At 40.7% G+C, this 268,784-nt stretch overlaps 7 protein-coding genes and 2 long non-coding RNA genes across 25 annotated transcripts; 2 read left to right on the top strand and 7 right to left on the bottom strand.

Annotated features, from left to right (window-relative positions):
• Positions 1–652: 652 nt before the first annotated feature.
• LOC119731617 lies at positions 653–3,115 on the bottom strand. Its single transcript, XR_005271474.1, has 3 exons — positions 2,757–3,115; positions 2,038–2,140; positions 653–1,090 (listed from the first exon to the last, which is right to left on the bottom strand). It is a non-coding gene; the product is annotated as an uncharacterized LOC119731617 (long non-coding RNA).
• Positions 3,116–31,205: 28,090 nt separating this feature from the next.
• Positions 31,206–34,712, top strand: LOC119732493. Its single transcript, XR_005271557.1, has 4 exons — positions 31,206–31,507; positions 31,865–31,923; positions 33,249–33,418; positions 33,733–34,712. It is a non-coding gene; the product is annotated as an uncharacterized LOC119732493 (long non-coding RNA).
• Positions 34,713–55,800: 21,088 nt separating this feature from the next.
• LOC119732082 (protein spinster homolog 1-like) lies at positions 55,801–79,379 on the bottom strand. 8 transcript variants are annotated; one of them, XM_038205462.1, is made up of 14 exons: positions 79,119–79,207; positions 75,743–75,843; positions 75,367–75,468; positions 70,178–70,420; positions 68,913–69,121; positions 68,004–68,155; positions 67,717–67,783; positions 67,016–67,155; positions 66,250–66,372; positions 64,323–64,518; positions 63,772–63,837; positions 62,813–62,911; positions 61,254–61,422; positions 55,801–60,528 (listed from the first exon to the last, which is right to left on the bottom strand). In XM_038205462.1, the coding sequence occupies exons 2-14, from the start codon at positions 75,765–75,767 to the stop codon at positions 60,437–60,439; spliced, it is 1,683 nt and encodes a 560-aa protein (XP_038061390.1). In that variant the 5' UTR covers positions 75,768–75,843; positions 79,119–79,207; the 3' UTR covers positions 55,801–60,436. The 8 variants fall into 8 exon arrangements, with proteins under 8 accessions (XP_038061390.1, XP_038061391.1, XP_038061392.1 ...); XM_038205463.1 differs by having other exon boundaries at positions 75,743–75,840; XM_038205464.1 differs by lacking the exons at positions 75,367–75,468; positions 75,743–75,843 and having other exon boundaries at positions 70,178–70,423; positions 79,119–79,379.
• A 1,794-nt stretch (positions 79,380–81,173) lies between these two features.
• On the bottom strand, positions 81,174–119,370 carry LOC119732081 (acyl-CoA dehydrogenase family member 10-like). Of its 5 annotated transcripts, none has more exons than XM_038205458.1 (19): positions 119,283–119,370; positions 117,808–117,921; positions 114,587–114,862; positions 113,953–114,101; positions 113,222–113,416; positions 112,964–113,122; positions 112,704–112,852; positions 112,062–112,286; positions 111,759–111,940; positions 111,416–111,566; positions 111,117–111,262; positions 110,447–110,620; positions 110,011–110,205; positions 109,534–109,700; positions 109,267–109,407; positions 108,881–109,018; positions 103,664–104,002; positions 83,479–83,706; positions 81,265–82,992 (listed from the first exon to the last, which is right to left on the bottom strand). In XM_038205458.1, the coding sequence occupies exons 3-19, from the start codon at positions 114,801–114,803 to the stop codon at positions 82,771–82,773; spliced, it is 3,177 nt and encodes a 1,058-aa protein (XP_038061386.1). In that variant the 5' UTR covers positions 114,804–114,862; positions 117,808–117,921; positions 119,283–119,370; the 3' UTR covers positions 81,265–82,770. The 5 variants fall into 5 exon arrangements, with proteins under 5 accessions (XP_038061385.1, XP_038061387.1, XP_038061386.1 ...); XM_038205460.1 differs by having other exon boundaries at positions 114,587–114,859; XM_038205457.1 differs by lacking the exons at positions 117,808–117,921; positions 119,283–119,370 and adding an exon at positions 115,368–115,541 and having other exon boundaries at positions 81,174–82,992.
• On the bottom strand, positions 91,468–95,354 carry LOC119732086 (kappa-type opioid receptor-like). The gene has a single exon (XM_038205473.1). It carries the CDS (start codon positions 94,198–94,200, stop codon positions 93,046–93,048), a length of 1,155 nt encoding a protein of 384 aa, XP_038061401.1. The 5' UTR covers positions 94,201–95,354; the 3' UTR covers positions 91,468–93,045.
• Positions 100,128–102,345, bottom strand: LOC119732085 (neuromedin-U receptor 2-like). The gene has a single exon (XM_038205472.1). The coding sequence runs from the start codon at positions 101,677–101,679 to the stop codon at positions 100,522–100,524; it is 1,158 nt and encodes a 385-aa protein (XP_038061400.1). The 5' UTR covers positions 101,680–102,345; the 3' UTR covers positions 100,128–100,521.
• On the top strand, positions 118,316–125,735 carry LOC119732084 (beta-ureidopropionase-like). The gene is made up of 13 exons (XM_038205471.1): positions 118,316–118,509; positions 119,315–119,486; positions 119,964–120,051; positions 120,654–120,748; positions 121,015–121,099; positions 121,236–121,312; positions 121,752–121,806; positions 121,928–122,042; positions 122,613–122,694; positions 123,261–123,303; positions 123,585–123,652; positions 124,179–124,265; positions 124,901–125,735. Exons 1-13 carry the CDS (start codon positions 118,400–118,402, stop codon positions 124,982–124,984), a joined length of 1,161 nt encoding a protein of 386 aa, XP_038061399.1. The 5' UTR covers positions 118,316–118,399; the 3' UTR covers positions 124,985–125,735.
• A 21,955-nt stretch (positions 125,736–147,690) lies between these two features.
• LOC119732201 (adenosine receptor A1-like) lies at positions 147,691–172,729 on the bottom strand. 2 transcript variants are annotated; one of them, XM_038205629.1, is made up of 2 exons: positions 171,826–172,729; positions 147,691–150,868 (listed from the first exon to the last, which is right to left on the bottom strand). In XM_038205629.1, the coding sequence occupies exon 2, from the start codon at positions 149,634–149,636 to the stop codon at positions 148,542–148,544; it is 1,095 nt and encodes a 364-aa protein (XP_038061557.1). In that variant the 5' UTR covers positions 149,637–150,868; positions 171,826–172,729; the 3' UTR covers positions 147,691–148,541. The 2 variants fall into 2 exon arrangements, with proteins under 2 accessions (XP_038061557.1, XP_038061558.1); XM_038205630.1 differs by lacking the exon at positions 171,826–172,729 and adding an exon at positions 152,449–154,061.
• Positions 172,730–177,718: 4,989 nt separating this feature from the next.
• LOC119732660 (unconventional myosin-XVIIIa-like) lies at positions 177,719–267,275 on the bottom strand. 5 transcript variants are annotated; one of them, XM_038206288.1, is made up of 37 exons: positions 267,139–267,275; positions 265,447–266,592; positions 256,888–257,085; positions 256,005–256,181; positions 253,941–253,952; positions 246,787–246,997; positions 246,145–246,287; positions 245,605–245,705; positions 245,351–245,411; positions 244,836–244,980; positions 244,345–244,603; positions 243,493–243,685; positions 243,123–243,203; positions 242,415–242,559; positions 242,018–242,177; positions 241,218–241,401; positions 240,327–240,540; positions 240,072–240,172; positions 239,265–239,330; positions 232,488–232,616; positions 230,651–230,794; positions 230,050–230,139; positions 228,565–228,684; positions 228,127–228,244; positions 227,561–227,688; positions 227,170–227,324; positions 226,911–227,034; positions 225,576–225,887; positions 225,009–225,260; positions 224,410–224,523; positions 223,605–223,721; positions 222,997–223,080; positions 217,687–217,824; positions 217,132–217,317; positions 197,102–197,232; positions 195,038–195,193; positions 177,719–178,960 (listed from the first exon to the last, which is right to left on the bottom strand). In XM_038206288.1, exons 2-37 carry the CDS (start codon positions 266,554–266,556, stop codon positions 178,729–178,731), a joined length of 6,291 nt encoding a protein of 2,096 aa, XP_038062216.1. In that variant the 5' UTR covers positions 266,557–266,592; positions 267,139–267,275; the 3' UTR covers positions 177,719–178,728. The 5 variants fall into 5 exon arrangements, with proteins under 5 accessions (XP_038062216.1, XP_038062218.1, XP_038062217.1 ...); XM_038206290.1 differs by having other exon boundaries at positions 195,038–195,190; XM_038206289.1 differs by having other exon boundaries at positions 265,447–266,609; positions 267,140–267,275.
• Positions 267,276–268,784: the final 1,509 nt, after the last annotated feature.

The raw sequence follows: 268,784 nt of genomic DNA, 5'->3' as shown, positions 1-268,784 counted from the left end.
CCCCCCTACATGTCAGCAATGATTTTCTGATGAACCCCCCCCCCCCCCTAACAAAACTTCCTTCTAAAATGTTATTTCTCAAGCAACTTTTCGAGCACATTTCCAAATAGTGTCGCATTAACTAGGACCCAGACACCAAACTCAATTGTGTTCCAATCTGGGGTCTCACCATTCAACACAATAAAAATACAACATATCGTCACCCACACCACGAAGTAACACTCTACTTGTTAAATCATATTTTTTCTGATTTTCAGTTTTTTACATTTTTAAACATGATCATCAAGGCTACCGTTGCACGAAGTTTCAAAGCTTCAAGAGCTTTACTTTAATAATTATGCTAATTATCCATGGCAACTTTTGCACAAAAGTGACAATTTTCGTTTTCACGAAGTAACACTCAAGTTCCATTTACCATTGCAATGCATGGTGCGCACTCTGCTTAAATTTGAGCAAAAATGTTTTCATGAAGTAACACTCTCCTTGTATGAGCGCGCTAACCTGACGTTACACTTTCCTGTGTGTTATATACATTGAAGTGTGTTACTTTGTGAAACCAAAATTTACAGTTTCACAGCTTTTTCGGTTTCACGAACTAACACGCACTTTTTTTTTTTTTGTTGATTTAATACACAAATGGGTGAAAAACAGCAGATTTAATAAATTCAATTTGTCAAGTGTCCACAACAAGAACCAGCCCCCACCTCCCCCACTATTTGCAAGTGTCTGGAGAAAAAAAATTTCAGCTGGGAAATGCAAGTGCCCTTTTCAATAAATTTGTAACCCCCATAAAAAAATGACCTTGATATGCCCCTGACAACTTTGTTAACAAATTAAAGTAATGGGTGAACCAAATGACTTATTTCCCAAATTACAGATTGAAAGTATTGAAGAGTTTGTTTGGATTCAAACCTCGAACCTCTGCAATTAATGACAACAAAAGAGAGCATCACTTGTCCCATGCCAGGGTTCAAGTGAAGGCAGCGAGATATTCTCAGTGTCACTGCAAGGCAATCAGTCGTTGGAGAAACCAGGCATTTCTCCATTGGCATCAGGAAAGTTGTTCTGGCAGCTGTATAATGACCGAGTGCTGAAAATAGAAGAAATAAATAAATGACTAAAATTAAGTTCCATTGATTTCAATAAACAATATCAAAAGAAACATTTTTTGGCTTGCAGCATGAGGGCAGTATTGAAAGTGGCTTATCAGTGACACATCCAGCATTTACGGAAGGGGAAAAAAACCTTTTTTCCATAGAAATTAATAATAAAAAAGAGCTAAACCCCCCTCCCCTTCATCTGACACCCAAAACATTTTTACTGGTAATAATGTCCGCCCTTGCATAAAATACGGACAGAGCCAGCTGGGTAGTTGGGGTATATCTTCACTAATATTCTATTCTGTATGGTACAAGCCCCCCCCCCCCCTTTAGATTTTCGGAGGCCAAGTGTCCGGAGAAAAAGACCGCTTGACCTTTACTTTGTCCTTGAATTTGACCTTGTGGATCACTTGACCTTAAGACAACTTGGATGAAATTATATCCCACATGTTTTTTACAAAATATCCAAAAATCGGGCGTATTATATGTTTTGTTTGAACAGCATGAACAGCCCAAATTTTAGGGGTCGCAAAAGTGGACCCTTAAAGTCGTTCTCGCACGCACAAGAATAAAACAAAGCGCCCAGTTTATAAAGGATACTTGTGGATGTTTAGGGGAGTGTGTGGCCTAGTGGTTAGGGTTTGTGACTCATGATCAGAGGGTCCGGGGTTCAAATCCAGCCGCTGGTCATATATTGTGTCCTTGGGCAAGGCACTTCACCCCCACTTGCCCCTCTCTCCCAGGAGTATAAATGGGTACTGGGCATTAGCTGGGGAGTAACCTGCAATGGACTAGCATCCCATCCAGGGGGAGTAGAAATATTCTCAGGCGTTTCATGCTACAGAAACCGGAGATAAACACTGGCCTGATGTGGATGTTTATATCCTACATTTAAATATTCTTTCCGATAGTTAACATCATTTCGTTCAAAGCTTACCAGCCCTTCCATATGTTGCCATGCTGTCCCTGATCCTTGGCCTCAGTGATGATCCAGACTGCTGCATGACATATTTCGTGAATCAGTACATCTCGTATTCTAGCTGTTGGAGAGAGAAATACAACAAGTGATTACATGTCAGTTCAGGCACAGGAAATGGACACTTTTGCCGAAGCCAGATATTTTGGATTTTTTCAGGTCGATTCGGTTTTGGGTTGGTTTGGGTTGTTTTCTTTGAATTGTTGTCGGATTGGGTCAGGTCGGCTTTAGGTTGTCCAGTTTGGTTTCGGTTCGGATTCAGTTATAACATAAATGTCTCGAGTCAGTTTGGCCTCGTCAACCCGACCTGATGCACATCACTAGTCTGAATGCACACATTTCCCATAACCCCCTGCCCCCCTCTTGATAAGTCATTGCCCCATCCAGTTGCCATTCCCCCTCCCCCACTGAAAATTTGCTATACCATTTTAAAGAGCACATTTTTTTTAACAGGTGCCCCGGTCTTAATTGGACCACCATAAAGGGTGCTTCTTGTGCAATAATAATTGATCATTAATAATGTCCACTTAAAGGGCACATTGAAAGATGGGGTCCAGCCCCATGAAAGCATGTAAAAGTCAGGGTTCGACTTAAGCGGTAGGCCACTAGCCAAATGCTAGTCAAAACAGCGGCGGGCTAGTCAAACTATTCCTTAAGTAGCCCGTACAGTTAATAACTACCTGGTGTATTACACAATTTCCTTTGAAAACAATATTCTGCTTCCCATTGTTGGAATCTCTGGTTGTTCACCCCTACGTGCTCCGATGTCAGCAAATTCCACTTGGGCAGTTTTGGTACCCGAGTTGGATAGAGAAAAAAATTACAAATGTATTAAGGAAAACAATCACATCAGAAATTAACCTTTGAAAAGGGTTTTTGATTTGTTACAAGTATACCTGCTTTGCGAGCAGACCGAGTACTAATTTTCTGTATTTTATCCCCGCCAAAAGTGGAGCAGTATACAGACAGCTAGGGACGTAAATGCCTAGACCGGGGAGGGGATTGGGGGAGGGGGTTATATATCCCCAACACTTTTAGACCAGGGGGATGGGCTATTCAATCACCCCCCCCCCCCCCCACACACACACACACACTTTTTCATGATGAGGAAAAAAAAGGAGATTTTGAGGTATTTTCTGAACATCCCAACAACCCAAATGTATTCAATAGCACTGAAAAACAACCTTTTAAAATGCGCTGTTTTGATGTAAGCGCGAATAGACATGCTGATATACTTGTTAATCCTGAGTGTAATGCGGTGTCCAGGCGCCCCCCTCCCCCCTTTTTCGAATTTCCAGGGCCGGGAATTTTTTTTATTTCATCGCCGGCACAGATATACGTTACCGAGTACAGAACGTGCCTATTTTTTATTTGATTTTTCATTTAATAATGGCCAGAAAATAGCGATTAGAAAAAAAAACACGATGCACTTTCAGGATGTAACGTGAAAATTAATTGCATGGGGAATGCAACATCAAACATTTTGCTTGACAAAGATAATTCTGAGTGCTTACCTTATTTCCAAAAACGTGCGCATTATAAATGCGAAATATCCTCCTGGCCAACTTGTGTGCATCAAAGTGTGGGTCTGGATGTTCAGACAAGTTGGCCAGGAAGATGTTTGAAATGTCCGTATCTGTGTCCTGAAAATTGAACAAAATAATGAGAAATCAGATTAGATTTAAAATTCTTTTACAATGTCTCCCGCATAGGAGCCGCGTTAGGGCTGGATGGGGGCTGGGAGGGACTTAAGGTTTGGGCTGGGTGGGGACTGGGTGGGGGCTAGGTGGGGACCCGGTTAGGGCTGGAAAGGGCTGGTAGGGACTTAAGGTTTGGGCCGGGCGAGGGTAAGGTTATGGGTGGATGGGGGTTGGGAGGGGCTTCAGGTTTGGGCTAGGTGGGGACTGGGTGGGGGCTGGGTAGGGACTGGGTGGGGTTGTGCTTGGGCTGGGTTGGGGCAGGTGAGGAGCCCTTTGTGAGGCTGATGAGTGGGGCTAGGATGGGGCTGGGTAGAGGATGGGCAAATTTTTTGGTTCATTATTTGAACAGAAAACTGTAAACTGAAGAATAATTAAAGCAGTGACAGCACCCTCAGTTGTCAAAAAGGCATTAAAAGATCAAATTGAAAAAGACAAGTTCACTTGACCCAAAGGGATGTTTCACAGTCCTCATTATTCAGATTTTGCAACAAAATGCTCCAGCATGTTTAAACAACATTTGCCTACCAAATCCTGTTGCAGGTGGTTGCTTTTATTTCCAACTTGGCCACTTGACCGATTGGAACCAGTTTCTTGTCCCAACCCCCTTCGTTTTTACTGGCTGCTGGCTTTTTTTTTTAATTAACCACTTTGAAGAAAAGGCTGCCGCGTCCTCCACATTTTTGTCAAAACCTGGACGAGCAACTAGTTTTCTTTCTCCTTGGCCTACACTGTTAACCTGATTCTTTGGAAAGAAGGTAATATCCAGACACCACTTGGCAATGTTTCTCAATCCCAGAATAACAATATATTTTGTCAGTACAATATTTTTGTGATGACTGCCCTTCTTTGAGATAATAGGCCTAAATGATGAAAAAAGTGGCAATAGGATGCAAAATTCTTTCCCAATTAGTGACAGTTTAATAGAGTCAGGTTTTGTCAACTTCGCTTCTGGGTCATTCCAAATCACCCAATGGGTTAAACCCCACCCACTTCAAATTTGCTCACATTTAGTTGGTGGGATAATTTAGGCTGAAAATGCTGAAATTTTAAGTTTTAGCACCATCGGAAAAAACAGTTTTCGTAGTACCGCCCCGGCCCCATTGTTTGGCAATTTTGGTGAAAATGGGCAGGGCCACCAATTTTTAAAAGACCACAATCTCCATCACATGTTGGCCAAATTTGTTAATCTTGGTTGGTTTGGAAAGATAACATCATAAGGAATCCAAATTTACCATTATTTTTCATGCCAGAGTAATTTGAAGTATGATGACCTTTTGACCTTTACTTTGAATTTGAATTTGACATTGTGGATCACGTGACCTTGAGACGAACTTTGATGAAAATTATACCTAAACATGTTTTCGACAAAATATCCAACATTTGGAGTATAATATTTTTTGTTAGGTTTCTAGTGCATGTTGAAGTTGGCCCAAGTGTTGCAAAATGTGATATCCCTATACATGAACACATTTTAGGGGGAAAAAAACATGATTTAAATCCACTAGTTCACTGCATGGACAAAAAAAAATCCCTACTATAAAATCCACTAGAACACTGCATAGGGATATCACATTTTGCAACAGGTATATGCCAACATTGAGATAAGCTGGAAACCAAACAAAAATTATATTACAACCCCAATTTCTGGATATCTTGTAGAAAACATCGTGGGGTTTAATTGTTATCCAAGTTCGTCTCAAGGTGGGGTGATCCACAAGGTCAAATTCAAGGTCATAGTAAAGGTTAAAAGGTCATTATGAATACTTGAAATAACCCCCGACATGAAAAAATAATGGCAAATTTCGTATTCTTATGATGTTACCTTTCAACAACAAAAAAACCCAAACAGATTAGCAAATTTGGTCCACAGGTTATGGAGATGGTCATTTGAAAATTGGCAGCCACGCCCATTTTGACCAGAATTTCCGGACAATTGCGGGCCGGCAGTAGCGCAAAAAAGTTTTTCCGACGGCTCTAAAACTTAAATTTCAGCATTTTTCAGCCTAAATTACCCCATAACTATATATGAACCCTTCTGAAGGGGTGGGGTTTAAACTTTAATGATTTTTGGTTGATTTGACACCGTGAATGACCCCTCACCTCAATTTTTCACCAATCGCCGAGAAATTGCCCCACCCATTATCTTCATTCTTCGGCGTGTTGTGATGTGAGCATGGTGCGTGGACAGGCCGATCAGTGTCAATTTCACTTTTTGCAGGCTTTTGCCGACATTTTCAAGGAACGAGGTATACGAACATGTACATCGGCATCACAATCACATGCCATTGCCGTCAAAGTAATCAAGATTACAAAGAAGTCGTGTCACGATGTCATGATTACGGCAAATTGGCGTAATGCAGTGGGTGACCAGATGAAAATCGCAACATTCTGCTAGATGCATTTCCAAATTCTGCTAGATTGAACGAAACGCCGCTGGAACTTATCGCATATTTAACTATCGCCATCAGACCACGGTCGAAATGTTTAAAAGGCGATAAGTTGGGTCCAAGTTACCCAGACTACTAAAACACCTAAGTTAGAATTACACGAAACAGTTACATTATACTTAAATCACCGTGATGCAAAATGTTTACAAATTTCCTAATACAATTCTTTTCTTATTTTTTATAACATTTCCACCAAAAAAGGTGGATGTCTGGAAAGCCTGGTCGTGATGTTCCATACCACGCTATATGTTATAGGCGTTTATCGAGGCACTTTGAGTTTCAACTTGATCATCGCGGATTTCAAGGGTTTGCTTGTCTTTAATTGTTGTTCAAAACAAATCTGCGATTTTTTCTTTTAGGATCACAAAATTGTACAGATTTCTGCTAGAAATCTGCTAGATTTGCTGCATGCTAGATTAATTCCGTGGGTTTTCTTTCCAAAGAATCTGTCAGATGTAGCAGAAAATCTGCTAATACGGTCATCAGATAACAGAATTGACATGGACCAGACTAAAGATGATCGCCCTTTTCCAAACCACGCCCGGCTTCGGATCCGGCTGCGGCTGCGCTTTAAATGTCATGAGGATCCGTCTTCATGTGGCTCCGGAGCTCATTTAATAATTTAAAATACTTGCCTCGTTCCACAGTGATATAAACCATTGTAATGGGATTAGCCCAAACCATTAACCATGCCAAGTTCAAGGCTACGATGCCATGAGTTGTGAGTGCATTTTGACCGTGATGAGTTCGGCCCCTATTGTGATGAATTAACAAAATTCGGATTACCTTTTATGTTTATTCTGAAACAAATTTCATGTCTGGTAAATAGTTCAGGCGTTTATGTGTGTAGCTAAAGAAATATATTCAACGCATTCCAAAGTAAGTAAATGAAGAGAATAATTTACAGACTTGTGATATTTTATAAAATTGGCCAAAATTGGATCCCCCCCCCCCAGAAATTAGAAATTGTTGTCTACTTTGGGCAAACCTTGCTTTTTATGAAAATTGGGAAATTAAGTTTGATATTTCCCAACGGAAAAAAAAATAGGGATTAACCTTGCCTTTATGTGTAAATAGATAAACCAACTTTGACACCCCCGCCCCGAAATTGGATATTTTTGGGGTAAAAGTTCATTAAAATCACCCCCCCCCCGTCGATACGGCACCGCCCCCAAACAAGTCTATTTGATACAAAACCAAATCCAGGTTTTATGCAAGTCGCTTTTGCAGTTAAGATAGGACACTGACATTGAAGATTGCGCCCAAATACAATGTACATAATCATATCGTTGTTCATACGAATCACTTCGCGGAAGGTTACTAATTTGTTCAGTGACTCTTAGGGCGCTGAAAAAAATAACTGTGCTGAAAAAAAAAATCATAAGTGGTTCGCGCCGCCCATATGCCTTTGAAGCATACAGTTTAGTAGGGACCAGGGACTATGCGCTTTTTTTCAGCATTCGTAAATGGACCGATCCAGTAAGCATCGCCCCATGGTGTTCTGACCAATCACAGCCGTGATTTATGTCCGACGTGCGTGCACAAAAGTCCGACATGCGTGCACGCGCGCGCGCGTATGATGCGCGCGGAAGGAAAATGCAGCGTGGCATTGGAGAGGAGCACGTGTTAATTTGCCCACGTGCGCACTGGGCGGAGCTTACTGGATCGGTCCATTGGCGGGCACGGACGGTGGAAAACTTCTGAAACTCTTTACAACAGTCCAAGTAAGTTTACCACTTTTGGCCTCTAAATCTAACAATTTTTCATTCAAAGTTAGACAGAAGTGATTGTCCTGTATTGTAGCAGGGCCTAGATACTTCAGAATTTGATGCAGTTGAAAACTCTGCTCGATTTTAACAAGTTTTTAATTTTCAGGCAAATATGTAAAAACTGAGACATGAGTCTGGACTGGAGTTCATTTTGCTAGGGCTGTAAACTTATTTCCAGGGAAAAAAGTTGTTATTTTTCCTTCTAAACATACCCTTTTGGGTACTTTTATAGTACAGTATAGGCCTAATGCGAAGTTCCATGCAAAAAAAATCACCATTAAACATTTTCTACCCCAAACAGGCAAAGACAGTTCTATTTTATTATAGAAAAAATTACTTCATGGAAGGTTACAAGATGTGATAAGGCTTTTTCCATCACAACTGGTTCACGCCCAAATATATTAGAAACCATGGCGTTTGCTTGTGGAAATCGCTTCGCGGAAGGTTACCTATTTTCAGTGATAAGGCACTCTTTCCCCAAATGTTTTCACTTTTTAATGATATTTCCTCATTTTAAGGACATTTTAGCGTCCCAAGGAAGTTGCTACGGAGATGAAAAAATAATTTTCATGGTAATTTTGTTTTTAAAAGAATAAATCAGGAAATTCCAAGAAAATTCTAAGAAAATCTCAGGAAATTTCCGGGGGGGGGGGGGAGGAGAGGGAAAAGCCAACCTGAGGAATTCAATTTTGGAGAGTGAACGCCCACGCGCTGAATAGGGGCTAACTGGTTCGCGCCGTCCAATGCTTTTGAAAGGACAGCGGTACAAGGGAGCAGGGATTTACCAAACGATATTCACACATGATTTTTTAGGCACTCGTAAAATGGCGGGCACGGAGCACTTTTGAAAACCGTTAGAACGTTTACTGTAAGTTTGCCACTTTTTGGCCTAAAGACTGAACCATTTTGCCTTCAAAAGTTACCTACTAGTGGCTGCACTATTTACAGGTATTTGTGAAGTTGCATGCAATTAAAAACACTATTCGAAATGTTGATTTTTCAAGGAAGAAATCCCGTCGGCATGGTCGTTCATTTATTCAACGCAGTGGCTATTGTTACGTCAGCCGTAACGCATTTCCCATTTTCTATTGTTACGCACTTACGGTAGACTGCAACTTTTATAAAAACATGAGAAGAAAATAGAAAATTAGAAGGAAAAAAGTGAATTTGAACGTTATGAAATTCGGACTTTATTTCCCTTTTAAAAAAAAATCCTCCAAAGCCTCAGGTTAGAAAAGGAAAAAAATTCGAGTGCAAAACTGAGATGCGAACCCGCAACCTCGCGGTGCAAAATCCTACACTCTATAGACTGAGCTGTCGCACTGCTCGCTAAAACGTGGGGAAACAAATAATTATATACCTGCGTGCGTATCAAAAAATATCGTAGAGGGCGCTAAACAACGTCTGCTGTAATGATAGCCACTTCGTTTATTCAAATTCTTGGAGCACAAACTTTGGGGAGCTTTTTTTTTAGGGGAGGGGGTTGGGGGGTTGTGTTTTGGCAGTGACGTAGCCACGGGGGGGGGGGGGGGGGGGGGGGGGGGGGGGGGGGTGGGGAGGTGACAGCCCCCCCATGAAACCTTGTCGCCCCCCCCCCCGCCCCCCCCCACTGAGATTTTGAGTTTCTAAAAAAATTATCATTGATCCACTTGACGCCCCCCCCCCATGAAATGTTCCATCCCCCCAGCGCCCCCCCACTTAAAAATAGCCACTGGGTTTTGAGGATGGGTTGGGGTGGGGTGTGTGTGGGGGACGGGTGTGGTTGTGGGAGGGATATTCAGGCAAATATGTATAAGAAAGGGGAAGGAATGTTGCAGTTCCTGACGCTACTTTCGAAACAGAATTTTTTGGGGGGGGGGGGGGGCTTACATTGTACCTCGGAAAGTATACTTTCATGTGAGAACCAAACCCCCCAACCCCCTCCCTAAAAAAAAAAGAATGTTGCATCCTGACGCTACTTGGGGGGGGGGGGTTACATTTTACGTCATATACTTTCATATGTTGTAAGGAATATGTTGACAAAGTGTTGAAGAGAGTTTTGTAGGCGAATGTGTGGCCAACTTAGTTAATTTTTACATGTCACTGCATGTTGAAGCCCTCAACCGACGTGTGACATGTACAAATTCACTATAGCTGGCCACACATTTACCTACAAATCTCTCTTAAAGACTTTATCAACATATTCTATACAGTTCTCACATGAAAGTATACTCTCTGAGGTACAAAACTTGTCGTTTTTGCTGTTTCGAAAGTAGCATCAGGTTGCAACATTTTTTCCAAGAAAGGCATTCTATGGCCCCTTGCCAACTTGTCCCCCGACCTGTAGTGCCCCTCCCCCCAGTTCTGTCAAAATATGTTTTTGCCATAAATATCTCGCAAAAAATTGAAACACCCCCCCCCCCTGCTCTGACACCCAAAAAATTATACTGGAAATAATGTCCACCTTTGTGCAAAATACGGACAGAGCCAGCTTGATATGTGCTATTTGTAGATTAATCATGGGATTTCAACAGCACCCCTATTGAATGTATGGTACGAGCACCCCACTTGTTGATTTTCGGAGGCCAAGTGTTAGGAGAAAAAACTTGTCTGCATTTAAAATATTTTTGCTTATGGAAACATCCCCCCCCCCCCCCGCAAAATTCCTGGATCCGCTCCTGACATCTCAGTGGCTTAGCACAGTCATATTTATTGGAATAGAAATTTCTTGAGAAGGGCACTTGCACATCTGTGGTGAAATGTAGACACCTTTTTTCTCTGGATACTTGGTCTCCATAAAGTCAAAGGGGGGGGGGGGGGAAGGCTGGGCTGGGCTGGTACCATCTAATGGGGGCGCTGTTCACAACCAATGATTATGCACACTAAAGGGCAACATGGTGCTTTTCAGGGCCATACATGCCTGAAATTAAAACAAAACAAAACAAGGAACGGCCGATGGCACAAAATAGGGAAGCGCTTCTTTTTACGAAGGGCACTTGTAAAGGGCACTCTTTAACAATTTTTTTTGGGGGGGGGGGGTTAAGCCAGTGTTGTAGTTGAGTCACCAACTTTTAGTCCGAGTCTCAAGTCACAAGCCTCCACTCACAAGCCTCGAGTCCGAGTCTCAAGTCTTGAGTCTGTGTCCGAGTCTTGAGTCACAAACATTGAGTCCGAGTCACGAGACACTTGTTCTTAGTTTTTCACCAAACTAATCAAGTTTTTTAAAATTATTTTTCAATCATCCATTCTGTCTTTAAAGTAAATCCCAGTGTAGGCCTATATAGATGCTGAACACTTTTTGGCAGTACACCGGGCCCTGGTGCTTGTCGTACAGGTGCGAGGCGTGCGTGCATGGCCCCTGGATGCGATTTTCCGCTGCGCCGTGTTTTGACTATGGAGTAAAAAAGAATGCTACGTTCATCGCACAAATACTTTACGTTATGTTTATTCTTTTGATGAAAATTTGTGACTCGAGTCATGAGTCACCAAGCTCAAGTCGAGTATTTTTATAAAAAAGTCAAGAGTCTGAGATATTTTCCAATGTGACTTGAGTCGAATCTGAGTCACGAAAAATGTGACTCGAGTCCAAACTTGAGTACTACAACACTGGGGTAAGCGCTGATGAAAATAGGGCATTTGAATGAAGTTCGAGTTTTCAGTACAAAAACATCACAGAATAGGAACATCAGGAAACAAGTGAATATCCAACACTTGTAAATTTTCACAAGCTGTCACAAGTCTGCCTTTGAAAACTGATAATTTTCTCTCTTTTGTTATTTTACAGATGGTTGCCATGACAGAGCTACATGTAGACGCCAAGCCAATGAAGTGTGGCTGAACCACATTGAGCAGATTTTGAACTGAAGGAATGCCAGAACTTTCCAACAAAGTCCTTGCCATCTTAGCTTGTCATGAATGTACCGTGCCCGCTAAACAAACAATATTATGCTCTACAATTAGGCCTACGTCCCAGTGAAGTTCCGGGCCAGTTTTCTTGGGCCTAAATTTAAACAATTTCAACAGTAAAAACATGTAGTTAAACTTAAATCTGAAATTAGCAATTTGTTTTAAATCATTTTAAGAAACGCAGTATAAAAATCTTCATGATTTTTAGACCTCAGATACTAATCTTCAAACTGATTTAAAATAGAAAATTCAGTTAGCACAGTGAACCCAACCCAAACCCAAGATCAGACCTAAGATTACAAAGTTAATAAGCAACTCGTGCATCAACAAAAAGATTATTATTATTAGGCAACTCACTTAGGAGGGTAAATCCAGTTTTGAATACAATACAATGTAGCATCCATGTATGTGAAATTCATTTTGTATCGCCTGCACAAAAAGTGTAGACCCTTGCAGCATTTTTTGAGGTCATTCCCCTGCATATGCCCCTGCTGCATAAACCACTAACAGTTAACAGCAAACCAGCACTAACCATGCACTAACCATTAAGACCCATCAAAATGCTGCAAGGACAAGAAAATATTACATTCTTTTTGGCAACCCGAGTTCACTCTTGTGATTGTTTTTGTTTTTCAAAGCTGGATTACCTCAAAAGAACACAAAAAAGAAAAGAAAAAAAAATTTCAACTGATAAGTAAAAATTCAACTTTACTGCTATAATTCCAATGAAAGGGAAATTGTTTTTAAAATGTGCAAGTTAAGAATCAACATGTCTAATCAACATGTCTAAGGATGCCTACATGTACATGTAAACCTATTTAGACCACAATTAATTAAGATAAACTTTTTTTTTAAAAGATTACAGCCTATTAAACAATGAACACTAATCGTAGCATAAATTTAGGCAAAAGAATTGTTCAAAATACAGTGAAGTTATTTTTATAGCAATAACCATGTGGTCTTAAACCTAGGGAGAAGTCTGAAAATAACTTAAGTTGGCCCTGGACAGACTTGGGACAATGGTCAGTGTAGAGCAGTAAATTTTAGTGCCTTTTTGGAGAATCCCGAAAATCGCCTCCAACTGGAAAGACAAACTATGAAATCATGAGGATGAGATTGTCAGGACAGGGGAACTATACAAGATTTCATCCAGCGGACAGTGTGATGAACATCATCCTGTGAGGGACTCATCGCTAAGATGAAGGACAAGGAATTTGATATATTTCTGATTTGGACTAAAGATCAACATTATTAGGCAACACTTTCACTAAAAGGATGGATAACAACTGTTTCTTTGAGTGTTGCATTTCTCCAGTGAAGACTCGGTGCAGGTTTTAACCTTAATCTTGGAAGCGTAATGGAAGGACACGCCTACCTTGAACTCGATACATTTTGGAAACTTGACACTTAGGAATGAGCTTGTTTGAAACGAAGATGGTTGTTTGGAAGGACTGACGAACTTTGGGAACAAGACTTTCTGATGTTGGACAAGTGGAATTCGCCATCTTTACTACCAGTGGAGGCATGCTTCATTCTGAAAACTTGGAGGTAACTTTTTTATGTGATTGGCTTGTGGTAAAAAAAAATCATCTCTATACAATTTCTGGTGCATTATTTGAAAATTTTGGGATTTATTAAAAAAAAACACCCAAAATCCATTTGTTACAATTGTTGCCACCCCACTGCAGAGAGGTCTGTGAAATTTTTAAAAGGGGGGAAATAGTTTGATGTGCTACCATACATTGGATGAAAAAACCGCATCAAGGTTGCCTTTTACAATTAGATGTTGTATTTTCACCTTTTTCAGCCCACATTTGTACAACGTGGCCCCACCCCCAAATGAGTCAAAATTATTGAAACGTTTTCATATTGGGCCAAAAAAAATAATACTGCTTCCGGTTTTCCTACCTACTCTATTCTGACATCCCCTGCCCTAATTTTTTATTGGAAAAATGAGGGAAAAACACTCAAAACCATCACTTTATACCTTTTACCCTCGACTACATGCAGACGCCTCCATATGATCGTACACAAAAAAAATTGTTAAAAAAAAAATCCCTACCTACCTACCCTATTTGCAAATGTCATGTAATCGGAAGCAGAACCAATTTTTTGGGGGCCTTATTGTGTTCGTACGTCGAAATGGCATAGACAAGAATTAGGGATACTTTGAGGTTGCGTGCTCATGTGAATTGACGTGGCCAAAGATGTGGAGGGGGTGCTGGAGGAGCACATATGCAAAAAAAAATCCAAGTATGCCCACCTACTGGTGCACCCCCCCCCCCCCCCCCCCCTAAAAAAAGCATAATTTGGCCTCAGCCCAGTTTTGTTTGTTTTACCACTTAAACTGGAAGAGGAATGTAGATGACTAGTTTTGGACTTGATTCCAAAACCCCATTACCAAAGGTATTTTTGAAATCTTAATAAATTGATAATGAAAAGAGCACACTGTAACATCAAAAAAGTCCAGCCCCGCGCCCCCTCCCCCCCCCCCCCCCCCCCCCCCCCCCCCCGACTCCCCTTTTAAAATTTGTACCAGGCCGGTCAGTAGTCTATGTAAAAAAAAAATTTGAGCAGATTAGCTGATTAATTATGCAAGACAACCACATCTTGACCTCTAGATTTTGACCAATCAGTAAGCGCTTTCTATATCGGATCTTCGGTCATTCACCGCTGTTGCATCATGGATTGAGAAAAAAACAAAACACAGCCACGAAGGCAACTTTTTGTGACATGTGATGTGTCAAGTTTCAAGTATTAAGTCCCATCCAGGAAAGATGTGTAGTTAACTTCTGTTCATAGTAATTGGTGGCATATAATGTACAATTACATTCTCATAGGGCTTTGGATTATGACATCACATCATGTCACATGATGACGTCATCATGCCCTCAGATCAATTTTCATCTGACATAGCACATACCTGTCTAGGGACATACATACGTGTACCAACTTTCAACCCAATCGGACCTGTAGTTCAAATTACAATGCACTTCCAATTTCCAAGTTTCAACTGGAAGGAAGTGTCACGTAATTTTGTATGTAATGTCAAAAATGAAGATCACGGATTATTTTATCAACTCCCATAAAAATGAAATCTCTCATGGTTGATTACATATATTGTTTTTCAAAGATTAAATTTAGAAATCCTTGGTTGCTTGTAATCTGATACTTGATGACATCATAGTGATGTCATTACCAGAAAGCTTGAGAACTATGGTAATTGTGCGATTTAAAACAAACGTCCTGATTAAACTGTTGCGATTGATTTTTCAGCAATTTTCCAAGGTTTAATGGTATTTTCATAACTTGCGGTCTGGTGACATCATCAATCCTCCCCATGAAGCTGGTAGTATACATCAATTGCAAAAAATATTACAGCACTCATCAACTGATTATTCATTTGAAAAACTTTTCAACGTGTTGCTAAGGGCGCTCTAACATTTTATGACGTCATCGTTAATTTTTTGTAAGGAACAACTAAGCCAGATCATACTCCGTTGAAAACAAGCTTACATCTTTTACCAATTTTAAATTACAAGACACTTCCAGTTTCAACTGGAAAAAAGGGTGACATGATTTGCACATTATATAAAAAATGAAGACCCTGGACTATTCTATCAATTTCCGCAAAACTCAAGGTCAGGTCTCTCATGGTTGATTTTTTATTGATTTGCAAAGATTAAATCTGTTATCTTGACATCACATGACTGATCTAAAACACATCCCTGTCACACCCCGGAGTGTTGGAAAATATGAGGTTGCGATAAGAAAAATCGTACAAATACTGTTGAAATGACCCTTGCGAATCAGTATTTGTGGCATTTGGCTGTATATATTAATAGTTTACTGCCATTTCTAGCCTTTTTTTTAGAAGATCCTTACTTTTGGCAAAAATTATCTTGTCGCCAAGTGGTTAAACCTGTTAATCATGGTTTTGTGATTTGTTTGCAATGGCCAAATTTCCAGGGGGGGGGGGGGGCGGGCAGGAGGGACAGACCATTTTTTTTTATGGGGAGTGTACATTTTATAAAAACAATTGGCCTTAAAAATACCATTTAGTATTCAAAACACCTCAGGATATTAGTTTCCTTCGTCAGGACCCCTAACCTTTTAAAGTCCAATATTTTAACAATTTTAATCTAAATAGTCATGATTTTAGAGCAAAAATTCAAAACTTCAACCTATTTTGCAATTTCAACACTAACTTGGAAATCTGTTGAACACTTGACCACTTCATGCTGGGATTATTTAAGAGTTGGTTGGCACAATGCACAGGCTTTTTTTGTCGAAAAGCTTATTATTTTTTCACTGTAAAATTTTGTCATGTCAATGAAACTGAGTCCTTGAACTTGTGGCGGGCGTCTTTTGATGCCATCTGGCCCTGGAAAAAAATTCATAAACATGTGAAGACATCAGCTGATAATAGGTCTGTTTCTTCTATCTTTTAAATCAACAAAAATAGTTTCGGTAGTCTTGTCTTGTTAATTGCTGTTTTGACTCTTTTGTATGTACTGTCTAGAACTATTGGATTTCTCCTTCGGGATAATTGTACATGTAAAATGTACAGCAGTGTAGTTTAAAGGGAATATACATCATTTGCTTTTGCTGTAATTTTCAGAAATGGATGGAATTGGGGGGTTGGAAAGAAAGCTATAGCAAATATAGTTACACTGACTTTTTAGAGGTTTTGGGTTCGAAAATGCTATAAAAACCAAGAAAAACAATCATTTTCCTGTAGTCTGGTTCCCTAACTCCATTTGAGAAGAAACAGAGCAGTTTACATACATTGGGGAATTGTAAGGTCGGGGAACCAGTCTAGCTGGCTTGTACCTGTTCATAGGTGTGTAAGCGATTGCAAACAAGTGCGATGGTCAACTGGGGCCAGTATTTGAAAAAAATCCAGTTTTTTCCAACGCTGGTCGGCCAATCAGCGTTGGAAATTGATACAAAATACCACTTTTCTTGAAAATGACAGTATACCAGGTCAGCCATGATTTTACAGGATGCTTTACACTGTCATTCACTAACAGTCCAGCAAGGTATTTCAAAATGATTTGGTAGTTTTATTTTTTAGGTTTGCAAATGTTGTATTTTCCCTTTAACAAATCGTCAAGAAAAAGAAAAGAGTTACTGGAGTTTCCTGTAGTTTTTACCCCTCAGCCGAGAGGTTCGAGGGGTATTGTCATCGCCTAGGGCGTCCGTCCACCCTTGTGGGTCGATGTTCCTTTCAGGACACATCACCCCACTTTTTTCACAATAGAAAAACATCACCCCAGAAGGGAATCTTTAGAAAAAGGGATAATGGGAACACAATGCAATCACCCCACAATTCCGTCTGGCTGGAACGGCCGTATGTATGTCAGTGTGGCCGTCCGTCCGGGCAGCTCAGTTTCCGGATGATAACTTGAGTTGGAAATGTTGTTTGGGGTTGTAACTTCGGTAGGGGGTTGCCCTTGGGAGTAGGCAAGTTGGGATTGGTTTTGAGGTCAAAAGGTCAAAGGTCAAGGTCACCGTGGTGAGTTTAAGGTAAATGGTTTCCGGATGATAACTTGAGTTAGAAATGAGATTTTGGTGTCTAACTTTGGTAGAGGGTTGCCCTTATGAGTAGGCAAGTTGGATTGGTTTGGGGTCAAAAGGTCAAAGGTCAAGGTCACCATGGTGAGTTAAAGGTAAATGGTTTCCGGATGATAACTTGAGTTAGAAATGAGATTTTGATGTCTAACTTTGGTAGGGGGTTGCCCTTGGGAGTAGGCAAGTTGGGATTGGTTTTGGGGTCAAAGGTCAAGGTCACCATGGTGAGTTTAAGGTAAATGGTTTCCGGATGATAACTTGAGTTAGAAATGAGATTTTGGTGTCTAACTTTGGTAGAGGGTTGCCCTTGGGCCGGGAGTAGGCAAGTTGGGATTGGTTTTGGGGTCAAAAGGTCAAAGGTCAAGGTCACCATGGTGAGTTAAATGTAAATGGTTTCCGGATGATAACTTGAGTTAGAAATGAGATTTTGATGTCTAACTTTGGTAGGGGGTTGCCCTTAGGAGTAGGCAAGTTGGGATTCGTATTGGGATCAAAAGGTCAACGGTCAAGGTCACCGTGGTGAGTTTAATGTAAATGGTTTCCGGATGATAACTTGAGTTAGAAATGAGATTTTGATGTCTAACTTTGGTTGGGGGTTGCCCTTGGGAGTAGGCAAGTTGTGATTGGTTTTGTGGTCAAAAGGTCAAAGGTCAAGGTCTCCGTGGTAAGTTAAATGTAAATGGTTTCCGGATGATAACTTGAGTTAGAAATGAGATTTTGGTGTCTCAACTTTGGTAGGGGTTGCCCTAATTGGGAGTAGGCAAGTTGGGATTGGTTTTAGGGTCAAAAGGTCAAAGGTCAAGGTCACCATGGTGAGTTAAATGTAAATGGTTTCCGGATGATAACTTGAGTAAGAAATGAGATTTTGGTGTCTGACTTAGGTAGGGGGTTGCCCTTGGGTACAGGCAAGTTGGGATTGGTTTTGGGGTTCAAAGGTCAAGGTCACTGTGGTGAGTTAAATGTCAATGGTTCCAAATGATAACTTGAGTTAGAAATGAAATTTTGGTGTCTAACTTCGGTAGGGGGCTTCCCATTGGGACAGGCATGTTGAGACTGGTTCTGGGGTCAAAGGCCAAAGATCAAGGTCACCATGTTGAGTTAAAGGTTAATGGTTTCCGGATGATAATTTGACTCTGGCTGAGGGGTTTCAACAGCAACGCTGTTATTTTCTTTTTGGGAAATTGGAAGATGATGCCCAGCTCGCCCCCCTCCTACTTTGTGATTTTACAAAGGCTAGGTGACCGTTGAACCTGTTTGCCTTTCAGCAAGGATGGGCGAGTGCCCTTTTCACACTCACTCTCCCCCAAAAAAAACACCTTGTAGACCTATGTGGTCATTCTATAAATTTGGGGTCCAAAGTGTGACATTTTTCCGTCCCCGTTACCTTGGTACTTGTAATTTGCCATTCAAGCATCATTAAAAGTGACTTCAAATGATTGTTTATTTGTTGGGTAGGTAGTTTGCTATTCATAATCACTCTTGGAGGATGACTGCATTAAGGAGTGCATCAGAATTATACAATCATAGATGTCAGATGTAACAGGGACGGGAAAAAAGTGGACCCCAAATTTATAGAATGACCCATGTGCTAAAACGGGCCTGCTCTGCAGGGTTTTACTGTTTTTACTTTAGATGACAGTGGATTTCTACATCGACTCAACGGTTGTAATAACTTGCAACTGAATACACACTGTCTTGAATATCGCGGTCAGGAAACAGATAAATATGGGTGCAGTTTTAAGAGTAAATTGGTATTATTGTCATTGTTATTGAAGTGCAGATTTGCACGTACATGTACATGTAAGTAGAGGAGCCTGTCTCCGGGCATGGTGTTGCCGAAAAATGGAGACTCAATCATCGGCTCTCTGCTCCAGAAAGCTCGGACTTCTGGCTTGGATACCTGGATGTGGTGCCAATCAAAATCACAAACAAATGCACTCAGCTTTTTTCTCAACTTAGAGAAGATTTTGTTGCAGCTGACCCCAATGAGAAATATGTTGAAGGAAACAGAGTGTTTTTTCTTAATCGTCTGCAGGCCTTCATGGAAAAACATATTCTCACCAAGACTGTTAGACCTGCCAGAGATCTTCCATGGATGACAACAGACATCAAATGTCAACTAAGTCATCAAAGTAGCAAAGATGGCACAAGAGAGCAAAACAAACAAAAAGCAACCGGTTTTGGGTGAAAAATAAAGCTGTAATGAAAGCAACTTGGCCGAGTATCCGTAAAGGATACTGGGACTACATGAATAAAACATTATGGCCCTGGATGAAAGAAAACAATAAATTAAATTTTCTTGAGATTGGTTAAGGCAATCCAAAGGGCCAGCACCAGTATTGCAACAGCAAGAGATAATGGACAGCTTGTCTCTGTATAACTAATTCAAAGGAGGACAGCAAGATTTGTTAAGAACAATTATTAATATTCGCCTTGAATTAACTAGTTCTACTGCACTCTACTTACCCATAGAGTAGGCCTATTACCTCAGTGACATTATTCTATAGAGGGCGCCAGCCATATGCTAAGATTTATTACCAACAGTACGTTGCGGCCCGCCCACCATGCTACCTCTTTTCTCATAACGGCATTTCTTGAATTGACATATATTGACATATATTTACAGAGCTCTTGCTTTGCAAATTTTTGTCAGTCTTCCCTCAGCCAATTTCATAGCTAAGTTCATAGTTTTATTCATCTGTTTGTCTTCTAGTATTGTTTCTACACAAGTTGAGGGAGTTTTTGTAACATCAGGTCATTTTTTACAAGAACTTTACGGGAGTGAGTTCTCGCACAGCACAGGCAGTGATGTAGTGCCTTGATGCTGGGCCTTGGCCTTAAGGCTGCCTTAAGGCTGGATTTTAGGGCCTTGGCCTTGGCCTCGAGGCTTGAGGGCAAAAGCCTTGGCCTTGGCCTTGAGGGATCACGGCCTTGCAATTTTGAGTCAAGGCTCTTCAAGGCCCATATATTTTTGCAGTTTCCAGATAAATCTGCTCGAAATTTTGCTGTTACCATTTTAATCGTATTACCATGGAGGAGGGAAACCCCTTGTAGATTTGTGTGTTGGGCACACTTCCACTTTTATATCATCACATGTTGTTACCATTGTAGTAGATTTGCTGCAAAAATATTCTGTACACTTGTGGGGCTAATGAGATGATCACTCAAATTGCATACAATTATGGAATAGATCTGATTGGTTGTACATGTATGTCTCCCTGATAAGTGCTAAATATTTGCATGTATCTGTTTTAGATAATGCTGATATTTCTGACCATGTTGGCCCAGCGAATAAAAATTTCCCAAATCAGTTTCTTGGATCCCCCTTTTTTTACACTCGGGAGAATTGTGCGACAATATAGAAGTAAATCTTTATTTGTTTTAGTTAAACCAAATTGAAGACCTGAACTTATACTTTAATAGATCTAATGTAGTCATAAAACGGTGTATGCGAGCATGTTGATTGCAATTTAAGACATGTTGTTCTTCTTAATGGGCGATTCGTGATGATGTGTCATGTGACTATAATTAGTTTTATATCAGTGGTCATTTTATAAAACAGGGCCTTGGCCTTGGCCTTAGCCTTGAGGGTTAAGCCTTGGCCTTGAGGCTTGAAGGTCTAAGCCTTGGCCTTGGCCTTGAGGGTCAAAGCCTTGGCCTTGGCCTTGAAGGTTTAAGCCTTTGCTCCATTACTGAGCACAGGTTGCCAGTCCCTGATCACTCCCGTTACACCATGTGCATGACGCTTTGCACAGGCTGTAAGAAGGTCATATGCTGGGGGGGGGGGGGGGAGCATCGCATGAATTGCAAGCCCTTACCCGACTCTCTGGCTGTCACTCATGTTTAGTATGACATACGCTCAGCTGACTCTGTGGCTGTCACTCATGTTTATTAACTGGCATAACTGGCAGTTCCTTTCATGGGAGAACAGACCAGTGCGGTGTAGGCAGATCCTCCCGCAGTGGCGACAGGGCAGCTGACAGGATCTTGAGGGCATATCCCCGTGGTTTGCTTTGATTGACCTTCGCAGGCTGCGCAGATCTGTATCTTCCTGCAGGTGATCCTCTATGATCTGGGCACCGACCCTGCAGTGTTTGCGCCATGCAGAGCGGTTCTTGGCGGCTGCTTCCCATATGTCAACAGTGATGCTGCTGGCTGACAGATGCCGCATGAGACAATCCTTGTAGCAAAACTTTGGTCTTCCTATGCCACTTTTCCCTTGTTGAAGTTCACTGTAGAAGACTGCCTTGGGGAGCCGAGTGTCTTCGATTCTAACTACATGGCAAGTCCAAATTTAGTAGCTGCCTCTGCGCCTACGGACTTCCAGATCAGAAACTTTTTTCCTCCACCTGATGTGACATCTGCACCCGCTGTAGTCTGCGAATGTGGCGTCGGTACAGAGTGTAAGTCTCACCAGAGTAAAGTAGGCAGGAGAGGTCGACGGCACAGTATACTTTGCACTTGGTATTGAGGCGTATTCCTGGGTGGTTCCAGACACGGGTCTGGAGCTTGCCAAATGCAACAGAGGCAGCGCTATTCCTCTTCTTTTCCTCCCTGTCCAGGCTTATCAGTGGATATTGTGCTGCCAAGATAGGTGAAACAGTCCACCATGTTGAAGCTGTTGCCATTCAGAAGGATGACAGGCTGAGTTGACTCGTATTTGGGCAGGGTTGGAACATGATCTCCGTCTTCCTGACATTGATTGTCAGCCCAAGGCTTTCTACTGCTATATTAAAGGCATTCAGAATACTCTGGAGACCAGACTCAGAGTGTGAAACTAAGGCAGAGTCGTCAGCGTACATGAGCTTCCTGACATATATCGCCCTGGCGTCTGCTTTGAACCTCTGATTTAGGAGCTGATAAAAGTGTTCCCTCCACCTCTCCAGAATTTTGGACCTCTCTGACCAGGTTGTTCCTCCGTCACTGGACAAGATTGGAATTTGACTGAGCTCCCTGTTGTCCATAAACAGTCTTCAGATCTTGGTAATACGCCCTGGTGTCTCCGGAATCGGCAAGCTCTTGGATCTCATTTGCTTTGTCATTCCACCACTTGTCCTCCATCTCTCTCAACTGCTTTTGAAGTGCAGTTTTGGTCCTGGTGAATTTAACTTTTGCGCTAGGACAGTCTGGCTTTGCAAGTCTTTGTCGTTGTGAACTCCTCTTCTGTGCAATCAGCTCTGTTATGGCTTCATCACAGTCGTCAAACCAGTCCTGGCTCTAGCCTCCAGAAAAGGTGAGGTAAACAAGGCTCACCCGCCATCAACCTGGCTGGCTGTCCACGGCCAGCGAGTCTCCAAATCAGTGGGAGCAACCGTAAAGGATAGCATGACCGTAAAACTGTAAATGGTAGCAAATTACAGATAGCATGTTGGAATGTGCGATCCCTGCTTGACAAAAACCTTTCAAACCCAAGGAGAAAAACAGCTCTGGTGAGCAGGGAGCTCGAGGCCTATTGAGTGGACATTGTCACTTTGTCTAAGATAAGGTTCTTGGACGTAGGAGAAAGAGAAGAAGACCAAAGCCAGTGTCCGACCGATTGATGACCCTCCGCTTCACAGTCTCACCAAGATCTCAAGTCTCCTTCATCAGTGTGTATGCCCCACCCTGGTCAGCGCTTAAGCTGACATCCATGCATTCTACACACAGCTCAAGGAATCTCTCAGCACCATCCCTTACACACATACACTCATTGTTCTGGGGCGATTTCAATGCAAGGGTTGGAAGCACTGGACCACCTGGCCAAAAGTTTTGGGGAGACACAGATGGGGCTTGTAGTATTCATAGCCATTCATTTTGTATCCAAGGCATTCCATTACATGCAAGATCACAATGTGTTATTCTGTGCTACTAGGCCCTCAGTAGATAAGGTTACTGGAAAGGTCAAATAAAGCATGCTTGCATTGCACCACAATCGTACAGTTGTCTATCTCGATCAGTCCAACAAAAGCTCCAAGATATACACTTGAAATATCACAACTGGCGACAAGGATGAGATATTTTCGTTGCTGAGGAACCCAGCATTGATTCTGTTGTCAGTTGTTGTCAGTTTGTCGTCATTTGTTGGCTGAAATTCCGGTCTCAAAACTGAGTAAGTTTTCGGAAGATCGTCTGTTGTACACTATCGTACGTGTGTACTGTATGCATCACAAGCACTGTTCCACGCCCGTGTGCATCGTATAAATGCTGTACTGTACCGTCAAAAGCAGTGCACTAATCACCATGGCTGTTTCTAACTGCCCTAATCTGCCATCTTTTCCGAACTTTCAACCACACACTGTGCCATCTACCGTTGGCTTGCGATGGCAGAAATATGTAAAGAGACTGGAAAACCTCTTTGTTGCTTTCAACATTGTTGATGATAAGCAACAGCGGGCACTCCTACTGCACTATGCAGGCCAGGAAGTCATGGACATTTTTGATACACTAGCTCATACTGGATGAGATTACAAGACAGCTAAAGAGTAACTTGACAAGTACATGTACTTCTCACCACAATGCAATATTGAATACAAAAGGATCATGTTCAGAGAAGCGAAACAATCTCTGACAGAAACAGATGGTGATTTCAACACCCGGCTCCAACAGCTGGCGCAAAAATGCCAGTTCCATGACCGGGACTCTGAGGTCAAGTCGCAAATCATCCGTGGTTGTTCTTCATCCAAGCTGCGTCCTTACGTCCTGCATGAAGCAGATCTCACTCTCACGAAGCTGCTTACAACTGCACATGTCTACGAACTTTCAGATACGCAGGCAAAAAACATGGAAAAACATCCGAGTCCCAGTACATAGACAGTGCACAAGGTACACAGCTCCAAGAACCGGTCCAGCTCGAGTCAGCAATCGGGCAAATCTGCGCACATGGCCAAACCCCAACGCACTGTGACATGTCGCAATTGCGGTGGAACATTCCTACACAAGACATAGTGTCCTGCCAAGGGTGTCACGTGTCATACTTGTGGAAAACTGAACCATTTCGCAAAACACTGCCTGAGTCGCAGTCGCAAACGAGACAAACAACGACCCGGCAAAGCCAAAGTACATGCCGTTGATCACGACGCTGAGTCCAGCTCCGAAGATGAGTACATGTTCGGTGTGAAAGCACCGCAGCGATCCAAGCAACCTTTTGTTACTTCCACATCAACAACACGCCAGTCAAAGCGATAAAAGCGACACCGGTGCATCTGTCAGCGTCATGTCCGCTGCAACCTACGGCACTCTTCAGTCTGTTCCAAAACTGCAGAGACATACAAACACAAAAATCTTCGCGTACGGCAGTACTACCCCCCTCGAGATTGTAGGCACATTCGAGGAAACTGTTGCCTACAAGTCGTCTGATGTCACGTCAACATTCTACGTGACAAAGCAGCAGGGGGACACGCTATCAGTTTCACCACCGCATCAGAACTTGGCATCATTCATGTCGCGTACAACATCCAACCAGATGACTCGCCACAGATACATCAGTTGCTCGAGCAATACTCTGATCATTTCATCGGCATCGGTAAGCTCAAAGACTTTCAGTGCAGTACTCCATGAGGACAAGTCCGTCCCGCCCGTCGCTCTACCCCATCTCCGCATACCGTTCCAAGTGCGGAAAAAAGTCGAAGCCGAGTTATGCAAGCTACTTGACTTGGACATCATCGAACCAGTGAGTGACGAGCCAGCCCCATGGGTCTCGCCCATTCATGAGAAACCCAAACGGCCCGGAGAGATACGCATGTGCGTCGACATGCGTAATGTCAATAAAGCCATCAAGCGGGAACGACACGTAACCCCCACCATCATTGATATTATCGCGGACGTCAACGGCTCCACGATGTTTAGTAAGCTTGATCTTAACGCAGGCTACCACCAGGTGGAGTTGTCCCCAGAGTCGCGTCATCTAACAGTCTTCTCGACACATGCAGGACTGTACCGCTACAAGCACTTGAACCTTGGCATTTGTTCAGCTGCCGAAGTGTTCCAGAATATCATCAAGGCTATGCTGCAGGGGCTTGAGGGAGTCCTCAATATCAGTGACGATATTCTCGTGTTCGGCAGCACTCAACAAGAGCATGACACGCGACTCAAGGCCTGTCTTAACCGTCTCCGCGAAAGAAACGTCACGCTGAACAAAGACAAGTGCCGATTCAGCAAGAGTCGAGTTGAATAATTTTGGACACATCTTCAGCCGTGACGGGGTTTCACCTGATCTAAAGAAGGTTCAGGCTATCCAAGATGTGTCTGAGCCCCAAAACGCCAGTGAAGTCCGCAGTTTCCTCGGACTAGTCACTAACTGCAGTCGTTTCATCCCCGACCTAGCTACCATCTCCACACCCCTTTGCTAACTGACCAAAGACTCAGTCCCTTGATCATGGGGTCCTGAACAGCAGCAGGCTCTCATTAACAAACCCAAGAACGCGTTTCGCAATGCTGCACCATGGCGTACTATGACCCAACAAAGGAGACAGAGATCGTAGTGGATGCCAGTCCAGTCGGTCCCGCTGGCATTCTTGCACAACGCAACGCCAACGACAAACTTTCAGTTGTCGCACTCTCGAGTCGGTCACTTATAACACCCGTTGAGCAACGGTACTTGCAAACCTCGGCAAGAAGCGCTGGCCATAACATGGGCAGTTCTTCATTTTCATCTCTACATGTACGTATACTGGGGCAATTTCACCATCATCACAGACCACAAACTGCTGGTCACGCTATTCAACAGTCCAAACAATCAAGCTCCAGCTCGAATCGAACGCTAGATACTGAAGCTCCAGGAGTACAACTTCACTGTTGAATACCAGCCGGGTAAGCTAAACCCTGCTGACTACATGTCACGTCACCCCCAGCCCCACACGCAAGCTCCAAGCAGAGAACAAAAGATCCCTGAAGAACATCTCAACTTCATCGCTGAGAACGCAGTGCCCAAAACTGTTAAACTGGAAGAACTCCAAACCGTAACACAACAAGATCAAGTTCTCCAGAACTGCATCAACGCATTGGTCACTGGTAGTTGGGACAGACTTCTCACCCAACCACACAATCAGCAGGCCAGTGACATGGTGCGAAGCTTACACAAGATACGTGCTGAGCTTACCACAACCACAAATCGCGATCTCCCACTCCGCGGACACCGTATTGTCGTTCCCCAAACTCTCCAACAAACAGTCATCAACATCGCCCATGAGGGGCACCAGGGAATATCCAAAACCAAACAACTACTGCGCGAGAAAATATGGTTCCCTGGCATTGATCGTCTGGTTGACCAAACCATCCGCGACTGCCTGCTGTGCCAAGCCTCGACAGTGGACACTACATGCGCTCCACTGCAAATGTTGCCACTCCCCAACGATCCATGGCTTGAGGTCAGTGTTGACTTCTGTGACCTTTCTTCTGGTGAGCACATCCTAGTCGTCATTGATGACTACAGCAGGTTTCCAGAGATCGAAATCGTCTCATCTACATCAGCACGCGCAGTCATCCCGAAACTCGATCGCATATTCGCAATGTTCGGTGTGACACAAGTTTTTACACACGGACAATGGCCCACCGTTCAACAGTGGAGAGTTCTCCAACTTTGCGGACTACCTAGGCTTCAAGCACCGCAAAGTCACGCCACGTTGGCCACGCGCAAATGGAGAGGTCGAGCGGTTTATGCAAACTCTAAAGAAAACCTATCCCACCGCCATTGCTGACCACAAGCAGTGGAAGCAAACCCTCTTCCAGTTCCTTCAAAACTACCGCGCAACCCCACACGCGACCACAGGTACCCCTCCTGCAACACTTCTCTTCGTTAGGCCAATGCGCACTCGCCTTCCGGAGACTACACACACGACTCCCAACGCTGAACGCAAAGACAAATGTCGAAAGATTGTCATGAAGGCATACGCGGACAAGCATGAACACGCCAAACACAGAAACATCAAAGTGGCTGACACAGTTCTCATCCCGCCGCGATGGTATATGTTGCAAAGGACCAAACACCATATCACCTTCAACCCCACACCATCACCGACACGCGAGGGTCCATGATCACTGCTCGACACAGGTCTCACAGAGTGACTCGCAACAGGTCTCGCTTCAAGCGCATCAATGATCAACCTGAACCATCACATATGACTGAGATGAGTCTGACCTGATGACATGCCTGATGCACCTACCCAAACACCCAATCAAGCACCACGCAGAAACCCACCTCGAGCACACCACCCACCAGCGCATTTCAAAGACTATACTGTGAAATAACTTGGCCAATCGAACTATCAACACCAGAGAACACTTGGTTTCAATCATGACAGTTTGACCTTGTATATACATGTAACCGTTTTGATTTTTACATGTAACCATTTTGATTTTTATGAAGATGTAACCGTTTACACTTTATATAACTGCTTAATCATAACTGTTTTGATCTTATATAACGTGTTTTTACCTAATCCTCCTTTGTTTGAACGAGCACACAGCGCTTACCAAAAACAAACAATTTTGGCATCCTGATTGTTTTCGTGTTCCAAAAAAAGGGGAGTGATGTAGTATTCATAGCCATTCATTTTGTATCCAAGGCATTCCATTACATGCAAGTTACTGACTTCCTATTAGTATTAACAAATCCCTCATGCTGCACTGAATACTCGGTGTTTTCGTCTTACACACGGACGCCGATATTTCACTGGCAATTCCCTGTTACTTATCAGGCTGCTATGGAAAAGACCACTTTGATTAAGGTTTGTCCAAACCTGTCTTCCCAGTCGTCCACAGCCGTCAAGAAATGGATTTTATTCCATCGCTTGACGCCCTGCAAATCCAGGGGACACAAAACGCGAGCGACAGTAAGCACATCCACTCCGTGAAATAGTGCTTAAGGTTTAGCAAATTGTTCTGCTATGCTAAACAATTAATACTTTTATGCTAAGCTGTTAAGCAGCGTCATGAAATTGGGCCAAGAACATGACTTTTGCGGGAATCGATAGAATAACTCGGGGTCTTCATGCAAAATCATGTGACCCTTCCTTTTGGTTCAAATCAGAAGTGCTGGTAATTTAAAATTTGTAAAAGATGGGAACTTGTTTTCAACAGGATGCTTTGTCTTAGTAGTTCTTTACAAAAAGTTTTAACGGTGACGTTACAAAATGAATAGAGTGTCCTCTAGCAGCAGGTTGTTATAGATGATTATAGATGAAGATAGATGTGATGTCATCATGATGTGACATGTGACGTCATAATTTAAAATCCTATGAGAATGCAATCACACACTATATGCCACCATTTATTATAAACAGAACTACATTTCCTTCCTGGATGGAAGTAGAAACTTTACATATGTCACAAAAGAGTTACCAAAACAGCCCTGTGTTTGTTCACAAGCATAAGTCTGGTATTATATGCAGTTGTCTCTTTTCCTGTTTCTTCTGCTGTCAAATGGTCACTTAATCACTGTAAAGACAAACATGTTTACCTATGTGAGCAAATTATATGCCTTACTTTTCTGTTTGGCTGGGTTCGCCTCCCTTTTCGGTGCCCCCTCCCCTCTCTTTTTGGTAAATGTTCAATCCCCACTTTACAAGAATCAGACACTATTAGTATTTGGTCGTGTTTTCATATGTGTCTTGATTATTAAAGTAAGACATGCATGACAGGCATTGCATCATGTGGTGGATGCCTTCACTGGCTGGGTCGCATACACTACACTCGTATGTCTAAATGCAAAGGGAGAAAATGGAACTAATCATCATCAAGTCGGCTTGAGACGTTGCCGTGAGGCCGTCTTGAGGCGGGAACGATGCCTGACGCGCCACACCTCCCTTGACTCCATGCAACTGGCCAACTCCTCCTAACCTCAAAAGGAAAAGTGATCAATAATTTATTGTAAATTTGGACAAAGAAATTGACTGCAGTGAGGTTTGAACCTGTTTTTGTGTGGTTCACTGCGAACCTTTTGATATCACATCATAATCAAGTGGTCTTGCACTTCTTGAGACGATGCCGCCAATTTTTTTTTCACTTGCATGGGATAGGAGATACATGCACTTTTGTTTGTTGAGCAGTAAAACATGATTTTGCTTCTTTCATTAATTTGAAGTGCTTTTGGTCTGTCTGCAGGTACCCTTGAGACGTTATCTGGATGGGAGCATGACCAAGATGCCTGTATTGCAGAAGTTCACCGCAGGGCCACAGACAGCTGGGGTAGAGGCCGGGGGACAAGATTGCATGTTCATAAGGTGAGGTAACCATTTTTGCAGGCTTGAACATGCCCAAGACCCCCGGATGTTGCCGTACAGTTTGCAAGTGGAGTCGCTTTGGATTGTGCGATGAATGAGAACGAGGGGGACAAGGTTGCATGTAAACTGAGGTGAGGTAACCATTTCTCTGCAGCTCTTCTAGGCCACATGCACTCAAGTCTTGTCCCCCTGGATGAAGAGGAGTCATTTGATGGGTTGTTCAGAGTGAGTCGGACCAAGTTTTTTTTTCCCATTTGCAAGCAAATTTGAATTCTTTCTGACTGGTTGATGCTGTGGCAACTGCATCTCATGTGAACCAAGCATGTTTTAGCTTTAATTTGGCTTCTTAAAATATAACTGCCATCAATAGAATGGAAACATTTTTGGGTTCAAATTTGCTTGTAGATAAAATAAACCTGAACCATCTTGGGAAAATGTAAGTAAAAGCAAATTTAGTAAGTATCTTTCGAATGCATTCCTTGGTAAAATGAAGGGAAATTGGGGGGAAAAATACCAACTTAATGGCATTAATTGGCATTTAAAAAGGTATTTCTGTAATCTCAAATTGTTTGTCTTTAGGCCTGCTTTTTTTGCCCCCCCCCCCCCAAAAAAAAGACAAAACAAAAAATCCTCAATTTTTGTTTTCATTTTTGATTCTGTCTATTTCCCCAGGCTGGTTCAGATATGTGTTTATGTGTTTGTGATGGGTAAGGTGGGGGGGGGGGGGGAAGGGGGATGTGTTTGTGATCATGGATTATATCTGCTCCAGGGGGAGCAAATACAGCACCGTTTACTCCTTGGCGGAGAACAGCAAAAGCTGTTATGGTCATCACTATTATTTCAAAAAAGTGGTAATTGTAACTCAAAATCAAATTTCTACTACATTATGTCCATGGAACATTAAGTTAGGATATAAGGAACTGGGTGTTTGATCCATCACTGCTGCAAGGCCCCACTAATTAAATCTGCTTGAACTAGTGCATTGCCTTTAGGGCATAAACACATCCATATACTTACAATTGGGGCCATTTTTAATTTTTTTTTCCCAGTAAACATCAAATTTTTGGTTCTGTGGGATATTTTATCCATCTGAAAAGTGAAGACTGTGGGAGTCATTAGGGCTTAAGTTAGGGCGGAGTTGCTGGGTCTCCATGGAGAAGTGCGGCGAAAACCCAGCACAATCAGCAACGGGAAGCTTGTCTTAAAGGAGCTTTGTGTCCCCCTGCGTGGAATCACCTCGATGAGGTCTCTGCGTTTGGGGGTCGGCATGGTTTCCATAGTCGGTGGGCCAGCGTTGCTACGTCCCCACTCTCCCCTCAGTGGAGTGGCGGGCGCGCGCAAGTAAGTTGAGGACACCCTCTTCGGGGGGCGTACCGGACCGAGGCAGTAAGTAGGACGCTAGGCCTACGGGCTAAGGGGTCTGAACCTGTCACGTGCAATGGGCCCAATGATACTGAAAGCGTGGTGGTGCGAATGAAAGGGTGTACCATCGGCGCGGTACAGACCTGAGCAACGGCCTGGAAACAGGATGCTTGTCTTAAAGGTGCGGGTAGTCTTGTCCCTTTTTAGGGGCATGGCCCTGTTATCATATTTGGTGAGCAAACGCTGCTACGTCCTCTAATCACCCCCCGATGGGGGACGGGGGTTGAGGGGCGGCATGCATAGAAGTTAGGGCACCCCTTGGGGTGGACCGGACAGTGGCATTGGTACGCCCTTGTCACAGCGATGGGCCCGATGATACTGAAAGCATGTTGGGGCTGGTATCCTGGGACCTTCACGTGGTGGCCCTGTTTTGACTAACCTGACCAGGATATTCATCATGCTGTGGATGGAATGAAGATGGCATCAGTGTGTTAAAGGTGAGCATCAAAGAGGCATATGACTTGAGATGTTTAAGACTTTTGCTTGAACAAAAACTTTTTGACAAAAATTTGGACCTTCATTTTTAATGGACAATCATCTCTTTCCTGATCGAACCAGTTTTATAAAGATCAGCATTTGTAAGTCAATATTAAAGTTTTGTTTCTTGTCCATGAAGCTTGAGTAAGGTAAAAAAAAAAGTCCTTAGTTAAATGGAAAAAGGAAATTCAAAATTGTTGAAAATTATATTACTTTGCAAATATCTAGGTCTGAGCTTTATCCCTTCAAATATTTGCTTGACATCTGACACTTAAATGTCTGTGGTTCTTTTCTTCCATTTGATTTCTCACTTATAGCCCAAATGTGATCTGATGAGAAACACACTGGAAACAGCAGTAATTTTAGGCTTGATGAGGTAATTGATTTTGCATTTTGTACTTTTGTAAAGAACTTACTGTAACCTATTTCCAAGGAAAGTGACTTTTGGACAAAATTTCCCCACATTGCATAGCCTCTTCTATCACAATTACTGTCTCTGGAAGTCCTGAAATGTTCTGCCTAATCCTTAAAATAAATTTCAAAACCACTTATTACTGTGGAAGGATTTTGTAGTATTGAATACAGTCAAGCCGAAGAGCGACTTTGTGCATATTAATTAACGTGACAGTTAATTATATGAATGATAGCCTGCAACTTGACAAAGGGAATGATGTCACGCTTTGTTATTATGCACTTTGAGATCCACCAACCTCCCACAGACAACATATAAACAATTCATGAATGACATCATTAATCTTAAATCTAAAACTTCACCGACACCATGAAACATGAGCGTCGCGAGGGGGGGGGGGGTGGGGGCAAGCAAAAAAAGAAGAAAAATAGGGAAAGAAAGATGCGCGAAATCATATTGTTGTTAATTTAATGGGGTGGGGGGGGGGGCAAATGTCCCTGCCTCCCTCAAAAAAAAATGATCCATTGGGAAAATGCTGGAAAATATAGGGATTTTAAGGGGAAAATGTGCTTTGCCCCCATCTAGAAAAAAAATCCTGGCGACGCCCATGCCACGAAGCAACACCCAAGTCCTCTTTAGGCCTAGTGTTGGTTTAAAACTGCAAAATGACAAATGTTGGTTTCACAGAGTAACACTCAAGTGTACGAGCGCACATTGGACACTGGTCGGAACGTTTCCTTTTCACACTGTTACGGAAATACTATTTTGGATGAAAGCTTTTTAAAACGTTTGACAGTCAAATGTAATTAATACCTTGTAGGATTACAGCAAATTTTATAAAAGCCTTCCAACTGGTGAAATAAAGATGAGTGTTACTTCATGAAAACGAAAATGACCGATTCACATTGGACACTGGTCGGAACGTTTCCTTTTCACACTGTTACGGAAATACTATTTTGGATGAAAGCTTTTTAAAACGTTTGACAGTCAAATGTAATTAATACCTTGTAGGATTACAGCAAATTTTATAAAAGCCTTCCAACTGGTGAAATAAAGATGAGTGTTACTTCATGAAAACGAAAATGACCGATTCAGTGCACAGTGTACATGACTGGTAATTACTTAGTGAAAAAGAAAATCGCTCGGTTCTGTAAAATACGCGTGCGTAGCAAGCATTCAAGTCCACTTGGGTGTTACTGTGTGGTGTCACTGACGAAATATCAGCTTTTGTCAATTTCCACCCAACATTAACATGATGACAAACATTTTCCAATTTGTCTAATTTTCAGGTTGTACACTTCTGGAACTGTTCATCGCTGTATCACGAGGGTGCACAGGGACCAAGCATCCTTGCTCTACCGCAAACTTCCTGTGACAGCATTCAGCCTCGATCGTCAGCTAGTTCTACTACGTACGCAAATATTGTGATCTCTCATATCACCCTCCTTGGCTCAAAGGGGTCAGTATAAGTGAATTGACAGAAAGACCTTTCTTTTGGTACATCAAGCCACTTTTTGCCAATCAAATTTGAATCAAATTTTATAGAAGAAACAGTTCTAGTGAATACGTACAATGTACAAATATATTAGAAAGAATTAACCTCCTGACCAAAAGTACCACATCCTTAAAAAAAGCATAGAGGTGCCTTTACAGTCAGGGGTGTGTTCTAGACCAAACTCAGCTGGTTCAGATTGTTATGGCTATGAGCCCGTGTCTGATGAAATTCTATTCTGACAACACTATTTTTTTCCTTTCTTGGGTCTTCTTCTGCAGGTGGACCACACAGCTGGTTAGCTATGACCTCAGCATCAGTTGGACTTGTACATAGCTTCGCAGATAAAATGACCCAAATTATGGGGCTTCAGCCGCCCCTCTTCACTCGCTTATTTTATAGCCACAGTATCCAGGAAGTTGTATCTCAGCCACAGACCAATGTAGAGATGTTTCTGGAGTTGCTGCTTATTGTGATAGTTCTGGACAGCATCAGACACTATAGATGGAACTGATCATTTGAAGGAGGGGGGGGGGGGGGGGGCAATAATTAGGCCAAATAGCCCTCTCCACCTTTACCACTGCAACTTGAAGATGTACCTTTATACGAGGATTCGTAGCCACGAAGGAACTGGATTGGTGCAAATTAAACTCGATTGAACTGAACTGAACTTAAAACCAGGTTAATGGCTCACAATTTGACTTGACGGAACTACTTCAAGTTTTCCATACTTCTGAACTGTTGCCGATATCGGTGTCTTTGTTCGTCTTGACAAATCTGGGCATGTGATCGCTGTACGCAAACGGGATCCGGGACGCTCTTCTACGGAAAAACCATTGTGCGTGCTGAAACTTTTTGTTGATTCAAGACTTATGGAATTTTTCATCATCAGAACTTTTGTGAGTGGTGGTGGGAAATATTGAGACTGCTGAGTTTTTGTTCAAATTTATTTTTCAAAGTTAAAATATCTTGTATATTTGCTACTTGGGCATCCTTTTTTGTTGAATGGTTCTCATTTCTGAGCGACCCCATTATGGGGCACCAACCTTTTTAATGTTTATAGCAACCTATTCAACCCCAGGGTGTCTTGCACAAAAAAAACCTCAAAGCGTCTTTGTTTTCACAACTAAAAAACAAAGTCATCATTTTTTTTATACATAATTAGAGAGTATATCCATTAGCTTTTCGACAATGAAGAAATCTTTCCAATTGGGTAAATGTTTATTGAGTTATGGCCAAATCAAAATAAGTACCAATTTTTACCCCTCAGCCGAGAGGCTCGAGGGGTATTGTCATCGCCTAGGGCGTCCGTCCGGCCGGATGTGTGTGTGTCTGTCCGTCCGTCCGTCCGTCCGGGCAGCTTAGTTTCCGGATGATAACTTGAGTTAGAAATGTTGTTTGGGGTTGTAACTTCGGTAGGGGGTTGCCCTTGGGAGTAGGCAAGTTGGGATTGGTTTTGAGGTCAAAAGGTCAAAGGTCAAGGTCACCGTGGTGAGTTAAATGTAAATGGTTTCCGGATGATAACTTGAGTTAGAAATGAGATTTTGGTGTCTAACTTTGGAAGAGGGTTGCCCTTGGGAGAAGGCAAGTTGGGATTGGTTTTGGGGTCAAAAGGTCAAAGGTCAAGGTCAGCATGGTGAGATAAAGGTAAATGGTTTCCGGATGATAACTTGAGTTAGAAATGAGATTTTGGTGTCTAACTTTGATAGGGGGTTGCCCTTGGGAGTAGGCAAGTTGGGATTGGTTTTGGGGTCAAAAGGTCAAAGGTCAAGATCACCGTGGTGAGTTAAATGTAAATGGTTTCAGGATGATAACTTGAGTTAGAAATGAGATTTTGGTGTCTAACTTTGGTAGAGGGTTGCCCTTGGGAGTAGGCAAGTTGGGATTGGTTTTGGGGTCAAAAGGTCAAAGGTCAAGGTCCCCAATGTGAGTTAAAGGTAAATGGTTTCCGGATGATAACTTGAGTTAGAAATGCGATTTTGGTGTCTAACTTTGGAAGAGGGTTCCCCTGAGTTAGAAATGAAATGTTGGTGTCTAACTTCGGTAGGGGGTTTCCCATTGGTACAGGCATGTTGGGACTGGTTCTGGGGTCAAAGGCCAAAGGTCAAGTTCACCACGTTGAGTTAAAGGTTAATGGTTTCCGGATGATAACTTGACTCTGGCTGAGGGGTTTGAACAGCAACGCTGTTATTTTTTAATATGTCTACGTTATTGTAAGTAATGGATTGGGGTTGAGCGTAGTTTTGCTTTCTTTAACCCTAACCTAACTCAACCCATCAAAGCCCAACAGCAGGTTTAGTTGAAATCTGTTGGGATAGGTACAGTACCCCTAAACTGATGGTCTTTTACATTGGGTTTGGCATACCTCCAGAAACTAAGTCCAACAGTGTGTGTGTATGATTTCCCATGTGGGTGTTGGAATTAGCCTGGATGGGTATGGTTCCTAGTAAATTATGCTAGGGAGTTAGGATTAATGTTTTTAATCTCTATTTTGTTGAGTGGTCAGGCACAACCCGACTACTCTCTGTTATTGTTCTGATAAATCTTTCTCTTTTTTTCGGGACAATACTTCTCCGCGGCTTTTCTCTTAAACGGTTCATGATATGAACTTGTAACTTTCAACATATATCGACCCTGATCCGTAGTGGTGCATATTACTCTGACGTCATGATGCCGTCATCGGATGTCAAATTACAAGTGATTTTAGCTGAAAAAGTGACAAATTACTTTTACCTATAACTCTTGAACAAAATCATCAATAGTGTTTGTAATTATCAGATAGAACATGAATTGATAGACATTTTTTGTCCTGTACGTGAACTTGCTTGACCTTTATTTCCGGGTCAACCGGAAGGTAAAAGTTCAGTGAATTCAAAATGTAGACTTTAGCCTGAAATCAAAACAAAGCAAAATTCCTTCCAAACGGTTTACAGTATGATCCAGAAACCTTGTGTGAATTTGTACCATGTTACGAAGATGTTATAAATGTTGTTAAGTCATCATGACGTCATTAGGTATCAAATTACAAGCAATTTTAGGGTAAATTCTTACATAATAGTTTGTGCTATATCTTTCGAACTAAATAGAGTATCATGTTCTTTTTTTTTTCGTGAGGATGTAGACTATGTCATGAGAAACATTTCTTGTCCCCAGACATAAGACCGCTTGACCTTCAATGAAAACTGAATAAAATTCAAAGGCGGAAGCATTAAACTACACACATATCATTTTGATAGTCTTAATTAGTGATGAATGCCAGACAAAAAAAAAAACAGTGTGATGACGTCATCTTTCGAAAGGGCGCCCCCTAGCAGCACCTAAAACAGTGTTTGCTTTCTTTAATTTGAAAATCATCCGTTCAAATTTTACTAAATCGCCCTTTGATATTCTTTCATGAACTACTAATAACTTGGCAAGGTTTCATATTCATGACGTCATCAGACCGGAAGTTACTTCTATGAGAATTTAAAAACAACCATATTTTAAATTTAATGGATATCATTCGATCCATTCCGAACTAAATCAGTATTCACTTCCTGTTTTTACCCCTCAGCCGAGAGGCTCGAGGGGTATTGTCATCGCCTAGGGCGTCCATCCGTCCGCCCGTGAGTGCGTTCTGACCATACCACCCTTGTGGGGTGATGTTCCTTTCAGGACACATCACCCCACTTTTTTCACAATAGAAAAACATCACCCCAGAAGGGAATCTTTAGAAAAAGGGATAATGGGAACACAATGCTATCACCCCACAATTCCGTCTGGCTGGAACGTCCGTCCGGGTAGCTTGGTTTCCGGATGATAACTTGAGTTAGAAATGTCGTTTGGGGTTGTAACTTCGGTAGGGGGTTGCCCTTGGGAGTAGGCAAGTTTGGATTGGTTTTGAGGTCAAAAGGTCAAAGGTCAAGGTCACCGTGGTGAGTTAAAGGTAAATGGTTTCCGGATGATAACTTGAGTTAGAAATGATATTTTGGTGTCTAACTTTGGTAGAGGGTTGCCCTTGAGAGTAGGCAAGTTGGGATTGGTTTTGGGGTCAAAAGGTCAAAGGTCAAGGTCACCATGGTGAGTTAAAGGTAAATGGTTTCCGGATGATAACTTGAGTTAGAAATGAGATTTTGGTGTCTAACTTTTGTAGAGGGTTACCCTTGGGAGTAGGCAAGTTGGGATTGGTTTTGGGGTCAAAAGGTCAAAGGTCAAGGTCAGCATGGTGAGTTCAAGGTAAATGGTTTCCGGATGATAACTTGAGTTAGAAATGAGATTTTGATGTCTAACTTTGGTAGGGGGTTTCCTTTGGGTACAGGCAAGCTGGGATTGGTTTTGGGGTCAAAAGGTCAAAGGTCAAGGTCACCGTGGTGAGTTAAATGTAAATGGTTCCGAATGATAACTTGAGTTAGAAATGAAATTTTGGTGTCTAATTCGGTAGGGGGTTTTCCATCGGTACAGGCATGTTTGAACTGGTTCTGGGGTCAAAGGTCAAGGTCACCATGTTGAGTTAAAGGTTAATGGTTTCCGGATGATAACTTGACTCTGGCTGAGGGGTTTCAACAGCAACGCTGTTATTTTTGAATAATGACATCATCGAGCCAGAAATAACTTGCATGTGTACATAATTATAATGGTTACTGCATTTTATCACAAAATAATTAATTGTACTGGAAAGGATTTAATTTTGTGATCCTTTGTTCTTACATAAAAATATTCATAGCTGAACTCGGCAGTGTATAATGACAAAAATGCCTGCCCGACCACTCTGCGTTTGTAACATTAACAAACGCGAACCTCTAGTCTTCTTTCTTTCTTTAAGTGGTCGGGCACAACCCGATTACTCTTTGGAGTTGTTCCAAATTAATCTTCTTTGTTTCTTCTTTTTCCGGACAATAATTCTCGGCGGTTTTTCTCAAAAACTGTATATGATATGAACTTGTGACTTTAAACATAATTATATCAACCCTCATCCCGAGTGGTGCATATTACCCCGACGTCATGATGACGTCATCGGTTGTCAAATTATAAGCGATTTTAGCTGAAAAAAAACCGACGATCTTCTTTCACCTATAACTCTTGAACAAAATGATTAATTATTTTCCAACCTCGTAATCAGATAAACCATCAATTGATAAACATTTTTTGTCTACTACGTGAACTCGCTTGACCTTTACTTCCGGGTCTACCAGAAGGTCAAAGTTAGGTGAATTCAAAATGAATACATTAGCCTGAAATTTAAACAACGCACAGATTCTTCCGAACGGTTCATGGGATGATCATAAACCCTAGTGTGAACTTGAATTGTGTTACAAAGATAAATTACAAGCGATTTGGGAGCAAAATTTGACAAAATAGTTTGAGCTATATATCTCTTGAACTAAATAGAGTATCATGTTAAATTTTTCATGAGATTGTAGAGGGTGCCTTGAGCAACATCTCTTATTCCCTGGCACAAAACCGCTTGACCTTTACTTCCGGTGTTACCGGAAGTGCAATAGAAATTGAATCTAACTCTAAAATGGAAGCATTTTACTACAGACAAATATATTATGGAAGTGTTAAAGGGAATATACATCATTTGCTTTTGCTGTAATTTTCAGAAATGGATGGAATTGGGGGGTTGGAAATATAAAGCAAATATAGTTACACTGACTTTTTGGAGGTTTTGGGTTCGAAATTGCTATAAAAACCAAGAAAAACGATCATTTTCCTGTAGTCTGGTTCCCTGACTCCATATAAGAAGAAACAGAGCAGTTTACATACATTGGGGAATTGTAAGGTCAGGGAACCAGTCTAGCTGGCTCGTACCCATGCATATGTTTGTAATCAATTGCAAACAAGTGCAATGGTCAATTGGGGCCAGTATTTGAAGAAAAAAAGCCAGTTGTTTCCAACGCTGATCGGCCGATCAGCGTTGGAAATTGATACAAAAATACCACTTTTCTTGAAAATGACAGTATACCAGGTGCCATAATTTTACAGGATGCTTTAGACTGTCATTTATCAACATCCTATTAAGGTATTTCGCAAAAACTTGGTAGTTTTATTTTTCGATGTTTGCAAATGTTGTATATTCCCTTTAAGTAAGGAATGCCAAATACAAAAACATAATTTTGACGCATCTTCGAAAAGGCGCCCTCTAGCGGCACATCAAAAAGAGTTCAATTTTTTCAAATTTAAAAACCCTCAATCAAAATTTTACCACATTTTCCCTTCATATTCCGTTAGCAACCACAAATGAATTTGCAAGGTTTCATAATCATGACGTCATCAAACCGAAAGTTACTGTAGGGAGAATTAAACAATGATCATTTTGTTTATTTACATCCATTATTTAATCCCTGTCTCATGAGATTGTTCCTAGTCCAATTTATGACATCTGAATTTCTTACACTTATAATGTTGACCTTTTGCTTCCAAATACTATACATGACATCATCTAACCGGAAGTTGGGTGTTAGTATTACATACTTAAAATTTCCATATTTCTATGGGTTATTTTTACTTAATGATAAACCGGTATCCTCCTTGAACTAAATCAGTATTCCCTTCCTTTTTGACTGATGACGTCATCAAACCGGAAATAACTTGTACGTGTTCCTAAAAGTATACTGAAATTTATCATCCCCTAAGGCCAAAAAAAAAGTCTCTGGTTTCTGGTATGCGTGCGCGTCGCCGTAGCCATGTGCGTTGGCAAAATGAAAAAAAAAAAAATTTCAATAAAAGATGATGTCTCAAAACCGCCAAACTTACTGGTTTGACTGGAATCCTGCTGCAGCACAATTGTGCTTTTAGATGGTGTTTTAAGTTGGGGTATGATCGAGAATGAGCTTTATGTGGACTCTCTGGACTCCCGTACATTTTGCACTAAGTTTAGTCGGGCACCATTTGCAGTCATCAGCAGACATTTGAAGCAAAAAAGTCAGGTAAAATTTTAAAAAGCCGCGTCGCCGCACCACTTTTTGGGCAAGCTCCATGCCAGAAACCAGAGACTTTTTTTTTTTGGCCTAATAGATGCATATTTTGTACACAATAATTGGTTGCCCTGGAAAGGTTAAAGCTTGAGAATCCTTGTTCTGACATAAACATATTCATAACTTAACTGGACAATGTGTCATGAAATAGTTGTCTACCCGACCACTCTGCGTTTAACAACAAACGCTAACCTCTAGTCTTCTTTCTTTCTTTCTGTCTTTCTTTGAGTGGTCGGGCACAACCCGACCACTCACTGTTTTTGTTCTGATAATTATTTTTTTTTTTCCGGACAATACTTCTCCGTGGCTTTTCTCCTAACGGTTCATGATATGAACTTGTAACTTTCAATATATATCGACCCTCATCCCTAGTGGTGCATATTACTCTGACGTCATGATGACGTCATCAGATGTCAAATTACAAGCGATTTTAACTGAAAAAGTGATCAATTACTTTCACATGTATAACTCTTGAACAAAATAACCAATGATGTTTGTATTCCGTAATCGGATAGACCATGAATTGATAAACATTTTTTTGTCCTGTACATAAACTCGTTCGACCTTTACTTCCGGGTCTACCGGAAGGTCAAAGTTAGGTGAATTTAAAATGAAGACGTTAGCCTCAAATCAAAACAAAGCAGAATTTCTTCCAAACCGTTCACGGTATGACCCAGAAAACTATTGTGAACTTGTACCATGCTACGAAGATGCTATAGATTTTGTTACGTCATCATGACATCAGGGATCAAATTACGATTGATTTCAGGGCAGATTTTGACAAAATAATTTGCGTTATATCTTTTGAACTAAATGGAGTATCGTGTTCATTTTTTCGTGAGGTTGTAGACTATGCTGTCAGAAACAATTCTTGTCCCCGGACCCAAAACCGCTTGACCTTTACTTCCAGTGTTACCGGAAGTGCAATAAAAACCGAGTATAACTCAAAAGGGGAAGCACTTACTACACACATATATATTATGAAAGTGTTAATTGAGGAATGCCTGACACGAAACAGTGTAATGACGTCATCTTTCGAGAGGGCGCGCCCTAGCGGCATATTAAATAGGGTTTGCTTTCTTTAATTTGAAAACTATCCGTTAAAACTTCACAAAATCGCCCCTTGATATTCTTTGATTAACCACAGATAATTTGGCAAGGTTTCAAATTTATGACGTCATGAGACTGGAAGTTTCTTCTATGAGAATTTGAAAACGATATTTTAAATTTAATTCTATCATTTGATTCATGTCGTATATATTCGTAGCCCAAATAATAATATCCCTTACAATATTTACCTTTTGCTTCTGAATACTGTGACGTCATCAAACCGGAGTTAGGTGTTATGAATACAAACAGTTATATTTTCCATATTTTCATACGTTATTTAACTTCACAACGAACATTTATCCACTCCGAACTGAAATCAGTATTCACTTACCGTTTTTGAATAATGACATCATTAAACCAGAAATAACTTGTATGTGTACATAGAATGTTTACTAAAATTTATCACACCGTTAAAGATGCATTTTTTAAACAAAATAATTGATTGTACTGGAAAGGATTTAATTTGTGATCCTTGTTCTTACAAAAACATATTCATAACTCAAATTGGCAGTGTTTAATTAACAAACTGTGTGCCCGACCACTCTGCGTTTGTAACAACAAAACGCGAACCTCTAGTTGAGTGGTCGGGCACAACCCGACCACTCTTTGGATTTGTTGCGATTAATCTTTCTTTCTTTCTTTCTTTCTTTTCCGTACAGCACATTTCCGCGGGTTTTCTCCTAAACGGTATATGATATGAACTTGTAACTATTAGCATATATTGACCCTCATTCCGAGTAGTGCATATTACACTGACGTCATGATGACGTCATCGGGTATCAAATTACAAGCGATTTTCGTTGAAAAAATGATGATCTTCTTTCATCTATAACTCTTCAACAAAATGATCAATTATGCTCCAACCTTATAATCAGATAGACCATAAATTTTTTGTCATGTACGTAAACTCGCTTGACCTTTACTTCCGGGTCTGCCGGAAGGTCAAAGTTAGATGAATTCAAAATGAAGACATTAGCCTGAAATCGAAACAAAGCACAATTTCTTCCGAACGTTTACGTACGGTATGATCATAAAACCTGGTGTGAACTTGTACCATGTTACGAAGATGTTATAAATGTTGTTACGTCATCATGACGTCATCAGGTCATCAGGTATCGAATTACAAGCGATTTGATTGCACGATTTAACCAGATAATTTGACCTATATCTCTTGAACTAAATAGAGTATTGTGTTCGTTTGTTCTGAGGTTGTAGATGGTGTCTAGAGCAACATTTCGTATTCCCGGGCACAAAACTGCTTGACCTTTATTTCCGGTGTTACTGGAAGTGCAATAGAAACTGAATCTTACTCTAAAACGGAAGCATTGTACTACATACAAATATATTATGGAAGTGTTAAGTGAGGAATGCCAATCACCATTACATAATTTTGACGTCATCCCACTAAAAGGCTCCCTCTAGCGGCACATCGAAAACTGTTTAATCTTTTAAAATGTTACAGCCCTCAATCAAATTTTTATGATATATTGCCCCTATATATCCCCTTATGCAACCACAAATGAACTAAATAGAATATCATGTTACACTTTTCATGAGATTGTAGAGGGTGCCTTAATTGAGCAACATCTCTTATTCCCTGGCACAAAACCGCTTGACCTTTACTTCCGGTGTTACCGGAAGTGCAATAGAAATTGAATCTAACTCTTAAATGGAAGCATTTTACTACAGACAAATATATTATGGAAGTGTTAAGTAAGGAATGCCAAATACAAAAACATTATTTTGACGCATCCTCGAAAAGGCGCCCTCTAGCGGCACATCAAAAAGAGTTCAATTTTTTCAAATTTTAACACCCTCAATCAAAATTTTACCACATTTTCCCTTCATATTCCGTTAGCAACCACAAATGAATTTGCAAGGTTTCATAATCATGACATCATCAGACCGGAAGTTATTGTAGGGAGAATTCAACAATGATCATTTTATTTTGAATTTAAATCCATCATTTGATCCCTGTCTCATGACTTTGTATTTTGCCCCCCCCCCTCCCAAAAAAAGGACATCTGTTACACTTAATATTGACCTTTTGCTTCCAAATACTGTGACGGAATCAAACTGGAAGTTATCTGTAATTATTACATACACTAAATTTCCATATTTCCATGCGTTATTTTTACTAAATAATAAACAAGTGTCCTCCCTTCCCTTTTTTGACTGATGACGCCATCAAACCGGAAATAACTTCTACGTGTACCTAACTGTTTACTGAAATTTATCATACCTTAAAAGATGCATTCTTTTTGTACAAAATAATTGGTACTGGAAATGTTGAAGTTCTTGGTCCTTCTGACATAAACATATTCATAACTTAATTGGACAATCTCTAATAAAATGGTTGTCTACCCGACCACTCTGCGTTTGTAACAACAAACGCGAACCTCTAGTTCTTTCTTTCTTTTTTTCCTTCTTTTTTTTCCGGACAATACGTTTCCGCGGGATTTCTCCTAAAGGGTTAATGGTATGAATTTGAAACTTTCAACATCTATCAACCCTTATCCCTAGTGGTGCATATTATTCTGACGTCATGATGACGTCACCGGGTGTCAAATTAAAAGCGATTTTCATTGAAAAAAATGGCCAACGTCTTTCACTTATAACTCTCGAACAAATAATAAATCATGTTCATACGTTGTAATCAGAAAGACCATTATTAAAAGTTTTTGTCCTGTACGTGAACTCGCTTGACATTTACTTCCGGGTCAACCGGAAGGTCAAAGTTAGGTGAATTTTAAATACAGACAGAAGCCTCGAAATCAAAACGATCCAAATTTCTTCCAAACGATTTACAGGATTATGATAAAGCCTGGGATGAACTTGAACCCCCGTCCGAAGATGTTTCAAAAACTCTTACGTCATCATGACGTCTCAGGTATCAAACTACAAGCAATTTAAGGGCCAAATTTGTGAAAATAGTTTCAGCTACATCTTTAGAACTAAATAGAGTATCGTGTTTGTTTTTACGTGAGGTTGTAAAAGATGCCTCGGGCAACAATTCTTATTCCTGGGCACACAACCGCTTAACCTTCACTACCGGTGTTAGCGGAAGTGAAATAAAATTAGAATATAACTCGAAAGCGGAAGCTCTTTACTATAGCAAATAAAAGTGTTTAGAACGGAATAAAGGACACAAAAACAGCATTAAGACGTCATCATTTGATAGGGCGCCCTCTAGCGGTACATCAAATAAGGTTTCCTTTATTAATTTAAAAACCATCTGTCCCAATTTTAGCCAATTCACCCCTTGTTATTTTTTATCATCTACATATAACTCTGCAAGGTTTCAAAATTATGACGTCATCAGACCGGAAATTACTGTAGGGAGAATTTGAAAATCTTTTTTTTTTATTCTATCATTTGATCCCTGTCTTATGACTTTGTTTGTATCCCAAATAATGATATCCGTTACAATGTTGACCTTTGGATCTTTAATGCTGTGATGTCATCAAACCGGAAGTTAGGTGTTACTATTACATACACTTATATTTTCCATATTTAAATACGTTATTTTAATTTCATCATGAACACGTGTCCTCTCCGAACTGAATCAGTATTCACTTTTCCTTTTTGGACCGATGACGTCATCAAACCAGAAATAACTTGTACGTGTACATAAAAATGTATACTGAAATTTGATACATATTTGTTTAAACAAAATCGTTGGTTGTACTGGAAAGGTTAAATTCTTGTGATATTTTGTTCTGACATAAAATTATTCATAACTTAACTGGGCTGTGTCTAATGAAATAGTTGTTGGCCTGACCACTCTGCGTTTGTAACTCAACAAACGCCTTGACCTTTAGTTCATTTTATTTTTTATGCCACAATGGTCTTTATACTTTTGGAAGTAATGGTGTTCCTGAAAAAATGGTTTCCTTGTTTTCAATTGACCATAACTCAATAAACATTTACCTGATTGGAAAGATTTTGACGTTGTTGAAAAGCTAATGAACTAAAGTCTATAAACAGGCCTATGCATAGATATTTGCGATGTTTTGTGTAAAGCTGTGAAAAAGAGCATCCTTTAAGGGTTCGGTTTTTGTGAGACAACCTGTACCGTTATTTTAAATAACTCAAATTATTTTCAAATAGGTCTATTTCTTACATTGTGTTTTTGTGCATAAAAGGTGTTCCTTGTTTGGCATCCATACCCAGAATGCAATGCAAATGTCAATTGAAACTTTTGAAAGTGTTCTAAGGGCTGTGCATTTTCAAATAATAATATCAATTATTCCAAAAAAGTAAGTAAACCCTTTCAAGGTTGGAATCTTTGACTACAAAAATCAAATGTGTAAAGGTAAAGCCCTGAACTCATCAGAAAGCTCCAACTTTGCCCAAATGTTAAATTGAGGATAAATTATGTCCAACCTTTTTTTTTTAACATATGATTAAGCCATTCGATGCAGAACTTCAAAAAAAAAATTGCCTATTTTTTACAGAACGTAAGATTGCCATTGAGAATAATTGAGAACAAGAAATGGGGTTAGGCCCTGTCAAATTAAATTTAGAGCAAAATAAAATTTTGTTCCAGTTCAAAGAAAGCATGAGGTACCGGTACACCTCTTTTTCAAATATTTTGACCAAAACAAAAGACCCTTCACAAGTAGATTTGTGAGAAAATGATTTGTTTCCAGATTTTAATCCAAAATATACGGCTAACCCTTTCAAATTAGAAGTTCTCTTAAACAAAATCCAATATTGCCCAATTATTTAGTAAAAACCTTAGGTTATAAATTTATAATCCTTTCCATTTTCAAATATTTTTGGAAAAATTACATGTTCAAGTTGAAGTCAGATGTTTTTAAAAACAATTTGGAGTTTTGGAGAAAAAAAAAAAGAAACGTAAATTTTGTCAAAAACATTAGGGTGAACGAACCCCTTGATTTAGAATTCATGAGCTTTTTGAGATTGTTTGTCTTCTAATGTTGGTCCTAGACATGTATGTCAACGTTTTTTAGAGACACATTTTCCAAATCTACGGTATATGTAGTGTAAACTTGTACCTTTTTGAATTTGTGTAAAAATGTTAATATTGGCCAAATGTTGAAGGTGATATACAACATGTGATTTGACTGTAATTTTCAGAAATGGAGGGGGGGGGGAGGATTTTATAGCAAATATTACTCACTGGTACACTGACTGTTTATAATTTTGTGTTCATAGATGCTGGAACAGTAACAAAAAACAAATGCTCTTCTTGTGGCCTGTTAACCTGACCCTACTTCAGACAAAATCTGGCAATTTGTAGACGTCGGGAATAATCAGGTCAAGGAACCTGATTAGCTAGCTTGTGCATATTCGCAGATGTATAACTGATTGCAAACTAAATTTGGTAAAATTGGGGCAGTCATTGGCGTCGTGAGGGGGCTTGAACCCCCCCCCCCCCCCCCCCCCCCCCCGGAAAAGCCAAAAAAGGGGGTTGGAAAAAAAGGAAATAGAGGTGTGAAGTCATATTTGCTATTAATTTAATACACATTGAACAAAATGGGCGTCTGCAGGGGTGTCAATGGGGTTGTGGTGGGTAAGTGTCCCCCTGCCCACCTTGAAGAAATGATGGAGGCACTATTTGGAAAAAAATCAGTTTTTCCAACAATGGTTTGCCGAACATCGTTAGAAATTGATACCAAATTTATAAATCTTGGACATCACACCAGATGTTATAATTTCACCGGATGGTTGAGACTATTTTTCACTTACAGTCCAGTATCATATTTCCTAGTAATTTGTTAGTTTTGTTTTTTGATGTTTGCAAATGTTGTATATCATCTTTAATATAAACATTTTATAAGATTTACTCTTGTCATTCTTAAGTTAAGTGTGGGTAAACTGCCAGCCATTTTCAGTTTTTGAGAACATTTTTTATTCTAAATTTTACTCACAAAAACGGATGTTACCCTCCCCAGTACATTTTATTCCAAATTTTAGACAACTATAAGTATAATATTATACATTTCAAATTTTATCAAATATGTCAGGTAAACCCTTTTTGATTGCCCAAATTCTAAGTTATTGCTTTAACAGCAAAATTTTTACTTCAAAATATAATTTACCCCTATAACGCATTCAAACTTAAAAGAAAAAGATCGTATGACTGTTTTTTTTAGAACAAAATTTAATTTAGGGTACTAAATAATAACCCCTTTCTGAATGTTCTGAATTTGAAAGAAACAAGTTTTCCACAATTTTATCAAATATCCACAAGGTTAACCTCTAACTGTTTTGATTTTATGAGAAAAGTCAAGTTTCGCCCAAAAATATTGGGTTAATTACCCACTTGTCATGGAAAGACTGTTGTGCACACCTTTTAACCTTTTTGGTTGAAGACTAATGGAACTTTTCATCATCAGAATGTTCATGAGGACTTACATTGTATGACCTTTTTGCAAAGTTATATTGTTTGTGTTAATATTTGTGACCTACTGAGGCAAAATGAGGATTGTCCCCCAAAATCTTGTTTTGAGTAATCCACGCCTGAAGTTGGATTACTAGAAAATCATGTCGAAATCGATATTGATTGTTTGGTATTTTGAGTAGCCAAGGTATCCAAGAATCACACTGCGTTTTTTATTGGGAAAAAAACTGAAGGACATTTTTCTCTGCCGTTAGCGGCGCAATGCGTTGTCTTTTTCTAAAGCTGTTTTCCTCAAAATGAAAGGTTTGTGAAACTTGGCAGTACACTGTTGAAGTTCCTCCGTCATATCTTTGGAATAAATTAAGCCACAGAAATAAATTTATCATCATTGGAAAGTCAGTGATTTGCGCTTTGACATGATGTACACAACGAGAAAAGTCAAAGGTGGGGGTTATTCCTCATTATGCTATGGCAGGTCACATTTTTGGTAGTTTTGCTATATGGGCATCCCTGTTTATCCAATGGTTCTCATTTCCAACTGACCCTATTTTGGGGGCTCCAGACCGAAGAATAGCAAGCAATTTAAGCCCAGAAGATGCAAGAGTGTTTCCTCTTAACATTTCTTGGGTCTACACTTTACCTTAACTAACCAAAACCTTGGTGAATTGCATGGCGCAGATAATTTATGTAAGTCGACTACATTGCAAAAGACGGCTTTGTTAGAAAAGAAAAACAAAAAGAGAAATAAGCACTTTGCATCATTAAATTTAACAAAAAAATGGAGACAAAAAGTGAGAACCATAGAAATAAAAAGGGACACCCTTATCAATATTCTTTGAATGATTTATTTATGCTAAAAAAATATATATCTTATCAATGTTTGGAATGCAGCATCTATGATTATTGCTTTAGTTATTTGAAATATGATTAGGCCAAAAAAAATAATAGTTCTGCTTCGGGTTTCCCTACCTACCCTATTCTGACAGCCCCTACCCTAATTTTTTTATGGGGAAAAAAACACCCAAAACCATCAATTTCTACCTTTTACCCTTGACTTCACGCAGACGCCTCCATATGATCGTACACCAAAAAAATTGGCAAAAAAAAAAAATTCCCTACCTACCTACCCTATTTTCAAATGCCATGCAATCGGAAGCAGAACTATTTTTTTTTGGCCTTATTTTAAAAAAGAAGAAGCAATTTCAGCAGTATTTTTTTAATTTATTGCCAAATTACTTTTAATTATTTACACATATTTCTTGCATTATCTAGGGTGGTGCAAAAAGAAGGAAACCCACTTCTGACATCAATTTTCACCTACTTGTTGAGCATATTAAAAAAATTCAGTGGTATTGAAACCTACATGTAAGTGACAAAAAAGTGCTTGCAAATGCATATTTTGTCTCTGAGATATATGGTAGTTTAAAATTTTCATGTGCCAAACCTGTTTGTCCACTGCTTTATTCCATCTGCTTGACGAAGCTCCGGATCTTGATTTGAAGACAAAAAATAACTACACTAGACTTACACGTGAACAACAGTGATTTTTGTGACTTGTATTCAAAAAAGCATAATAACACTTTTCGTACTTTTTTGTTTCAATATTTGTTCACCATGTATAGTTGAGAAGCTACCGGTATAATTCACTACATTAAAAAAAAAACAGTTCAATAAGTTAAATAATAAGGTTATTTAAAATTCCTGTCAAAAGTGGATTTCCTTCTTTTTGCACCACCCTGTATGGGTGGCATGGGTGGCATGGGTGGCTAGTACGTAAAGCGCTCACCTCTCACCACTGTGGTCTTCGTTCCCGGCTAGGACCATGTGTGAGTAGAGTTTTTCGTTGGTTCTCTCCTGTGCCACAAGGGTATTTCTCAGCACCCTCCGGTATTCCTCCCTCCGAAATAATCAAACACTTTTGATCTTTGGCTGTGCTCCTCGGTCATGTATGGGTCATATAGCTGGCTGCCAAAGGCGCCTTTACATGCCTGCGGCTCGACCATGTTGTAGTTGCGTCCTTCACAATTCAGCTTCTCAGCTGCGAATAAGGATGATTAGCCTCCCAACATGAGCGACATGAGGGGGAGGCGCTTGCCCCCCCCCCCCCCCCACCCCCGGACAAGCCAAAAGAAAAAAAGAGAAAAAAATGGGGGAAAAAGAAAAAGGCGCGAAGTCATATTGTTGTTAATTTAATGAGTGGGGGTTCAAACGTCCGTGCCCACCCTCGAAAACATCGGGAAAATATAGGCATTTGTTGGGGAAAAAAGTGCTTTGCTCCCCCCTCTAGAAAAAATGTTGGTGACGCCCATGCCTCCCAAATTATTATTGTTATATGCATTTTCTATGTGTGAATTTTAGATAATTAGATAGGTTTGTGCATAAAGGCCATTGCTTGTTTGTCACTCATACCCGGGACGCAATGCGAATGTTAAAAAGTTTATTGGGACGTATTTTCTAGTGTTCTCATGGCTGTGCATTTTCAAATAATTTAGTATTCAGTTCCAAATCAAGTTTTGTTCAAATTCAAAGAAAGTACGGTAAACTCCTTGCAATTTTGGATTATTTTAGTAAACTTTCAGGCTGTGCTGCATATGCTGAATTGGAAGATTCAATCATCAATTCAATACTCGCAATAGCTTTTTGCTGCTTCGAATATTAAAAAAAAAAAAAAACTATTCACATGCGCACTTGACTGTGGATTGCAAAACACTCCAGTGTTCCGTATATCCATCACTGCATGAAGTTTGTAATGGTGTGCTTTGTGTGCAGCTTTTGACCAGCGTGAAAGGCTGGTGTGAGTAAAACTTTTGAATATTCTGTCAAGTGCAGTTTTGAATTTCCTCGAAAAATTATTTGAAAACGGACAGCCCTATTAAACATTTATCATCTTGAATTTTGAGAAAAAAATTAACTTTTACTCAAAACTAAAGTAAGGGTCATGAATACCATTTTGACTTTCATTTGTTTCATTCTGAAAGTACGAAAATAAATGATGTTGATTAAAATTTTGACAACAGCATAAATTTTGCCTGATTTGTTTTTTAATTCTAATTCTAACAATATTTCCGAAACTACCCCTTTACATATAAGTTGTAAAAAAAAAATTAATTGCACAAAGTGTTAGGTCCTTCCCATGAAATTTGTTGTAGTATATTAATTGGCATTTGAATTTTTCAGAAAATTTGAATCGTTCAAATCTTTTGTATATTTGTTCATTTATTTCTCTCACTCAACAGCGAATAACCGCAAATTACAGTAAAAAAAAACACAGTAAACAAATATAATGTAAATTTAAGAATTTGTCTTACAATTCTTAATATAACCACATCATTCTACTTTCAAGGAATGTTTTCTTGTCTCACTCCCTTTTTGGAAAAGTTTTCTTGAAATAAGATTGTGTCTATTTGTAGCGGTAATGTTTACCACTATAACGGTACCATTCAGAATTTGCTAGGCCGGATCCCGGGGGCCTGGATCCCGGGGGCCTGGATCCCGGGGGCCTGGATCCCGGGGGGCTGGATCCCGGGGGCCTGGATCCCGGGGGCCTGGATCCCGGGGGCCTGGATCCCGGGGGCCTGGATCCCGGGGGCCTGGATCCCGGGATCCAGGATCCCGGGGGCCTGGATCCCGGGGGCCTGGATCCCGGGGGCCTGGATCCCGGGGGCCTGGATCCCGGGGGCCTGGATTTTGGGGGCTGGGCCGGGGCCTGGATTTCGGGGGGCTGGGCCGGGCCTGGATTTCGGGGGCTGGGCCGGGGCCTGGATCCCGGGGCTGGGCAGGGGCCTGGATTTCGGGGGCTGGGCCGGGGCCTGGATTTCGGGGGCTGGGCCGGGGCCTGGATCCCGGGGCTGGGCCGGGGCCTGGATTTCGGGGGCTGGGCCGGGGCCTGGATTTTGGGGGCTGGGCCGGGGCCTGGATCCGGGGGCTGGGCCGGGGCCTGGATCCCGGGGCTGGGCAGGGGCCTGGATTTTGGGGGCTGGGCCGGGGGCTGGATCCCGGGGCTGGGCCGGGGCCTGGATTTCGGGGGCTGGGCCGGGGCCTGGATCCCGGGGCTGGGCAGGGGCCTGGATCCCGGGGCTGGGCCGGGGCCTGGATCCCGGGGGCTGGGCCGGGGCCTGGATCCCGGGGCTGGGCCGGGGCCTGGATTTCGGGGGCTGGGCCGGGGCCTGGATTTCGGGGGCTGGGCCGGGGCCTGGATTTTGGGCCGGGGCCTGGATCCCGGGGCTGGGCCGGGCCCTGGATTTCGGGGGCTGGGCCGGGGGCTGGGCCGGGGCCTGGATCCCGGGGCTGGGCCGGGGCCTGGATTTCGGGGGCTGGGCCGGGGGCTGGGCCGGGGCCTGGATCCCGGGGCTGGGCAGGGGCCTGGATTTTGGGGGCTGGGCCGGGGCCTGGATCCCGGGGCTGGGCCGGGGCCTGGATTTCGGGGCTGGGCCGGGGCCTGGATCCCTGGGCTGGGCCGGGGCCTGGATTTCGGGGGCTGGGCCGGGGCCTGGATTTCGGGGGCTGGGCCGCGGCCTGGATTTTGGGGGCTGGGCTGGGGCCTGGATCCCGGGGCTGGGCAGGGGCCTGGATCCCGGGGCTGGGCCGGGGCCTGGATTTCGGGGGGCTGGGCCGGGGGCTGGATCCTGGGGCTGGGCAGGGGCCTGGATTTCGGGGGCTGGGCCGGGGCCTGGATTTCGGGGGCTGGGCTGGGGCCTGGATTTTGGGCCGGGGCCTGGATCCCGGGGCTGGGCCGGGCCCTGGATTTCGGGGGCTGGGCCGGGGCCTGGATTTTGGGGGCTGGGCCGGGGCCTGGATCCGGGGGCTGGGCCGGGGCCTGGATCCCGGGGCTGGGCAGGGGCCTGGATTTTGGGGGCTGGGCCGGGGGCTGGATCCCGGGGCTGGGCCGGGGCCTGGATTTCGGGGGCTGGGCCGGGGCCTGGATCCCGGGGCTGGGCAGGGGCCTGGATCCCGGGGGCTGGGCCGGGGCCTGGATCCCGGGGCTGGGCCGGGGCCTGGATTTCGGGGGCTGGGCCGGGGCCTGGATTTCGGGGGCTGGGCCGGGGCCTGGATTTTGGGCCGGGGCCTGGATCCCGGGGCTGGGCCGGGCCCTGGATTTCGGGGGCTGGGCCGGGGGCTGGGCCGGGGCCTGGATCCCGGGGCTGGGCCGGGGCCTGGATTTCGGGGGCTGGGCCGGGGGCTGGGCCGGGGCCTGGATCCCGGGGCTGGGCAGGGGCCTGGATTTTGGGGGCTGGGCCGGGGCCTGGATCCCGGGGCTGGGCCGGGGCCTGGATTTCGGGGCTGGGCCGGGGCCTGGATTTCGGGGGCTGGGCCGGGGCCTGGATCCCTGGGCTGGGCCGGGGCCTGGATTTCGGGGGCTGGGCCGGGGCCTGGATTTCGGGGGCTGGGCCGCGGCCTGGATTTTGGGGGCTGGGCTGGGGCCTGGATCCCGGGGCTGGGCAGGGGCCTGGATCCCGGGGCTGGGCCGGGGCCTGGATTTCGGGGGGCTGGGCCGGGGGCTGGATCCTGGGGCTGGGCAGGGGCCTGGATTTCGGGGGCTGGGCCGGGGCCTGGATTTCGGGGGCTGGGCCGGGGCCTGGATTTTGGGGGCTGGGCCGGGGGCTGGATCCCGGGGCTGGGCCGGGGCCTGGATTTCGGGGGCTGGGCCGGGGCCTGGATCCCGGGGCTGGGCAGGGGCCTGGATCCCGGGGCTGGGCCGGGGCCTGGATCCCGGGGGCTGGGCCGGGGCCTGGATCCCGGGGCTGGGCCGGGGCCTGGATTTCGGGGGCTGGGCCGGGGCCTGGATTTCGGGGGCTGGGCCGGGGCCTGGATTTTGGGCCGGGGCCTGGATCCCGGGGCTGGGCCGGGGCCTGGATTTCGGGGGCTGGGCCGGGGGCTGGGCCGGGGCCTGGATCCCGGGGCTGGGCCGGGGCCTGGATTTCAGGGGCTTGGCCGGGGGCTGGGCCGGGGCCTGGATCCCGGGGCTGGGCAGGGGCCTGGATTTTGGGGGCTGGGCCGGGGCCTGGATCCCGGGGCTGGGCCGGGGCCTGGATTTCGGGGCTGGGCCGGGGCCTGGATTTCGGGGGCTGGGCCGGGGCCTGGATCCCTGGGCTGGGCCGGGGCCTGGATTTCGGGGGCTGGGCCGGGGCCTGGATTTCGAGGGCTGGGCCGGGGCCTGGATTTTGGGGGCTGGGCTGGGGCCTGGATCCCGGGGCTGGATCCCGGGGCTGGGCCAGGGCCTGGATTTCGGGGGGCTGGGCCGGGGCCTGGATTTCGGGGGGCTGGGCTGGGGCCTGGATTTCGGGGGCTGGGCCGGGGCCTGGATCCCGGGGCTGGGCCGGGGCCTGGATCCCGGGGCTGGGCCGGGGCCTGGATTTCGGGGGCTGGGCCGGGGCCTGGATTTTGGGCCGGGGCCTGGATCCCGGGGCTGGGCCGGGGCCTGGATTTCGGGGGCTGGGCCGGGGGCTGGGCCGGGGCCTGGATCCCGGGGCTGGGCCGGGGCCTGGATTTCAGGGGCTTGGCCGGGGGCTGGGCCGGGGCCTGGATCCCGGGGCTGGGCAGGGGCCTGGATTTTGGGGCTGGGCCGGGGCCTGGATCCCGGGGCTGGGCCGGGGCCTGGATTTCGGGGCTGGGCCGGGGCCTGGATTTCGGGGGCTGGGCCGGGGCCTGGATCCCTGGGCTGGGCCGGGGCCTGGATTTCGGGGGCTGGGCCGGGGCCTGGATTTCGAGGGCTGGGCCGGGGCCTGGATTTTGGGGGCTGGGCTGGGGCCTGGATCCCGGGGCTGGATCCCGGGGCTGGGCCAGGGCCTGGATTTCGGGGGGCTGGGCCGGGGCCTGGATTTCGGGGGGCTGGGCTGGGGCCTGGATTTCGGGGGCTGGGCAGGGGCCTGGATTTTGGGGGCTGGGCCGGGGCCTGGATCCCGGGGCTGGGCCGGGGCCTGGATCCCGGGGCTGGGCCGGGGCCTGGATCCCGGGGCTGGGCCGGGGCCTGGATTTTGGGGGCTGGGCCCTGGATCCCGGGGCTGGGCCGGGGCCTGGATTTCGGGGGGCTGGGCCGGGGGCCTGGATCCCGGGGCTGGGCCGGGGCCTGGATCCCGGGGCTGGGCCGGGGCCTGGATTTCGGGGGCTGGGCCAGGGCCTGGATCCTGGGGCTGGGCAGGGGCCTGGATCCCGGGGCTGGATCCCGGGGCTGGGCCAGGGCCTGGATTTCGGGGGCTGGGCCGGGGCCTGGATTTCGGGGGGCTGGGCTGGGGCCTGGATTTCGGGGGCTGGGCCGGGGCCTGGATCCCGGGGCTGGGCCGGGGCCTGGATCCCGGGGCTGGGCCGGGGCCTGGATTTCGGGGGCTGGGCCGGGGCCTGGATTTCGGGGGCTGGGCTGGGGCCTGGATCCCGGGGCTGGGCAGGGGCCTGGATCCCGGGGCTGGGCCGGGGCCTGGATTTCGGGGGCTGGGCCGGGGCCTGGATTTCGGGGGGCTGGGCTGGGGCCTGGATTTCGGGGGCTGGGCCGGGGCCTGGATCCCGGGGCTTGGCCGGGGCCTGGATCCCGGGGCTGGGCCGGGGCCTGGATTTCGGGGGCTGGGCCGGGGCCTGGATTTCGGGGGCTGGGCTGGGGCCTGGATCCCGGGGCTGGGCAGGGGCCTGGATCCCGGGGCTGGGCCGGGGCCTGGATTTCGGGGGCTGGGCCGGGGCCTTGATTTCGGGGGGCTGGGCCGGGGGCCTGGATCCCGGGGCTGGGCTGGGTCCTGGATCCCGGGGCTGGGCCGGGGCCTGGATTTCGGGGGCTGGGCTGGGGGCTGGGCCGGGGTCTGGATCCCGGGGCTGGGCAGGGGCCTAGATCCCGGGGCTGGAACCAGGGGCTGGGCCGGGGCCTGGATTTCGGGGGCTGGATTTTACAGGAAATCAACTCTTGCACAAGCAATTTGAATACCTCAAAATCAAGTAAACATGCATAAGACTATGTTTATTGGGATACAAAAAAAGTTTAATGAAATCCATTTTCCAAACTATGATCATAACAATATTTTATTATCCATTTTGAGAAAATAAAATTGCATAAAAGTACAACAAGCATTCAACACAAATGTCACCCCTTCTAATAATAGAGTTTCAAAGAATGTACCCGAAAATGCATTTCAGGTATTGGTTTCTTTCCCAAAATGCATATGTTCATGGTTTAACACACAAAAACAACAAAGTTTTACAATACATGTAACTGAACTGGTATCCATGGTAACAGTGGGCATGCTATAGAATGGTGTTTGAATCATATAGATAAAGAGAGATGACCAAATTTCTTACTGATCAGCCAAAGCGTTTAGGAATAATTACAAATAATTACAAATGGGGGGTGGGGTTGTGGCCCCACCCCTGATACCCATAGGATTAATGGTAAAATGGATCTGCACATTCAAGGAGTGATAACCAATAATAAGCTACCACAATGAAATGGCCATCATATCAAAATGTAATTCATAGATGTACAGGGCGAGTTAAAAAAAGAAGAAACCCAAATGGCAGGAACAATTTTAATGAAGTTCTGCAATACGTGTAGCACTATCAAAATCTAGGATACGAAAGTCTAATTAATAAGCTTTCTTTTAGTACAAGAATCATTCAATCGCTCATGTACCTTTCAAATTTTAAACACAGTTACATTTTAAAAGGGGATTCCGCCCCTCTAAGACCTGGGCCATCGAGTGACGAAAAATTGTGAAACTGTGTACATACATAGAACAACATAACATGAACTTACCCATCAAAGGGTTTTAGAATTAGTGGTGCGGCATAGGGACAGAATTGTGGATTTTGTGATAAAGCATGAAACATGGCATGTGAGGTCTTCATACGATGACCGAAGTCTAATTAGAGCAAAAGGAGTGTATTTAAATAATTATTCTACAACATGTCATGAAGTCAGACCCCAAAGAATTTTTGCATGACCTCTGATCTCAATTTTCCTTTTTATAAGGACAGACGCAGACACGAAAGAATAAATGCGGCACATCGGACAAGCATCACTCTTAAACAGTGACCAGTAGGCTTGGTAAAAAGGTTAAAAACGTGGTTATCTAAGTCCATCTTTATACAGCAGGGTGTAATAAATACACAAAAGTGAATATTGCTTGACACATGTACATTGTCCATTACATATTCAGACCCACAGATTTCTATTCCTATGTCATCATATTGCGTCTGCCAATAAAACAAGGAGAACTTAGGTCAGAGGTCACCTGCAAAATGTTTGTGGGGTCTGAATTCATAACATGATAGTATAATACAACATGTAGGTCCAATACCCTTCTTTGGCACTATTGAGGCTTGAGTCACAAAAAAAATGGCGTTTTGATGAATAAATATGATAAAATAACGGCAACTAAGATATACAAAGTTCATTGACCTCTCCGAGGGTATCACTACGTCAAATATGTTGTCCCACATCTGAAAATTCTTTCACGGCACAAAGAGTCCACTTTCAGACTTGGGTCATGCAAAAAGTGGCATTTACAATTGTGTAGATCGTATTAATATCCATAGGTAGGCTAGGTTGAATATAAAATGTCCTATGAACATTCTCTTTATAGCATAAAAACCTTTCATAACATGAATCATGAAAAAAAGATTGGTTTAAAGAATAAATCTTTAAAATAGCTATAAACAAGTTTACAAAGGTCACTGACCTCTCAAAAGTCACCAGAGGTCAAATATGCATTTTTTCCCACATCTGATCATTATGTTCATTGTATGAAGACCTATGACACAGACTTGGGTCATTAGAAGTGAAGTTTTGACGAACAAATTGAAGAACAAACACTAAGAATAGAGTACGTAAAGTTCATTGAACTCTCAAAGGTCACCAGAGGTCAAATATGAAATGCCTCCATATCTGAAAATTGTCTTCATGGCATATAGAACCAACAAGCGAAGTTCCATGCTTTCAGCACAATTTGCACAATTCTTTAGCATGCTGGGGCTATGCCGCACTACTAAATTAAGGCTAATTAATTATTCATATATGCACGAATGGTAATGCTGCTTTGTGTTCACTACGTATATGGGGAAATTCAGTTTTCATGGTAAAATTTGTTTATGGTCCGAATTTTATGGTTTTGATATCACAAGATGCTTAAGACTCGAGGCTAAAAAGTCAGGACAGCATGGGTCGCGAAAGCTGTTTTCCAAAAAAACGCGAAAAAAGTTGAGGGGGTGGACTCCGCCCCCCCCCAGCCCTTTTAAGGTTAAAATTCCACAACTTGAAAAGTACGCATGTGATTTGAATGATTCTTGTACTAAAAGAAAGCTTAATAAACTTAAAAACTACATGAGTAATTTAAATGATTCTTGTACTAGAAGAAAGCTTATTAATTGGGCTTTCATATCCTAGATTTTGAAAGTGTTACATGTAGAACTGTATTAAGAAAATGGTATGTACAGCAATACAAACATAGCAACTAGATTTCACCACCTCTTGTGCTACAAATTGGTGAATTTTGGGGTCCTGGCCCATTGAATAAGAGAGAGTATCAAACATAAACAAACTTTATGCTACAAATACTGTATAACTATATCTTTTAACAATAATCTGGAAACCCATTGCAAAAAAAATCGTCGCGTCAGTGCAACAATCTCGCGCGAATACGCTCCGTGCAACAAGGTTGTATCTCGACGTTGCGTGTACATCCGAATTATTTTAAGCGAGATACGACCTTTTGACATTCTAAAACTCGCATTTTGCGTTCATAACTCAATTCTGCAACAAAGTCGTATCTCGCGCGAATACGCTCCGTGCAACAAGGTCGTATCTCAATGTCCATTGACTTTGTGTGTACATCCGGGTTATTTTAAGCGAGATACGACCTTTTGAAAACTCGCGTTTTGCGTCGTTCATGCCATTTTAGGAGATACGACCTTGTTGCACTGAAGCGACGAAATGTGGTCTCTAAAATTGATCCCCAAATCAATACATTTTTTATTTGTTTTATTCTTTACAAAGAATAAACATGTTGCTCAAAATTAGATTGTGGAGTCTTGAGTATAAATATATGAAAGCCCTACTCAACTTTAATATGCACATTTACATTCATTGCAAAAATTACTTTTCTAGAATTGGCCATAACATTGCATGTACCGGCACTTAGTTTATTTAGTGGAGGGCAAAACTCTGTATCAAAATTTACATCTTACAGAAAAAAATCTTTAATTTTGGTATCAACTACTATATCAGACCCAAACCCAGGCAAGTTAGGTTATCAAATGGTTCAAATTTCACCACTAGTAAGCAGGAGGTCGTGGGTTCGAGTCCCATCCAAGTTAAGGAACGTCTTAAAATTCAGAATGCTTGGAACATTCGATCAGGGATCATCTTCTGTTCCCATTGGGAACATGTGTTGTTCCCACTGGCAACATCCAGGGAACGCCAGGCGTTCCCATGTGAGAATGTGCACATGCAGGCTTTCTCAGGATTGGCGCGTTGTTGGAAATACGATGAGAACACACAGTGTTCCTATAAAATGGAACGTTCCACACGGAATGGGACCATTCCGATTTTTGAGACATTAAGTTCAGACATGCAACTGGGAATTTAGAAAAAAAAACAAAGACCCTTTGCACGGTCCGCCATGACAGTGGGCAGGCTTTGTTTAACTGTAAATTCAGTTTAACAAATGAAGGCACAAATTGTGTAATCAAGTGTAGCACACAGGATCAAGAACCTGCCCACTGTCATGGTCCAAAATGCACAGGGTCTATTTTAGGGATTCAGGACTGTCAACAAATTAAACAACATAGCCATGGGCTTGAAGTACGCCAAACATTTGTCATGGATTTTGTTGGATCCAGTATTCTCTCAAGCAAAATACAATATTTAGAAACTTGGTATCAATTCCAAATTCTGAACAAGAAATTAAAACAAACGGAACTCTACAAGGGGCAGTAATATTTGAAAACACTGATTTGAAACGCTGGGGAAAAAAAATGACCGTGCAATATTTCAGTTATCGATCAGTACTTTAATTTGTACTTCTGCAATGCTGTTCATGTGAGTGAGCCTACATGTACGTCAGCCCATGAAAACATCATTTCATTTGCACACCGGTTTCAATGGTTGCTGTGTGTTACCGTTCAGCACTCCTGATTCAAGATCCATCTAATATTAAGTAAATAGGTCTGGGAACTAGACAAGGCAAGGCGCTCACGGATGTACAAATCTGCTTGATTGATATAAGCAGAAGTACAGTTGGGATTTTCAATAAAGGGCAGCAAAAATGAATGTACTCCATTGAGGATCCTGGGTTCAAAAAGGCTCTTTCTTTTTTTAAGGCAATTCAGCCAGACAAGTGAAGACTACTGAATTTCCAAAAGCCGACGGTTTTCCCTGAAAATTTGTTTCAGGATTTGCCCTTGCAAACTTATTTCAACATTGAATGGTTTGTAAATAAACACGGAGAACACTTTTGTCTCAACTTTCTAAATTGTATATCAAAATATAGTGAAGTCTTAAAAAACTCTGTACTCAAGAAACTCCATCGTCTTATTTGGAATAAGAGATATAAATCACCTTAGCTATTACAATTATCATATGATGACATCTTCATTGGTGATAATGGTGGCTGGTTGAACAGGGCTTACAACAATGATGCCTTGCTCGGCTTCTGTTTGTTGACAATCTGTGGAGAAGCAAAAACATCCAAAAGAACTAATTATTTGAGACACTGAAGCTTATATTGTCGCATCAGTGTAACAAGGTTGTAACTCGATTCTGCAAGAAAGTCGTATCTCACGCGAATACGCTCCATGCAACAAGGTCGTATCTTGTGTATCTCAACATCCATTGACTGTGTGGGTATATCCAGGTTACTTTAAGCGAGATACGACCTCTTTTTACATTGAATACTTGCGTTTCACGTACATGATGTCACACGCCATTATAGGAGACACGGACACAACGATATTGTGCAACAAAATGTGTGTGTTTAAAGCAAGCCTTGACTAGAGACTGACAGGTTGCATTTAAACAATTTTCAAATTGAAACAAGGCATTAACTGGAGCTGGGTTTGAACCTGCGACCTCTGGAATACTGTGCCTGCACTGAGCCTTCAAGTTGTATGTTGGCAGTTCCCCCAGACATTGACAAAAATGAGAAACTTCCAATATAGAGCTGGAAAGATCGGTGGTAGAGCAACGGAACGGCAATCTGGAGGTCACAGGTTCAAACCCCGCTCCAGTCAATTTCTTTGTTCAACTGTGCAATGTAACAGTATCTACTTCATGTTTTGACTCGAAAACCAGTGCACGCAAACAGTGTGTCCCTGACGCACAGACCTTAAATCCATAATTTGAAAACCACCATGTTTTGGGAAGTTTTTCATGTGGTATATCTGGCAGACTTACCTCTCAGTGTTGCCTGCATGTGTTCCCGATCCCCCTCGATGGTCAGACTAGCCGCTAGGAAGAATCCCCCGCCTATCACGGAGAAGAATACGGCCATGTACAGAGAGTAGGCAAGGCTCTGGTAGCGCTCGAAGTAGGTTTGCCCGCCCCCGCGGATCGAATCTGCAACCTGAAACATAAACACACAGCAAATGCCTACATGTACTAGAGCTTTTATTGATCAACCCGAATCCTCCTCATTCCTCCCAAATCAACCAGGCAGTTTGGGAAGATTTAGGAAGTTTGAAGTGGAATTGCAAAAAGGTGTCAGTTGATTTTGGAGGATGCATTGTAAAGAGTACCGAAGTGCGCCGCGTACTGTGTTCCACGCGCACAGCTTAAGTGTGTGACGACATCAGCGCAAACCAGAGTGAACCAGAACAATGACAGCTAACGTCACACTTTATGTAACCGACATACAGATCCTTGTCATTTGATTGGTGGAATTCACATCACGTGACATTCATTATTGCTCCCATTCACGCCGCGGCTCAAAAAGTACTATCCGCCCATGGGGAATGGGAAATACTATTGAACAGTTAGGATCATACTTGTTCCATGATATTTGTGTGCAAATGCATGCTGGTGTGTGCGTTCAGCGTTGTGTGTATTGTTCCAAAGAGCCAGCGCTACAGCACTGGGTTCAAACATTTTCGTGAAGAGGTGGTTTGGAAGAGAGAAATACATTTTCCTCCAGTTTTGTATTGAAATAAAAGTTCAAATATATCAAATGACAAAGATCTATATATCAGTTATATAAAACAAATATTGAGTGGCTTTAAATTGTGGCGGTAAAATCTGGACTTTTCCAGTTCACTCGGCTTCGCCTTGTGAAATGGAAAAGTCAAGATATTTCTTGCGATAATATTCCTCCCATTCCACACTGAGCCACTCAATATTTGTATATCAGTACTCTATTGAGGTCGTAGGCTGTACCATGCATTGTTCAGCCACAACCAAGGCACATATACTGGAAATCATCCGCACTGCTTCTGAAAATCATCCGCAATGCCTCAATCTATTAAAAGTGGTTGTTTGATTTTGGAGGATTGAGGATGCATCCTAGCCAACAGGGCCTTGGCGATTAGTGTTAATTAATATACTGTTAATGATAAAACTGTAATTTCTTCTGTCTTCTCTCTACGTCTAATTTAAAGTGCCTAGGGCACTTTGAGGAATCCTCGGTTTCATTACCACAACTGATTATTGATAATAATAACAAAAGGAATTTGGGTATAAATATATAATCAACAACTCCACTTCGACCAGCCAAAGTTACACAGGGATGTGAGTGACCACTGATAAAAATAGCTGAAAACAGCTGAAAAAGGTGTACAAAAGCTGAACTTTGGAAATCTCCTATACTTTTGTACACAGCAAGTGAGGGAAAAAGCTAAAATCCAAAACAAAGCTGAAATCAGCTTTTAAGCTGAGATTTCACACCCCTGGTTACAAGAAGTTCTTTACATTTTTGCCTGCCAATTTCCGACACCAAGAGAGGGGGCTATGAGTATACTTACAGCACCAAGGATGTATGGGCTGAGCGCGTCGCCCAACAGATGACCCGACAACAGCTGCATGCCGTTGCCCGTAGATCGCCGGACGGGTATCAAAACTTGCTGAAAAGATTAATGCCAACAATTTTTTCTTTTACTGCCGAAGAGGGCACACAGGATAACCATTTTATTTTTTATAATCTTACTGCTCATTTACAAATGCAATTATTATTATTTTCAGGATATTCCATGGTGCAAAAATGTGCAGTGTACAGATCTACGCAATGATACCATATAAATGCCAAGGAAAACATTATTTAAAATTTGTGAACATAAAATATATTAAGAATGGTACCAAAGTATATACAGTAGTGGGTAATTTTAAACATTTGTCTATGCAATAAGTGCACTTTGTTTAAAGGGAATATACTACATTTGAAAACATGCAAAACAAAACTACCAAATTATTATGAAATACCTTACTGCACTGTTAGTGAATGACAGTCTAAAGCATCCTGTGAAATCATAGCACTTGGTGTGCAGTCATTTTCAAGAAAAGTGATATTTTGTGTCAATTTCTAATGGTCGACCAGCATTGGAAAAACTGGCTCTTTTCAACTACTGCCCCCAATTTTGTCTGCATTTTGTTTGCAATCGATTACACACCTATGAACGGGTACAAGCCAGTTCCCTGACCTGGTTCCCTGACCTTACAATTGCTCTGTTTCAACATAAGTGGGGTCAGGGAACCAGACTACAGGAACTAGTTTGTTTTTCTTGGTTTTTCCAGCATCTATGAACACAAAACTTTAAACAAGTCAGTGTAACGATATTTGCTATAAAATAGTAACCCCCAGATCCATCCATTTCTGAAAATTACAGCAAAAGCAAATGTTGTATATTCTCTTTAACAGAATAAATCAGAACAATTGAAATGAAATCAAAAGTGATCAGAATAAATTAATTTAAATGCAAGTTCTCACCATTAATATGTCCGGAACTAACGCCCAGTTCAGAAATAAGCAAATCTCTCCTAAGAGAATAACAGCCTGTGGAGAAATTCACAAAGAATTGGTTTGTAAATGTACTTTCCATATTGTATAAAAAGCTGGTAACGTTATTCTCAAATTAAAAAATGCTGCCACTTGCTAGAATGAGTTATTCTGTTTTTTGTTGTTGCCGGTCTTGATTATTAAAATGAAAAAAACAAAAAACAAAAACAATAGTGTGCAATTAAAAACAACGATATTACAAAACTGTATTTTTGGTAGTAAAAGTAATAAACTGTCATCGATGTGTGCAAAATCAAAAAAACGTACAAAAGTAAAGAAAAAAGTACAAACAAGTTTTACAGAAATTATTACTGCCAGTTAGGTATGAACTTAATTTCTTTCTTCTTTTTGATTTCATGACTGCAGATTGGAGATATATCAATGCAGATGGATCAATGACTCAAGTACGCTCCCAAGTCACAAAAAAAAGAGGCACCAGTTCAAAAGACAAGAGTTCAAAATCTTTTCATTTTTGTACTTACCCATGCCAATCCTACTTGCGTTGCAGCAAAAGTGAGTCCGACAAAGAGAAACGGCGCAGCCAGGATATTCCCGAATGCGCAGACCAGCGCGTCGGCACGCGGATTGTAGCGACGGTACGCCTGGGCTCCGACTGTCCCTAGGGCCACGCCGAGGAAACCTGCCGCACACGTCACAGCACCAAAGATGAAACTGACACTGGAAATGAGATAGGGATGAGATTGTGAATTTTGTAATAACAAGTCAGGTGTGTTTACAAACACAAATGCCCCGCAACCGTGACTGTTCCCATGACATAACACCACTCTTTTAACATCAACTTACATGTACCTTGGTCACATGGAACATTTATTGACAGCATTAGTGTCTTCTGCAGATTTTATATGAATTAATCCCTAATCCCAATAATCTCAGAATAAATACAAGATTTCTATTGTTTTAGCCACTGTGAACTTGACCCTTGGCCTTTTGGCCCCAAATGCAATAGGCTTCTTAGGATTGCCAAGAACAATCCACAAACCAAATTTGAAGTTCACATGTAAAGTATTTCTCAAGTTATCGCGCTGACAAGATTTCTATTGTTTTAGCCACTGTGAACTTGACCTTTGGCCTTTTGGCCCCAAATGCAAAAGGCTTCTTAGGATTACCAAGAACAATCCACAAACCAAATTTGAAGTTCACATGTTAAGTATTTCTCAAGTTATCGCGCTGACAAGGTTTCTATTGTTTTAGCCACTGTGAACTTGACCTTTGGCCTTTTGGCCCCAAATGCAAAAGGCTTCTTAGGATTACCAAGAACAATCCACAAACCAAATTTGAAGTTCATATGTTAAGTATTTCTCAAGTTATCGCGCTGACAAGATTTATCCGGACACACACACACACCCACCCACCCACACACCCACCCATACTTGTTTCACATGACTAGTGTGGACTTTCCATTGCTTTCGTGTAGTTAAGAAAAACCAGTGAAAAAACTCATTTTTCTCAAACTGTGAAAACTCTTTCAACCCAATTTTTTTTCTATGATTCCCTTTAGTGTTTCTCTTCATTCTGCTACAGATAAACCTAACCCAAAAATGCCTCTAAACCTGTTTTCCAGAAATGGGGAAACACTGTGTGGACGTGGGGCAAGTCCACACAACGTCGGTGCTACCTACATTATGTGGACGTCTTTTGTTCGGAAGTCCACACTGCGTATGTAAGACAAGCTCACCCACACACCCACCCACACACCCACCCACGGAAGGACAAGGCGGAAACAGTATGCCCCTTCGGCTTCGCCGCGGGGCATAAAAATGTGACAATTGGATGAAGGTCTGCAATATATATGTCTTTCTATAGTGATAATGTCCCTCCCTCACATTCAGAAAGTTTGGTTTGAGACTTAAAAATCTGGTGCCTGTTTTATAGTGTTTTTAGGTGACGTACTTGTGATGAATCGCGAATCATTACAAGTCTGTCGCAAATCAATTACGAGTTGTCCAATATCATGTCCAATATCACAAGCTGTTTGAATGAACTGTGACCAGACTTGAAATTGGACTTGTGATTTACTTGTGACTTAACTTGTGAATTACTTGTGACCAGACTTGTGATGCATTTGTGATCTATCACAAGCACCTCACCCACAACACTGTGTTTTGCAGAGGAATGTTATCTTATATCAGTCGCATAGAACTGATCTCAACAGATCTTTCCCATAAGAACCAAAATAAAAATGTATTTTGCTAAAAATAAAAGTATCTTGTGTTTCTTATCCTCCACATGAGCGGGAGTAAAACAGACAAACAAACAAACCTAATCAAAGTCTGAGGAACCATTGCCCTCTAAGATGGCTAAGATGGTCTACTGATAGAAAGAACTCAACTATATATAAGGGACGTCAAGAAATTTAGCCAAGATTAGGCATATGCACTGGAGACCTACCTTGTATCTTTCCAGCCGTTGTAGTCATATACCAGTTCCATCAGCTTAACGAGCCAGAGAGCTAGACCGCCCACCACCCAAGCGATGGAGGTGAACCCGAGCGTGGTAAACAAGTATGTCTTACTGTCCGATACAAAGCGAAAAAACAACACCTTTAATAACTCAGAACAAGAATTTTCTTTATAAGTACAATCGACACAGTTAACAATCAGTGAGCATGAAGTGTTTGCGTCGAAGAGGACACTTCCCAACTCCAGTGTTGACTTAAATGCAATCAGATTCCTTTCTAATACAAAAAACAAGCATTATTCACATATAACTTTAGAAAAACTGCTAGTATCAAAAAATTGCATTTAAAAATATTCAAAACCAAATATTTAAATTGTAAACAGTTCACGCGGTCAGTTTTAAACTTCATGTTTATTAGTGTTCCACCATATTATTATCCCTGTTCATAAATACCTTTTTAGGTAAACTCCATTAACTCCAACTCCCAGCATGATTTACTAGAAACCATACTCATCCTGGCAAATTCCAACACCATATGGGAAACTGCACACACATATATCAGACTTTGAGTCTAGAGGTGTGCCAACCCAATGTAAAAGACTGTCAGTTTAGGGGTACTGTACCCATCCTGACAGGTTCCAACAAAACAAGCTGTTGTTTGATGGGTTGAGTTCTGTTATGGTTGAGGACTCATTAGTGTTTTTGTACAGGCATGTTTTGAGTCATCACAACTCAGATTGAGTAGTAAAGAACTCACTTCTTAAGTAGAGCTTTCAGATCTTCCAGATACCGTTGGCTTGCGATGGCATGGTTCCCTGTCTCTGCTTGGCCTCTGGTTGGTTCCTTAATGATGAAAAGGATGCACAATACGCTCAGCACACCAAGGGCTGGGGTGACCTGATGGGATAAACAAATAATTGCAAAAACACTGATTCGGTAGCTCACTCAGTGAATCGGACAGTGTAACTTCAATATTTAATAATACATCTATTCCCTTAAGGATCTTCCAACATTCAACATAACATCCATCCCCCTTGAGAATATACAACATCTTCATCAGTCTATATAACATCGATTAGGCCAAAAAAAAAAAAAATACTCGGTCTCTGGTCAGACCAAAGTTCCGGAATTGATGCGGCGACGCGGCCTTTTTTTTTCAAGCTTGGATTGTACAGACAAGGTGGGGTACTATTTTGCTTTTTTTTGGTGTCCTCGTGTACATTGGTGTCCTCCATAATTTGCCTTGGTGCCCTCGATCATTTGCCTTGGTGCATTTCCCATTCCTTGGTACCCTTTGGTAAAATTTTTTGAAGAGGTGCGGCAATAGAGGGCGCTGTTGGAGCTACCACGGAACATTTTGGAAAAAAAAAGGATTGATGCACATGATTAAAATCGACGCGCGCGCTGACCAGAGACCGATTTTTTTTGGGTCCTACATGGGGTATATTCCAAACTTACCCTCAGGGCCCATCGCCAGTCTTGGAAGGCCTCCGCAATTCCTTTGCCCGCGATGTAACCAAGTCCACTAACATAAAAATAAAGTAAATAAAAGTAAGGAATTTCTAAAAAAAAATCTCAATTTTTCCCTTAACAAAACCTTTATATTTCATATTACCAAATCAAAAAATGCATTCTCAAATTAATAAGACAAAGAAAGCCTTACAATTTTGTGTAACAGTGTAATCCTATACAATAGGACTGCCCGGTTCGACAGTCATGCTGTAGAGATGGGTCAGCCGACATACCTGCCAACTGGGACCGCAAAATAGTAGAACATCAGCATCTGAGTCCGCCGGTTACCAACAAACAGGTCACCAATGATGGTGACGGAGATGGTGGTGTAGCTGGCCTCACCCACCCCGACGAGTCCACGTATCAGAACAAATAACCAAAACATCTGTGAAAAGGTAATAAGAAGCAATTAATACCATGTCAGTAGAAAAGGCGTCAATGTCAAATCTATTAAGTTGATGCCAAGCTGAGAAGCAATGCAACAATATCTGAACCAAATTTCATGAAACGCATCATAACTTACAGTGCATCGCACTGCTACAATGCATCCTATACATACGATGTCCCGCAGCTGCAACGCCTCCTGAAATTCATTTCACAAAACATGTCACACAAGCAATGCATCGTCTCGTTGTATCTATAGCATGATACGGTGACTGTTTTATGTATTTATTCTATGTACAGTAAATAGTCGTTGATATGCAGCAAAGAGTGGTCGGATCTTCTCTCAGATTTTAAAACGTAGAACAAAATGGCGGACAAATGATACAGTTTACATGAAAACAAGCTCGCGTTGTGAGCTACATACATCTACATCAAAACTTCAACTGTATTTCAAGGTTAATAAATATTTACTTTGGTTCCGCAAGTTCAACTTCACATACATTGTCTAAATATTATGGTCACATTCATTTGTTACTGTACGACACTAGCTTTATAGAAAAGATGGTTTTGTGATATTTTGTGATAAAAAAAGACATCATAATCTTGTAACATGATGTCGAGCAACTTGCAATGCACTCAATGTATCACAGGTTTCATGAAATAGTTCATATGAGAAGTCGCGACGCGCAACATGTAACACTTTATGACTCCAGTTACGACGCGTCACAGCGCTTAATGAAATCAGGTGCTGGACTTACATTATCTGGGACGAATGAACCAGAGAGGGTCATGGCTGCCCAGAACAGGATTCCCGCCGACATGGTGATGGTACGAGGGTAGCGGTCACCGAGGAAGCCGAATACCGGTGATGTTATCATGTAACCAATGATGAAGACGGTCTGCACAAGCCCTGCTAGACTATCGTTATCCTTAATACCGTACGTCGCCTGAATTGCGATTAAATTAGCTGTGACCAAAAGAATTGAAAAAATGAAATTTGTCATAAAATTGCATGGTAAATATGTGGTCAAATGTAACGAAATCAGTTTTTTACATGCAGTAGAAAGCACCTAGTTTTCTCTTCAATTGAATATATCAACTCAGTTTTACATTTTAATAACAAACACAATGGGGTTCACGAAAGCATGTTTGGCATAATGGTCATTTGGAAGATGATTTTTGGTAAAACGTTTGTTAAATTGCACTAAATTTGGGATCCAAAGGAGATGAGCTCTGTACGCGAACATGACAGGGTGCTTTTGGTCACTTTTGAGACCCAAGTGGCCAAGACACACCTCGTGCTACCATGGCATTCCAATGTAAATATTTCACTGGGACAAAATTATTTGTGAGGCATTCTGGCAAAATGAGACAGACCTGGGCAGAGGATTACCCTAACCCCTTGAGCACTTCTACTAGAAAGATCCTGAATCCGCCAAAATCCACCTATTGTGTAATGCACACAAATGTTTGTGTTGGTGACTGCTCAGTCATGTCAGTATAGAGGTATCCTGAATCCATCGAAATCCTGCAGTAACTTAGGTAGGCTTACAATCCTGATTCCAACAAAATCCCCGTTTTCAATATTGAGGTACACGTATCCTGAATTACTGAAATACTCTAAAATAGGGGTATGAATTTTGATGGATTCAGGTACGTGTACATTAGAGTTAAAGGAAGGTTTGCCGGTACGAGAAAGAGCACATTCCACTGACAAGTTATGGCCGTTTGAACTTCGCATTTATGGACATGTCAAGGAAGTAACTTACTGAGAAAAAGGAGTTTAAATTTTTGAGCTTTGAAGGTGTGAAAATAAAAGATGCCAAATTTTTTTCCTCCTTAAAAAATCTTTTGTTCCACGATTTCTATACTATTTCTTCAAAAAATGTGTAGTAGACGTATGAAAAATTACAAATGTCCATAAATCTGAAAATTGTGAAAGAAATCATTCCTTTTGTTTCTTGTGTTTTTTTCTCCACTACTGCCTGTGCCCAGTTCCGTCTTAGAACCTGTTACTTTTTACCTGCGATCGTGTAACGGTCCACGTAGTTGAGCAGGTTGATCAGGAAGAGAATGATGGTAGATATGTAGGCCCTTCTCCCGGGGTTTGTGATGGGCACATCACTTGCAAAATCATGATCCTCAGGCTCGGGCAGGACATGGTTATCGATGGGTCGTTCCTCTACTGGCGAGTCCAGCGATCTCAGTAATGGCTCATCTTCAATTCCCTTACTGGCGGCCATTTTGGCAACAGTCAGGACAGTGTCTGCTTCAGGATTAAAGATAACACAAAACATAACAGCGTTGCTGTTGAAACCCCTCAGCCGGAGTTTGTCGAAAAGGGCAAACTGACATTCCAAACTCAAATATCATGTGTAACTAAGTTATCATGCAGAAACCATTAACTCACCACGGTGACCTTGACCTTTGACCTTTTGACCCCAAAACCAATCCCAACTTGCCTGTACCCAAGGGCAACCCCCTACCTAAGTTAGACACCAAAATATCATTTCCAACTCAAGTTATCATCAGGGGTACCATTTACCTTTAACTCACTATGGAGACCTTGACCTTTGGACCCCAAAACCAATCCGAACTTTCCTACTCCCAAGGGCAACCCTCTACCAAAGTTAGACACCAAAATCTCCTTTCTAACTCAAGTTATCATCCGGAAACCATTTACATTTAACTCACCACGGTGACCTTGACCTTTTGACCCCCAAACCAATCCCAACTCGCTTTCTCCCAAGGGCAACCCCCTACCAAAGTTAGACACCAAAATCTCATTTCTAACTAAAGGTATCATCCGGAAACCATTTACCTTTAACTCACCACGGTGACCTTGACTTTTGACCTTTTGACCCCAAAACCAATCCCAACTTGCCTACTCACAAGGGCAACCCCCTACCAAAGTTAGACACCAAAATCTCATTTCTAACTCAAGTTATCATCCGGAAACCATTTACATTTAACTCACCTCGGTGACCTTGACCTTTGATCTTTTGACCCCAAAACCAATTCTTACTTGTCTACTCCCAAGGGCAACCCCCTACCAAAGTTACAATCCCAAACAACATTTCTATCTCAAGTTATCATCCGGAAACTAAGTTGCCCGGACAGACGGCCGCCCGCCCCGACATACGGACGGACGCCCGGACGGACGGACGCCGTAGGCGATGACAATACCCCTCGAGCCTCTCGGTTGAGGGGTAAAAATGGCAAGAATTTACTTTAGTACCATTTAACACGACTAGTACTGAACCAGACTGGGACATCGAGTGCAGAAAAACATGCAAAACAAAATCACACCAACTTTACTCACTCTTTAGCCAACAAAATTCTCCAAATGTTCATGAGGCAAAGCCAGGGTCCTCAGTATTTCACCAGAGAAATTTTGAAATTTCCAATACATTTTTAAGGGAGACACATTCCCTTCAATATTTTGCACCCGAGAGTGAAGCCAAATGATTTCAATTTGATTCCAAAGACCAGACTGGTACATGTCCAACTTTTTAACAAAGATTGATTGCAGTAGTCTGGTGGTATGTATGCAGGGAATGTATGGAAATACAGTCTGGGCACCAGATGTTTGTTGTGACTTCCTTTACTAGGGAGTCTGACACTGTGTGTGGACTGGTTGTTTCACGTGCCAGTCTATTTTCTTGTGTTGCATGTTTTTACTATCTAAAGTTTTGGGACTCTTTTACACAGTATTGAGACTTGAAAATCCCACATATTCGGACTACTATTTAAGCACTTTTTTGCTGAATACCTTGTATTTGAAGCAGGATATACAACTCTTTCAAACTATAAATAGACACCAAATATAAAGGGGGAAACTAACCAGGTCATTTGGAGAGAAAAAAACAGATTAACAAAAACGAACTCTTAACCCTTCAAAACAAACTCTAATACAACACCCATGACAAAACAAAGAAAAAAACAAACAAAATGTAATTATATATACATGTACACATTTGAATACTTCCTTGTGCAAGTACATGCAGGGCCTTTTCCTTCTGCTTAAAACCAATGTAATAAAAAACTGCATTACTTTGTTTTCAGCATTTGAGTTTCAGTTTCAAAAGCACTCGCACCCATGACAAAAAAAAGAAAAATGTAGGCATTTAGATACTTGTTTGTGCAAGTACATCCAGGGCCTTTTCCTTCTGCTTAAAACCAATGTAATAAAAAACTGCATTACTTTGTTTTCAGCATTTCAGTTTCAGTTTCAAAAGCAAATCAATTATACAATCATTTCTAGTCCGAAAATTCGGAACTCTCAAATACTGTGCAATATGTCAGTTGTCAACTGAATAGTTCTCGGACTTTACTTCCAAATACTTCCCAAACTTCACACTAAAACTCAGCCCCACTAGTGTGGCGTCGGTATTGATGTGCTGTACCTTTGGCCACACATTACGCAGACTAATCTACTGTCTGAACTGAGGAGCTTGTCATTACTGTTGTTTCAGGTGCCAGTCTAGTTTCATGTACTGCTAGTTTTCACTACCTTAAGTTTTGGGACTCTCATCACAGGATTGAGAGTCCCAAATTTTTGGAATATGTGCAACCATACAGTCTGGGCGAATTCATTGAACAAGAAACAGCCGTCGCATTACACTTCCCGCGCCGGAGCGACAAGATCGATTTGCATAACAAATGCACTTGTACGCATGCACATACTATCATTTCAACCGTACGCCCCGCGGCGCGCTCCGAGCGAACCGAAAATCATCGCTCGATCATATGCGTGCACGTTTCAAGTGTCAGGTTGGCTCAGTGCGGAAAGGGCATATTTTTCATCATTTTGGCCTAAAAACCGACAGAATCCGCCTATGTTAGTTCTGCGCATGATACGTGAGTATGTCAAGAGATAAAGTACGGAGTATAGGGGCAAACTGTGCAGCAGTTCTGTGTGAAATGTCTCCATTTTGATGGACGTTTTTGTACTTTATTAGTGTTTTGTGCTGCAGGCAATTTTGCGGGCTTCTTACTAGTTAAAGGAGTAGGGTTTTGGCAATGGTGCAAGTTTCTTCAAAAAAAATAAAAACATGACAAACGTTGGCAAAATAAAATCGCAGTGGCTATCGTTACGGCAGCCGTAACGCATTTCCCATTTTCTATCGTTACGGCCTTCTGCAACTTTTATAAAAACAAGAGAATAAAATTTAAAATTAGAAGGAAAAAAGTGAATTTGAACGTTAATATGAAATTCGGACTTTATTTCCCTTTTTAAAAAAATCCTCCAAAGCCTCGGGTAAGAAAAGGAAAGAAATTTGAGTGCAAAACTGAGATGCGAACCCGCAACCTCGCGCCTCGCGGTGCAAAATCCTACCCTCTATCGACTGAGCTGTCGCACTGCTTGCTAAACAAGGGGAAATTTGAGTGCAAAACTGAGATGCGAACCCGCAACCTCGCGCCTCGCGGTGCAAAATCCTACCCTCTATCGACTGAGCTGTCGCACTGCTTGCTAAAACGTGGGGAAACAAATAATTACATACATACCCGGTACCTGCGTGCGAATCAAAAAAGTATCGTAGAGGGCGCTAAACAACGGCTGCCGTAACGATACTCTAGCCACTTCGAAATAAAATTACTTCTTTCAATTCAAATACAAACAAGCAGTTAAAATGAAAATACCACCATGTCCACACACCAACACACACAAAGCCTTCCTTACTTCAATAACACGAGCCTTATTCCAATAAAAAGCCAAGGTAGCATTCCCTGAACAGGAAACTTGTTGCCAAATGTTTAACTCACGCGTATGTCACATGATGAACAAAAATCATACGATTGTTTTCATTTCTTACGTTTTACTTTCATTCAACCTGGTGTGCGCGGCACCCAGACTTATTATGCCACAACATAACCATAATGTAATGACGTCTGTTGGAAACCGACTACCGTGCCGAATGCCAACCTGTCTTTAAAGGAGTAGTCTTAAATTTACCTGTAAGTTCGAAACCGCCAATTGCGCACATTTCTGTGATATGTATCAAATACTCATCTTTAAAACTTGGTAGGAAAATACCAAAAGATATTTCAGGTCAAACATTTTACTAAAATAACACTTTCGGTTTCACGTTATTAAAGGATCAAGCAATGTCATATAATTGCCCGAATGTACATTTACTACCTTTAATTAAAGCAGTCTGGTCCCCGCGGCCGATTGAAAAACCGTTCAATTTGCATCCAGGCGATTGGGCACACGACGTACTCCCAGCTGTTCAAAATTTTCGTTGTGCCCGTCCGAAGTCATTGGAAGTTGCGGGAGATTTGAAAAATCGTTTTTGGTGACTGAAATTACGAGCAAAATCAAGCACTCGGTGTATTTGGAAACAAGCCCAAAGCAAAGAGGATGTAAGTATGATTTTTATTGCAAATATCCTGTTGATTGTTGTAAGTTTATTAACAAGTAATGATTCATCTGAAATGATCTGTGCAGTGTTGACAAGTGTGTGGGCCAGTATCCGGACAGTACACATGATACTGACTGTTTTTGCATGATTGTCGTGATGATCTATTGACATGTTATGATATGGGCTTTTACTTCTTGAAGAAGGTACCCCATTCTAATTCTAGAGGTTGTCTACTAATGGGCATTTACCATGTTTACCGTCATGACCGTTAACAACAATCATCAAATATTAAATCATGACAATGACAAGTCAAACTTTTGAAATAAAATTATTAAATAAATGTTTACAAAAAATCACTGTGTTTTTAGTTTTTTTGCCCTTTAATTAAGTATCATATTTTTAATAAAGTATTTCATCTAAATAATGATACATGTTACACCATGCACAAATCATGCAAAGTGTCACATCCTTGTACTTTTTCAGATACAGAAAGTGGTAAACTGTCACTGTCAGTATCAAGTGTCATCACTGTCATATTGAAAAACTTTGTAAAGAAGACCACATTTTTTGCTCAGATTTTGGGCCTATTTCGTTTGTCTTTTTGTTGATGATTTGAAATTTCACTGATCACAAAAATCCAGTGTAGTTAAGTAAGCCTAGGCTAGGCAGATTCTAAGCTAAATTTTATATTTGTTTAAAAAAATATTTGTTTTATCAATGTTATTGTCAGTTACTTTTTTAAAAATTTCATCAGTGATTGCAGGTGGCTGTCCACATCAAATATTCCAGCAATTCTTTTGTGAACTGCAAGAACCTAGTCACTGACTCGTGAGGATCTGCGACTCACATGGCTGGCTCTCACAGACGCCGGCATACCTCGTATTACTCAAAGCGTCGCCGACGACGTCACCACCCATACAAACCGAGGGACCAACTCGCAGAGTACCAGCTACAGCAGGAAGGAAAGGAACAACAGAATTCTTCAGGGTAAAACTTCTGTTGAAAACGTTTACTCCTTATTAAATGTACATGTGTATTCCTTAGGCTAAGTGTGGGCAGGATAACGTCGGCCGATGAAAACATCTGTTCATTTGCACAACAGTTTTCACCGGTTGTGATGAGTTAACATTTAATACTCCAGAATTGTTTTGTTTTATATTTTTATTTTTTTGGAAATAGATCCAGCATGGATACAAGTGAGTCTGATATTTACATCCCCGTACCATTGCCCCTACTGGATATTGGCATCACGTCTTGGTTGCCGTTTCCTGAACTCGGCGGTGCGTGGAGGTGGTGTAGTTCCCAAGTCACACAGGTTTGTCTGCTAAAAAATTAATCATCATGAAAACAATTTTTTTAACATCACAATAACATCACAATGTCCAATCCTTAACACTCATAACACAGGTTTTGTACTCGTGAAAATTTTCCATTTTTCCTTTTTATTCCCAGAGCCTTGACTGGGTGAAAGACACTGTCTTTCCGTCCAGGGTCTATCAGAGGGAGCTTCGAGAAACTAAGGACCAACTCATGCTGCTGCATCAGCAGATAAAGCAACTCAAGATACACACACTCAAGGTATAACAGCAAATCAAAACTCAAATTGTTAAGCCGTGAGTAAATTAGGCTTGGCTACGGCTTTGAATATGACACAAGTCTATGGAAGTGGCTGCATCCACTTCCCATAGATAAAGGTGTGACTGCCAGCCTTGTAGCCTAGCCATTGTAATCAGCCTTTACGGTTCCTCCTAGAATATTGAACATGGTGTGTTCCCTGACTGACTGACTGTCACTTTGGACTAGACTTGGGAAGAGGGGCAGTGCTATCGTATGAGATTACCTTGTAATGCTAGTAATGGCCTAAATCCGGCCCATTGACTGGCAGACTGTCACTTGTGAGCCGGACAGCGCCATACGCAAATGAATTGGCTAAATCTGACCAGTGCCACTGTGTAGACTTCCAGTGAATAGCCATTCTGAATCTGTTGAATAGAATTTTGTGTACTGTAGGACCAGCTTTACTGAGTTTGCCTTCTCTCTGTTTATTTTTTTTTGTAGCAAATTGAGAGCAGTAAGTTAACTCCAGCCTGCATGTGCAGCTGCCAAAACGCAGGGCCTGCCACCACGGCTGAACATCAAGCCCCACAACCAGCGGGACCCATCCCATCCCAACCCTCCAAACCTGCTAGCACCGTAGGGGTGCAGGCCGGGGCAACCATCCCCCCACCAACCGCCCCTCCCCTACCCCCGCCACCACCCCCACCACCACCGATCTCACTGCCCACAAAAGCACTGGTCTTCAAGAAAAAGGCAGTGGCAGCCAAAGACAGTCAGGCAGACAGCAGTAAACAACGACCTGTGGTTACACTGTCGGATATCATGAACGTCAAGTTGAAGAAAGTTACTGACCAACAAGCTAAGGTATGTACATGTATGTCTCACTGACTATCAAAAAAAACCCACAGGTAAGGTTCCCAACATCATGGAAAATCATGGAAAGTCATGGAAAAGTCATGGAAATCTGCACAACCCATTTGTGATATTGCGTAATATTTGGCTGTAGTCTAGGGAGACACAATGACGTAACCGTCCAGCTGGGACCAGATTGCTGGTGCCGAAGCGATCACATGGTTTAGTGATCGATTTGGTATCATCACTCTTGTCCTGTGCTATTCTTACATGCAGTTTTTATAGCTGAAGTAGTGTTCAGAGCCTTAAAAGTGTTTGGCAGCCATGTGTAAAGTTTAACATGATAAAGTGGGAGTATCGGATGGCTGTGAGGAGGTGGAGGCCATCTTCTTGATCGTAATACTGCACACTGTGTAGACCTTTCTTATTAGTGTGACTACAGGCCATTGCATTGTAAATACATGTAGTTATCTACGATGCCAATACACGGAAGAAATTGGTCATGGGAAGCCCTTATATTTGTCCTGGAAAAGTCATGGAATTTCCTTTTTAAGATTTCTGTGGGAAGGGAACCCTGTAACAAGGCTCAATTCAATTCTTCTCAGAGCTGTAACAACTAACCAAAATACAGTAAATTCTCATTCGGTTGATCAAAAGAGAACCAAGTCAATGTTTTTAATGACTTTAGAATGAGACTTTGCCCCCGCTTCTTAAATAAGATCCATCCATTCATGCCTCATTTAATTCAACATTTGGCAAGATTTGTTTCATTTTAATGTGTTCTGTTACTACAGCAACCATCTTTGGACATATCTAACCAACGTGCGGTCGTGACGCTCACCGATATTATGAATATCCAGCTGAAAAAGACGTTCAAGGACAGAAAGGTACATCAAGAGAATGGGTGCCTTCACCCTTGCTCTACCAGACCCTACACGACACTTCCATCTCAACCATAAGGAATGGTCTATTTTTTTGCACGAAACTAGTTATAAATACAAAGATAATAGTAATCCTCTGACTGACATGTAACATGCCTTTCCCTTGCTTTGCGATTTGCATTGATGCATCTTCAAACTCACTCCAATTCAAAGTCTTTACTTATCACTTTTTAAAAACGTCCCCCACAACAAAAAAACATGAAAGATCAAAGTCAGTTTAATTAAATTATTTTTTAGAATGCAGCATGCAAGTTGACCTTAAAAATCTGCAAGATTTTATGAGAATACAGCACATCTGAACACCATGTATAGGATCAACAAATTTGTGTGACATCCTATTTTTGTGCATTTATTTTTCAATTTTTGCGTCCTGACTTGGCCCTTCCATTCAAGGGCAGCATTGGTATCTCTTTACAAACTGTACCAAACAATGAAAAGCTTTCTAAAATTAAAAAGGATTACTACTGAATAAGATAAAAAGATGTTTTGTCTTATTGTGTCATGGCAGAATATAGCCAATGGTATGTGCGAGGCAGGCAGGGACGATCTCAAAACGGCGAAACCGAGGAAGAGACGATCCCTGCACCGAACGAATGATGAGAATGTAAATAGTATGGTGCTTAGAAGCAGGTAAGCATCCCTGCACTGGTTTCTGAATTTGCTATCAACCCTTACCCCTTATTTGATTTTGTCTTCTGGCTTTTCTGAATCCTCCAAATTCCCCACTATGTGGGAAACTAATAGCAAATTCTTTGTACTTGTAAGGGGCATTCATCCCCATGTAAAGTAACAGTGGTTGTACCTTTCTCAATCCTACAAAATCCTCAACTGTGCAGGAATGCAATTGTACACTCTTTGTACCTACCAAGTTTCAAGGGGCATCAAGCCCCATGCAAAGAAACAGTGGCTGGGCTCTACCTTCCTCAATCCTACAAAATCCTCCACTGTGCAGGAACCCAATGGCACTGTCTTTGTACCTACCAAGTTTCAAGGGGCACCGAGCCCCATGCAAAGTAACAATGACTGGACTCTACCTCTCTCAATCCTACAAAATCCTCCAAAAACTGCTGGTGGGCTTTGAAGGATTGGGAAGGGTTAGGGTTCATAAATATTTTCAATAAAAAGTGCTTTTAGTTTATACCTCAAAGTTCTTCCACTGTTTATTCTGTAACTTCAAATCTTCTACTAACAAAAATTTAGAAATATAAATATTTTGGTAGTAAATCCATTTTAATAGTGATGCACGTACCTTTTAATATCCCTCCTTTATCGGCTGGCAGGATTTCCCAGGAGGCATTGCAGTTCCGAGGCTCCCTCAGGAGGGTGAGCATGGTCCGCAGTCCAGGCGGGACACCGCTAAAGGGAAAGCCAATCGAGAGTCAGGGTACCGGACTAACACCGCTCATGACCAAGGCTCTACGCAGGAAATTCAAGGTGAGGTTTACAAACAAAATGTCAAATGACATCCCTTAAAGTTACACCACCATTACATTTCATATGGTTGAATTGGTATCAGTTATAAACTCATGTTGTTTTTCTAAACAAAGGAATACAAAGTTCTTAGATTCAGAAGATCAGGCCCATTTCTGGGTGGTTACCCATTACATCGAGGCACATTTATGTGCAAAGTAGCTTCATAAAATTGGTACCCAATTTCAGAAAATTGCTTATTTTTCCCCAAACTGGTTTCATGCAATTTAAACAGGCAGTTCCAGTGTCCGTGACAGCTTTTAAGAGTTCAGTGAATAAACCTGAAAATGTGTTGTTCAAATCTTAGGCCCTATACATCCATCATCTAGTCATTCAAGGATATTACAGACTAGTAGTTTTGGATCATTTCTCTGAATCATTAATTAGATATCATGGTTAATTGGCTCTGTCAAGGACATTACACTTCCTTTCATTAATGCTGTAATTGCCAAAATGTCCGTTTCTAGGTTGGAGACTTATTAATAGTTTTAAATGCCATCTTTTTGATACAGACAATCCGGACGCCGTCGCCTTCAACGCAGCTCGATTCCATCAGCCCTTCATTCAACACATCAAACTAATAAAACTTCAACTCACAATAAGTAACTTGATGAGATTAATCCATGAACTACTAAAGCACTGCTTAGCAGTCATGTCCATAACTATCTGGAATAAGTTGTGGAAAAGTTTGTCCACATTAGGCACATTGTATGGGGTATTGTTGCAGGATTCCGTACAATTTCCTTGTCATCTTCCCTGAATGAAGTGAGTTTGTAAACAATGATGATTACTTTAGCACAGGAAGTGGTGTTCATTTAAGCGTAGGACAGGAACCGGGTAGCCTATTATAAATAAGTAAAACACGGGTACCTGGGTACCTGTAAAAGAAACCTAACCCCAAAATTCAAATCCTGGAAGTTGTCTGCAGGGCTTTGTAGCTTTACGGTGTAAATTGCAATTTTTGCAAGTGTTTTCTGTCGTGCGTTAAATTGCACATAAACATGAAATCTGTTTTGGTTTCCCATGTAGCCTGGTTTTCATCTTTTCATTGTATGAGAAGTTACTAAGTAATTTGTAAAGTTGGTTACGGGTACCCGATCCAATAATCTGGAACCTGTTCCTGACATCAGCGGTCAGGTACTCAGGTACCCAGTTCTAATGCACACCCCTAATCACAGAAAGATTTCAGAGAAGTTGTTCAGAATCCTGCAACTATACAGTCAATACACTTTTCTGCAACCTACCTTGAAAATTTACTGAGATGCAAAATGTTGCTAACCCTTTAAGTGTACATCTAGACTTGTACATGCTAACACTTATGTAAGCCTCTAGATTTCTGTTGTTGCTTTACTATTTGTAACAAATTTTTGCCCCAGAATATTAGCTTACAGCTCATAGTTTCCATAAACTGGAGTGAGGCTTGTTCAGGTAAAATCCCTAATTTTTATAGATCACAACAAACAACAGTAATTAGTGAACAGGAAGTACAGTAATTTTAAAGTAAATTTAAGCTTAGATCAGCGGTGCTTAGTGGGGAAGGAATGTAGTATCCAGACACCACTTCTTTGGTTGGGTACAAAGTCTATGGAGAGGCAAGTGCATTTTCAAAGTATTTTCTAACAAAATTGGAATTGTTTCTCTGTCCCAGATTCGTTTCTTTTCAGCATTTTTGCAATGACTGACATTCATTGAGATAATATATGATGAAAAAAGTGGTGTCAAGATGCAACATTCTTTCCCATACTGGGGTTGGTAGGTTTCATTTTAAAAGACTATAACATACAATGCTTTAAAAATATTATGCAATGCAAAATGTAGTGTAGAAAGGTACATATATTATTGTAAACATTGCCTTTTTTATTTTTATTTACAAAGCACAGTTTATTAAATGATTTTTTTTTTCCATCTAAATTTGGTAACGGTGATTGTTTTTTTAAATATATTTTATTTGCAAATGTAAATATGTGAGCTAAACCAGTGGCTGTATTCTTTCTTAAGGGTTAATGTGGGGTCTTTTTTTTTTAATTTAAAGTGAAGTACACAATACTAACATACATATTATAAATTAGAAAGTAATTATATTGTATTTGTGCTCATCTGATATCAAGTTATTTCAGTTTACAATATCTCAATTTTCCTATCTATTATTAAAAAAAAAACCAGCAAAATTGTTACAACCCTTCAAAAGAATTCTTTATCTGCAGTTGCTTAAAGCGAAGTCTTTTAACAATAAGCCAGTTTGGTTTTCATCTGCGTATGCTGGGTCATACTCATTAGGGATAATTGAACGTTCATCGGAGATGCATGAACACACAATGAGACGGGCGGATGATGCTTTCGCGTTAATTGCAAGCAGAATGGGCATTCGTGTAACATCGCGTCAGCTATTTTATCAGCCAATGATAATGGACTACTTCATCAAGATAACGAATTGGCTTATTCTAAGGATTGGTTGCACTGCTTGCGAGTCCTGCTCCCATAAAATGAGAAAGTAACAAAGACTTTCTAGCTATTACAGCTTTCCCAATCTCCAAACTTCAAAATTACCAGTTTTACCCCTAAATTTTAAAGACAAATTATCATTCCAACATCAGCAGTGTTGGATAATTTTCTCTTTTTTTGGCTCTATCCAGTGGCACTAATAAAATGCCAACACTAACTTTTGAGACATTTCTTCCATTTTGAGGGGAGCAGGTTACAATAACTTTTACATTGTTTTTTAAGTTTAGACTACTCTATTTGTGTGCATTATTCACATCAAAACTAGAAACAATAAATGCATAAATCAAATCATAGTTGTGAACATTTAATGTGTTAACCTATTCATTTCAACCCCCCCCCCCAAATAAAAAGCAATGGAATGTTGAATATTAAACCATTTCTTAAAAGGCACACAATACAAAAATCTCCAAGACAAATGTCTTCAGCTATTAGAATACAAATAATTGAATTCAGAATTCTCTACCTACAAAGAAATTGTTTTCATGATATTAACAGTAATTTATCAAAAATATTTCACTCATAATTTCTGTAATACAATTTATATTGTTAGAGACAAGCTTTCCAAATTGGCAAGTTTCTACACGATAGAAAGCAGTGGAAAAACTCTGACCACAGTGTGCACTCAATTCGATGAGAGGAAAATGTTGGTAAAATGCCTTGCTCAAGAACACAAGGACTATGTTGGAATCTCCCTGGACATGAAAATTACCCCTCAACCTCATGTAGACAGAAAGTTTTCAATACACAGGCATGCAACTGGAAGTCACCAAAAAAGAGGAAATTCAAATCTTATTAAGACTCTGTGCAGTATTTTTCTATATTTAATGGCACACATAGGGAAGTAAAAAAGAAAAGAAATCAGATGATCCAAGGAAAAGTTGCATGCCTGAATACAAATGATTTTCTTTTATGGAAGAATGACTATTCCATCATTTGAGTGTTTTCCTCAACTCCATGCGAGCTACGGCCCTCCTATGGACCTCATCGGGACCATCTGCTAGCCTCAGGATCCGTGCCCAGGCAAAGAAACTGGCCAGGGGCCAGTCGGCACTGAGCCCTGCCCCTCCGAAGGCTTGGATGGCCCTGTCGACGACTCGCTGGGCCATGTTGGGCGCGACCACTTTGATCATGGCGATCTCGGGTGCTGCAACCTGCCAAATATATGAAAAATGGAGAGCTGTAAAGCTGGGATTTTAATACTTGGAGGTTTCTGAAGGATTTCATTGCATTCCCAAACTTCACCAAACTTACCTCTTCTGTCCAGAATCAATCGATCAAAATCATGCCAACCAGGTGTTGGGTTTGACAGATTTAGAAAGGTTTAGTAGGATTTCACCGCATTGCTAAACTTCACAACAGTCCTGAATCAATTAAACTCAAACCAAACCAGGTATCGAGTTTGACAGAATTGGGAAGGTTTTCGTAAGATTTCAGTGGTATCCGACACATTCATGCCAAACGAAGTGTTTTATTTTAACATATTTGGGGGGTTTGCAGGATTTTAACAGCTATGGGAGGGTTTTGCAAGATTTTTGTAAGTTTTGTAGGATTGTAACATATTTGGGAGGATTGCGTAGGGTTTGAACAGATGTGAAGGGTTTTGTAGGATTTTAATGGATTTCATTCCCAACACTTGCCTTGTTGCCTACTGTGTCCATCATGTGAGCAGCCTTGAGAGTCAGCAGCCTAGCCTGTTCTATCTCCATCCGTGACTCGGCGATGGCTTCCTGTATGGTCCCTTGCTGCGCTAGGGGCTTACCAAAGGCTACGCGGTCTTGTACCCTGACTACCATGAGCTCCAGGCAACGCTCTGCCATGCCGATCAGACGCATGCAGTGGTGGATCCGGCCTGGTCCCAGTCGACCCTAGTCAACAGGCAAAGCAATGATTTTTTTTTTCATTAGGTATTTGTCAGCAAATTATATTGTGTAGCAAAGAATACAATGCAAGACTTAAAGACCACTCACTTTTAATTTTTTATTTTAGCAAATATTTTCGGAGTTGTGGAAATCAAAAAACAAATCTTACCAATTGAATTGCGAGTGTTTTTCCCATTTTGCACTGGTATTGTCATTATTTGTGAAATCGAATACATTTTAACCTGAACTTTCAGCCCTGTTGACCAACTACTATTGATTTTTTTTTTATTGGTTGACTTTTCCATAAATGTTTACACCTACCTATTTACACACTTTTTCATCAAACTTTGCTAATTTATCAGAACTTTGATGTCGATTTGCAGCTTCTAAAAACTATTTTACAATCCCCTGAATAAATCCTTGTCATCCAATCATGTGTCATTGAATTTATTCTTCCCAAAGCATTGCCTGGCGCACCGCACAAATGGAAGTTCCATTCCATGGTCACATGTACTGTTGGCAGCTGTGTCCAATCACTCGGATAATGAATGTGTGGTATAAAGCAAACCATGGTAGACTGTTGCATGGTTGACTTTGTCTCCTGAAATGGAACAATTCATCGGTCACCAAATGAATTTTGTATCACCATTGCACTCGCAAACATTCAATATTTGTATACTACCATAGCAACCATCTATCCATTTTTTTTTTCGCTTGAAAATGACATTCAAATCCACTTAAATTAATTGCGCAATGGATTGTCAGCGCAAAAAGAACTGCATGTACCACTTTAACAAGAAAGCAGAAAGTTGGAAAATGTATTACTGTTAGTAGGTGATGGAGAGAGGATAATAGCATAGAACCGCAAGGGGTTATTTAATAATAGGAAACATACTAAAATGGTTATTCCAATAATTATCAAACGTAAAAAAAGACACATTCATCCTTGGGAAAAAACAACCAAAAGGCAATGAAACCCCCCCCCCCCCCCCCCATCACCAAAGAACCCCCAAAACAACAAACAACTACACACAAAAAGTAAGAGATTAGTTTACATTTCGCAAACAAATAACCAAAAAAAAACTGCCAAGAAATGTACTAGCACGGTGAATGTAAAGATTTTATTATCTATGTCAACATGCTACAACTATAATATCAATTTCTTGAACTTGTTTGTTCAACAACTGTTGAACTTTCAATTATTTTTGTTCACTGATTAATTACTTGTACGCTACGATTAATTTACTACACAACTGAATGTCTATACAGCAGTCTAACTATTTCCAAGTTTTTCTTGAAGTTTAAGATTTACATTTTTTTCTTCAAGTTATTACACCCTCCAGACTTTATCCAGAAGTGTTAACATTTTTACATCACAAAAACGACCACTTAATGACACTCAAGTTGAATTTTAAACATTACTTTTGACTATTAACCTCATCTCAATGAAAAAAAATAACTGAATTTTAATTCAATTTAATCTTCTAGCAATTAAGTTATTAGCATGGTTCAACTTCAATAAACTAATCAATACAATGGGTCTATAGTGGAATAATATACCCTGGATGTTAAATAACATGACGCCTTATTTGATGAAACTGAGAAAATTGAAAATATTTCAAAGCAGAACACTTTAAGCCATTGAAATCAGGCATACCAAAAACCTCCACCATACCGGTACTTACAATAACTGATGGCCAAATATATGTGTACCAACTATTAAGGTTAAGTACATAAGACAGTATAACGATCTCATTCAATGCAAAGCTACAAGACCTGTATAAAGAATAACATGTCAGTTACAGTTCATGGCTACACTGTTTTATTCAAGTTCTTACAGCTGGTTGACAGTTTGTGCTTCGTGATGGTGGTTTCCTACATCAGCGTGGCTGTTCCTTATAACCAGAGCACATGGCTGTTGAGTTGAGGGAGCTTTTCTGGGCTGAACTCTGCACTGGAATGCCTGACGCAATGCAGCCCGGTAGTTGGCATTGGTAACACCATAGATTAACGGATTCACCAGGCAGTTGGTGAGTTGGGGAACCAGGACAATCCACGATGAGTAATTCCCACTCATGACAAGGGGATTGTCCTGGATACCAACGACAAAGCAGATCCATTCGGAGAGACGGAGTAATCGGATTGGAGTCTGGCAGATGAAGAAAACGACGCCGTTAATGATCAGCATGATCGCAAACTGGTTTCTGGCTTGCAGCATTCTGAGGTGTGCTCCAGTTATAGCCTGAGCCGTGATAGCTCTACGTTTGTTCAAGGCGCGCACCATTTCCACAAACATGTAGACGTTTGTGATGACGATTACCAGCCATGGGATGAATACCAGTGGCCCAGTGTAGTATCCAACCCAGGGATGTACCGGATCACAGGATACAGAAACTGATGGGAACCCATCAAATGTGTCCACATCGGGCCACTGAAGGCATCGCACGTTGAGGATTGCAATACCGGGCATGACCGAACATGAAAACACCAACCCCACCATCCAGCAGATCCCAACCATTTTGTAAGCCTGCTGCCGGCTAAAAATCGTCCGATGCTTCATGGGATGGCAGAGGGCGATGTAACGCTCCAAAGAAACTGCAGTCACCAGAGCGACAGATGCGAAGTACCCCATGTTTAATGCTACGTAGAAACTCACACAGCCGGCAGAATTTACAAATGGTTGGGAGAATGCGACCGGGGAGGCAAAATACATCAACAGATACATTCCCACGTAAAAACTCATCTGCCACAGATCGGCGAGCGCCAAGTTAGCCAGCAAGATATTCGCCTTGGATCTCATCTTGGGGAGGCGAAGCAAGATGAACAGAAACGTTGAGTTTGTGACAACGCCAACGCCCAAGAAAACTGGGAAGATGATTGTAATAAAGAGGATGTGCGTTGGAGTATAATACCACTCAGTGCTCATCTCAGTACTGATGTTAAGAGTGTCCTGAGCATTACACTCAACTGACGTTGTGCCTGATCCCATTGCGGTGTTCGAGTAAACGTCACCAATTTAAACTCACTCAAGGAATAATTTAGCACAAGTCTTTGAACACGAACTGATGATTCAGCTGAAAAATGGCTCTGTTTAAAACCAGCCACAGCTAGTACTTTAATTTGACAGCACAACTGGATCGTTTTTTAACAGTTGTTTGCTTTTTGCATCGACGCAGTTCAGCGTCAAAATGTAGGTTGCATTATGATAACAGATCTGCTAAAAAGAGAGAGTGCTGACATTTTAGTTGGCTCTCTAAACTGAAGATTTGGCTTAAATCTGTTCTAATACAGAAGCTTTGCCCTGGTTTATTCTATGGCTCTATAGGAGAGAAAAGTGTGGTGTTGAGAGCTCAGCACAACACACGTAACACTGCTGGCATCAAGTTGTTTATTGAAACGTGCCGCAGCGAATGGAGTGCTGCACACAAGCATTTCATAGCTTGGGCGTCGCCAGGATTTTTTCTACAGGATGCCAAAGCACTCATCAGAAGCATTGAAAAAGTCACCGGCTGTAGGAAATATCGAAAGGGGGGGGGGGGGTGGTGACATGATTTTACGCCTGGAGGCACTGTTCATAAACGTAATACATGTACGTATTTATGTACAAACAACACGTAGGGTCCTTTTGGCAGTTCCTACTGCTAAATATATATTAAATTAACGGTAACATATTCATTCACTTCGAATCTCACCTATTCTATTCCCTTTTTCTTTTCAATCTTCCCCCTTACCCCATCCTAGCAACACCCATGTTTCATAGCTCTAGGACGGTCACTGAAGTATTCTTCCCAACACACGGCCCGGCCACACCGCTCAAATTAAGTTCCATTCCAGGGTAAATGGAACTTCCCTTGCACGGTCACACTTTTGGCCGCTCTGTCCAATCACTCAGATAATGAATGTGTGGTATAAAACAAACAATGGTTGACTTTTACATGGTGACTTTGTCTCGTGAAATGGAATAATTCATCTGTCACCGAATAACATAATTATTACCATTGCACTCACGAACGTTCAATATTTGTATACTACCATAGCAACGATCTATCCTTTTCTATCAGCAGCTTCACTTGCAAATGAATTAAAATCCACAAAGGATTTTCAGCGCAACAAAGAACTGCATATGTACCACTTTAACAAGAAAGCAGAAAGTTGGAAAATTTATCACAGTTAGTAGGTGATGGAGAGATGACAAATCAACTTTTCTAACTTAAAGATAAACCCAATTTCTAGGAAAATAGCATACAACCGGAAAGGGCTATTTAATAATTGGCAAGATGTTGAACTACTTATTCCTACAAATGTACCATTAGGGAGACACGTTATCGTAATTTCTTCGATAATAGGGAGACACCGGCTTTTAGGGAGACACATACCTGTCTCCCTAATGGGGAAGACCCCCTTTAGAGGCAAAATTTTACTGTCGCAATTAGGTTATATTTGTTGCTCGTGGTCTAATTAGTAAAAATACCGAAATTCGTGGAAAAAGGACAAGGGAATATTGGGTTAGGGCACATTTAAGTTGGAAAAATGTTGTGCACAAGTCTATAGGAATGTCTCCCAAATGACCCATTCCCCATAATTATTAATCCAATAATTATCAAGAGGCTATATTTCAAGACACATTCATTCTTAAAAAAAGAAAAAAAGCAATGACCCCCCCCCCCACCACCACCAAAATTACCCCCAAAATGACCAACAACATAAATACACAAACTAAAAGATATTTTTTACATTAGGCAAAAAAATAACCGAGTAACACCCAGAAATGTACTAGCATGGTGAATGTAAATATTTTATTATTTACATGCTTATCAGCATGCTACAATAAAATATCAATTTCTTGCACTTGTTTGTTCAACAACTGTTGAACTTTCAATTGTTTACTGATTGATTACTTGTACTACGATTAATTTACATAAATACACATCTGAAAGTCTATACAGCAGTCTAACTAAATCCAAGTTTTTCTTGCAGTTTGAGTTTTTGAAACATTTCAAGTTATTACAACTTCCAGACTTTATCCAGAAGTGTTAAAATTTTTACATCACAAAAATGACCACATAATGACACTCAAGTTGAATTTTAAAGTGCTATTGACTATTAACTTCATCTCAATGAAAAAAAAAATTCAACTCAATACTATGAGCCTATTGTGGTTATATTTATAAATGATTCAGCAACGGGCAGAGCATGCTGTCCAAACATTGAGTACCCTCCATTTTTTTTTCAGAACCACACATACTCACAAAAAAAGATTTACCACATGGTGCTACCGCAAATAACTTATCTTACTGCCTGTTCACCATGCCAACCTTCAAATCTCATCTAAATGATATTAAATGAGATGATGTCTTATTTGACAAACTAAGAAAGTTGAAAATTTCTCAAAGCAGGAAAACTTCAAGCCATTGAAACAGGAATGCCAAAACTTCTAGCATACCAATAACTGATGGCCAAATATATAAAACAACAACAACAAATGTCCGCAAGGCCATCAAGTGACCGTGGCGACTAAACGGCTGAAAGATGTCCTTTCCTGAGCAAGTTCTAGTAGTTCTTGGAGGGGCTGGACACTGGAGCTTGGGACTTCCAGGTCGAGAGAGGCCTTCCTCTGGGTCTCCTCCAGCCCAGAGGTGCATCGCTGAGTGAAGCGTCACACACAGCTTGTTTTGCAGGCATTCTGTCATCCATGCGTGCCACGTGACCCAGGAGCTGCAGTCTCCTCCGTCATTATTAAGGTTAAGCACATGAGACGGTATGACGATCTTCATTCAATGCAAAGCTGCCAGATTATAATCACTGTAATACATCATGGTAACAATGTTTTATTCAAGTTTTTACAGCTCGTTGGCAGCTTGTACTTCCTGTTGGTGGTTTCCTACATCAGCGTGGCTGTTCCTCATTACAAGAGCACAAGACTGTTGAGTTGAGGGGGCTTTTCTGGGCTGACGTCTGAACTGGAATGCTTGACGTAATGCAGCCCGGTAGTTGGCATTGGTAACGCCGTAGATTAATGGATTCACCAGGCAGTTGGTGAGTTGGGGAACCAGGACAATCCACGATGAGTAATTCCCACTCATGACAAGGGGATTGTCCGGGATACCAATGACAAAGCAGATCCATTCGGAGAGACGGAGTAATCGGATTGGAGTCTGGCAGATAAAGAAAACGACGCCGTTAATGATCAGCATGATCGCAAACTGGTTTCTGACTTGCAGCATTCTGAGGTGTGCTCCAGTTATAGCCGGATTAGTGATAGCCCTGCGTTTGTTCAAGGCGCGCACCATTTCCACAAACATGTAGACGTTTGTGATGACGATTACCAGCCATGTGATGAATACCAGTGGCCCAGTGTAGTATCTAACCCAGGGACGTACCGGATCACAGGATACAGAAACTGATGGGAACCCATCAAATGTGTCCACATCGGGCCACTGAAGACATTGCACGTTGAGGATTGCAATACCGGGCACAACTGTACATGAAAACACCAACCCCACCATCCAGCAGATCCCAACCATTTTGTAGGCCTGCTGCCGGCTAAAAATCGTCCGATGCTTCATGGGATGGCAGAGGGCGATGTAACGCTCCAAAGAAACTGCAGTCACCAGAGCGACAGATGCGAAGTACCCCATGTTTAATGCTACATAGAAACTCACACAGCTGGCCGAGTTTACAAATGGTTGGGAGAATGCGACTGGGGAGGCAAAATACATCAACAGATACATTCCCACGTAAAAACTCATCTGCCACAGATCGACTAGCGCCAAGTTTGCCAGCAAGATGTTCGCCTTGGATCTCATCTTGGGGAGGCGAAGCAAGACGAACAGAAACGTTGAATTTGTGACAACTCCGACGCCCCAAAAAACTGGGAAGATGATTGTAATAAAGAGGATGTGCGTTGGAGTGTAGTACCACTCAGTGCTCATCTCAGTACTGATGTTAAGAGTGTCCTGAGCGTTGCACTCAACTGACGCTGTGCCTGATCCCATTGCGCTGTTCAAGTAAATGTCACCAAGTTAGACACAATCAAGGAATGATTTAGCACAAGTCTTTAAAAATGACCACAGGTCATCTACAAAACAGCACTTATATAGCGCACAGTATCTGACATAAAATGTCATTCAATGGCATGGGTCATTGCAAAGAGAAAGTCAGAGGATTCAAAATACCCAGCTGAAGATCAGAGATGAGTCTGGAGCTGTTGCTTGAAGGATGATGGATTATTCTGTGTTCTGAGGTCAAGCTGTAACAAATTCCATAGATGAGGTGCACTGTAAGAGAAGGCTCTGTCTCCGCAGTTAGTCAGGCAGGATATGGGTAGGCCTACATGGAGTGTGAGAGCCGAGGACCGTAGACCAGGCCTCACATTACGAAGGTGTATCACGTCCTGGATGTAGATTGGAGTGAGTTGACGAAGTGCTTTGGATCAGTTTAGGTTATTGCTTGTTACATCGATGCATATCTGCTGCCAAGAGAAAATGATAATGTTGACTTTGGCGGGGTGGGCTCCCTGAACTGAAGACTTTCAGCTCAATCTGTTCTGGTACGGGAAACTCTGCGCTGGTTTATTCTTGTCAAACAACCATGGCTCTAGGAGAGAAAATCATCTTGTTGAGAGCTCAGTACACCACACGTAACACTGCTGGCATCAAGTTGTTTATTGAGACGTTCGTACTGGAGTGCTGCACATGGGTATTAGCACTAGAACAGCTTTAATTATATTGGATGTGAGCGTTGTGCAATCCTCAAGTACAATTAATCATTAGAACCGGAGTCATTTCTCAAATATCAACCCGAACAACAACGAACAAACGGAAATGCTTTATTGGCAAATCCATCAATAAACCTCCCTAACGGATCTGAGGCTATTATGACACTACGTGGAGAGATTAAAAATAACTAGATCTATGTCAGGTCCATGAACAGAATGTAGAAAACGGATTGTTTTTTATGAGTTATGTTTTGTTTTCGTCCATATGCAGTCAGGACAATTATATGCAAGAACATAGTTCCACGAGTTATTAAGCTACGGTATTCTTGTAGTTCTCCAGATAATAGGCCTAGTCCAAACCACGCCCACAATGCCCTCTATAAAAAATTGTAACAATTCATCAGGTTGATTATTAAAATGTGCCTTAAACAGCGACTATTCTGACTGAGGTATTTCATGGCACAAGGGCAGATACGATTTCATGAAATACTGTAGATTATGGGGATTGAGCCCTCTACTTAATGAAATGCACTTTATGGTCCAACCCATCAATATTTGAGATAACATTTTGGAAATCTTCCTAATGCACGTGGAGAGATTCAATTATACTAAAGGTCGTGCGCACAATTTTATTCGGCCAGCAAATGCCATGGCAACCTTTTGTTGCAGCTTAATCCGGTATATTTACAAAAGAAAAAACTGTGTCTGACCCTGACGTACAACTAAATGCAACAGAATTTATTGTATTTTTTGCATGTTTAACATACAAAAAAATCTGATTTTATCCAAGGTGTGGAAAAGTGCTTTTATTCAGTTTTTCAGGTATGCACATTAAATTCTGAACTAAAAAAACTATTTCAAGTTACCCAAATTTTTATAATAATAATAATTATATGTATATTTATATAAGCGCCATAATCTGCCTAAACAGACGCTCAAGGTGCTGTACAAAACTTTTAAAATAAACAATATAATATTAAATTAAAGCAAAAAAAATGTTAACGTAAAATGGTGTAAAAATATCAATACAAGGCATTGAAATGTCAATGATTAAAATATTAAAACAAGAAAAGCTTGATTTTTAGACCTAAAGTTTTGGGAAAACATGTAAATTTGTCCGATTTTTCTTAGGTTATTTTCACGAGTGATCAACTAGAAATTGGGAGCGGAGCTAAGCAAGATTTAAAGTTGACTTTAGAACTTTTGTTTTTAGATTTTTGTATAAGGAGTTTAGGGTAGCAAGTAAAGTATTTGTACGTTTTTGCAAACTGGAACTTTTCGAAATAAGAGTGAGACACAGTGACATGTATTCCACCCACTATAGGCACAAACCACCAATCTACAAAATATCATGTAACATTAAATTACAGAGCACAAAACTTCAAACCTTCAAATTTCTGCAAATATTACACTGACAACTATGAAAATATTGCAAAGCTCAAAACTTGAAGCCATTGAAAGCATGCATGCTAAAAACCTTTAACACAGAATCTGATGGCAAAATAAATACCAACTATTAAGCTTCAGTACACAAGATGGCATTACGTTCTCCTTTCTATGCAAAAGTACGATACTAACATATTATTACTGCTATAACAGTTCATGGCTACACTGTTTTATTCAAGTTCTTACAGCTGGTTGACAGTTTGTGCTTCGTGATGGTGGTTTCCTACATCAGCGTGGCTGTTCCTTATTACCAGAGCACATAGCTGTTGAGTTGAGGGGGCTTTTCTGGGCTGAACTCTGCACCGGAATGCTTGACGCAATGCAGCCCGGTAGTTGGCATTCGTAACGCCGTAGATTAATGGATTAACCAGGCAGTTAGTGAGTTGGGGAACCAGGACGATCCATGATGAGTAATTCCCACTGATGACAAGGGGATTGTCCGGGATACCAGCGACAAAGCAGATCCATTGGGAGATTTTGAATAATCGGACTGGAGTCTGACAGATAAAGAAAATGGTGCCGTTAATGATCAGCATGATCGCAAACTTTTTTCTGACTTGCAGCATTCTGAGGTGTGCTCCAGTTATAGCCTGATCCATGATAGCCCTGCGTTTGTTTAAGGTGCGCACCATTTCCACAAACATGTAGATGTTTGCGATGACGATTACCAGCCATGGGATGAGTACCAGTGGCTCAGTGTAGTATCTAACCCAGAGCATTACTGGACCACAGAATGCAGAAACTGATGGGAACCCATCAAATGTGTCCACATCGGGCCACTGAAGGCATCGCATGTTCAGGATTGCCATACCGGGCATGACCGAACTTGAAAACACCAACCCCACCATCCAGCAGATCCCAACCATTTTGTAGGCCTGCTGCCGGCTAAAAATCGTCAGATGCTTCATGGGATGGCAGAGGGCGATGTATCGCTCCAGCGAAACTGCAGTCACCAGTGCGACGGAGGAAAAGTACCCGACGTTAAATGCGGCGTAGAAACCCATGCAGCCAGCCGAGCTTACAAACGGTAGGGAGAACAGAACCGGGGAGGCTAGATACATCCAGAGGTAGATTCCAGCATAAAAGCTTATCTGCCACAGATCGGCGAGCGCCAAGTTAGCCAGCAAGATGTTACTCTTGGATCTCATCTTAGGAAGGCGAAGCAAGACAAACAGAAATGTGGAGTTTGTGACAACGCCAGCACCCCAGAAAACTGGGACGATGACGGTTACAAAGAGAGTGTGTGTTGGAGTGTAAAGCCACTCAGCACTCTCCTCAGTACTGATGTTGACAGTGTTGTTGGCGGTGCACTCACCTGACGTCACGCCTGATCCCATTGTGGTGTTCGAGTAAACGTCACTAATTTACACTCACTCAAAAAAGATCAAGCACAAGTCTTTGAAATGAACACTTAAAAATACATGATCTGGTTCAAAATATATACTTGCGCTTTCTTAGAATCGAGGCAGTGGGAAGCTTTGGTTGGAGTAGGATTGCAATGTTTGCACATTGAACAAGGAAAAACCACTTCAGAATGTTTGTCCGTTCCCAGATTGGCTCAGTTTCAAACAAGCAACAGCTAGTACATGTAAATGAATTTAATTTGATACGACAACTGGATCAGTTTTAGCAGATGACTCTTTACATGGTCGTATTTCAGATTCACAATGCCATCAAAACTATTCATGCAGATCTGCTGCGAAGTAAAAATGCTAATGTTGACTTTCGGTAGGCTAATGTTGACTTTTGATGAGTCTTGAGCTGTCGCTTGAAGGATGACCGATTATTTTATGTTCTGAGGTCAAGCGGTAGTGAATTCCATAGACGAGGTGCACTATAAGAGAAGGCTCCGTCTCCGCAGTTGGTGAGGCGGGATATGGGTAGGCCTACATGGAGTGTGAGAGCCGAAGACCGTAGACCAGGCCTCACATTACGAAGGTGTATCATGTCCTGGATGTAGATTACAGTGAGTTAATAAGTGCCTTCTGAATCACTTTATATTGCTCGTTACATCAACGCAACTGACTGATTACAGATCTACTGCGAAGAAAAAAATGATAACGTTGACTTTGGTGGGGTGGGCTCCCTGAACTGAAGATGTTCAGCTCAATCTGTTCTCATATGGAAGCTTTGACTTGTTATATTCTTGTCAAACTATGCTCTAGGAGAGAAAATCTTGGTGTTAAGAGCTCAGTACACCACACGTAACACTGCTGGCATCAAGTTGTTTATTGAGACGTTCCTTAAGCAGCGACTGGAATGCTACACATTGTTATTAGCACAAGGACAGCTTTAACTTTATTGAATGTGACGGTTGTGCCATCCTTAAGTACCAATTAATCATTAAAACCGGAGTCATTTCTCAAATATCAACCCAAACATCATTGAACAAACGGAAACACTTCAATGGCAAATCCATCAATGAACCTCCCTAATGGATCTGAGCCCATTATACGTGGAGAGATTAAAATACAACTAGATCTATGTCTGTTCAATGAACTGAACATAGGGTTTTCCGCATTTTAAAATTTTTTTTTTATGAGTTTATGTTTTGTGTTCGTCCATATGCAGTCAAATATCAACCTGAACAACAATGAACAAACGGAAATGCTTTATTGGCAAATGCACAGTGTTGTTGTACTTGTACTTGGTACTCGTACCCGAGTACTACTCGAGTACTTTTTTTTTAGAGTACTCATACTCCTACTCGAATGTCAGTGTACTCATACTGGAAATGACAGTGCTAGTACTCGGGTAGCAAAGTACTTGAACTAGACATGCCGAAATTGTACTCGATCAACAAGGTACTTGTACTCGAAGAGCAGTACTCAGAACAAAATGGTGTACTTGACTTACCACAGCCTTATTTTATCGATTCTTGATTCTTGATTCTTAATGGTTGATTTGCTTGCGGAGAAATCAAAGTTTCCTGATTTTCCTCTGTGCACGTCCGGACAAACACATTTAACAGCTAGCCCTGAGTGGGTCCGTCTATCGGTCTGACTGGGCCTGGGTCAATTACGCACAATGAACCACTGCCGTATGGCCGTATTCGGAAATAGTACTCATACTCGTACTCGGAAGTACAAGTACTCGTACTCAGAATGCAAGTACTCGTACTCAGAAGTACGAGTACTCATACTCGTACTTGGTAACCTAAGTACTCGGAAGTACTCGATACTTGGAAAAAAGTACTCAACTACAACATTGCAAATCCATTAATGAACCTCCCTAATGGATCTGAGCCCATTATAACACTACGTGGAGAGATTAAAATATAACCAGATCTATGTCTGGTCGATGAACAGGACATAGGGCTTTTCCCCATTATGTTTTTTGATGAGTTAAGTTTTGTTTTTGTCCATATGCAGTCAGGACAATTATATGCAAGGACATAATTCCATGAGGTATTAAGCTATTCTGGTAGTTCTCCAGATAATAGGACTAGCTATAGTCCAAACCACGCCCACAATGCCCTCTACAAAAATTGTTTGTAACAATTCATCGAGTTGTTTATTAAGATGTGCCTTAAGCAGGGACTAGTCTGCACTCAGGTATTTTATGGCACAAGGGCAGATACGATTTTATAAAATACCATAGATTATGGGGATTGACTATTGAGCCCTCTACTTCATGAAATGCACTTGATGGTCCAACCCATCAATATTTTAGATAACATTTCAGAAATCTTTCTATTGGTTCTGAGCCCGTAACGACAACACGTGGAGGGATCTAACAATAAAAGTCGTGTGCACAATTTTACTGGCCAGCAAATGCCATGGCAACCTTTTGTTGCGGCTTAGTCCGGTCTATTTACAAAAAAACAATGTCTGACCCTGACATACAACTACATTTTTGGAAATGCAACAGAATTTTTTGTAGCACCGTCATGCTCTGGAAGTATCAATTTTTACCATACTAAAAATCTAATTTTATCCAAGGTGTGGAAAAGTGCTTTTATTCAGTTTTTCAGGTCTGCACATTAAATTCCGAACTAAAAAAGCTATTTCAAGTTATTCAAATTGTTTAGACTAATCATCGTAAAGTTTTGGGAATAAATATAAATATGTCAAATTTTTCTTAGGTCAAATTCAAGAGTGACCAACTTGAAATTGGGAGTGGGGCTAAGCAAGGTTTAAAGTTGATTTTAGAACCTTTCCTTTAGATTTTTGTATTTATAAGGAGTTTAGGGTAGCAAGTAAAGTATGCGTACGTTTCTGCAAACTGCAACTTTTCGAATGAGAGTGAGACACAATTACATGTACTCGACCCATTGTTTCAATCTTTAGCCACGAACCACCAATCTACAAAATATCATATATGTAACATTAAATTACAGAGCACAAACCTTTAAACCTTCAAATTTATATATGCAAATACTACACTGACAACTGTGAAATATTGCAAAGTTCAACAGTTTAGGTATTGAAAGCATGCATGCTTAATGTACACAAGATGGCATAACATTCTTCTTTCTATGCATTAAGCTACGATATAACATGTCGCTATTACAGTTCATGGATACACAGTGTTATTCAAGTTCTTACAGCTGGTTGACAGTTTGTGCTTCCTGTTGGTGGTTTCCTACATCAGCGTGGTTGTTCCTTATTACCAGAGCACATGGATGTTGAGTTGGTGAGGCTTTTCTGGGCTGACGTCTGCACTGGAACGCTTGACGTAACGCAGCCCGGTAGTTGGCATTCATAGCGCCATAGATTAATGGATTCACCAGGCAGTTAGTGAGCTGGGGTACCAGGACGATCCACACTGAGTAACTCCCACCGATGGCGATGAGGGGGTTGTCCGGGATACCAGCGACGAAGCAGATCCAGAAGGAGAGATTGACGAATCGGATTGGAGTCTGACAGATGAAGAAAACGGCGCCGTTTACGATCAGCATGATCGCAAACTGGTTTCTGACTTGCAGCATTCTGAGGTATGCTCCGGTTACAGCGGTACCCATGATTTCCACAAACATGTAAATGTTTGCGATAACAATTACCAGCCATGGGATGAGTACCAGTGGCTCGATGTAGTATCCAACCCAGGGATGTACAGGACCACAGGATACAGAAACTGAAGGGAACCCATCAAATGTGTCCACATCGGGCCACTGAAGACATTGCACATTGAGGATCGCTGTACCAGGCACGATGGAGCAGGAAAACACCAACCCCACCATCCAGCAGATCCCAACCATTTTGTACGCGTCTTGCCGGCTAAAAATCGTCAGATGCCTCATGGGATGGCAGAGGGCGATGTAACGCTCAAATGAAACTGCAGTCACCAGAGCGACAGATGCGAAGTACCCGATGTTTAATGCAGCGTAGAAACTCATGCAGCCAGCCGAGTTTACAAACGGTCGGGAGAAAGGAACTGGGGAGGCTAGATACATCCAGAGGTAGATTCCAGCATAAAAGCTTATTTGCCACAGATCGGCGAGCGCCAAATTTGCCAGCAAGATGTTACTCTTGGATCTCATCTTAGGAAGGCGAAGCAAGACGAACAGAAACGTTGAATTTGTGACAACTCCGACGCCCCAAAAAACTGGGACGATGATTGTAATAAAGAGGGTGTGCATTGGAGTGTAATACCACTCAGTGCTCATCTCAGTAGTGATGTTAAGAGTGTCGTGAGCGTTGCACTCGCCTGACGTTATGCCTGATCCCATTGCGGTGTTCAAGTAAACGTCACAAATTTAGACTCACTCAAGGATAGATATAGCGCACATCTTTGAAAATGACCACAGTTCAACTAAAAAAAAATATGCCTACATACATGCAGACAATCTGGCTCAAAACTTATTCTTGCATCGAGGCAGTGAGAAGCTTTGGTCGGAACAAGATTGCTTTGTTTCCAGAAAGAAACCCAATTCAGAAAGTGTGTTTGTTCGCAGATTGGCTCAGTTTTAAACCAGCAACAGCTAGTACTTTAATTTAACACCACAACTGGATCAGACTGCTTTTTACATGACGTAGTTCAGAGTCAAACTGTAGGCTAATTACAATACGATCACAGATCTGCTGCGAAGAGAAAACGTTAATGTTGCATTTGGTGGGCTCTCTGTACTGAAGATTTTGGCTTAATCTGTTCTGGTCAGAAAACTCTATGCTGGTTCATCATGCAGAACTACTATGGCTCTAAGAAAGAAATTTGTGGTGTTGAGAGCTCAGTACACAGCTGGAACAAAAGTTGTTTGTGGAGACGTATCTTTTACGCAGTAACTGCAGTAATACACTGAAATATTTTATTGCACTACGTGTATCATTTAAATAAAAAATAGACTGTGTAGGTTGAGCAACCTACTATAATTAGAACTAGGGGAGTCATTTCTCAAAAAAAAAAAAAAAACGGATGACAATGAAGAAAAAGGAAGTACTTTGTGGTCAAACCCACGGATAAATTTCCTGAAATCTCCCTAATGGTTCCGAGTCCATGACGTCAATACGTGGAGAGACAATAATAAAGGTTGTACCCACTATGTCATTCAGCCAGCAAATGCCATGGTAACCTTTTGTTGCAGTTTAAGCTTAAAGGGCTTCTGTAAGGCGAGATACCAAAAATGCATCAACCATGCGCACTCAAGCACATGGGTTCCTCCCGTTCTGAATGCCTTCATTCCTTTTAGCCCGGTCAATTTTTGAAAAAGAAAAAACAACAGGGCCTGACCCCGACTAGAAACGGTAGAACTGATTACAACAGAATTTATTTTAACATTATCACGCGAGGGAAGTATCAGTGTTTAACCAACGATGCTGCCAGGATGCTGGAGAGTATGGACCGCTATCGCAGGGGGGATTTCCCTTCAGAGGGAAGATGGGGGAACTATGACGTTTTTTTAGAGGGAAATTGGATTATTGGGCTGTTTATATTTAACATTACTTGAGGTTTTTATAAACAATAAAGGTAATTAAAAATCCTTGCCAAATCAGATGACGTCGAAATCTCATGTTTGAAAGGATTGATTCTATAAAAAATACAATTTCAAAATTATAAACACTGCGTCACACGTTACATACATCGACTGCAGTCTTTATTTAAATGTGCCACTATTTGGCACATAATTACACAATTCTAGGGGTTAAATTTTACCCCTGGAATTTACCCCTGGATTTTACCCCTGGAAACGAGGTTGTTGTATGACCAGTTGATGACACTTGGCCAGCACCCAAATTCCAATCTAAGCCATGCCAATCCAACCTACAAAATAACATGTAACATTCAGTTACACAGCAGAAAACTTCAAACGTTCAAATTCATGTTATTTGACACTGAAAAATGTGAAAATATTGCAAAACTAAAATTTAGGTTAGCAAGTAATCTATTTGTACTTGTCTGCAAACTGGAACTTTTCGAATAAGAGTGAGACACAATAACATATACTCCAACCACTGTTTCAATCTATAGCCACGAACCACCAATCTACAAAATATCATGTAACATTGCATTACAGAGCACAAAATGGCAAAAGCTCAGACCTTGAAGCTATTGAAAGCATGCATGTTAAAAACCTCTAACACAGATACAGTAATCTGATGGCAAAATATACCAACTAAGCTTCAGCTCACAAGATGGCATAATGTTCTTCTTTCTATGCAAAGCTATGATACTAAGATGTCGCTATAACAGTTCATGGCTACACAGTTTTATTCAAGTTCTTACAGCTGGTTGACAGTTTGTGCTTCCTGTTGGTGGTTTTCTACATCAGCGTGGCTGTTCCTTATAACAAGAGCACATGGCTGTTGAGTTGAGGGGGCTCTTCCAGGCTGTCGTCTGCACTGGAACGCTTGATGTAACGCAGCCCGGTAGTTGGCATTGGTAACGCCGTAGATTAAAGGATTTACCAGGCAGTTAATGAGTTGGGGAACCAGGACAATCCATGATATGTAATTCCCACTGATGGCAACGAGGGGATTGTCCGGGATACCAGCCACAAAGCAGATCCAGAAGGAGAGATTGACGAATCGGATTGGAGTCTGACAGATGAAGAAAACGGCGCCGTTTATGATCAGCATAATCGCAAACTGGTTTCTGACTTGCAGCATTCTGAGGTGTGCTCCAGTTGTAGCGGCATCCGCGATAGCTCTACGTTTGTTCAAGGCGCGCACAATTTCCACAAACATGTAGATATTTGCGATGACGATTACCAGCCATGGGATGAGTACCAGTGGCTCGATGTAGTATCCAACCCAGGGATGTACAGAACCACACGATACAGAAACTGAAGGGAACCCATCAAATGTGTCCACATCGGGCCACTGAAGACATCGCACGTTGAGGATCGCCGAACCAGGCACGATGGAACAGGAAAACACCAACCCCACCATCCAGCAGATCCCAACCATTTTGTAGGCCTGCTGTCGGCTGAAAATCGTCAGATGCCTCATGGGATGGCAGAGGGCAATGTAACGCTCCAGCGAAACTGCGGTCACCAGTGCGACGGAGGAAAAGTACCCAACGTTGAATGCGGCGTAGAAACCCATGCAGCCAGCCGAGCTTACAAACGGTAGGGAGAACAGAACCGGGGAGGCTAGATACATCCAGAGGTAGATTCCAGCATAAAAGCTTATCTGCCACAAATCGGCAAGCGCCAAGTTAGCCAGCAAGATGTTACTCTTGGATCTCATCTTGGGGAGGCGAAGTAAGACAAACAGAAATGTTGAGTTTGCGACGACGCCAGCACCCCAGAAAACTGGGACAATGATGGTTACAAAGAGAGTGTGTGTTGGAGTGTAAAGCCACTCAGCACTCTTCTCAGTACTGATGTTGTGAGTGTTGTTGGCGGTGCACTCGCCTGACGTTACGCCTGATCCCATTGTGGTGATCGAGTGAACGTCACTAATTTACACTCACTCAAGGAAAGATAAAGCGCAAGTCTTTGAAAATGACCACTTAACAAACATTCATTGATGATCTGGCCCAAAACTTATCCCAAGTTCCAGTTTCTTAGAATCGAGGCAGTGGGAAGCTTTGGTTGCAGTAGGATTGCTTTGTTTGCAAATTGGACAAAGAAAACTACTTGAGAATGTTTGTTTATTCACACATTGGCACAGTTTGAAAGCAGCAACAGTTAGTACTTTCATTGACGTACACAACCGGATCGGTTTTAGCTGAAGACGTTTTTTACATGGTGGCAGTTCAGAGTCACAATGCAGGCAAAATTACGATAAACAGATCTGCTGCGAAGAAAAAATGTTAACGTTTGAATTTGGTAAGCACTCTGAAATGAAGATTTTTGGCTTCATTTGTTCTTGTCAGGAAGCACTGTGCCCGTGAATCATGCAAAACAACTGCCGCCCAGTTGTGCACGGTATCCAACATAAAATGTCATTCAAAGGCATGGGTCGTTGCAAAGAGAAAGTCATTCCAGGATGCAAAATACCCGGCTGAAGAGATGAGTCTTAAGCTGTCGCTTGAAGGATGATGGATTATTCTATGTTCTGAGGTCAAGCGGTAGTGAATTCCATAAATGAGGCGCACTATAAGAGAAGGATGTGTCTCTGAAGCTGGTGTGGCGGGATATGAGTCCTACATGGAGTGTGAGGGCCGAGGACTGTAGACCAGGCCTCACATTACGAAGGTGTATCATGTGCTGGAGGTAGATTGGAGCGAGTTGATGATATACTGGTCATGTTGAGAGTTCATGTCAGAATAGTGTTCATAACGCTGCAGTCCGTTCCAATGCATCAACTACGTTTATAATTTGATCAATAGAACGTTTTTGAATGAAGCTTTTTTGTCATTACAAAGTTACAAACATTAAGCAGCAACTGCAGATATAATTTGTAAAAAAAATATTGTAGATCTTGGGGATAAAGCAATCCATTTAGAAACAGGGGAGTCATTTCTCAAAAATTCAGTTGGATAACAATCAATGGAAGTACTTTATAGTTCAGATTCCACTATGACAATACATGGATTGATTGAAATATACGCACAATTTAATTCAGCCAGCAAATGCCAAGGCAACCTTTTGTTGCAGTTTGAGCAGATTGGGGTCACGTAAGGGGATTAAAATAGGCATTGGCTGCTTGGAAAACACGGCAGTTTATAAGCCCCTTTCTGCGAGATGTTTATCTGTCCTCGAAGGGGATTGCGTTTCAAAATTAACCTTGGACTATACGCATACATATTCTGTAGTCTACGGTTCATTTTGAAACACAGTCCATTTCAAGGATAGATAAATATCTCGCAGAGAGGGGCTTATGAACTTATACACATAGTGCGTTGAATACACGTGCAAGGGGCAATTCAATCAGATAAAAATATATTGGTCAAGGAAAGCAGTACATGTACATCTTTTTGAAAATTAAATTATACAATTACAGATAACTACAAAAAGACATGGACTATTGCAGAAGTCATAAATATTGTCTGAAGTCATAAAATAGCAATATTTTTTTTTTTTTTGGGGGGGGAAATATAGGTGGGAGGGAACTTTATACTGAGATTAAAAATCAGCTTCTTAAATACAAGATATGGTCTGAAGTCATATGGTCTGAAGTCATAACTTAGCAATAGTTTTTTTTTTTGGGGGGGGGGGAGGTGGGAAGGAACTTTATACTGAGATTAAAAATCAGCTTCTTGAATACAAGATATTGCTCGGAAACTGCTCTCAATAAACTGTAATAACAGAGAACCAGTCCCAAGCATTGGGTACCACATGAAATTTTGACTGGTAACCTGGTTTTGCTTAGCAGATCTATGAGATTGACAAGAGGGTACATTTTTTAAAAACTCAAACAGCCCCTACTCTTTATATGTAAGCCACGCCCATCCAATCAATTAAATCTCACCCACCTGTGCGATTTCAAAGCCTCTGCCTTCTCCAAGGATGAAATTCTCGGCCGGCACCCTCACATCCTCGAACACCAACTCAGCGTGACCGGCTGGCGGGTCCTGATAACCGAAGACCGACAGCGGCCGGATGACCTCTAACCCCGGGGCATCCATGGGGACCAGCACCATGCTCTGCTGTCTGTGGGTGTCTGCTGCGGGGTCTGTCTTGCCCATGAAGATGCAGATTTTGCAGCGGGGGTCCATGGCACCAGAGATCCACCACTTCCGTCCCGTTAGGACCAAATCGTTGCCGTCTTTTACGATTGCAGATTGGATGTTGGTAGCATCGGATGAGGCAACCTTTGGCAAAAATAAAAACACAAAACAATTGATCATTTTTAAAAATTATTAACCGTTTACATTTCAGTTTCCAAATATTATGTGGTATATTAGGATCATGCATATGCACAAAGCTAGTGTTAACAAAATACTTTTGTAAAAATACATAAATCAAAATACTGGTTGAATTCAAGAATATAACTGTCCCGCATAAAGCCACATCCACTGCTGTTTCCCACAGCAAACCCTTAAACTGCTGTTTGATCATTGCAAAGCAGGATTGGACCCCAGCATCTGATAGTCAAGTTCACTATGTCCAGATATTGAACTTCGTTAACTTTTTTGGGGGATTTGCAAACCTATACATTTTTGGAATCTGTGTGGTATAGGCAATCAGAAAACCAATGTTTACAATTTGCCGGAAGCATGCATGGCGGCCATCTTGGATTTTCAAAATGGCCGCCTTCAAAATGGGTGTTTCTCAATATCTCAGCATCCAGGTGGCCTAGAGTCATGATTTTAACGGCTAAACATACATTTTCAGGGGTGAGGAAGCCAGTGGTACAAAGTAAAATAAGCTAAACATAACCAAAAAGCGGCCATCTTGGATTTTAAAATTGCCGCCTTCAAAATGGGTGTTTCTCAATATCTCAGCATCAAGGTGGCCCAGAGCCATGATTTTAACGGCTAAACATACATTTTCAGGGGTGAGGAAGCCAGTGGTACAAAGTAAAATAAGCTAAACATAACCACCAAGCAGCAATCTTGGATTTTCAAAATGGCTGCCTTGAAAATTGGTGTTTCTCAATATCTCAGCATCCAGGTTTCCTAGAGTAATGCTTTTAACGGCTAAACATACATTTTCAGGGGTGAGGAAGCCAGTGGTATAAAGTAAACTCAGCTCAACATAACCACAAAGCAGATTTTCATGTTCATTCCATTATAATACATTTTTTAAATGGCTCAAAACTTCTACATGTAGCAAGTCAAACCTCTAGCATGTCTAGGCAGCTTCTTGGACAACTTCAATATCATGATAGCATGACAAAATAAGTGTGGTATAACAAAATCTTTGTTATATAGCAGAATCTTTACACATCATCATCATCACTGTCACTGGTCGGCAACATGTCATTCCTAGAGTCCTCATCATTCTGGCACTGGGTGCTGCACTGGCAGAGGTCTGTGCATGATAAGTTCTTGGACCTGCAAGAGCATCGAAATGTTGAACAGTCTGCTCTGCACTGGCATCTCACCATCTCAATGATGGCCTTGGGGGCTGGGAGGACCTTAGTTGTGATTGGCTTCACCTGATCAGCTGCTGTGTCCTTGTAGAAGCCATGCTGCAGCGGATCCAGGAACTGCTGCTGAGCAATGCTTGCCTGGCCCCATACTTTGGCCTGGATCTGGACTCGGTGGATGTGCTGCTTGAGAGCATCAAGGGTGGGAGGCAGCTTGTCACTTTCAGCCATATGCTTGCAGAAAAGATGTCATCGCAGCTCAGGGATGCTCGCAATCTGGATGCCCTTTGGCGCGTATGCAGCACAGACGAATGTAACCAGCGTTGACAGCAGCTCTTCAGTGACTTCAGCGGAATCTGAAAGCATCTGCAGAGCATTGATGACTACTCCGCCTGCTTTGAGGTAGACTTTCAGCCAGGTTGCCTTTCCTATGCGAGAGAACCTCCCAGTGTTGTCTGCCCCCGTGAATGCGTGGAAGGCTGGCCAAGCCTTTGCTCTTTCTGGACCTAGATCTGTCCATATTGGCTGCACTTGGACCACTCCGGAAGCCATTGACATGGACGTGTTTCTCAGCAGAAGGTCATAATGTGCTACGACCAGCACCAGAACATCAGTGTCTGGGGAGAAGACCACCAACTCTGCATCAGGTGGGTTCCTCTGTGATGCCAGCACTGCATGATAGATTAGCAGCATGTCCGCCTCTTCGTGATTGTTGTCCTCGATTAGCAGCTCGCTATTGCTCCTAGTACGTCCTGCGGCAGATGCGATAACCAGCTTTGATGAGTCTTGGTTGTACTCCAGGGTTTTTGCTGCCAGATACTCAGTCAGATCAGCCTTCGTTTTGTCGTGGGAAAGGAACCGGCTCATTGGGATGTGCTTGATGCTGGTGTCATCTCTGATCTGATATTGGATCGGATCCTTCCCTTGTCTCCGTTTCTCGATTGGTGCAGACCACGCATGCGAACATCTGAACAAGCTGATGAAGGTTCACTCTGGACTGATTGGAATCTCCAACAACGCCAATGCTAGACAGAGGTTCTTAATGGCTGCACTGGAACTGTCATGCCTGTCGAGCGAGTTCAAGAGTCAGTTTGATGTGGAAGCTGGCAAGGTCACAGAGCACCATGACCTTAGACCAAGTGCAGTCAAGAGGGAGCATGACGCAATTGACAAGATCAAGGCTGCGATCCTGAGTCATGGCAATCCATGTATTGACAAGGCAAAGTTGATCCACCTCCTTGAGAAGCTCGGAACAGCAGAACCACCCAATGAAGATCAGCAGCAGCAGCTGCACGATGCAAGTGTTCTGCAGCGCGATGCAGTAGATCCATAAACAATAGACTGCACACCCACTGAAGATCCTCATCGAAGTTGAAAAATTGCACTGGTGGACGGTATGGTGGTCGTGCAGAAGCTAACAAACAAACCAGCCACGGTAGTGACAGTCAAAGACCTCAGTGAATGCTTCAATATCAGACTGATGTCTCTCACAAGAGACTGTGATGAGATCATTCTTGTGTTTGACACATACAAGGCTGATTCCCTGAAGAGTACCACAAGGGAGAAACGGAGACAAGGGAAGGATCTGATCCAATATCAAATCAGAGATGACACCAGCATCAAGCACATCCCAATGAGCCGGTTCCTTTCCCACGACAAAACGAAGGCTGATCTGACTGAGTATCTGGCAGCAAAAACCCTGGAGTACAACCAAGACTTGTCAAAGCTGGTTATCGCATCTGCCGCAGGACGTACTAGGAGCAATAGCGAGCTGCTAATCGAAGACAACAATCACGAAGAGGCGGACATGCTGCTAATCTATCATGCAGTGCTGGCATCACAGAGGAACCCACCTGATGCAGAGTTGGTGGTCTTCTCCCCAGACACTGATGTTCTGGTGCTGGTCGTAGAACATTATGACCTTCTGCTGAGAAACACGTCCATGTCAATGGCTTCCGGAGTGGTCCAAGTGCAGCCAATATGGACAGATCTAGGTCCAGAAAGAGCAAAGGCTTGGCCAGCCTTCCACGCATTCACGGGGGCAGACAACACTGGGAGGTTCTCTCGCATAGGAAAGGCAACCTGGCTGAAAGTCTACCTCAAAGCAGGCGGAGTAGTCATCAATGCTCTGCAGATGCTTTCAGATTCCGCTGAAGTCACTGAAGAGCTGCTGTCAACGCTGGTTACATTCGTCTGTGCTGCATACGCGCATAAAGGGCATCCAGATTGCGAGCATCCCTGAGCTGCGATGACATCTTTTCTGCAAGCATATGGCTGAAAGTGACAAGCTGCCTCCCACCCTTGGTGCTCTCAAGCAGCACATCCACCGAGTCCAGATCCAGGCCACAGTATGGGGCCAGGCAAGCATTGCTCAGCAGCAGTTCCTGGATCCGCTGCAGCATGGCTTCTACAAGGACACAGCAGCTGATCAGGTGAAGCCAATCACAACTAAGGTCCTCCCAGCCCCCAAGGCCATCATTGAGATGGTGAGATGCCAGTACAGAGCAGACTGTTCAACATCTCGATGCTCTTGCAGGTCCAAGAACTTATCATGCACAGACCTCTGCCAGTGCAGCACCCAGTGCCAGAATGATGAGGACCCTAGGAATGACATGTTGCCGACCAGTGACAGTGATGATGATGATGTGTAAAGATTCTGCTATATAACAAAGAGTTTGTTATACCGTTAAAAGCATTACTCTAGGAAACCTGGATGCTGAGATATTGAGAAACACCAATTTTCAAGGCAGCCATTTTGAAAATCCAAGATGGCCGCTTGGTGGTTATATTTAGCTTATTTTACTTTGTACCACTGGCTTCCTCACCCCTGAAAATGTATGTTTAGCCGTTAAAATCATGACTCTGGGCCACCTGGATGCTGAGAAATTGAGAAACACCCATTTTGAAGGCGGCCATTTTGAAAATCCAAGATGGCCGCTTTGTGGTTAAGTTTAGCTTATTTTACTTTGTACCACTGGCTTCCTCACCCCTGAAAATGTATGTTTAGCCGTTAAAATCATGACTCTAGGCCACCTGGATGCTGAGATATTGAGAAACACCCATTTTGAAGGCGGCCATTTTGAAAATCCAAGATGGCCGCCATGCATACTTCCGGCAAATTGTAAACATTGGTTTTCTGATTGCCTGTACCACACAGATTCCAAAAATGTATAGGTTTGCAAATCCCCCAAAAAAGTTAACGAAATTACACAATGAACTTGACTATGATATGGATTGACATATATACCTCTGATATGTCCCCACCCACCCTTCTATATGGCCCCGCCAAAAGCCACACACACATTTCTTGTCCAATCCAAAGCCACACCTACTACCATTTCCCAGCGCAAACCCTTCACCTGTAGTTCAGTCATAGTCAAGCAGGACTGGAACATATCTCCTGATGTGGCCACGCCCCTCTCTGCTGTGGCCCCACCCAAAACCACGCCCACTACAATTTCCCAGAGCAAACCCTTTCACTGTTTTAATCACACCAAAGCAGGATTGAACCTCTGATCTTGCCCCGCCCACCTCAAATTGTGGACATACCCACTACCAGACTTGGCCTGCCCACTACCAGCCTGGCCCCGCCCATCTCCAATTCAGCCACACCCCAAACCACACCCACTCTCATTTTCAAGACCACACATTGATGTACCTGTGGTTCGGTCATAGCAAAGCAGGATCGTATGCTCCCATCCAGCAGAGGTTTCAGCCACTTTTCTTTCTGTTTCTGGTTCCCGTATTTCACAAGAACCTCCATGTTTCCAGTGTCTGGCGCAGAACAGTTGAAAATCTACAAAGACGACCAAAAAATGACATAGTTTTCATATGTTTTGCCTAAAAACAACTATTTTAAAAATACATCAAAAGCCTGCAGAAAAAATGCTGCGCCAATGCTGACATAAAAATTGACTGCTGAGCAATAAGACACATTTCCAATGTTTTTAAATAATTTTTACAATTTTATTTTTCAAGCAAGGAAATTCAGAGTCCAGTATTTACTTCAAGTTTTAAGTGTCCCCTCAATGTTTTTGGACCTACCTCTGATGCAAATAAAGACTTCCCCATCAGTTCACACATGTGTGCATACTCCATGTTGGTCAGGCCTGCTCCATATTCTGAATGGGGGTCAGCCTCAAGCGGCAAAAACAAATTCCATAATCCTTCTGATTTGGCTTTATCCTGGAATAAAAAAAACAATAAATGTTATTACTATCAACAATTGGTTTTATTTCGAACTAGGGCAAATTGAACAAAGTTAAGGGTTTGCCTAATCAAGGAATGTAAGAAGATATAGGTGTGTTTTACCTTGAGTTGTTCAATAATGGGGTGTGGATTCCACTTGTTGTCAGATAATTGATGCGCATATAGCTCGCGCTCCACTGGGTACACATACTTTGTAATCATCTCGTTGACTTGATTGTACAAGGACTGAGCATGCCCAGAGAGCGCCGAAACTGATATGGCGAGAAGGCCTGAAAACAGAGAGACCATTTGAAAAAAAAATGATTTTTTTTTTCATTAATCTAACAAAAGGGATTAATAATTTAGTTGCATATCAACAATAATAACTTTTGAAAAGTTGACACGAAAGTTTGACATTGATACAAATATTTCCATCAGAAATGCAATTTTTTTCAAAAAATGGAGCATTTTGAAAGTTGTAAACAGGATCGTTCCAAGTTATCAGACATTCTCCTTGTGCTAATTTTCTGCCAAAACAGTTTCATGAATCTTAAAACACATATATGTCATTTTATCTCAGGTATTTGCCCCTCAACTCACCTGGTGCCTGAGTTGAATAGCCCCGCCTGGGAACTGTCCATGTACTGTATCCCCTCTTGGATGGGGCTGATCCATTACTCCTTGGGGGTGTTCCTGGGCTGGACGACGAGGGGGACTGCGTGAATGACCACCCGGTGTCTGCCATTTGTTCGGCCAAGAGCCCGACAATTTGTGCATCTTTGGAGCTAGCTTGGCCTTCATGTTAAAACAAACAGAGGAATGACATTAAAAAAACATTACTAAAAGAAGCAAGCCCACCCCAGCAAGCTCGGACATCTGCATTAGTACAAGGAGGTAAGAGGTTCGAGTCCCACCCGACTGAGCTTATGAATTTTTTTCTCGTAAGCACTTGGACAGCACTAGTATGTATTGCTTACGAATTCACATCAGTGCAGCGTGATATTATCAATCGTTCGTATTGTAATGCCTCTCTCACCCTGTTGGGATCTCTTGTAGACCCCTTGCAAGATGGCTGCAACACGGAAGAAGGAGAAGGCCATGTAGAAGTCTAGGTTCTGGATTGGGGGAATTCCTCTACGTTGGCAGTACTGAGAGACAAACTCCTCCATGGTAGGGATGCCTAGCTCACTGACGTCGAGGCCATGAAAACCTACAAGATGGCAGGGTTGTAAGCAAGTCACAAGTCAGTCACAAGTAAATCATAAGTCAATCACAAGTCCTCAAAAATCAATCACAACTCAAGCAGAAGTCAATCACAAGTCAATTACAAGTTAATCACAAGTCAATCACATGTCAATCACATGTCAATCACAAGACAGTCACATGTCAATCACAAGACAGTCACGTCAATCACAAGACAGTCACGTCAATCACAAGACAGTCACATGTCAATCACAAGTCAAGCACAGGTCAAACACAAGTCATCACAAGTCAATCCCAAGTCAATCACAAGTCGGTCACAAGTCAGTCACAAGTCAGTCACACCTAAAACAATCTCAAGGCGCAAGCATTTACATATATAAGATGAATCACTTCTTGAAGTGTAATGGACCCATGGTTCAACAAGGCAAGGGCCAAAATCTCCTGGGAAAAAAGCAAAAATTCCCACCATAATCACTACTATCATCATCATTAAAAATCGGTACCTTTAAGAATTGGGAACTTTGGTGACAGGTAGTACGGCAAGCAGCAATAAGCAAGGTCTGACAGTGGGTCGCCGATAGTTGACAGCTCCCAGTCTAGTACACTGACTACCTCTGCTTTATCTGGATGGAGAATCAGGTTATCCAGCCTAGACACGGTAATCAGAAATCAATATCTCAGTGCTGAAGGAATAGGGTATTTTTTTATTAAACCCCAAATTGGGATATCGGGATAAGTGATGTTTCGAAAGATCTATCATCTTTCCCAGAAAGGCAACTTGAAATACAGTATAGAAACTCACCTGAAGTCGCCATGGACTACAGAGATCGTTTCCTTCTCAGGTAGATGTTGTGGCAGCCATTCCATGAGTTTGTTCATGCTGGGAATATCCCGAGTCTCGCTTGCCTTGTACTGCTTGCTCCAAACTGCAACCTGGCGTGAGACGTACTTGCCTGTTTAGAAATCAGAAAATTATTTGTCATCCTTTTGGGCAAATACAGAGTTTTTGAAACTTTGGCCTTGTTTCTGACACTGGAGATGAATTCACCCAAAGCTGAAGACACCTTTGAGGTTTTGTAAACACCCAGCATCTCATTTTGTCCCAAAAGGAGAATCAAAGATGGCTGCTGCCAATAGTCTGTTACCTTGCTTGCCAAAGCCTTCCAAGCCAGCATTCTGTATATCCACGTCGTGGATATAACACAGGGCACCGCACATTGCATCGTAGATGTCCCGTCGCTCGGAGGGCTGCAAACCGGGCAGGGATGGTTCTTTGTAGATGCGACCCTTGACTAAATCCATGAGATAGAAGGGTGTTCCTACAACACTACAATGAGAAAAAAATTCAACAAAAGGACTGGTGGTTTACCTGTTTTGTTTGTTTGTTAAACTGTAACTTCAGGACAAAAAAGAAGGCTAAAAAAAGTACAATTTTGGCTGGTACCCACCTATCATCTTCACAGAGTGCCAGTAGGTTGGGAACCGGTATCCCGGCACCACCCAATGCCTTCATGACCTGGTATTCTCGTTCAATGGCGTGGGCCGATGGCAACAGTTTACCCGGCGGTTTCTTACGTAACACCATGTCCCTGCCTGCGTAGCTGACGTAGTATGTCGGGTTGGACTGGCCGTGTTTGAACTGACGAACGTTGAGGGCGGTGTCATCACTAGAGCTAGTAACGAGGCATCAGATCCATAATGTTTCAATTTATCAAATGAACTGTGATGATTCTCTTGAAATCAACATCCAGCTGTGCAAAAAAAGTGACTGGAGCAGGATTAAAACCCGAGACCTCTCGAACACTGTACCAGTGCTCTACCAAATGAGCTATCAGTCATAAGTTGGAAATTTCCCAATTTGTCAATGTCTTTGTTTTAAGCCAAAAAAAACATTTGTGCCATGTGGCCAAGGATCAACCGCAAGTCATGATGCCAGCAACACTAGCACTTTTAAAAGCTAGGATACAGCTCTCAAATTTGCAGTGCGAATACTTGATGTGACATCACAAACTTGAGTATAAACCAGCCACATCTGTGTATGCTAGATGGTAATCTGTGATGAATTTGAAAATTGTAAATTGTACATTTACCCGATATTGATAGAGTTGAGATAAGCTTGGAGTGACTCTAGGGGCAGCTCTAGGCCTTTACGGACAGCCGATGTGCCTTCGACGTGACACTGCACAGGAAACCGGAGTATCTCTTCAAGTTCAGCTAGAGCCTGCTGAGTGTTGTCAACCTGTGGATATCGTTGAGCAGGTCAATTGGTGACAAATGTCAATTGGTGGTCAATTCCACAGAGGCATGTATAATTGCAAGCCGTAACCAATTAATTGATACACAGCCTTACCTTGATACTCTGAATCCCCAGTTTCCTAGCCCCCTCCACGTTGGGTTCCAGATCGTCCAGGAAGAGACTGTCTTCTGGCTTCTCCTGTAACCTATCTAGACATATCTGATAGATGGCTGGGTCTGGCTTAGCCACGCCCTCTCGGCAGGACTCCACCACCTGTTGGGCAAACCAAATGCAACCAGGACTTGTCTATCGGGATACATTACAATGCGTCTGATAACCTGTTTTGGCCAAGCAAATATTGTAGGGGCTTACCACATCAAACAGGTGTTTTTCAACCGGGAAGAGCGATGTGACTGAACCATCGTGCTTCCAGTTATTGGTCAGTATAGCTGTTTTGAGCCCCTCGGCCCGAATACACTGGACGGCTGTGACCATCTCAGGCAATGGCTTGCTTGCCTTCTCTTCGTAGTAGGTCAGAAGTCCGGTTACTAGACCTGTGTATCCTACCTGTCATTTTAAAAAAAATACATGCTAAGGGTGCTTTTAACATGGGTACATCTGTGGACGTGGGTGCACTTTGTGAAAACAGAAAAGGAATTTTTGTATTTTTTTTTTAAATATTAATATTTTTTTCTTTAAAACATTTTTAACAAATCTTTGTTAACTTGCTGATAAATATTTTAGGGTCGCGGCCATAAAACTAGGGTAGGTCGGGTAACCGAAAGCAGAAGTATTATTTTTTTGGATCTAAGATGGTTTGGATGAGCAAATGAAGTCATAACTTCACACTGGTCGACAGACCCTATCAGAAACACGCTCCATCGCCCACTACATGTCCCTTAAATAGCCCTGTTACACTAAGACTCATGTTTACTCCTAGTTTTTTTTATAAATTGGGAAGGATGGTAAACAGAGGCGAGTGTTTTCTTACTAAAATGGAAAATCCCTTTGGATTTTTAGGAATTTCAGCGAATGTTTGAGCGCTAATATTCAAATGTAGGTAAACAGAGGTGGCGTTCACCAAATAAACCTTTAATGATTACCAAGGAATTGCATTCCTGGGTGAACAGTTCATCAAACTCAAGCGCTGTGATCTCTCCTCGCATCACTTGTACCCAGGCCCCTGTATAACCCGTCTCCCTGATAACCTTCAAGATGGTTCCTGGGGGAAGTCCTTTCTGGGCTTCAAACTCTGCAAAGGCACAACATTTTTTGAACTTGAGAGAATCTCAAAACAACACTGGTTCTGTTGGGTCTAGTGGGGAGTTTGGACTTGTGGTTAGAGTTAAGGACTCATGATCAGGGGTTCAGGGTTTCAAATCCAGCTGTTGGGTACTTGTGTCCTTGGGCAAGCAACTTTACTCCCACTTGCTTCCCTCCACCCAGGAGAGTACCAGCATTAGCTGGGCAGTACCCCGAGTTGAACTGGCATCCCATCCAGGGGGAAAGAGATATCCTCAGTCACTTCATGCCAAGGAAACTGGAGAGTATAGTTTGAGATTACACCACGTAACTGGCTGAAGAAAAAAAAATCTATTTGGGTGGACTTGAGTCGCTTATACAGATTTTGAAGCCCAGTTGTAAAATGATTTTTGTAGTTTTTAATTTCTAGTACATTTTTATTTGAAACTGAATTCGATTCATAAAATGGTACCGGTTCGTACACCCGAAGCTCACCTGCAAATATTGGTCCCGGCTTTGCAATGACGACCCCTCCCAAGTCAAATATGACGGCTCGTTTCTGTTCTAGGACTGCAGATACCCTGAGCCCCCGGCATAATGTAGGCCGGACCGCCTTGGCTAGAACCCCTTGATGTCTGATGACGTGACTGAAGGAGTGGTCGAGACGAGAGCAGAGCACACGGCAAGCCGCGGCAGCCTTGAGAAGCCTCATCTTGCGATCCTCTGACTTGGGTTAAACTGTGGAAGGCTGACTGTGCTGCATCACACCTGCTGAGAGGTTAAAATATCAACAAGTCAAACTGATGTATGGTTAGAGTGAAATGTGACATTTGAAAAACTAAACATTGAAATTTAAATTGGACTCTGGCTGACAGGCAAATTCGTCCCGGCTAAAGAAACTAAAGAAACAACGCCACAGTGAACCACTCTCTGAGAGTTTGCAACTAATACAATTGTTTTAATTAATTTTTACTCAGACTTTGAGTCATGAAACATTTCTATTAAATACAAATTAATTGCAAGGATCTATGACAAGAAAGTAAAATGAATTATATGAACTTAACTAGGGACTATACCCAGTTTTGGGGATAAGGGTGTAGCCTGTAGGAGAATAAATTAACAAGTTTAACATCCAGCATTTTCCAACAAACCAAATATAAGCAATACATTTCGTTTATTTATTAAGACTAAACTATGGCAGTTCAAACAACAATTCCAAATTAAATATAACATGATGCATGTATTAATATAAATTGATATCAATAAAAAGATGTACCTTATTCAGACATCCACCAAGCATTGGTCATTCAGGGTACATGTACTGTACATGTACAATAATTTCTATAACTGCTGTCTATAGGCCTATGTACCTGAGCCACGCCCCAGACCACATGGCAAGCCAAACTGAATATAACACGCTGGTGTAGTGAGCAGAGGCTGAAGAAGGAATGACAATCTTCATTCTTTTGCAAGGCTTTTTATACCCAGCCTACGCTTGAGCGTACAAAATACAATTTATGGGAACACAGCTGCCAATTCCTTTTGTAGTGAACAACAATGAAACCTCCAACCCATATTAAATTAACTGCTACTATATGAACAAAGAAGATTGCCCTAGTTTTGTCATCAGGTGATGACCTATCTTGAGCAACTCCAGCCCGAATGCTCATCAGGAATTCAACATAATAGAGCTGGAGATAAAACTAATTCCTTTTGTAGTAAACAACAATGAAACCTCCAACCCATATCAAATTAACTGCTTCTATATGAACAAAGAAGATTACCCTAGTTTTGTCAGGCGTTGACCTATCAGGAATTTGAATTACAGAACTGGAGCTAAAATTATCCTAAGAGGGTCTTATAATGGGATTCTCTCCATCACAAAAATGATCCTTTTCCTTTTATCAATCCCAACTCAGATTCCATTAATTAGGGCCTAAACATAATGAGGTATGTTTAATGGAATCTGGCTTGGGATAGTAGAGGGGAAAGGACCATTTTTGGGATACAGATACAGAGAGTCCCATTTTTTAGGGTCTCTTAGTATCTAGTAATTTATATCTACAACATAGTTTTAGTTCCAGCTCTTTTTATGTTGAATTCTTGATGAGCATTGGAGCTGGAGTTACTCAAGCTAGAGTTGGCTGAATAAGAAGTACAACTTTTGTTCCTTTTTTTTGTTTTATCTTTCATTTTGACAGTTTTTTCATGAAGTGACAAAAACCTCAATATCCTACAGCTGTGTACGTTCCCCCCCCCCCCAAAAATAAAGTACAACTTTTGTTCCTTTATTGTTTTATCCTACATTTTGACGGTGTTTTCACAAAGTGACAAAAACCTCAATATCCTACAAAAAGCTCACCCTGAGATAATCGCATTTGGAGTTAATCCTTTTTTCAAAACACATTTTCAACTACTTTAGATGAGGGAAATTTTTGCATTGTCAGGTAACGTATGCCTTGTTCTTTGCTAAATCAAAGGTGTTGATCAAAGTCTCTTTTAATTAAGCAATAATTCATTAATAAAGAATGACATGTATTCTTCACTTCGTGTATTCTTTACTTCATTACATTGTACACACTCTTCGTCACTTCGTAAAGTAAAAAAAACTTCTTAGAAATTGTTACATTTGCGCATCTTACGTCACTGCAGCGCACGCGCGTCTGTTCTCTATCGATATCGTTGGCGGCGCGCGCCTCCACTCCCATCCTACCGCGTGTGTAGAGAAACGTATGTAGAGAAATGCATTATCCATGTGGCCCTGCTAACGAGGTGAGTATTTGTCACTTCGTGAAAACAGAAAAACACCGTTTTCAGGCTTTTTAGTCAAATGTTTGTTTAAGATAGTTGCAAAAGTAAACAATACTTTGGCTCTTTGCTTAATTTTAAAACTTGGTCAAATTCTTCTTTTTGTCAAGTCAAGTGCAATAAATTGGCCAGCAAAATTGGCCAGGTTGTGTACAATTTGGAGAGTCAAGAATAATTAAAGGGAATATACATCATTTGCTTTTGCTGTAAATCCCAGTGTAATTTTCAGAAATGGATGGAATTGGGGGGTTGGAAATAGGCCTATATAGCAAATATAGTTACACTGACTTTTTTGAGGTTTTGGGTTCGAAAATGCTATAAAAACCAAGAAAAACGATCATTTTCCTGTAGTCTGGTTCCCTGACTCCATATAAGAAGAAACAGAGCAGTTTACATACATTGGGGAATTGTAAGGTCAGGGAACCAGTCTAGCTGGCTCGTACCCGTAATAGGTTTGTAATCGATTGCAAACAAGTGCGATGGTCAATTGGGGCCAGTATTTGAAAAAAAAGCCAGTTGTTTCCAATGCTGATTGGCCGATCAGCGTTGGAAATTGATACAAAAATACCACTTTTCTTGAAAATGACAGTATACCAGGTGCCATGATTTTACAGGATGCTTTACACTGTCATTCACTAACAGTCCAGCAAGGTATTTCAAAATTATTTGGTAGTTTTATTTTTTGATGTTTGCAAATGTTGTATTTTCCCTTTAAAATTCACCTTGCTTGCAGTTGCACTTGCAGCCAAAATAGTTTTTGTAGAGCGCCCTCATTCGGCCGGCCTCATCATGCTCACTAGCTCATTTCCTTCCAAGTTTATCTGCTTTTCACTGCAGAAGCTACGTATCCAAACACTGTAAACTAATGCCACGACGGCTAAAATAAAATTGCCAAATTTTAATATTACCTCACAATAACGAGGACACGAAGTCGAAAGCCTGCAGGTTTGTTCAAGCACTTGACTGAACTTCATCCGCACCGCAAACTTGTCCAAGTCTAGTCCGACACAGCGATGTAGAACCTATAGAGTTGTGGGATGTTTTTCCCATGATGCAAAAATTGTAAACTTGCTTGTCATGCTGCATGCATCTTTACAGATTTATAGACTAAAACGAGTTAAATTGGGAATACTGTTCTTCACTGTTGGCACATGTATTCTGCAATTACTCCTCTCTGTTTAGAAACTACAATTTTTTTTCATTTTATTTCATTGAACAACTTATGTTTTAAATTTGCTTTTTGACCAAAACTATCAACAACGGAGAATAAAAATGGATAATAAGTCTGTAGTACCAAGTTTAGTGTTCCAAGGGAACAATCTACCGTAGGTGCATGGATTTTAATGCTGCTGTCCTCAACTTCGTGACCTTCGATTTTGGGCTACGGCTATCTTTGTACACAGTGGATATGGGCACACGATAAAGCCATTGCCAAGAATCCTTAAGTCACATACCCTCGAACTTTTGTGGGACGATCCTCTCTTCGCAAAGGTTACAAAAATGGCCGAAGAAATCGAGAGTTTGGAGAGGCTTTTGGAGGACCATTTACCGGCCGACAAATTGGCAGAGGCACGGCGAATCATCTACGGCCAAGACGGGAAAAACTCAGGGTTGGAAACATTTTGATTTGTCGGGGGAAAAAGTGTGTGTGTACTTTTGGCTTGCACAACCGGCACTGCAGTGCATATGCACTAGTGTGGCATTCAAAACCAGCACTGCAGCAGCAGTAGCACTAGCAGGCGCACCACTTTAAACTTTTGTATTGTAACCATGCTATAAAACAAGGAATTTTTTTTTTTAGATCTTTTCGTTTGGGGTAATTGCTCTGTCTGTTTATTATATTTTGGTGTACATGTTGTGATTGTAACTTGTTGGCATATTTTGGATAATTATTAAACATGTTAAACTTAAAGGCGGCAGGATTTTAATTTATAAAAAAATATAGGCCTAGGCCCCTATAATTTATTTCAAAAATGTGTAGGCATACCCAACAGTTTTTAAAAAGGCAGGCTATTTTGGAATCTTCATCCACAATATTTTTCAATTAAGAACAGTATGACATGGGCCAAGACCCAGAAGTGAGAGTCCCAAATTTTCAGACAAACCAAGTCCCAGTAACTGAGGCGATATAGTAATACTCTAGAACTCCTTTTTTGTTTATCGAATTTACGACCAACCAAGGCCAAAATTTGAAATAAAGGAGTTCTAGTGTGCCCCAGTTACTGGGTCTAAATTTGACACATTTTTCTTTCCAGGCAAAACCACTTTATTCATTAGCAAATTAAATTGGCGAACAGTTCACTACTGATTTCACAGAAAGGTGTCGTTCTAAGTCAAATTGCAGTTATCAAATTAATTATAACTTGTTTTAATTAATAATAACCTTTCTTTGCTTGTTACATCATTTCCATTTAGACCCTTGGATTTGCCGGAGGCAGCCCGTGCCCTTGCCAAAGAGGGAAACTTTGAGTTGGTCGGTTATTCCATCTCGGCTAAACCTGAGCAGTTACGCCCTCCTCGCATTGTCCGCATCGGTCTGGTCCAAAACCAGATTGTGTTGCCTACATCAGCACCTGTTAAAGACCAGGTAAAGTATGGTAGATTAGATGTGTTTCTTTTAATATTCTTCATTTCACATTGAGGCTAAGTTGTGTTGATAATCCATTTTTGTTGTTTGCCAAGTAAATAACAAAAACATGCTTTCTCTTCCAATCCACTTCAAGTATCATGCCCTTTTTTGTAAAAATAATTTGCAATATATATTTTGTCCTCTTATTGTTCACAACAAAATTGTAGCTATATGCAAGTTCCAAAATTTGGTAGTGCAGAGGACAACTCATTTGAACACAAAATTATCAGCAAAATGGTTGAGGAAATGGAAGAATCCATACGCGATCTTGGAAAATCTGCCAGACAAGACATCTTTTGTTGTTTTTCTTGGCCTAAGTATAAAAGGTAAGAAAAGACAAAATGAGGAAAATACCATCCCTAGTGTCAAACAAGGTCCAGCTTCCCCCTCCCAAATATATTTTGAAATCAATTTTTGTCCCCCCCCCCCCCACAGGTGGCTGCTTTACACAACCGTATTGGAGAGATAGTTGAAGCTGCAGGCCAGTGTGGCGTGAATGTCATATGCTTTCAGGAGGCATGGAGTAAGTTTAAAAATCCTATAAAAAAAATGGATTTACATTTTATGTCTAGATTTACCTGTTTTTTAGGTTCTGTCATTTGCAGTTCCATCATTTCAACATATGCGACTTGCAAACGCATTAATTCAAATGTGATACAGTCTTGTTTTATAAAAGTACATACAATGGCTATCACAAGTCAAGTCAATCCTAAGTCAAATCCTAAGTCATCACAAGTCTAGCACACGTCTAGCACAAGTCAATCAAAAGTCAAATCACAAGTCAGTTATAAGTCATCACAAGTCAATCATTAGTCTAACACAAGTCCAGCAAAAGTCAAATCTCGAATTAAATCTCACATTAATCATAAGCCATCACTAAATTATCACTAGCCACGTCACAAGTCAGGTCTAAACTACTGGGATCAACGCTGACAAAAGCATGTCGCAAGGCTTGAGCCTGGATAACTTATTATTGACTTATGACTGACCTATGATGACTTGTGGCAGCTTATGATCACCAGTGATGACTTGTGATGACTTGTGATGACTTGTTATGACTTGTGATGACTTGTGATGACAACTCTTCAAATCAACCCTCACTAATAATGTCATTGTCTCTCACAGCTATGCCGTTTGCCTTCTGCACCCGTGAGAAAGTCCCTTGGTGTGAGTTTGCCGAGTCGGCAGAAGATGGACCCACAACCAAGTACTGTCAGGAAGTAGGCAAGGCTCCTATACTTCAGAACCCAAGACTCAACTCTTACCTTCCCAGATCCTTGAAAATCTACCTCAAGGTTTTGGAAGATTGAGGAAGTTAGAGACTAGTGAATAATTACATGGGGCTTGATTTTTATGCAATACAAGAAACAAGTTAAGTTGTATGGACTGTATGCTTAAGTTCTCCTTGTTTCCTAGTGTGCCACAAGTTTCAACAGTTGATTGATAATCTGGTAATGTCTTTTCACATTTTGTTTTCCTCTGTCAGTTAGCGAAGCGTCACAACATGGTGGTGCTGTCACCCATACTGGAGAGAGACAGTATCCATAGCGACATACTCTGGAATACTACAGGTTTGTCAGACCAATTTGCCCAAACTTATATAATATTATATTACTTGTTACATTACAGTACTTGTTTACAAATATAGACACCCCTGATTGGACAACCTGTAACAATTCCTGGACTTTTTCTGACTGTTTTTGATAGTTGTGATATCCAACAGTGGAGCTGTGATGGGCAAATCTCGTAAGAACCACATTCCGAGGATTGGAGATTTCAATGAGGTATTCAACATATTCCTGGCAACACCTTAACTGTTCCTTTTATTAGCACCTTACCTGTTCCTCAGTAGCATCTTACTTGTTCGTAAGCAGCACCTTACGTGATCCCCGGTAGCACCATACCTGTTCTTCAGTAGCATCTTACCTGTTCCTCGGTAGCACCTTACCTGTTCCTCGGTAGCATCTTAACTTTTTATTAGCAGCACCTTTCCTGTTCCTCAGTAACACATTCAGTTTTTTTCATTAGCAGCACCTTAACTATTCCCCAGTTGATACAGCATCATATGATTGTTCTATAACACCACCCTTACTATTCCTCAGTAACACCTTAATTGTTTTTAGTAGCACCTTACCTGTTCCTTACAATCATCTTAACAATTCTTAGTAGCACCTTAACTTTTCTGGACTTTAATTTAATGACTTTCTTTTTGTGCTGTTACAGTCCACCTACTACATGGAAGGCAACACAGGACACAGAGTTTTTGAAACACAGTTTGGTGAGTATCAGGTTGTTTTGCTCAGAGCAGACTCTAAGACCAGACTTCTTAGACCGTTCAAAATTGTAACCAGTCAAAATGAAACTTCCTCATTAAATAGAATAATCGTTTGTTGTCGTAGGTCGTATTGGTATCAACATCTGCTATGGTCGCCACCACCCTCTGAACTGGTTCATGTACGGTCTGAATGGAGCCGAGATCGTCTTCAACCCATCGGCAACTGTTGGAGCATTGAGGTTTATAAGTTTTTTATTTGAGGGCATGGACGGTTTTTCAGACTCTCGTAAAAAAAAAAATGTGAACAAACTCGGTCAAATGTTGCCAACTGACTTTGAGAATTGACTACTTAATAGACAAAAAGATAACATTTAGCTTGTGAATTTTTGCTGAGTTATACAGTATTTATAAAATACGTTGACGAAGGGAAAATCCCAATATGAAATTGATGTCAGTTTTGTTGTTTCTGGTAATGAATCCAAGGATACCTCAAGAGCATTATGGCGCTGTAGCACACAAGCCTGAAGAAACCTGTGGAGAAAAGCAAACAAATTAATGTTAAATATTTTGTAGAGGTTGGAAGAAAATCCAAGAACAAGTTTCTTAAGGAAAATCCAGTGAATGAAAATAGGGACTAAAACACAATCCACATATTGGCCTGAAATGGATTCAAACCTAGATCACAGAGGTGGAAGATGATGAAAGTAAACACTGTACCAACCTATCTCCTTAAAACTCTTTGTAAAGGTGGTTTGTTGCATGTTAACCTCCTCATCCTGGATTGTTCTGTTGGTTTTTCTCGCCCACAGTGAGCCTATGTGGCCATTGGAAGCACGCACCGCCGCCATTGCCAATACTTACTTCACTGCCGCGATCAACCGCGTGGGCACGGTAAGTTGCTAATCTTAGCTCCAGATGTAGTCTTGGTGCAAGACGTTCTTAGCGGGATTATTCACAAGCGATGATACTTTTGTACATACACCACTAAGCAGCAGCATGCATGTCACTTTTCCCTGGCAGCGTGCGTTCTGTTCCCACCCGCAAACCTGATTTTGTTAATGAACTTGTTTGGGGGCCCGCTTTGGTGAATCGCTGCGCCTTCCACTAACCCATGCATGCTGAAACATTGCACCCTAGGACGTCTTAGAACCAATGCAGTCTAGATGGAGACTAAAGTTGCACAGTAATATTGGCACTTCTCAATTTTTGGGGGTTTCTCGTGCTTGGAACCCTAGAGATAGCATAGTTAAATTGTAAAGTGTCGGGGGAGGGAAGGAGTTGGTTGTGGGAAGGGTCAGCACCATGATGGACACTTTGGGTAAGGGTCGGAATATTTATAATTAGAAATGCAAGCTTTTAGGTGATGGGTCTTTTTGCAGCAAAGTTTCTTTTAAAGGAAAGAATCGGATCAGCCCGACTTTGTGGATGACACTTATTAAGTTTTTGTTTTTTTACAGGAGACTTTTGAAAATGAGTTCACCTCTGGCGATGGGAAGAAAGGTAAGATGAAGGCACTTGTTTGATAGAAAACTGTTTTTGAGAGTAAACTGTTTGACTTTTGAATTAATGAATTAGATTGTAATTTAGAGTAATTTAGATTTACATCTAATACAAATTAGATTTAAATTAGATGTAAATGCATAATTGAAGCCGATTTTATGATCGGCTTGGTATCAAATGATGTTCCAAGAATACACCATCCCCCAATGTCTCCCCATGGGGATAACAAGTTGAGTTAATTTAACACAAATCATCATTAACTTTTTTTCAATCTGTCACAGCTCACAAGGATTTTGGGGCATTCTATGGTTCCAGCTATGTGGCTGCTCCTGATGGAAGCCGTACCAGGGTAAGGAATCACTTTCATTAACTTTTGATTTTGAAGGATTTGTAGTGTAGAGGGACAAGCCCACTCATCAATTAAATGGGATCCATGTCCTGTGACAGTTTAGATACATGTATTAAGCATGTGCCATTGGTTTCTGCACTATGTGTTATATTTTGGAGGACTCGGGAAGGGTCCTGACAAAGTTAAGGTCATTAGTTCACTCTGTTAAATAAAATCTTGACCCTTGACATTGTGATTCTGTTCACACTTGCATTTTGTTAACCTGGCTGAAACCTGGGGTAGAAAATCTCGAGCCAGTGTAGCATGAAATGTGGATTCTGTAAAAAGTAGTCTTTGACATCATTTAAGTAATCGTTATAAGTAATAGTGTTCCTATTCAAGAGTATGACCTTTAGAAATGCTGATTTCTTAGAAATACAATTTTGAAAGGTAAAAGCCAGGGCAGGGACTGTGGAACAATGTGGATATCATTTAGGGTTTAATTGGTGGAATTGACAGAATCAAAGTGTATGAATCTGTGTTTCAGGGATTGTCTCGTACAAGGGATGGCTTGCTAGTAGCTGAGGTGGATCTGAACCTTGTACGCCAAATCAGAGACCGTTGGAGCTTCCAGGTAAAAAAAAATGTGGTTTGAAGGGTTTGAACCTACGACCTCCAGATTCACATTCCGGTGCTCTGCCAACTGAGCTATCCAGCCCTATGTCGGCGGTTCCCTATTTTGTCAATGTCTTTGTTCAAGGGCGCTAGTCAGAAGCCATAAACCCGTATTTGCCATGTTGCCAGGGATCAAGCCCGAAGTGATGATGTATTAGCAATGCTGCAAGAATAAAATGGGAAGGGTGGGGGAGCCATTTGTCAACTTTTTCCAGTTAATGTGTCTCTTGATCAGACATGGTTCTAGACTCAGTTTGTCTTTTTTTTGGGTGGGTGGGGACTTGGAATTGTTAATAGGAGTCAGTTTTTCAATGAAAATAAATTAGGACATTTCTGGAGAGAACAAAATAGAAACTTGGGGATTAACAGGAATCATTTCGAAAAATGATGAACAAAGAAATTTTGGAGCCGGGTTTGAACCTGCGACCCTGGATTACCTTCGGTTACCATTTTCAAAAATTAAGGAAATAAAGTTATTTGAACGTTTAACAACTATTTATGTTTGGTCTTGCTTTGTATGGTTTTGAATTCAATTAATATTGATTCGTCTTTATATTTATTTATTTTTCGAATTTGTTCCCCTCTATAACCTAGATGACTGGTCGCTATGACATGTACGCCAAGGAACTTGCAGAAGCTGTGTCTGGAAACTTCAAGCCAAACATTGTCAAAGAATAAGGGCCGAAGCTGGTATAATTTGGATCACCAAAGCTATGTATAAACATATAATCACGTATGAAAGCCTGAAATCATTGTAGTTTTTATAGTGGTTATATTTCGCCAAACAATCGTTTGGGTTGAAGTGAAAAATGAAGCACAGAAAGAAATTGGCGTTAAAACGTAACATTGAGGCAAGTTTTGAAAGAATTGTCATCGTTAATAAAAGAACTATTTTTATAATCTTTGTAATTAAATTTGTCCTGTTATCAGTTTGTAAAACCTATTGGTACTTGTCATAATTCTCAAAGTAATGTTTTGTATAAGATAATCTCTGAAACGGGTAAAATTGGAGGAAACGAAAACCGTTGGAATAATTGGTTGAGGGTTGCCAAGGACCCCAGCACCTTTACGGTAAAACCACAGGAATTCCAAATTTCAATTGAGATTCGTTAAACAAAATCCTGCAATCGGAAGAATTTCTCACAAATGATCCTAAAATCAGGAAAAAACCCTTACAAATATCACCCTGCTTTACATTATTCCAAGCACCGTTTGGCATAAGATGGACCTGTATAATAATCCAATAGTTAATTTGCATAATGAATCATTTCAGTGTGTAATTTCTCCGAACTGTTCAAAAAAGTTTAGTGGCATTTCAAATCTCTTACCTCAGATTACAGTATTCTATTATTTTATTTTGTAACATTGTTTGCGTTGTGGACTCAAAATTTAGTGATCCAAATAAAGAAACATAGCAAATTTGAGAATTTGTGCCCTGATGTGTCAATATCGAGTCAAAACAAACTGTTCTGTGTGAGAAAAATTTCATTATCAAAATGTGTTGTGTATCCCCGAAAAAAAACAGCCCTGCTTCAATTCCATGTGTCACAACAACTCAGTTGTTATTCCCAGTCCCACCATTTGTCATTGTTTTAGACAGTTTGTCATAATTTAATCCTTCGTTCACAGGATGTTGCTCTTGTCTAATTCATTTTCTCGGATTCTTGTTACCGGAATAAATTGATTTCACGCGCCGTTGGGCTAAAAACTTCTCCGACCTGTTTTGGGTCGTCAAGAAGGCACGGGACATGTCCCCTTTTTTGCTGTTTACGATCTTATCTTATCCTAGCATCACATTGCCCGCTGATATTTTTCTTCATATTTTCCCCACTTTCCCCTTAGGCACTAATGCATCATATTGACGAAAACCACTTTGTCAAAAAAAATGATGCGCAATTTTTCAAAAGATGTTGACCGAATTTGTGGCCGATTGTTTTTATATCTAGCTGACCTGGTTTTGCGCCGATCGGAGTCTGCCAGAAGCTAAAAACAAAAGAGCAAGCACTAAAGCACTGCCCTGCAAAATATGCATGCGCCTTGCAAAGCCAGGCAACAGCGTAAGTAAAAGACGACTAACAAATTGAGAAAAAATCCTAGGTTAATGTCCCAGATCTAGAAATCGTTCTCTATTCAATCCTGCACGTTCGGCATCTCGATTCCGGAAAGGCGATACTGCTATAAATTGCCCGTGTTCGATGTGATGATCTCCACTCTCGAGAAGTGACAGCTAAAAATTGAAATGTTTTCTAGAATTGTGGTAACTTATTCAACGGTTGATACAGACAAAACAGAAATCTAACAGACCCTATATCTAGCTCGAGTGTTAATGTGCAATATTTACTGGAGCTGACGGAGTTCCCTTCGGTTAAACGATGAAGGTATTTTTCTTTGGATAGAAAAGGCGTCCTGAAGATAGTGAGAAGGGCCCTCAATTCTGTTTGTTTTTATTTGACCTTAATTTGATTTAGAAGAGGGAGGGGACAGTTGTTGTTGAACGAATTGAAACTCTCTGTGGAACGTTTTTTTTTACCCAAGTTGCATCCCTCTGGTTTTTATAAATTCAGCTCAATTTGTTTTTCTTTTCTTGATGGAACAGGCGCCCTCAAGCTACCGATCGATTGCATTCAGCGGCCATCTTGGAGGTGTGTTTTGACACTGCTCATGCGTATCCCTGTTGAACAAAAACACACACCTCAAAGATTTTGCAGTGCAAACTAGCTATTATAAAAGATTGTTTACCAATTTTGTTTGTTATGTCTGTTTTGTACTCGGCCTTCATTTTGATTGCTGACCAAGAAGACAGTTTGTAAAATTTACGAACGAATTTGTTACATCTCTGTATCGTGTCCCCCCTTTAATTAGAAGCCACGTCAAGAGCGCAAAGAGGTGATTTGCAGTGACCATATCTGTTTCTATACGCTGTGATGACCAAACGAACGTATATTGCCCCAGAACTCGCATATTAATCATCGTGCGTCCGTTCTAGAGGACTTTACTCGAACGGTCAAGGGTTTGACGCGCCCTGGTTTGCCACGAAGAGGGGGGGGGGGGGGAAGGCGCTGTCTTTAATAAGTCAACTTGAAGCACCAAAGGATGGCCTGTTGCTGAGAGTTTATTACTTTATGCTATTTATCATTCTTGATAAATGAAATCGCATTATGAGGTGAAAGATGTGTATGCGCACTACGGTCTTGTAGCACAGTCTTTTAATAACTCCTTACAAAGTTACAAAAGGGATTGTTGCATGTATTTAGGTAAGCATACAGCGCAGCCTACGTGGGCCATTTTTTTTAGCGTTCTTGAATTTGTGAAAAGTGTGAATATTTGTAACTTGAGTAATTTCAATGATACTATATAATCACAAAGGTAGGTTTATACAAAAGGAAAAGAAGAGACCGAAAAACCCGACTGATAAATGATAATTTATACAATTTTGTACTTAGCAGAAGCCTGTACCGAGACACACTAACATTTTGAGACCCGGTGCTAATTAAGTTGGGAGGAAATTGCGGATACATTAGGTGAAGAGAACATAAATTCGTAAAGGAGGAGTGGTCTAAAGAGGAATCAGGTTTTAACTCGACGTTTCGGTCACTTTGTTATGACAGTCATCTGAGAATGGCGCAGAGGGATCTGGTGTTGGTCACGAAGCATGACGGGACGCATCAAGCTAGAATTGCATCCTGATGAAGGAACTTGACTGTGACGATGCGCAATTTTTAATTTCTTAAAGAAAAACAATCGCCCCATGTTTCATATTAGTATAGAGGAAACATTTCAATTTCACACCATGCGGTTGAACCACATAGTGTGAAATTGAAATTTTTCCTCTATACTGATATATGGAACATGAGGCGAACAGTGGTTGTATTGGTCATGGTTTAGTCGGCCTGTTTCCGCATAATTAACCAACACGTTGCAACCATTATACGTCTACCAAACATTTGGGTTTGTTTAAGTTCACACAGATATTATGCCAAGCACACGTAACACCTGTGTTCTTGGTAAGCACAAAAATCCTTCAATTTTGATCTACAACTTCTCTACACATTAGCTTCACACTTGTTCACTTTAGAAGAAACGTGGCGTGAACCTACAGATCAAATGCATACTTTTCCACAGTCCTGACCTCAGGCGGCAAATCGTTGGTCATTTCTCAAATGGATTTTTATTCTGTCATTTTTGTTGACGCGCTTGTACAGTGATGGGCTTGCATGCATGCGCCCCAAGCTATTTGAGCGTCGGAACGACCGAACGTACGAACGGGGATGGGGGGGGGGGGGGGGGGGGGTCGGTCGCACCGCACGGTAGCTGGGGAGCGCGTTCTGCGCAGTGGCGTCACCAGACTTTTCAGTCTGGGGGGGCACAGGGGGGCACCAGCATTTGATGGGGGGGGGGGGCACTTAGGTGGATACGGATCGCCGTCCTGGGGGAGGGGTCTAAGGGTGCCCCCCTCCCCTTTGGAAAATTTTCGCATACGGAGGATGGGCTAGATGCAAAATGGTGCCACATTTGATGCTAAATTCGATCTGAAGATATCTCAAGAAATTGCTATTTTTGAGGTAATGATTTTAACAACGCGCAGAATTTTGCAGAGGATAGGGGGGCACCAGCATTTGATGGGGGGGGGGGCACTCGGGGGGGGGGGGGCACTAGGTTTTCCAGGGGGGGCACGTGCCCCCCTGCCCCCCCCCTTGGCGACGTCAGTATAATGTGACAATTAATAACCATCGGTATGAAAATAACACCGTGTAGTATTTCATTAACCCAGTATCTGATGGAAACAACAAGGAATTTGTTTAACACCATCCGGCATGCTCACAACAAACACCATATATAGTTTTCACAACACTGTCAAATGTATAGATACTATTCGGTGTGAGTGTAGCACCATCTGATATAAGAAGGTATTTATTTAGTGTATACACTATGAGGTGTAAACATATTATAACACTGTATAATTTGGCTCAACAAACAGTGTTAACATTTGAGTTGGAGAATATTTGTAGTATAGTGGATGCCACACGCAAGTGAATAATGTCGTGAGTGAAAATACATGTATTGCAATTACTGAGGGGAATTGTAGCCGAGAAAAAAATAAAAGGTACGCGCACACGATCGTAAAAAGTAAAAAGAATTGATGGAGAAATTGTACATACAGCAAATTGCCACATTTGCACTTGAATTCAATTAGTAGGCAAAGTGGAGCAAGTAATGCCCACATAAACACCTCGGCTTCCAAGTCGCCTGGATCAAAGTAGGTTAAAGGTAGAGTCCATCATTTGCAGCCATCCGAGAAGTAACTGGCGTAATTATTGTTGAAAAACTAACTTGGTTGAAAGATAGTAAGGGGACTAAACTCCCTGTGAAATTATTCTTTCTGGGAAGCTGTCATTTTGAAGTAATCAACGAAAGAAGGCATTTCCAACGGTGATTCTTAAGAAGCACCGTAGGAAAATTTAAATTAGTAGTTGTTTTGTTATTCAGCGAAGCGCGCACAAGTATTCGAACGACGCATACGCGCGCGCGGTTGTTATAATTCGTCGGATCAGTGCGCGACGTCGCGTATAGTTGCAATTCAAAACAATTCAAAACATGATTCAGCAACTTTTGATTTGAAATTGAGATCTTAGAATGCTGTTTTTCTCGGAATGTACAGCTGAAGCTTAGCTGAAACTTCATCAGGTTAGTTGCTCAGTATCCTTCATTAGATTTTGAACTCTTTTGTTGCTTCAAACGAACAAAATGCACAAATTACAAATGATGGACTATACCTTTAACTTACTTGTTATCGCTCCCCGTCCAAATGGACCGATCCATTAAGCCCCGCCCAATTACGTGTTGACCAATCACAGCTGTGATTAATGGCCGACACGCGTGCACAAAAAGTCCGACATGCGTGTACGCGCGGATGACGCGCGCAGCTGAAATGCAGTGTGGCATTGAAGAATCGCACGTGCGTGTTGCCCACGTGCGCTGTGGGCGGGGCCTAATGGATCAGTAATGTTCTTAATTTGGTTGTGATGTGACTTGCTCGGAGGACATCACTTCTTTCCAGCCGACCTGTTTCTCTCCCCCATCTCTCTCTCTCTCTTCAGCGATTCTCAGTTTTTCCGTCTTTTATATCCCAAACGGTAATTTTCACATCGGGGTCAGCGCTGACCCGCTTGGCTAGAACTAATTGGAGCGTGTGAAGAATCAAATTCGATCAGAGTTCGACTAATCAGTTCTCGCCGGGGCTAAAAGAAGACCCGTGGCAGAGCGTTAATAAATCCAAAGTGAACGATCAAAACGCGGTTACACTGTGTGCACTTGTGTTGCTCTATACTGGTAGTTTTGTTGGCTTTATCAGCTTTTATAAAATGTGTTTTGGTATATTGTTAACTATTAAACACTTCAACCTTGAACACAACACAGCACAGCGTAACGCAGGCATGCAGTGCATAGCACAACGCCACGCAACGGAACGCAACTCAACGCATCTCGATACAACACATACTGCAGAACAACATAAAGCCTGTTTTCCATTTCAGTCGAATAAGAAGCAGAATGCGAGGACAGTGCGCGGAACCGTCGGGAAACTTGGTTAACTTTTGCCGATCGTATGCGAGATAATTTGCGTCTGTCTGAGACATTTTCTGGATGAAAATAATGTTTCCATCATGTCTGAGTTGCAGTTTGGGTCTTGTTGGCGTTGATCTCTGCGTTTCCAAAGTTATGATTATGGAAACTGGGCTAACACAACATGCACAACACAACGCGACGCTACGCAACGTAACTCAACGCATTACAATAATTATACAACACTTCAACGCAATCCAACGCGGCACAACACAACACAACTGAACACTGACATATACCCGAACAACGCAATGCAACGTAAACGCAACACAACAAAACACCCTGAAAACAAATCTATTCAATAATACAATGCATGACCCAATCATGGGGGCATGTATAGTACGAAACTCACACCAAAAAAACTGCGGGCCAAGCGCATGCAGTCTATGGTACTGGCGTTCGCGCAGCTTAAGGTACGGGCTCTTACAAGCGGATGGTACTCCGACCATGTTCACGACCAACTTGTGAAAATAAAAGTACGTTGTTTTGTTAGTATATTTGAATATCACGCCTATAAATATCACTCCAATAGAATTTTACACCTTCCCACTCACACCAAAATATCATGGTGTCGGTTTTAATTTCGCGGAAGCCATTCCTACGCGCGCAGCTGGCGTTGACAAAAACGCCTGCCGACTTAATGTCGCTTACAAAATCATTAACTGAAAGAAATCTATCTGGAAAAAGTTCACAGCCTGTGGTTCAATGATTTTGTTAATTTCGAGCCCAGTGTGAATGTGAGATGGTTAGGCGATATAGCCGACATAACTTAAACTAGAAGTGACTACGTAATGACTTCTTATTGCGGGTCGGATGGCAACTTGCCAGGGTCGATGTAGGTCTAGAACGTGGAGTCGGGCCGATCAGGAACGGAAATCACACCGGGAGAAGTTCACCTAATAAGAACTCTTTGGGTTTCATTTCACACCTTTGCCCTTTACGAAGCAGAGTGCCCAATTCACATCGGAGTAATCAAACGGGCTTTTTGGCCGACACTTTCACCCACAAATTGCAAACACTTTCACCTCTCCCAAATGAGCAATTAAAAAAAACAACAGTTATGCTTTCAAAATAGCTGAACTGAAACCAAATATTGTAAACACTGAAAGGACATGAAGCCGTTCCTTCTCATCATTCCAGAAAAGAACAGATTAAGGTTAAAAATTTACAACCAATTTCACGGCGTCAGCGCTGATGAAACGTTGTATCACCATAATAGGCCCTAACGACAAGAAATCAGACAGGCGTAACAGACGATTTCTGTCTTTAAATTTTCATGACTTTTCGGGCCAAAGAAGACGTTTTGCTGTTCGACTCTAGTCAGGTGAAGTTTAACCACTGTACGTCACACTATCACGTGACGTGGGAACCAATCATTGGTCGAGTACTAGCAGTGACCATCGTTGTTGCCACAGGCAACACGTAAAACGCGCTCCGACCACTAATCGGCAGTCCAGCTGAGCGTCTCCAATAAAGACGCAAGAGTCTCGGAAATCATCCATAAATCTATTTGACATGTTCACCGATGTGCAGAGATTGACCGAACGGGTTAATCTGCCTCGGGCCAGCCCACAGTGATATATTTGCCGCATCAAACTTGGTCATCGAGGCAGGGTTTCCTCATTAAAAAATACCGCCAGTTCGTTGTATCGAACCGAGGGGGGGGGGGGGGGCAAGTGATGGGATGCAAGGGCGCAGATGTGGTGTTGACGTATGAGGGGAGAGGAGAGAGGGCTTCCCACTGTGACGCTTTTGACTTGTTTTACATTAGCACTGTGGTATTTGTTATCTGGGCGGGAATTTCTATCAGTTATTCTAGTTTATTATCACACCAACCTGCTCCAAAGTGTGGATATCGCATGGTGGGGCGATCGAAGTACAAGTTAAAGGTTTGATAGTTGACTTTTGGGTAGGGGTATGCATGTTTTTATGTTACCTGACGTTAGTTGAATGGTGGTCACGACTGTTGATAATCTTTAGAACACCATTAGAACCAAGGGCGGATCCAGGGGGGGGGGGGCAAAGGGGGCAATGCCCCCCCCCAAAAAAACGAAACCATTTTTTTTGTTTTTATGTGACATCGCAATAAAGGCAGGCAATGAGTACACCACCATCTTTTCCTCAAAAAAACATTGGTTAAAGTGGTCAGAAATTGCCTCAGATCGCACCACAGAGCATCTAGAATCCAAAAAAAATTCGGGGCCCTTAAGCGGTAATACGCCGTAATTTTTTTGACCCACTTTTTTGGGGGACCAAAATTTTTTTTTTGGCCCCCCGCAAAATTGTGTTCTGGATCCGCCCTTGATTAGGACACAACACAAATAAGAGATGTTGTGCCTGTTTATCTTGTTAGTGCGAAACTCTATCCCACAGCAACATGACATAAACCAAAATGTCAGCATATTGGTACAATGTATAAAATTATTTTCTGTTACGACACGCCATACGCAATTAACGGACTGTCAAAACATATATTGACCTGCATCATGGCGGTAATATGCAGAAAATTACATTATCGAGAAAAAGGTCACTCCGTGCACGATTGTTGTTGTGCAGTCATTAGATTTGTGGAGCAGATTTTGAAAGATTATATGTAAAGGAGATGAAGCCTTTATTGGTTTATACGAGAGAGGGACGACGGGATTCTAGCACCGTTCTTCCCGGGAACTTCGTGGGTTATCTCTCCCCTGCCAATCTTTTCTGTTCGCGGTGCTCGTCTTTAGATCGTCATGCATGACCTTCAAGATAGATTTTCGTGAAAAAAAACAACACAACGAGAGTGTCCACGAAGTCTCACAGATGATGACGCAGGCGACCGGGGATGAGACAAGATCGAGCAATATCGCGCAGATTTGATTAAAACGTTGATGTGACGGCTGCGTTGATTTCGAACGTTTCTGGAAATTTGTTTTGTTTCCGTTTGGCGTCAACAAAGATTCACTTGAACACGAGTCTGCTGAGGATGTTATAACACGACAAATATTAATTCAAACACGTCTTGAGAAGGCACACGACTGTTAAGGTGGATCCAGGGTAGTGGCGGAGGGAATTGTCTAGCGGGTTTGAACCTGCGACCTCCTGAATACCGTATTGGCGCTCTACCAACTGAGCTATCCAGCCCTGTCATTTCGGTTCCTAACTATTCTATGCCAAGTTGTCCTTTCAGTCAAAATCAATCGACTCAATTACAAAACCACTGTTTATGTAACTTGATACAGCTGTGCTTTGTCTGTAGGTGATTGATAAGCCAGATGTGCCTACTTCTTGCCTGTTTTTTTTTGCTGACTGAATTTGACTAGTTTAGTTCAGTGCTTTAAAATAATCTGACTGTTGGTGATTAGCATATGTAAAAGTCACGGCATGGAAAGAGGATTGCTTTTTTTTTTTACTGTCTGTGACTGTTCAGACAGCAGGATGGTTAATCCAGGGACGGTTACCCCTTGAGCAAAATTTCTGAAACTTGTCCGGGAAATAGTTGCGTCACTCCCTTCCTTTTTTAAAATTTAAAACAAACACAATTTTAGGTGTCGTTTATCAGCATACTTATTACCATGACATCACTATCAACTATCTTGGTATGGTTTACATACGACGTACTAATTCGCTTACATTTCTATTCATGGCACCCGCTGACCCCACGTATACCAAGTCAATAAGACTGAGGGCAATTGCATTTGAAAGTTCATGGCGGGCAAAGCCTAGCCGTGTTTTCTATTTAAGAAGAAGAAGAAGAAGAAAAGGAAGAAGAAAGGGAAGAAAGGCTTGAATCCTTGCAGACTAGCCGTGACATTTGAATGAATTTTCATCGATGTATGCCGAGTCCAATATTAATCGATTTCGTCGTGAACGTACTGCGCACCTTCTGCCGGGTAATCACGAGGAACAGGTATAGCAGCAGATAAGTTCAGCTGTAACCGGGCACGTCTGCCAGTATGCACGGGGAAAATGTTGAAATGTTGCCGCGAATAATCAAGTCCTTAATTATTATCCGTTAATTTTGAATCCAAGATATTAAAATTGCAATAATTGATACCATTATTCCATCCGTTGCTGTTTTCAACAAACTGCTCGCGGATGAGAATTCAGTATAATCGTACGGTTAGGAACAAAAGGGGAAAGTTGTACAGTTTCATGAATGATTTAAAATTTAACAAAGCCAAGACCTTTCTAAAATGAAAAGATAACAGTTTTTATAATCTTCATTTCTTGACTACAGGTGTAAATATAATTGATTGACATTATTCTGACTTGTTTTGAGGAAGAGCCATTGTATAGGCCTGGTAAAAATTGAGCATGTTGGGCCTTTACAGCCCAAATAGCCAGGACAAAAAATACGATCACTCGACTAGGCTCGAGGCCCAAGATTACGATAGCACGCACGGAGCTAGATCCTCCCGATACCGAGACCTCTATTTTCACAGGCTTCAAAAAGTCAAGACATATAGAAATTTGCTCTCGAGGCACGACGTCCCCGAAGTAAAACTAAAATTCTACGGACGTGGGTGAGTTAAACAGCTTTAATATCATCGACAAAATGCTCACAGCGGATGAGCAAAATCTGGTAGGCCCTACGTTTCTCCGTATGAAGTCCTAAAATAAGGCACGAGGACAAAACATACACCAGGATTTCCCAGAACGATTCTTGTTTATAATTCTAAGCACGTAAACTTAAAAACACCGCCAATACTGAATGATTATTGCATTGCTATCTGATTGGATTCGGGACACGTTCGTTACCCTTGTGACACGACGGTAAACTTGGCCCGTTTCTTGCCCGTCGGCACCCGCCTACGCCCCGGGAGATTTTCATGGACGCCGTTCCGTGTGATGACGCGGGGGGGGGGGGGGGGGGAACGGAGAAATTCACAAGTGTTCTCGCGGTGTGCTAGAATTTCGTTGCGCGTGGCAAGCTTTGCGAACCTGAGTCACAAAGGGATGTTAGCGCTTTTCCTGTTTGGTATTTTCTCCCTACGCTACCCGCGGCCCCAGCAAGTGCGTGCATTACTGGAAATCCATAGTCATTTGCGGAAGATGAAAACAAGCATTCTGAGGTTGCTTTGGTGTACAGTATATACACCCGATGATGTCCGTAGGCAGGATTGACGTGAAGTACATTTTGATAACTAGTTTGGGATTGCGAGTTGCAATTTCGAGTGGGAGTTGCGATAAGAGTAGCATTACAGTGCTTAAAGCATACACACAGGCCACCGCACGAAATCAATGCATGCCCAATCCATGCTACACAGTAATCTTTAGTTCGAGACTTTTTAGAAGTGGCATATTGACGTCACAAGACTTAAATCATTAAGAACAAAAAACTGCGTCAGAGCATCGGACTGCAGCTCTTTATGTGGATTGATACATCAAGTCAGAAAACCGATGAAGATATAGAAAATACTGCGTTCATATGCAGTCTTAATTTAATTTCATGGTATCTGTCACCAATGATAGCCCCTCGCGAGTCTCTAGAGGGCGTGCTCTAGCGGGCATAATTTTGATATTGCTTTTGCGTTTGGCGGGAATGAGTCATGGCCTTAAATGAAGGAGTAAAAGTCAATATAATGGTAAATTTTACAAAGGCAGTCTCATTCATTAGTCACTAATTCCTGTACGTTAGTCTCATCTAAACCGTAGCCATTCCTTGTTTAGCTAAATACAATTATTCTACTCGGCGATGTAATGTGTAGCAGATCCCACACAGGCTCTATTAGTCAAAATAGAAAATTAATTGAACATTAAATATGCACACATTTAATGTGACTGGTACATTCCGCTGTTTAAGGCTCTTCATAAGACTATACTATAAAATAAGACAATATTTACATGCATGATGGTTAAAATGTACCAGTCCTTTTTTTTTTTTTGCCTTTTCTTAGCCAAAGCTAACACAAAATGAACAGGAAGACAGCAGATCGTCTGTGTCAAATGCTCCTGAATTGATCGATTTCTTGCCTTAAATGCCAACACAGCTCAATACGTCTGCTAATTAGGCATTCGAATTTCACGTACGCCGTCGCGGACATACCTTGCCGGTGGCTTGCGAAATGGCGGCAAACGGTGGAAAGAATTCCCCACGGGTTTAAAACAAACAACTCGGTGAAATGTAACGAGCAATTATTATTACGGGTTGATGAATCGGTGTCTGGGTATTAGACAGCAGAAATAGTCATGTCGGGCGCATCTGGATTCCCCGGAGGACGTTGTATTCAGGCTACTTTAGTAATTTCCTGGAAAGTACATTTTATGTAAGCCAGCGGCATTGGTAAGACGGGTCGGAAACGTGTTTGATAATTTTAACCGGAATTACGTTGCTCCAACCAACACTTACACCATTCCTCGCATAATAATAGTCCGTGTATACAATGGAAATAGGGGATTTTAGAAGCATTTTTATGTTTGCCCGGGGAAAAAAACTAATTACTGCAGAAATATACCGAAAGGTGTAAAGGTCGTCACTACAAGGCAAATTAATAACTCCCTTTATCTACATAATAGAACACCATCACTATTATCTTCAGGATCTTATTTGTGTTTTCTTATTCATGATGGCTTTTGTTCAAGTGGACTATTCTTTTAAGAAAGCAGTCCCCAGCAAAACCCAAGCTGAACTTGTTATGATTTTAACTTGGAGCTTGAGATATTTTGACCGATGTTGGGCAGGCACAAATCCTTAATTTTTGAGGGTGTGATGTACCTTTTTTTGTATCAAAACAAGACCACATGGTACTTGCAGCTGAGCCAGGTGTGACTGCAGTATCAGCTTTGACTTTCTGCAAGTTTTCCACTTTAGTTACCGCGGTGTCTATGCATGATTTGGGCGCCAATCTCTTCCCGCCATTTTCTGATCGACCGGTGGCATTGATCGGCGTATAACATTATGTGCTTCAGGGGCCAGGAGGCGGGGTGCACGACCGCGAAACAACCTTACTCAATGTCACACATACAGGTGGAAGGGGTAAATCAATGTTCGAGTCAACCGAGCATTAACTTTGCATTGATCGAAAAAATAAATAATGTAAACTAAGTCTTTTAAACTCTGGGTTTGGGTTGACATACAGGCTGTACTCCAACCATATGAATTGATTCTTACGTAATAGAATGGTATTAACGACGTTCAAGAGTTTTTGTATTAAATGAGCACCATACGGTTAAAAATTATACCACATAAGCTATTTGTATAATATCTCAGTTTTTGTATTATACGGCCTAGGGGTTATTGTTACATATAGAACTGCGTTCTGTTCTTCGTCCCTTTCTTGTTCCGTGAATGTATACCAAGATGCGATTTGTTAAAAATACACATTTTACAAACTCAACACGCACAATTTCCACAGTCATTCACGGTGTTCCACGAAACTCATGCCATTACCAGTCATCATAGGTGGTTGACAGAAACCTTAATATGCATGTGTTCTATCATCCATTGGTCTACAAGGCAAGATGTACTCGAGTATGGAGACTTTTCCCTTTCTCAGAATCTAGTTGTTCTTCACACACAATACCTGCGGGATCCTCATGCATTTCACAAACAAGAGTTTCCCAGGATACACATGAAATCGAAACTGGACTTTGCGGCTTAACACAACGTATAACCTCTCATCTTTCAGAAATTATACAAGTGGGTATACCTCGTCCGATATGAGTTTATCAAATCGAATCCAGTGTCTTCAGGCTCGATTACACAGACTAAGAGACCGAGATTTTGGTGGATGATATTTTGGGGGGTTGGAAATGAAGACGTCCCAATTGGCGTTTGAAATCTCGGCCCGTGGCTAAGTACTGCTATCTTCCTCAGCCGATAAACCGTCCATCAAAATGGAAATCGAATATCTTGGGTTTATTCCCCATAGGATATTTCCCAAGGAGAACAGTAGAGTCTATAGGAAAGACCGAAGGGCAGACCTCACAACAGAACTTGGCAAAAGCAATTCACATCGTTACCTGTTTGGACTGGTAACATTTTTGACCTAACTTGATCTATTTTTTTTTATAGAGAGTGCCAATCAAATTCTCTGGCAGACTGCAGCTATTTGGAAACGAGACCAACATGAAAACAGAGGTCCTTGCCTTGCCTTAGGGAGGACGATGTGATTTTGTAAATGGATACATACCTATAAGTCAAGCGTCGCAAAACTACAATTCGCTTCGCAGAAACGCCTGCGGACATTAATTTGCACCGCCTTCATCAGTTGATAGCTCTACACCACAACTGGGCGGGGGTAAATGTACATCCTGGGGTACGAAGACACGATTTCGCGTTCTAATCTCAAACTTGTCTAGCTGTAAGTTTCGGAAATAATCATAATGTTACCGGAGCAATATTCGCTTGGTTATCAATATGCAAAATGAGCACCAGTCCACTGTATTGGTTGTTTGCAATGACTGCATTTGCTTTTTAAAAAGGGAGAAAACTCCTAAAGTGTCTTTAAGGCAAACGAGGTTTATTTCTCTAGTGGAATCTTTCGTGACACTGGCTTTATTACCGGAGTTTTAAGGTCCTGGCTTTAATATCGAATAGTGCACTGTGCTCTTATAGCGAGCGTCCTTAGGGCGTTAAGATAAGACTCGACGGCTGTTGAATGTTTTTTTTTTGCCTTACAACAATATTTTCTTCAAAGATGCTTTCGTTTCAACTCCATAAGTGTGAAACGATTTTCAAATGTCAATTTAATATAGCGTCTTTAGTTATGAATAATCACCTGGTGAACAACGAGATGTCTCTCTGGGAATTAAAACCTAAACCAAATATCTTGGAAAATTGATATTTTTTAAGGGGGAAAATATCAATTTGTTATGGGGCAACAAAACTGTTTATGCGCCAAATTGTGACCGCAGCGCGCGGTCAGACCTCTTGAATTGTATCGCATTTCTGTATCAATGAAAACCGACGCAGCCTCCGAACAATGACGCAAAGGTTTCATTACTATCTTGGTATATTTGGCATTCATTTTGCTGAAAAGTGCGCAAAAGGAATGCTCGTGTGTCGTTTGATTGAACAAAATGGAATTTTTTGAGTAAAGTCACGCGACTGTTTTAGCCGTTTATCTGTGTTTCCCAAACCACGACCTCGACTCCAGCTTAGACTCCAGGCTCCATTTTCAACACAATTTTAGGTTCCGTACTCGGAAGTCCCGGGCTCAGTATCGGGTTCATTATTTTGGTATTAAACGTCACAGCTTTACAGTATGAGTAATCAATGTTTGAGTGTGATCCTGTGCGTTGACCATTAATGCCCTTGAACTATTTTAAGGCCCATGAAATAGTAGTCGAGCAAGGTAAAGAAGATGCCCCATCGTGTCGTCCATTCTCATCAATACACAATGACAAGGGAATAATAAACTTGCTTGCACTTCTTGCCGTTCGTAACCCAGAGGGACAGCTCCTGAAATTAACCACAACATGAGGGGTTTTTAAAATAATGGACTGGATCTGATGCAGGCGTTAAAGATGCACCACCTGAAAATGTCACGTGGTGCATCTTCAAGGAAAATCTTCCGAAAGTGTTTGCATGGTTGACAGACAAAATACGTCACACATGGACAAGTTTGTTTTAGTCATTGAACTGATCCCAATGGTATGGAGCCGCTAAACTGTAAATAAAGCTTATTTAAACACTGGGTTTTTTTATTGCCCTTCACCGACGTATTTTTTGAAAAAGCAGGAGGTCGAAGGTTCGAGTCCCACCTGGGTAGTTCGTGAAATTTGTTCACACAATCACTCGGGACAACACTGATTGTACACATACATATACAAAAAAGTCAGTGAAGGAAAAAAAAAACAATATGGAAGTTATATCATCCCGACACAAATTCTATCTTCAATAATACGAATAGTTCGGTTGTGGTACCCGCTGCTATATCAGATTCGAACCAGCCAGCCGACCCCAGCAAGCTCGGTGGTCGAGGTTGTGGGTTCGAGTCCCACCCGACAAATTCCATGTTTGTAATATGAATAGCTTAAAATAATGCTTAGCAAATGTATGTGCTACATATAAAAGGCACAGTCACAAGCATTACACACTGCATGGCATTTCTTCTCGCACCATATGTTTTTGCTAAACAATTATTTTCTGTTCTAAGCAAAATGTCTGTGCGTAGTAGCCCCTTGATTTAATGGCCCATGGATTTAAGGTAAACACACAAAAAAACAATTAACCGCTTGTCACGCATTTTTCATGTTAAAGTAATCTCATCTAGGTATTCAATCATGTGTGTGCCCCATCAAGCGTTGAACCTACGCTGAAATTAATACTCACAATGCTTATGCATGCATGGTGAGTTTGATATTATAACTACCTGCCAATGCTGGTATTTCTCTTCGTCATCTGTCACCATCTTATGAACTACAAGTGACAGACTAATTACAATGTAACTGACTCATCCGTGTTTTGAAACATGGCGTGTCCATGTACGCTACAGCATGAGTGCGCTGGGCATGAGAAATCAAAGATTACAACCGTAAAGACTGGATCAGCTAGGTACGTTGTTATTATAAGAATGATTACACTTTGTTATCATTGAATTTTGTATTACGAGCAAAATATGAGACAATCAGAAACTGGGTATCCTCACAAACAAATTATAATATGCTAATCAACAACTGGGCATTGGGCACAAGCAGTGAGCCAATCGAAAACTGGGTAGGTCTATTACGCGCAACCATAATAAGAGCCAATCAGAGATAAGGGCAACAAACTGGTAAACCAATTAGAAACTGGACATTACGCACAACCAACTCGGGAACCAATCAGAAACTGGTCATTACGCACAAGATAAATGATCAGCCAATCAGAACTCATATTGCTCTCTTAAGAATGATCAAACAATCAAACAAATTTCTCACAACTTGCAATGGGTCTGCTTCCGTGATTATAAACCATATGGCCACAACCCATTTTTGAATAATTTCAGAAAAATAAGAAAGGAATTTTTTAAAAGATGCAATGCGCTTTTTTGCGCATTATATTTCAAACACAATGACAATACATCACGGCTCTTTTTTTAACTGCACAGACGGCATAAGACTCGAATGTGTTCAGCATTTTGTGCTTTTATGAAAACAAATTAATATTTAATAGTCCCAACCGCGGAATACCGTATGCCGAACTTCATTAAAACGCTTAATTGCTAGAGTCTAATACGAAGGAAACATGTTCAATCCTTGCTCTATGGTTCAATCGAACTTACAACAGCCATCATTGAATTTAAAATCAAAATGCTTTGGGTGTCAAACTTATGAAAATACCGACCCGTCTTGGGCTTAACTCTCCCTCAATTCTGGAAGGCCGGACGTTATCCTCCGACCATGTTTGTTTACACGACTGACCGCTCTGTTGTTACTGTCCTGCGGTGGGATGTTTCTCGAGGAATAAAGAGGGCCAACTTTTAAAGTGAAAGAGGCTGACGATAAAGCTAACGTAAATAGTTTCTGGCTGTCAAAGGTTTTTGAGATTTAGCGACTTTCCAATCTGCGCGGTGGTAGTGTTTACCTTTTGCATCAACGTCCTTATTGTCATATCTCAATTGATGTTAGATCGATACCTTTTGGAAGGCATTTTTTTTTGCTTGTCTCACTTTAGCCGATATATTATACTGATGCATGACTTACTGTGTACGCTTTCAGTAAACATGAAAATGACTGATGCGCGCGTTCCGCAGCGAGCTCTGATTAAAAATGGGGGTTTGCCTGAGTACGAGATGACAGCGAACGGATCAGATACCAGAATGAGGGTAGAAAGGAATGAATTAATTGGTGGTTGCATAGCTCCATCTTGTAATTAGACCATGAGGTTTTAAACATGTACGGGTACTACTAACTTGACATATACTGATGATATGTTATAATGAGCTCGATGCCATGAAACTGGTAGCCTGAGTTAAGTTCTGTAGAGGTACACGCAAAAGCAAGTACGAACCACTCGAAACGCTGTGTGGTTTTGGCCCAGTGCAACCTTCGTTTAGTGTCCTATGGGCAAAAACAGATAATCATCAAGGACGATGTCACTGTTTTTAATGGTTCTTAGCAATTTTTAAAACAAAGTTGATACAAGTGCTTAGCAAGATCTTATTTCCGTAACTAGAACTGGAAATCATTTGGTCAGACACGCCAATGCTGACGTATTATGAAATTTGGACATGAGGTAGGCCTAATTAGAAAAGTGACGTGTCACGTGTGAGAATTTGAGTCCATGTAAGGTAAAAGAGACCACATTTCTATAGGAGTCCAAATTTCATGTGACAACGGGTTGTTAGCTTGTCTGGACAATGATGCAGACATAATTCGTGAAGTTAAAAACAAATGCTTAGGCCTTTCTAGCTTTTAAAGAACTGTTTGGTATAAAAACTGTTTGGCTGTTTTTTGTTTTTTTAGTCTATTTATTTATTTATGTTTTTAATATTATTATTATTTTTTTTAAAATATTTTTAATACTTAGATACACCTTTAATGTAATTTCACCATGCTTGATCATGTGCTATAAATCGCTCAGCGAGATCATTATCCCAAAAGCAAGTAAACCGTTAAATATATCTCGACCATCTTTTGTTTCAGTTTGCGATGTTTGTTCATGTATTATCTCATTTAGGACCTAGAATTGACTGAAACGACTCACGAATTTTCTCTACGGACCAAGCTTCAAGTTTTTACGTGCCGTCATCGCACGCGAACATAATTCTCTTTGGATTCCCCGTTTGTAAAACGTCAGTCTGGCGCGTGCGGTTGATTTAATCAATTCCACACGGCCTAATGAACAGTCGCGTATAAGCATAGCAGTGTCTGCAGACGAGTGAGTGCCGTTGACTTGCTGTATAATTGGTCTGCCCGCAAATGAGTCATTAAGGTTTTGTTATACCAAGTGAACATCAAACCTTCAAAGGTAACGCGATCTTGCCATTAGTCTGGATTATGATCTTTCTGCGTGACAAATTAGATCTTGGATCCTGGACAGCAATCCTCCTTAATACTCCATATGGAGTTTTAACTTAAAGTATGGGCTCTCTTGCAGGAAACTGGAGGAATGCCAAAGTGTATACACATTTACATGGCACCAGTAATTGTGTTATCTGCAATTTAAGAAAACCTTGAAATCATCCAATTGCAGGATGAGTTTACATCCCTGTGACGGGTGCCAAGCTGATTTATTTTCAGGAAATCAATTTGCTTGGTAATGTTTTGTATTTGGTTCCATCACACTGCCCAAGTTACAGCAATCGTTGCCGTAAAGAATTAATCAGAAATGCTCCCACAAATTAAAATAACTTGAACAACCAACACCCTTTGGTCTCTGCGTCACGTCTTTACGGTGTTTACGCAACGTGCCATAGTATTTCTTGTCATGATTATTACAATGAAGCACATGCCCAGGTGTATTCAGATTTCCAACAGAGGTGTCAGCAACAGAGTGAGGTTGTACCTCGCACTGGCTGCGATTTTTAGAACGCGAGGTGGGAGGTTTTACACCTCGCGACGTGAGGTGATGAGGATCACACGTGTAGCGTACGTGAGGTGTTTTACGGAGTGCCTCACGAGACTTTGAGCCGAGTCTCTCATACGCAGAAAAGCGAGACATCATTGGAAATGAGATGGTTTTATTTCCCGTGAGGTTTGTCTGAGTGATTGTACAAACTGAAATTGAGGAAAATGGGTCCTCTGAGGTTCACAGAGTGAAAGCTTTTAATTAGAAGAACGTGGCTATAACCCCACGCTATTAATAATAGAGAATATTCAATGAAATTTTAACTAAAAGTACGACGTGAAAATAGCCACGATTCTTACAATTTGTAAAACAATGGGTCGTTCTGTAAAGTTAGGTTCCAATGTGATATTTTTTTCCGTCCTGTTACCTTGGTATTTGTAAACTGCCTTTCAAATATCACTAAGAATGGCTTCAAATGACTTCAAACAATGCCATCTTTGACATTGTTTTCTTTACTCTGCCCTTTAGAATAATAAATTCCATTTAATTTCAAGGCCCACCGGTTTCGAAATTAGTTTGTCGTTGTAAATTTTGGCGTTGAAACTAAAATGGGGTGATGGAAATTGACATTTTCAAATTAGGGTTGAATTATGCTGAAATGGGTTTGGAGTAAAAACATAGAGTTCTAACCGACAAAAGCAATTTTCATTTAGAATGTGCACAACGTAAAATTCTAACTAGATAATTTGCCAATTTGTGTGAAATATACAAAAGGACGGCAGAGTGAAATAGGTCTCATCACAAAATGGAGAGACACGGAAATGTATTTTTGGCTTCCTGGCTTTTCAGCGACAAAAACACATTTGTACCCCTTTATTAATTGGTTCATTATAACCAGTTGGCGAGGTCACTGTCATTACTATAACGATAACCTCATTATTGTCTGCTTCGATCATTGCAAGCAATCAATTACCTTTGGTGGGGACTCTTTTTTTTCATATACCTGGCAGCAATTCTTTTGCATACTGCCGAGGTTGTCCTGCATACATTACTAGAATTCATGCGGCCAGGCATGTAATTTTTTAAGTGAGCCAACTCATCCTTCAAGCTTTATGAGACAGAAATTGATTTTTTTTTCGTTCTGGGTACATGGAAGGCTTTTATTGGTATCAAGGCGAAAATCCTCTACAGCTATTTGGCGTATTCACCGACAGAAAGGGCGAACTTATTAATGTATCATTGAAAACCAGAAATTTATATTTTTGCAAGAACACATTAGTTGTAAAAGGTCCCTTCTGACAGAAGTAGCCTAAGCATGTGCAACGGTCTGTTTGATGAATAGTGTATTTTCTGACTGAGTGAGATGGAAATTGAGATTTTTTATATGTGTGTGTGAAGAAAACCTACATTACATGGTAATTAAATCTACATTTAGAAAATAATGCAAACCGATTACAAAGTGACGTGGAAAAAAAATCCCAAATTCCAATCAATGGATCACTCGTACAGCCAATGGTGAAAGACAGAGGAGTCCGCGGCTAGACTCATTAACGTTTGGTATCTAGACTTCCGTCTCAAAAGTGAATGGGAAATTGCATGATTTGCATGATTTAGAAAATACAAGTGACAGTCGAGAGACCGACTGGCCAACCAATATAAACGCTAATTGAGAGGTTACTGTCCAGGGGGATTTTTCAACAAAACGAAATGCTTTTACCGTACGTTGCTAATGAAAACGGATTCTATTGGGGATAAAAAATCATATCAAACTCACTCCATATCACAGAATTAAGGCGCTATACACGCAGCCGTGTTTCCTTGTTTCGCGAAACACGCATTGTGCTGACGATGAAAGACGCTCAATTAATAATTGCTCAAACCGCGGCGCATGTTAATAGAAAAATTCCTAGAACTTCCTCCCAACTGCACAAATAAAGGCTTTACATGACACTTTACAATTTAACCTTGTGCGTCTATTTTTATATTATTCCAGTAACATTTCGGTGTCTTCACCCAGAAATGATTTCCATGCGCCCAATTCGATATAATGCTGGTTGCAGTTCGGTTAATTTGATTCAAAGGCGCCAATTCATACAACATTCTTGTTTCCTTTTTTTCAAATTTGACAAAGGCCCAGCAGCATTTGTGCTTACATGAATGATGAAAAAGCTTCACAATGGAATGCCAAGGAAGAAATTATTATAATTTTATTCCGATAGTCTCCTCTATAACACACAACATCTTTCATTTAAAAAAAACTAGTTCAGCCTCTGTGTAAAACATTGCACATTTATTTGGTTTAACAAAGCAAAAAATTAAAACATTCCCAAATTATCCTTAGCGAAATATCGCACAGGAGCAATGGGACAAAGGAAGGGGGAAAGGTAGGTGGGTTTTCTACAATTGTCGGGATCTCTTTTTCACTACTTCAACATTGGAATGATTTCTCTGCTTCTGTAAAAAAAACACTACGTTTTTCCTTTATTTTTGAACGCCTTCAAAGGGCGCATTCAATGTAATTTGTTTTTAATGCAATAGTTGAAAATTCACCTTTTTGTCCCAGTTAACCTTATTTTCAATTTTCGTTTTGCCATTTTCAAGGGTATTTTGGTGCCTTTTGGGTTTTTATGCTAACTCGCATTTCCATATTCATAAGCAAACTGTGTGATGTCATTTCAGGAACAAACCTCATATCAATGTTACAGCTATTTTAGTACTCTGGTGATTCGTTGTTGTGTCAGTACATGGCAATAACCCAATGAGTAAACTTTTCTCACAAATGCTTCCAATGAACACATTTTGGGGTTCACAAGTTGAACAGAAAACCCATAAACTGAACAGTGTCTTCCTGAAATGACATCACAGCAACAGCGCGCGCTTTCAGTTGTCCGGAAAAGCAGGGAAAATGTTAAAATTTTCACATGCACTTTGCAATAAAATAAATCAAAAGTGAATGTCCAATAGTTTCCATACACTTAAGAGGAGTGGAAAGTTGCACAAAATGTATTCCTAAAAAAAAAGGTTTATGGGCCCTTTTTTTTAATGGTTCCATTTTGGTTTTCTAGTAAGTATATGTGACCTACCTACCAAAAAACAAGAGGTCGCCAGAAACGCCTTTTTACTAAAAGCTTAAATCTAGCTAATGGAATTTCGGCACAAGACAATGCGAATTGCTGATTGTTCACAACTTCCAAAGATTTGTATGTGATCAGGTTGTTCTTAGAATCAGTTTAGTACTTCAAAAAGAGTTTGATGTATGTCAAGTATTAACGGTTTAAGGTGATTGGTCGCACTACTATACTGTATGCGCCATTGCCATACAAAGCAAATCACATTTTATCTGTATATCTTTCTCAACAAATCCTGTGATCTTTATTTAGCCTATTTACTTTTTTATGGTAATTGCTACTCGAATTAAATGGCATTTATTGCGTTCTTAAAAGTACGTTTTTCTCGAAACATGAGCCAGAAAAAATTATTACAGGGGGAAATCAACGTACATTTATGCCGTATATACGTTATTTTGTGAGAAAATCATCCTGACAAAGTGATACTTAAAAGGTATATGTAACTCCTTTACAAAGCCATTTTAGTGCTTTAGTACAGCTAGAAAAAAAGAAACCACAAGGAGGCGCGCTTTGAGAGGTCAAATTTTGCATGGCAATCCCAATCCTTTAAGGATAGCTGTTGACGTTCGAACGTTTACGCGACAGTTTAAAAACAGATACACATCTTAAAAGGCATTGCTGTAGTGAAACTTTAAAACACACCTAAAAACATTACGAAAGATTTCAGTTTGCTTGCAACTACAAAATATGCCCGAATCACCGTCACTGTATGCATTATACATTACAATCCAGACACAATACGTCTTGTATAGTCCATTGTTTCTTATGGTTCGACATTCACACCTTCAATAAAACACAAGACAGCAAAGTTCTTCCACCACGTACTTTGACTTAACTCTTCAATATGTGAAAATAACATAGAAGCGAAACACGGATTTTTTTCCGCACATTTTATATGGAATCAGTGCTTGATAGCCAAGATTTTTCGTTCCAAAAATTCCAAAAATAAGACCAGGTGCGTCCTTATAATAAATAAGTAACTTCACTTACAATATATTAACATAGATGAGAATTTAACATTAATAAAAATCCCCACGTTCAGGATTGAACATCATGTTTCAGCCATCTTCAATCATAGGCAATGGTCGGCTCCTTTCGATTCCTTGGGTCCAAATTTCTTAAGTGGGAGGGGCGTGCCCCTAGGCGTGTCTCTCGAATTAACACCATTGCGGACCTGGTGGAAATGCGTGGCGCTTGTGTAGCCCCCGGTGAATTCGTCCATACGGTTGTCCGGTTCGCAACTCCTGATTGAAATGACTCCTCGCAAGATGACCTTGAATATGAGACGGTAAAAGGTGCGCCTGAATTCGCGGTTACTGAGGGTGTAGACTATCGGGTTCATGGCCGAGTTGGAATGAGAGAGAATAATTGCAATGAGGAGAATGGTATAATTCACGCCTCCTGTACAGAGGATTACAGTATTGATGATGTGAAGTGGTAACCATGAGACGGCAAATAGGATAATGACGATGGCAAGTAGTTTGGCCGCTCGTCCTTCCTTGACGGCCAGTGCCGCCAACTGGCGATTCATCTCATCGTTACTCGCCACCATGGTCCGCGAAATGGCGGCCAATTGTTTCCTGACCACGCGGAAAATCCGAACGTACACAAAGAGCATGATGAGCAGTGGCGGTAGCACTGAGCCTAGGAAGTTGAAGTACACCATGTACCTCATGTCGATGACTTCGGTGAAGACGCACGCGTAGTTCTCGCGTTCGGGTTTGCCGAGGTTCCAGCCGAACACCGGTATCATGCCGATGACGAACGCTAGTAGCCAGGTGAAGAAGATGACGATCAACGCACGACGTGCTGTGGCTACGCGCTTGTACCTCAACGGAGACACCACAGCGAAGTAACGATCCAAGGCAATAGCGAGTAGACTCAAGATGGAACTCTGCGTCAGCGTCACGACGAAGGAATTCATGAAGAGACACAGGTGGAAGCTATTCCTCGGCTCACCTGCGTTCGTCAAGAGCGCGAAGGGAATCGCTAACAGACCCACCAACAAGTCTGCAATGGCTAGGGACACTATGAAGTAATTGGTAACGTTCCTCAGACGTCTGTTGTAGTACACAGCCCAGCATACTAAGGCGTTGCCTAGGGCTGCGGCTACGGCTATTGGGATTTCGGCTGCCAGACCGACAGTGACATAAACATCACTGCCCATCTTGGAATATAATGTCGACACAAACTTGTCGAATCTAACAGGAAATGTCGACAGAGCAACCGAATGCTTTCCACAAATATGCAGTATGACTATCGCCACTAAACACGTGCTTTTGTGGTCAATAACAAGGGCGTTCTCTTGATTAACATAGACGCCCAACGATCAACAGAATACATTCGTAGTTTGCAAGAATCAATGATTCACAACACATGTAGACCGCCACACGAAGCCATGAGATCGCTTACGACTATATCCACAAAAGACTGCCTTCAATAATCCAGAGCTTGATGGAACCAACTAGTCGCACGCCCGTCTGCATTAGAAAAATCCATCGACAAAATGCCAAATTTAATCCTTCAAAAATCACGCAGGTCGCCGGTAATCGCGAAACGCTTACACATGTCGATGTCCAGTTGACCACAAACGCAGTCGCGTAAATTTGTCATAACTGTGTTGATTCATTTCGATTTAAGTCGGAGGAAAATCCACAACTGGGTTATTGTGAAGGATGGGAAACACACGCGAATGAAAGCGCAAACAATCTGTTTATCCACGCTCTTATGGAGTAATAATTTTTCACCGAAGGCATTCGTTGTCTTTGATTGTTACAAGTACCAACTCGCTCGTATACACAAGTGGTTCCGCGAACCAGAGCTGAACTTTGTATCCTAGCACTATCTGTTGTCTGACATTACAAGCGGAGCCACGCCTCCAAATATCGATCCTTGCGTCATTAAAGGTATTTCCCAGGGGCTCAGTTATCGTTTATCATCTCGTCAATGAAGACTTCGAATCATCACCTGCTACAGGGAAGATATCCCAGGGTAGTACAGAAAGGTAATTTCAGTTTTCATAAGCAGCAATTACCAAAGTCCATCCAATAAAAGGATTTCCAGGCTCTTTGGAATCAGAGGCTTATAACGGAATCATCTTTGAAGAGATATCCTCCTTGTAATGCATCCTGTCGAAGATGTAATAAAGCATTCTAGATTTAGTAACAGGTGTTTTTGTAATGTCAGCGACTTTTCTTGATGAGGAGATGCTGACCAATTACATTTTCTCCTCGTCGATGATTTCCCTGGCTTTCCAGACTAAATTGCGATCCTATTTTGAGGAGACGGTGTTTAACGTCACGTGCGAACGATCCTGGCAAGAACCAAGGTTTCCTTTTTAGAATGATGTCATCTGCATCATTTCTTCTCTCCAATTTGAGGAGCCCCTCGTTGGTTTTCCTGTGTAAGGCAGAAGGGAAAGGTTTAACGTGGATGTCTTGAAATCATACTTCAAAACCAAACCATCAAGTTTACTGCTATACGTGCACAAGGCTGTTCAATTTCACTTTCTCAGGCGATAGGCCTGCTATTTTACTCAATTTATTCACGTTTTGCAATTGGTGTGATTTCAGCTGTGGGCAATTTGATTCATTCTCCGAAGTGAAATTGGCATTTTAGTGAAGGAACAGCTTCCAGCCTGACTTTCAATTTATTGCCCACGGCTGGAGGTTATTTTACGTCTTCGGGCACTAGTTATTCAGAATCAGAGCTCGGTTCATTGCATATGGTCGCCCACCGTGCAGTACAGGCTATTATTAATTGTTTTGTTTTATTCCGGCAAACTTCTCGATTTCTACAATCATATTCAAATGAAATTTCGTTGTGCTCTTTACCTTTGTTATTCAAACAGTTTCCGTATATCGTGCCTTTGACAACATGGCTTCCATTTGTTTTCTGAGCACAATTTGCCATTTCAATGAACGGCTTTGATGCATAGCCAAATTCACGTTTACCAATCGATATGCCCAAAACAGAGAACTTTTTTTCAATCTAAGGCGATTCGGGAAACTAAGATCCCCAACTCGTTTGGTTTGACAGATTAGGCGCCTGCTGGCCGGAAATCAATCTTAGCCAAAGAACAACTTACTGAACTGGAAATTAATTTTGATTAGAGGACGGATCGCAAACGTGTTGGGGATTGGTGTGAAGCAATCACTTCTTCAGATACATCGATGATGATTGAAGAAATGTGTTCGACGCCATAGCAGTAATATTCTTTTAAAGGGTCTTAGAGTCAAGGCATACACGATTCGCGGTATTAGATCATTTTGTTCTTTCGGGTCAGTGAAATCTGCTACATTTTGTAACTGTTCATTGGAGTGTTACAAATGGGACTTCGGTATATTAACAACTACATAGCGTTGACAAAATGAAAGTGTCAACTCGAGCATGTCAATATGGCCGTCTTGTGAAGACGACCCCAGCATGGTGAGCGAAACGTTGAGGTGAGTTTTGGACTTGTAATGCTTTTGTGCTTAGACCATTTAAAATGCGCTAGAGGAATTATTCACAAGTTCAGGCAAACTGAACGACAGAAGCTGAAAAGTAATGTACCGGTGGGCTGTAAAAAATAATGGTAGGCCCGCATAAATATTGTTTTTAAATTGATTTATTATATTTTATCGGCGATGCACACGCATTTTAATGAGGTTATAGCAAGCAGAAATATGCAGATTACATTAGTCGAGGGTTTGAGTGTGATACACAAGTTCAAATTCCTTGCTTTTCAGGTCAATTTAAACTGCTTTACTTAGTATTTTGCAAAACAACGTGTAACTCAGATTGTGAAAGAAACATCAAAAGAAGTAAGCAATTGCACAACTTTTATTTCCTTATTCTTTTTTCGCGTGAGAAAGTTATCAATGATAGGAAATAAAAATAGAAAGCAACAACCCTGGATGATGATTAAAACAACACAAACGTTATTTCAACCCTTTTAAAAACAACACTGGCTTGTCTCAAGAAGAGAAAATACTCACTGATCGTGATTCCATTTTTACAGCATACAAACTTCCTTCCGCAATACTGAGTGTAGTTCCCGGAGATTGGTACACGATATGTCTGGTGATGCTATACTGCCATAAGCACTGTGTGGTCTCTATTCCTAACTTTTCATTGTCCCTCAAAAATAATGAGGTCGGTACACTTTTTCAAGACACGGAAACTCTGGAGGTTGTGTCTTTTTATGTCGGTGCTTGAAACGAAATTCCACCTGTTACGAATGTGAGTATAATATCCTCTCCCGGGCGAGTGATACTGTATGTGTCTTTCTATGATTACTATGTCTTGCACGGCGCTGTGATCAATAAAACATCGGTGTAGTGCGGAAGCGAAATGGGCGAAGTGTCCGGTTGAGCGAGTTTCGGATTTCGCCGGTGACGAGTCGGTGACGAGATTCGCTACGCTGGGACAAAAAAGCTCTCCTTCCCTCAAAGCAGAACATGAAAATTAAAACAGGCCGAGGTGGTCTCAAACACAGCTGAACATCTCGAGTATAGAAACGTGCTTGGGAATTCATAAATCAAAAAATGTACTTCACTTGAAGGTGTGAGATGAAATAATTCGTAGTGTGATGGATCATGTAGTGCTAACTCCTGTAGACCGGATCACAAATCCTGACAACCACAAAGCAACCGTTGACGCCGGAGTATAAATGAAATGATCCACAGTGCGGCAGGCCTACCGTTTGTAAGCTGGTTGTGGGCACGAGTGCCAACTTAAGCCGTACAGAAAAGATAATAGGCTTTTCCTGATATTGTTTCTGGATAACACACGCTCATAGCAATTCTGATATCGTTCAATTACGTGCAGCTGTTGTGCGTTGGTTGATAGTGGGATGAAATCTTTCTCAATAATCAGGTAGATATGCGCGTGTTGAGTTATTATTAAGTTGTCATTCCTTCTGGTTATAATCCATGTAATGTAGAGCTACTGCTGAACTAGCGTCCATGCCATGGGTTAGCGGAGTCCGTGTACAGAAGTGGGGGTGTAGCAGAGTTGTCAAGACCCGGTGATCGCAGGTCATCACCATAGCAAGTGAAATTGTTGCACTGATGAATGAAAGTGATGATTGGAAGGGCATATGGTAGTCTATCAGTTCTCACGCCAAACACGTACCACAGATGCACATACATGTACATGTAACTACATTCCATACAGAAACTCTCGTTTGTGTGGTGATCGTATACAAGTCCCGCCGTGATACATGTAGGTCTCTCAGCCACAGATGACTACGGCACGAAACTGCCCTCTCTGTTTCTTGTAATAAAGGTTAGACAAGATGGAAAGTTGCTCCAACAGTCAACAGACTTGCTGAATGATTAACCAATGGTGCTGGTGTTTCTCGGCAGTTTCACGCAAGAAATGAGCATGGACGCAGCCACTCACGTCAAAGCGCGTGTTGCATCCCCAGCACCGCCCTCAAAATGACATCAGTTATGCCAGTACCAACCTAAATCACGCGAACAGGTTGCAGTTGCAGCTTCAATCTACTCATACACGTACTGACACACAAAGTCCACCGCCTGGGGTTGTATGCAGATCTGCCCTTGAACCTGAACCAGCACGACCGCCAAATCACCGCAGGGCAGGTTTTTTTTGTTAAAGGCCACTTTTAACCTGATTAGAAAATAGGACTCGTGGCATGCAATCTGACGAGATACTTCCGCTGAACATGTGGTGGGGCATTGGTACTGGAGTCACATCATCGCGGCAGGTGGTTAGCGTAAACAAAGTTAGTTTCGTCGTTGATTCTTCCATAGAGCTATTTTAATGTCATGTATAGTCCTACTCCAGGTCTTCGTTCTCTGACGTATCGATTGGAAATCCACTGACGAGCTGAAGTAAACAAAATCGTCTCGCTCCACAAGACAGCACGTGAAAAACGGAATTAAAAGCGAAAATTGCAGCAGGTACCGGCCCGCCACGCGTCCGCGTTTGTAATGAAATGACTCCATCGGCACGCGTGGTTTTTCTCTCGCAAATTGATAACGGCAAGAATGCGCGCGCGTCGGGCCCTAGACAAGTATTGGCCAGTGTAAAATGCATCTAACAGCTCGGAAAGAGCGCCGCCACAAGATTTCTAATTATAATCGCTATATAATCCTCGGCGTGTATAATCATGGAGGAATAAGAACGAATTCCTGCATGGTATAAAAAACCCTGCTGCATCGGGAATTATTTTGAAAGAGACGTACGGGACAGAATGTCATAATACGTCACCATGTACATGTACATGCAGGCCTACACCAATATAATTACGACCATCTTGTGCTTTCTGTCCCTTCCTGGACTGGCCACGTGTTGTACAGTTTGAAGGTCAGATTGTCAAATCTATTCTGTTGTATAATTTAATTATACATACTATACCCTTGGGGACTCTGTATAGCCAGACAAAGGACGGGTAATTGACGGATATATCCAAATAATTAGTATCATTTTATACTCAATTGCTGGTTAAAATTATTGGATCGCGGTACAATGGTAGACGGAAGCTAATGGCATTTTACCAGCGCAAAACATGAGACGGTATAAATTAACCTACATAGATTCCCATAACAATGTTTACACGTCATTCTCTGTTTGTTTGTTTGTTTGTTTGGTCTTGGCTTTGTTTTGTTTTCGCTTTATAACTTCTGTTATAACGTTGCCCTTTACTATAGTTTGACAAAGGATGTAAATGATATATTAAAATATGTAAAACGTTAAAATATTTATTTCAATGTTATTCTCCAGTGGTTAACCATTATGAACATTTTTAAAAGAGCCTTTGAGTTATTGAACCCATTTTAAGAGAACAGACAAAGGCAAGTTTATGGAATAGACGCTTGCACGGCAAGTGTTTATGATATACGTGCAGATTATGCAAAGCAATGCTGCGTCTTGATCTCCAGATTCTGACCACTCAACGTGTCTTCGGTAACCCGATGCTGTTTGACAAAAACAAGGCAGCTAGTTGACCAATGAACAGCTTTGGCCAAGTTTCTGCTCTAAATGACGTCACAACTTCTAAAGGCGGCTTCGATTGGCTGTCGCGCGGGTTCGCATACAATTTACACGCACGGATGTATCAGACGTGCGTAGTGTAGACAATAACTGAGGTTTATGATGGTATCAGTAAGAATGGAAACTGCTTACTAAACTTGTATGGATACCAGCATATTAAATTTCGTCTTTGCACAAGCATAAACTTGAACGAGAGTCCTTCAAGATGTGTTTGCGGTCTTAAATTTTTCACGACTTGTGTACCACCGTGAATTTTTGTAGTGTTCTCAAGTGATTTATAACCTTTACCCGGTACTGTTATAATTAAGGAACGTGCAGACATACTGGTAGGGATAATGAACACAAGCTTTGATGGTTTGAACATTTCTACTCTCATGTCATTTTGATTTCGCAGTAAATGTCAAAAGATGACACGCTACACTGTGTAAACATCGCCGAATCAACGGCTCTAAAGTGACGTCTGTTATGCATAATCTTGCAAGAATGAAAGAGGGACGGTCTTTTCTGAGTACAGACCACTGCTAAAAGTCAAATGTACGACAGAGAGTCGAGCCGAAGAAGAATCTCAAGTGTTATCCAACCTCTTGAGATGTCCTCCAAAGAGAAACCGCAGTTCTTAGCATCCAACACTGCACTGCCGTGTACGTACATGAGTAAATTGCCAAAAATCACTGAAGACGTTCAATTTGGCTGATGCCGCGAGAAAAAAAAGACACGCGTATCTTAGATGCGGTACAAGGTGTGCATTTTAATACATGTAAATCTAGGCCTAGTGACCGAAACGGTGTTGGCTACGGCTACGTTGTCGGCATATGCCCACGTAGTGACAACCGTGGATGACCTGAACAACGGAGCCCAAGAGACGGAAGAGATTCAGACGCAACAACCTGAAACGACCGTACACCTTGACGTCACACCACTATTCACGAGTCTTCTTTGCAAGCCACAAAGGGCAGAATACAGAAAAGTTCCTGGACCAGGATCCTGGGGGGCACGCACATGTTTACTTTAGACAATTGCGAATAACCCCTGTGTTCAGACTGCACTTTCTTGACACACACTCACAAAACATGAAATCCTGAGTGAGAATCGAGCTGTGCTCTTCTAACTAAACTAATCAACAATTCCAGCCACTCATAACGTCATTCGCCCGTATAAAGTCCACATGGAATTAACGCTACAATAAACAAAGTTGTGCAACTACGCACTCGCCTGCATGAGTAGCTCATGCTTGTTAAAATGGATCTTCGTATTACCATTAAACAAAAATCAAACGGCCAGGAAACACCCTAAAAGGCAATACGAAGACACAAAATAATGGTATGGTACACAGCGGTACAGTACAAAAAATAATTCAATTAAAACAAATCGCCCCATAATGAGTGTTATTATATTTGCCTGGTCTGGCGACCATTATTATATGGGCCATCGTAGGATGTTGGACTGAAAGTAATTAGGAATGTTCACATACGCGATTTGCAATGGGCCAAGGGACAACATAATACGGGCTGGGACGTTAACAAGCAAGTTTGACAAATTAACCATCACAAACCAGTGTGACTAATCTGACTGTTTGGCCAATGATATCAACTTGAATGTTCTGGTCACAGGAATTGTCCTCTGTTGACCCGTGGATGAGGAAAAGGACTCCCTACTTTGACCTACTGATGGACGATGGTTAGTGTTTGTAAAAGATTGTTATTTGAGTGAAAGTCGCTTACATAGGAACACATTTCTACGGGCCACAGGGCCGAGTTACAAAAATGCCCTTTCTACCCGAACACAGTTATTTCAATTCCCGGAGTATAATATTTCGCTGCCCTAATACAAATTCCGATGAAAACGCGACAGGAGACGAAAGATGAGCAATTCTTGCGTCGGTGGGTCCCCGTATTTCAGACAAAATCGGCGGTTTTAGGGGGTGATATCGGGTTGCTTTGCTTAACCACCGCACAACGAGGTATCTCGGTTTCTGTACTGTGTTGAGTGTTTATGTGCAACGGGAAATTTGAGCCACCTTGCCCGCCAAGTGTTCTCTTCGTACACGCTCGGGGTTCTGAAGTAGGACGTGTCTCAGGCAATGCTGTACTAAGATCGGATATTATAGTAGGCGGGACTGCGGAGTATTTCAAGTGTTAGAATGTTGCTACAAGAGCCCTCTTGAATTTTAAATCCCAAATATCTGGGAAAACTTGAATGTATATGAAAAAAATCGGGTGAGTCATAATCGCCATATGATGAATAAAGACAAGCTTCGATTTCCCCTATTTTTGGTAGTTTACAATAACTTTAATGGGCTGTTAACAAACACTTCTCTACTTAGAAGTGCAGCCAAATGAATTTAAATGAGAGAATTGTTGAATAAAGATAAGGTGGTGCAACACAAGGGGTAAAAATTATGTTCCCCGGATTTTCAAACTGAAATCCAAGACGCAAGATATGCATCTCAGTCTTGTGCATTCACTTCAATATCCTTCATCGCTGAATCTCAAGTTCTCTGGATTCGATCAGATCAATTTCGGCACTGAATTTGTGAATTTCAAATTATATGCGCAAATATAGGGTACTTTTACACGCATTATGAGCACATCATTCAACAACCACGGCATGTGTTCGATCCTAGACGGGGTTTGGGATGTCTGGATGGATGCAGTGAATATAGGCTTGCCTAGCCGAGCTTGACACGAAAGTGTCAGTTTAGGAAATTATTCTATACTCAGTGACTCATTCAGTCATTAAGTCAGTTAGCAACTAAAATAAAGGAAATTTATATAGCGCCAAAATCCGCCTAAAAAGACGCTCAAGGCGCTTTACAAACTTAAAAACATTATAAAATAAATGTAATTTAAAAAAAAAATATACGAAAACAATTTGTAAACATAGAATGATGTTAATATCAATAGAAGGCATTTAAATGTCGAAGATTTACATATTAAAAACAGGACAGACTGAGAGGGGTCCCATTGGGACGGCAGTAAAACAAAATAAACACACAACCCGAGTAAACCAACAAACAATGAAAAAAATGCACTAGAATTACGAATAAAAATGGATAACTGACTGAAACTTAGAAAAAATCTACTATCCCCTTTAAAACAGAAACACTGCAATTTATATACTGACGGAATCCTATAGGAAAACATGTAAAAGGAACCAACCAGCAATATATGTAGTACACACACACATAATGCCAGCAGAGATAGTATACAAACATTATACATAGACATACATATTAGGCCAAAACAAATATTACTTCTGCTTCCGGTTACCCTACACCTACCATCGTGTTTTTTTTGGGGGGGGGGGGAATGAGGGAAAAACCCCGAAAATCATCTATTACTATCCTTTTACCTTGACTACACGCAGACACCTCCATAATTTATGATCGAGTTCACACAAAAAAATGCCCCCCCCCAAAAAAAAAAAATTCCGTACCTATAAAAAACCTACCTACCCTTTTTCAAATGCCATATAATCGAAAGCAGAACTATTTATTTTTGGCCTTACCAATAACAAAAAACCACAGAGACATCAAACGAATAATTAAAACATAAAATAATAGAACAAAAACAGAATGAATGCACCCACCACGTGTTTTCCAGACAACCTGAGTGAACCATCAGAACAAAAAGCCACACCAAAATCAAAACACAGAGCGTAACACACTAAGCATGTTTATAATCAAATTAATTAATTAATTAATTAATTAATTATTTTTTTTGTAGAAAACACTTTGTATATAAAAACAAAATGGTGTAAAAAATATCAATACATGTACAAGGCATTTAAATGGCAAAGATTAAAAACATTAAAACGAGGAAAACAGAAAGGGGTCACGACTATTGGGACTGCTATAAACAAAATAAACACACAACCCGAATTTCTTCTTTAAAAATGCACTAGAATGAGAGAAAGAAATGTGCAAAACTGACTGAGCCAGAAAAAAATATTAGGAACCAAAACAGCCATCACACGCATATATACACTCCTATACAAACAATACACAATATACAAATTACCAATTAAAAAACATAGAGACATCAAACAAATAAATTGACTATAAAACAGCAGTAACACAGAATGAATCCACCCACCCACTTATTTGTATCCAACACAAGTTGAGTCAACCAACATAATTAAAAGCCACACCAAAATAAAAATACAGAGCATAACAGACTGAGCATGTTTAATAAACAAAATAAAGAATTAATGGAAAAAAAACACAAGCAAATTTAGTCTGTTCCCATGATAATGCCAATTACGAGACCAAATGCACGTGACAAGTATTACTTGGTAAATAAATAAGTCTTATGTGCTCTCTTAAAAAGATCAGTTGAGTCCGCTGAAATTATATGTGAAGGAAGGTTGTTCCACAGAGAGGCAGCAGAGTGTTGGAATGCACGAGTACCCCATGAACGATGGGTGCGAGTTGCAACAAGATTATAGAGGACAATACATTTATAGAGGATAATATAGATTGGCCCTTTGCGACCAGCACCATGCAACCAATAACCACATCACCAATCAAAACAACAACTCCTTCCCACCAAAACCAACATCCAAGCCAACAGCATAAAATCTCGTCTCCCAGCGTCAAGTAGAATCCTGCAGCATTCTCTAGATACAGGTATGCAACTTAACTGGGAAGTAGCCTAACTACTAATATAAGCAGGGAATTCAAATTAAGCTTTACAAGACTTTCTACTGTGTTTGTTACTTTTTAATGACGTAAGTGTGTAGTGAAAAACAAGGAAATCACTGATCCGAGGAAACGTTTAATGCCTGTAGAGAACGGAGAGAGAAAACTTTCCGATACGTAAAGAAAACACCTAATACCGGTTTGTTCAGTACCAACTCTTCCTCGTGAGATATTAATATGCACATGATACTAGCGTTCAAAACTTACATTTGAATTTCATATTTCGTGTGTGCTAATCTGAGCGGGGACGTTAGAGGCTGTGCAGGCTTACATTGTTTAAATAGAAGCAATTTTGGATAACCCCGCTCAAAAAAATCTAGACATCAATAGGAACGCTTAGAAAGAAATTAAGGTCCCTAGAAAATCATCCGTATATAGCCTGGACAAATTATTGAGTAATGGAAAATGTCACTTCGATTCATGAAACGTGTAACCCATACTGTATCGATATGATAAGAATGACGACATAAAAGTTCACTTTACATCACTGGACCTGCATAGTTTAAAACCCTGCATCGTTCTCAAACAAGATCGTACCTACACCTAGCACACTGAAGTATACCCGCACCTTTGGGTCGATCGAGGTTAAAGCATCTTGACCGGGGGGGGGGGGGGGTAATTATAGCCGTGATGTCGTTGCCAAGCATGTTGCTAGGGAACGCATCATGCTTCCTTTGCCTTATTGATCCTGCTCTAGATTTCTCATAAACTTTTTTCTCTCGTAACTTTTGACAAATTTGTGTTTTTGTTTGTCCAGTGCAAATCCCAAAGCACACAAACATTCGACTTTCATTTCCCGCCCAGCCAAATCCTCATATCCGCTTCCTATCGAATTTCGAGCGATGGCAATTTCGGGCTCTTCAGGATGGTCATCCTCTGCCTATTAATCAATTGAAGGTAAAGTTACGAGTAAAGTTATCCGCGGAATAAAAGTGGTGGTCATTCCGACCCTATATTCGATCTGTGATAAATTACCGAGAAAACATATTTACGCATTGAGTGATGGTCATTTTTGCCCCTACTAATCAATACTTAATAAAAAAGTTTTGCAAATCATTTTAAAACACCACACACACCGTTTAAGCTTAAACCCTAACATGGTGTTCTTTTGTTTCAAAGATATGTTATAACTATAGTTAACTACAGGGCGAGTAAAAAAAAGCGGAACCAAAACCCCCAAAATATATTTCATATTTAAAAAATATGTAGCGCCAAAAATAATAACGACTGGAAAGCCAATTTCATAAGCTACGTTTAGATGAAAAAAAATTACTGAAATTGCTCAATCCGTTCAAAGAATACAACCATTTAAGCACAATGACCCTAAAACCTGTCTCGTCCAAAAAAACCCTCCCAATTTATTGTGTGTTTTGACTGTTTGGAACAACAAAGAAAACGACACAGAATACTTGTTTCAACAACTGTAGTGCACAATATCTTTATTAACAATTCTGGTTGGGAAAACATAATGATTTATAAAAATCTACTTTTTTAATGGACGGGCCTTCAAAGGGATTCTGTTGAATATTTTCAACGTTTAAAATGAGATTTATCGCTGGTGATGTGTGAAGACAATTGCAACGACGATTCTTGAAATCGCATTTTTTTTTGGACTAGACAGGTTTTAGTGTCATTGGGTTTAAATAGTAATAATCTTTGAACGGATTAACCAATTTCAGTATTTTTTTTCACCTAAAAGTAGCATAGCTTTTCCAGTCATTATTATTTTTGGTGCTACATTTTTTTTAAATATGAAATATAATTTTTGGGGTTTGGGTTCCGCTTTTTTGGACTCACCCTGTACTACACGCGCCGCCTACAAAATGAATTCTCAGTTTTTACGATTGACACAGCATTATTGTTAATATTAAAAAAAAAAAACGGCAGGCATTTCGACATTGTAATTGAGAAAGGTATTTCAGACGATCATTCTTCAAAAATATACTGCCATCTTGAAGATGCAAACCGGAAAATATGAACAAATCCATATTTCATACAAGCACAGAGTGTCATTCACTAGCCATCTTGGTGTTATTTCAAATAACAGGAAAGAAATACAGAGAAGCGTGCAAAAGTACACTCCATAGAATTCAGTGAACTCGGAATAGAGCACTAAAGGAATTGTCAATTTTTTATTGAATTTTTGAAAGATTTTTTTTTGTCCGAACATCTTCAAGTACACTCTCACCACAAGGGATAGTTCTGCATCAGTTGAGACGCATTCTTGCCGTCTTGGCACTAAGGATAAGACACTATACTTAAAGGTGCAGTCTCGTGTATTAACAAGTACACACCGAACGCGTGTATTCTTTTTGAATCAGTCACTTCAAGTCTTTGAGACTGTCATTCAAATTCTTATTTTTTTGTGGACTGAAAAGTGAAATTAATCAAGAATTCTAAAGTTATAGGGGCCTATTGACTACAGAAAGAGCTGAGGGCCTTTGACATTTTCTACAACCTCCATGTTGGACTCGGGTCCAACACGGAGATTTCACGAACTCCTTCAACACAACAGGGTCTCTACATGGGTCCGGCGCTCTATACACGGGTAAAATCCGAACCTGGTTGGGACCCGGGTTGAGAGGCTAAACCCAGGTAGAAAAATCCAAAATCTACAGCCAACCCATGCCGCGCCTATCACACCGTTGTAAATGTGAACGATCTGATACACCGTGCCCTCTGGAAACATGCACACAATATGGAACAAAGATTTTATACGTCTCCACAGGGTAATATCTACAGCCTGAATACGTCTCCACAAGGTTTTCACGAAATAGATACATGGATTTTACTCAAAAACTAGGAATTTCCAAGGTATGTTGATCCGTTGCAAATGGTAGAGTTTTAGAAAAAGGATATTAAGTCCGAATTTCATGAAGTTAATTCTGGTTAAAGTAAGAGAATTTTGAAACTGTACTTTCAAACTCGAAAACTTTAGTATACGAGAACAAAGAAATGTCTCCACAAGGATACAAATTTCAGTATGTGGGCATTGCTCATCTGTGTTCGATGGGACCGTGCTCCACTTACGGCGTGACTCGTGTTGATTTCAACACGGGTTGGGAGGAGAAAGTGAAATGCCTTTTACTGGTGAGAATTCTTCTCATTACCGGGTCTTTTCCATAGAGCTATAAGTAATTTATTATAGCTCTATGCTCTTTCAGAACCATACTTTCGTCACTGATTATGCACTGTTCATTTTAAGAAGGACTGGAACAGAGTCACGCATTGTATTTGTAAACTGCAAAAAAATGCTGCGTAAATGAAAGCTGGGCAACTTCATTTCATGGGAAAAAAATAGCATGTTGACCAACATGATCAAATCATTATTTCTACGATTTGGGCAAACATTTTCCAGTATCTTTTTGATGGTTTGATAAACGTACTAAAATGTTGAGCAAAATAACTTTTTCCTAAATTTTTTTTGGGAATTTTTACAAAAGAGAGGGCACTTTTTGCTAACTTTACAGTGAAGTGTTATGGGCAGGCCGGCCATATATCAGCATTTTTAGCTCGCGAAATGAGTCACGGAGGTGGAAGATTTGTTGAGAGGATGGGGGCTGTCGGACCTGAGTGGTACATATTTGGGTAAGAAATCAGATTTCGTGTTTCCCAGATAATAAAGAAGCTGACATAACTTTTATGTATGAGTTATCCAGAATGCTAATAGTCGCATCATGGAGTAGGCCTAGCAAATTTCAGGCCCATAATTATGTACAATGTACGTGTTGCCTACATGTACAAGAGGTAGATCTAGCCTACATACGATATAATGCCACAAGCATAAGTAACAGTTATATAGATATCGTTGGGGTTGACATTTATTGTACTGTTGAACATAAATATCAGTGCAATGAGAAATTTGAGTTTGATTCAAAACTAAGGCACGTTTGTAAATAAAGGGGACGAATCATTGCAAAAAAAACACCAGTTTCCACAAACATTGGAAATAATTCCTGCCCAACGTTTTTTTCCAGAAAATGAAATATCTCATATTAAGACCCAAAGCCAAAAATTAATGGGGGGGGGGGGGGGTGGTACACACATGTTACCCTGAGACGCATCTACTATGTTGCACATAAAGGACCCAATTCCAATATCAAACATAATTTTAACAGTTTGAAATGTAGCAGAATGCAATAATCGTTAGTTGACTTTTTTCAGTACATGCTTGATTTGAGTTATATTTAATTATGTAGTAATTGAAAACCAAGTCATCCACATATGTTTTAGAGCATGTTGCCTTGATTCGAGTTATATTTAATTCTAAAATAATTATACACCGAGTCATCAACATATGTTTTTAGAGCATGCTGCCTTGATTTGAGTTATAATTAATATGTAGTAATTGACATATAACATGTTGTCTGGACTCGAGTTATATTTAATTCTGAAATAATTGAACACCAAGTCATCAACATAAAATTGTCGGTTGATCAAGGGAAACTTGCAGATTTAATTGAAAATCGTATTTTAAAAAGATCATTGTTAAAAAAACTCATGTGGCGTGACCAACTCCCTTTTTAAATGCTTTAAAGGGTTTTGCTTCAAAGTTTTAAGTTTTAAAGTGTTCAAAAGTGTTCAAAAGTTTGCTGTTTGATGATGATGTTTGTAATAAAATATTAAAAAAACTCGCTTTAAAGGTATCCCTTACTTAAGCATTCCGCAAACACCAACCATTGGTCAACAAAATTGCCCTAAAATGGAGCAAATCTCTACAATAGTAACCCAACATATGACTCTTCTTTTTAACCAATAATCGAGAAAATACTAACCAACAACTTGTCAAAAATTATTGAAAATTTTTCGGTTAATGGCTTACCAACAATTGGTTCTTTACATTGACCCAACTAATGGGTGATTAAAAGCACCCAACTGTTCCGTCTGTAATTTTCCCCAAGATTTAGGTAACAGTGTTTGCCCAACGGCCGCTGAGCATTTTTCTCTCAAAAGATGTGGATGTTGACAATTGTACCATCGTTGGGTAAAAGGTGGGGCAAAATGTGACTATTTTTTTTTAATGCAGAGAGCCATACTTGCACTGTGTTTTGATGAAACAGCAGACGTATAGCTTGCCTCTTTAAGGAAAGGTCGAGGCCCGCTAAAGGATGAACGTCAAAATGCATGCGGCACCGGCAGGGGGTTCTTCTAATGAGACGGGGAATTATTTAGGTTGAAGATAAAGTCACATTTTTCCCCAACTTATTCAAAGAGCGTTATTTAAATTTCGTTCAGATTACAGATTTTGACGATCTCTCCTGACTTGCTAAATGGATGTGTTGACAAGTAAGGTAATACAAGGCTACGCTGTATTGAAGAAAAATGATAATCGGCGGGGCTCGAGGCAAACGGCCCTTGTGCTATGTTCAGTGAGAAAATATGGTCGAGCTATCGCACTGGCGACGGCGTATTGCATGATATGATTTAAAGGGAGTGAATATGTCATGCTCGCCTGAAAAAAAATTGTGGATTTCTTCATTAGGCAACTTCATAAAAAAAAACCTGCTTCTGAAATCCCATTCTTAGTTGTGTTCCGAAAACACGGTTTTTAATATGCATGTTTACAATAACTATGCAAATATCATGCGTAATAATTTGCTAAAGACTGAAATATGTTCCCGCCTACTAAAAACTTTTGGAATAGAAGTGGGACGCAAGACTAAAATTAATTCACACTCTTGTAAAACTTCATTAACTTTGAAGGGTTGTAGGCCTACCCCTTTTTTATACAAAGGTCGTTCGCAAAATCTGAATTGTCACTTTTCCGGTAATTTGTTATCCGATTTCGGAAGAAAAAAAATAGTTTGTCGAGACACGGTGGCTTGCGTAAATCTCACGAGAAATGTATGCAAGTATAAAATTTGAGGTCGTCCACTGATAAAAAATACAACAAAACATCAATCAACCAACATACTTGAGTCAACGTATTAAGCGGGCAACTAATTAGAACGCAGCATTCCTTGTCACCGTTTCCAGTCGCCTTGAGATTCAACCCTGCCAACAACGGAGACCAATTGATTTCCCCTCTTTTCCCAAGATGCCTTCCACCGGGTAAAAATGATCAGAAAGCCCCCTAGGATTTCAGATCTGAGCCACTGGACTGGTTACAAAGAGTCAGCTCTGTTGGGAAAACAATCCCGCCTGTAACAATCGCTGTCGATTACTTCAATGGCAACGATGTCGAGGAAAAGGGACGGAGAGAAGTCCCTGATGAATCGAGTATTTTGCCGGAGACTCATAATGTAGTACCAAGTTGGCGAGAGCACGTATAACCTCGAGGTTCACCCTTCCGGGAGGATGTTTTTGTTGCCGGGGTGCGCGGTCCATCTTGGGGTACTTGAAGTCCGTACTTGTGAGAAGGGGCTCCCTTACCCTAAGTCACCTATAGTGATATATCAAGGAGCTCACGTATAGGGAGAACATCACATGGAATCGGTTAGCGACCTCGGGCAAAGTGATGTCTAGATCAAAATGTGAGAGATAGGCAAATTATTATGTTTTCATAACGATGACAAGGGAACACGAGAACTGAAGTTATAACACAGAAACGATAGCCTACTGTTTCCTGGAGCCGTATTCATGATGGACTGGTAATAGAGACTACGTCAACATCTACCCCATGATTGAATGTCGTAGCCATTGGCAAAAACACATATTATCCTCAGCAGATAATAATGTTGTTCATATCGGCTTCGCCTTGATCCTTCGTGCATACCACAACAAAATACCGACGACGCCAAATGCCTGCTCGTGGAACAAAAACAGATGGTGTACCTCGAGATTATTGTAAAATCCCTGCCGAGTATTAATAAGCAAGGCACACTGGGGGTACATTCGAACCACCTGTGTCTCCACCATGCGTGGGCAAAACAACCATGGCCTTATTTTTTTCATCTTGACAACTTTGAACTGGTACCAACATCTGCACATCCTTAAGAAAAACAAAACTTTTGTTTTGTTTTTCAAAAAGACACTACAAGTTAAAAGACACTGGTGCTCACATAGACTGACAGTTATTAACTTTTTGCTGGACCTAGAGGGCCCAGGCTAGTGGAGTCCTCTGTGTACCTATCTGACTGACTAACTGACTGACTCCCCGACACTTGTGACTTAGGCTGGCTGTATGAAGAGAGCCGAGCAGTGCTTTCGTACAGGACTACCCCTTGCCGGTGCTATGCATTAGGCAATCAGTGTGCTGATTATATGGGTTCATAAACAAGTTTCTTTACATGCGAAATCACATGGAATAACATTTATGATTCACGTTTAGCCAAACTGTGGGTGTTACACTCATCTAGTACGGTACGATTGAAGCGACAGGGAACTTTGTTTCCTTTAACAGTTTCACAAAAGGACAAAAGACACTTAATGAGGTCAAAGAAAAAGACGTTTGTAAACAAGCACTCACCATAATTGTGGCCTTTCGACGATTAGCTTACACGGCAATACGGTGAGGATGCGCAACCGAAATGACCTCCAACTCAAAGGCATAAATCTTGCACTATTATGTTGTTTCTCAACTTCATTTATCAGAATCAAATCCGGACTCGTGTTGACGTTGGCCGTGCAGAAACGCAACCAACCACCGGACGGGGAACTCAATGAAGAACTATTAATCAAGATTGTATAACCAGACAAATTACAGCAGACACACAAAAGGCCAATCAATTAGGGTCTTGATATAAATTGCAGGTGGGGGGCTTACATGATCATGTTTGCATCGTATGCACGCGACAGTAAGATTAGTTTTGCTCGAGAAGGGAAAGGCTATCCAGTTTCACAGATTGTCTCTGTTCTGCGGAATGACCGGGGATGTGAATTGGGTAATGAAGAGTGTCTTTGTTTTTACCCAGGTGGGGGAAGATAAACATGCCCACGTTGTGGTTAATATAGCTTCATACCGGCAGGCACAACTGTAACCACGACTATGACCCAAATTTGACCTTTGCTGAGTTCGGATGAAATACAGGCCGAGCAGGCAGGCCTCAGAAACTTGAATGGATTCTTAGGAAATGGATGAGCAATTTAAGCAACAACATGAAGGTGGTTTATGTGAGTGCAGTCTCATTTTCGTTACAAAATGCTGATTTAGTGCAAAAATGGCGGGGCAGGGTGGGGGTAAGACAGCTGTTAGTGGGAACAAGTAAAGTAATGTGACTCACAGGTACAACCTATAATATTAATGTTCGTTTATTGTCACCATAAACGAACAAAACTCATCTTTCGAAGAATGATCATTCGACGAGTAGTGTTTTTTATAGCAGTTCAAAATCGCGCGATTTTTTTTTTAATCTTAAGCCTCGTAGGGACCTCTTGCTCGGTTCATTTGTTGGTGTCTTAGAACAATTCAATCATATCTTTCTTCATAAAAAAATCATTGATCGGTTGCTCAAACTGGCAGACCTGTTCTCTAATTTTGTTTTAAGTTAAAACCGATGATTGAGCCGACTTGGCTGTGTATCTTGAATTGATTTTACAATTCTGTTCAGGAACGTGGTGGTGTGAGAACAAATAAATCGAATCGATCATGAGCAAACATCTGCCAAGGCGTTTAATTACCATCCAATTACTCCAGTTAAAACAAATAAAACATGGCATTAAACATGAATGTAAAGTGCTTTAGCTAAGCCGATGTGACACGGTTCAACACTGATAAGCTATGAACATGGAACAGATATATCTCACTGCTCAACGTCTTGCTCAACGTTGGTCAAAATATCAATTACATACACCTTTAAGATAGTTCATACCGGATGTTGTTAACATTTTACTCGGATCAACAACGTTTAAGCTAATTTCATATAAATTGCTGGTTAAAATATTTCCAAACTTCCTTTTCTGTGAGACTTGAAGTACGACTACCCCGGGGCCATTACCCTTAGTTTTAACTCCACTAAAGCTTTCTCCCGTGTGATTGTGATTTGACGTTAGCCGCCCACACGGCGGCGCAAATTGTGTTATCACAGTCAAACGCTAACATTTAGATAAGATAATTTACATAATACAGGGAGTCATTAGGAATAATTGTTCACGGATAATTGCATCGTGTCGGTTGAAATCACGGGAGAGTTGGGGACTGTTACGAAAGGAAGACATCCTACAGGAGTCGATCAGGTTCAACCGGCTCTAACTTTACATTCCGGGAAAGTGCGATAAACTCTGGATATTTATGATAGAAAGGGATTTAAAAAAATCACAGAAGGACGATGTGGAAAGTGCATCGAAGGTTGAGTGTTCGAACTGTTAATCATTTTTAATGTCTGGTTTACCACTGTAAAATGTCTCATTTGTCACAAACTGACACAAAGACGTGTTCATAATTATTATCTTTGACGAGAGGTGTTTATATTATCTTAGGCACACACTGCCGGAGAATTTCTTCCCGGAGGAAATAATTATCCAAGAACACACGAGCAAAGAAATTGATCATAAAAATGTCTGAACCTTTCAAGCCCAAATCTCCAAATAATACTCCTGCTGGTTAAATTTTACCGATTTAAATAAGATTTTGGTCCTTCTAGAAGAAAGATATTGACAAATTGGATGCCGAGAACATAGGGTTGGATAGTTTAGTTGGTTTAGTAATAATGGAGGTCGCAGGTTCAAACCCCGTTCTAATCAATGTCTTCGTTCAATAGAACAAAAGAGATATATAATTGAATAGAATTGATTCTATTGTTCCAATAGAACAGTAGAATATAAACAGATTGCACAAACTGAAGTATCAAGTACAATGTCCAAATGAATCACGGGAAAATGACCAAAAAATCTGCCGATACAGAATAAATGAAAACGAAATGCATGGTTCTGGTCGAGAGATTTTAAGACGAACCCATTTCTAAAGGCACATTATTATAATCCCGAGATTCGCCGTAAGAAAACACGCCAATGATGTGGCAAGCCATCGCAACACTCAACCAGTGAAAAACAAAGACGCGCAAAAAGCGAAGTCTCAATTTTCAGCTCGTGATTCCAACGCTTTTTTCCCTTTTACTTTCTACAATTCCATCGAATCCTCTGGATGGAGAGGATGTATAATTGGCCGTTTAGAAACCATGGAGATCACGTTCCAGTCATCTTGAAATGTAAAATTCTTGGTTTGATTTTTTAGGAGAAATATTTCTTGATATGAGCCACAAACTAAAAAACCTAGGAATAGAGTTTCCAACCCCGTGGCTGTTTCATGTTCGTACTATTTGCTCCAGCAGCTAAATTAAAAATTATGATTCCGAAACTCGTCGGCTTGAGTGACGACCCCGTCACCATTACTGTAAACGCGATTATCATGCGACTGTTTTATGAAACTATTTTCATGTTCGAGCAACAGGCTGTGTAAATATCGAAATTTTAACCCGACTCAGAAAATAGCAATCACCTTTGTATACAACACCTCTACAAAATGGGTCATGACTCACTATAGTGTACAACAATTTTCCGGTTGTCTGACAGAATTCTATATTTATCATTGCCTCGGGAAACGTAATGACGCATTAGGTAAATCAAGGAGCACGCAATGAGTTGCATAAATGCATTCACATCGAGTTATCTTCACAATTGCCGACATATGAGGTCGTTCCAGATTTTTACAGAGAGTGGCAAGTAGTAACATTATTTCCAATTCATTGATGTACACAATGGTCACATCGATTGAATATCGCGGGTATTATGTTGCAAAACCTGACCAATTCCGTGCATCACAGATGAAGTTTGTTTCATCACAGAGAAGGGAAACAGTCTTCGAACGACCGTGGCATGGTGCACAGGTACAAAAATCAAAAGTAAAGACTGGAGGGTTTTTTTTGGATGGGGGTGGGGGTGGGGGTGGGGAGGTGAGTCATGGGATCCGGGAGGGGGTAAGACATTGTTGGAATATATTACTTATTTTTGAAGATCTGATCTTCACATTTTTTCAATAAAATAAATCGGAGTTTAGGGAAAATTATTTAATACTTCAAAAGTTGAAATAAAGAACAAACAATAGGTATAAGTTTGCCCAATTACAACACTCCGAACTTAAGGAAGGGGAGGGCTTACCCCCATGTATTTTTCAAAATGCATTTCAACCATAAGTTGAATTTCTCCGAAATTCATACAAGAAATTATTGTCAACAAGTTTGGTTGAAAGTGAAGCCAGATAAGACAACACTTTTCAGTTTACCTAACCAAAATCAACAATGACCCCATTTGACCCCTAGGTGACCTTTGAACTCAAATGTCTCAAGTCATCTGAAGTCCCCTACCCAAAGATTATTGTCACCAAGTTTGGTTGAGATTGAAGTCAGACATAACATATGAAACACACACATACAAACATACACAGACACACAGACGAAATACGCTATCGCAATATCCCCCTTTCTGACTTAAAAGCCAGGGGATAAAAAAGAACAAAAAAGAGCTATAAGTTTTCCCGATTACAACTAAACTAAAGAAAATAAGGGGAAGGCTTACCTCCTTATATTTTTCAATAATTAGGTAGGGCCTAATTCGCAAAATACTAGGTACGCTGAACTTTCAAAGTTTCATAATGTAAATTTCTCCGAAATTCGTCCAAGAAATGGAAAACAATGCATTCATTTCAGTTTCATTACTTAATTTGATTTATACAATCCTAAATGAAAATTGAAAAATCAGAGTAAAATTGCCAACTCACCCGAACTATTTTCTTTTATCTTGCGTCTTGTGTCCAAAAGACCATCTTCGAGACTTGTGAAATGCTTTCCTTTCCTCCAGACTCCAATGAGGGAATTTCTCCAAGTCACCTCGTTTTGTCCAAGCCGGTACTAAAGTTTGCATATTGCTGGCAGCAGTTGTCGAAGCATGTTGGCCAATTATTGGTCCAGGTTTCACAATCCATAGGAAGAGATCTCAGTTTACTCGTTACAGTTTGAAACCAAGTCAATTAATATCGACCACCGTTATTTGAGAAGTAGACCTTGGCTACACGCTCTTAAAGGCACAATGTCGTCAAAATGTTAGATTTCAGTGCATCTTCAGTGTACAACTGTTTACAGCGGCATTGAAGTAAGGTGTGAAAACAGTCGTAGGTTCCGTGCAAATCTCCGCACGTAACGTTGACTCCAAAATGGCCGACATCACGTGCAGAAACCGTTGTTGACATTGCAGTACATGTTTAATTACTATTTTTCCCGAAGTTCTTTGGAATTTATACATTGCCATTTCCTTGTCGAATTTCCACCACCATAACAGCCATTATCGTGTTTGTCATAGTTTAACAACCGCAGTTTATTAGCACTCACTTGCACAGAATTCGCCGTTGAGGAAATAGGCCTAACTGCACTCCCAACACAGACGACGACCTCACGACTTACTAGTTGCTGAAAACGAAATCCCTCGCACACTGTTCTGGCAAAATGACCAGCGTTCTGGCAGTAAAAATCCTCTTTGGCTTGCTCCAGAATATCCACGGTGTTGTCCCCCGGAAAATTCAACAAAGAAACATAAAATCCTCTGCAACAATGGTTTCAAATATGTGTAGTTTTTGAAGCGAAGCGGCACAGACAAAACCTTTTACAGCATGGCCGGCTACGCATTGTGCATACGTACGTGCAGTTTTGCAAAAATAATTGTGTGCGGTTGTAACTACCGCTCGCGTGACGTGCGCGCATCCAACAGGTGGTATTCATCCCTCTGATTGGTCGAACATTCTGCGCGCGGAGGGAGACTCATCCTGTGATTGGTTGAATATTTTGTAGGGCAGCGCTCGCAGACGATTTTGATGCTGAAGGTTTTCAAGAACAACAACCGAAGCTTATGAATACAATCTGTTGTGTCAGTGATTCGGATTAAAGGGGGCAAGCTGGATAACTTGGAGAAGCAGTATAAAACAGATATAACGAGGTTACCGGATAATGGAGAACTTAAGCAAAAAAAATTTGGTCGGTTTCGAAACTGATATTTTGATGGTTGCAAGAGAATGATTTTAATGTCTTTTGTATCATTTTTTCATCCAAAGTTATTCAAGCCTAAAATTGGCTCGGCTGTAATCTTGAGTGGGACATTAAAAACGGCATTGAAAAAATATAATCCCTTGAAATAACATCCCCATGTACACAAATCTTCAAGGAAATTTTCCGCTGCTATGAGAAAAAACATTGATAACTGAATCGCTAAGGCTTATGTATTGGCACAACCTCGAAATTTAATATGGTCTAAGCCCCATCTTTCCAGTCGAACGCACAATCATGCTCTGTAAAAGCCAAGTCGTATTCAATCCACCATATTCAAATTACAACCAATAGCCTCTATGTACCGCTTCCTGGTTAAGTAAGAGTTATTTGTTTACATAAAAAAATCAAAACACTCGAAGATAATTCTAAAAGCATTAATGCACAAAGTAGGCCTACATCCTATGCACAGAATGTCACAAATGAATTGACGTTATTTGTGACCACAGCGACATTTCTAGTTCTGGTCAACCGTCCAACTATTTTACAGAAATAAAAACCCTTTACAACATTCTTCATTTTAAGCTCCTCATTGATGTACGCGACCTGAAAAATCGAATGTCCTTTTCTTCGCCTTTTGTTGAGTGCAAGACGCGAATAATTTCATCCAACACCCCCAGTTGAACATGGAAGCATGCCTAATCCAGCGTTCAGACCCTCAGCCCCGTGGGGCGATCAGACGTAATTGTCGGCTTGCAGACCTCGGCCACGTCTCGCTGTTTGGTGACGCACGACCGGTAACCGGCAAAGTCCAAGAATATTTTTTAAGGGAAAGGAAGTGTTTATTTTTAATCAAAAGATGATCATTTCAAATATTTCAACCTTAACAATTTAACATTTTACAAAAAGGAAAAGGAAAAAATTCAAGCGTTAAGGAAGAAAACTAAAACACCAAATCAAAGGATTCTCATAGTTCATAGTTAATTTTAAGAGGCTCATTTTGCCAAACAAATTTCCAGTTGGATGCTCAAACCACTCAACTAGCCAAAAAAGGCAGGGGAAAAATATAAGGAAAGCAGGCTTTGATGTGCGCGCGTGTGTAATACGCCATTCTAGTCTCAGCATCCCCCTCGAACCCCCCCCCCCCCCCACAAAAATAGCACACTCGCTTCCAAATAAAGCACGGAATGACAGTCAGGCCTGCACAATCACGTCGCTTTCTTCCAGGGACATGCCAGTTAAATTGTTTTGATCGCTGAAGAAGAAAAAAGGGAAAATATGACTCGCGTCAGAGTCTTGAGTAGCGGGGGGGGGGGGGGGAGGTTGGGAATTTCCAAAGATTGATGTCTATCACTGAGATGTGTTTTCGCATGACTGGACAAGATTTGTTCATATTTTCGTCCGTTGTGCGCGAGCAGCAAAAGCCTGAGCCAGAGGTGTGCCCGATAAAAGCAGAGAACGATCCCGTTCTACTGAATCAGGGGTTGCATTTTGTTTTTCTTGTATATAAAATGGAACATTCGAGAATCTGTGAGGTCACACCGGACGAAGCAATTTAACGATTTCTGCTGCAAGTGCTTCCGACCTTGGGATAATTTATTGGGAGAAAATGTACATGCACGATGACATCACTTCAAAGACTTCTTTTTGCTTTAAAGAGGAGGCATCTACAGAGTGTGCCAAAAAGTGCAACATTCAGAAAATAATTAAAACTGTTTAATGTGTTTTTCTTCAATGAAATAATATCCTGACTATTTCTCAATCCATTCCTTTTTATCACATTCCATTTTGGTCCCTAGATCCAGAATACAATCAATTCAAGTGAAAGGGTGTAAATTTTACTTGGGCCACTCTCACCTGGACATGCTGAATCTGGGTTAAGCATTGAATAGGCATTGAAGTTGGTGACATCACAGGTGAGAGTGGCCCAATAAAATTTACACCCTTTCACTTAATTGAATGTATTTCTGGATCTAGGGACCCAAATGGAATGGGGGATAAAGGAGTGGATTGAGAAATAGTCAGGCTTTAATATAATATATAATTTCATTGAAGAATAGAAACATTAAACAGTTTTAATTACTTGTTTCCTGAATGTTGCACTTTTTGGCACACTCTGTAAAAATAAAACGATTCTTACTTCTCTGTCATTAAAGTCTCTCATATTGTTAAAGTGATCTATATGGTGGATAAATAAATACGTTGTGCAAATTAAAATCTAACCGACTTCAACAATCTTTAAGGTTCAAGAGAAATCTTCTTTGATGACATCTTAGAGGCGTATTATTTCCTCATCGATGAATATTCATTTATTCATATTAGTAAGTATAACTATATACAATAGAATAGTCCACATGTACACTTTAGTAATACGGGCCTATGAGTTAAGTCATGGGAGGGATAGATAAGTTATCAGTTCAAAGTATTTGGCAACACCACAAGGAAGAGATACATAATATTATGAATACATTTACAACAAAATCACCCAATACACATCCTGTGACATGTGTATTGGATTACCAGTGTCCTATGAAATTTTGACTTGCATGAAATTTGGTTCTTTCCACACGATACGCACGTGCAGCACATGCGCTCTATCCACTCTCATTTCTCATTTTCTTCGTACTATGCCAAACCTCCAAATTGGCCAGTGGTTCTGTTTTTCCTGAAGTCCAAATTTCAGCTAACACCGGTCTTGCAATAAAGCAAAAATGGTCTCTAGCTTAATGGCGCCGACTCTCCTGAAATTACAGTTCGACAAATTTTAATAAAGAACTTTTATGTCATACATTCATAATTACTGTTTGCAAAGTTTAAAGACCTTTAAAGTTTCACAATGGGCTCAACTGGAATACAATATTTTTACATATCACATTGGTTTTTTTTTATAGATGACCATTTGCTGGTCTGAGACCATATCCAAAAACAGATTAACAATATTCAAATGATGTACCCGATGTAACGAAGGATATCAATCTATTTAAAACAAAATCAAATTCTAAATTGAAAATAAAAATGAATCAAACGAAATTTTCAGCTTACTTTTGAGTAAATTCTCTTATGAAACACTGACGTGGTTTTCTGGGGGTTGTTCGAGTTACTTCTAATGGAAAGACAATCACAAAAACTTACAACTAGGCACAATTATAACTGAACATAACAAAAAATTGGAAACCGTAGCTGTATTAAAATGTATACAATGTACAAGTTAAATGATGAATGTTTGGACGCGGTTTGGGGGCGTGGTTTGGGGAGGGGTGTAATCTTTGTCTAGCCCCTCCCCTTTTTCATTGTTGCACAAACATTTGAAGCAATTATAAAACCAATTTCCATTCCCCCCCCCCAATACTTCTGAATAATAAGCCTCTGTACTGATGACGTCACACTTTGTTTTCGTGTGTGCTTTCCTATGGTGCTCAGTGAACTGTGGTCCCCCACTGGCTCCATAGGAAAGTGCACATGTAACAAAGTGTGACGTCATCAGTACAGAGGCTTATTAGATCCTTAAATTTAATAGTTCAAAAGATTTTAGCACTCCTCCTCTCAAATTAACAAGTTCTAGAACTCTGCCTGGGTCGAGTAGCTAGAAAACAAAAACTAAAAGGATACTCTGCAAAATACTGTGCATGAGACTTTGTCCTGATAAATAAACTTCCTACAAACAAATATATACAGAAATACTAATGCGGCATACATGCATCTGATAAAATATGCTGAGATTTAAACACAAAATATTAATGTTAACACCGGTGTAGTGTGAAATTTGGACTCCAATGAAATATTGACTCATTGGCTGTATTGCCCATGCCTCAGTGCGAGTCAGAATTCATATAAGGTAAAAGGGACCAAATTTCACAGGAGTCCTAACTTCATATGACACCAACTCTTAGTAATAGCCACTTACAACTCCCCCATGTTCACACTCTGTAACATAACTAGTTGGTTAGATTAAATTAATGGAAATTTAGAAGTTGTCACAAGCATGTAAAGAGAGATCCCCAGGGCATTACAAGGTAGGCAGAAAATAAAAATCAAAGCATCAGAACATGGATGCCCAAGTTGACAGGTTAAATTATGTTAATCAAACTATAGACCTTATGCCTAGGAGCCATCTGTAGAGGGCAATACCTTTGTTTTGCTGGGATATGCATGAGCGAACCGTTTGTGAATTCACTGTTACTGAATGAAAATAACAAATGACGGTCTCTAAGATGGCTGCTACACATAAGGTCTATATGCACACCTTTAAACCAAGTTAATACCTCAAAACCATTATTGTGTCCGTACATATGTACCTGTGAATTACAAGAATTATTACTCATATAAATTTTATCGAAAATATACTAAACTGAAATGAACCAATCTGGAGGTCGCGGGTTCAAACCCCACTCCAGTCAATTTCTTTGTTCAACTCCAAAATTGACTTTCCAATCATGGCTTGCTGAAAGATCAAACTGGAATGCCACATCACTTTTTTAAATATATATTTAGTGAACAAGCTTTTATCCCTTATAACTGTCCTTTCTTTATTTAACTTTTGCTAGAATTGACAGAGAAGGTATTCTCAAACAAATGTCTTCAGCAGATTATGATAAAAAGCTAGACTCTTCAGCATTTGTATGACTTCAAGTCATGTTGTCGAGCAATAACTTTACAAACATTCACAATACTTACAATATAACTATCAATATGCATGCATAGATTAACTTCCTGACTCAAAATTTGTACTTTAAACTGTACACAAATTTACAATTATTTACATAAATAATGGTCAGCATTTTCCTTTTTTTTTGTACTATAACAATTTTCTTTCAGCAACTGTCCGTTAATAAAGCGATGTCCACTCGCAAAGCCGATTAAATAGTTAACAGACACAATACAAAGAGGCGACGTTCCTTAATTAAGGACCTTGGCAGTAAAGAAATATGCAGCAGAATTTGTGCATCTGTACACAGGCTGGTAGAAATTTAGCATCACAACAAATCTTGCGCAGATACTTGAACTGTTTAGTTTTTCCTTCTAAGTGGATGGGGAAAGGGGCGGAGCTAACACCCCCACTCTTGTGTCCAGACATAACAACTCTCATATATTAATTTCCAAATGTGAGGAAAATGTACATGTAGATACAAGAGCAGTTATATTTTGATTAGAAAAAAACCCACAATACATGTGAAACGTGACGAAACAATCTGATCTCATCCACTGCAATTTTTTCTTAAAGCCATTACAAAAGAATGGCAATAAAAGTCGCATGATTGAAGCGTACTCTTGACATGTACGTGTTTTTTCCCACTCGCTATGCCTCCTCAAGATGATGGTACATTAGATTATGGCAATTATGGTCGACACTGGGCAAAATTCACTACGATACGAAAGAATCACATTTTTTTTCTACGTAAATCTTTGATAAAGCACCACCTGAACCCAAAACACATAACATACACGAAGCACGACAATAAAACTGAGTACAAACAAAAAACAACCAACACACCAAATTCTCAAAATCAAAACCCCAATTAGTCATGCCCACCAAATACAAGAACCAGACACGTACAAATTTCACGAGAAATGCATTAAATAATTGACAAAATAAGACGAGAAAAATAAAGATAAATATTGCTATTTTGAATATTTTACGCGGCTGCTGCTCACAAATAGTCAGGATTGACTACAAAGCCTTTCTTCTTTGTCCCCCCACCGGTACTGGTGAGGGTTGCGTCACGTTCTTCCCCTGGGGGTGGGGAGGAGGCAAGGAGATCGCCGGAGTCTTTGCTGCCTTTGCTATCCTCGCTGTACATGCTGCTGGGGCGGGACGTGCTTCGTGGTTCAAATTCCTCCTCGTCGGAGCTGAGTGGGTTGACGGTGTATTTGTCTTTTCGGCTGGAGATAAGAGAGAGAAGATAGATTGATTGTTGGATAACTTGATTATCTGATTGAATGGTTTGTTGGTTTTTCAACAAACAATGATGTCTTTGTTTACTGAATATGTAAACGACCAGCTGTACAGCGACGGACAGATAGATTGATAAATTAAATAATTGATAAATTGACTTTGATTGATTGTGATTGATGTCTTTATTGATCTGTTAATTAACTGATCTACTGATTGACTGATCTATTGATTGATGGAACTATTGATTACTGATCTATTGATTAATCTATTGATTGATTGATCAATTATTTGATTTATTGATTGATATATTACTAAATTTATCGATGGACTAATTGATCTACTGATTGGTTAATCTATTGACTCCTCTAGTAATTTTTAGTTGAAAAAAAAAGAAACATCAACACCAAGGCAAACACATGTAACTGGGACAGAGGAAGATTATTCCAACGATTTTATCAAATTTGCAACACGACTGACTAAAGCCAAAATGATAACACGGCAATAACAGTGTTTTACCCTGCCTATTGCAAAGTGCACTGTAAACACATACAGAATGATCATCGCAGGACAGGCTAATGTATCAGTACTCACTGAAGGGTTACGACCGATTATGATTGTAAGGGACGCCGGAAAAATTGTCCCCAATGTCAAATCTCTTGATGATTGCTAGAGAGGGATTGACTTCTGTGTTTCGCCACGAGATGCTACGGCTGCATCCAAATTACTTGGGCTACGGCTGCAGCAACACCAGGTCTATGGGAAGTGGATTCAGCCACTTCCATAGCTACATGTGTAATGGTAAAGCCGTACCCAACAATTCCGACACAGCCCATGAGAGCAAGACCAAATGCCGAGCAGTCATACATCCCCCCCCCCCCCAGGAAATCAGCAAATTTGGCTTTAGGAGGATTAGTAAGGAAAAAACGCTGGGATTGGCAGAAATGCAAGTGGCAGACTCGTGAATCGATAATTAACTGATGGAGAAAAAAAAGGAGATTTGGTCGATTGTTCCTGAGTGAAAACTGAACATGCCAGACAGGGTCGTTAGGCTGAGAGACGACATTTGTGCTGAGGATGTTGTAGACTTGAGATTAGAGTTCTACCAGGGGGGAAAAAGCTTATATTTGATGGGGATTTTTTTGTCTTGTTGGGGCATTGACATGAGGAATCTTGCAATTTAATGCCTGGTGTGATGTTGGGTTTTTTGGAGAAAACACAAGTCAACACTACAAGAACTTATAATGGCTATAGACCTTTATCACGCTGCCACCATTTCAGTCATGTTCCCTGTATCCAATAACAGTACTGCATGATAATGGTTTTATGCCAAAAGGAACCAGACTATTTTTCCTTCCATCCTCGCTTTGGTTACGTTGATTTGAATGGGAAAAATCCAAATGGCCGCAACCTGATAATGGTCTATCAGATGATAAAAACATGATTATGTTCACGATTCTTGTTAGTTGCTTCAACAACTTTAGCAAACAGTTTTTGGGCGAGGGAGTTTTACAGGCAAAGCTGACTGAGCCTTTTCTGTACAAATTGGAAGGATAATGTTTACCTTTCATTGCAATATATTGCTGTGTAAGTGATATGAAACTCACTATTTTCTACAACCATCCAATATAGTGGGACTAAAATCTAGGTACATCAATTTCTTTGACTACACACTAAAATCTATTTCAGAGCCAAAATGATGGGAAATATACAAGATTTGAACAACGTTTTGGGAACAATGCGACCTCTTTAGAAATCATGGCCTGCCTTGAATGAATGCAATACCCAGCTCTTCTAACTTCTACGCCTGCATGCACTATCCAAAATGTCAGATAAAAAGTACAGAGTGGACGTGTCTGTGTTTGAAATGAAGACCTCTATTGCGGTGACACCAACTTGGCATTTTGGAGCCAAACAAGTCCATTTATATGCAACGACATTCTGAGGTAAGAATCAGAATAAGATTTCTTGCAAATCCCTGTGTTGGTGTTCAGAGAGATTCAGAACAGTTCACATATACTGCAAGACCTTTGCAAGACAAAGCTTCGCAGACCTGTCAACGAGTTTATAGCTTGCTATCGATTATTCGAGATTTGTTGTGTCCAAAGAAGCTACGACCAAAAAATACAAGACCTGTGATGAATATTCAGGACAATGAAGAGAAATGGGTTAAACGATTAAATTAGTGCCAAATTGGCCAAGAATGGGGTATGGTTCATCAATGGCGCCAGGTATACCGGTATGCTTGCCTTGGTGGATGAGGATATAGTGTTTTTGTGGTCGGCTGAATAAATCGAGAGAGATAGAAGATCATCATTTGGAATATCAACTAGAGCAAGGATGGGGATCTGTCCTCATGCATGTGCAAATGGAAAGACAGAATGCCTCAAATGGGAAATTACTACTAGAAACTGTATAAATTTCATGGAATTGTAAAGTACAGAGAACTACTTAACACAGAAAATAGTTGCTTAGGAAAAGCTGGTTCCCAGCCAAAATGCCATGCAATGTGCTTGCTTGTCACAGGTTCCCACTTCATTTTTGCTTACCACAAAGATTTACTAAGCAATATATTTTGTGTCTGACTAGTTCTGTGAAATTTGGTCCTGGATTATGCCTTGTATTGGACAGGAAATAATGTAATAGGGTGCTCAAATCATCAGTCAAATGAAGCACAGTATCTGTGGCATAATGAGGAATTTTCAAAAGTGGGGGCAACGAGGAATTTTTCAAATGTGTGTGTGGGCGGGGGGGGGGGGGGGGGGGGGTGTGAGTTACCAATGGCCTGAAACTGATGGTTTAAGCCACGCCTGTATACATACAAGTGTGCTGTGTGTACTAGTAAGCGGGCCTTGATCAGTTGCATGGCTACTCCTCCCTTCTTTATCCCTCCCCTTTTTTTGGATATTTTTGTAACACCCCCCCCCCCCCACACACACACACCCCAGTTGCTACATGTTTGCCACTGCTTGTGGCTTTCCCTTGAAATGAGAAAATGATGTAATTATTATTGTTATAAGAAGATTTTTAATGGGTGGCAGAGAATATCTTACGCAGCTATTGGAGAGGGTTCCTTGTTCAAATGCTTTTGGGAGTTTGGCCTTATCATCCTATCAAACCACGCCATAATAGTCAAGGGAAAAACAAAATCAAATGTATCAGTTCTCATGTTGCAGGAATTAATGGGCTGTGTATCGCTTACAAGCAGTCTCTCAGAATCAGCAAGCAGATAGAAAGGGGTCAAATATTGGAAGTCAATTTACAATGATAAAAAGCTAGAGATTAAGTGGTTTCATCCTGGACTGGTGAATCCTATTACTGCTTAAAGCCTATTTGCATCTCTTGGCTGAAAAGAACAAAAGTTGTAAAAACTGGAATTTTTTTTTCTTTTCGTGGACGTGGTTCATGTTGCAAGGAGGATGTTAAGTGCTGGAAAATGTTTCGCCGATTTACGGCCGAAAAAAAAAGATGAAAGCTGCTCAGGAGTTTGTTTACCATCAACTTGCAACCTGAGATTCCAAATGGGAAAGTCCCAAGCTGCGATTACAGGATCGTGTCTCTTTTTTATTCTGTTACGAACTTTGGCGAAAAAAAGGAGTCCGGAGAAAACATTTGGTGTGGGGAAATCGAGCGAGTCCCCAACACCTGCAGCGAGCCGATGTTCGTATTACTCGACAGGTGGGTGGCTGCCGTTTCTAATTGATCGATTTGTAATCAAACAACTTAATGAGGACTCAAATTGACGATGCTATCGGTAATCAGAGAGCTTAGGTGGAGTAATATTGACAAAGAACTGGATTACTATCCCAGATATGATTACTGCAGCCTTTAAGAATATTTGAAAGAAAACATCTGGTGAGGTCTAGAGTTTAGAAATCTGAGCAATTTGAAGAAAAAAAAAGAACAGAAGAGGAAAAACATAATAAAACATGATATTTTTGTTAAAGGTTACCTAAGGGTACAAGTATGTATTTTAGCAGGCTCTTTCAGGTTATTTATGGTTCTGAGTATATAAAGGAAAAACAGAAACTGCAAGGAAATCTTTTATTGGATGCAACCTGAGTATGAAGTGTAGTTATTAGAGCATGGTAAATTGGCAGGTTACAGTATATACACATATTTTTTCAACAAATGGGAATAGTAACAAAACCAAATCCACAAATAGGCCCTTTTTGCACTCAAAAAGTTACAAAAGTACATCATTATTACCCCTGCTTATCACACCTATAAGATTCCCAAGACAATCTCAGCACAGATGTTGCCATTTCTGCCCAAATGGCTAATTCTGATACAACCATGTCTCCCCTTACAGGTATCATTACACCTTGGTTGGAAGAACCATATTGTGATAAAGTGTCTTGCCCAAGAACATAAGCACTGCAACCACTGCTCATCAGGCCTATAAATTGTCAAGACAATCTCAGCACCCGATGGAATACACATCTCGATGTTCCCATTTCTGCCCAAAGTCAGATACAAGTACCCCTGCCCTCACATGTATTATTTACTCAAGGACTTGCTTGGAAGAACCAAATTGTGATAAAGTGTCTTGCCCAAGAACACAAGCACTGCAACTGCTGCTTATCAGGCCTATAAATTCTCAAGACAATCTCAGCACCCTATGAAATACACACCTCGATGTTGCCATTTCTGCCCAAAGTCAGATATAAGTATCCCTGCCCTCACCTGTATTATTTACTCCTTACTTGGAAGTACCAAATTGTGATAAAGTGTCCTGCCCAAGGACTCGAACCCCATTATCTAAAAGAATCACAAGGTTTTGAGTGTGCCAGACCAGAGGCCAGAGAAATCCACCCACAACATATTATGGGTCAATGAATATTTTGAATGTTAATGCTGTATCAAGACGCAGGAAGGGTCAGCGGAATTTCTTTAGTGTGATAATTTATGATTTATATGGAAGGTGGGTGAGGGCAGGGAGTCTGAATTCATCACATATTTCAGTTTCATTCTCAAATTACCGTGTCTGTTTCAAATTTTTTTATGGAATTTTCAAATCACAAGGCCACTTGAGGTGGCAGTTACATGTACATGTACAAAGAAAGACAGAAAGACGGAAAGAATGAAGGGAACAAACAATTAGGTGGACAGAGAAGGAATCACTGGGAAAAAATCCTTGAAGTACAGTCCTCATGATTACTTTTTAGATTAATGTGAGACGCAGCTGTACATAATGTTGCGAGTTTTCAAGAGCCGAAGCTATCTCGTAACCTTTATGGGATCTTGGCCTTTGAATCGTAAGATTTATGTTGTCTCCCGACAGTGATATAACCATCCCTTTTTTCACTGCGATGATTTTGTCTTTCGCCGAGAGTGCAGTCCGATTCGGCGGAACGACTAAGGCAAGCAGTTTGGGTAACGATTTGCGTAAATCACGCTCTTTACTCTGACCGATAGCTTGCAGCTCGCGGCCGTTTTTTTTGCATCTTTGAGAGGAAATCGGGCGGTGAACCAAACTGCCTTTCATCACTCACACTGCGACCAATTAAAAATCAATTTGCTTTTTATGGCCCCCACTCCGAGTTCCCCTCTCCATTTTTTTTTTAACTCATTGTCTGAAAACCCCTCTTTCAGTCATGTGCAACGCTTTGGGCCAAAGACGAGAGTCTCACGGAAATGAAAACAGATGTATGTGCCGGGTGAAAAGGGATACATTTGAAAGAGGACGGGGGAGGGAAAATGGAAGGACAATGGGGGAGGAATAGTTGCAGACAGTAAGACTGAAATTGTGAAACTGGGAGAGAAAAGTGGAGCACTGAAAAGGAAAACCACAGAAAACTGCAAATTTGTGTGTGTGATCTGAGGCAGCAGGTTTGATGGATAGTTGCTAAAATACTCTGAACATGGGTTCAAAATACCCATTAGACTGGCTCCTCTAATGTTTTTTTTGTGAGCAGATAGTTTGGTGGTCTTCATATTTTTTGTTCTTGCAAGTTTATGAAAAGCTAATAAAACAAACTTAGTAACAAAACTGTAAAAATGTCCTGAATATTTGATCATCAACCGAATATTCAAATTTTGCCGGTTGGAATATTTGAAAACACAAAAAACTACGCACATACACGCAAGACTGTGATGTTATTTTATCGTAATGTTGGGACGCATTATTGTCAGGAATCACTTTTTTGTCGACTGAAACTTTTTTGTCATTGCAGTTCATTGTTCCCATCTTTTTAGCAGGTTAAAGCCCTTTACAGCTATAAAATCCTTACCGCAAAACATCCCGTATCGATCGCCGCACGCAAATTTGAGCGCGCTCTTCGTGCAACTTTCTACAGGCGCAGCACTCAGTTGCAGCTGGCAGTTTCAAATATCCGAATATTCAGTCAAACGCAGTTTCGAGCAATCGCATACTAAATTATTCCAATATGGACGGCCCTACAGCTAGCCTTAAAGTGAAATATTTAGGCCACAATTTGTTACAAATCTAACATTATAAATTATTCACAGAAAAAAAATTAGGTGAATTCAGTAAAAATGTAAATCACGAGACACAAAGCAAACTGATTCAGCCAGCCTTATCATGATGATAATTGCCAAAACAAAAACAACGCAGCAGTCGGCAGAAACAGCACACAAAGCCAACATAGCTGGGTCGACTCCGAAATGCCATTAAAAGTCAACCTTAGCGGCAATTTGTATTAATCGTTTTAATGTATACGGTAAGCGACACTAACATCCCTTTCCAGAGAGAATGGATTACAATATTCATTGCTCGATTAGTCTAACAGAGTCAGGGAATGAGCAGGGACCAATTGCTACTTTGAATTTCTCGGCCGCAGCTGTTGAAAGCGCATGCTTTTTTTTGTTCGAGTGGCTTCGCTCAGTGACATACATGTAGATACTGCAACCTATGTGCCTAAACTAGACAACATTTAAAACATTTGTACTTCTGGATTTTCAATGTTAGATTTCTATGCTTAATTAAAGTAATATACAACATTTGCTTTGGCTGTAATTTTCAGAAAATGGACGGGTTGGGGGTTAGCATTAATAGCAAATATCGTTCCACTGTGCTGTTTAAATTTTGTGTTCAGGGCTGCTGGAAAAGAAGAGAAGAAACACGAAGAAAAAAACGCTGTTGTCAAGTTCCCTGGCCTGATGCTTCAGACGCAAAGGAACAATTTATAGACATTGGGGAATGTCAGGCCAGGGAACCAGACTAACCAGCTTGCACTCATTCACAGATATGTAACCGATTGCAAACAAAATGTGGACTAACTAAATTCGGTCCATTGGGGCAGTATTTGAAGAAAGCCAACTTTTCCAACGATGGTTGGCAAACCATCGTTGGAAATTGATACAAAATTCCACTTTCATTGAAAATGACAGCATTCCAGGCGCACAACTTTCACAGGATGCTTGAGGCCATTATTCACTTACAGTCAAGTAAGGTATTTCATAATAATTTGGCAGTTTCATTTTTTAATGTTTGCAAATGTTGTATATTACCTTGAACAGCTCAATGAAAGTGGCTACTCGGTTGTCTAGGTAACCAGGTTTGTAAACCAGTCCAGACAATGCATTTCCTTTACTGCAGGGCACCAGTTATTAAGCCAAATATAACAAAACATAGTTTCCTCATTTTCTGAAAAAAAGGATGCTGGCTTTCTTTGATCAATGATGGATCCAAGATGGCGGATGTTTTTTTTTTCAAAACATCCACCGATTTTTTCGCCAAATGCAGATGCCATTTTTCTAAAAATATGCCATTTTTTTCTAAGACTGACTTTTTAATCCCAAAATGGCTACTCATTCGTGTTGGAAACAAATATTATGTAACACACAAGATATTTTACGGTTAAAAAAGTGTAAATAAAAAATAAAATACATAAATTGATGCAGCAGGAAAAGGATATGTGGGTAGGGATGAGAAACTGATATTTTTGTTTATATGGCCTTAGCATAATGTTTGTAATGGAACGGGTGAGATGAACAGTAATCAGTCGCCAAGTGTCTGGGCTCTTACAAGATTAGAAATTATGGTAAGATGGCCAAATCAGAACAAGATAGATGAATTAAAGAGACCATTACCTAAGGATCTTGTTAAAATGTACATTAAGATAGGAATACCTACAAGGGCAAGGAAATTGGATTAACAACAAAAAGTACAATGAAGGTTAGAATAATGATTTCAGATTGGCAAAGGCAGCTTTAATTTTCCCCCCTATTTTTGTTTAATACAAGATCACATCCAAACTGAATGTTAAAATTCATGCTGTCTTGCTCCCCAGCCATTATAAATACACCATCTGAAGAATTTAAAAGAAATATAAAGAGAGATGCAACATAGGGATTGAGTTTTATAAGACCAATGAACAGCAGGATTGAAACGGTTGAAAAAAAAAATATACTGTAACAAATTAAGGCCTCGCCTATTTGGGGGTCAATAGCCACTTCTTCGAATGTTAAGTATTTTTCTCATTATAGTTTAGAATGTATTTCATTATTTAACTTTCTAAAGGTTTAGCAAGGGCCAGCCTTGCTACCCCACCCAGGTTTTGGTATGACTTAAGTTTGTATCTAATCTCCTGGGCCATTCTTATCAAAGTCTTAACAAAGGATCTGCAGACTGCAGTCAGTATTCAATGCTTGAATGCACATGTAGTACATGTATATAAAGACCCATGAGCACTGGTTTGGGCGAGGCGTTCCTTACATCAGAGTAGCTGGGATACTTGGTTAGCTTGGCGGGCGGTGGTTCTTTATTAAGTTTTACTACCCAAGCTGGACTGAAGCTACTTTTTATTTCTGTGTAATGTGTACCCGTCGAGCTCCTCAACATTTTATGTAAGTGTACTTTCTTTGTATTTATTTGGTACATTATGTCGGGCTTCCTGGGCTCCTGGCCGAGCTGACTTACCATTTACTATGGGCGTGGCCCTTAACATTTGTTTAATAATGCAACTTTATTTGTGTGGGTACATTTTTGGAGCTTGTAATATCAAATTTGTGATTTGCCAAGGAAATTAATTCATTTCTTGTCTCGTGTTTGATTTATTTTGAGTTTGTGTCAATTCACTGGCGGGCGTGGCCTCCATAAGGAGGTCCCCGTTACAATACCAAAGAAATTTAATTATACTACAAGTTTTGGATAGATGCATGCATCTCTGAAGGACACTCTGGACAAAGAATCCAATTTAATCAAATCTCAATAGAAAATGAACAATGTAACCAAAAATGCGAACACATACAAGAACATGCGAGAGAGAAGTAGAGCAAGACATTGTGTTAATAAAAATCCGAGATCGAGATTAAAAGCTACAAATCGGTTTTTGAAATAACAAGGTATCAATGGAAAAGTATTATCAAATGAGAATGAGAGGCCTACATCGCAATCTACGAAATTACCGGGGTAAAGTAGGGGTAGTCAAAAGACCGTCCGTCTAAACAGATCAAGTTAGGAGAACGTAGTCACTACTCTCACAGAAACGTGATACGAAAACCTTCCACAAAAACAGAAGCGGGGGGATTTTTTTTTCAACATCTATGATGTCAATCAAGTATTTCTTAAGTGCTGTATGAATTAAAAGAAGGCCATGGCTTCGGATAGATACTCTGGCAGCTCGGAGATGTTCAAGGATTTTGAGCGTAAAACAGTCTTGCAAGAAAGAAAAAAACTAAGCAGGAGCGCTCAAGCGAGATTCCTGTTTCGACCGAACCGGGACGGAAAAAGCTTAGGATAAAATGTCTGAAATTGAAGTAGGTTAAGAAGATGAGCGACGAAAGATTTTAAGCGCCGGGGAGCAGATCGAGTTTGTCTTGTCTTTTTACAGACACATGTAGAAGCAATTTGCAAGAAGGAGGAAGAGTTCTAAAAGAGGATTTAGACAACTAGAAAAGGAAAAAGCCGTGGGGGAAATGTGATTGCTGCTAGAGGATTTGATGACAAACTCATGGGGGCTTTTAAAATTTGGTTAGTACAAGAATCAAAGAGCATTGCAGAGATGTAATACCAATTTATAATTGTCATAAACACATGAGTCATTGCTGAGTTGAAGTATGTAATTTTGTAAGTCGCCTCCTGCTCAAAATACAGAGCTCACTTCATGGCTAAGCCTACCACAGAATTCTGCACTTAAAACTTTCTGCGCTTACTGCGGAGAATATTTGTGCTTACACTTTAGTAAGCACTGCAGCCTAGATTACATACATGTAAATGTACATGCCAAAATTCCATGCTTAACTTGTGGAATGCACTATTCCATTAGCGCCCCTTTTTTTTAGCAGCAATTTAGCCCAAATGACATGCGATGCCTAGTGTCTGTGACTGGTTTTGATTTTTGCTAAGCCACTAAAATTCGCTGAGCAATATTTTGCAGCTCCGTGATTACTGTTAAATATAACAAAAAATCCCTGCTTACTGTAGTCATAAATTTGAAGCTTACAGTTGGCATATTAATAAGATCAAATTTACAGTAGCAGCATGTAATAAACCTCTTTGTGAGTTTGTGAGGTTCTGAAAAGGACCGGGGAAACTCAATGCTTCGGACATACTCTGCCTGTCGTCATGAGGTTAGCATATTTCAAAGGTAACGAGGATGCGTATGCTCATAACTAAGGATTCTGTGCTGAAAGGATTAGCAGAGAAGTTTTTTGCTAGCGCTGCTAGCACAGAATGGTGATCGTAAGCAGAGTTCTGTGGTTATAGCAGAAGAGCCATGAAGTTGGGCCTTGATCACACACCAGTGAGTATTAAGAGCCGAGACTGTTCAGAAAAAATTGCTCTCAGAAAGATATATGAATTCTATTGTTCAATTGGAAAACATTCATCCACACACGCATATACTGCGTCCACCCGGGGTATCCCCACGGTATTCCCTTCAAATGTGTTTACAGCTTCGTCAGCATATTTGTCCAACCAACTCGCATGCAATATACTACACAAACTGTGAACAGCTAAAAAAACCATGAACACGTTATTACGGAAAAGGGTGACAAGAGGTTTAGTGACGGCAATCTAGACAACACCGCCATATCACACAGAGCAGAAGAAAAAAATGACGGCAACGGATAACGCTGAGAGAGGAATTATGCCAACTGGGAAATGATGGAGATCGGCATTTGCTGATGAAATTGAAACTGATCTTTGGCTATTGTAAAATCTTGAGGAAGAAAAAAAGGACTCCCCCAAGGTTTAAAGATGATAGTAGAATGTCTCCAAGGCAACTTCTGGCAGCGTGCAGCAGGGGGACATTTCAGAAATGAGATTTGGGAAATCCTCTCAAAGTCTTGACAAAGATCAAAAGAGAGCTAGCGCCAGCGAGAAGGGACACAAGATTCACAAACAAGAATTCCGAGAACATCACCTGATTATATTTTCATTAAAAAAAAGATGAAACACCAATGACAGCCGGGGGGTACAAATTCAGAAAACGATGCTTTGGGCATAAACCCTTCTCTGAAGATTAGGTGTCTTTAAAAACACTTTCCGTTTTGTCTTTGACAAGAGTCTTTCCAGATTCCTCGGGGTTTACTTGAAGTGGATTAATTGAATTTTCTAGAATTGTTATTGACAACTTTGTGTTATTTTAGCCAAACAACTTCGTAAAAAATACCGTTTCTTGGCAAAATCCATATTCTTCTCAACTGCAACTAAATGTGTGAAACTAGGGGAAAAACTGAATATATTTTACTCTAGGACTGACACATGGCTGAAATTTCTGAAATCGTGGTGGAATTTTAGGCTATTGGCTACAAAAATGAACACAGCACAAAATGACTACTGTAAATGAAACTACAGAAATTCACCAGTTTGTCACTGTACTGAATTTACGAAGAGAGGGATTTCAATGGATGGTTGTTGTTGGGAAGGAAAAACCCAAACTGACTACACCAATGAACACAGCAACGGGGACAAGTTTGATGAGAAAGTGAAAGAAACTGAGACCAAATGGAAAATGTACACACATTCACAGGAATTCTCCAGTTCATTATTGAGTACAAAATTCATATTGACCAGTTTCAATGTGGATGCAAAACAATCCTATAAACTAATAACCCTTACCTGCCCTGATCCTTCAAAATCCACCAGGAGGTTTTGGATGTGTTTGTAGGATTTAGGAAGGTAGTACCCAGCCACTATTACTTTACATAGGGCTTGATTCCCCTTGAAACTTGGTAGGTACAAAGAGTGTGCCATTGAGCTCTTAGGATTTTGTAGGATAGAGGAAGGTAGAGCCAGGCTACTATTACTTTACAAGGAACTTGATGCCCCTTGAAACTTGTTAGGTACAAAGAGTGTGCCATTGGACTCTTAGGATTTTGTAGGATTGAGGAAGGTAGAGCCAGGCTACTATTACTTTACATGGGGCTTGATGCCCCTTGAAACTTGATACATGTAGGTACAAAGGGTGTGCCATTGGGCTCCTACATAGTGGAGGATTTTGTAGGATTGAGGAAGGTAGAGCCCAGCTACTATGTGGCTGGGGAGGGGGGGGGGGTGGCAGTGTTCTGCCTCTCAATATGCCACTGGTCTAAGGAGTTAGGGTTCAGCTACAATGCGACACCTCAGGGATCTCTGCTTACCAAATTGTTGAAATGTACATTGTTCAAACCTTGCTATTTCTATTCCAAGTATCTGATAAAAGGTCATGGGTCTACAAGCACTCAAGGACCCAGTAGGCAAAATGAATCATGAAAGCAAACAGTTTAAAACCCTTCAATTTCTCATTTGAAATCGGCTGGGACACATACTAGACTAACTCTCCAATACAAAAAAGTCTAGAGGCATCGGTCAGGGGGTGAAAAAGATGCTCCAAACGTCTTGAGCAATTCCCACGAGAAGTAACGGGTTATTCCTTCCGAGAATGCTAAGCCTACGTTTGCTTCTCTAACCACAACCCCTCCCCCCAAAAGGGAACAAGCTAGGACTTGAAATGTCTCCTTTGGTGTCATCAAGCACCTCTTGACCTGGTCTTCAGGTACTTGGGAACTTACATACTGTACATGTACAACAGCAGTTTATGTTCACATACATTGAACAAGAATTCAAGTATGGACGTTACGAATTCCATGCGGGAACTGTAAATAGTGCTGTCGAGCCTACCCAGGATAGCAAATGAAGGACGCGCCGTGAGTAAGTACTGGTTCGCGTGTGAAGAGTGTGACCTACGTGCACAAATTTTCAACCGTGATGTAGACAAACCCACAGTGCCTTGGGTAGGCGCTCATGTATCCTTTAATATCAACACTGTTTGACATTCGTGCTGGTCCCAGAGGGCGGCCCCCATTGCACCTCACTTAATAACTCACTGACTCATTGACTGACTCACCGACTGTTGTGAATTAGACTTGTTACCAGTCCAAGTGACTACCTGTCATTTTTGACTTACGTGGTCTGGGAGCAGCTTTACGCATCTTTCCTTGTGTACTAACATGATACATGGGTAAGGCAATAAAGTCAAGTCTCCGTGCCAACGGTACATCACATTAACACTTCAGCTTACTCTGCGAATTGTTTAGCCATTCCGTATCGATAAGCAAGTTTGGTATCTCGGTGAAGTAGTCCAGGGCAAAGGTCGTTGGGAATAAAACATGTAAAAACGATGACGTGATGTTAGGCGATGTTAGGCGAATGCCCGTTCAGGTCGTAATTATCACGCAAGTGTCGTGGCCCGTCTACCTGCACGTTCATGTGCCTTCGATGAGCAGTTGATTATCCAGCATGCCGTGACCCATATCATTGGCTTGTCTTGAAATATCAAACACACATTAATTTGGGATAAACACAACCTACATGCAAACCAACTGTAGATTCTAATTCCCGATGAACAATATTGAATAAAAATCCAATTATTTACTATACATTAAGAAAAAAGTAGACAGATATGAAATCGATGCTATTTGATGGACAAACAAACTACATGTAGATATTATTTTAACTTCAGCCTTTGACAATTTTGTTGGAATTAAAACAAAAAACGATTGCAGAATAGAAGTTAATCGTTCACAACATTTACAGCACAAAAGATCACTTCGACACTTTAGAGGATTAAAAGGTTTTAACAAAAATAATGGCAACTCCAGGCAAGCATTACAATTAGGATTCAAGTTTTTGACTTTGACATATTCATGCAGGTTTCATTTATCAAAACAAAAGTTTAAGTACATATAAGTCCAGCACTACACGGAATAATGTACATGGGACTACACTATTGCTGAGACTAGGTGAAGAGGATCATGGGAAGGCAGGCAATGCATGATGGGAAGAGATAAATCCACAGGAGAGCTACACACGACAGCCAATTTAAACAAATTTCTCTCACAATCCAGGTTTCATGATGCGCAAAATAACTCACCGTTTTTGTGACAGTTGCTGTGGCTACTTCCCCCTTTGACACGGAAACGATATAAAGTGCAAACGTTTCTCAATACTACTTTGTAAAAAATGATTGAGTGTCCAATTTTTAAACACTTTCCTGCCATTTGTCTCCGTCGACGAGAAAATAACGAAAGCTTTTATCAGAGAACGGGTAAGTTCTGATGGAGTGTGGCACGTCAAATAAAATATCTGAAATTAAATTTTGTAAAATATGCCATTGACACAAGTTTTAAAAAACACCTTTTGTTTAACACATTTCTTGATCAAGTTGACAAATATAAGACAAGTTGCTGGAAAAACTCAGGGAAAAGTTTTCCTGGTAAGTAACCACAGTTTTGGGCGACAGTGAGAATTGCAATGAAGCAGTATGTTACTGGTTTCAAATTCTCTTGGACACAAAAAAGGGCAAAATGGAAAGAAAAACTGTCCAGTTTTAATTTTTAAATTTTTTTTTTTTTTACAATTTCTTCAGGTTGGTTAGTGTCACTGGAAAATAAACAAAACTGAAGCCTTTTGTTGTTTATAAACAGATGAAACAATTACTGAAACACTGGGGGGAAAAGGGCACGCAAAGCGTTTTTTTCTTCAGAATTCTACGCAATGATTTGATGCAAGGGTGTCACGCATCCTGCTCACGACCTGGCAGCAACTCTCAGGGGGGGGCTCACTCGACGGTTTTCGTTCCCTGTCACCTACTCGGAAGCGAAGTGGGCTATTTTTATACCAAAAGCAGCCTCTTTGTGTCAGAGAAGTGCGTACCGGACGGTCAATGTTATGTGCACTTCTGTTTGCAAACGAGGGACTTTTTTCCCGTGTTAGCATAACATTTTCAGAGTGGAAAACTGGTTGAAATTTTTTCACACAAGATGACTGCGTAAATGCTTACTGAATGAACATTTTCATGACTGCTGTATGAATGGTCAAAGTATCTATAAAATTGGCTCCATTTAAATCTTTGGCTAATTTGTGACTATTATTGCCTTTTCAAACATCGAGAATTGCTGAGTGCATGAGGAATAGCAGCGTTCCAAAAGCCATGAGTACATGTTTTTTAATGGTTAATTTTAATGGCCTGAAAAAGAATTTGTTCACGCATTTGATGCACTGATATTTAATGCATCTACATGTTGCATTTTGGTAAATTTCTCCATGCAACCTACATGTACCTAAGGTACATGAGTGCAGATTTACATCATCTACATGTGTAAAGCATTCATTTTCCGAGTCACATATTTAGAAAACATTGTCAATATTAATTTGTACACTAAATGTATAGCAGCGGCTCTAAGGGGAATGATAATGGACATACATGTATCACGCTTGCAATGTGTTTTGGATGAATTCATGCAGTCCTCTAACAGCCACCTATTCATTGACTAAATGTTAAATTAATATTTCAATTATTCATTTTCCCCCCAAGAAAGTAATTTTGAAATACAAAACAAAAAAATTCAAAGATTACACCAATATTTTACCTTCTCTTCTGTATTAGTTGCCATGGCAACATAGTACAGAAAGGACCATTTCTATTAAGGAAGTTTTCTAAAACTGGATGGTGATTTTCAAATTTTGTTTTTGGTATAATTGTTTAATTAGCCTTTGTTTACACCATATAACTTCTCTGCAAATTTCTAAATGAACGAGCTTGCCTCAATGAATAGGCAAAAGCCAATTTAAAAAAAAAATGGTATTAATTACCGTAATGACAAAGAAAAAAATTTACCTTGTTGTGGCATCTTCAGATGCTGACGACAGCACGCGTCGTCGCGCCAAGCGCGGCGTGGACTCCAAACTGCTTGTGCTGTCACGGTAACTGCGCGATGAGTACCGGCTGTAGCGGCGGCTGTACTCGGGTTCGTCATCACTGTCTGAATCACTGCTTTAAAAGAGATCAAAGATATTTAATTTTAATTTGAAAATATGTTCATTGGCAATTCCCCCATCTCATATTTTTATGGTTTCTGACATGACCAACAGATACTGACAAAATGGTGAACCACCAACATAAGGCTGGATAGCTCAGTTGGTAGAGCACCGGAACGGTAATCTTGAGGTCGCAGGTTCAAACCCCGCTCAAGTCAATTTCTTTCTTTATCTTTATATTCCTGAACTTTTGACAAAGGGCTTTATCGAAACTTTGGTTTTGCCTCCAGCTGTGGGTTCATTGCTGTCATCATATGCTTTGAATTTCCTAAGCAAATGGAAATATAATGTAGTCTTAACTTTACTGTCATATTGTTGATTTCGTGTTTCTGAAACAAGGACCCACACTGAGCTGAAGTCCTCTATTAGCCAGGGGCATGAAATGACTCAGGAGCCGAAGCTACAAACAAATACCAAGTTTCAAAACACCAATGGTACTGTGAATCCTCAATTGTCTATGTAACTTTGTACTTAGGAAACACACTAGCCATGTTTGAAAGAATCACTTACTTTATCACAAACTATGATACTCGTACTTGCCACTTTGTTTCAAAAATGTATGAAGGAACGTTTCTTGCCTGTCAAGGAGTATAAATTTACATGTTGTTTATTTTCCTAAAGGCTGTTTGGACAGTGGCGATTTAGGCCAATAAATTCTCATCTGAATTCATGTTTGCAAGCATGGGATGATATTCCAAGCCACACAGAATGTGAATAAAGCGCGCGGCGCGGTGTACAGGTAATTACGTGTAGATGTGTTCGTAAATTAGGGCTTGTTTCGCGCTTCACTGAAATGAATCGTAAATTTATGTAAAACGCTTCTCATGTACCCGTAACTAACAGGTCTACATGTATACATTTTTAAATGGCTTGGAAGGTTTTTTTAAAGGAAAATGTGAACCACAAATCATTCGTTGACATCTCAAGTAAACAATTTTGCATTTTGGATGTGAAGACTCGGCAATTTAAACCGAGAGTTAACTGCAAATTTTTTTTTCGCGTCTCCGCCAGGAACATGCAAGTACTGACATTTTTTTAGCAGTACTATTAAAACAAACTTTGATTTTTTTTCCCTTGAATTCATGTTTATCAGGCATGACAGTAGAGGCGTGGAATACTGGAAACAGGAAAAAACAAGTTCTTTTTTTTTTTTTTTTTTTTTTTTTTTGTCTGGCTTTACGACCTCTTTTTGAGCAAAGTCAGCGACTATCAAATTCCCAAGCAATCAGCAAGAATAACAATACATAGAGGACAGGCGGAGAGTAGAGTAATTGTAAGTTGTGTTGGCACAATGTCTACGACTCTTTGCAGCACAGTAAAAATATTCATCTTTCTCGTCAGGAAGAGACAAATCCTGGAGGGGAAGAAATGATGACTGAGTTTATCGCGTTGCTGTCAGGAACTGACTAGAAGGGAGACTTTTGAGGGGTGAACGTTAGCGTCTGCCCCAAGCCACCTCATCATATTTTTGATCGCCCGAGGCATTGCCTAAAATCCCGAGGGGTTGTCCCTCTGTATTTCAAGTTGTGATTGACTTGGGTTCATTTCACATCGGTAAGCCCAATAAAGTCACCAGGATTGGCTAGATCCTTCCATGTATCAGGACCAACACAGTGAGGGTAATGAAGTTTTTAAAGCACAGCTGTGCGTTCAGTTTTTTTCCAAATACAGGAAATATCCCTATAGAACTGTTATTAGCCTTTAGTGACATGGGGCAAATTTGGAGGCAGGCTTAGCAGTTTGTTTTAAAACAAATTCCTTATTATAAGCAACATGATACTGTGCTCTGAACAAAGTCCCACCTCACAGAAAGTTGGATTTCTGGAAGAATTCCGAAGCAAGTCAAGACATTTTGAGTCCTTACCTTCCTAAGTCGCTGCCACTGTCGTCATTATCCTGCAATGCGTGCTGTAGGTCCGCTATTCTCTTAAAAGCTAGCTTGAGATCCGACTGCAGTTTTTCGTTGCTCTCTTCAAGAGAATCGACTGTTTCCTCCTAAAACGGAGAAAAAGAAAAAAAGGAACACAAAATTACATTTTATTAAATCCTATGCTATGAAACTTACAGACACAGTATCATGGCTTTTGTTTGTAATCACATTATACTGAAAGTTCGATTGATCATAGAATATGCGACTATCTGCAATATGCGACTATCTGCAGGACAAAGGCTCGGAATGTTTTGTGAAAACTGTTTTTTTTCCCCTGGTTTTCTTAACCCTAACCTTATGAACTCCATCAATATCCATCTCCCCAGTTTGGTGGATTTTGGGGGACATTGTCCTGCTGGTCTGGTTTGACTTAATTTTGATGGAGTATGATGGACTTAGGCCTGGAGGCCTGAAGCAGTGCTAGGGGTATCCGATCGATTTTATCCATCATGGAGTACTGCTGTTGTCACGTAAGCTATGTCCGCCAAAATCCACCAGCACTTCAATGGTTTTCATTATGTCAGTCAGTATGTGAAGCAGAGTAAGTGATGGATTTTGACAGACATGGTTCTCTACTTTGTAAGTAGGGAGTTAGGGTTACTGTTTCCAAAAATGTCCTCTTTTACATATCAGCAAAAACCATGTTTCAATTAACTGAAAAACTTATTCTGTGTAGTGACAGTAGTGTAAGGTAACCACAAACCCTTGACTTTTTTACCGTCTTCAGTGAGAAATATATACGGATACCATTGGGAATTTCTACAACCGCTTTCCAGTAAATACCATACACTAGAATATTTATGAAGCGAACTATCACAGCTTTAAAGAGGAAAAAATATTCACTGCAAATGTGAACACTTTTCTCGTAAGCAACATTTCCAAGGCTTTTGTCTGCAAACCAGAAATGTCACGTTTCAAAGCGTGACCATTTGAAGAAATGCGTCTTTGAGACGCAGTTTACAGCCAGGGCAAAAATGGCACTTTCTCCAGTACTTAAAAAAGTCCTCTCCAAAAAAACAAAAAAAAAAGCGAAAGAAAATCTTGGAATCATTATCCTGGTGCCAACACACATCATCTTTCAACCGACACAAGCTGTGAGCTCTTCTATTCTTCCTCATTCGTGAAACCGAAAGAACTTGATGACGATAGTTTTGAATCTGAGATCCCCCCCCCCCCCGCTTCTATTTAAGAGGCACTAGAGGTTGCTTTCCTCTCCTCTTCAACACAACCACTTTGCAACAAACGATAGCCCATTACAGTCTCTCCTTCATGTTGAATTCATGAGCAACTTCTTCTAGGATGTTGCAATAAAAATGACCAATAAATCTTGAAGGTGCATACATGTAGAAGCAAACTTGTAATTCATTTTTAAGCAACAAAATTGCTCAAAATCTTAAGAAGAGTGCATTACAACTAACTTGTTGAAGTTTCAGCTCAGTTGATACTATACATTTTGAAAAAAACAAAGACACTGTATAAACAATCTTTGGTGTCTCATACATGTAGCTGGATACCATTGCTAATGTAAGTAAAAAAAAGTGTGCTGGCAGGCACATTTTTAAACCTCTTCAATGATTGTATTCTCCTTTCAACTATGGTACCATTTGGTGATTTGGTACCAGTCCTATCTTCACTTTGAGCGAGGATTTTCTCGTTAATTAAGTACGTACATTTCTAGGTAGTTGAAAATGTCCCTACGTGCCTTCAACTATAAACAACAGACACACAGAATTAGACTTGAAAAGTTAATAGTCATGAGTGAAAAAAAAAAGAAGAAGCAAAGTTTTTGTTATACAAAAACATACTTCAGGATTCAACAAAAACCAACTGCTACTGGTATCAATACAACAGCCAATGCCTTTATTAGTCAACCTCCTCCCTCCAACTATTCATATAATTCAAACCTCTCGTCCCTCACTGACTACTGCCCTCTGGTCATAAAATACCGGACCTCATAATGGGTCCGGCGACTCCTCAGCAGTGGGCGACTCGTCAGCGGTGCACGACGGGGATGTGAAACGTAGCGCATTGAAGAGTCTCGTGGGAAAACTAGGGACAGTCTTCCTGAGACATTAATGGCCGTGTGGGTGACACGATGGAGGACTAGAGTCTACTGGAAACTCATTCCAAGTGTATTCATTTCACATAAGGATGTGAAATGAATACACTGGGATTTGAATCGGATGTCTTGATAGATTAACAAGAAGGATAAGACCAAAGTTGTTTTCATTGTATAGTACATACATGTAGTTTTTCATCATGTACCATGTAGGTATTGGGTAACTCATTATTCTAGAGCAGAGCACAACGGGGGAGTCATGTTGGCGTAGCGGTACTTTCTTCGCCTTCCACCGCTGTGACCCGGGTTCGAATCCCGCCCGGGCCAATATGTGGATTGGGTTTTCAGTCCCTACCTGATTCCGTGGGTTTACCTCAGAATATTCCTCTGGGCTTTTCCTCCCACCTCTAAAACTGTAATTTCTTCTCATTGTCTTCTCTCCACAGGTTTCTTCTGGCTTTCCGGCTACAGTGCCTAGGGCACTTTTGAGGGATCCTTGGTTTCATTACCAGAAAGAAATAAAATAAACAGAGTGCTTGCAGAGAAGCAGAGCAAAATAGAGCAGAACAGAGGTCCGAAAAGTAGGGTGGGTCAGGTTGAGTTAGATGGAGTCAGGTCAGGTCAGGTTGGGTTAAATTGGGTGAGGTCAGGTCCGGTAGGGTTAGGTTGGGTCAGAGCACGTTGGGCCAAGTTGTTTGGGTGGGGTCTGGTCCAAGTTGGGTTGGGTCAGGTCATGCAAAGTTGGGTCGTGTCAGGTTGGATCAGGTTGGTACAGATCTGGTCAGGTTAGGTTGGGTCTGGTCTAGTCTGAGCAGGTTGGGTCAGGTCAAGTCAGGTTGGATGAGTTGGGTCAGGTCGGGTCAAGTGGTTGTGTGGCTTGGGTCAGGTCATGACAGTTTGAATCAGGTCATGTCAGGTCATTTGGGATGGGTCATGTGAGGTTGGGTCAGATCTGGTCAGGTCAGGCATGGGGCAAGTTCGCGCAAGAACTATTGTTAATCACAGTTCGACTAAGTTAGCCCAAACTCTGTCTAGTCGACGATGGTTCGGACTACGCTAGTCGACTATTTGGAACCAGACGACAGGGCACGGTTCCGTCGCTGGTTACCAACAGCCGCGCGCATTATAAAGCACAAGGAGCCAGGATCAAGACGTGTCATTATGACGTTTTGACCATTGTTTGACTAGAGACGTTCGCATGTTGCTAGTAGTGCGCAGGCGTAAGTTACGTCAAAAATCAACCACTAGTCGACTAATGGTCCTCGCCCGAACTTGCTCCAGGTAAGATCAGGTCAGGTGAGGTTGGATTAGGTCTGGTTGAGTCCGGTTGGGTCAGTATGGGCCAGGTCGGATCAGGTCAAGATGGGGTGGTCAGGTTGGGTTGGGTTGGGTCATGTCACAGCAGGTCAGGGCAGGGAAGGGCAAGACATGGCTAGGTCGGGCACAGCAGAGCAGAGTAGCAGACAGACGAATACACAAGGATTATTTCCACAATTCCAGTGATCCAGCACATCGGATCATTTACAATATAAGCCTCAATGCATCCTTCTCTTTCCATCCTTGCACTAAGTCCCAGGTGTAGACAGCCCAGACCAATTGACCAGCTTCAATTTAAGGGCCAAACACATCGTCAATTGAATCACAAAGAGTAAATTAAATTGCTACAAGTCCAAGGACCCCAGAGAGCATTCGTAAATCGGCCCAAATAAAATTACACTACACTTCCCGACAAAATGTCCCTTGTGAATTCCCAGTAAACCCCCAGCAAATATAATCAAGTTAGTCGATGGACAAACAGCAGGTCCATGTGGACTTAATTCAACTTCTGCTCGAAGATATAAAGCAAAGTTCTAGATTTGAAGTAAGCGATACATGTCGTTTTTTCAACTTTCAGCTTAAAAAAAAAACTCCCATTTTCTTTTCTTGGGACCTTTTTAAATCCTCCAAAATCCACCACTGTGCAGGAAACCAATTGCACATTTTCTGAACTTGAAACTTGCTATAGACATCGACCCACATGTAAAGTAGTAGTGGCTGGACTCTACCTTCCTCAATCTTACAAATTTGAAGGATCTGGGGGGTTAAAGGTTACGGAAAGTGTGGAAAATAACCACTTTAATAAAGACCTTTTCTGACTTTTTTTAGTAGATAATGCCATGAAAAGGCAGGAAGCACCTTTAGTCCAAAGGGCTCTTGACACAGGAAATAAGACTAGGAGAGTGACAATAAGATTGAGCTTGTTGATGAAGCTCTTGAAAGACTGTGGGTTGTAGAATGATGGGAAGCATGATTGTGGCAGAGAGTTCCACAATTTGGATGTGTGGACAGTGAAGGATGATGAGTGGGTACAGTGGGAGACCTAGGCATTGAGACTGGGAAAGTGTGAGCATTGATGGCATATCTCTTAGAACAAGCAGGAAACCAGAGCGAGACCTAGGTATTAAGACAGTGAAAATGTAAGTATTGATGGCAGATCTCGTACAATGAGCATGTGTGTACTTGTTCTACATTATCCCCGATGACAGACACACAAAGGGCGAACAACAGATCCTTTCGGTCCTCGGGAGTTGGGTCTTTCGTTCAAAACGGTCCTCTGTGGTAGGTTTGTGTGCTTAGTCTATGGGAGAGTGTTATTACAGGGACAAAGGAAAACACAAGGCAATGTCCTCGGGAGTATAGTAAAACAAGAGTGTGTGTGATTTAGGCATGCCATGAAATACTCAACACAAAAGTTTCATTTTCTGGAACATCAATCAAAACCAAAGCTCTATCTCTTCTGTTCACAGCACAATACCATCCTCGCTTGAGACAAAACTCTGGAAACAAAACCAGAGACGTATACGTTTTCCTCTGTGGGCCGAACCGCCGGCGTTTATCAAGTTTTCGTTTCTTAATCAGATCGGTGCGTCTCTTTTTCTCATCTCCCCGACAGAATGAATAAATTCAGGCTGTCTGCGTTTGATTCATTGGAAACCTGTTTGCCCAACGGTCCAGATACTTCGCTCAGGGACAGAGATCCCAATCAGTTTACGTCAAGCCACAACATCCAGAGGAAAAAGTCTTGCATGACTTGTTTCCTCTGATTTTATCAGCTTTTATTCTTTATTTGTTTTTTTTTTATTTGTAGTGTGAGGAGTAAATAAAACTAAATCAATCTGAGGCAAAATTGTTTTGATGTTGAAATGAGAAGATGGATATTGATTTTGATATAGATTGGTAACAGGCTATGTTATATTTAAGGAAATCCTTCAAAACTTCTCTTTCTCCTTAAATACTTCCAGTCTAAGTGCAGAAAGCTTTCTGCTCAACATTCTCACCAAATATCTTGATGTATCAACTTTGGCAGGGTGACCCAATTTCGGCGAGAAATGGTGGGTTCCCACAGGGGCTCAACATTTAAAGACTCTGTATATTGACTCAGTGCGTATTTACGTCTGGTGCCCCCAGCAAACTTACTTCCGCCTTGTGCACCTCTGCCTATATTGGAATATCATTACTTTGAAAGGGGGGGGGGGGGGGAGGAGTGGGGTTAATGGTTTAAGGGAAGCCCGTGTACTGCCAGTGTTTAGCTGTGCCGAATCAACTCATTTCCGCTTTGCGATTGAAGTTGGCTGGCAGCACTATTTGTTCAGCATCAAAATGATTTCTAGAGTTATAATGTACGCCATGGGAGACAATGTTAAACGCTGTGCATTTCTACAAAGCTGTATACTTTTTTCTCTTAAAATTTAATATTGCATCGTTTGCGTCCAGACACTGTTGCACGCATGTACGCCGCAAAATACGCACAACTTGTGTTATTCTGAGTGTGCCCAAACCACATGTGTCTTCGTGTCAGGCACTGACGATAATGCCTTTGGATTTTAAATCCAGTGGTCTCCCCCAACTCTCTCCTTGTAACCGTTGAGGGTGCACTTGCATATAAAATACTGCAAAAATCAAAGTCATGGATTTACGGTAATTAGGATCAAGAATGGAAGGTTATAGGATAATTTCACTCTTCCATGTAGAGAGACATTCGACAAGGTTCCGATGTTGAACTGATTTTATTTCTGTCAATAAAATTGAACTAGGGAACTACAACACTATCCATACTCTTATTACTTTCTGAGTTCAATCAATTTTCTTTCCACATTTCCCGTCTTCACCTTGTAAATGACGGCCGGTCGACTCGACAATGACATGAATGAAGCTCATTTGAGGAAGTGCCTCTATCCGAAATCCATGAAAAAATGCTACAATGGAAAATGCCGAGGGGGTGAACAAATTTCTTTTCATGTCCAGGGAAAGCCGTTCCAATCTCAAAACTGGCAGATATCGCCTTGGGTGGTATTTTGTCGTCCGATTGACAACTCCGCTGGGGTCGCATAATGAACTGGGGACGTTGAAAGGGGTATGCGGATGCTGAGACAGAAGGGGAGACAGATACTGGCACGGGCAGGGTGACAAACAGGGTGACGGATGGGGATATGCATGGGGTCAAACGGAAGTGGGTCAAAATCATGGAATGTGGATTTAGAGATAGGCAGTCTTAAGAATAAAATGTGGGAAAAATGAAAATATTTGGGATGAACTAATCCTTCAAAATCCTACTGGCAGTTTTGGAGGATTCTGGAGGATTGAGGATGAATGGTGTTTTAGAAACACACAGATTTGGGAAGATTGAGGATGAAAGGTGTTGATACACATGAAGATGTTGGAGGATTCAGGATGAATGGTGTTTGAAGAGGAGGATTTTGGAGGATTGAGGATGAATGCATTTTGAGAGGCAGGACTGTCCGACGATTTTGAAGGCTTGAGGCGCTGGGTATCCTTCATTTGAACATAAATGGAGGATTTTGGAGGATTGGGGATGGTTCCTAGCAAAATGGGACTATGGGGTTAGGGTTAATGTTAGGACATGTGTGATTTTACTTTTGGTAAATTTGTGTCGAGTTTGAGAATAAGAGATATAAGAGATTTAATTGGAAATGAAATAATTATGAAGTGTCAAACAAAAAAACAATTTATTCCAATTTTGGGCATCACCAACCTTCCAAAAAAGGGCTTTCACAAATAAATCCGAACCCGACCAGGGCTTAAGTATTGTCTGGCAGCTAGAAACTTTGAATTTTGTGAAGAAATAAGTCAACAACTAAATGTTGATTGATTGTTTTGGTTCGATACTTCATTCAAAAGTGAATAACTTTTATATTGCAAGGAAAACAGCAACTGAAAAAAATGAATCTATTTGGTGAGGTGAAACTCGAAAACAGCCCGGGGAACGCTTCTCTAATGTTAACACGTTTTTCCTTTCTTCTTTTGTTTATCAAATCTGACTCCATCGGACTGGAAACATAAAGAACTTGACAGATCTAAGCGACAGAGGACGGAAATGGCACGCAAGGCTTCCCGCTCGTGCTCAGAGCTAGATCTCTAGTTTGATAAGACGTGTGAACGCGTCAAACTAGCCGAGCCTTGAAATCAATCTGACGGGGTACCGGGCAGGCACTGGTCCCTGACTAATCGCAGACAAGACATCCAATACCGCGGCCACCTGTTCACGCCAATAAAAAAACCAGGTGGGGGACACGGCGAGAGGGAAAAAAACATTCATCTTGGCGAGGACAATCTCTCCAGAAAGCTGACAGAAGTTTCCGTTGGAAGTCAGGAAATACGGAACTTCTCTCCCCGCAAAAACAAAGAGAGAGGAATAAAAGGGCGGCAGCCACTCGCTGTTCCCGACACATTTCCGCAGCCGAGGACGGTCCGTGTTGTCAGAACTCTTCAAATTTGAGGACTGGAGAGCGTAATACGATGCGGTCTGATTTATAGGCGCGGCAGATAAGGATTTGCTGTGGGGAAAGCGAAAGCACGCAAGCAAGAAACTGAGAAGTTTCCTCAAAATACCCAGAACTGCTTGATGATTAAGTCTAATTTTTTTTCCAAAGTCTTAAGACTTTGTACTTGCTGCTATTTGTTAAAATGCTGTGTTTCTGTAAAATGACAAGTTGCACGGGAGTCTGTATGATTTTTCTTGGAGCATATCTGGTAGGCTGCAATTAAATTTCAGATACTGAAAAAAACCCAAAATGTCCAAAAAATATCTATAACGGAAGAACTTATGAAATAAACAAATATGGGAGGTTTTTTTTTACTGCAGCAGGGTGTGAACCCGCTACCTCCGAAACACCATCTGCTGAGAAATTCACCCCAATTTTGGTGTTAACAACAAAGAGACACAAGAGAATCATTTAAAGATCTGATTATTAATTCCTGAGAAATTAATTCCAAGGCCGATAAAGATATAAACCTTTATAAAGATATAAGCCTTTTTTTTTTCTCTCTAAAGTTGGCAAATTGTTTTCAACCCAGATGATCATCTTCACTTAACACAAGAATGCATACAAAAATTACCATGCACGGACACAGACACAATGACTACAAATCAAATCAACAATTTGTTACCGCATTTTGGGGAAACTAGCCCTTTAACCCCTACTTGTCAACAAGCGCAATCCTGTCTGAATGAAGGTATCGCTACCTGCATCTCGAATCTCCTCACAACTTTATTAAACACCGATCCCGACAATACTGTCAGACGCGATGCATCACCCTCGACAAAGCGCCACTTCGTGATCCCTCATCGATTCCTGCTGAATATCACTGCGAGGATCTCTCACACGGAAACTCCAAAAAAAAAAAAAAAGACGGGCTGAAAAACATGGCCAGTGGGAAACCTAACACAATATCCACTTCACACTTTCTAATAAAAACCAAAGGGAGCTTGGAACTTCGGGGAAATCGAGAGCCGGGGCAAACAAGTGGTGTTTTTCGGCGCAGAATCGGCCGTAATTAATACGCCATTGGCTGGACGGCAGGGGAACGGTTTGGGCAAAACAACGAGTTGGTGATGAAGTTGGTTGCTAGAGGGGAAAGAAAAGAGACAGCAAAAGAGGGGGGGGGGGGGAAAGAAGGGGGATGTTCAATTGGGAGAAGCTAAAATGTAAAGGTCTCTGAATGTAAGAGTCTCTTCATTTTTTTTTTTAGTTAACAGCCTGAAATTACATTCTGAACTTGAAATTAAAAACTTGCAGGCTTCTTAACCTAAGTGTCGGGTTACTAATTTGGTTGGGGGGGGGGGGGGGGTGGAGGGGGGCTAGGGCAAGGGGGGGGGTTGGCAGGGAAGACGAACAAGCTCGGAAGAGGTAGGCAAGTTTAATTGCACTTTTTAAACATGCCAAGAGTCAAGTTGGGCATTAGAAAACAAATGTGATTTTTATGACATCACTCCCAAAATTGATTTCAAACCTATGAATGGAAATGTTAATGCTCCTCTATCGCCGCTGACATGACCTTGCCTTGATCTGTGACCTTTGACCCAGCAGCTCATTCAACTACCTGTCATACAAGCCTGAGGATTGACAAGCAATATTCTTGCATGTCAAGGAGGTTTTGGACTCAAGATTTATCGTAGGAAATCTGATCCGTCATTTCAATCCTTATATTTACGTTGTTTTTTTTCCCCCTCAAGTACGTCAGTTGAACAAAGAATATACGCCACTGTGGCGTCAATGCGTGCAATGTTTTCTCAAGAAGCACGATTCGGCTACCTACTACGGCAGGTTTCTCAGCTCATTTCCTGATATTGTTCAGTGGGAGTAAACTTATGTCAGGAGAGTCGCGAAACATGAGACTACATAAACACAGCTACCGATCCTTCAAATCGAGCGATCCAGTTGCACTTTCTGCGACAAAATCGCTGAACTTATCAAAGTTGATGAGACAATGAGTCTTTGAGGGGCTCGGGAAGAACTTCAAATTTCTTTGAAAGGATTTTTTTTTTTTAAGTAACAACCATTCATTCTAACGCTGTGGTATAATGTAACGGGTCTAAGATATGTTATCCTGATGTGGGAAAAAGGTACAATTTCATCCGGATGCTAATCGTATTAGGATGAACGAACCTGGTTAATCTAGTGAGTAGAAAACGATACATGCAAATTGGACTGAAACCAGATTTTGCAGAGATCTAATGATGGTCCAGACAGACTAAGTAGATCAAAGGAATATATCACATCCAATAAAGGGTGATTTTGTTACAAAATTAGAGCTAATCAAGTCGATCCGTTTCAATTTAATCAACGTTAATGTGCATAGAATGGGTCCCAAATTTGTCTAAAAGCAGACTGGAAAAGAAGGTAGGAATTAAGTGGGAGGGGCTTTGGGTTTTTTTGAGAGGGGGGTTACAAATATTTCCTTTATTTAAAGCTTACTCAGTTGCCAGTTTTGGTCAGAACAAATGACTAAAAAATTGGCTATAACATGTGTATTAAACAGCAAATCATGTGTAACAAGAATGCTTGAAGGGTTTGGGCTATACCATTTTTCTGATATCAATACACAGTTTGGGGCAAAGCATTTATGAGTTTTTGGCAGATTTTTAGCACACATTTTGACATCATTTTCAAACAATTTGTTGTGGTCTAGTGGTTAGGGTTGCTGACTCATGCTCAGAGGGTTAGGGGTTCAAATCCAGCCGCTGGCCATATATTGTGTCCTTGGGCAAGCCACTTCACCTCCACTTGCCTCTCTCCACCCATGAGTACATATGGGTACTGGCATTAACTGGGGAGCAACCTGCGATGGACTGGCATCTCATCCAGGGGGATTAGAAATATTCTCAGTCGTTTCATGCCAAGGAAACCGGATATAAACGCGGCCTGATGGCCCATACATGTATCTTCTTAGTGCCAGACTTTACTTTACTTTACTTCATAAAATTAAAACATACATGTACTTTTCTCACAAAATGTCAATTTTTGTTTAATACAGGAGGTGTTACAGTTGACCACGCATTGGAAAAAGTGCTAATTAACAAAGCATACTATGAATTATTACATCCCTGCTACTGTTATATCAGTCACAGACAGTCAAAAATGTCTTCCACTTCCCCTGCCATGCATTTGTATAGAGTAAACAGTCAGACCACATTCATGAAAACACAGTGACTAGTCAAATTCCATCAACTCCAGTCAAAAGCATGGCTTCGTCAAATTAACAAGGGAATTCCCTTAACTGTTAAAAACAGTTACTTAATTGATTTTGACTGCTGTGATGGTGTAGCTGAATATTCCAGCCGAGAGAGGGAGTTTTCTTAATGACCATAATTGAGAGCCCGTCATCTGATTAGATGAAATGTTGCAGATGTGCCTAACATGGACATCTTTCAAGCCGACTCAAAATCCATTAAAATCGATCGAAAGATGGTTGAGATCTAAAAGCAGGGAATATGCTTCCTCGGTTCTGGGAATGTTGAAAAAAAAGGAGGTTTTTATGGTATTAAACCCCCTAAAAAGGAGTCCATTTTCGTTCGTCGTCATCATTAAGGACAGAAATGGCCCTACAAATCATCTTAACGACCAATTCCCGTCCCTTCATATCTGCTCCGTGTAGGAGACCACCTGTCGCCATTGTTAATAGAAATGCAAAGTGATGCACTCCATAAATTCTAACTTCAGATATTTGTCCATTTCCTTCGGAACAGCAGTCGTTATTTTTCTTCTTTTGTAAAATCGTTAAGAGACATCGTTAGTATGCATTTTATGGGGGAGTAAAAGTATGACTATGTTTTTTTTTTCCTAAAAGGAACGAGTCAGCATGTTTAGCCGTAAAATTTGGTCATTGGATTCAATTTTTTCCAAGATGGCAGTTGGCAATTATGTTCCCAATTCAAAATGTGACCAGTCATCAGAAAATGAGCTTGTCCAGTTTGGGTCGGAGGACGTGATAACATGCCCTGGCTGTTTTTACAAACAGGCACGGCTGAATGGCTAAGATGTCAAGATTGCCTCGACTAGCCTAGGGGCGACGCCTAAACAACTTATCCCTCGTGGCTTTTGTACACACACACACACACAAAGTCCGTGAAGTCCGTGGAGGCGGACCGTGTGATGATCTTGACTTGGCCGTTGTGCACAGCCTATTGTTGTACAACTTACGCTCCAGTGCACACCCCGGAGTATTGAAACATATATGCAGTTTCGCCAAGAAATATTGTACAAATACTGTTGAAATGACTCTTGCGAATCAGTATTTGTGTCATTGGCTGTATATCAGAAGTTGGCTAGAGAAATTTTGCCTTTTACGACAATCAAAGTTTTCCTGGCACAAAGTGCTTAAAGTCAGACTTTTTAAGAATAGAGATATCTGGATTCTGCACAACAAGAGCTTTCCAATGTATGTATACACCAATAAGGGGTACTGAATCCAGTAACAGAAATATACACCACCAACTTACTTCAATCTTGCAGTTGTCTTACAGTGAATGCAGAGTCAACTCATAAAAATGGATGAAGTAGGTTTTAAAAATGTTTTATAAAGGTAGCACAGGACAATTAGTTTCACCTGAAAACAAAACTCGACCACCCTTCACGTATTGGCTTTGCACCACTGTACTGCAAAATGGCAATTTCCAACTCTCATTCTTCTTTCCTAAATTTTTTTTTTTTTACATGGCCCAAATACATGTGCGATAAGTTTATAATTGAACAATTTTGTCCCCCATTTTCAGATTTTTGTTCAGACAAATCAAACGATGTCTTTTTTCTCTCAAAATTTTTGTCAAATGTTTCCAAACTTTGTAGAATTTAAATGCAAATTTTAAACTTTTGCACTTAGGTTAGAAACTTGAGGCTCATTTCACAATCTTTCAACTTGCAAAACAAAAAGTCCACTACAAAGGGTTCACAAGATATTTTCTTAATCCTTCTCTTGTGCTTAAAAAAAAAAGGTTGTCTAAGGCAGCCCATCTGTACTGCGCTAATAGCACTAATGCCAGCACAGATTAAATTGATGCTTAGAGGCGCTTGTCAGTGGGCACATTACTTTTAAGACCCGCCGAAAAACAGGAAACTCACTCAGTGACTGAGCGTCACGAATTGCGGGGGAAAAAAACCCTGGTCGTCCCCTAGAGTGACTCAAGAGACGCGGCTATCCAATTTCTGCGTCTTTATTATCACGTCTACTAAAAGCATCATGACAATTACAAGATGGGTGAGCAGCGGGGGTTAATAATGATGACAAAAAGGACAGTTAGAAGTGGGGGGGGGGTGTCGGGGGGGGGGGGGGGGGGATTGGCCATAGGTTTCTCAGAGTGGACGGAGGAAAGAGTTGGACACTTCAGATGTACATGTGATTATGAAAACTAGGCCAAGTATAATGAAGACGGGCTGCGGCCGAAATTGCCTCGGTGACTTTTGACGACCTCTAGTACCCTCAAGCACTGATTCTATTAGTTGCTGCGGTAATCGTAAATAATTGCAATGCGGACGCCTTCATTCACTTAGACACAAAGTAGCTTCGTGCATAAGGACTGCAACCTGTAAACAAAATGACCAATGGACATTTGACTGAATAGGGAATCGAACCCTGGACGAAAGCTCTGCGAAACAAATTCAGCAGGTCGTAATGCTGCCGAATTCTGGACGAGAGCGAAAACAAGGATCCCTGCATTAATTCAACCCTAAAACATAAACATTCACAGGTGAAAAAAAAACAACAACTTTCTGACACCAAATTAAAGCAAAACAAATCCCTGGTTGGTACAACAAGATTGTACGTAATTGAAACTGCACCTTGGGGAGTTAGCATAAAATGAAGTACAATTCAGAGTTCCACATCTGTGCGACATGATTTGCATTTGGTCACGTTTACATCAATCAGAGACTGGTAATAAATGTTTACTAATCAGCTATTTTCTTATTCACGATTCCAGATTTTGTTTGTGTGTGCAAGCAACAAGTAAATGTTGGTCGAGGTGTGAGGTAACTGGCCTGATGGACAAGATCTTATCTGCATCGACCTAGCAGCTCAGATACCGCTCAGAGAAATCCTTTGGCCTTGGGAAAAATCCTTTGTGCTCACCGACCCTTTTTTAAGGGGAACGAAGGGTCAGCAACAAATTGTGTCACGATCAGGGGAAAGGAACTACAGAAGATAAGAGGAACGTGATGAATTTGTAGGATTAAGGATGGGGGAAATATAGATCGCTGGGAGATTACATGAAAAATTTACATTTTTGTGAAAGATAGGATGGCTTATTAAAGTACAATGTAGAACTGATTTCTTGTTAAGATTGGGGGAGGGGTAAATAGTGAGGGCAATTTGTAGCAAGACCATCTGACTCTAGAGGGCGCCATCCATGGTAGGGCTGTGCAGTTTTGGATAATTCAGTATTCGATTATTCTAACATTGACTTGATTGAATAATAGAATACTCAAAATGCGCTGATCGGGTTTAACATGCACCAGCCTAAACTAGCCACCAATCGGGATTTGCGTGCTCATGGGGTTGTTGTTGACCAATTTTAAAGAAGAATTTGAGCCAATGTTTCTCATGGAGGTTCTCAAATCATGCGCGAAAATGGATTTCGACAAATGTGTGGCTTTGGCAAACACTAATATCACACAACGATTACAACATTATGGATGTTTTCATCATCTCCTTGATACCTCTTACATTTTCAAATATCTGATTGGAAAAAATACTATTCTGATATTCTGTTGATGATCGGATATTCGAATATTTGGTGGATATTCGAATATTTGGTGGATAATCGAATATTCTAATATTTGTATATTCGGCACAGCCCTAGCCCATGGAAAAAGTTTATGATGATGACTTGAAATACTTATGCTCGATGTAGAAGTTGCCATGGCAAGCTTTTGGTGTGCAACTGGAAAGTAATAAAATATATGAGGAAATTCCAGACTTAATATTGCGTTTCATGGCATAAGTGCGAAGTGAAAAACGAGGAAATCAGCTGATCGGAGGAAAATTTGCATGTGGAATATACACAAATAAAAGTCAATGGGAAAACAGCAGAAATCAAAATGCTTTCAAAAAAAAAAAAAAAATTCAAGGACAAGGCAGCAATCCACATGTATGCGGTCTTTCACTTTCAACACAAAAGACCATGACACAAACTTGAAATACTTCTTGACTTCTCGAAATGCATCCTTGAACACTATGACCCACCCCTTGTTTTCTCTACATGACAAGAATGAATTTTTTTTTCAAGGGGGCTTTTAACAAATGCGCGTTAGGATTCACGGTATACTGGACGAGTCATCCCATTAATTTCCGCAGTGTTTTCGTATCAGGCCGGGCCTAGCCGACCCTCGCGTGAGCTACGTGACTAAACTAGGGGAGCAAGTGTCAGACGCGTTTGTTTATCCACGGTGAAGTGTATGGAAGGAATAGGGGAGCTGATAAATCACTACCGTTAATGGAAGAATGGGACAATGAAGAAGTTTAGGTTGTAGAGAAGAGTACTTTACATGTTAGATCAGGGCTCGGGTTTTAGCAGATATTGGATAAGATCATCAATCATTCTACTGGATCATTCTAAAATTTTGGGTCCACTTTTTTCCTGTCCCTGCTACAACACATCCATGATTTTATAATTCTGATGCATTCCTTAATGCAGTCGTCCTCCAAGAGTGATTATGAATAGCAAACTACCTACCAAACAAATAAACATTTGTTTGAAGTCATTCTTTATGATACTTGAATAGCAAATTACAAAGTACCAAGGTAACAGGGACAGGAAAAATGTCACACTTTGGACCCTAAATTTATAGAATGACCCATGTTAGATTCCAAGATTCTGCAAATGTTGGAAGGTTCTTGCCAGTGAACAACGGAAGGTGTGGCAGGGGAGTGGCTGAGATGTGATAAGGTGGCATGGGTGTGGCATGGGTGTGGCGTGGCAGGGTTGGGGCAAGGGTGCGACAGATGTAACAGGGGTGTGACAGAATTTGCAGGCGTGCGGTCAGGATGTGGCATTTTTAAAAAATCTCGATAAACTTTGGAAACAACTGATTGAAAAAAAATGTTAAAAAAGATAAAACACCTGATAAAGGATCAGAACAGTGATTCTTCAGAGAAAACGAAAGGAAAAGTTCTGGTGATTATTTTCAAACCCTGAACTCCGATATATTAAAGTGGCTAGGTAAACATGTGGGCAGACAGGCATAAATTACATCTCAAAAATGCCATGGCGGGTTCTTGGTAAAACTGCTCTCCCAAAGAGACAATAAACCTGGGGTGTAAACATTTACCCAAAATGTTATACACAGGGAAAGCCAAAAAAAAACTTAGACACACAAATATCGACAAAAATTTACAATGTACTTGTATGTAACTTCCCTTTTTGTTGTGACCCCACAGGAATAAGAATTCTCTAACATTAACCCCGAAACAAAACTGAAAAAGATTTTCAAAATCAAATTTAGCTGATCCTAATGCAGTGCAAGTTAGTGTGATGTGTATCCAGTTTAAAAACTGATGTATGAAGAGGATGTTGAAGAGTTAGATACAATGTATGCCTCAGGGGTGAGATTGGGAGAAATAAAAAATCCATGAAATAACCGGAAGAGGGTTTGTGGTATCACCGAGGGCCCCAAGCAACATAGAGTCTATAATATACATACATGTATTTACCTAGACAGTTTAAAATAAAACTTGATAGGTTGAGAGACCTTAATGGTAAAATGTCACTAATTTCAGATTTCAAAAAGGACTTTAGAAATCCTGAAATCAGAAACAAATCCTGACAAATCTCACCCTGCTTTACTCATTTTAGTGCAATCTGACAACTTTTGTACCATAACTCTCAGACAATCAGTACGAAGCTATGATTTTGTAGGCCTATTTTATTTTAATAAGAAATCAAATCTCTAGTTTTTTTCTTTCTTTTTCTCCTAGGTTAGAAAATGTCCATCTATTTACAAAAAAACAACAGCGGTCTGGTAAAACAAAAATCAATGTCCTATTGATATTATCACAGCTGTCGCACAGCACCGAGACATGAAAAGAAAAAAATTCCGTCATCGCATTCACGGTTCTACGATTCAATTAATGGCTTCACATTCAAGGGCACGGAACACAACCCCAACATTATTGACTTCCTGACTGGTTCAATACTCTTACAGAATTACTAAAAACAAAACGAAAATCACTTAAATTCACACTCAATCTCCACTTACAAACATCAGTAAAAAAACACCGCATCTCCAAAAAGGAGAAGCGTCTAGAATAACAATACGTGACTTCCGTCAAATAATTTTGAGCTTTCAAAACTTATTGATATTCCCGTGACGGCCATGGCTTATTGATAGTAAATGAGTCGCCAAACAACGCTCAAACGAGGGCTTGGGAAAGGCGGATAGCCGACCGAGGCTTAATAAAGGGAGAGCATTCCATGACACGCACATGAGCAAACAAATAATGGGCAAAATGCATCCAGCCGAGCGGCTGACATTTGAGAGGCAATGGGGGAACTTGGCACGGTAGAAATTAAAGGTATATTCGCTGTGGAGGTTTCAACTCATTGAGTGACAATTGCAGGAATTGAAATATCAAAATTGATAGCTGGACAACAGATACTGATACTAGGAATGAGTGACGGACCTTGTTTATACATTAAGAACCAATCACAGCTGGTGTTGAATGGGCAAAGAACCAATCACACCCCTTGTTACATAAGGCTAGTGCAACTGCTTGACAACACAAACATCAAACCCCCTGATTGGTTGAAGCCATGAAAGTAACTGGCACTAAAGGCCCTAACAAACAAAAAACATTTTTTCAAAAGTCTTTTCTTCTTAATAGGCCTACGTGTATGAATTTATTTCATGGGTTTCAAAGGCCCATGGCACTTGCAAGCTGTTAGAGGGCGCTATTTCTGTAGCACATGCAGGATATATCATTTATGGATAACATATTCAAAATACGAAAAAAATTGTTTACGTCAAATGATCAAATGACAAGTAAACACAGACATCCGACACACTGTGTATGAGTAAACACAGACAAAATTGAGTGAGTTTTTCCCGAGAAACTAAAAAGTACTACATATTTTTAATGTAACTTACTTTTATGTCGTTTTTTGGTATGGAGACCCTCAAATGGTCTTTATTTCTTAGCATTAAAGAAATTTATTATTTTTAGGTTAAAATTGATGAAAAGCAGTCATCAAAACATCCTCCTAAAAAATGCTCCTGTATAATTTAATAGACCTGACCTATTTGTTCAAGGTAAAATTAGTGAAAATAGTGTAATAAAACCTTGGACACTTTCAGCACATTCATTCAACATGCCCTCAAACGAAATGCAGAAAAGTATGGCAGCGAAAATTACATCCTGAAAATGACCAATTTGTAAAAATAGAAAATTCATCATCCGGAATCGGTGTCATGTATTTGCCTTTTTTCGTTGAACAATGAGAGTAATTTGCAACAAACCAGCGAACGCATGTCCGCTCTGGTAACCACAGGGCTTGCTTCAGAAATGAATTCAGATGCTATAAAAGGAAAAGTATTCTCTTATTTGGGTCGTTCATAAAGGAGCACAAGTTTCATTGTGTGCTGGATTTTTGGGGGAGCAGAAAACATCACCGTAAGATTTCTTATATGGGTTGCCCTTGAAATGTAATGAGAACAAGTTGGCAACAACTGGAGTGATTTTAATTTTTTCCAATGCATGAAGACCTCAATGGTGGGCTGAATTAGAGTGTATGAATGACATTACAGCAAAATAAGGCAACTGCTACGTATTTCAGCTTCAAAAGGAAAGCGACTGTTTTGCACTGAGTAGATATACACATGTATAGCAGAAATAAAGAACCAAAAAAAACCCACAACTTTCTCAAAGTTACGGGCTGATGTCTCAAAAAGTTGAAAAGTGGTCAAAACTACTATGTCCATTTTGGCTGCAGACAAAAAGAATTTTCAACCTTTGTGCTTTTAACACACTTAATAAAACAATTTTTGAAAATCAAATCTCATAGTTCAGCTGAGAAAGTGTGACGTCACCTCCTTCCCAGGTTAAGCTCAATTCCTCAACAATGGTTCACATGCATTTTGTGACGACAAATTTCACGTACATTTAACACACACGATCACACACAGCAATCTTACATCCTACTTTTCTGGAACATTTTCACAGATGAGCACCTCAAAACGGTTCAATACCTTTCAGCAGATTGTCACCACACCAGTTACAACCAAAGTGTGCTTATTTTTGCTTCAAAGAGGAGAATCAAGCCAAATTACGGATTCACAACAGCAATAACGAAACCGAAGTGTTGGGCCGTTGCAGTTTGCGTGAACCACCAGTCATGGTTGCACCGAGTTCACGTCTGAGTGACGTCACGACTATGCCAGCGAATAAACAACTTTCCAAAATGATGCAAAAAATTGCACAAACATGGACTTTTTTGTTGTCCAAATATTTAGATTTCATCTGAGCTTCTTGGGAATGGCACATTGCATGTTTGGTTTGCATTTGTGGTTTACATTTACTGCTTTGCACGCATATGGCATGCTATATTGTATTCTTTACGTGTAAAACCCTGTATCATCCTTGCGTGAGTACCAAGCACACGGTGGCAATGTGTTCTAGGGTAAATAATATAAATATGGGGGCTAATCATCTTTACTCACGGCAGAAGCTGAATTGCGAAGGACGCAGCTACAACAAGGTCAAGCAGTACATTTTGTAAAGGTGCCTTAGGCAGCTGCCACATGACCCATGTCTTATCACGGAGCACCAGCAGAGATTGAAAGTGTTGAATTTTTTCAGAGGAAAACCGGAGAACCCGGAGAAAAACCCTCGTAGCACAGGAGAGAAGCAACGAACAACTCTACTCACACATGAGCCGGGCCAGGAATCGAACAAAACCACAGTGGTGAGAGGCGAGGGCTTTACTCGCTGTGCCACCCATGCCCCACCAAAAAGTCCAGCCTTACTCTCTCAAAACCGTTGAGGGGGTAGTTGTGTACGCATTCCATACCACAAATTCCAGTCAACTTTTCCAACTAAGCAACAACACTGTTATTCATGACACAGAATCTGGACTTACCAGTTCTAGTTTCTTCTTGGTTCCTTCTGTCTCCTTGCGTTGTAGGTCCGTTTGTTCGTCCTTCAGTTCCCGTAATTCCCGCTGCAATCGCCGGTTAGTTTCTTGCATTTTCTGATCCTTGTAGCTCCGGTTGTCGTGCTCCGTGCTCATCTTGTCTATGTTCTCTTTGAGTTTCTCCGCTTGGTTCTATAGGAGGAGGCAGGGAGAAGTCAGATGATTTTGTCAGAGAATCACTCAAAAGTTGGAATGATACAAATGTTCCTTTGGGAATGTCTGCAGGTTTTAGTGGGGTTTTTTTTTTGGGGGGGGGGGTGAGTGTAGTCTGTGCATCGCAGTGCTTATGTCCTTGGGCAAGACACTTTATTTGAATGGGAATATTGCCTGTGGAATTGGGGATCCCAGCTCAGTTTGTAGGGTTGCAATGCCTGTTTTCCTAGGCATGAATTGCTCATCCCAACCCTGCAGAATACATGTAAAGCCATAACACCCTCCCATCCATTGCTCAAGACTCCACCCCCTTTTTTCTTGACCTTTGACCCTTTCCTCCGTCCATACCTCAAATTTCTGTCGGGTGGTCTTCTCCAGTGCCAGCCTGGATTCCAGATCTCGGGCTTTGCCTTCCAATCTCGTCAGCTGGGTTCGGTCCACCGTGGTCGACGTCATGAATTCCATCTTGCCCTGAAGCTCCGAAACCTGAAAGGGGGAGGGAGAAAATAAAAGATACATAGGATCGTTTGGTTTTGTGATGAAAAGCAACAAAATTGTTCTTATCTTTTAATAAGAAGTATGCATAACAACTAATCATGTTGCTAATGCAGACGTTCAATTTAATACAGTAGTACTACACGAAGTAACGAAAGAGGATTTTCCAATAAGCTTACTCTTATTACATTCCCCTCTTTGCCTTCTTCAAACTTGGAAAGGGAATATGTACTGTTGACATCTATAGTCATCACTTCAGATTAAGCAAATTGCATGACGAACTAAAGAAAATCAATCGCACTGTACAATTCCAAGAGGCCTGTAAAACCCACAGGCAACGTCGTCATTAATTGGTGTTTCTAAAAAAGGGTTTTAAGAAGTCAAAACAATCCTTGTTTTTCCCTCTGTTTTTGCAACTTCCAGGCTATGAACCATACTGCCAAGAATTTGATAAAACCTTGCTGTTTCAGCAGGCAGTTTAATTTAATTAAACCTTGCATTCATATCTTCGTCAACTCTGTCGTTGAGATTGACGATGGCAGGGTGTTGAACAAATCTAATCAAACATTTTGTTTGAAGTTCAACCTCTGCATGTAAACAGGATTCTTCCCTTGCTCAATAAAGAAAACGGAATTAAAGGTACAAAATGTTCTACATGATAAGCTTATTTATACAGGTGTATACTGGAGTTGCATTTGAACCCGCGACCTCCGGATTACAGTTTCAGAGCTCTGCCAACTGAGCTATCCAGCCCTATGTTGGTGGTTCCCATTTTGTCAATGTCTTTTTTCAAGGGTGCTAGTCAGAAGCTTTAACCCTGTATACCATATAGGCAGGGATCACGCCCTAAGTCAAGATGCTCGCAACATTAGCAATGCTGCAAACCTGGGAAATAGCAGAGAGGATGCATAACCAGTCAATTTCTTTGTTCAAATTTATCATTATGTGCATGTACCTTGTCAGTTTCCTTAGCTGATGAACATTGTGTAAATATTATCTCAATTTTTCCACTTTAAGCACCCGCAGACCCTAAAAAGGTAAGTGCCCTCTTTCTTACAAAACCCAAATCTCAACAGACGGTGCAAATCTTGCGTGTAATTGGACGATGTAAATGACCGTTGAGTTCTTTTTGGGCACTTGTTTGAGGCCGGAAATAAGGCAGTGTGGTCGTCATACAGCGTCCGTTGACACTGTCAATTGGTATTAAACTCGGTAAACTTGGTAATGCCCGTCCAGAGAGTCCTCGGTCAACAGAACAGAGCGGAAAGTGCCAGGGAACTGGGGTCTGTTGACTCACGCCAGACACGGTGGGGACGTTGGAGAGGGGAGAAGTGAGGATGACACTCTGTTACCACGGTGACGAGTGAACAAGGAATCACAGCCTTTTATCGATCGGATACTCTCAGTGTGAACGTCGTCTAAAAGTACACGCGACTCCTGAAAGGTAAACCTAGGCAAAACCACGCTTCACGCATGGGATCTTTCCGTGGCAAAGTACGGGCAGCACTCGGCTTGTGTTAGCTGAAATGAAAAATTGTTTGGCTTATAGTGTTTTTGTAATTAATGAATGTATACAGTGAATGTTGACAAAGCATTTAATTTATAGCGTCTGACTTAAGAGATGCTAGAGTAAGGCATAGCTGTCTACGCTAACATAAATAAGGCTAAAAAAAAAATAGTTCTGCTTCCGGTTTCCCTACCTACCCTATTCTGACAGCTCCTACCCTAATTTTTTTATTGGAAAAATGAGGAAAAAAAACACCCAAAACCATCACTTTATACCTTTTACCCTTGACTACACGCAGACGCCTCCATATGATTGTACACAAAAAAAATTGGAAAAAAAAATAAAAATTCCCTACCTACCCTGTACCTACCCTATTTTCGAAAGTCATGTAATCGGAAGCAGAACTATTTTTTTTCTGGCCAAATGGGTAGAACTTGTGTCAATAGACAATTATCATGTTGCGGCTATCTTGATTTTTTTTCCCATTCAACTCAACGTAACCAAAGTGAGGCTGGAAGGGAAAATAGTCTGGTTCCTTTTTGCATACAAAACATTATCACTCAATACTGTTACTGGTACAGGGAATGTGAAGGAGAAATGGTGGCAGCATGATAAAGGTCTATACCCTCCACATTCAGCGCAAAGTTGTAGAGGCCCCCCCCCCCCCCCCAAAAAAAAAATGCAACCCTGAAACATTTGCCTGAATTTTTATGTTTTTATGTGAATTTTTCTGTTTTGGATATCAGATTAAAGCTGAGAGTGTTTTCTTTCAAATACTGAAAATAATCATGAAAACAGCACATTGGGTTGCTGAGAAAAAGCCAAGTATGTAACACAAAGTCTTTTTAGTCCATTCCAATGGCATTACCACAGCTAAGAAACATTCATTTCAATTGTCTTTCATTTGTACAATTTCATTAATATTTTCACATATTTCATGCTGAAAAGGTTAAAAATGGAACTAAAAAGGATAAGATACCTGTTCAGGTGGAAAATAAAAGGTTTTTCCATCAAATTCATTTGTACTCTTGTCATATATGCGCCATGTTGTTTGTAAGGATTAGGACATAATAAAGTGTAAACCCTTAACTGTGGTAATGCCATTGGAATGGACCAAAAAAGGAGTTGTGTTACATAATTGGCATTTTCTCAGCAACCAAATGTGCTGCTTTCATGATTTTTTTCAGTATTTGAAAGAAAAAAAATCTCAGCTTTAATCTTATATCCATAACATATTAATTCATAGATCAAGTTTTTGAAGAAACAAAAAGAAAATATTTCAGGATTGCATTTTTTTGGGTCACCCTGTATACATGTGCAAGTATACATCACAAACAGTGTCAATGAATTACCTGAGTTAAAACTCCCCCAATTTTGAAAAAATATTGTTACAAAAATGCTGTGCCTGGGTTAACTTAATTATATTTTCTAGTGGCCAAAATATTTTAAGTTCAGTCCAGCTCAACTGTACAACAATAACCCCTTGGTTACTTGGAATTCTAATCCTGGCCAGGCCTGCCTGGCCTAGCAGGCCAGCATAATTAATTATGCAAAGTTTCTTTTGGGGGTACATAGTTCCTTTTCATATTCACTGAAGTAGGGCAGAGACCATGTATAAAAGGGTAGTGCTGGAGGTTGGGTGTGGTCATTTTGCTGTCCAGCAGTCGAGGGAACATCAGAGGGCTTTTGAGTTTGTTGTGTTACAGATAAGTCTCTGTGATTTTGTTCTTTAATTTATCTCCCCTCTTTATATTTATTTGGCTTCAATTTCTTTGATTTGTGCTGCTTGTGCCAGTGACTCCAGCCCCCAGCATCTTCCTTCTGGTACTGGTCTCTGCCTCATATTTACAACATGAAGGTAATTTTTGTTGTTCTAACGTGTTTTCTTAAAGCCATGCCCCATATTCTTTGCCTGTATATTTCTTATTTCTATTATTTATGAAATTGTTATTGCCTGGAGGGCCCTCCAAATTTTCTGTGTTGCTGTGTGCCCCACATTAGTGCCGTTTTGGAATTGTATATTATTTAGTCAAGTTTTAAGACGCTCAAATTTAACAATGCACATGACATTCGCTTGAATGCAGCACACTATTTAAGGGTCCGTGAAGTGTATTAAAAATATTTGACTATTTGACATCCCTTTCTGGTTAATTTTATTGAAAAGCGCACTTCTTTGAACATTTAAAAATTGTCCATGCTTTTCCGGACAACTGAGGGCGCTGTTGCTGTGTTGCTGTGTTGCATTCCAGGAAGACACTGTTCAGTTCAGGGGTTTTTTTTGGTTCAAATTGAGAATCCAAAAATTTGTTGATAGAAAATATTTTGGAGTTTGCTCACTGACTTACTGCAATGTGCTGACACAACAACGAATCACCAAAGAAAAGAAACTTTACGACAGCGAAATAGTCTGGCAACTTTTGGTGCTGAAAAAGCTGCAACATTGAGGTTTCTGCCGTAAATGACATCACACTTTTGCACATGAATATGGAAATTTGCATAAAAACCAAAAAGGGCACCAAAATACCCTTGAAAATGGCAAAACGAAAACTGAAAATAGGGTTAACCACTTCACGCCCGTATTATTTTTGCTGAAAATTTCGATTTTCGCAAAAGGCCAACTTTTCCAGCCAACTTCTGATATACAGCCTAACACCACAAATACTGATTCACAAGAGTCATTTCAACAGTATTTGTACGATATTTCTTGCCAAAACCTCATATGTTTCTATACTCCGGGGTGTGCACTGGAGCGTAAATTGTACAACATAAGGAAAATGCCATAGAGTTTGAGATTTCAAAAGATGGGAAACAAAGGTTTTCCCATAAGTATCTGTGTGTAAGGCTGCGTAGCCAGGCAGTCACCGCGTTATGGGGAAGTTTTTAAGGTTTATAGGGAAATTAGGACCAACTTATGGGGACTCTCTGCTGTCCCCATAGCGTCTTCCATCCCCATAGTACCATGGGACAACACGTGTGTAGTCCCCACAGTTACAGAACTTTCATACTGAAATGTGTATCCTTGTGGAGTCATTTCTTTGTTCTCGTGTACTAAAATTTTGAGTATGAAAACTAGTTTCAAAATGCTCCTATTTTGACCAGAATTAATATCCTGGGCTGAAATTCGCACTTAATATCCCTTACATAAAATACTTCACTTAGCGACAGATCAACACACCTAGTTTTTGAGTAAAAAAACATATATTTTTTTCGTGACAACTTTGTGGAGATGTATTCATCTATAGAAATTGCCCTGTGGCGACGTATACAATCTTTTGTTCGCTATGATTCACATGTCTCCACAGGGTACCGTGTATCAGATCAAGCCTGGGTGTTTGGCCATGTGTAACGCATGTGCACAAAATGTCCCTTCCAGTGGTCTCCCCCAACTCTCCCTTTCTAACCATTGAGGAGGTACATATACAAGAAGCACACACTGCAATCTACTGTCATCAACAACAGCCCGCAAGCCAAGCTTTTGAACAAACACCACCAAATTGAACGAATACATCAATCTGTAAAGGGCAAATCCACTTTCATCTCCATAATATTAAACAGAAAGAGCAGGCACACTGTCTGAGTAAACACAGATGTCCAACAACACTGTGTGTTGAGTAAACACAGACAAAATTGAGGGAGTTTTCCCGGAGAAAACCAACCTTTTCATCCAATTCGTGTTTGGCTTGCATCAGATCGCTGATTTGTGAGACGTGGTCAACGACCTTAGCTTGGTCGTTGGAACTCTGTAAAAAAAAAAAAAAAATACAGAAAAAGAAAAAAGTTTGTACCTTACAACTGCTTTTCTCAAAGGCAAAAACTACTCTGAAGAATCGATAAAATTAAGCAAAAGGAAAGAGGCTGTGTTTTAAAACAGAAGAGGAAATACGGAAACAGAAATTAAAATAATGAAGGTCTATATTGTAATGTAAATTTAAAGGGCCCGTAACATGGATTTTACTTTGGAACATATTTAATGCAATTTTACTACTCCTTTTTAAATGTATGAAAACTATTTGACATCTCTTTTTGGTTAATTTTATTATAATGTGAACTATTTTAAACATTTAAAATTTGTCCATGCTTTTCCTGACAACTGAGGGCGCTGTTGCTGTGATGTCATTTCAGGAAGAGACTGTTCAGTTTAGGGGTTTTCTGTTCAAATTGTGAACCCCCAAAAAAGGACTTCCTTGTGGTATTACTCTCAGTGTCAGGGTTATTGAAGGTCTTTAAATTGTTGGAGAAATGTGGACATTCCAATTCTCCTTACCTGTAGCACTAATGCCTTGTGTTTCTTGAGGAGGTCATTGAAGTCTTCTTCCTGGTCCTCATGCCTGGTCTGGACGTCGTTCATCTCACGATTCAGTTGCGAGATCTTCTCCTCCGCCTAAAAATAAAAAAAATAAAAAAAAATCTACTTTTTGAAGGGAAGTCTCAACAGCAAACGTTGACAAATGACTAATAGAGTCACTGCAGTGTCTTAAAGGCATACAGGATCATTTGCTTTTCATGCATTTTGTTCGGTTCCGATATTATACACCACTAAAAATCTAAAGAAGAATGGTTGAACTTTCAGCTCAGTGGATATTACACTTTTTGAAGAAAAAAAACCCCAAACACAAAGAAAAACCATGCACAACCTTTCGATCACGAAACATGATTCGCCGATAGCAAAATGTCATTTTTTGTCATTATTATATCATGTCTTTATGTAATCCAGGGCCCCCAGGGAGAACAGTTCAGGGTCTACCCTGGTAAAATAACACAAAATAAATACATGAAAGCACTCTTTATTTTCAACGATCAGATAACTGACTGATTATAGGAAATCACCTATATTTCTTGATTTCTTCCTAAGACAGCAAGCCAGACCGAATAATTTCACGGGGTTTTTAGTACCAGTACGATCTGTAATCAAAGTAAGCCTTTTGATAATGATTCGTTACATTTGGGATAAATGCCTTGAAGTACAGGTCACACTGACTAACGTGGCACAAAGAGTTTCAGAATGTGTTTCAGAACTTTGCTGAGAGAGTGCAAATACATAAGGTTTACAGAAGTTTTAGGTTGTATACCTCTGCTTTACCCCTGCTGACATCGTCCAGCTGGCTCTGTAGCTCTGACAGCTCATTCTCCATGCTTTGCCGCGCCTTCACCGCAGCCATGGTTGCATACTGGGAGTCCTCAAGCTAATGGGATTAACAACAAGCACATTCATTAAAGAGTTCATCAACATTTTCCTAACCCTCAAAAAATCGCGAATAACGACACTGGGCTTTTATCCTTGATTTTGAAGACTGGAATACTCTAGGGGTCTGCCACTTTTACTTTACATTGGGCTTGGCGTCTCAATCGACAGATTGTTAGGCTCCGCCCACTGCACACTTGGACAACAACACATGCGTCTCTCCAATAGCACACTGCACGTTCCAGACGTGCATGTTCTACACAAGTACACGCTTGTCACGATTGATGAGGGTCGTGATTGGTAAAAACATCAGGGGGCTGGCTTAATAAGTTTATCTATTCTGCATAAGCAGGGTATGCTTTTGGGTTTAGTACTAGCTTGTTGGGGATCCAGTAGCTGATTCAACAGAGAAAAGAAGTGGGTACAAATAGGAAAGACAGAGGAAAGAATCACCAGAAGGATTAAAAGATCCAAGTATCTACTAACCTCGTTCTTCAGTTGTTTGATCTTGGAGCTGCTTGGTGCGGAAGCCTTCTGCCTCTCCAGCATGATCTGAGCGTCGTTCAGCAGAGCCTTGGTCTTCTTCAGGTCCTTCTTGAGCCGTCTCTCCACATCCTTGTCGGCCGTCCGCGGGTGCTCCTGCAGGTCTGCCAGCTTGTGTTCCAGGTCTCGTTTCTGCCTCATGAGCGACTGACGCTCCTTGTAGTCTTCCTCTATCTGGTTCTCGAGCTGTTTCAGCTGAAAGAGACAACAGGGAGTCTAGGCTATCATCCTAATATTTGCTTCCTTTCTTAAGCTAGACATCCAGACCATGCTTTCCTCAATCATGTTAAACTCTAACAGTGACACTACTGCCTCTTGAAACTTTGACCCTGTTCTGGAAGGCGCTCCTAATAGACTGCACCTCTACATCTTTAGCTACCAGCTCCCTCTGCAATGCCTGTTTCTGCTTCTCCAGTTGAATCTCCAGTCTCAGCTTGACTGCTCCAGCTTCTTAAACCTCTTCACCTCTCAAACCCTGAAAATGGCATTACTGCCTCTCCAAACTCTTACCCTGTTCTGGAAAGTGCTCCTCGCCGACTCCACCTCTTCATCTTTAACTTCCAGATCCTTCTGAGACGCCTGTTTCTGCTTCTCCAGCTGCATCTCCAGTCTGAGCTTGGTCTGCTCGAGTTGTAAGATCTTCCCGGCTTGATCGTCCAGCTCTTCCTCTTGATCATCAATCTTGGCTTCCAGTTCCCGCTTCTGTCGCTTGATGGCGGCTACCTCCATGACCTCTTTGCTGCCGTGAGAGGACAGGTCGTTCATCTCGCACCGGAGCTCCTCCATACGGCTCTCTTTGATGCTGACGTCTGATCGCATATCCTTTAGGAAAATGTTTTGGAAAAATATCTCTGTGTAACTCCTGATTGTTGAAGAAATGTGAAGTACCTACTAATACAATACTTGATCTTATCAATGATCATTTATAAGATTCAATTGACGTTTGCACCATGTAACAAATCTGTTTTGTGAGTTGTAAGGTTCTGAAACTTTAGCCGGTTTTTAGACATCAACACAAACAAAATATTATAAAAAATTCTAGACCTAGAACATAACAAAGAAGTACTTCTGTTTGTAGTGATTTTTAGTGTTGATGATGAGGCACAGTGGCCACATTGAAAACCATATTCACACCCTACAAAATGTGAAAAATACCTCATTTTGACATAAATAACCTTGTGGCAGAAATATAGAGTAGCTATTTAAACAGTACCTGATCACCTTATTGATGATTCATCATACAATATCACATATACCACAAAAACAAACAAATACACAAACAAATTCTAGACGAGAAACAAACAAATTCTAGATGACAAAATGGACAAAGACATAATTCTTTTGTTAAGGTATCTTTGCGAAGAAGCAGATTAGAAATTTTCAAAAACTTAAATGAGTAATCGGAATTCACTCTGAGTGGGTTGGCAGTCACATTGTCATAGTTGAAAACTCAAACGTTCCAGCTTGGGTGACCAAGGTTCGATTCCCACCAGGTGCACCACAATTAAATTGTTTTTTCTCCCCGAACAAATCGACCTTCTGGGCTTTACCTGAAACAATCCTTCATTTTTCTCTAAAATGACAAGACAGGGATGTAGTCGAGTCCATCACAAATCCTTGTTAAGACCCTGCAAGTTCATCACAAGACCTCTAGTCCCAAATCAACTCACAAGCTATTCAAATGAGCTTTGACAAAGGCATTCCTTTGTTATTGTTCATCCACTGTGACTTGTGACTGGACTTGTGATGGACTTGTGACGAACGTCACTACATCCCTGCTACACAAATATACACAGATATCTTTCAGGATTTTTAGAAAAATTGTAAATTCGTTTTCTTTCTTACCTCCATCTGCTGTCGGAGGACGTAATTTTCGCTCTCTAAGGCTTCCTTCTCCCGTTGCAATTTGTCCTTAGCCAGATGGTCTGTGTGGAGATCCTGCTGAACTTTGTGCAGCTCCGTGTCAAACCTACGAATGCCACATATAAAATTACTAGCTGTGTCTCACTCTCAGATTCTTAAACCAATTTTAAACTGGCAGTCCAAAGTCGCGCTGAATTTTTCTTAAAATTTGAATTAACCATTTTGTTAAATTTCCACTTACTTTCTCTGCTTCTTTTCCAGTTCCGAGTTCCTCGCCTGTTGGGACTCCAGGTGTAGTCTGGTATCCTGCGCCTCGCCTATCAGTTTCTGCACTTTGCGCTTCAGGCCACCGACCTGTTTTCGCTCCTCTTCGACTTCTTCCATGGCCTCTGCCATCTTGGAGGCAAAATGAGAGTTTCTTATCAAGCTTTGACCAGAAAGGAGCCCTTTTTCTTAACCTTCTTATAGATGTCCCACTTCACGGCCTAATTTCATGAAGATACTAAGCCGAAAAAAATTGCTTTGCAAATTTATGTAACAGTCACAAATGATATGAAATTTGTTAAGAAATTGGTCTATTTTTGCAGTTTACTCGTTCCTATATTTATTTACAATTTTTTTTTCTGTCTTACCCGTCTATCCTGAGCCTTCTTGGCAGCCTTCATGCTTTCTATCTCCTCCTCGTGTTCCTGCTTCAGCCGTTTCTTGGTCAGCTCAATCTCGCGTCTTGCCTGCTCATACTTGGTTCGGTAGATTGAATCTATTTTTCAAAAATTAAATTGATTTTATTCATTATATCAAATTTATTTTCGAACAGACCTCCTCCCTCATAGCCGCCTCCAATATTTTTTCTTTCTAATGATGGCCCCTCCCCATTCCAAGTCTAACCCCTCCCCTTTTCAGGTCTAAGCTCCGCCTATTTTCTAAATCTGATTCCTTGTCACTGCTTCCAATGTCTCCATCAGCTCCCTTCACTTTGTAGGGTCTTATTATTCTGAACTGCATCAACTCCTCACCCCTGATGCCCCTCCCCTTTTAGGTACATGTATAAGCTCCTCCCCTTTTCAAGTCTCAGCCCCACCCATTTCTTACCTTATGTCACAGGATTACGATATATTACTCTGTACTAAGTCCACTCATGCCACACCCTTAAGTTAACCCCTCCCCTTCCAGGTCTAAGCCCCGCCTATTCTTTTACCTTCTTCCTCATCGCTGCTGCCCATGTCTCCGTCCATGTAGGAGGAGCGCATCATTCTGGATTCCATCACCTCCATGTCGAGTTTCTCCGCCTTGCGCTGAAGATTCCCATGAGCAACCTGTTAAAAAAGAGAAAACAAAATTCCTCAGATTCTGCCATTTCACATTCGAACCTACCAGCCAACCCTGGCAATATTATTGGTTGAGTGGGTAAGATGTCTGCACTAGTATGAAAGAGGTCGTGGGTGTGAATCCAACCTGAGCAAGCTTGTTGATTCTGTTCTTGGAAGCTCTCGGTCAGACCTGAGTTTATGGTGCTAATATTATGTTGATCAAAGCTAGAGCCCAATTGTAAAAGATGCGTAAGGGAAAATGGGGCCATTGAATTTCAGTTCTTGCGTTATAAAGATTTTTGGCAAAAGTTTAGCCGTCCGCATACCTTTAAGTCTTTGAGTTCCTTCTCAAGTCGTAGCCTTTCTGCCGTTTCTCTTTCCAGCATTTCTGAGGCATGGTTGGCCGTCGTGTGTTCCTCAGCGAGATCAGCACTCATTTCTGCCAACTAGGATAGAAACAAAAAGGACAATTTATACCAATATATTTAATGCAGTTGTTAAAAACTGTGATTCCACAAAGCTTGGAAAAAACACACAAATTTCCTCTTTTTGAGAATTCAAACAAACAGGCATTAATCAGAAATACATAATGAACACAACTTGCTAGTGAAAAAGACAAGCATACATGTACAAGGGCATTCTGAGCTGTGCAAGACTGTTTAAATTTCCAAATTTTGATGGTATCGTTATTAAATAATAAAAGCACGAGACATTTACCTGATGTGAGGAAAGCTTATGTTCCTAGCTATGAGGTTTGCAAAATAAATCCAAGGAAACTTGAGTAAAAAGAACGTACAACTTACATAAAGCCTGAATCATGTGCAGAGTTACTCAAAGATTGAAATGACAGTTTCATAGATAGCTCCTTAAAAGTCTAAATATAGAAGCATTACACATCTTAGGGGCTTGCAACAGGAAGGGGCAAGGGCTAGACACTGGCATGTGGCAGGGGACGCGGGGTGGGGGGGGGAAGAGGGGGAAGTTCTGGTTTGCAGAGAGAGGGATAGATGTTATCCATATTATGGGGCTGGTCTATTTTTAGAACCATGTGTTCAGTTCTGCCTACAGAGGGTGTACTCCAACTTCACCACTGACAAGGAAATAAGATACAAATTTATTTTTTTGAGGAGCTGTGCAATTGCAGCATCTACTGACACCACTGTTTTTGTTTTCCTTTTGTTTATATGTTGAAGTCAGCGCAACTAAATAAAGGTGGCGTTTGCCAATACGAAATCGTATGAAAAGTTTGGTTGTGGTACCCGCTGCTATATCAGATTCGAACCAGCCAGCTGACCCCGGCGAGCAAGCTCGGTGGTTGAGTGGTAAGACGTCTGCACTAGTAAGCAGGAGGTCGTGGGTTCGAGTCCCATCTGAGTAGTGTGTGATTTTTTTCACACAATCACTCGGTACAACACTGAGTATACAGTGTTGATATAAAATACATTGGTGATGGTCAACACCCAATATTGAAAATACTAAAAGAGTAAAGGGTGACAGACTTGCGCCCGGCACCTCCATTTAATTCTAGACATTAAAAAGGCGATGGCGAAACTACTGTAACGGTGAGCACACTAACTTTGCTGTTTTTCATGTGTTATTTTCACCTGATACATCTCAGATTCAGACTTGTGGGACAAAAAAGTAGGAAATAGTAGGAATTTCAAGAAAAGAAAGTAGGAAAAAGTAGGAAATATAAGGAATACTTGAAGGGATTGAGGAAGATAGAGCCCAGCCACTAAACATGGTTCTTGAGTCCACCAATAAACAAACTGAAACCGTGCCGTAGACAACAATTTTCTTTTGTGACTTACCCTCGCCTCCATCTTGTCGTGGTTGTGCTTCAGAAGATTTCGCTCCTTCTCCAACTTTTCCCCTCGGATCCGCAACTCTGTCAGCTCATGCTACAATGATTTAGAAAACAAACCTTTCTCTTTTCATTAAAGTATTTTACATGAAACGATCAATATATTGAAATGAAAAGCTCACATATGGGCGTAAACAATTGAATGATATGTTGAATGTAATGGAGTCAGGAAACATATCTTCAGCTGATTATCGTATTAATAATTACATTAAAAAACATGAAAGCAATGGAAATGTCTTTCTAGTAAACTTTTGCTTAAAAGTTCTTACAGTTAAAAAGTAGCTTTATGTACAAAATCACGGGAGATGGAGAATTATGAGTATTGCTTTAACAATATTTTTTTTTTTCAAAATTAACTGATCTGGGAGTATCCGGTACCTAAATTTTAATTTTGGCTCACGATTTGGACTCAAGACTGTTTACAAGATATCATTTGCTATACTAATACCTACCAAGTTATTTTTGTATTTTAAAGCTTATCAGCCAAAACAAATAGATGGAACAGTTCACGTAATTTAAAAGTTAGGGTTTTGAAAATATGCACTTACATCTTTCATTTTGAGTTCCTCCTCGGTTCTGTGAACGTCCAGCAACGGCATCACCTTGGTAACGAGTCGCCACCACGGCCAGGTCCGGACGGCGAGGAACTTGCGGACATTGCGTTGCACGGCAGTGATTGCGAGATGCTTGATCTGTTGGAAATTGAATCGTTGGGAAATTTCTTTAAACAAAAATGCACAATAACTGTAGCAGAGCACAATAACACCCTACGCATTTTCAAAGATATTTTGCCAATATTTGCACATTTTGAGTGTTTGAATACTGAAATATAATCATCATGCATTAGAAGGTATTTCTGATTATTTTGGAGAAAATTCAATTTTCAGCCAAAAATGTAAGGATAACCCCTTGCATTTTTTCTATAAGTTTGGACTAAAAAATGAAATTTCCCGAAACTTGCCGGGAAGATAGCTTAGGGTCATTCTAACCACACATATTAAATTCTCTCCGAAATCAAAGCACAAGGTTACTTACCTTTAAGCTTTAAAATTCAAGAATTAATGATTGCTTAATTTAGAGTCGGTATATAAACAGCATTTGAGACAAACAATGGTTTAGTAATGCCATGTTCACTGAAGTCGAAGTGCTGGCCGTAAACGAGGATGTCGAAAAATTGATCTCTGCAATTTTACTGCAGCAATAACTGAACTACAGCTCAGTGAACTAAAAAGATTTGTATGTACATGTCCAACCATGTCAAATTACAATGCTGTTATCTGTCACGGTGAACCCTAAGTGCAAGTGCGCCGTGCATCATCACAACAGCGTCCTGCACGAAATTGCCCGACAAATGCCTAACCAGATAATGGTGGGTTCGATCTCGGAGAAGTTATTGAATAACCTTGCTGGGCAGGAATTCTGTCTCACTCATATTAAAATTTGAGGCCCTGGCTTGCAAATAATTACACAAGCTTTTTTTATCCAATGCACGATTCGCTGGATAATGTTATTAGGTTTAGGTTATGGGAGCATGATTAGCTTCGGTTTTTCGGCGAGACATACAAGTGACATTTCTAAATGCGAATGACATTGATGGCTTTAGCCAAAGAATTTTAGATTAAATTTGTGAGGTTTGGGAAGGACAAAGCTTGTAGATTGTAAACTGATATTATTTGAAGTTAAAAAGGGAGACAGAAAATCGACATAAACTGTATTTAAAAAAAAATGATTTGATGTGGTGTTTCATAGCAAAAGCATTATAAATCTAGCTGTGTTTACATAAATTATTTATTCTGTAACCAGAATGATTGTGAATAATCGGAATGACTGTTTGATGACAAATGTCTCTAATCAGATAAAAACCAACTAATCAAGTTAATCCGAAATGATTCAAGCATCATAAACGCAGAAATATGGTTATGAATCGTCAACAAAAGAAACCACAAAACTAAATTAATACTTGTGACTCAGCCCAAACAAATGTTGCAAAAATTAAAAAAAAAATTCTAATAAAAGATAGAATGACTGCATGCAAATGCCCAATAGACCTGTAAGTATGTAAACATATTAATTTTTTGAAAACACTTTTTCAAAAAATAAATTTTTAAATGTGTAAATACATAGGTTTTGTTTTTCAATTCAATTAATCTAAAAATGAACTTGACAATTTTGCTACTAAAATCAGCATTAAAGAGTAAACTAGTTTCAATTACTTATATTATTTGATTCAATTTTAGCAACTTTGCAATGGTTTTCTCATTTGAACTAGAATTGTGAAAAATTGAAGTCTTTTATCCTTTTGGAATGGTTTGTCGAGAGAGAAATAGATTTGTGAGGAAAAAACTACATCAGTGAAAAATAAGAAAATGTGATCTTTTTTTTTACCTTGAGTTGTTTGAACTGTTGCCTAGCAACGTATCCTCGGCAGTAAGCCTGGAATTCTGTTATCGTCTTAGACAATCTCTCATCCCGTTGGTCCTCTACCTTGACCAGGGCACCGGGTTTGAAGAAAATCTGAAGAAAAAAAATAATAACTTGAAATACACCAAAACAATGCAGTGCGTACAAAGCAAAATCGGGAACTTAACAGATCTGGTTCTTCGCAGAATCAAACTTCACTTTCAGTGGTCGGGTGGTAAGACGTCTGCACAAGTAAGCAGAAGGTCGTGGGTTCGAATCCCACCGAAGGGAATTTTTCCAACTTTTACTTGGGAGGCAACACACTGAGTATACAGTGTTTAAACGTTGGTGAAGGGCAAAACCTAATTCCAATTTATGAATAGTTAAATGCGGTACCCGCTGCTGTGTACATGTGCATGTACATCAGATTTGAACCACCCAACCGATCCCGTAAGCTCGGTGGTCGAGTGGTAAGACATCTGCACTAGTAAGCAAAAGGTCGTGGGTTCGAATCCCACCCAAGTATAGCTGGTGACTTTCTTCTTGCAAGCCCTCGCATAACACTGAGTATACAGTTTTATAAAATAAAATAAAAAGACGTTCGCAAAGGGCAAAACCTAATATAAAAATTTTAACTCTGGCATCAAACACATCTCAAAAAAGATAAAATAATACATTTTTCATTAAGGACGTACACGTCAGAAGAATGCTCAAACTTCACATTTGGAATATTGAAACGTGGATAAAAAAGGTACACACCTATTACACCACAGCTTTTTTTCCAATAAATAATATACTTACATGTAGTAAAACTACATACTTATTAAATAACGTACATCTTCTAGCAATTCTATTGACAATTACATGTACTCCTCAACACATGCTGCTTATTGATAGTACTGATAGACAATTTCACTTGCGGTCAGTAGCATCCTTCACGCTGTACACATCTTTCAAGCGTCTTGTCCAGTGGCTCAAAATTGAATTACTAGTAAGCCACTGAGCCTAATATTTACACCATCTATTGTTATGCTAATCACCTCTCCTTTGTTATGTTAATAGTAATCAATCCCAAGATGTATTGACTGGCTGGCATCTTTACCTTCTCAGCTACCACTGTATATGAATGGGGATATATGAGAGATTAGAACATGTTACATGTTTTGTCAGGTGTGGTATAATGACATCAATACAGGCGTTGGAATTTGCAAAGGAGATTTATAGGTGGAGTATATAGTTGAGGAGGGTAAATAAAAGAGCAGTAATCAGTCTTATTATTTACTTTGTGTCTATTTAAACTACTGATGATAAGAAAGTATTGGCATATTAAGCCAGAATTCAGTTTCAACTCTGGTTTGAAAACCCAAGTTTTATACATGTACATGTAATATGTACTACATGTACTGTATTAAACCACCATTTATTCAAAATATTTTAGTAAATTTTGTGGTGACGTTATTTTCTAAATATCGTAAGTTTGAATTATTTCAAATTACTGAAAAATAAATTACTTGAATAAATGTCTTATTATCTTTTGCAACTTTTTTTTATAGTGCCTCAAAAACATGTAAGCTAATGCCAACCAGTTCTTGTAGTATATTCTCATTCTTTTGAATGCAAAGTTTGAATGCAAAACGGCCTGCTGAAATACATGTAACGGCACGTTTCTTACGTTTCACCCAGGAAATAATACCTTCTTTTTTTTTACAACTGGAGACTTGTGTAATTATGAAGCATCCACTATAAGTTCCCAGAGGGCTGATTTTAAATTAGTCAAATTTTTTAATTACATGTACCGTATTTTGTAATCAAAATCATCATCCGGACAATTTTCAAAGAGACAATCTGCACTCAAAATATCTCAAGGGTTAAGCCAACCTATAATCGCATATCACACATCAAAGAACAAATAAATGAACAGGAAACGTAATTCATCATCTCATTACATCAAGAATCCTTGGTCGTATCCTAGCAACCAAACCCCAGGGTACAAATCTGGTAACCCAACACCTCCATTGACAAACAAACAGGCAGAACGCAGTTACCTGACTCTTTCAGGTATTTAATTAATCTTTTATGTATGAATGGAATTTGTAGATAAAGAAAATTACTGTGTGTATTGTAAGTTATGTTTGGAAAAATTAATATGAATGTTAAAGTATCAGTTTAGACTTACTATAGCAACCAAAATTTAGCATTTTTTACCCAATATTTTTTACAAGAGAACTCTTCAGTGTGATACATGCAAGCAACATAATTTTTTGGTACAGAATCTGTGTTTATGAACAAAGACGTCTCATGAAAAAATTATCCATTGAAAAATGTGTATATTCCAGTATTCATAAAAATCTGCTGTGTGCTTTCTTTTTAATGTTTACTGTAATTTACTGTAACATGAAAGTGAGCATGCATCAAAAATGTACTTTAAACACCCATCACTTTCAACTTTGATCTATTAACGTTCACTGTTCTATATGACCGCAAAATTAAATTATGTATTTATGCAAATATATGTATGGCAATCTACATATGCATAACCCACCTGCCCACTTGGCTGATCTTGGTGTGGTTCGTATCGGGCCACCCTCAGTTTGACGTCCTCTCTACTCAACACCACAGCAAACACTGACATATTCGTGACCAACAATAGATCCACCAATCAAATCAATAACATAGACTCCTCATGAATATTCATGAGACATTTTACAAGTACAGTCATGTAACCTGAGGGTTCCAATCGATGTGTTTTACTTCTTCCTCCACTGGCAGCCATCATGAATATGCATGAATGCTCCCTGCAAAGAGTGTTTTGATATTGCAACCTTCAATCAATACTTGATAACCTGTTAGTCACAGACAGTTGTCATGAATATGCATGAAGTTCAGTCAGAATCAAATCAATAATATCCAGCTCCATCCTCAATAATATCCAACTCCATCCTCATAAATATGTATGAATCTTTACACCATGGCACACATTGCAGAGATAACACCTAAACGACAGTTATGAATATGCAGTCATCAACAACAATGATCATGAATATGCAGAGCAATCAACACTATCAGTCATAAATATGCAGAGCATTAACAACTTCAGTCATGAACATGCAGGGCCATCAACAGCATCAATTATGAATATGCAGAACCTTCAACAACATCACTCATGAATATGCAGAAACAATTCTTTAACACAAGACTTTTAATCCTTGAATGGCAATAAAATCTGCTGAATTTACTGTCCTCATCAGTGTCATCTTCAATAAAGACAGTCCTCCACAAATGCAAAGATTTCATTAAATATGCATCAACAATAACGATCGAGTACAGCACAGATACGAGATGATACCAGCCTGTAGAGTACACTGCATTATCATTCCACCAACTCAGAATAAACATTTGACGTTTGATATCCCACGTAGTTTTATACAACAAGCATCATTGACAGTTAACATGCGTTACTGACAGATATCCTAATGCCACATCAGATTGCTAGCCTTACTACAGTAAATCATCTGTGTACGAAATACAGCTGCTCGCTCGACTCGGACGCATAATGATATGTGACTGACCGTGATTGTGAACAAAAATATTTTCAATCCCTTCGTATACTACCCGCAATACAGGAAACCGGTGCATAATGCGAACGAAACGTCAATCCCTCGGGGGTAGCAAAAGTGATTGGTTCTTTTAGCCATCAAAGATGACGGAGTTTGATTGTCCGCAAGATGAAGATCGTCAGTTGATGAATCGGTGATGCAAATGGCATCACTAAAAGCCGCGGGTCCAGCGCTGGCTACTTCTGAAGATAAGATCGGTGCACTTAAAAGTATTCTCAATGTACTCTGCATAAAGCAAGAAAGACACAAGACGAGCGGCCACTATAGAGAGGTGCTCACCCCATACTTTGTATGATTCCTGGATGATAAAGTTGGATGGTGGCCACAGTGAGAAGGTTTCTTGAGATTTCTATTAGTCCATGTTCATGTGCAGGTAGCCTGTTTCACTGATGCTGATGCACTCTACCATAATGTGTTCAATACACTGAAGTACAGGTACATGTACAAGACCTACAGAATTTGCCTTGATTCCAAGAGATGTGAGAAATAACACTTCAAAAGAGGATCACTTCACGGAAAACTACTTGTAGTTGCAGAATTGCATTTTGCTCCCGTGAACTTCAAGTGCATCCAGACGCAGGAAATTTAAGGAAGAGTTACAAATAAACACAAAAGCCCTACACGACTATTACAATAGATTCAGGTGTTATAACATTTCACGTGTAGTGAATTCCCATCACTAGAGAATTGCAAACAGATTATGTCACAGGTCCTACATTTAGCAAAATCCTGAGATAAAATACAAGGTTGTGACTTGTTTATCTCTGAAACCCAATAAAAACATGTGGTCAGCTGGCATAAGCACATCAACAAATGGTCTTCCACTGCAAATGCTTCCTTGCTCCGCGTTTTTAATAATCTGTGAAACTCCTCAAAAAGCTAGGCTCTTCTCATTCAGTAAACTAAAATCTGATTGGTCAGTCACAGGTGGAAGCATTTCTGGATCAGTGCCAAGGTCAAAGTTCACGGTTGCTTTAATACTGGTCCATCAAAGTGCGTCATCCCAGCAGGACAAAATATTCATGACATTCAACAATTGCTGTTGGACCACACTACACGACTTCAGAGTTCTTTTTCCATCCGTGAGTTTATCCGAAGCGTCCACAACAGGTGATGAACAATGCTAGTCAAGAATTATCCATTCAACTCTGCATCATTTAGTGATGTACGGCCAACCATCTGCTGCACGTAATTTTCCACAGTTATCGGTCCCGCTGGTCAAACTGTCAACACCAACATGCACTCTGTACATGTATACATAATGTATACATAATCTTGAACCAGTCACACGAAACGACATCATTTTCCAGTAGACTGGTGCTTCACGGTAGACTGGTGCTTCACAAAATCTCTCCTGTTGTAATTGAACATGTCAATAACGTCCGCACATGGTCTATTATAGTAGTAATTTCTTTAGCATAATGTGCCGATACACATAAGATATACTGATACTGTCTCATGCAGTATTTGTTACTCTCTGAGCCAGGCAAGTTGAAGCCTTGCAACGAAGGCATTTGGGCATTGAATGGGACTGGTTGTCATAGCAACAGGGGTCTTATTTAATCATAATGTCAGCTGGTTTTTCTCCGTGTTTTGTGTGGCTGAGTGCACTGGCCTGTGGCGTTCTTTGACAATAAACAGAGGACAGTTTACGTGTGCTGTTCACTATGAAATGACAAGATTGCTTAAAATAGAAAAAAGTCCAATTAGACTCAGAAGCCCTAGGGAGAAGCATGCGTCTCCATGGCAAGAATAATCATGACCGCAAAAATATTCATGACCGCAAACATAGCTAAAATTTTAAGTATAGCAATAACATTTTTGAAAGGGTAACAGCTATTAAAGACCCTATAGCATGAAATAAAATTAACAAAAAACTTGCAAAAAAACCAATAATACAAACTTCAAGCATTTTTACGCCCCAAAAACTAAAAACTGTGCATGGTATCTAAAAACCACAAGATAAACTGAAGAAAAAAGTAACTTGTGATTCAGAGAACTTGCAAAAATAACGACCAATAAAAAAGCCTGTTCTGCATCATAAATTTGGAAATAACTTCTAGAGGGGGCCACAACTCGTAACTGGATTGTCATTTCCGGTGCAGTAAAATGGCTTCTCTGTTATTGAATAAACTTAAAGTAACAGTCATTTTATGGGACTGAATTCTTTCAAACATGGGTGTTGATTTTGGCAATTCAATTTTTAGTAGTGTGAGTCAGAACGATAAGTTGAAAGGTATGTATGTAAATAAACAAATGCTTGAAAGTAGTTGCTTGAAGGTCTTTTTAAACCACTGTCCACTGTTCAGCTAGGCAGCTTTACACACACAAAACACACAAATCTCTTGTCATTTATTCAAAACTTTCACTGAAGTTTTACAAACAAATCATAGTTTTTATCACATTTATTACAGATCAAATTTGACAATGAATTACTTTACGAATACACAATGGCAGCCTTTGACAACAACAAAAATAAGTACATTACAGCTATATGTGTATGATGAGCAAATTTCAAGGCACAAACATTTAAAATTTGTTGCATGTTTATTCCCTTCTGACAAATAATACTTTTCAAAGTCTGAAATTTGCCCAATCCAAGTTGAAAGTCCAATAATGGTCAACGATTTGGAAATTAAATTTTTGTATTGCTGTTGAACTGTCGTCTTTTCTGTTTAAAATCCACTGACTATTCAGTGAGTGTTTAATTAATGATAGGTGATCAAATTTTTGATTGAACATTCTAAAATTTAAATGTGCTGCGTCAATTCCAACTCTCTGTGGTAGCTGATCAAAATCAGATTAAAAAAAAAAATATTGTTCAAATTTAGATCTTTCCCTTTACAGTTAGGATTCAATTTTTGAAAAGTGCACTTTCCTTTGAAAAATAATACTGTTGAAAATCGACAAATTTCAGGATTTAAATTACTCAAAAGAGAGATGCAGTTCTCACACTGTTACACCTCTACAAATCATCCACAAAATTACCATTCTAGGCAAACGTATGGTCAGAAACTTTCACATTATATTTTAGAAATATTTGGGATCACAACTTTACAAAAACTGAAAATCAATGAAATATCTACAATGAAGCGTCTGGTTTTGGACAGACCATGTTACAAACATTATGAGAATATTAACTCACCTGACTTAGTCCCAGTCTGTACATAGAAGAATCTAGATCACAGTGCTTCACGAGTTCCTCAATGGCCTAGGGAATCAAAAAATGTAATTGTTAAAAAGAGGCCTCAATAATAATAAATAAAACAACTTAAAAAAACAAAACTGTATTCCTTCTGCTTAACATGCACATCTGACGGGGAAGAATTTACTTTTCAATGTAAATATTTTCCAAGAATCTCATTTCCTGTCAAAATGATTTTCCCATTTCACTGACTTACTACATAAAATAGAAATTTATATTCCATGAATTACACAAACCCAAGTTAGAAATTACACACAAGAAACAAGGACTGAATTGAAAACATTACTCGGATAAATAGGAAATAGAAAAAGTAGCCCTAACCTTCCCAAATCCTCCCAAATGCTCTTTGCCAAATGGAAGATTTTGCAGGATTGAGGCTATATGGCAAAAATGGCTGATTTTGGAGGATGCACTGTGTCAAGGTCTTGGGCCGGACCTTATATCGTTTATGCTCAGCCGTGTATAAATTTAGGCCTAGATTATACTTGAAATCCTCCGCACTGCTCCAGGATGTCACTGGCTCTGCCTCAACATATTGTGTTGCTGGAGGGTTTTGCAGGATTGAGGCAGTGGTCACCCCTCCAAGGACCACATTCAAGAAATCACGGATGATTTTGCAGGATTGAGGCTGTATGCAATTTTTACATGAAGGCAGTTGGAGGATTTTCATGTGTGATTTTGCTGTTGTTTTTCTTTGAAGTACACAATTTGAACAAAAACTCAAAAGGCGGATGATTCAGCGGTTACCTTTCTCTCGTCCAATACAGGTTCAGAGACCTTTGCATTGGCCGGGGCCAATAACTCAAATCTGCGACGGAACTCGTTGAACAACATACTCTCTGGAAAACCTGTTATCAGGAAAAACCAGAAAAATAATATCATTAATTTTCCTTACAGATATTTTACAAAGAATCAAATCAAACATATTAGTAGTATTGAAGTCGAATCCATCACTTGTGACCTGTGATGGACTCGTAATGAAAAGCTGGGGAACACATGTACCGTATTTGTGTAGCTTGGCCAACTCCAAGATCTCCAATCCTCTGATTTGATTCCTCAAGTAGGGAACATCGATCAGCCCGTCAGAGGTTGGCGTGGGGGAGGTCGGAGACTTTGCCCCTAGGTTCTTGAGCTCGCACAGGCCGGCGTTGACTTGGGGTAAGAGGCAGTGGACAAAATGCAAACGGGTACGGCGTAGAGATTCCATGATACCATCCTGTAATAAGAATTGGAATTTGAATCAATGGACCTTTCCTGCAATCAAACAGTGCGTATTGACCAATCGGATCATGACATTAGGTCAGGTGATCACAAGCCCGTTGAGAAATGTACAATGTAGGCGGGCTTATGGCCAAGCCAGGAATTGTCCATTTGGGAGACAATCCAAGCCTGTCAATCAAAAAGTGCCTATTGGCCAATCAGATCATGACATTTGCTCAGGTGATCACAAACACCTTGAAAACTGTACAATAGCGGGTGGAGCATATGGCCATGCCTAGAACAGCCCATTTGGGATACCCCTCCTGCCTGTCAATCAAACAGTGCTAGTTGACCAATCAGATCATGGCATTTGGTCAGGTGATCTCAAGGACTGTAGAACGGTGGGCAGGGCTTATGGCCAGAACCATCCATTGGAGACTCTTCCTGCCTGTCAATCAAAATCTCACTGACCAATAAGATCATGACCTTTGGTCAGGTGACCACAAGTCATCGAAAATGGTCGTCAAGGCTTATGGCTATGTGGAGTGCTAAGTAGAACCTTGGTACAGCGCTCCGGGAGTTGAAGGTTCAAATCCCGTTCCAGTCCTTTGCTGTGTGTAAACCTACTTTTATTTAGATAAGAGTTGCTGGAATTGTCAAAATAGGGGGCGCCATTGACTCCGAGCAACTCACCACTTGGAATTTGACTTGCAGGCAGACGGATTTCCGTTTGATGGCTGCCGTGCCGCTGGACCACGCCCGGCGGATGCTGGACGCTCTCCGTAGTGATGAGCTGCCCTCTATGCCAGCAACGGAGCCAACCATCGTACTGGGGAGGGAACCGGCTAGACTCACAAACAAGCCGCTGATGTTGGTCCTGTAGTTAGGATAATAAATACTTGGATTAACTTGGATAACCTTAGATTAACTTGGATTAACTGGATTAATTGGAGGGAGCCAATTATTCAAACAAACTGCCTGCTGGTTGTGTTCTTGTATAGAGGATAATACATCTGTGGTTTAACTCTGGATTAACTTGGATTAAAGTAATTGTCTGTGGATTAGCTTTGATTAATGTAAAGGGAGCCAACTAAACTGACCAACAAATTGCTGATCTTGTTCCTGAAGTAAAGGTAATATGTATTTTAATTAACTTGGATTAACTAGTAAGAAGTTTGACTTTGACCAACATTATTTTACAAGCACTATTTATTCTAGGTACATTTTGAGAAGCATGTAGGAAAAATCTTCGCAAGCTTGCTCGGTGGTACTCAAATCCAGGACCTCTTACCTTCTACACACACATCAACCACCTTCAACAACAATCTTATAGTCAAACTGTACCATTTATTCTTTGACATCCATATTTTCTTCACATCTGCGGTCTTAAATAGTCTTAAACATTAAAGTAGAAAATATTACTTGCAAAGTAGACATTTCAACTTTTCCATTCAAAACTGAAAAAGAGTAATCTTGTCAAATTGGAAGCTTACTTTTGTGATTCCTGTAGGACCACTATCGCCATACGGACCACGGGGTGTTCTCTACAGACTTTCAGCCAGCCCGTGGCATTGTACTGGATCGGTGTCGTGTTCTGGAAATGATTCAAGATGAAGTGGTTCTTCTCCTTGCAGCCTCGTAGAAGACTGTCCTCTGAAGATGACCAAGAAAGAGAAAAACACTCCAGTCAGCAAAATATTCAATGTATGTTTTAAGGGATTGATCAGGGAATACATAAAATGAAATATAAAGTAATACAATGTAATACAATGTTATACAATGTAATACAATGTTATACAATGTAGTACAATGTAATACAATGTAGTACAATGTAATACACTCTAGTACAATGTAATACAATGTAGTACAGGTGATCATAGATTATCTTACTTTTGCTAGCTTGGTGGCCGTAGTGGATGTAGATTCTCTCCATGAAAGTATCGTCCGAGGCTCCTGGGAATATAGACTCCTCATCCAGCAGCCACAGTAGCCCCTTCTGATCAACATCCCTCAGGTCCATATTGGAAGATCGCATCTGTGTGGGGATGGAAATATATACTGCTTGAAACCAAGGCTAACTGCTGAATGTGCATTACGATGCTGTTTAAGGGAAATTGTTGTAAAGTAACTTGCTTAGGGACAAAAATGATTCTGTTGGTGAGAGTTGGACTCAAATTTCTGTACACTTTGCCTCAAAACATACATGTAGTTTCACAACAGTGTGAGACAAAACGAAAGTGACCGGGATTAATGATTCTTTCCCATAAAAAGTAATTATGTTTGATACGCCAATGAAGCATGTATTAAATGAGTATGTTCTTCTACTCATCTGAAAAAAATACTAAAATTGATTATTGCTATCAGAAGTTAATCATGTTTTACTAAAATAACCCATTTTGACAGCTGTCCATGGAATGCTAAATGCTTTGAAGCTATCCAGCTGAGTGAGGACCAGAGAATACACACATGCATTCAAATTTAAATGAGATTTGTGGTTTGGCACAACTAATAAACAACAGTCTAAAGTGGTTTCAACAATAAAAGATCAAAACTTCATTTTTTTCCCTTTAATTGTAATTTATTTCTTGATGTTCTTACCAATCCCTGTTGTTTATCAATGAGGTTCACCATGGGTTCCGGTGAGGACTCCGCCTGCTCAAAATGACAGTCAATATTCTCCTGGAACAGGAACAAACAAGACAAAATTAACCCATTAGTACTTGTATTACATTGTATTACATTGTATTGCATTGTATTACATTGTATTGCATTGTATTGCATTGTATTACATTGTATTACATTGTATTACATTGTATTGCATTGTAATACATTGTATTGCATTGTATTGCATTGTATTACATTGTATCACATTGTATTGCATTGTATTACATTGTATTGCATTGTATTACATTGTATTACATTTGATATTGCTTAGGTCAAAAAAACACCAACTACGCGTTGTCCTGACCTGTGCATACTTGTCCTGCTGGGTGGTGAACATGGAGTCATGGAATAGTAACTGCAGGCGCTCCTGCGCGTAGTTCATGCAGAGATCGTGGAACGAGGCCCCGCCCTGCTGACCGAAGGCCGTGGGGTTTTGGAATCCTGGGACATCGACCACCAAGATGGACGACATCGTTCGATAGGAACTTGACAGGGACCTTAATGAAAAAGTAAAAAGTAATTTGTAATTTTTTTATATTTCGATTATGAGGATAAGTAAAATTCAATGTTTTTGCAATTAAGTTGGAAGAGATTTAAGGTAACAATCTGCAAGATTATGCAAAGTTTATGTTTTACATTTTTTACCTGCAGAAAATCCACATTATATCTTACATTTAAAGTCAGTTCATACTCGGCGCAAATGCGAATGCGAATGCGAAAAACAATTGTGACGTCACAGCAAGTTTTCCCGCTGCAAATTTGCAAAATTTGAACACATTTCAATTGCGGCGAATTCTGCAGCGAATTTTTCATGACGTCAAATTTGCATCCACGTGTAGTGGTAAAAACATTGGAAAACCTGTTTGTATACATCTGACGTGGCAGCGGTTTTTTAAACGTATTTGAAGCATTGAATATGGAGCGAAACTGTTGACAAAAGGTTGCCGCCGCATAAAATGTCTGTTACAATTCACTTTGAAAAAAGTCCTACACTAGCTACAGAGCTGCACACATAGCGATACTAGCGCACACGCAGTTGAAGAACGTTTACAAAAACATGTGTGACTGTTATGAAGACTAATGCTCCCATGCCAAAATCTGTTCGATTTCAGCAAGCAGGGGTGCCCACCTTATTTTAACACGGAATTACACTCACTTGTTAATCAGGGACACCACCGCATTGACTAGCTCTCCGTACAGCCCCACCATCATGCCCTCCAGTGCGTCGCGGGGTGTGGCACCCTGTTCGGTCATGGGTTCGTTGACCACCGGTCTGAGGCTGCTGCGGGACGCACCGCTGGCCAGACGAGGGCTGAAGGTGTTCTTGGCGAGCTCTTCGATCGTGGTGCCTAGGAGATGGGCAGCTTTCTGGGCCTCTGTGGGTTTGCGGAATTGGGCTTTGCTGCTACCGGAACCTGGGGGCAAAAACGAAATTCCAAAAAAAAAAAAAAAAAACCTGATAAAAAATTGACACGTTTAACAGTTTTCTAACCACAAAGGGAAACTGATTAGGTGCATTATAAAAATGTTTTCAAAGTTAAACCAAGAAAGTGACTGAAGCAGGAGTTGAATGGTACCTGCCACCTCCAGATTGCCATTTCAGACCTCTACCAACTGAGCTATCCAGCCTCGTTTTTATTCAAGTACCTTTTGTTGCCCCTGCCGCACCCAGATGAATGATGGCCGCCAAGACACACCATAATGCTTTGCAGTGATCGCTGGAGAAACCCAAGACGTTACAGGCATGGAGGACTTTGCTCCAAGCTGTCGACGTTGGCTGTTTATCTTCAGACTAGAAACATTGAAACATCGACCAATGAAAGAAGTGCATTTGGTTCATGAATATGCAAGTAGTGTAAAAATATCAATATAAATGCCACAAAAGGATTACTTATTCTTTCTAAAATGTCTCAATATCTTCTGAACTGCAGATCCATCAAAATCCACCAGGAGGATTTGGAGGATTTTGTAGGATTGAGGAAGGTAGAGTCCAGCTAGTATTACTTTACATGGGATTTGATGATCCTTGAAACTTGTTAAGTACATTGTGCCATTGGATTTCTGCACGTTTGAGAATTTTGAAGGATTTAGGAAAGCTCCTAAAAATTCTTTAGGAATTTATGGTACAGAAACGAGAGGAATAGTTTCGAGTAAGAACTTACCCTTTGAAGGGGAGTTATGTAGACATTGTCTGGCGCCAAATGGTTCAGAAACAATTCTTTGCTACAGATTAAAAAATGAGTATATGAAAATCAGTTTTAAAGGATATCTTCAAAATAGATTCAATTTGTAAGAAAGCTGTCGGAGACAACAGAGCACCATACTTGTGAATTGACCAGTGACTGACCTATGATTTACTTATGATAACTTGTGGATGACTTGTGTTTGAATTGTGATTGGCTTGTGATTGACTTACGCTGTTGCCTCGTCCGCTCCACCCATCAGACTATAGAAGATGTTGAAGGACCTCTCACTTGCTGGACGACGGACGACACGATATTTCTCAAGGACTAAAATCTGTAAAGTGAACATGAAAAAGTTTCAGAATGAAACCAGAACTGAATCTGTTTTGTTCACGTTTATAATGTTTTTAAAAGGAATGTTTGCCTTTTTTCTTATTCATTTTTTAACTAGTGTCAATTTAATGACAAGCAGAAAACAGAGTTTTTCAAGTTGATGAGTTTAAAGTGAAAAAGCAGGGAAGCCACAAGCTGTGAAACCATATTAATTAAGCAACTCTGTCTGTGCTCAGGATTTGTTTGCAAAACGATTATTAAAACCAAATCTTCTGGACTTCTAATTGAAACATTTTTATTCCAGTTCCTGTCTGTATTGGTTTCACAGTCAAGAAACCCTTAACAGATTTTGAGAGAAAAGATTTTTTTTTATAGGAGATTTTGTTTACCGAACCAGTCTGTCTGAGGAAGAAAAAGCTGGTGCTAGTTTCCTGTTTTACCTGGAGAGAGCCGGCAGCGATCTGTCCCATGTGGTCAAAGTCTAAGGAGAGGATCTGTGAGCAGCGAGTCGCGCTGGTGTTCTGGACAGTCCGGGCGCTACCAAAGGCATCGACCAGGGTCGCTACAGCTTGGATCTTGTCAACTGTTGAGAAAAACAATCCCAAATATTCAATTTTAAAGGGCCCATGCAATGTAATTTTGTTAATGCAGTCCTTGAAAATGCACCTTTGTGTCCAATTTAACTTTATTTTCAATTTTTGTTTTGCCATTTTCCAGGGTATTTTGGTGCCTTTTTTGTTTTTTATGCTAAAGTAAATTTCCATATTCATGAGCAAAAGTGTGATGCCATTTCAGGCAGAAACCTCAATGTTATAGCAATTTCAGCACAAAAAGTTACCCGAATTTTGGACATGTTGCTGTTGTAAATTTTCTGTTCTTTGGTGATTTGTTGTGGTGTCAGTACATGGCAGTGCAGTGAGAAAACGTTTCTCACAGATGTTTTTAATGAGCAATTTTTTTTAGGGTTCACAATTTGAACAGAAAGCCATAAACTGAACAGTGTCTTCCTGAAATGACATTACAGAAACAGCGCCCTCACTTGTTCGGAAAAGCATGAAAAATCCAAAATGTTCCATTCTCACCCGTCACCATGTTATTAATCGTCCCGGCAACCTGTGTCAGATACTGCAACGTGTGTCTCGCGTTCCACGACTTGCCCCCGCCGCTACGCCCCATGAAGACCACCGATTGGTCCAGCCTGGTCGCTAGCATGTTACGATACGCGGTCTGCGCCGTTGCGTAGATGTGGGGTGGCATGTCCTCCTGCTTGCATCCCTTGAAGAGCTGGATGACCTGGCAAGGAATTGTGGGATTGTTTCGTTAGTTTCGGATAAATCGTACCTCAATGTAAATTTTGACACTTTCAAGGCCGGTTCAGCCTCGGCGCAAAGCACACGTAAATGTAAATTGTAACATTGTGGCAAGTTTTCACGCTGCGATTTATCGCAAAAGTTAGACACATTTCAACTAGGGCAAATTTCGCAGCGAATGATTTGCAACGTCAAATTTGCGTCTCATTCGCATGAAGTATGAACGCTTTCCAGAGTTTTTGTGTTAATTACAGGAATACAATTTTACGAAGTAGATAGTGTTTTTGGTAACACATTGTCAAAAAAAATTATAGCATGAACTGTAGATTAGTATGGATGTTTTCATAAATTGAGGAAAAGAGTGTTGTGATCGAGGAATAAATTTGTCACATTGTGAAGAAAGCAATGTGAGCATATGGCATATAAAATGTAACATTACTGTTGCCAACTTGTGTTGCTTTTATTAGGTTTATAAAGCTTTAAAGGAACTTTTCCAAGCAAATATGAAACATAAAGTAACAAAGCTTCCAGCAATTGTTGGGAATGACATTCGTACGTTGTTTTTTTATGTTATGTCTCTAAGATGCTGTTGAAATGGCTGTTTATAGATGATGAACAATGCGCAGCGTTTTAAAACCTGAACTCAATCGGCATTTTTTTGCTAGAAACTTTCCTGATTTCTAAAACAACAACCACTGCAAGGAATGTGGGGCTGTACAGAGACTAATGAGATCATAAACTCTAACCCCAAAAGAATTTTGCTAGTAAACTTCCTGAATCCTCCAAAATCCCCCACTGTGTAGGAACCAATGGCACACTCTTTGTACCTACCAAGTTTCAAGTGGCACCAAACCCCATGTAAAGTAATAGTTGCTGTGATGTATCGTACCTTCCTCAATCCTTCAAAATCCTCCAGAAATCTCCTGGTGAATTTTGAAGGATCTTGGAGGGTTAGGATTAATGTTTAAAGTTAAGAAAAATCTTGTGCAGTAAAATGATTTTTAAAATAATGTCGTTGAAGGATCTATACCTGTCGAACTGAACTGTTTAAACTTCTGATTTTTGATCCCCCCCCCCCCCCCCACTGAATAAAGTGCAGAGATCCCGTGCCGCCCTTCCAACCAGTATCACACAATTAATCAAGTTTTATTCCCTGCCAAGTTTCGTTAACTTGTAGTCCACTGAAAACACAAACCAAATTCTTACCCGGGTGTTAATGAAAACAGGTAGTCAGTAATTAATCACATCCAGCCATAAGACTCGTTAGTCACACAGGGAGGTTAACGAACTAGACATTCTTCAAAGGATCAAGGATTAAAGTGGCAGAAGTGACTCACACAAAAGTGTTCTTAGGGTTAATGCACAGTGCATCATGGATTCGGTGTTCTTGGGCAAGACACTTTACTGCAATTGCAATTCTCTATCCAGGAGAGAATGGGGATATGCGAGGGCATGAGTTTGTTATTTGAGAGGTTGTACAGTGGTGCTGCGTCTTACAAATATGGGTTTAAAAACAGCTAGGGATCATGGTCCCAGTGTTCTTAGGCAAAACACTTTACTGCAATTGCTATTCTCTATCCAGGACAGTGGAAGGTTGTACAGTGGCACTGCATCATATGAATGTGGGTTTGAATACAGGGGATCCTTGTGTTCTTGAGTAAGACACTTTACTCCAATCGCTACTCTCTACCCTGGAGAAAGTATACCTGTGACTGTGAGGGCAGGGTTTATTATTATGAAGTTGTATGGTGGCCTGGAAAGGACATCATTCGTGACCAGTCACCTTCTAGGCCCCTAGCCTGCCAAGGCATTTAAGGTTTCCGCGTATAATCATGCTGATCAGGGGTAGTAACAAGTGAACTCCATTCTCAATATAAAAGTATATTGATGGCAAATATGCTTAATACTACATGTAACTCGATTTCAATGACACTATAGCACGTGTAAAATTAAATCCGTGATTAAGAAATGCATCCTTCCTGACCTCAGGTCGCACTGAGGTCAACTCAAGGTCAACTTTGGGCTTTATCTGATAACATTGATGAATTTCCTGTATGACATTGGGCTATAGGAAGTACTACAAGCCTTGGCATGAATCAAACAATTTGCCATCCAAAAGACAGAAGTCAGTGGCTCGGTGGCAAATTGATGGAAAATTAGTATTTAAAGCATGCGGCGAATGTTGCAACATGATTATTTTATTAGTATATACGTAGCCTCAAGTCATATTTATTAGGACCATTAATATCATGTACGTTTGCTGGATTATAATAAGCATAATGTGTAGCATGCACAACGTAAGAATACGTTCAGTGTTGTACTGTTCGTGATGAATACATTTTACAAACATGTTTAAAGGGTTAGCGATAAGATTACACGAGATCTTAACAACACTGTACAATCCTACATTATAATACAAATCGGCATTTTTGTAGGTCACTCTTGAAACGACTCTTAAAATTCAGAAGTTGGCACATTTCTGTGGTTGTGAAGAACATAATGTAAACATTTCCAACAAAAGTTCTTTGAGATGAAATTAGGTCGCTGCTATTTTGCATTTGTGCACAGACTCTATATTCATCCTTTGTGGGAATTGTAGGCCATTTTATTGAGTGATTTCCTGGGTAGAAATATGCTAGAAAAATCCTGTTCTTTGCAGCAATTTAGTAATTTTATTTCAATCTAAAAATTAACTTTGCAAAACTTTAACTGTAGCAACATGTCAATCGAGTCCAGACCAATAAAAAAAAATACACCAGTTTCTTGTCCTCGCCTGCTTCCTTTTTCCCCGGCCGCCTTCTTTTATTTTCTTCTTCTAAATCTACACTTTGGCAATAGATTTTGCACACATAGATTGTCAATATATTGTCTTTGTATTTGTTTCCAACAAAAGTATAAAGGGTCATAGCTCCTAAGTTGGACACAATTATGCATTGCTAGCAAAATAGTCGAGAAAATTGAAGAATCCATTCGCTATTTTGGAAAATCCACCATCTCGAAATTTGTTTTAAAAATTTGCCCGCCTCCTTTTTTTCTTCAGAAAAGTCGGACAAGAAATCTTTTTTTTTTACTCAGACTATTCTTGGATATATATGTGTCCGTTTACACTCCAAAAGTGACATCGTTGCATATTAGCCATGTCTAAATTACTCCGCTAAGGCTCACTATTACACATGCACCTATGCAAGCCGCTGCAGCCACTTCCCATATACATGTGTGTAATACCTAGCCGTAATTCTGACGCTGCCTACCCCCGAAATATCCTGCAACCCTTTCCTTTCCCCTACCCCACAAACAAGCGAGCGAGATCTGATCTTCCTGTGAGGCACAGAGTTAGGGGTAAGCCCCTACTCTGTCACCAAAATCCATCTCTGGGCTCCTGACTATTTTTGGCGATCCATAAACAGGCCCACCGGTGACTCACGCTAATCAAAATAGCTTCAGTTTTGCTGCCGTGCCGTATTATGCTGCACTCTTGCGGGTGGCATACACATAGTGTGGAAAACTTAAAGAGGCGCAAACAATTTTAAAAAAATACTTTGTGCCAATACTCATGTACCTATAAAGCATACTTTACATATAAATGAAACACTTTTTTAGGGGAGGGTAAATTCCTTCAAAGTGTACTTCCCAAGATTTAAGATGTCCTTGCTATACTTGACAACTGAGGGCGCTGTTGCTGTGATGTCACTTTCTGCTTACACTCTACAGTTTAAGGATTATCTGTACAAAATTTTGAACCACAACTGCAGCATACATTGTACTGAAGAAATTTGGGCATGCAGTTTGCTCAATGGCTGACTATCATGTCTAGATCATGTTTAAATCATTGCCTCCCAAAACCACAAGACAAAGATCTGAGTTTTACAAAACCCTCAAATTTGTATCAATTTTGATTTTGATACTGATCGAAGCAGCTGCAAGATTGAGACGTCTGCCTTTATGACATTGCTTTTATGCTCATGAATATGCAAATTTGCACCTTAGATATGGCAATATACATTGAAGAACTTTATCATGTACAGTGTGCGTAAGGGATCTTAATGGCACAGGGAAAAAAGTTTGACGTGAAGGTAACACTGAACGTCACTTCCTTTGGACGTGCAGACATGCTAAAAAACATTTCCGACAAGTACACTGTGAAAAACCTGACATATGATTCTCTGTGAAAACTCCCTTAGGCTTCAGTGCTTAAAAGAAACAGTCCACATGAAATGAATACAGTATTTTTACAACCTCTTCTGCCAAAACTGAATGACTTTTCAATATACTTCAAAACCTAAAAAGCATTTCCCATTGTTTGGGTAGAATCCAAAATTGGATATTTGCACAAAATATTTGAGTGTGAAATATATTTTATGGTGTCTTTGAAACTCAGCTATAAATGTATTTTCATTTTTGAACTATCATTGACCACTGACTACGATACATGTAGATGTATGATTATTGGAGTTAGGTATATTTGGCATATGCATGTATGTATCCGGTAGGCTTGACAAACGTGGACAATCGTACAACTGCAGGGTCAACTAAACACAGGTGTTTCCTTTGTTTCAAGAACACGCTTGGTGATGAAACTAATCATGCACACAGAATTTCTCAAGGGAAAATGTGCCAGAGAATTGGTGCAAAGAATTGTAACAGATACAGGCAAAGTGATTTTTGTATTATAATAAAGGGCCCTTGTAAACGCTTGGTTGGATGAAACACAACTTCGTTCTTTTTATTTGACCTAATAACTGAGACTGCAAAGTTCACGCTTACAGTTAACTGTGACAGTTCGGGATTTTTCTTCAAACTTTTTCAGTGTTTTTTTTTTGGTATTGGGTAGTACGTGTGCGGGTCCACGCACGACCTCCAACCCTTTTTATTGGCATAAGCCTCTAGTTGTCCTTTATAACTCCCAAAGTGACAGACGGACAATAGACTCACGATGGGGAATTACAATAAAAACTCCCGCTATTGTATACAAAAATCCTTGACATTTGACCGTTTCCGCAATTTCCAGAAAAAAAACCTGTTGACATTGGGCCAAATCTGATGAAGTCGTCAGGCATGACAAGAATGTACAGGTAGGATTTAGGAAGTGTGAATGAAATTAAAGGAACTGGAAGAAAAAAATATAAGCATGAAAGATGAACTTGTCAGGCAGAATTTTAAGAAAATGACTGAAAATTGGAGGAATTGGAAAAATATGAAAGATTAATTTGAATTGCTGACTAAAAGCAAAATTGAATATAGTATCAGCCATTAGTGATATTCTTGTTCTGTAATCAATTTCCATTTGGAATCTAACATTAACAAAATATAATAAAAAGTTTCAGACCCTGACATTTATATCCTAGTACATGTAGGGTCTTTTTCCATAGTTAAAATGTATAATCTTACAAAAAAAATATATGTTTCATCATGCATATCATGCAATTTGAAACCATTACAACAAAACTGTCCATTAATTAAAAAATTCTGCAACGGAATTACATGTAGCTCTTACAAGACTTCATAATATTAATTTTTTTGGGTACAAACAAACCCGGTAAATAATTGATTTTTCACACAAAGGGGTTGCTTTGAAAGCTGAAACAGGATTTCTCTATCAAAAATCAGGGGGAAAAAAAACAAACTTTTTCAGTCATTTTCCTAGAAAGAAAAAGTGGGCAATTCAACTTTGTCATTCACTCTTGTTATTTTTCCCCACATACACACTAAATCTCAATTATACAATCCCTCAGGAATAAAGTAGACAAACTTAATATCATAGTATCTGGTATAAGAACGATTTCCACGAACACTTCTCAATCAACCCAACGCCGCTGGCCGCACGCAATCTTATCAATAAATCCCACCCCACAACCACCACGAATGAGCGGAAATTATGCACACGCAAATAAGGTTAGCGCCAATCTTCAGCATAAACAAATCATCTTCAGTCCAACACCCAGTGCGGCTTCATTTAATAACGACTTCAACTTCAGCCGACGACCAATAAAACAAAAACTAAGCGGATGCACGTCATGCACACATATCATGTCTCAACAACACCAATTTGTACATGTACATGTACGACTTTGTTTCTTTCCATGAGAGTGCTATCGGAAAGTCTCCCTAGGCTTGCATTGTTGAACTTTACACTACCCGTTTACGATGTTTAAATGAATAAAAAAAATTTAAAAACGGCAGACAGATGACATTTACATGCATATGTAGTTTTTAGTTGATACAACTGTTCTACTTTCATGTGTGTTTACCATAATGACACAAGTGCTTCATCTTATACAGAATGCATTCAGTTGTGTGGAAATCTTTAATGGAATTGTGCATGCACCAGAGGGCGCTATTCGACCTGATTAAAATTCAGATCTAATTATGCAGGATATTTAAAGGTTAGCATCGTTACATAATTGCACCGATCAAACAAAAGTAAGTTAGACGTAAAATACCTGGAAAAAAAACAGTGCAGATACATGAATACCATACATTACATACTCACAAATAATTAATTGTGCAAATTAAAATGAAGCATAAACAATTTTGTGCTGATCTCAGAGGGCCAAGTGTACTCTATGGGCTGACTGACTCACTGACCGACCGACTGTCATGTGTGAGTCGGGCAGTGCTATTGTATAGGACTACCCCGTAATGCCAATGAATGGGCTAAATTATCCGGCCCACTGTGCAGACCAGATGCATGAAAAGACTTCCAGTGAATGGACATTCTGAATTTTGTGCACTCTGGGACCAGCTTTCCTAGGCTTCCCTGGCCTTGTTTTTGTGCATGTAAGTGTGAAGATTAAATACACTGTACAATACATCCAGTAACGCTAAATGAAAAAAAAATTTGAAATGAGAAAAGTGTTAATGGCATGTAAATGTTACATCACAATCACACACTCATGAATATTCAGCATATGGGAGGGGCTACTTACTGCTGTGGCATGCTGTTTATCCCATAGAAGCGGCAAAGCAGGGGTCAAAGGTTAAAAGGTCAAGGTCAAGGTCAAGGTCATAAGGTCAAGGGTCACGGGGAGGGGTGGAGGGGAACACGGGAGGGGTAGCGAGAGAGAAAACGTGGCATTATTAGAACTTTAGTTGGTACAATGCTGAAAGGGGGGTTCTATGACTTTCTAATATGACTTGCGCTGGAAATGGGCTGGTTTGCTACGATTACAGAACTTTAGTAGGCCTAATGGTCCGTGGTATGGGGCAGCCATCTTTGCAGGTCTGGTACCCTGAAGCTTGTATGAGTTTCAAGTTCTTTTTTTTTCTTTCAGTTTCAAGCGGCTTCAGGGTAACTCAAGTGCTGCATACAACAAGCCTAAACGATACATACATATTTGATTTCTAAATAAATTTCATTATTATTTTATCTACTGACTTAGAAGTTAATTACAGAGAAGTAATCAGCTGTAACCAGATATGGAAAGCACTAAATTGCAGCAGTTAATTTTTTTTAAGGTTTGCATGGTCTTTCTGAGGGAGGGAAGGTCTTAAAAGTGTAATAACTGGCATAGACAATGGGTAGATTACAGTGTCAAATCTCACTTTTTTTCAGATTTAAATATACTAAATACAAACACTCTCAGAGACAACTGCAACAGATAAGGTCTATTAACATCACATGTGGGTTGTTTTCACTGACACACCAATGTCCACAATATGCAAATGTCATTTAAATATGCAAATATCATGTATATACGTATGATGCAAATGTGTACCCATATAAAAACATACACATTTATATGCAAACATGTATGCAAATGTTCACATACAAATGTATGCAAATGCCACATGTTACATATGCAAATGTGATCAGTAATGATCATGAATTAAAATCCATTGTGTTGACTCATTTATGATGGTACCAAAAAGGCGTGGACCTTTAATCCTCATTTCAAGGTCATCTGGGGGGAGAAAAATATGAACTGACAGCTGTGTGTGATAGAGACATATATCTGGCCTGCCAGCATTCATAACATTGCTGTAAGCTGGTTGTGTACATTTGTCAGTGGGGGATTGGCATAGCATTGACTCATTTATGATGGTACAAAAATGTACAAGTACAAATCCACAAATATTGTGCATGTTTACATGTCAGCATGCATACAATGTTTACCTTTAATAGCCCATCTAAAGGAATGTATAATGGAGTATATAGTGCCTAGAATGGATCAGTCTGTAAATTTGGGGTCCACTGTTTTCCTGTCTCTGTTACGTCTGACATCCATGATTTTATAATTTTGATGCATTCCTTAATGCAGTCATCCTCCAAGAGTGATTATGAATAGCAAACTACCTACCCAACAAATATGAAATTAGTTTGAAGTCATTCTTAATGTTACTTGAATGGCAAACTATAAAGTACCAAGGTAACAGGGACCGGAAAAATATTACATTTTGGACCCTAAACTTATAGAATCACATGAACATGTGTGCCGCAGTGCATTTTACACTATGCTTCAGAGAGCTGGCTGTAGTATGTCAAATATTTATGTCCAAAAAAGGAAATTTTGAGCGTTGAAGGATGATGCGTTTTACACTCATGTCAGAGATGAATTCAAGATTGGTTTGAAAAAGAGTTTGTTTTGACAGCTGTTTTGAACATTGGAAGAGGATTGTTTTTTAAACTGACATTAAAGTTAATGAGAATCAATCATTTTTTGTTCTGTTATAAATTGTTGTCGAAAATATTCGCCAAGCAATCAGTCAGAAAGTAGACCAGACAAACGTTACAAGCGCTCATCACAAGTTGTGAGTATAAACTAAAAGAGGAATTGAAACAGGAAGAACAAATGTTATTGTGGAGTGTTTGTTGACTTTGACGGATCTGCTCGCATTCGCCCTTGTCTAGTTTCTCGTTATCCAAATAATTCTGTAAATTATTTCTGCTATGTGTTTCATTCTTCATGTACATGTGCCATGGTACATTGCATGAGTCACGCACTAAATAAGCAAACATAGATTATCCATTTCTTTTGTTTTCGCTATCTTACCTTGTCTGAATAGACGGAGAGTTGGTGCATGGGATTAATGACGACCAGACTGCGGCCGGCGTAGGTATGGATTAGACTGGCGCCGTAGCGCTGTCGTAGGGTGTGTAGTACCCCGGACTCGTTCAGGTGCAGGAGCGAGGCTAGGTCTTCCGCTCGATCATACTGGGGAGGGTTGGCCTGAGATCATAAAAACAGAGATTTAAAAGTTTTGATAAGCACTGTGATTTCAATTAAACAATTCTTAACCAAAACTTGATGTTTATCACGTGAAGAAAGTTTGTTTTACAACAATCCTGTAATGTTTTGAGGCCCTTTATCTACAAAAGTACAAGTCCGATCGAGTTGAAACTTGCTGTGGATTGGTCAGCCTTTACATACTTGTGTGAGCCCTACTTGTTCATTGCTGCACCACTGTCATTTTGCCTTTGAATGAAGGTCCTGCTAAAGACTGAAACGTTAGGTCCGCTAATTCTGTTGATTTTGTATATTTCAGGTCAATTTGGTCGGTAAGCAGTTTGCAGCCGTTTTATTCATTTTCATGTTACAGCAAGAGGAAAGTGTCTCTGTTTTACAACAATCCTGGTTTAAGTTTTGACCAATTTTATCACCCGATTCCACCTTATTTCATCAATCTTTAATGTCTCAAAACTAATAAAACATTTTGACTAAGTCTGATGGATTAGTCCATCACAAATCCTGTCAGGGGTAAATCACAAGTCAAGTCACATGTCCAGTCACAATGAGGATGACCGGATGAACAAAAAGAAAGGAAAGCTTTCATCAAAATAACTTGTGATGGACTCTTGAGGTCTTATGATGGATACTGATCCATGAACTCAACTCAAAACTGGAAGTTTTGGAAATGAAATAACTTCACGCTAACCTTCTCGACATCTTCTTCATCCACTTCCAGCGCATCGTCGCTGTGTGCCAACTTGACCCTGATCCGCCCCTCGGATAATGGAACGATCCCCTCAGCGTTCAGCAGCTGGGCGGCGGTGAAGCCTCCCTTGTGTAGTAGCCACACCCTCTCTGCTCCTAGCCACGCCTTCTCGGAGTCCAACTGGGCGTCCGACTTGGCCTGTGTTAAAAAAAAAAATTTAGAATTTGACAAATTATTATCCAACAACAGTTTTTGCAACCCTTTACATACTGTGGTCAAGGACAAAAAAAATCAAGACAATTCGAACACTCTTTAAGACCCTTCTCATACTTTCGTCACGTTTTCGGCTATATAAGAAAAACCACCCCCTCAATGTTCAAAATAAGACATGGCCAACAGCGAAGGACCATTTCTGCCACTGACTATTACACACTGATAACCAGTGTGAATTCTACAAGGAAGGGCATAAATAATATTATCCATGAGACACTTTTAACATACCACCAAAGAACGACTTCTTCTCCTCAACATCTCCTCAAGTAAACTCTCCATAGATGGAAGCAAAGAATAAAGTCAAGCTCAGTTTGAAGAGTTTGCTGCTCAGCGTTTAAAATGAACAAGCAAGTCACTGTAGAACAGCTCATACATGTACGGTACATGTATTAACTGAAAGAAATACACGAATACGAACTACAATACAACGCGGTCTTGTACAAGAACAGTACAATTTGTGCTGCGTATAATGTACACGTTACTTTTGAAACTATAACTGAAACAAATGTTCAAATTCGAAACTGAAACTCACTCTAACTCTGTAACACTGTAGCTTTTCAAATGTGCCACTCAAAATCAAATTACTGTTAAAAAAAATTCACCTTCGATTTCCTTCTTTCAGTAGACCTTTTCAGCATTTTATTCTTTGAAATATACATTCAATTACATGTTAATGCAAACCTCATTTTCTCTGCAATGCTATAAAACTAGTGCAGCTCGTAAAAAAACAAATCGACTAATATCACTCAGATCTAATCCACTTAACTTTCTGGCTCCCGAATTCAAGAAAACAACAACAGCTGACTTCTTGGTTGCCATGGCTGCCAGTGAGGTCAACGACCTCAACGACCCTTGTTCAAAGGTCTGATTAAAGCCTAAAAGGTCAGACTAGTGCTACATGGGTCAAAATCGGCATCAAGTATTCTCCGCAGAGCTAGGTAAAGTCATTTGGAGTTCGGTTCTCGTATTTCAACATCGTTGGACGTCTGCATAATGATTTTTCATAATGTCAGGACTCGGTTCTTGAGAGAAATGGCCTGATCATCAGAAACATCAATTGCTCAACTGCTGAATGATCGTCCACATGTACACGTAAAATATAGGTCATCAATGAAGATGTAGATGCATACATTTGTATGCCATCCCAGACACGCTCGCTAATGCACTTGTCAGGGTTTCGCAATCACAAAGTGTCATGTAAATGAAGATGAATTGAAGCAAGCATCTCCATAGTTCAAGTCTTGGATTGTCTTTTGGGATGTGGTTTCCATAGTTACAGTCCAGGAAACTGTGGTGGAGACACATTTGAGACTTCGATAGCCGGAGGAGAATTCCTAAGTCTTGAAGACTATGCGGTTGAAATGGATACAGTATCTCCTACATGTAAGTGCGGAACTGATGTTACTTCAGCAGTCGAGATGCTTACACAAGATGCAGTCGCATAGTTCTGGGATGAATGCGAAGGTTATGAACGGAGTGACCAAAAGGGAAGGCTGCAAATTCCTACGCTGATAGCAAGATACCACATGCTGCTTGCCCTCAGAACGCAGAGTGAGATCTCACCACAGACTCACGGATGAACTTTAAGACAATCAGGTTTGGGATAAATTTGGAAGCCGAAGCAGGCGTGTTGCTAGGGAAGCAATTGTGGAGAATCTTGACTTGGGTCAGAGCAGGGGGTCTGACTAAAAATAACGACTCTCGTCACCCTAGCAGTGAGATCTGTAGCTTATAGTTCAAAATATTGGCTCTGATGAGCTTTGAGGCTGGTAATGTTGGGTACATTTGGAGTTTCGCCAGGTGCGTTTTGGGTGATCTGTCACTTGAATCAAGAGTTTTGGTCGAGAGAGGTAACAGGGGGTCAGGCTATAAAACACTCCGTCAATCCTGATCGGTTGTGACAAGAATTGTGTGTGGATTCAAGGAAAGATGCAGTGTACAGGCACAGTGGTTAAAGGCGAGTTGTTACAATTTACATTACCATTATATTTCTCCATTGTACATGTACATGTAGTTCTCAGCTCAAAGACAATAATACAACAGGTTCAGCTATCTGTGATTTCAACAGTGACAGTCATACTTAGAGCATCTTCCTCCCCGTGCTATTTTCAAATTTCAACCCCTCAAAATAGATGACTTTTGAAACTTGAAAAGTTAAATCGAAAAATGAAAATTCAACTAGGAGCTTGACACTCGAAAAGTCCACTCGAAACTCAAAATCAACTCGAAACTCAAAAAAGTCGGCTCAAAATTCAAAGAAAAGAAACCCCCACTATAAGTACAGCCTACATGATTGCTTTTCAAACCTTCTTCTTTCAATCAGCATTGCTTGATCTCTCGCAAAGAGACTAGCCAAGTCTAAAAATGTACCGTACAGCATCTGCAAGCCCAGAAATTTCAGCAGCATAAATATCCTGAATGAGAAAAATCCCTGATTTATCAACCGTTTTCAAAGCAAATTCCTGCAACTGTTCAGTGAAATATGTGGAAGGATTTGTAGACTTGGGCGTGACTAGTTTTGATATCTCTCAGTCTAGCATGTCTGCCTCCTGCTGTGAGAGGCTACTCCTAGTTCATAATGGGCCAGATGGCTTACAAGCATCTCACAATCAGGACACACTGCTGTGCAGGTGAAATGAATAGCTATGGAATGGACTTCTGACCTTATTTTCAATTAATTTCGCTGGAATTGGTCCAGAGTACAGTCAATGAAAACCTTGCATGAGTGGGCACAGATGTAGAAATGTCTGAATGTATTATGACAAGGAAACAATATACACGTAGATTGACTGCATATTCGGCATCCACCTTTGAGGTGCGTTTTGTAATAAATTCATTAACTCTAACTCTCTAGGCATTTTGCTGGGATGCAACCTCAATCCTGCAAAATCCTCCAAATGCCTCCATGTAAAAATTGCATACAGCCTCAATCCTGCAAAGTCCTCCGTTTTTTCTTGAATGTGGTCCTTGGACCACTGCAGGATGTTGATGCAGAGCCAGTAACATCCTGGAGCAGTGTGGAGGATTTCAAGTATAATCTAGACCTAAATGTATGCATGGCTGAGCATAAACAACACAAGGTCCGGCCCAAGACCTTGACACAGTGCATCCTGCAAAATCAGCCACACATTTTTGCCAAAGCCTCAATCCTGCAAAATCCTCCACTTTGCAAAGAGTATTTTTGGAGGATTTGTAGGATGTCTTTGTCCCTCTCTGGTTGGAAATTTCATCAAGGCCAGCCCAGCAGTTACAATAAATCAAGTGACTGTTTTTAACAGTTAAGAGCTCCCTGCCTTCAAAAAGCAGGATTGACTGGCTGTGATTGTTATGAAATGCTATACTTTGACTGTAGGAGATTGACAAGCCTACCAGTCTTCTGCTTTTGGCTGTTGATGGAATTTGACTGTCACAGTGCCTGCAGGATATGATCTGACTGCTAGTGACTACCCAGTGTAAATTTAAAGGCATGGCAGGGGAACAGAATTGCATTTTTGACTGTCTGTGACTGATCAAACAAAAGGAGGGTTTAAAAAACAGTGCAGAAGAGGACAGTTTTGCTGAAAATTGGTATCACGTGACCACAACACCCAATTTGTAAACAATTATGTAACATGGTCCACAGGGTAAAGATGCAAAACATTTTGCCACTATCTCCTCAAAAATCTTCTGGCTCATGACATGGCAAGATTTAGGGTTCTTCAACCTTGACAAAAGAGGAAGGAAGGCATAGAATTGTTATTCCTTCCTGAATAGAACTGATTGAGCTGGATTCCGTTGATCTTATCCTGCATGGAATGTTAGGCCAGTTGACAGCCCGGCTCCCAAGAAGGAATGCAAATTCAATATGAATAGAAGGGCTAATACAACAAACAAACATGCACACAATGCTGGGTTTTCAGTTCAGTAATTCAACTCCACGTAACTGGGCTTATATGCACATAATAATGTGTCATTGTACGTACAATGTACATGTATGGGTACGTACATGTATGCATGCCAATGGAACTGCAGTACATGTACATGTACATGTGTATGTAAGGTTTTAGTTAGTCTTAATTGGCACAAGATTGGATTTGTTTTTTATTCTCTACAGCCCGTCCCTGACCCAGCCTGTCCTGGGCAGAAGAGGTCGCTATGAACAAGATGAATCCATCCTGTCTTAGGAACATTGGCAGCGCTAACCAGAACTCCATTTCATGGCTTCGCTTACTGTAAGCGAAAAAATCCCTACTTACTGTAGCTTCTGCAAATGCGTACATCCCGTAACTAAGGATTCCGTGCTTACAGGGCTAGCACCAAAACAAATTTTGCTAGAGCTGTAAGCACAGAATGATGATCGTAAGTGCGGAATTCTGTGGTTAGGAATTGGGCCACTGTCCATGTTTCCAAGTACATGTGGGCCTACAGTACTTTTCATTGCAACGAGTTCAACATAATGTAAACAAATACTGACATGTTACATACTTTTGCACAATCTGTACCATCTATGTTGTGAGACATTTGTCATTCGGCAAAGTGCATACTTACACGTGTACCGGTACTAAACACGTACTTGTACAGTTTTATATATTTGTGGAAATATTTCCATTGGAAGAATGTTTTGCAAACTTAGACTCCAATAATGATATCCCGCAAGTCTTGATGCTACAACAAGGCTGAAAAAGTCTTGTTAAATTTCTAAATTCTCTTTCTAAATTCTCGTTGCTGAGTGACCAGAAATATAAAACTACTTAACTGGGGTGGTAATTGCCAGTTTTGAAACGTAAAAAAATGTATTCTAGTCGTGTCAGTCAGTCTGCACTTTTATCTGTCTGATGAAAGTAACGTTGAAACCTTAAGATCCTTTGCATGACACAGAGGTTGAAATCTTGGCAACATCCCAAGTATTGCACTCTGTGGCAGATGATCGCGGCCAGACAGTGAAAAAGACAGAGAATTAGAAATCACACGGCACATGCTCCAATAGGCTGGGTCATAAATCTGGATATGTTTCCTGTCCTTGCGCGCAACTGTGATAAAAAAAAAAAAAATGTGACCAGTCAAAGACAAACAAGGTTATATCTTGGAAAGTGAGGCAACATCACGTGTACAACTACAATATTTAGCAAAAGTCCCGATATATCACATTTGTACTATGCCCATTTTTAAAGATCAAAAATATTGTTGGGCTGCAACTTATTCGAAATTTGTAAAGTAATTTATTAAATAACAAAACGTGGGCCCAATTTTTCGGGTCAATTATGTCTCATTCAAAAGCAACTAACTTTTGTATTTCTAAAAAAAAAATTAGAAAAAGAAAGTTAGAAAAGGAATTTATTTCAAGTTATTCAAGAAGAGTCCAGAGGAAACAGTAAGTTTCTTTTCTACAAAAAACAGCAATATATTCCAAATTGTTAGATGTAGGATTCTCATGTCTTGAGAAAAAAAATTAGAAAGTAAATACTTATAAAGTAATAATTTTTGAAGATAACTATTTTCCAAGGTCACCTGTGACTAGCAAATATTCCAACAAATAAAATATTTTTTTCTTCTCTGTAACAAAACACTATATTTTCAAATGTTCAGTACAATATTTTTGCTACATTTTGCTCCAATTCAAAAAACTGAGGGTGAATCTTTTTAATGATTATTTATGCCTATCCCTTTATTCTAGCCTTTGCACAATATGCTGGATATGAAAAAAAATTGTCAAACATTTCAAAGATAAGAATGCTAGATACCAAACTTGCAAACATCCTTCAAATTTAAACTTTTTGTTTGATATCCGACACTTTGTGTTCACACCAAACAAATGTTACAAGGAAATTGAGTGAAAAAAATTATGACTAAGCTTGGTCCACGGTTCAAAATCCAAAGTCAACCATTTTGTCAACTTTAAAGCAGGAAATTTGCAAGTCTAAACTTAATACCGGTAGTAAAGTTGGTTTCCCTGTGCTCTTTAATAAACCAATCCATTTCTTGTTCACTTAATAAATGTTCAACTTGTATATGTTATTCCAACTATAAAACTCTTTTTTTTAATTGATGTCTGTAACCCTCTGTTCAATAAAAAGAGTTGTTGTTTTGGGCGCAAACAGATCCGCCTTACTAGCAGACTGGTTCCCTGTCGGTACATAATTGATACTAATTGTGGAGCGGGAACCAGCCTATCCTGTGAGAACAGAATTATTGTTGGGCCGCAAGTTATTCCAAATTCTTAAAGTAACAAATACTAACAATTCTATAACAAAAAGTGGGCCAAATTTTCAGGTCAACGTCTCATTCAAAAGTGAATAACTTTATATTGCTCAAAAAAAAACTTTTTTGAAGAGAAAACAAATTTATATAGACAGAAGAAATTTGATGCTTTTTTTCTATGGCTCAGGTTTTATTGAATACAATGGATTCTTTGATTCAGTTGAACTATGAGCTTGCATTTCCATTGTTCAATGGCGTGTTTAAAGGGATTTATTTTGATTTGGACAATGAAACTTTATAGTGTCAACAAGGCTGGACATTTAAATTCCAAATTGGGGTCCAATGAGATTTTTAATAAGGTTATGGTGCTAGAAATATTCATGACGGTCATGAATAATTTATGAGGTGACAATGAAATATGCATGAAGTGATCTTGTTAAATTATGAATTATTAATGACTTCTCCAATTGCCCTTTCATGAATAAGTTTTCATGTGGACTGACTGTAAAAAATGTGGAAACAAATCATGACTTTTCCCCATTAGACTGCTGGGTACCCACACATGCAATACGTAAACATAAGGTACAATTAATTATTCATGAGGTAATAGTGTGAAATTATGAATAATTCATGACTTCCAATTGCCCAGGCATCAATAAGATTTCACGACTACTGATTATAAAAATTGTGAATAAATAATGATTTCTCTATTTCCTACAATATAAAATAGTGTATTTCTGCACAAAATATCTTCCTCAAAATAAACAAATTTTTAAAGAGAAACATTAAACCACGGAACAGACTGTTGTTATTTTAGCACGGCATTTTTTGTAACCTCACGAAAAAAAATTAAGGCATTTTCAATTTCAAACAACAGTTTTGAGGATAACCTAAGATTTTCACCCTAATGCATTATTTATAGCCTTCTGTCCGTTTTATCGTCCAACTAAAAAGTTTCAATACACAAGGCTACGATTTCACAGGTTTATATTCCTGTGCTCAATGACTCGTAAACATACTCGCTTTTCAACCACTGAAAGTTAACGCCTCCGTCTTGTCATGAACATACTTCAAGGCACTTATCATCGCTTTTCTAGTGAAATTTATTCAATGGTTAGGAAGGGCATTCCTCAAAAAATGCTGATTCAGGTAAAGGTTATGTTAGGTTATTGTTGTGGTTTTGCGGGCAAGAATGGTTGAGTGGTTTCCGAACAATTATGACGCCTTCATACTGCTGAACAGGCACGTACATTGTATGTACACTGCGGATATAGTACATGTACATGTACAAAATACTGTACAGGTACACAACACATGTACATGTACATATACATGTACATGTACATACATGTACACTGTACACGAAAGTGTAACAGAATCCCATACATGTACAAAGGAACTACATGTACATGTACATGTACATGTACATGTATACTGTACAGTGACAGTGTAGATTATACATGTACATGTGTATACATGTGTCAATATGCACAGCTTTCTTTAGGTGTTGTGTTGGATGTTGAGACTGAAATTATTTATTTTAAAAGATTCGGATTTAAACACACAAAAAAAGAACAGCACTCAGTGTCCAGAAAAGAGATTTTACAGCTTAGGGTGTATGCACAATTGAACAAGGGGCTGAAGGATCCAAAAACATAAAATTTCAGTTTGTTCAAATTTTGCAAAGAATGTTGTCACCATCCAAAGCCAACGTAAAGAACATGAAACTGCAAATGAAACATTAAAAGTGGCTTGTAAAAGCAACATATTATATTGTTATCAGATTTAAAATAATGAGGTTTCAATAGCATTTTCCATTAACAACTTGGGTGAAAATCTATTTGTAAAATGGCAAAACAAAACACTGTTTTCAAATTGATCAAAAAATCAAAAATTTAGATGCAAAAAAGTATTATGTAAAACTTTCAAAAAAGGTTGAACACAGAAATTGACAGAAGTAGGGATTGAACCTGCAACCTCCGGATTGCAGTTCCGGTGCTCTACCAACTGAACTATCTATCCATTTGCTGGGGGGTTCCCCAACTGTCAATGTCTTTGTTCATGCTAGTCAGATTTTTTTAGTGAAAAGTTCAAGAGAATTTTACTCACCCTGCCTCTTTCGATTCGTATACTTGAGCTCTGCGCCAACGATCCCGTTTTCAAGATCTGATCTTCCAGATACATCTCCGATCCGTCCACTCCGTGGCGATGGCTCAACTCAATCAATTCCGGAATCGGTTGGACTTTCAACGAGACCGAATCCGCGGAGCCACGGATTTTACCGATGATGTCGTCTCGTGGCGTGGACTCCACGTTTTCGTTGTTGACCTCGACGAGGCGATCTCCCGGCAGTAAACCAGACGAGTTGTCTTTTTGCGTAGAGCTGGGTTCGGCAAAGTGAACGGTGCGTCGGGTTATACCCCCGCCCGGCCCGCTGCGCTCCTCAATGATGCAGCGTCGGAGCGTGAACCCGAAACCGCCGTTTGGCTGTCGGTGAAGCATGACGTCGCGTTTCCTTGGCGGCTTTGGCACGACGAGATCCGGAAGCGGTAAATCCATGTCGAACGTCTTTTCCCCTGGACCGGGGCTACTGGCACCCGGCTCAAAGACAAACTCACCAAATTGAGATTCAGCCTGCAGAGCCTTCTCCGCGATGAGTTCATTGTATGCAGTGTTGTCCGCGAGTACACCCGTGTCGTCAAGTTTACTTGAAACCGTCCCGGAAGAAACATCTGGCAATCCATAACTAGATTTCCCTTTTAGAATACTCTTTTTAGATCCAGAGCCTTTTTTAACAAGAGGCGGGGTTTCTGACACCGTAATTGTTGTCTCAGTTTTGCCGTTGACGTCTACCGCCTTATCACCATCCTCATCTACTTGTTGGTTGACGGGAAACTCCATACTACTACGGACCGAGCTGGCGCTTTGCTCGTCGCTTCCACTGGTAAACTCCATACTGTAATTGGATTCGCTGTTACGGATCTCGACCCCCGGCGCGTGATACCCGTCGGTCCGATCAACCTGGGGTTGGCGCCTGGTGAGGCTGATCTTTCGGCCGGGGAACAGCCCACGTTTGATTTCATCCAATCGGCTTAACTCCTCCTCTGTCATTGACTTGTCCTTGTGGCGCTCCTTCTGCTTGATGCTGTGCTTTTCCTGCTTCTTCTCTTTCTTGGACTCCTTCTTAGAGTCGCGGTCTTTCTTCTTGAAGTGAAACATGGCTGGCAGTTGGTCACTTCACCTCCAATTGAAACCCTTCAAAATGACAATGCGGAAAATGGAAGCAAACAAAAAATAAGGTTTTGAAGAATTTTATTTTTACACACAAGTTACTCACAAGAAATAGTGCTCACACAATTGCATTGCAAAGCCATGACAGCCTGTCTTGGCCCCATATGCATCAAAGTAACAAATTGTTCATAAACTTCAAATTTGAATTTAATAAAAACAAGTTAAGGGGCTGGGGCGCCTACTAATTGAATCTGCATGGTCTAGGCCTAGTTTTCAAAACTCCTATCAGGAAACATCACACCAACTTAATAGTTTGGGGTGTGGAGCTGGACGTGTTTTCAACAGACAACAGTTTTCAACAAAGTTACTTCTTTACATAATGTTTCACTCAGATGAAAAGGCATCTATCCAGTATTAAAGTGTGCACAATTGAAGCTGCATGGAAGGGGCAGGGCAAAACTGCAAACTTGTCTACCGAAATTCATCTCCAAAAAATCGCTTCTTTTATTTCAGATAAATCTTAAAACACATTACAGACGTATAAAGTAACTACTGATCTTCAAAACTCACCTGTGCGATTGACACGTCGAGTTCAGATTTTGTAGTTTTTCGGGTTTTTCTGTACCAAAGGGGTGTACGAATGTTCACTTAAAAACCCCAAATAGCATGAATGGCAGCAGTGTGTTAGCGGTGTTCGCAAGGGCGACCTCTATTGACAGACTGTATTTATTTTGCATGCATGGCTGGCCGTAAGTGGTCTTGAGAGGGCGCACGTCCAAACTAACGGTTCAACAAAGTTAACTTTGCTTGTTATTCAAACGCCGTTTTTAAAGCTTCACAAGTAATCAACAGACAAAATGTCAATATCGTACAACATTTGGGCAACGGGCGTGTTGTTTATGGTTGAATAAAGTGCGAAAAAATACGATCAGAATTTGCATGTAAATTTTCATGGAACAACTTGAAAACAACACACTCGTTTTGCGGACGATAACTCAAAAAATACTCACGGTATCGAATTGAAATTTCGTCTCTCGATTGGTCGTTACATAATACACATTGCCTCTGAATGTTGAGAGGATTCGTCTAAAAACACAAATAATAGAACCAAAACAATGTCGTGTGTTAAGCGCGAAAATAACAACTCGAATTTAAGTTAATATTCTTTCAAAAGAGGGCGCGCTTCACAAATAGTGGTCGCCACCTTAAAGCACTTTTGTCGCCAGGGAGAAAACCTGCCTACAAAAACAACACACTCGTTTTCCGGACGATAACTCAAGAAATACATTTTGCACGGAATTGAAATTTTGTCAAATGATTGGTCGTAATATATTTTACATTTTTTTTTAATATCGAGAGAATTCGTCAAGCACTAACAATAATACAACACAGAAAATGTAACGTGTCAAGCGCGAAAAATACAGCGCATTTGAATTATAGTCAACTAGCTTTCATGGAACGATAACTAAAAAAAACCACATTTTGTATCTAACTGAAATTCCGCCTCGTGATTGGTCGTTACATAATACACATTTCTTCTGAATTAGGAGAGAATTCGTTGAACCATAGAAATAATAGAACCAAAACAATGTAGTGTGTTACGCGCGAAAAAATTGAAGTCGAATTGAAGCCAATATTTTTTTCAACAGAGGGCGCGCTACACAAATAGTGGTCGCCACCGTTAATTTTCTTTTCGTCACCACGGAGAAAAAAACCTGCGTAAAAAAACAGCACACTCGTTTTCCGAACGATAACTCAGTAAATATATTTTGTACGGATTTGATATTTTGTCTTATGGTTGGTCGTAATATATAATACATTTCTCTTGAATATCAAGAGAATTCGTCAACCAATAACAATAATAGAACCCCCAAAAATGAAGTATGTTAAGCGCGAAAAATACAGCGAATCCGAATTACTGGTCAACTTTCATGGAAAGACAAACAACACACTCGTTTAGAAATATAAATGGTATCAAATTGAAATTTCGTCTCGTGATTAGTCGTTTCATAATACACATTTCTCCAGAATTTCGAGGGATTTCGTCCAACAATTCAAATAATAGAACCCAAATAATGTAGTGTGTTGTGCGCGAAAAATAACAAGTCGAATTTTGCCAATATTCTTTCAAAAGAGGGCGCGCTTAACAAATAGTGGTCGGCCCAAGAACTTTTGTCACAGTACGGAGAAAGTCCTGCCAACAAAAACAGCACACG

This window comes from Patiria miniata, unplaced genomic scaffold (assembly GCF_015706575.1).
Source record: "Patiria miniata isolate m_02_andy unplaced genomic scaffold, ASM1570657v1 HiC_scaffold_24, whole genome shotgun sequence".
Classification (NCBI taxonomy): domain Eukaryota; kingdom Metazoa; phylum Echinodermata; class Asteroidea; order Valvatida; family Asterinidae; genus Patiria; species Patiria miniata.
The sequence above is the reverse complement of the archived record's forward strand: the minus strand, read 5'-3'. Positions and strand labels throughout refer to the sequence as shown.

Bases quoted from the DNA above. Each gene is read 5' to 3' on its own strand.
- LOC119732082 (XM_038205462.1), bottom strand. From the start codon at position 75,767: ATGCCAATATCCAGTAGGGGCAATG. The intron at 68,156-68,912 runs GTAAGTCCAGCA...ACCTTTTCACAG, and splicing joins GTTCATTCGTCCCAGATAAT to ATGTTTTGGTTATTTGTTCT. The intron at 67,784-68,003 runs GTATGTCGGCTG...TTTTTATGTTAG, and splicing joins TTTGCGGTCCCAGTTGGCAG to TGGACTTGGTTACATCGCGG.
- LOC119732086 (XM_038205473.1), bottom strand. From the start codon at position 94,200: ATGGGATCAGGCGTGACGTCAGGTGAGTGCACCGCCAACAACACTGTC.
- LOC119732085 (XM_038205472.1), bottom strand. From the start codon at position 101,679: ATGGGATCAGGCGTAACGTCAGGCGAGTGCACCGCCAACAACACTCAC.
- LOC119732081 (XM_038205458.1), bottom strand. From the start codon at position 114,803: ATGAGGCTTCTCAAGGCTGCCGCGGCTTGCCGTGTGCTCTGCTCTCGT. The intron at 114,102-114,586 runs GTGAGCTTCGGG...GTGCCTTTGCAG, and splicing joins GCCGGGACCAATATTTGCAG to AGTTTGAAGCCCAGAAAGGA. The intron at 110,206-110,446 runs GTGAGAGAGGCA...TTTAACATGAAG, and splicing joins CTACAAGAGATCCCAACAGG to GCCAAGCTAGCTCCAAAGAT.
- LOC119732084 (XM_038205471.1), top strand. From the start codon at position 118,400: ATGGCCGAAGAAATCGAGAGTTTGGAGAGGCTTTTGGAGGACCATTTA. The intron at 121,807-121,927 runs GTGAGTATCAGG...TTGTTGTCGTAG, and splicing joins AGTTTTTGAAACACAGTTTG to GTCGTATTGGTATCAACATC. The intron at 122,043-122,612 runs GTTTATAAGTTT...TCTCGCCCACAG, and splicing joins GCAACTGTTGGAGCATTGAG to TGAGCCTATGTGGCCATTGG.
- LOC119732201 (XM_038205629.1), bottom strand. From the start codon at position 149,636: ATGGGCAGTGATGTTTATGTCACTGTCGGTCTGGCAGCCGAAATCCCA.
- LOC119732660 (XM_038206288.1), bottom strand. From the start codon at position 266,556: ATGTTTCACTTCAAGAAGAAAGACCGCGACTCTAAGAAGGAGTCCAAG. The intron at 230,795-232,487 runs GTAAAAAAAAAG...AATTTCCAACAG, and splicing joins AACAGTTCAAACAACTCAAG to ATCAAGCATCTCGCAATCAC. The intron at 178,961-195,037 runs GTAAATTTTTTT...TCTTATCTCCAG, and splicing joins TCTGAAGATGCCACAACAAG to CCGAAAAGACAAATACACCG.